This window comes from Squalius cephalus, assembly GCF_949319135.1.
Source record: "Squalius cephalus genome assembly, chromosome: 21".
NCBI classification, from domain to species: domain Eukaryota; kingdom Metazoa; phylum Chordata; class Actinopteri; order Cypriniformes; family Leuciscidae; genus Squalius; species Squalius cephalus.
The window spans coordinates 9,507,141-9,795,498 of NC_137142.1; the positions used below are offsets into that span (position 1 = coordinate 9,507,141).

Genomic DNA, 288,358 nt, shown 5'->3' on the forward strand with positions numbered 1-288,358 from the left:
CTTCATCCAGCCAGAAATGTCTGTCAGGCAGGCTGAGATGCGAGTATCTACCGTCAGATCATGAGGCTGTAATGAGAGGTAGAGTTGTTTCTGAATCATAGATCTTAGTGATGTCATGTAGATGGAGAAAAGAAGTGGTCCAAGCACTGAGCTCTGAGGCACCCTAGTAGCTAGTTCACGAGTTCACACTTACAAATAAGTCAGATAGAATAAATGCGTATTTGGCGTGCTGTCCGAGGAGAGGGCTCCGGGCTCGGTATTTGGCCCGAACCCAGAGTACTCCCCCCGTATTCCTGGCTGTGAAAGAACAAGCCAAGAGGTGAGGAGTCGGGGTGGTGGAGGGATGCTGAAAACTGTCAAGGAAGTTAGGTGAGTTGACAGAGTGAATATATATATGCTTCCTCTCATGCTGATAGGGTAGACATGGTAATTGTTTGATGAGTTGATTGATTGATTGATTGATTGCTTGATTATTTGAACATGCTCCTCCCGAACTTTGTTAATAAAACATCATATGTTGGGTGTTAGACACCTCACCCCTCCACGACACCCTGAATGACCTACCTGAGAAGTAAGACTTGAACCATTGGAGTGCGGTCTCCGAGATGCCCTTCGTATTTAGGTTTGACAGGAGGATCTGGTGGTTAACTGTGTCAAAGGGAGCAGACAGATCCAGCAGGATGAGAACTGAGTATTTGGAAACTGCTCTTGCCAGTCTCAGAGCTTCAATTACCGAGAGCAGGGCATGTAGACGGCTGTAATATGGTTGTATACGTTGTTTTTTATGTTTAGTAATTTTGCTTCCACATTGCTTGAAAGGTCTATTTCTAATAAACATACAAAATACACTGTTGTTCTCTGTAATGCTCTTTGACCATGTGTCACTGTATACCTGGATGATATTCAATGGTTATCATTGTTACAAATGGTTTATCTATTTTGATTACACAGCAAACATCCATTCAATATTATTGGTCATAAAGATCAATAAACATACTCTTAATGCAGCTTTAATTAAGGGTATACCTCTGACTACTTGAAATTATGAAAAAATAAACTTCTACTTTGTTTGATCGGTTATATTAAAACATCTGTAATGACTGGACCGATCAAACACACCATTGTTACACTTAATCTTCACAACTCCTCACCCAAGCAGACTCTGTGATGTCTCGTTGCCCCACTGTGAATTATCACCCTTTTGCTCCGCTCATACACTTCAAAGACACTTGGGTCATTGATTGTTCTCAATGAAAGAACCTCTGATGACACTTCAGTGATGTGTTGTGGTCGTGTCTAGGCGCAGGTCCTCCATCTGATCTAGATAAAGCCCATTCGGCTGACTACATCATGCATTGTGGTCGTGTCTAGGCGTGGGTCCACCACCATCTGATCTGGATACGGCCCGGGTCCAGCTGATTACAGTAAACCTTGGAATAAGCAGAAAGACTAACATTAGCGTAGATGCCATTCTTATGATGTAACGAGTACATCAGGATTTATGGGAAGTGTCCCCAGTTCCGGCTGACCTAATCTATGCAGCCTAACATTGAATTATAGAAGTTTATAATGTGTTATGTGTATGCTAGGTCAGAGAGATGTGTTTTTAGTGTAGATTTAAACTGACAGAGTGTGTCTGCTTCTCGAACAATGCTAAGAAAACTATTCCAAAGTTTTGGTGCTAAATAGGAAAAGGATCTACCGCCAGCAGTTGATTTTGATATTCTAGGTATTATCAACTGGCCGGAATTTTGAGATTGCAATAGACGTGAAAGACTGTCCGTTAAGAGCTTGCTCAAGTACTGGGGAGCTAAACCATTTAGTGCTTTGTAAGTAATCAGCAATATTTTAAAATGTATACAATGTTTAGGGAGCCAATGCAGTGTTGACAGAACCGGGCTGATATGGTCATCTGGTTCTGGTAAGAACTCTAGCTGCTGCGTTTTGGACCAGCTGTAGTTTATTATGTGACGACTGTGGCACTGCTGGCGCATCCTCAGACAACAAAGAGGATCTTTTAAGCAACCACTAACTCTCTCATTTACTGCTAAGGTTAGTTAAATTGAATTTCATATTAAACTGTAATTTACAAGTTTTAATGTCCAAATAATTTGTTTCAGTTGATAATTTATTTTATCAATAATTTTAAGATGCTTATGTCATAAAGAAGTCCAAAAATTTTTGTATTCTTACCTGAGTTCAGCCAGTTGTGTAGAATAATTAGAGTAGGCCTATATCTGTACATGGTTTAGGTTTTTATCTTGATTTATTTATTTACTTATTTATTGTTTCTCTGGGGTCGTTCGGGTCAAAAATGACCCGAAGAGTTTAAATAAAAAAATATTAAAAATCGTAGCTTCATCAGAATGGTCCGAAACTTGGTGACTTTGTTGGTACTTGGTATATGAACACCCAAAAAAATTGGGGACAGGATTTGAAAAGTCTAAGTGGCTGTAAAAAAAATAGTCACACTCAGGACATTCGGGTCAAAAATGACCCCCATAGGAAATGAATGGGAAATTGGCAAAAATATGAAAATACAGAGTTTTTTTGTGCGTACAATCTACAAATCAGCCACGATAATGGGTAAATAGGTATCATTCTAAAGCTTAGAATCTCCGTTTTTTAATGCATCTAATCACTTTGATCAACTCCAAACGAGTGCTGAGTTATCACTCTAAAACGGAGTGTACCCCCCGCAGGCACCACCTAGCTGCGAAAAATATAATCATAATATTTTTCAAAAATATTACATTGATCAACTTAAAGGGATACTCCACTTTTTTCGGAAATAAGCTCATTTTACATCTCCCCCAGAGTTAAACAGTTGAGTTTTACCGTTTTAGAATCCATTCAGCCGAACTCCGGGTCTGACGGTACCACTTTTAGCATAGCTTAGCACAGATCATTGATTCTGATGAGTCCAGTAGCATTTCTTTCAAAATGACCAAAGAGTTTCAATATTTTTCCTATTTAAAACTTGACTCTTCTGTAGTTAAACCGTGTACTAAGATCGACGGAAAATGAAAAGTTGCGATTTTCTAAGCCTATATGGCTAGGAACTACTCTCATTCCAGCGTAATAATCAAGGAACTGTGTGGCCGTAACATGGGTGCAGCAGGCGTAATGATATGACGCAGCGCCTGAAAATAGTCCCCAGCTCGGTAACTTCTTCCAACGTGACCGGGACTAAGTTTGTCTAACCTATTAGACCTATTTTCAGGCGCTGCGTCATATCACTACGCCTGCTGCACTCATGGTACAGCCGCACAGGTGTCATTTGAAAGCTTAGAGTCTGAAATTTACAATGCATGTAGCCAATTTGATAAACTCCTATGTAGTGCTGAGTTATTTTCTGATAAACAGAAAAAAAATGTTTTCATAGTTTATTATATGAATGAATATTTAACTACTTTTTTGTACTACATACAGCCATAGGTTAAATTGGGCCGGAGCGCACCGGAGCGCAGCTCCGCCTCCTCGGGTCCACAACACACCATGCCGGAGCTCAGCTCCGTCTCCTTCAGCACCAAATATTGTTATTACACCTGAATTATTTTTCATCTCCTGGTAATACATGGCATATGAGACTGAATAATTAGCAAGACTACACAGAGACACCCAGGCTACATGGAATTATCAGACGTCATAATGCGCGTTCTCTGGTTCAGCACCCCGCCCACCAGCGACGTTACCATGGAAACCCGCGAACGGCTAGCAAAATCAGTCTTTTAAATTCAACCGCCCGATGGGCTCATTGTGCGGTCTAATTCTTTATCGAGCATACGTGAGTGTTTGGTTTAATTTACCTCAGATAAATAAGATACGTAATTATTCAAACACAACCTACAACTTCATTTTATGTGACTAATGTAGCCTCGCTCACACTGTTTTTCATTTGATTTGTCTGCTAAGGCCCATAGCTGCCAACTTTCACGCTCTCACGTGACGCCACACATCAATTTTCTCACGCACAGTAACATCGCAAAGCAAAGAGGACACGGAGACCGACAGACAAGACAGAGCAGGATACTTATGTTATAAAAAATAATCTCATCTCTCAGATTCTGTCAATTTTATTTTGAAATTCAAGCAATAAATACCGTTTTGGCGCTTGTAAACGTGACGTGACAGATCCCTATAACTGTTAGCGTCACGTGAACGGATGATCTCTAGCTAATGAACAATGTTAAATACAGTTGTTGTTATAATAAAAAAAACGCATTATATGTCTGGGCTGATTAGGTGAGGTTTTTTTTTTTTTTTTGTCTTGAGAAAAATGAATGCCTATCTATCTTGTGTTGTCTGTCTAATATTTATCCAAATGAGTCAATATTGAATCAAATCACAAGCACTGAACTGAATTGAAATCATAAAATTTGTGTCAAGCAATAAAAAAAGTAGCTTATCAGAAATTGTACCATGTAAACAATATAAATTGTTGTTACTAAACCTAATACAATTCTGCTTAGTTACTAAAATGTTCAGATTTTTTTTTTTTTACACCAATTTGATATTTAAAAATAAAATATTTAAAAAGTATATAATTATCTAACATCTGACTAATATAACATAAACTGCCAAAGAAATTGGCCCTGGTTCTCTTAAATCAACATCATTTTCTTGTTTAAAAAGATGTTTACATACACTGTTAGACCTTACCAGGGTTTTTTTACAGTAAAATACTGGCAACACTGTTAATTGTACAGTTCTTTACTGTAATAATCTACAGTATGTTACTGTAAAAATCCACTAAATTAAAACTCAAGTTAACTAATTTCACTTGCAGAAAATGACTGCCTTAAATTGACCAACTGTCATTTAAATGTATTAACTAAAATTTATAATGCATAAATAATGTGAGCAAAGTATTACTGTGATCTTCTTTCATTTGAAACCACTAAAAAACTATTGAACATAAAAAGATTTCCACTGGACCAGCAACTACAGTCACCGCCTGTTAAATAAAGCAACATGTAGCAAATCATCAATGTTTGTAGATCTTCTCCTGGACTGAAGCACAGGCTCTACTCTTCTGCACAACGGTGACCTAAAAAAACTAAATTTTACAGTAAACTACTGGCAACAGTGTTGCCAGTATAAACCTGTTTTATAACTTACAGTTTATTACTGTTAAAATACATTTTGTGGGTGTGTCTTTTTATCTTACACTGTTAACCCTTTCAACCCCACAGGAAAATCCACACTACAAAGAGTAAAAAGTAACATTGACGAAGTGTTGCAGTGAGATAATTAAGTGAATATGTTGAATAATAAGTGAATAAGTGAAATAAGTGATTGTTGAGCATTAGTGATGAACATCTGCTGTTAACAAGCAGATTCACTGAAGGAAAGAGGATCACACAAACAGAAAATAGAGAAACAGAATAACTACAACTGACTTCCAGCCATTACACATTATTACACTTATTATTAACAGCATGACTTTTATTTCTGTCATACATCTACAGAAATTGTTATTGATATGTTTAATTGAAAATGTTTGGTTTGTAGTTATACCATGATGGAGATCAGTGTTTGCTTTAGTTGGGATGCTGACCCTTGACTTTATAACATTAGTTTTTCACTGGCTGACTGAGTTTTTCGTGCACACACACGATTTGTGATTGATTGCGGTTATATTGATTATGATGAAAAAAAATCATCATATAGCCTGTTCATTCACTAAATGTCTCAGTTTTTAATCCTCTATCTTATATTACCACCACTGTGAAACTACAGTAAGAAGTTACGATGATGATTTTTGAACACATATAATGCACAGCCTAAAAAAGAAACAGAGCTACAATGTCTTGTAGAAACACAGAGATATCAAAAATCTGCATATGTCTCTCATCAATGGTGGCAATAATTTATTTTTATTTATTCATTCATGCAGGAGTGCATGCTGGGAGTTTTATACTATCCTGGAACCCAGCATGCATTAGCCTACGACATGAAAGTTTTTATTGTCACCATTGTTGAGATTCATGTGCTGATTGTTGATGTCTGTGTGTGTCTAAGACAAGCAGGAGATCAAAATGTTTTAAAGCACTATTAAAATATTATTTCAATATACTTCAGAATAACTAATTACAGAAACATTGTATTTCACGTTATAGATTAACAGATATGATTAATATGAAATACAAATAAATCCAAAGCTTTAACACTGGTTAAGATCAGTGAATCAGACATATCCAGGATGATTATGTAATCAACACAACAGTCATAAACACCTGATCATCTTTCTCTTGATTATTTCTTGGCATAACAAAAGTGTTTTATAAACTCATAGTTAAAGCAGTCAGAGACAAACTGATATAATAAAGTCAATGGTTCAAGAGCCCAACTAAAACAAATACTGATCTCCATCATGGTGATAATAAATTTATTATTTTCAATAAAACATCAACAACTAAATATCTGTTAATTCTCAACAATAACTTTTGTTCGAAAGAAATCATGTTAAACTGGTTTGTAATCTGGTTTCACACTCAGTGTGGCTTGAAGTCAGTTGTAGTTCTTGTGTTTCTCTTTTTTCTGTTCTTGTTTCTCTGTCCTTCAATGATTCTGCTTATCAGGTGTTCATCAGTGTCTCAATTCACTCACTTCTTTTCATTCACCCTGTCAAGTGGACTATATTAGTGAACTAATGTAGGGAATATTGAATGAGGGTATAGAGTGTGATTGTGAAAACAGCCTCTGAGTGTTGACTTTGAGCACTGTTAATTCACAGTATATTCCTGTAGGCTATTTTTGTTTTCTATGGTATATTACTGTTTTAATAGAAAATGGTATGATATTGTCAGAATTTGGCCTTATTTTACAGCAAGGGTTAACAGTGTATTTGCCAACCAATATTTTCAAACATGTTCAATTTCATACGTTTTCCGAGGGTGAAATCCGTTGCCTGCTTGTTAACATTAAAGGTAAAAAATAATAAAAAATTGTAAAGTATTTTAAAGTATCTTTGTTTGAATAACTACTCAACCTTACACATTAATACTGGAAAAATAGCCCCTTTGGTGTAAAACACATTAAGTCATTTTATGGCGCGATTTTTAATGATGACCACCGTAAATAAGGGCTCCCCCTCCCTACAAAAGCCAATTTAACCACTGCGTACAGCAACATGTCAAAGACATCATACAGCTCTGATAGTCCTGTGTCATATGTCATTTGAAAGGTCTCAATGAGTAGAATACAACAAGCATAATTGTTTTAGGCTTTTTACTAAATTTAAGCAAGGTTTTTGTAAAAGATGCCCCTCAAGAGACCCATATACTGAATTTTAGACACATTTCCACTCGTAACTTCATGAAACATGCTCCGATTGTGGAAAATGACACATCATTATTTACAGCAGATGCTTACAATTAAAATGAGTCCAAACTCAACATAATTCATTACTCAGAACTAAAGATATTCCTCATGGAGTTCTAACACAAAAAAAATCCACAGACGCACATAGCCAAACAAGGTAGCTTAGACTTGGCCTTTTTACTCGTATCTTCATGAAACATACATCGATCATGAAAAATGACACATCGTTATTTACAGCAGGAGCTCACGATTAAAACGATATATAATATATATATATATATATATATATATATATATATATATACACTGCTCAAAAAAATAAAGGGAACACTTTTTAATCAGAGAATAGCATCAAGTCAGTTAAACTCCTGGGATATTGATCTGGTCAGTTAAGTAACAGAGGGGGTTGGTAATCAGTTTCAGCTGCTTTAGTGTTAATGACATTAACAGCAGGTGCACTAGATGGGCAACAGTGAGACAACCCCCAAAACAGGAATGGTTTTACAGGTGGAGGCCACTGACATTTTTTCCCTACTCATCTTTTCGGACTGTTTTTCACCAGTTTTGCATTTGGCTAGGGTCAGTGTCACTACTGGTAGCATGAGGTCCTGGACCCTACAGAGGTTGCGCAGGCAGTCCAGCTCCTTCAGGATGGCTCATCAATACGTGCCATTGCCAGAAGGTTTGTTGTGTCTCCCAGCACAGTCTCAAGAGCATGGAGGAGATTCCAGGAAGACAGACAGCTACTCTAGGAGAGCTGGACAGGGCCGTAGAAGGTCCTTAACCCATCAGCAGGACCGGTATCTGCTCCTTTGTGCGAGGAGGAACATGATGAACACTGCCAGAGCCCTACAAAATGACCTCCAGCAGGCCACTGGTGTGAATGTCTCTGACCAAACAATCAGAAACAGACTTCATGAGGGTGGCCTGAGGGCCCGACGTCCTCGAGTGGGCCCTGTGCTCACTGCCCAGCACCAGGGAGCTCGATTGGCATTTCCCATTGAACACCAGAATTGGCAGGTCCGCCACTGGTGCCCTGTGGTTTTCACAAATGAGAGCAGGTTCACCCTGAGCACGTGACAGACAGGAAAGGGTCTGGAGAAGCCGTGGAGAATGTTATGCTGCCTGTAACATCGTTCAGCATGACCGGTTTGGTGGTGGGTCAGTGATGGTCTGGGGAGGCATATCCATGGAGGGACGCACAGACCTCTGCAGGCTAGACAATGGCACCCTGACTGTCATTAGGTATCGGGATGAAATCCTTGGATCCATTGTCAGGCCCTATGATGGTGCAGTGGGTCCTGGGTTCCTCCTGGTGCACAACAATGCCCGGCCTCATGTGGCGAGAGCATGCAGGCAGTTCCTGGAGGATGAAGGAATGATACCATTGAAGGGCCACCACGCTCACCTGACCTACATCCAACAGAACACCTCTGGGACATTGTGTTTCGGTCCATCTGACATCACCTGGTTGCACCTCAGACTGTCCAGGAGCTCAGTGATGCGCTGGTCCAGATCTGGGAGGAAATACCCCAGGACACCATCCGTCGTCTCATTAGGAGCATGCCCCGACGTTGTCAGGCATGCATACAAGCACGTGGGGGCCATACAAACTACTGAGTACCATTTTGAGTTGCTGCAATGAAATTTCAGCAAAATTGACAAGCCTGCTGCATCATTTTTTCACTTAGATTTCCGGGGTGTCTTTGAATTCAATCCTCTGTAGGTTGATCATTTTCATTTCCATCAAACGATGTGGCATCCTTTCGTTCATAACACATTACCCAGTCCATATTAGTATAGATATCCAGCATGATATTTTTCCCCATTGAGATCTGATGTGTTTTCAAAGTGTTCCTTTAATTTTTTTGAGCAGTGTATATATATATAATCAATATATTCCATCAATCAGATCTAAAGATATTCTTATGGTGTTCCAACACAAAAAAAATACCACAGACGCACCAAGTAAGTAGCAGTAGCAGTGATGCTATGTTGTTTTGATGTGACGTTTCAGCTCATAACTCAATGAAACAATGAACATCTTTATTTACAGCAGATTCTCACGATTACAAAGAGCCCAAACACAACACAATCCATTGCTTTGATCACGAGATATCCCTCACGAAGTTATGCATACTTGGCTAAAAAACAAGTCTCTCATCTTTCCGGGGTGCAAAGTGTTTTCCAGTTTTCCCGTAACCGTCCGTGCTCGTTTTCAAACGTGGAATAACAAAAAATATGTATCATCTTAAAGCGTAGAATCTCAGCTTTTTAAAGCATCTAACCACTTCGATCAACTCTGAACGTGTGCTGACCATAGGTGCTGACTAGTCTCTCTTAACCGGAGTGTACCGCCCGCAGACGCCACCTAGCTGCGAAAATATTCATTATCATATTTTTCAAAAATATTGCAGTAGGGGTTCAGCGAAAAATCGGCAGCTGGCAGCAGGAAGTAGCTGCCACTGGCAGCTGACGTCAGCTGCCGCTAATAACCGGAAGTCGGAGGTGGATGCCGCTTTTAGCAAGGCAAATAAATTATTATATCAATGTATATATATAATTTTAGTACTTATTTAAATAAATTACTTAAATTTGTAATTATTTTGTAATTGGTTTAAAAAGGTTTATCAAATATAAATTAAGTAACGAAGATCATAGACAGTACAAAAAAAAAAAAACATTAAGCTACACTTGAAATTATGAATTTGTACGTGTATAAATATAATTTGTGTACATGTTTGTCAAATAATGAAATATATACATAAATGAATGCCTATATAATAATATTGTATATTTATTAAACGTACATAAACATTCATTAAACAAATAATGAAAGTCATGTCTAAAAGAAGAAAAAAAAATTTCTCAATGACCAAAATATCCAGCGCGAGAAAGGCAAAGAAAAACGCCTGTTCTTAATTTATATTGCTTTGAACTATTTTCGTTTTGTACCGTTTTAATTTTTTTATTTAGCTGCAATTTCTTTGACAATAGAAATTTAAAATGTTGCAAGAATAAGATTCTGTGTTTCTTATTTTGCATCACAAAGGGAATAAACTCTATCGATGCAACCCTGTTTAAATAAATAAACAGTCCTGACACTTTATTCATACCTTAAAATGTGCGATGGGTTTTCAAACTTAATTAATTTTCTTTTTCTTTTACATTTTCATTGTTTATTTTTTAATTGAATACTGTATTGAAAGTATTTTTCTGATTTGTTCGATCTGTTTTGAAAAATGTCTTCCGTTGCTATGGCCGGATATTACTGTCAGTCATCTCAATCTCGTGAATGATTCACACACACACAAAAAAACATAATTTAGCAGATTAAAGACGAGCTTCATCATCTTCATTTTCTGGTGCAATCGGCTGACAGTCTTCCTTCATCAGATGTGTCGTCTTTGCAGCGGCTCAACTGGAATGTAGCAAATTTATGTTGTAATGTACAATTGATAATAAAACAAGATGATTGACTTTAATAAACAGATACATATTTAAGCATCAAGAACGGAAAAACATAAACACTGTCGGCTACACTGAGATTAGATCTCAGATCGTTTGAAGCTCCGAGAGGCTATTGTTAATGCATTGACCACAGAGCTATCGTCTGAATAGCCTACGTCTACTATTTTCTCTGTTTTAAAAGTTTGTAACATGTAAGCCTATTTAATTCTGAATATAACAAAGAATGCTTAAACCGACTTACATCGGTTAGTAACTGCAAGTCCTGAAAATGTTTTAATTTTACGGTAAATTATTTTAATTTATTTCACTGTTATGTTTCAGTTAATAAATCTACAAACACATTAAAATAACACGAAGTAAATGACAAGTTGACATAGCCTTTCTAAATTATAGAAAAACTGGGCACACAATGTTAACGTGTGTCTACTTTGTTGTCTACTTTGTTTAAATTTAATGAATTTAAATTAATTTAACCACAATATTTATCTTGAATTTATCTGTGACCTCAGCTCAGGGGTTCAGCGAAAAATCGGCAGCTGGCAGCAGGAAGTAGCTGCCACTGGCAGCAGGAAGTAGCTGCCGTTGACAGCCGGTGTCATAGATATCATATAAAGGCTAGATGTCTTAAGGCGGAGTCACTTCCGGCATCACCGGCGGCCATCTTAGGACAGGACTCTGTGAATTAAGGTGAGTGAGCAGCACGCACACAAATCCTCTTATCTCGCTGAAATCTGGACAGATTTACAAACGGTTTGGTTTCTTACAAACGCTTAACGTGGCTATAATTCTGAATGCTTAAACATTTTGAACATAATTATTCATATGTATGCAGTATAATAGCTACATCTCTGACGTTTATAACAAACCAAACCGTTTGAAAATCGGTAGAAAATTGAGCAAGTTATGGTTATTTAAAAGTACATGCACCATGTTATGAGTGAGCGAGCATCCTGTCGTAAGATGGCCGCCGTGTGCGGATGTCGAGCTCCATTGGCCAGCAGCGCGGACGAGCCATCTAGCCTTTATATGATATCTATGGCCGGTGTGGTATAGTATTCGGTAACCCTATAGTATTCGGTAACCCTGAGGACCCAAGCAATCCGATTGGTTCAAATCACGTTTTATGGGTAATCGCTTTAGTGCCTGGTTACAAATCATACAAAATCACTTTATTATAGAAGACGTTTGTACTACGTTATAACGAATCATTAATGTATTTAAAATTATACGTTTCATATACTAGTATTTAACCGAAGCTATAGATTGTGAAATTAAACATTTCTCGTTGGTAGTGTTTTTTAGTTAGCTTAGATAATAGCATAGCATACAGCTAACGTTATCCGATGATCGTGATTCGTGCTATGAGCTTTTCCTGAGCTTATACTGCCTTACCATATTCACAGCCATTCGTAATGCAATTAGAATTATGTAATTATTATGTAATTATTTTTTACAGTTTTATTTATTAAAATATTCTTAAAATAATGCTTATTTGTGTATATTACTATTTTTCGTATAAACAGTTTAGACATTTAAACAAATTACAGAATGCTAGCTATGTTTTGTGGGTATAAATATAAAATATAAAATCTAGCCTTGACTAAAGAACAGTATAATAAAATTATGGAATCACAATTTTTAATGTAATTAATCAAACCCCTTAATTCATATATTTTATTTGAAAGAAATAACATTTTTAAAGTATGTTTTGTGACAAAGTTATTTGTTATTAAGCAATGGGGCATAAAATGCTTTTTTATTACAAGCATGTCATTTGTGTACTAATGCATATGATTTATGTCATAATTAATTCTTAATACAGAACATCATACAACACAATAACATTTAATGTAATAAAATGAGAGAACCAAAACTTATATAAAAAATTTATTAAATTACACAATACAATACATAATGAATTCAACTGAATTATGAGATGTAATATATTACATTTTTATTAACACAAAACTACAAGCAAAATGCACATCGTTTTAGGACATTTATAGAGCTTTTTAAAATACACAACAATACAAAGCAGCTTTAAACAAACATACTCTAGTATGTATTTACTTTCCTAAACACTTTTGTGATAGTCCTCTGGCTATACATTGTGGAGATTTAAAAACAATTAATGTTGAGTTAGCTGTGTTAAAATATTTAATGAACTGTAAGGTTAAAGTTTTTTGAGAGCTAATGAGACAAAAATAGATGCAGTGTCTTTTGCTGTATGTAAAGTCAGATCTTTAGTTTTAAGTAAATTCATGTTGTATGTGCAGTCAATTCTTTGTGGAACCATCCTAAGGCCTAGATTATGCAGTCAGTCAATTTCCCCTTTAGATGGTGCGGTCGTGACCTGGTAGGTGAGGAGGCTGGACTAGGTGTCATGGACTGACTTGAGGGAACTCTGCAAAAACACACAAACAACACGTCACGTGCAACTGTACACTTGCACAGTCTTGCACAGTCTTTAGTGCTGTGGAACACCACTCACTGTTTTTGCTTTGATATGCAAGCCCAAAGGTGCAACGCAGCAGACGTAGTTAGCCCGTTGAACCTGGGGTGTCATGGATGGACTGACTTGAGGGAACTCTGCAAAAACACACAAACAACACGTCACGTGCAACTGTACACTTGCAGTCTTTAGTGCTGTGGAACACCACTCACTGTTTTTGCTTTGATATGCAAGCCCAAAGGTGCGACGCAGCAGACGCAGCTAGCCCGCTCAAACTCGTTTTGATGCATTTATGCAAGTGCCTATAACGTTAACGTTACACGAGCTGAGGCCTTTAATTTTTAATTCTTCATTCGGCAACAAAGACTTTCGTCCAAATTGTATTAGGCCTATAACATTGCAAATAGTTTTTCCGAAAGAAAATCATGCTCATGCAAGAATTATGAACTTAGTTTTAAGTATCTATAACGGTAAAAATTATTACAGGCCGATAATTGCGTTAATATTAAAATATAACTACAATTAAACATTATTAAAATACACCGGGTGATGGATATACTTACTGAGATGTTGGATGATGAGAGGAAAAAAAAAAAAAAATTAATGTGAAGTTAAATTTTTAACTGACGAAAGGGACCTGTGAAACATGACAATCGTATATATAGTCCCGCATTTAAAAAAAAAAAGTGATGAGGCATTCTCATTGGTCATTTTCAAGTGTCTTTTAAAAATGACAATATTTGATTGATGAGTCGCGTTAAATTGTTTTTAAAAACCTGTGTAACATATATATATTGCCCTTTCGATGTGTGCAAAAATATTGTAGATGATAAAAAACGTTATCTCTAATAGTTTTTTTTTTTTTTTTGTAATGTACAAATGGCATGGCAATATCATTACATCTTTGCATTAGAATATACAGAACAGGTGCATAAAATAAATACAAATACAACAATAAAAATGATAACCAGAGTATTAAACAAAAAAGATTGAAAGGTTAAAGGGGCTTGGTTGTGTTTTTGTTTTGTAAATCATATTCTTCTTTAATGCAAACACTATTTATTGCATTCTTCTTTTTCATCACTTTAAGGGCTTAAGTAAGTATATAAGTAATATATTACAAGTAACATGCATTACATAATAAGATCACTTTTGATGTAACGAGTAAAGAAATGCATTACAATAATGTACATTATGAAATCAGATTACTTTTTGATGTTACGAGTTAAGTAATGCATTACAAGTCACATACTATATAATCACATTACATTCTAATAATACCAAATACATTTAATTACAGTAAAAAAAAAATTCACTGCAGATTAAGTGTTTTCGAAAAAAATATTCACAGTATAAGTATGAATTGTAGCTGAAATGTAGCCATTGATGCATGAGGTCCACTATAGTGGACATATGATTAATCAGATTTCTCTCCCAATCTAAAATCAAAACTTGGAAAATGTAACTGGGTCATTATACGAAAACGTGCCATTTCCCACTTTTAATGTTTGATTGTCAAAGTACTGTTTTGAAAATCTTTAAAGGGATAGTTCACCCAAAAATGAAAATTCTGTCATCATTTACTCAAGTTGTTCCAAACCTGTATGAGTTTCTTTGTTCTGCTGAACACAAAGGAAGATATTTTGAAGGATGTTTGTAATCAACAGATCTTGGTCCCCATTGACTTCCATAGTAGAAAAAATATATACTATGGAAGTCAATGGGGACCGAGACTTCCAAAACTATCCCTTTAAAGATTTTCAAAACAGTACTTTGAAAATCAAACATTAAAAGTGGGAAATGGCACGTTTTCGTATAATGACCCAGTTACATTTTCCATGTTTTGATTTTAGATTTGGAGAGAAATCTGATTAATCATCCCTTTAAGCACCTTTTTGGATGAAGTAGATCCTTACCTCCTTACCTCTCAGGAAAATGTGCCATGCCATCTTATGTATTTAATTTTTTTCATATAACCAATGTAAATGTGTGTGTTTGGTCAACCCTGTTACTGACATATTAATTACTTTTTGAAAAGGTTTTAAATAAATAAATACATGTTTCCATTTTAAATAAATGCAAAGGCATTTGCAAATGAGAAAGGTTCCAGAGATATCGCTGCCACCAAAGTCAGTCTACTTTCGCATCCCCAATAGCGGCTGAAATTTTTCACCTTTGCTCTAGAGCCCTGTGCTTTTGGTATGTCACTCGGGGCGGGCCCTGGGGTCACCGTGCCGAATTTGGGGCCCCTGGGACCTTTCTATAAAACTCCAACTCACCAATTAATGTTAGAGGCTGAAAATGCTAGTTTTAGGGTTAGGGTTAGGGAATATTTTTGCCTTTGCTCTGTAGACCTGCGCTTTTGGTATGTCGATCGGGGCAGGCCCAGGGGTCACCGTGCCAAATTTGGGGCCCCTGGGACTTTTGTATAAAACTCCCACCTACCCATTAAATGAATGCGTTTGCCACAGTGGTTTCATGGACACCACTTAGAAAGGGCCGATCGACTAGGGGGCGCCATTTTCCATCTCGCCACGGCCCCCTGGAGCGGGCGGAAAAGTTTGGTGTTTAAAAGTTTCATTCTCGTTAATTAAACCACCCCTACTGTACTAAGCACACTCGACTGAACACATCACACTCATTTTCAAGTCATTTTAGTGCTTGATTTTCATTAAAATGCAGTGTCCATGAAACCATTATTTTGCATCCTCTGATTGGATCTGGGACATTTATGTGTTTTTGCTCTCCCGTCATGTGTGATATCAATTCTCGTTAATTAAACCACCCCCACTGTACTAAGCACACTGTCCACTGTCCGCGAAACCACTATTTTGCAGTGTAACAAATGCTTAGTGGAATCTCCATATCTCAGCTCTGGAAGGCTCTAGAGCCTCCAATCTTGCACTCCTGTCTGTGCCTCAGCACCCTCTATCCGAATCCAGAGGTTCAAGAAGATCAGATAAACTTTATTTTTCGACCCAAAAAAAACGACAGGGGTTAGTTAAAGCCTTATAGTTTTTTTGGTTCGAAAAATAAAGTTTCTCGGATCTTCTTGAAACTTTGGATTCGGATAGAGGGTGCTGAGGCGCAGACAGGAGTGCAAGATTGGAGACTCTAGAGCCTTCCAGAGCTGAGATATGGAGATCCCTTTTTAAATATGTACAAATAACTTTTTAACATATGCTTTTCTGGTAACAGGGCTGACACAATGAGCGTGTCTTTGTCTTTCAGATATTACATAAACTCAAAGAAAAGAAGAGAACACTTGTCTTCTACCATCAACTTCATGAAAGGCAGATGATGCAAGCAGAAGTAGAAAAATCATACCGAGGGACATGCCATCTGCAACATTTCTGCAAGATGCTTTGCACAAAAAATGTGATTAAAATCCTATAAAAACAAAAGAAACAGAAAATAATTTATTCTTATATTATTATTATTATTATTTGTTTTATGGTTTATTAAGATTTACAGAGCTTTTTTTTCACTAAGGGACACAAAATGGCACGTTTACGTATTGACCCAACTGTGATAGGACTCATTAGATATTGCTTGATGCTGCAATATTTTTTTTACCTACAAGAGTCTCCTAGGATAGAAGGAATGGGTGGATATTCCGGAGCAACTTGCAATTTCTGACTGACCATTTGCCATCTTGGTTTGGAGGGGAAAAAAAAAATCAAAACACAACGGCTTGCCACTTGGTTGAAATATATAGGATGATGTACCAGGATGGGTCCACTGAAGAGGATGATGTGCAACTATGTCAGCTGCTATCATTACGCTAGTAATTCATTAAGTTAATTATAAAGTGTTGCTATGTTGTGAGAAGGTATTCCTTTGCAGAGATCCCAACCCTAACTAAGCATTTAACAAACAGAAAAAAGTGACATCTCATTACCAGATGTTCTCCAGTCCTATAAGTAAAACAAAAACACAAACCATCTATATTTAAAAGATCTTTTAGAAAGTCATGGTCTCTTTTGAGCCTTTGTCAGTGATGCTTGATTTCTTTCAAGACAACATACTCTGAAATACTTCCCATGATCCCATACATAAAAAAAAAAATACATGCTGTGTTGGTGATATCATATTATATATATATTAAAATATTCGTACATAGGCTATATAAAATAAAATGACACAACCCTGTCTCTTTTTGTTAAATTTCAGTTTTATTGATCAATAATAGCAATTATGAAAGTATAAGTAGCCATACAAGTCAAGAAATAAAGTAATTAAACGATTCAGTCAAACATAAGTCAGCAGGCACAACGTTAAAGATAAATAGCCTAAACAATTCAACGTTATATAAAGTTATAAAACTAAACTTTGCCCCCAGCCAAAACGAAAATGATAGATTAATGAGATCAAAGATCGTCCGTTAGACATAGCCTACACAAGACGAATTATACCACTCCACTAGACTCAGCGAGTAACGTCTGCTGCACTTGCCGAGATAAGGCTTTTTCAGGCGGGATACGTGAGCGCTGAGCGCCCGGTGATCCCTTGGATCTCCCGTCTCCGAAAACGTCAGATCAAAATTTGAAATAGGCGCTGTCTGTATAAACAAACAACATATTTGAGATTAAAACAACTACTTTCTCGACTGAAAAACTCTTAAAAATACATTTCGTGACACAATAACAGTAGTATTTTTAAATTTTGCGGTCTTTCTCCTGCTATTGACGCAACTTGAGATTGTAAATATTAGCTATAGAATATACACAATTTACATATACAATATATAATTTAATAATTATAATTTATATAATTTAATTTTACCTTGCATATAGCAGCGGGATTTAGCATTCTACATAAAGCTACCACATAATAACACTTAAACAGCTCACGTTAGCTACAAGTTATCGCGAGAACAGATTTAGATCAGGCATACTACTGGCATACTAATTGGGTCCTCAGGGTTACCGTATACCAGAGCCATAGAGAGAGCATATTTATATAAGGCCTAATCCTGGCATAATCTAAACCCTATCTGTGAAACCGGGCTTCAAAGTTTTACATATCAGTCCAGTGGTTCAGTTCAACACTTTGTTCTCTGGCTTTAGATAGGCATAGACAATGGCATTTAAAAAGTAAATTACACCTGCTCCCTAGTTCAGGTATGCTACTGTCTACTGCTGCAACATGGCTAAGTGGTTCAACACGGAGTTCATCTCTCTCTTTCTCTCGTGTGTATAAAATAACTAACTTTTTCCCCCTTCTTTTTAAGCTCAATTGCAATAAAGATGGATCCGGGATCTTGGAAGCTTGTTAAAAGTAAGGTATTGATTTCATGTTACAACAATTTTGATTTCTTTGCTATCTTTAGTGTATAAATAAAATGTTAGTTTTTCCATTTAGATTTTTTTTTTTTCCAGGATGTTCCAGCTCAGTTGGGATCTGTGGACTGCAGTGTATTCATGCTAATGGTAAGTTATTACGGTGGTTTTGTTCCCCCATAACATTTATTTTACGGATAACCCAACATCCATAATAATTATCAAAAGACATCAGGCTGATCCCAATGAATTTTGTTTTTCAGGTGTGTCGAGTCAAGTCAAGTCAAGTTTATTTATATAGCGCTTTTCACAACATAGGTTGTATCAAAGCAGCTTCACAGTAATAAATTAAAACAATACATCAATGTTTGTTTCTAGTGGAACGTCCACGTTTGGTAATGCTGATCAATAGTGTCGTTGATTGATTAATTAAATTAAATATCCCCAAATATCCCCAACTGAGCAAGCCAAAGGCAACAGTGGCAAGGAACCGAAAAACTCCATCAGGTGACCTAATGGAGAAAAAAAAACCTTGGGAGAACCCGGGCTCAGTCGGGGGCCAGTTCTCCTCTGGCTTGTGTGTGTGTTAAGGTTAGTGATGTCACTAGCCCAGGAGGAAGCTTGTGTAGTCCCCACCAGTTGTTTGTTGTAGTCCTTAAAGTGATTTCTGTAAAAAAAAAAAAAAAAAAGTCTCCCTTTGCTTTGAACTTTTAGCGTCGTAACTTATTCATATTGCAGGTATTGTTTATGCTCTGACAGCAACATTACTCTAAAGTTTCTTTCTTTCTTTCTTTTTCTAACTTCTGTCTTTCTTTATTTTCTTTCTTTCTTTTTCTAACGTCTGTCTGTATTTCTTTCTAACTTATCTATCTTTTTCTAACATCTGTCTTTCTTACTAGTGGTCTCAAACCGGTTCCACGGAGGGCCTAGTGTATGCAGGTTTTCTCTTTTACCTTGAACCAAACTGATTGAGTAGGTCACTAATTGGTTAAGATCTCCCCTCACCTGGTAGTCTAGGTCTTAATTGGGCACTAATTGAAGGGAAAGACCAAAAACCTGCATACACTAGGCCCTCCGTGGAACCGGTTTGAGAACTCTATCTGATTCACAGAATTGTACTTTTATGTGTATTTCTTTAAAGTGAACATTATCTGTACTACTTTTGGAGGAACTGCGATTCCATTGTGTGTGTGTGTGTGTGTGTGTGTGTTGAATGTTCTGTGCAGGTCTTGTGATATGCAGCAGCTGACCCCAAGACGCCTTTCTACGACCTCCGAGGTCCTCACCGGACCATCTTGGACTCGGATGACAATGTCGACTTACCCTCCTATCTATCCATAAGTGTAGAATTGTTTTAACTTTGTTCTTTTGCCAATGAGAAGTAGCCAACCTGTATTTACTGATGTCAATCATGCCCTTGGAAATGGTATAACTGGTGTGAGATTTTGTGTACAGTAGAGTCTCTGGCTTGCGACCCCGTGAGACTTTGACGCCTGGCTCTACCGATGAAACTATTCTTCAGTAAATGTTTACTTATTTAATTGAACCTCACGACTCCTGGTCTTCTTTCATCATATCTGGTCCTGGGTCTTTAAGCTGTTATTCCCTAACACTAGAAACATTGCAAATCATGTTAAACCATGCTAGAACATTGTAAAACGTTTTCAAACTTTCTTTTTCAAGCCAACTTAGTTTTTTATGAACTTTAACATCTAGTTCAGAATTGTTGTTCATTCCGATTTCAGAACAACAAATATCAAGCCTGTTTTCAAAGTTACAGCTGTTTTATAAAACAAAGACAAGAATGTATTGAAATACTACAAATGTAAAACTGAACTTAAATGATAGCAAAATATGATTTTTAAATAAAGGTCATTGAGAATTTTTTTTTTCTTCTTTTAGACATGACTTTCATTATTTGTTTAATGAATGTTTATGTACGTTTAAAGGGCACCTATTATGCCCCTTTTTAGAAGATGTAATATTGGTCTTGGGTGTCCCCAGAATGCATTTGTGAAGTTTCAGCACAAAATACCCCACAGTTAATTTATTATAACCATTTGAAAATGTCATTTTTGGGGCCTGTTTTAAAAAGAGCTGTTTTGTCGTGTACCACTTTAAATGTAAATGAGCTGCATATCCCCGCCCTGCTGCTGGACCTACATAGATGATGACGAGACTCCAGCACAGAATAAACACGAATGAGAATGGACTAAACGTCTCGGAATGGTTATTTGATACATTTATGTACTTACAAAGTTTTAATCGCGTCCCTTTTGCCATTATGGATGTGCAACACACACACACACACACACACACGCGCGCGAACTGTGATAACGTTCGCGCAATTTTTTGAAACTACACACACACACACACACACGCGAACTGTGATAACGTTCGCGCAATTTTTTGAAACTACACACACACACACACACACACACACTACTGTGATAACGTTTGCTAAGTACAAACGAATTTTTTTATTTATTTCTTATGGGGAGGGAGCCTACTGGGAGCCTACTGTCTATGGAGATAGAGCAGACCTTAATTTATTTACATTTGTAAATGCTGAAAAAAAAATGCCTACGTGACATAAAACTGTCTGACGTTGTTTGTTGAGACCGGTTGAGACATCCTATGACGACGACAATAAATAGCTTTAGACGCATTTGTTGTTGAACTGGCTGACATCGATTGAAATGACTATTTGCTCAAAAATCATAAAATACACTTACTTCTTCTGGAGGTGACGTTGGATCGCGAACTGTAGGCAACGAACCACACTCTAGGATTAACTTTGACCCTCGTTCACTAAACAGTCAGTCAGAAAATGAATCTCGTATTTAGGAAGTTTAAGTGGCGCCTTTTCTTCATAAATAAAATCCATCCGCTGTGTTTTCAGTGGCTCTGATGTCAGTGAAGACTAGTATGTCCATTCTTACATCCCACAACACACTTCTTAGGAGACATTACCGGCTGTCGTTGAAACAATGGAGGATGCAGATCACCGAGGGCGGGGTCTATGCCAAAACCAGATGTCAATCAAACCACGTCGGTGGGGCTTAGCTCATTTCTACGTCACAATGAGGGAAATCTAGAACAGGGTGTTCTGAGACAGTGCTTATGATTTATTGAGATAGTAAAAAAACTACTGGGTGGATTTTTATCATTCTAGGGTGGTTTTGCTCACACACTGCCAACACACATTTATGTTCAAACACCATGTAAAAGTGAATTTTGCATAATAGGTGCCCTTTAATAAATATACAATATTATTATATAGGCATTCATTTATGTATATATTTCATTATTTTGACAAACATGTACACAAATTATATTTATACACGTACAAATTCATAATTTCAAGTGTAGCTTAATGTTTGGTTTTTTTTGTACTATGTCTATGATCTTCGTTACTTAATTTATATTTGATAAACCTTTTTAAACCAATTACAAAATAATTACAAATTTAAGTAATTTATTTAAATAAGTACTAAAATTATATATATACATTGATATAATAATTTATTTGCCTTGCTAAAAGCGGCATCCACCTCCGACTTCCGGTTATTAGCAGCAGCTGACGTCAGCTGCCAGTGGCAGCTACTTCCTGCTGCCAGCTGCCGATTTTTCGCTGAACCCCTACTGGGATTACTGCCGCGGCAGATTACGTCATAAAGATAATAAACTGACACTTTTCAAAGTCTGTGATTACAGCGCCACTCAGCGGTAAAAGGCAGCAAATACACATCCCAATTTTGCCGCCGCGGGAACGGCGGCGGTAAAAGTCTCATTCTGGTTGTCCACCATCTGTATTTGGCACTGTATTTATCAATGGGACATAGGCCTACATCATACAATGCTAAAATAATCTGTCAGCATTTAGCTCACATTAAAGGGGTCGCTTGCAAGTCACAGCAGCACGAATTATGTGACCAGCAACATATTTCTGCTTCAAATAGTATGCGTAGTTAACAGTGACTGGTGGTTTCAGACATTATTTTATTAAAGTGCTGCACTTGTACTGACTCTTATTCTGCCTGACAAAATTAGAAGGCCATACTGAAGGCGGAGCGGTTTGACCAATCAGATTAAAGGGGCGTTTCAGCGCCGCCCACATGTGCGAATGAAATGTCGAACCCATAATAACCGATTTGTAAACCACAAACGAAAACTGAGAAATCGAATTAAAATCTTTTTTCATGTTTAAAAAAAAAAGAGGAATAAAAGACCTGTCTTTTCATTTCTCGTTAATTCCAAACTGGAAATGAAATAAAGAGACCACCGGGTCAGTGTACTTTTTCGGAATGAAAGATGAAATTCAAAAAAGGGTGCAGCTTTGTTTTTTGTTTAAAAGAAAAAAAGCTGAAATGGCTGTATTTTGTTTTCCAAATGTATTGTTGACATCAAATAATAGTATTAGAATATTGGACGACATTTCCGATCGTTTTTTAATTTGTAATATTTATTTGTACGTTACGTTTATTGTATTTCATTTGACTGATCCTATCTTTACCCGGAAGTAAATTACACCGTCGTGCAAGTCATAGATATATACGATGTCGGACATGTAACCTATTTATGTCCGACACGGTCAGACATGTATTTATCATTGAGTCAAGAGAAAATTTAAGGTTTTGATAAGATAATCTACTTCTTTTTCAAAATATAATGCATAATGTTAGTAGGCCTAAATTTATTAGTCACATTCTTCCACTTGAGTAAACTTAGAATGAACTATCGCTACTTAAATATATAGGCTAGCCTAATATATATATATATATATATATATATATATATATATATATATATATATATATATACAGGGTGCGATTTGAGGAAAAAAACAGAGGGGGGGGGGATGTTTTGAAACATTTTTATTCATAAAAATAAATCATGAGAACATGAACTTCATCACTTAATTTGCAGGAATTGTAAAATCTTTTTTCTTAGGGACCGTTCGGTATTTATGGAAGGGGCCACCGGAGGAAAATAGGGGAGGGTCATGTCTTTTTATTCTTTGTTGAGGGGAGGGTCATCCAACTTTTTTTAGTCTAGGGGGAGGGTCACCCAACTTTTATATTCATGAAAACAGCAACAGCAAGTGGCTTGTTTGGTGCTATTTTTTTCCATTTAGCTCCATGTTGATCTCGCGTTATCAGCCCCCCTTCGATATCAGATGGGTCTGGCCCAACAAAAATCCAGTTTGGCGCTGTTTGACAGTGCGCGCGCACTTCAGTTCGCGCTTAGAAAAAGTGCATCATGTCATATTTTTTTTACAGTCTATGGTCAGAACAGAACGCCAATGAAATGTTTACCCGGCAAAGCTTTAAAGCACGAACAAATAATGAACTTTTGTGATTGCGAATAAGTGCACAGTGTCCTGTGAGTGTAACTCTACCGCCGCATTAACATGTGATGTGAATGTACGTCGAATTTTACAGTATTGGGACTGAGGAGCCAGAACTGCAGCTGATAGAATGTGCGCTGTAGCGCGATACTACCACATTTTAGTTTCCATTCTTATTTTGTTTCCACGATGTGTAAGATGTAGGGCTACCACATCTTTAAATTACTATTAGGCTAGTATTATTTAAGCTAACATAATAAAATACGTAGACCTACACCCAGTGGCGGTCTTAACATAGAGGCATAGGTAGGCGGCTGCTTGGGGCCCCCTACCAGCGGTCGTAGTAGGGGGGCCCCCAACCAACCTCAAAAAAAAAAAAAAAAGCCCCTTATCATCATGAACGCTTCAAAAGCATGGTAAATTGTATTAATATTCTTAAGAAATGCTTTGAAACGTTGAAGTAGTAACGTTAGTTAAAATGTCCAGTTCATGGTTATCCGTCTCTACACACCCCCGACTTTCACAATGAAATGGACTAGTCCGTAACGGTGTGCGGCGCGAAAGATAAACACGCAGTGACAGGAGGACTGGGAAGTACACAAACAGAGACGAAACAAGACGAGTCTAAATGCGAAAATGAAACGAAGACTCAAATAAAAGAAACAAGTAATAAAAACTCAGTGAGTGTTTTAGCGCAATTTTCTGACGTCATGGGATCACAACACTAACGCCGCCTTCACACTGGCAGTTGAAATCAGCTCCGATACGGCATCGAAACGACCGGAAGTCATTAATTTCCTATGGAGATTCGCAGACCGCATGCGAATGAGTCCGAACCAGGTGCGAACGAGTGCGGTGCGAAAAAAATCGTGTCCGTTGGCCATCCGGATGCGTTCAAAAAATTGAACTCTTGCGAAAGGCTACGGACGGTTTCTATCCGAAAATCCCAACGGAAGTTAGCGTTGCTATGGTACTGATAAACAAACCTGGATTCTTAACTTTTAATAAAATAAATAATGATTTTATAATGATTAGTTGTCATGTCATTTTTTTTATTTTCATGATGTTTTAACGTTATTAGGGCAGTTAATACAATTAAATAATTCAATATTTAAATATACTCGCTTCCGAGGCTTCCCACTGATCTATATAATGACATTATGTCATTCTATATAGATCAGTGCTTCCGACGCTTTTCACCGTTGTGTACGACGTCCGCTGGGGGCGTATTGCGTATTACGGAGCTGATTTCAACTGCCAGTGTGAAGGCGGCGTAAGAGATAGTAATCTTTTCCTGGATTTTTTTTGTGCGTTCCCGAGATTAGACCTTCCTTAACATAATGCCGAAAACCCGAAGTCTCTAGGAGGGGTCTGGTTGAGGAGTAGATAGAAGTACAAGTTTGGTGCGCACAGACAGAACAGAAATCATGAGTTAACAATCGCAATTTTGTCCGGTGAAAAATTGCGCTAAAAAGCGAAAAGACGCCGATAAGTATTTGGCAACGCTGCCAAAGATGACAAACTTTTTTATGGCTACTGTTGGGGGGATACAGACAGGAACAACGTCCAAAGCGTTGAACATGCCGCTACAGCAGCAGCAGCTAGCTGTGAAGTGGCGCTAGGTGAGGATAACGTTAACACACTCACATGGATATACGTGGATTTGCTTGGAGCCAAATGCAACATCACCTCTCCCCAGTTCGCCCCTCTTACGTGACCCCCTTACTATAAATACCGTTTTGGCGCTTGTAAATGTGACGTGACAGATCCCTAGCGGCACGTGAACCGAACCGATCATCTCTACTAGCTAATAGTGAATAAACACGAATGAACAATGTTGAAGATACAGTACAACTTTCCGAAATGTATATTCCTCATACATAAAATCGATCAATCAGTGTTTTTCAACCGTGGAAAGACGTCAATAAAACAGCTGGAGAACAATTATGTCACATAACGTTTAACGTTACGTTACCACAGGAAAGCCGTTTAATGACCATAATATGTTATAGCATGTTAGTTGGCTAGAAAAAAGAACTATAGAGTAGGCTATTTTGCTAAATATGTGTAATATATTACATATTTAGTATATTTTTTACTTATATTATTAAAATTGTTATTACAATAAAAACGCATTATGTTTAATTTGAGTTATTTTTAACCTTAAATAATACTACCAGCTGATATAGGGCTGTATGTATGTTTACAGCATTATGTGAGTTTTTTTTTCTTAAGAAAAATTAACGCCTATCTTGCGTAATATTTATCCAAATGAGTCAACATTGAATCAAATCACAAGAATTGAATAGAAATCCTGAAATTTGTGTCAAGCAATAATAAAAAAAGCGTAGCTTACCAGAAATTGTACCATGTAAACATTGTAACATGTTTCTGTTTAGTTACTAAAATGTTTTGACATCACAATACACTTATTGTGATGCAAGATTTTTCAGGTGTTATCTGAAACCTTATTCTCTGTTGGGTGTCATCATGACTATTAGTTTGTGTAGTGCTACACTTTGTGTGTTCTCTGGTTTCCATCTTCATTTTGGAGTAAAAATGTATGCAGGATTTAAAGGGAAAGTTTTTTTTTTTTCCTCTCCAACATTTACTTCCCTGTAGATTAGCTTTACCTGCCTATCCACCATTCAGTCGTAATTTTTTTTTCTCGTTCTTTTAAAGATCGAATGGGGGGGCCCATACATACTTTCGCCTTGGGCCCCCAATTTGCTAAATCCGCCACTGCCTACACCACAAAAACTAGTTGAGGATAAATTCGTTAAAATTGGGCGATTCCATGGACGTGACATTTGCAGTCAAAACTTCAAAGATAAATTCTCAGAAAATGCATTTAATACCAATATTTTGAAACGTCTGAAAGGAGTCAAGACATTAGAAAAATATCAGTCTACACATGCGTTTTATATTTAATATGAGGTGACACAAAAAATCTTTAACTTTTGTGGCAAAATATTTTTCAGTAATTCTATAAATTACACTGTGCAAACCAAAAGATATATACCCACCGGATTAATAAAGATCGGTCTCCACAGAACATAAAATATTATATTATTTTTTTTTTTTTTTCGTGTTTGCATTTATGTGAAAAAAAAAAAAAAAAAAAAAAAAAAAAAACAATGTTACGGGCGTGACAGTTCTCCATTACGGATATGACTGCTCTGAAAGCGACTTAAAAAATTTCACAGAGACCTCAAACAGAAAGCACAAAGCCTTTCTTTAAAGTGAATTTCGTTTTTTTATTAATTGTATCTTAATTTTAATCAATGTTTCATCTGGATTTAATAAATAAGAAGTAAAATAGTAGAAAATAGATAATCATGACAAGGAGGCGCGGGCGAGTGAACTGGACTCTTGTCTCATAAATGAACCGAAACTCAGCGTAAGGTATGCTACTTGCCTCACAGACCTGAGAAATATATAGAAAGCTTGAAATGTCTACTTTTAAACAGAACAATTCAAAACGAAGGAAAACAGACTGCTTTCTGCTTATGAAATGTGCATTTCTCTCTGGCGCGTTCTGAGAAGATCGTACTTCATATTTGCAGTCGACACAGAAAACACTTGTTTATTAATAAACAATTTAAATGTCTCCTTGCTATATTTGACATATTAATAATCATTACTTTTGCCGGTTCTTTGTGACAGCTTTTAGATGCTTTATTGGCAGCGCCACCCACATGTTGAACGCGTCACACCGCATCAGCACCGGAAACAGAGAATGTCTAATATGGCGAGAAGTTTCACTCTCACTACACTTCCGGCTTCTGAACTGGTTGCAGTTCCACTCTGATTCCATATGAGGGCGCTCACAGGACGAGTGCAGAATGAATGGAGGTCAATGGCGGTATACCCCTCAAAATCCACTTTTCTCAGGATATAATTTTTTGTCTAGTAATTTGAATGTTGTATTCGAAAGGAGATGCAAAGAAATTACACATTGCTGGGTGTTAGATTTTTTAGAGTCACTTATTTGCTTTAAAAAGTCTTTCAAAATGTCAATGACGTCAGAATGCTGACGTCATTAGCAGAATGCTAGCGTGTTATGGGCAACAACAACTCAACCTGTAAGAAATCGAAAAGAAATAAGTACTCGTTCATTCAACTTTCGACCTAAAACCCATGTTGAACTTGCAAAATCTACAATCAGATCTGAGATTTCTCAACGGCGATCGGGTGAAAGAGACTAATTTAGCCGTCTAGCCCCATTGACTTCCATTCATTCTGCACTCATGGCGATCGCCCCCAGTGGAACTCTGGTGGTACTACAACCAAAATTCGGTACAATAGGACTTAATAGGGAGTGGGCAGGCTCTCCGTAGACGGGCTCTGACCGGAAACATGATTTTTTTCAAATCTAAAATCAAAAATCGTGATACGAACTGAATCGTAGGTTTGGTCTATCGTTACAGCCCTAGTAAGATGAGAAGAAAGCAAGAGTTTAACGTTATGGTTTAAAAAAACAAACAAAAAAAAAAAACAAAAAAAAAAAACAATGGCTATCTGAACATCTTTGCCAAGCGCAAACCAGTACAGAAGTAGGCTAATAAATTATCGGGGAGGGTCATGCCTTTTTTCACAATCATTTTGGAGGGTCATCGAAAAATTTATTGCTGGCGAAGGGAGGGTCATGTCTTTTTTGACAACAGATCTCAAAACTCCTCCGGTGGCCCCTTAAAGGGGCTATATGCATCTTTTTCCCCAAAATAAACGTAACAATAGCCTTTTTATTTGACCATGTATGACTCAAACATCTCCTGATGAGCATACTGACACCTTGTCAGCTCACAGTGGGTGCACCTATAAGCCTGTATCCTATTTTTCCTATTTTCTGTCGGGTCGGATTTTTCGCGCGCTGTCTGCGGATGTGACGTCAAGCGCGTTCATGTTAAACGTTTCAGATCACTCTGCCACCACCGCTAGTCAGCAAACAAACTTAGTTTCTCAAACAATATATGTATTTGACTGTTCTTACCTCTGTAAACATAATGTTGACTTCTTTGCAGCGGATGACTTGTGAAGTGTGCACGTACGAGAGCGAGCAGAAAGGAAGAGCAGTTCCGTTTTTTGGCCACAGGTGTCAGTCGCGAGTTTAAATTTCAGAAAAAAGCATATAGCCCCTTTAAATAAAAAACGAACAGTCCCTTATTAACTCATGAAGTAGCCTAACCCAATATTTTTACTCTAATAGCTTATCTTTCCCAACACTGTGGTCCTTGTTCATTTGAGTCAACCTGGGACTGTGAGTTCTGCTGAAGCTGGGAGTTGCCATCCATCGTACCTGTAGTAACATTCTCATTTGCAGTTTTAGGTTGTTGTTGTTTTTTTGTGATGGTCCTGTAAAATATGATGATATGCTGCTCTGGACCCTTTTCATTGTTCCCAGCTAGCTAGCTAGAGTTTTCGCGCTGAAATATTACATAAATATTTGTACTTGGTGACATTCTGAAAAACCGTACATGGATCAAAGCTAATGGACAGGATCAGATAAATTAGCCGCAATGTCATCTATTGTCATATATCAGCCTCTGCTGAACCACGGATTGATTGCAAAGTTAAACCATCACATTAGAAACAGTTTTACTGCTGCTGTTAAAGTAATAACGTTAACTTTACATCGCGATGCTGAGATACAGTGAAATGATAGAAAAGACAGATGCATTATAAATCTGTGTTAGTCAATTCGCCTCATTCGCGTCTACCGCTCCGCGCTAAACGCCTCATTCAGCGCCTCATTCAGGACCTCTAGACGCGTGGAAACGCGTCTTTACATTGACATTGAAATCACTCGCGCCAGACGCTCAAGAGTGAGTGAGCAATCAAAAAACCTTTGCTTTAGCCCAGGCACGGCGCCAGGATTCCAGCTTTGGATGGGCCAGACCAATTGTGGGTGGGCCTTAAATTAAAAACGTTAAATTAAAAACGTTATCCAATCACTGTTTAACCTAATAAAAAAATATTGACTAATATAGCCTACTGTTATATTATCTGTGCGTATACATAATCTAGATTTTAATAGCTTGATGCTCTTTAAATATTTTGTTGCATAGTTAAAAGTTTCGGTGCATAGGACGGACCTATCCGCGATCGCTCTCCATGGTTCTGACCAAAGAAGAGCGCTTTGGAATCTCCATTACGCATCATACGCATCATACCTGGGCTGCATTTTCCATTGACGTTGTCTCTTAGCGCGCTACTAAGACTCTTAAGGTATAACTTAACTAAAGGTATACTACCACTCATTGCTAGGCGTCTTCAGGGCTATCATCCACTTGCGAGGCAGAGGCGCTGGCGCCCTCTAGCAACGGCGCTGTTTTTGGTAAAACATGATTTTGACCACTTCATTAAGTTTTGTTTTGTAGAAAACTCTTTTTAAAAGATTTTCGTTTTGTATAAATTGTATCTTAATTTTGATCAATGTTTTATCAACCAATTGCCCATATTTAATAAATAAGAAGCAAATATATTGCAGACAATGTAATAAGGCGCCAGCACAATCACTTGCATTGCACGTGAACTGGAGGGCGCCGAAACTCAGCTTGTGCCTCACAGATTTGAGAAATATGGGCTATCTATTACAGAAAGCTTGAAATGTCTACTTTTAAATGAAAATATTCAAAACCAAAAGAAATATGCTACTCTCTGATTATGTAATCCATATGAAATGTGCATTTCTCTCTGAGTCGACTTCAAAAGAACTTAATCTTTGCAGCGACACAGAAAACACCTGTTTATTAATAAACAATTAAATGTCTCCTTGCTAATTTAGACACATTCCTAATCATTACTTTAACCGGTTCTTTGTGGCAAGTTTTATGCGTGCGGTCATAATGCTCATTATCATGTAGGCTATATAGCATATTTAAGTAGGCTAATTAAATTAATATAAAGAGGCCATTTGTCAACGAATGGCTTAAATGAACAATTACTATCGACTAGAAAAAAACAATTTAGTCGGAGGCAGCCCTGGATATTTTCGAACCAGTCTCAGGCCATTCTGGGTTGAGCGAGCGACCCTGCATAATGACCGAGCGGAGCGGAATATATTCAGAAATGCGCTCTCCGCTCACGAGCTCTGATCGGAACAAACCCGAACCACTATCTGCTGAACTTGCGCAGAAACATCAAAATAGACATAGCCAGCTTTTTAAAATTGTTTTTAAAACTAAACATTTAGACTATTTAGTACACATTATGAGCTTATTGACGATTTTTTTATAATTCTTGACAAAACTAGAATATATTAAAAGGTTTTTTTTTTTTTTAAGTTTTGGGTGGGCCTGTTGAAAAGTGGGTGGCGTCTCGCAAGTGTTGATAGGCTATTACTCGTGAGGTGTAACCAATCAGATAGCGCCGTGGGCGGGACATTGAGCAAGTCTGCAGAGTGGTGGGCTGCGTTCAGCCCCGACAAAACGTTGCACAACGTTTTTTAAACAGAAACGGTGATGCGTTGAACACACTGTTCTGATGACGCAAGAGTTGCAACTATGGCAGCTGAGAAGGCCATTCTTTGTGTTCTTTGTGAAGAATTTTCTGAGCCTGATGAAGTCGGTACAAATATGTTTAATACTACAAAATATGCCCAATGTTACAGTTACTGCACTTGCCGCCCAGAACAAAAGAGAACATCCCAATCGTGTGAAGGGATTGCTGAAACTGAAATGGAAGCACACATCTTACCTAATTCAGACTAAAACACATCTATTTAGCCTCACATACTGACTTTATTTGTAGTTCATACTGTTTTAATACCCTGTATTTTCTTTCTCATTTTTAGGAAAAGCACTTAATTATCATTGTTTATTTCTATACCAAATGTCATACACTTGCAATGAAGCTAAAAATATAAACAACTACATCATTATGTTGATATCCTATATTTTTACAATAAAACTTACACAAACATGTCTTCTAATATCCTCAGTTGTTGCGTATACCGAGCTGCATCGAACACATTTGTAAATTACTTTCCTTGAACCCATTGTGCGAGTTCACTTTAATACCGCGTGCTTTATATACACTCACCTAAAGGATTATTAGGAACACCATACTAATACTGTGTTTGACCCCCTTTCGCCTTCAGAACTGCCTTAATTATACGTGGCATTGATTCAACAAGGTGCTGAAAGCATTCTTTAGAAATGTTGGCCCATATTGATAGGATAGCATCTTGCAGTTGATGGAGATTTGTGGGATGCACATCCAGGGCACGAAGCTCCCGTTCCACCACATCCCAAAGATGCTCTATTGGGTTGAGATCTGGTGACTGTGGGGGCCATTTTAGTACAGTGAACTCATTGTCATGTTCAAGAAACCAATTTGAAATGATTCGAGCTTTGTGACATGGTGCATTATCCTGCTGGTAGCCATCAGAGGATGGGTACATGGTGGTCATAAAGGGATGGACATGGTCAGAAACAATGCTCAGGTAGGCCGTGGCATTTAAACGATGCCCAATTGGCACTAAGGGGCCTAAAGTGTGCCAAGAAAACATCCCCCACACCATTACACCACCACCACCAGCCTGCACAGTGGTAACAAGGCATGATGGATCCATGTTCTCATTCTGTTTACGCCAAATTCTGACTACCATCTGAATGTCTCAACAGAAATCGAGACTCATCAGACCAGGCAACATTTTTCCAGTCTTCAACTGTCCAATTTTGGTGAGCTCGTGCAAATTGTAGCCTCTTTTTCCTATTTGTAGTGGAGATGAGTGGTACCCGGTGGGGTCTTCTGCTGTTGTAGCCCATCCGCCTCAAGGTTGTGCGTATTGTGGCTTCACAAATGCTTTGCTGCATACCTCGGTTGTAACGAGTGGTTATTTCAGTCAAAGTTCCTCTTCTATCAGCTTGAATCAGTCGGCCCATTCTCCTCTGACCTCTAGCATCAACAAGGCATTTTCGCCCACAGGACTGCCGCATACTGGATGTTTTTTCCTTTTCACACCATTCTTTGTAAACCCTAGAAATGATTGTGCGTGAAAATCCCAGTAACTGAGCAGATTGTGAAATACTCAGACCGGCCCGTCTGGCACCAACAACCATGCCACGCTCAAAATTGCTTAAATCACCTTTCTTTCCCATTCTGACATTCAGTTTGGAGTTCAGGAGATTGTCTTGACCAGGACCACACCCCTAAATGCATTGAAGCAACTGCCATGTGATTGGTTGATTAGATAATTGCATTAATGAGAAATTGAACAGGTGTTCCTAATAATCCTTTAGGTGAGTGTACATGTTGCTGCTGATTGGACTGCAGTTCTGACACACCCACCAAACAAGAGAAAACGTATCTCAAACCCCGTTGCACACCGGTGCACGCCGTTTCCAGGAAACATGACGTTCAACCCGGAAACCGTAGCAAAACGTTGCGCACCGTTTTGAACTTGAACGTGCCCGTGATTACAGAGAGGCTGCGGCAGCTATATCAGAGCCAGCCAGAGTATCGCATTTTAAAATAAAATTGACTTTAATCAAACCACGGATCCGTGATAAGTTTTGTGATCCGTCTCACCACTAGTGTAGTAGCACTGATCACTTTGAGGGGGGGATAAAAATTATTAAGCAGAGGGATACATTGACCAGAAAGGGGGAAATCCCACGCATCCCCCCCCCCCCCCCTAAGTTTACTCAAGTGGAAGAATAACACTATGCATTATATTTTGAAAAAGAAGTAGATTATCTTAATATCAAAACCTTAAATTTTCTCTGGACTCAATGATAAATACATGTCTGACCGTGTCGGACATAAATAGGTTACATGTCCGACATCTAGTGTAAACTTCTATGACTTCGCACGACGGTGTAATTTACTTCCGGGTAAAGATAGGATCAATCAAATGAAATACAATAAACGTACAAATAAATATTACAAATTAAAAAACGATCGGAAATGTCGTCCAATTTTCTAATACTATTATTTGATGACAACATACATTTGGAAAACAAAATACAGCCATTTCTGCTTTTTTTTTTCTTTTAAACAAAAAACAAAGCTGCACCCTTTTTTAAATTTCATCTTTCATTCCGAAATAGAATAATGAATGAACGAAAAAGTACACGGACCCGACAGACACACAATTTGTTTATTTTTAACTTAAGTAAAAATTTGAAAATTATCATAAATGTTACATTTGTAGTTGTAAAATTGTAATTAGAGACACACGAGAAGTAGGTAGATGTTTGTTTCATAGCCAATTTTGTGTACCAATCATTTTTAAACCAATTCCATTTTGTCCGTTAAGGGGTTGAGAATAAAAGGTGTTTAAATCAGAAAAAAATAAAATAATAAAAGGTATTTAATGCCTGAGGTTTGATATACACCTAATGATATAGGGTATTTAGAAAATGAATTATATGTAGTTTAAAAAAACAAAAATGCAAGTTGAAATATTACCGAATCCCAGGAATGGCCCAGTTACCTTTATTATGATAATCGTTTAAACGTGCTGAGACCGAGACACATTTAGCGTGAACTAAACTCTCGAGTCGAAATCTTATGTCTAGAAATTCGTGAATATTCAAGCTCCGCCCACGGAAAACGAAAATCTCGTCACACCGGAACTCGTTCGTCAGCCAATCAGCGAGCACGATACAAGCATGTGACTGATAACAGTCATGTAATATGGAGGCTGGGAGGCGAGTGTGACTTTCGAGGGCGAGCAATGTTGCTGGTTTTATTTGTAAGACATTACGTTTGTTTATATGTTGTTATGGTGTTAATGGAGAAGTAAAAAGTGTTCTCCATGCTTAGATCAGCTTAGGTTTTCTGTCATTGGTATGTCCTCTGTAGGTTTTAGCAAGTAAAGAATTGCATGTACTTCTAGTCTTTTTTTTTTTTTTTTTTAAGAGTAACGTTAGTGCAAAGGGAAGTCAGAGTGTAGTTTCAGCAAAGTGCTGAAGCACAGTTATTGTATATTATTTATTAATGTCTTTATGAATTGTGCCTTATAAGACTAGAATCACACTTAAGGAAGTGTTTTGGATTTAAAAAAAGCATGTCATGCTTAAACCTGGAAGAAGTTTCCAGTAGATGTCAAATTTTGCATAAACTTTCCCCACCCCCTGCTTGATCGAAATCATTAGCACAGCCTTTTCGTAATCATTAATTGAAATCGACTGCATTGGGCTAAATGATCAATGCATTTTGGGCAGGGTCATTTACTGAGTTAGTTTGAGTTTCAGCTGTGTAGATATTAGATTCGCTTGAGTCATTTGAGGTTTCCAGTCAAAATGCTGCTGTCTGTAGTCGTGCACACATACTCGTTGAGGTACTGGCTCCCAGCGGCGGTGATGCTGGGCACCGCTCCGGCGTACCTGCTGTCCTGGAGCATCTGGCGACTGCTGGCCACTGTGCTGCCCGCCAGACTCTATCACACTGTGGATGACCGTGCATATTCATTGTATCAGAGTATGGTCCTGTTCTTCTTTGAAAATTACACGGGCGTGGAGGTTAGTGTAACTTTTGTCTTTACTGTGTTTATCTGCATTCAGTTCGTTCTTTACATGTAACTTCTGTTGTTTTTAGATTCAGAAGTGATAGGCCCCTGTGTTACATGGTGTATATGTATGTATGTATGTATGTAGCCTATATCTTACAAAAGTAAATACACCCCTCACATTTCAGCTACCATTTTAGTATATTCTCAAGGGACAATACTATAGGCTAGATATTAAACTTGTATATATTTTAGAGTAGTCAATGTGCTGCTTAGCAGTATAGATTTACTGTCCTCTGAAAATAACTCAACATACAGCCATTATTGTTAAAATAGTTGGCAAAAAAGTGAGTACACCCTAAGTGTAGACATGTCAAAACTGTGTCCAAAGTGTCAATATTTTGTGTGAGCACCATTGTTATCTAGCACTGCCTTAATCCTCCTGGCCATGGAGTTCACCAGAGCTGCACAGGTTGTTGCTGGGATCCGCTTCCACTCCATAATGACATCACGGAGCTCCTGGATGTTTGGCACATGGCGGTTCTCCACCTTCCGCTTGAGGACGCCCCAATAGGAGACATTCCGCTTCTGCAGCCTCTAAAGCAATGCTGGCAGCACTCATGCATCTGTTTTTTGAAGCCAGATTTCTGACGCACAGCACGAGGGCTCAACTTCTTTAATTGACCCTTGTGAGGCCTGTTCCAAGTGGAACCCGTCTTGGAAAACCTCTGTATGACGCTGGCCTGTACTGTAACTCAGTTTCAGGGTGTTACCAATCTTCTTGTAGCCTAGGTCAACTTTGTGGAGAGCAACAATTCTTATTCTCAAATCCTTAGAGAGTTCTTTACCATGAGGTGCCATGTTGAACATCCAGTGGTCAGTATGAGAGAATTTTACTCAAAGCAGCAAATTTGAACTGCTCTAATACAAGATACACAAATTTGTATGGTCCTGTCAAGCAGACAAAAACATGAAAATGATGAATAGTACATGTGGCTTTGCATGGTTAAACGACATATAGCTATTATCACTTAGGGTGTACTCACTTTTGTTGCCAGCTATTTTAACAATAATGGCTGTATGTTGAGTTATTTTCAGAGGACAATAAATCTATACTGCTATACAAGCAGCACACTGACTTCAGTAAAATATATCCAAGTTTCATTTCTAATGTATTGTCCCTTGAGAAGATATAGGCCTACTAAAATTGTTGCTGAAATGTGAGGGGTTTGTGTGGTGGGTGTGTGTATAATATATATATATATATATATATATATATATATATATATATATATATATATATATATATATATATATATATATATATATATATAAATGTATGTGTGTATATATGCATGTATGTGTGTATCTATATTTGTGTGTGTGTTTGTATATATATTTATATTTATACATATATATTAGTGCTGGCTAACGATTAATCACATCCAAAATAATTTTTTTACATGATATATATATGTGTGTACTGTGTATAATTATTTTGTATGTAAATACACACATATGCATGTTCAAGAAATATTTGCATGTGTATATACTACATATATTTATACATAATTTATATTATTTATAAATATTTTATTTATTAATAAAACATTTTTCTTAAATGTATACATGTATGCGTGTGTATTTATATATACAAAATAATTATACACAGTACACACATGTAAACACAAACTTTTATTTTGGGTGCAATTTAATCGTGATTTTTATATATACATGTATATATGTATGTATGTGTGTGTGTATATATATATATATATATATATATATATATATATATATATATATATATATATATATATATATATATATATATATATATATATATATATATATATATATATATATATATGTGTGTGTATATGTGTGTGTGTGTGTGTGTATGTATGTGTGTATATATTTCTGTGTGTGTTATGGGGGGGCCAAACAGGAAATAATTACATGTAAATTGTGAATATATAAATGTGCATCTGATTATATAGATACAAATCTGAGTATATATTTATAAGCCTGAATATATAGTTATAACTCTGAATATATAAATGTAAATCTGAATATATAGTTAGCAGTCACTCAGAAAATGTATTTATAAATCCTGAATATATCAATGCATAGCCTATATTGTCTATAATTTTATAGACAATTCTGACTCTTTTTTTTTTTTCTCACAATTGCCAGTTTACATCTCTCAATTGTTGAGAAACAGAATCAGAATTGTGAGAAAGTCACAATTACCAGTAAATAAAAGTTAGGATATCAAAATCAACTGCGGGTGGTAGGTGCTTTACATACAGCTCATTGCTTATGAACACTGAACTCTGAGAGAGAGGGAAGATGTGGTTGCACTGATTCACTCGTGTCATTTCTGAAATTACAGTCTGACAGCAAGATTTAAAATTATGGACTTGATCTGTTCATGTGGATGAATCCTATGGGATGAATTAGTTTACTCATTCAACCTGCATGCTAATAATCGTTGCGGGAATTTAGCACATTATAAGCGTGGAACTTGTGGGTATGAGGAAAATTATGTGTAAAAGCCACCAGGCCCTGCTCCAGCATTGGGTGCCGTGGGCCAAGTGAAGTTGCCCCTCAAAATGTCTGTGCATGGCCCTGAAACAGACAGTAATAAAATAAGAACAAATGAACAAATTAAAAACAATAGCACAAATAACTACAATCAGGGCAGGACTTAAGGGCGTTGCACACCAGACGAGGAGCGCAGCGCCACTTCTTTCAAATTCGAACAAATTTTTTCTATTCATTTACAGAAATCAGCTGCATGGATAAATTGCTGATGTGATCGGATTTTCAGTTGAGTTTCTCAATTAAGTTAACATACGCCCTGAGATAAAGTGTTCAGACTGCAGACTCGGCAACGATTGTATTTAATTATTATACAGTACAATCATAACATAATACAGACATTATCTTAATTTCATAAAGTCCTTAAACATAACAGTATTGCTGGCCATAAACCGAGAAAGTGCGCGTCCGGTGTGTGATACCTTGAGTTGTCCTAGACGCAACACTGCGCTTCTCGTCCGGTGTGCGACCCCTTTTAGGGGTCTGGGGGCCCCTGGGCTTGAGTTTATGTTTGGGCCCTGCCTAGTGCCTACGTTACAAATGACCTTAACCAGAACATCATTATAGAGTAGTATAAAATACACAATTTAAATATACTTTGAGGTTCCTGGAACGATTACTATGCAACATTCCTAGCCTAGTCAAAGTTTAGAGGTAATATTAATTAGTCATCATTATAATACAATAAAATACAGGATGTGCTCTTATTAGTTGAGAGAAGATCAAAACCCTGAAAAAACACTGAGCAATAAAGCCAGAGATGAACAGTATTTATACATTTATTGTCATATCTGTTTCCTCTTATGTCAGATTCTTACATTTAATCAATACAGTCAATCAGAATAAGACACTGTATGGCTTTTACCAATCAAATGAAATCAGTATATCAACAAAATACTTCTTTGTATTTACACATACTGTTTAATGTAGCTCAGATGTATTATGAATGGATTTACACTGCAATTGCATAATCAGTGTTGGGTGTAATTTTACTAACTAATTAATTAATTACTGTAATTTTAATTTATTTTCATTCAAAAAGTAATTCCGTCATAGACTACAACAATTCTATATAAAATATAATTTTTCTCCCTTTAAATTCTTTGGTCAGTTAAAGAGATGGTTTATGCAATTTTATTAATTCAAATTTATTTAAAAAGAATTAAAGAGCAGTTTCATGTCTATCTTTATATTGTTCAACCGGTTGATGGTGATATGGGATTTAGAAAGAAATTAGTAATAAGTAATGCAATACTTTTTTGAGAGACTTATTAGTACAGTAATCTAATTCTGTTCTGTTTCCTTTAGTTCCTGCTCTGTTTACCTCCGGTTTCATTGGTTACCGATTATGTCCGTTTGTTGCTATAATTGTGTATAAATTTCTCACGTCTAGTTTACTTTCCTTTGTTCTACCCCTGTTTATATAACCCTGTTGTTCTTGGTCACTTCTTATTTATGCATTGTGTGGTTTGTGTTATTCTTCTGCATGTTCATTCAGTGTTTTTTTTGTAATCTCCTTCGTATTCGTGGCTGCTGACCACATCGTAGCACTTATTTATTATAGCAAAGAAAATATATTTAAAATGTTTTTTTTTTTTTTTTTTTTAATGGCGATATTGCATATCACTATATTGAGTCACCACAAGGGAAATTCCTTCACTGCTACAGCCCTAGTCTGTTTAGCAGTTCTGTCATTTTTGGCATGTGGGGGGTGCTGGTTAAGGTGTTAAGCCCATTGAAATGCTTAAATGTGGACATTTTTATGTTACCATCTGTATGTTCTATATGCCTGCATTTGTCACTGTCACCTACGGCGCATGGCCTGCGGCCTCGTGTCTACGGCCAAACTACAGTCGTGCTGATATAGAGCCATATCCCACTCCTGCTTGTGTGATTTTCATTGTATGTAGTAGTTGAACAAAATACAATTTTCCATTCACCATGATGCTAGAATCAAGATTACCTTTTTTCATACACTATTGTTAAGTCATGTTCATTCTATCTATGCCTTTGCTTTGTTGTTTAATGTATTAAAAAGTTCATGTAAATCTCTGTACAGATTGTCATTTATGGGAATATACCAAAGAAGGAAAATGTGGTTTATCTGTCAAACCATCAATCCACAGGTAAGTCTCTGTTTTGCAGTCAATACATGATCTTATCTATAAACATTACAAAATCTTTGCGATTCATACAATGGCAAAACCATGTTTTTTTTATATATATGTACAATGTTATTAAGTACTGTGGTACGTATGTCTGTGTATCATTGTATCTGACACATCACTGTACCATTTGTAAGGGTTGTGTTCTCTATTGTAGCTGATTGGATTATTGCTGACATGTTAGCCATTCGACAAAATGCACTTGGACACGTAAGATATGTCCTGAAAGATGGTCTGAAGTGGCTTCCTTTGTATGGATGGTATTTCTCACAGGTAGAGACAACACAAATTCTTCACTTTTGGACTTAGTGCAACAGTAAATATAAAAAAAAGTCTAATATATAAACAAATAGCACCTCAACTTAAAATACCCAGCAGGCATGTAAACAAATAAAAAAATAAAAGTGCCACAGTGTTTGCAAAGCCAGTAATGTGCTTTTAGGAACTGCACTCGCCGGTTTCACACTGCACGCGTTAGCAGAGCGTGCAGCGCGTATTTTTTTCGCCGCCCATGTTAACAGATTGGAGCATTCACACCGCACGCAGAGGCGGAATACAGAAGCAGCAGTGCCGCGATCGTTTCGGCGCCAAGTCTATTTTTGCTGCGCCGCTTACGCTGAATTAAAGTGACAATGCATTGATCATGGCCAAAATACGCCGCAGTTTTATCCAAAAAGTGCATTGATGATATCTATTGTGTTTTAAACAGTCAATCAAATGACCAACAGCAATTTAAAAAGAAAACAAATGTCCAAAAACAAACTTGTTGCCAGAACAATAAAAACAAAGATGAACCAAAAGTTATATAAATGAAATTATTAATAAAATAAGCTTCTTGACAAGTCTTTTCTCTTAAATGTATTTGAAAACGAAATAAAGCAATGCCAACTTATCCATTATAGAGTAGGGGAGAGCGGGGCACAAAGTAACGCTTTTTGACTTTCTCAGTTTGTGTAAATCTACTTATGGTTCAGAGTATTTATTTTTTCCCACATTAATTTCCCACATGTCTAGTACAATTATGTGTTTTTGTTTTATTAATACAGTATATACTTTTTTCTTGATATACCCCGAAAGAATGGAAGTGAAATGTGACAACATGCCCCATAGGTGGGGTACACTGTAACATGTGTGGGGCACATTGTAACATGACATATGACAGCTTAAAATGTTATCTGATCTAATAAAAAAAATATACAAAACAAACTAAAATATTTTCTAAATAAAATACAAATAAAAAACGTTTTCATATAAAATAATGGCAATTTTTAATAATTAAATATAAACTCATTTTTGAGTTTTGACTACGAACACATGAAAACACAGCTATACAACATAGTTCAAAACAAATAAATAATTAGTCATTTCTGAACATTGACTCTCAGTCTTTATTCACCTTTTTCTCACGTTTTCTCAATAAAATTAATAAAAGTATAGAATATAATAGCATATTTCTAATAGGGGCACATTGTAACGCAGTGTTACAACATGCCCCCGCCTGCACAACTGGGATTTAAACCCTGCTGAGTGTCTTCTGCTAGTTAGTGAAGCATTAAATAACTATCTCAACTGTTAAATAATATCTTGGAGATTAAAATAATATCAGATTTGTCTTATTTTAAATAAACACAAAAAATAGAGATGAAAAATTAACTTAAGTAAGAAATTTACTTTTGCTATGGTTTAATAAATGTCTATGGATATCTTCCAAAAAAAATAAAAAATTGGCGGAATTTTTTTTTCTATATAGTGTTGATATGGCAACTAGTAAATACACAAAGTTTCGTCATCCAAACATGTGCGGAAGTATTTAAAACAAGCGTGTTAAAACTAGCCCCGCGTTAGGTTGTGCCCCGCGCTCCCCTATTCTCTCTGTACACAACCCGCGGTTCAGCCACGCGTGACAAACGCTGCCAGTGTGAAAACAAAACGCGCGTGTCCTGCTCCTGCTTACCATACACCATAGCTCCTGCGCTGCTTACCCTCTGCTAACGCGTGCAGTGTGAAACCGGCATAACTCTGTGCCACCGCATAACTATAGATGTGTTAAAAAATAATGAGAATATATATATATATACACATATATATCCGAGTCCTGATCGGGAGGTAACGTCCGATTCCGATCGAGTCTGAAACCACGTGATCGGGCCCGATTTCCGATCACGTGATCGGATCGGGACATCCCTAATTCAAATGATGCGTTAGGGGCTGTGTTTCCAGATTTATTAAACTCCTTTGGGGTCAAGCAAAACGTCACCGGACCAACTCATCGTCTTAATCATACACTCGATTTAATTACATCATATGGAACCGATCCAACCGATATAGATATCATTCCACAAAGTGATGATGTCACTGACCATTACATGGTAACTTGCATATTACGTACTGCTGTAATATGTCATGCTGCGCCGCATTATCGACCAGGCAGAACAATCCTTCCATCCACCATAGATAATTTCTCAAATTGCTTATCTGGTCTGTCTCAGCTGCTGCCTGAACCCAAACAAACAGATGAACTAGAGGAACTAACTAGCACTATGAGCACCATTCTCTCTAGAACATTGGATATTGTTGCACCCATTAGATTAAAAAAGGTCAGAGAGAAAAGTAAAGCACCATGGTACAACAATACTACGCATGTTCTAAAGAGAGAAACCCATAATTTAGAGCGTAAATGGAAACAAACTAATTTAGAGGTCTTTAGAATGGTCTTTAGAGGTCTCGTGGAAAGACAGTATGTCACGTTATAAAAAGGCCCTAAAAGCGGCTAGGGCTGAGCACCTCCGCAAACTAATAGAAAACAACCAAAACAATCCAAGGTAAATTAAATAGAAAATGTACCTAGAAAATTTACCTAATAGGTCCTCTACAAAATATCCCGTTACAGTTTAGTATTAATGATTTCATGAACTTCTTCACTGAGAAAATAGAAAGCATCAGAACCACAATTGTAAATGTTAAATCTTCAATCGCGCCTTATAATTCAGTCTCAATTATCACCCCGCAAGAACAATTACAGTGCTTTGCAACTATAGAGCAAAAAGAGTTAAATAAACATATCACTTTGTCTAAAACAACAACATGTTGTTTATTAGATCCTATACCAACTAAACTACTGAAAGAAGTGTTACCTATAGTGGAAGAGCCTCTCCTCAATATTATTAACTCATCTTTATCTTTAGGTCATGTTCCAAGAACATTTAAACTGGCAGTTATAAAACCACTCATTAAGAAACCACAATACTCTTAGATCGACTACAAAATTATACTGGTGTTCAAGGACAATAAAGCTGGTTCAGATCATACTTATCTGACCGCTACCATTTTGTCTTTTTAAATGGAGAAAAATTGATCATAACTTCAGTAAACTATGGAGTGACGCAGGGATCTGTGTTAGGTCCTCTATTATTCTCAATATATATGATGCCACTTGGAAATATTATAAGGAAACATGGAATTAGTTTCCATTGTTATGCTGATGACACTCAACTATATATTTCATCACGGCCGGATGAAAATGCTAAATTATCCAAATTGACAGAGTGTGTTAAAGATATAAAAGATTGGATGACGCGTAATTTTCTTTTATTAAATCCAGACAAGACAGAGGTTCTACTTATCGGTTAAAAAAAACGCCCACAAAACCTCTCACAATACAACTTTAACATAGTAGGATGTCCTGTTACTTTATCCTCAACAGTAAAAGACCTGGGTGTTATACTAGACTGCAACCTGTCTTTTGAAAATCATATTTCATGTTACAAAAACAGCCTTTTTCCACCTTAGAAACATTGCTAAGCTACGTAATATGCTATCAGTTTCTGATGCAGAAAAGTTAGTTCATGCATTCATGACCTCGTAGATTACTGTAATGCTTTATTAGCTGGTTTTCCTGCATCCTCAATAAACAAGCTACAGTTAGTCCAAAATGCAGCTGCTAGAGTTCTTACTAGATCAAGAAAATATGATCATATAACACCAATTTTATCATCACTACATTGGTTACCTATAAAGTTCCGTATTAATTACAAGGTATTGCTACTGACTTATAAAGCCCTAAACGGCTTAGCTCCAGTCTATTTAACGGATCTTCTATCGCCCTATAATCCATCGCGCTCTTTAAGATCTCTAAATTCGAGGCTTTTGGTCATACCTAGGGTATCCAGATCCACCAAAGGAGGGAGAGCATTTTCACATTTAGCTCCAAAACTCTGGAAGAGCCTTCCTGATACTGTTCGTTGCTCAGACTCGTTCTCCCAGTTTAAAACTAGATTAAAGACGCATCTCTTCAGCCAGGCATTCATATAATTATATATAATTATAATTCATATAATTATATATTATATAAATATATATATCATTTTTAATCTTACAGTTAAATCCGGCCTCTAGTTCATAAACGCCAGAGGAGAACTGGCCCCCGACTGAGCCTGGGTTCTCCCAAGGTTTTTTTTTTTCTCCATTAGGTCATCTGATGGAGCTTTAGGTCACCATTAGGTCACTTGGAGTTTTTCGGTTCCTTGCCACTGTTGCCTTTGGCTTGCTCAGTTGGGGATATTTAATTTAATTTAATCAATAAATAATACTATTGATCAGCCTTACCAAACGTGGACGTTTTTTCCACTAGAAACAAACCTTGTTGTGCTATTTTTATTTAATACTGTGAAGCTGCTTTGATACAATCTGTATTGTAAAAAGCGCTATACAAATATACTTGACTTGACTTAAATAAATTAGGATTGAATTGAATGATTTTATAAACAATTTACACTGAAGTTTCATTCTGCTAGTGTTTTATAAATAAGACCGGTTGTGTGTTTCTGGCTATATAACTTTTGTGTCATTCACAGCATGGAAGTGTGTATGTGAAGAGAAGTGCCACCTTTGATGAGAGAGCCATGAAAAAGAAACTATCATCTCAGACCAAACTGGGCACACCTGTGAGTATATATCCATAGCACTCACTGTATGAAAATCCAGAAACGGGGCACGGGAACTGGAGCACCCCCTGTTTTCACAGGATTGTAAATGTGTACAAACTTTTGTTCAGTTACATTTATTCATTTTAAGCATTTAGTAATGTATTTGTAATAAACACTTTAAGTGGGCTATTTAAAAAGTGTTAGGACTATTCATATGTTAAATTATGTTTTTTAAAACATATGAGCAGAGTGTGACGTCATATCGTGTGTGTGTAAATACCACTTTATTAAGTGCACATGTTCAACTGCTTAACACAAGTATATAATCAGTCAATCACAGGGCAGCAGTTCAATGCATTTAGGCATGTAGACATGGTTGAGATGATCTAGTTCAAGCTGAGCATTAGAATGGGGAAGAAAGGGGGTTTAACCTCTTGACGCGCACTGTCTCGGCCTCAGGCTTGACGCCATTGTTTACCAAGGAATTAGGGCTGGGCGGTTGGACGATAATATCGTATATAGACAATGTCTGGCAAGTATCGCGATTTCGATTATAACAGTCAGTTACAGACAATCATCAACAATATCGGGAGAAAATGACAAATATATTTCACATATCCCCATAGTTACCACATATTTATTCACATGCAACAGCCGTCTGCCGGAAGCTAGTTATTTTAGTCGATAACGTTTTAAATATGGATAATAACGTAATAACGCATCGCTTCTCTTCAGAAGGCCTTTATTAACCCGCCAGAGCTGTGTGGAGGACTTTTATCATGGATGTATGTGCTTTGATGGACTTCCAAAAAAATATTCCCATTCACTCTCATTACAAAGCTTGGAAGAGCCAGGACATTTTTTTAATATAACTCCGATTGTATTCGTCTGAAAGAAGAATGTCACATACTAGGATGGCTTCAGGGTGAGTAAATCATGGGGTAATTTTCATTTTTGGGTGAACTATCCCTTTAAGTGAATTTTTTTTTTTTTAAGAAAAACAGACGGTCTGTAGGATCCGTGCACTGACAGTGTATAATAGATATACCCCCTGTCATCAACATTAGGCTAATGTTAATCAAAGAACAAAAGAAAAATAAAATCACTCTCTGAACTTGACAGAATAGCTTTTGTAGCTTTAATTAGCCTAATCTTTAATTTGCTTGTTGTTCGGCGCTGTAACTACAACGCATGTATGTGACTGCTTTGGAGATGCGTTCCCTGTCAAACATAATTTATCCTTACTTTCCTAATTTTTTCAAATATTTTTTCTTGATTACACATCTTTATTTGATGTTAACATTGCTATTAATTTTTATGTAATTTATTTTGCTCTGCAGACGAAAAAATTAAAGTATATCCTATAAATTCGGAATAGCGATGATATTTCCCATTTTAAAAAGTAATAAAATATCAAGTATGCCTATTTTATTCCGGTTTTGTAATTAAAATTATTTTACAAATACAGTTTCGTTATTTTGCAAACGGGTGAAGTAATTGCGGTGCTTTGAATATCACATGCACCCGGTCAGAGTTTCCAGGCAGCTCTGTTAAGCTATGTTAAAAAAAAAATAATAATTTGCTTACTCCAATATAATTTTTAATCACTTCTATTTCTAAATAAATAAACCTGTAATTTTGATTTCGTTATAAGCGCCCTATAAGAAGACCTTGTAACTCAAACTAGAAAGAAATATAACCTTACCGTTTTTGCTCATGCAGAATGAACCATTTCATTCATTTCATTTCATTCATTTAATCCCTGATTTTAGACAAATAACAAATGCAACATAGCTTAAATAAAAGTTTAAAAACAGCACTGCACGTTATAATTAAGGAATTTAAAATTATTATCATGAAATGTCTACTCAGGCGATAACGACAAAAAGAAAGAGAAACATCGGACCTTATGAAAAAAAAATAGGCAAGACACATTCAACATGACATCATGCATTTATCATTCTTGCAATCACGAAATTGAGTTTTGTTCTGTTCAGTTCTCCTGTTCTCCTCACAAAATGAAATTCATTTCTAACACAAATTGGGTATGAACAGTGTGGAAATTCTTAGCAACACTATAACAAAAAAACAGATGTTTTATGTTAGTTTAAGCTTAAACTAACTAAACTAAAACCTTTAACGTTTCAATCATTAAATTAACCTTACTGAATCGCTGGCTATAATTTATTTAAAGTGCAGCCAAACTCAACATGATGTGTGTTTACGGTGAATGTCGGCAGTGTTGTCTCCTGCGAGGGAAGGGGCGGGGCGGGGCGTGGTGGGGGCGGGTCTCGGGTAGACGATATAATCTGATATCGCGATATTTTTTAAGGCAATTATTGCTAGAATATTTTTAACATATTGCCCAGCCCTACATGGAATACATTTACTATACAGAATTACTGTCTAAAAATAATGAGAATAACAAATTATACATAATTTTAAAGTTCTAATGGTTTAGTGTCAATCGACGGTGTTTGTTTTAAGATATATGCTCCAGGAACAGTAATATCGTAATAATATTGTAATTTGTGTCGGGAGGGCAAATGACAACATGCAAAATCAAAACGGGACATCATACCTTTTTGAAATGGCAATCGCGAGATGAATCCAATCCGTCGCACTTGAGTAAAAGGTTCATGACAAGCATCCATTGAAAAACATCCAAAAGCACTTATTGTCTGTGAAATATTGATATATTGTCCATTGTTTACAATCTGCTCTCCATCGTCGTTCTTCAAGAAATTATGCAATGTGAGCACGGTTTGTTGTAAAACTGTATACGATCGTATACATTAGACTCTCACAAACAAATTAACCTTCCTCCAAAGTCTATGTTTTTAAAATAGGGCAGCAGTTTTACTTGCGTAGGACGCCTTGAGAGGCATATTCTCCATTGTCATTGTAGTAAATATCGACGGACAAAACTTTTAGCCAATGATGAGACGATTTCAAAACGTGTGTGCTGTTTACCTTTCACATGTGCACAATAGAGGCAGTGTTATTATTTTGTACAGCTGTCTGGAGTGGACCATTCAGCAGTCAGATCTTGTCTAACAGGTGCACCTTTCACTGTCACATCACTGTTATTCTTCCGCATCCCTTGAAAAAAAAATCCTCGTCACCCAAAAATGTCCTATTTCCCTCATGAGGACGAGGAGAAGAATTTTTTTTTTCTTTTTGTATAAAGCTAGGTTTTGTGTGAAATTAGTAATGAAAGCACTTAAATTGTGTGCACAGTTGTAAAGTTTTTTACAACTGTTTTAAAGGTTTTTTTTTTTTTTTTTGTTAAACAAATTTTTAACATCATGAAATCGTTTGTAATTATTTTTATTTTTTTAAAGAATGGTTTAATATATGTGGCACATGTAAAATTAACTGTAAATGCTTTCTCTAGCCCTTAAATAATTTTGTTACCAAGGGGCATTTTGCAGCTCCAAGTGGCCATTTAAAAAAAAAAGGCACTAGTCAGAGAAAAACCTTGCAAGAACCTCTTTATTATTTTTTTTTTTTTTTTTTTTTTTTATCATCCTCAAACTTGAAACATAACTTCTTAAGACTTGTGGTTTTGGGCCCAGTGTATTTCTAGCTGTCACAGGTGCCTTTATTATTTTATTTTTTTAATGCTAAAAAGATGGTATGCTAAAAAACTTTTCCATTCCAAAATACTTCAGCATGTCTATCCTTTTTTTTTTTTTTTTTTTTTTTTTTTTTTTTTTTTACTTGTATTAATTCTTATAAAACTTGTAAATAAAGCTCTATTTGTCGTCTTTCAAATGATACCACAACTATGCTTATTCTCCAAAGGGTTTAGGAAAGCTAAACATTTGAGTCCAAGCATGTCATTTGGGCTCAAAAGGGGGGTGCGTGTCAAAAGGTTAAGTTACTTTGAACGTGGCATGGTTGTTGGTGCCAGACGGGCTGGTCTGAGTATTTTAGAAACTACTGATCTACTGGAATTTTCTTGCACAACCATCTCTAGGGTTTACAGAGAATGGTCCGAAAATGAGAAAATATCCTGTGAGCAGTATTTCCATGGTTGAAAATGCCTGGTTGTTGTCAGAGGAGAATGGGCAGACTGATTTGAGCTGATAGAGAGGCAACAGTACCTGAAATAACCACTCGTTACAACTGAGAGATTTAAGGCCCTCACTTCCACACAATTATTTTCCCTCCATGAATTATGTCTTTATCATTGCCTTAACGACAGATTGTAGAGGTTTGGGTAGCGGCGGACTTCTTCACACAGCCTCTCTTCAAATTCACACAGCCTCTCTTCAGCGCATGTGCAGTTGGTGCTTTTGTACGCGCGTTCACAAAAAATGGAAAAAGTTTTGCAAAGTGCCTCCGCGGACATCCTCCTATGGCTATTTTTATGTCTCGCGGACCCTCGCACACTCGTGCACACAAAGAAAAAAGTAACAGAGCCTTTGGAAGCAAATTTTTTGTAGGCTGGTCATTATTGACTTGAACACCACAAGTGTAACAAGGTGGGGGGAAATAATCACAAATTACAAATATTATCAGTTTTTAGACCCAGGGCAAGTAAAGTCAGCATGTTTTAGTCCAATGCAATGACATTAAAGGGATAGTTCACCCAAAAAGTGAAAATTAGTCCATGATTTACTCACCCTCAAGTCATGGTGTGTATGACATTCCTCGGTGTATACACCCTAGGTGTATATGACATTCTTCTTTCATACGAATACAATTGGAGTTATTTTAAAAAATGTCCTGGCTCTTCCAAGTTTTATAATGGCAGTGAATTGCTGTTTCTGTTTTGAAGTCCATAAAAGTGCATCTATCCATCATAAACTCCACACGGCTCCGGGGGGTTAATAAAAGGCCTTCTGAAGCGAAGCGTTTGTGTAAGAAAAAAAATCCATATTTAAAACTTTATAAAGTAAAATTACTAGCTTCTAAGTCTTCTAATAACTTGCATGTAAGTCTAAAGCGCAACTTATGCGAGTAATGTGACGTACTGCTGATATTTACGCTTTGGGCGCAAGTAGACTGCGTATGGCCGTTTGGCCGGAAGCTAGAATTTTACTTTGTAACATGCAAAATATGAATATTTTTCTTACACAAACTCATCGCTTCGCTTCAGAAGGCCTTTATTAACCCCCTGGTTAATTAAACGGCTGTGTGGAGTTCGTTTATGACGATTTTGCAGACCTTTTACATTCACAGACAGCTATATTACACACTGCATGATAGGTAATATTTCAATCAAGTATAATGGGGGTACTTTAACAGATTTATATCAGCCACGTCTTGACAATATTCTGACCAAGATTGACATGATTCGGGTAAAATTAAGAGGGCAATTTCAAAGCATTTTAAAAGTGACCCACTTCCTGCTGCCAGTTGGCGTCACTATGACAGCGACTCACAATAGTCGCATCCATGGGTCAACCTTCACAAAACATGCTGCTCAAGTTTGTTCTAAATCACTCAATGCATGAAGAATGTATAATAATGCACTTCCTTTTTACCTTTTTTCGCCATAAATTGATTGCCCCACCACGGTGACACCATTTGAGATATCAAAGATCTATTTGCAATTTAGCATCCTCAATGTCTTGGCATTGTTTAACAAGTTTGGAGATGATCACATGAAAAGTTCACAGCAATAACCTTGACAAAATTCAAAATGACTAACTTCTTGTATGTACAGTGCTGGTCAGAATAATTTGCTCCCTTGGTAAATATGATCAAAGATCGCTGTAAAAAATGAATCTGCGTTGTTAATCCTTTTGATATTTTATTTAAAAAAAATAGCAAATATCTAACCTTTTATTGAAGTAAAATAATTGAAAGTGGGGGGAAAATCACATTATGAAATAAATGTTTTTCTCCAAAACACGTTGGGAACAATTGTTTGTCCCTTTTTATTAAATACTTTTTGCAACCTCCTTTTTCCAAGATAACTCTAGAGTCTTCTCCTATAATGCCTGATGAATTTGGAGAACACCTGACAAGAGATCAGAGACCATTCCTCCATACAGAATCTCTCCAGATCCTTCAGATTCCCAGATCCATGTTGGCACTTCTCTTCAGTTCAGCCCACTCATTTTCTATAGGGTTCAGGTCTGGGGACTGGGATGGCCATTGTAGATGCTTGGTTTTGTGCTCAGTGACCCATTTTTGTTTTGATGTTTGTTTTTGGATCACTGTCCTGTTGGAAGATCCAAACATGGCCCGTTATAAGATGTCTAGCACAGGTTGTCAGGTTTTGGTTTTTTATCTGTTGGTATTTGATCGAATCCATGATGCCATTTATCTGAACAAGATGTCCAGGACCTCTGGCAGAAAATTAGGCCCACAGAATTAAAGATACAGCATAGTATTTCATTTTACACATGGGGTGCATTTTTATATCTGTGTGCACCAAACCCATCTTAAGTGTTTGCTGCCAAAAAAGTGATTGTTTGTTTGTTTGTTTGTTTGTTTCATCTGACCCCCACTTTCAATTCTTTTATTTCAATAAAAGGTTAGATTTTTGCATTTAAAAAAAAAAAAAAAATCAAAACGATAAACAATGCAGATTTATTTTTTACAGCCATCTTTGATCATATTTACCAAGGGGGCAAATAATTCTGACCAACACTGTATGTACGAGATGCACACCAAATTGAGTTAAGAGAACAATAAAGCTATGCACATTTTCAGTGCTTGGTCCCTGATAACAAGTATCCATTTTATCACATTAGCTTTTATCTTTTTTTTTGTTTAGTGATATTGACACATAACATGAAGCTGTCAATCTAATCCTTGATTTTGCACTTATTTCAGACTCTAAATTAATTTAGATTATAATTTATTAAATAGTTTGGTTTGTCTAAATTTTTAATAAAAAGAAAATAAGCAAAAAATTGATGATTTAGATGTTTGTTTTTGTTTGTTTTTTTACCAGAATGGAGCTACATGGTTGCAGAGAGGGGTTAAATTAATGTTAAATTATTGTTAAATTAATTGATATATTTATTGTTATTTTTGTATTATATAATTTTTGTAAAAAATATTAACGTAACCTTTTTCCAGACAATGAAAAGTGCTCTCTACTTATCTCTGTGCCTGTATGGAATTTTTGGGACTAAAATAGTTTTTTCCCATGACACTATTTGAGCTATCCAGCTGTGTCATAAATGTTCCTGTCATTACTGTTTGTTGGAGCCAAGCCCTTCCTCTTTCTTCATGTGCAAGGGGATAATGGTATTCTGCGTCCCTTTCCCATATTTGATATTCCCGAGTTTTGCATTTTTTCTCTGTGACACAACTGAGTAATGTCTACCTAGAATTGCCCTGTCCCACGACTGTGATACTCATAGTTCACTAAGAGTAGTAAGTGCTGCATTTTTTATGACTCTGTTCCACTTTTTTTTTCTACACAGATGTATCTTGTAATTTTCCCAGAGGGAACCCGTTACAACCCTGAGCTCAAGAAAGTAATCAGTGACAGTCAGGCTTTTGCCTCTAAAGAAGGTATTGTTTTTCCTCTATTAAGCTGCCCTTCAGATATGAACTCTTTTATATAAATCACAATGAAACAGAAGTAGAAACAGGTATTTTGTACGTACCTCTGTATTGTAATGTATATACAAAATATATTGTTCACAATAAGATCTATAATATGCATTTTAGGGTGAATTTATTAAATGAAAATTAGCAAGAGTGAGCACCTTTTTTCAGTTAAAATTTACTTAGAATTCACTTCTATTTGATATTTGAAAACAGAATTATTCGACATATCTGTAGACTTTGAACTGAAACTCAGTGGAATGGCAATTTCAGTTAACTGGTCAATTAATCAGCCATGGCTGTAGCCTGGCAAGCCAGACCTACATCAAGATGTTAGGTCTGGCAACTCACCATTGGCACGGCTCAATCCGAGGGGCGGGATAAACGGTTGTCTCTCAAAATCCCTCTGCACGCAATAGGATAGCGCTACAACCAATCAGAGCAACGAAGAAGGCTAGTTGCAGGGTTCCCACGGGTCCTTGAAATACTTGAAAGTTTGTGAATCTGAAAAAATAATTTCAAGGCCCTGGAAAGTTTTTGAAAATAAACATGCATAGATACAGGTCCTTGAAAGTGCTTGAATTTATTTTGTGCATGATGTTTTCTTGAAAAAAATTCCATATTATTCCCTCCGGTCCGCTAATGTGTTATTTCGCCAACACTTCGTGGCCTATGCACACTTGCTTGCTTGATTTTACGTTACTTGCGCGCATTTACGCATTACGTTAAGTGTTTCCTGCATGAGGTACTTTGTGTTGTATGTTGCCATGATGTTCACGCGCGCACAAAACTACTATGATGGAACCTCAGCGTTTGTTGTTGGACACCACATATGTGTCCCCTCATTAAGTCCTTGAATTTGAGGGTATTGGACCTGGAAAGTCCTTGAAAGGTCCTTGAATTTGAAGTTAACTAACCAAGGTGTGGGAACCCTGTAGTTGGTATATTAAACTTTTGCCGTATCCAGTCGGCAAAACTCTGAACACATCTTCCTTTTTTAAAAATGACTTAAGTGCCGTTCTTTGCTCTTTTCTCAAAGAAAAGCTTAACTCCAAGTCCTCCAGAGTCGCGGCCAAAGCCGATTCGAAAGACCGCTGTTCGCCAGCAGCAGCAGCCATTCTTTGTTTTCAAGTCAACGGAGAGTTGCTAGACCACACTGGCAGCAAAATAAATTTTGCTGCCGCTAGGGTGCGTCTAGATTTCTAGGCTACCATGGCTGCATTTCTCAAAAGTATCTTAAAGGGATAGTTTACCCATAAATGAAGAACATGTCATTGTTTACTCACCCTCATGTTATTCCAAATCAAGACTATCGTTCATCTTCAGAAAACAAATGAATATATATTTTAAATTCTCTCATCATTTTGTCCATCCATTGAAAACCCATGCAACCAAAACTTTCTTGCAAAAATAGTACAAAAAGTCAAGTCTAAAAATGTTTCATTTATCCCTTTAAGCCTACAGTAAGTATATCATAGAGACAGTCGGTGACATTTGTTTTTACTTTGTACTTGGGCAGCCTTTCCCAAAAGCATTGTAAGCCTAACACTATATATCGTCTATCGCTAATAAATAGCTCACATTTCTAGATGTTGTCCCCATATACTAGATCACTGTTTCTCAAACTAAATTTACTTGTAATAGTCATGTTGTCTTGCCTGTTGCAGGACTTTCTGTGCTGAAGCACATTTTAACACCAAGAATGAAAGCGTCACACGTTGCCATTGAGACTATGAAGGAACATCTGGATGCTGTCTATGACATAACTGTTGCATATGAGGGAACTCTCACAGCAGACGGCCAGAGACTTCCAGCTCCTACAATGCCAGGTTTGTTGTTATTGTAATACATTGAGTTTGCAAGCAACTGAAACTAACACAGGAAATATGGTGGACACACAGTGTTGTACCACTGATTGAGTGCTGGTAAAATACAGATATGTGAATTTCCTGTCACTTCCTGTAAACAGTGAGTGTTGCAGCATGTTGTTCTTCATTGGTATAGGTTCTCAAAAACACTAAAGCAACAGAAAACATCCTGTAGAAAACATCCTGTTTTTCACAGGAATAAACAGTAGCAACATTTAGATAGTTGTCAGGATATTGTGTCTACATCCTTTATGAAAAAAAAAACTTTTTCTTTTGAGACAATGGTAAGCAATAGGGTTGTCACGATACAATAGTTTCAGTAGTTGATGCCAACCAGTAACATTTGGCAATTCTCAATTAGCTTGTTTAGTCTGTCACGCATCACCGTTTCTGGGTGCAAGCTCTCTGTCAGATCCCACAAGCAAACACAACAAATAGTGCTAATATACACTCACAGTGTTATAATACTAATAAAATATTAACCTTGATATTAACCTGTATCTCTCCATACTGAATCTCTCAGTCGAGATTGTTTAATTTTTTTAATGAATCGTTACAATATTGGTGTCCAGGACAGAGCACAGAGACTGTAGGGAATTTTTAAAAGGTCAGCTTGAAGGTGTGCTATAAATGAGCTCAACTGCTGTTGAGATGGTATTCTCACTTGAAATGAGGTAGAGACTTGGACCTTAAAACAGTGCTCATTACTTCGTCATATGCAAGTATTACTGTAATTAATTTAGTTAATAAACAATCATGCAACAACACATGTGGTAAAGGCAGAAAATATCAAAAACTTTAAACTAATCATTACACTGAGGGTGTAATGTCCAACCCCTTTCCAGTTGGTGGCGAGTTTGGCACACGTGAGCACCCAGTTTAAATCGATGCGGACCAGGAGGGATATTTGACTTCATTCAGACACAGAGCGGCAATAGAGATCAGTTCGTTTAATGTTTTACTTTAATTGTATTTTGTAATATATTGCGTTGTTCATAGGTGCTTGTTCAGGCACAAAAGGTCATGTTTTAGTGGGGAGGACATTCATCTGCTTGTTGAACATGAAAGTTGGCGCACAGTTATATTCCGCTTTATACAATGCAGATTGTTTCAAAGCAGCTTTACAGTGATAAGAGGAAATTAATGCAACAGATTATTTTGGCTGTACAGTAGCTTTAGAAGTAGTCACTGTCCAGCTTAAGTAAGTTTTTGATTGATTAATTTCCATTGTAAAAAATAAAATGTGCAAGGCCATGTAGTCTTTCTTAACAAAGTGACATCGCCAAGAACTTGTCTGGCATGCATAATACAGCGTTTTTAGCCGTTTCCGTTAATCCGTGTGAATGGGAATCATTCTGAAAAAAAAAACTTGAGTCGTGAAGAAAAACAACTTTTGTTGTGTCGATGAGGTCTTTGCAAGGGATAGTCTAGTTGAAACGATCTTTGCTGACTCTTCAGGGCTGCGTTGTCGTCGTGTGCAGGCACATGTCCTTCATCTGATTTGGATATGGCCAGGTTCCGGCTGACTAGGGAAAACCTTGTGATAAACATAGAAACTAATATTAGCATAGGTGCCATTCTTCTTATGATGTAACGAGTGCATCAGGTGTTATGGGAAGTGTTCCCGGTTCCGGTTGACCTAATTTATGCTGCCTAACAGTCATGATTTGAATAATAGAAATTGATAATGTGTTGTGTTTGCCAGGTTAAAGAGATGTGTTTTTAGTCACATCTTTAGGAAGACTATTCCAGAGTTTAGGTGCTAAATGGGAAAAGGATATACTCCCCGTAGTCGTTTTGAGATCGTAGTAGACATGAAGGGCTATATTGCTGTTAGATTTTGGTGTATTTGGCCGAGCAGTCGTTTGGGTGGCTCGCCAATGTATTAGATTTCTCCAATACATAAAATAAGTAAGCTTGACCAGAGTTCTTGTGGGGAGAAGAATTTATTGAAGGTTTGTAGTGTAGCAGTCCTTCAGCAGCGATGTTAGCATGTCGCCCTTCAACAATCTTAACCCAATGTACTGTCTGTGTGACTGACCTTTATACATGAAGACAAAAGGGCTACAAACACAGGGAAACTGTTAGGACCTCCCACAGGAGATCGATCTATACTGACACTGTTTTCAGTTGATTAAATCTAAGTCACAATGTAGATGACTGAAAATACAAAATCTTTCAATCCCTCATCTGATCATATTTGATCACATAAAAAAAGAAAAATAAAGAACATAAAACAAATAGATATCATGTACACATGCTGTATGCAGGTTCCTTCTTGCAATGAAAGTTATAATAAATCATGTATAAAGAACATAAAACAAATAGATATCATGTACACATGCTGTATAAAGGTTCCTTCTTAAAATTACAGTATAAGAGTTCATGGTGAAACTTTGCATCCTCTTGAATGCTTGAATCCTCTGGAAGCTTTTATTTTGGAGTTGTGATCTTTTGGAAATGGCAGATAGTGTTGTGTTCTGTGTATATTCATGAGTTTTCATCTAGGTGGCCAATGCAGTCTAAACGTTGGATGTTTTTGCTCATCCTCTGGAACGCTAGAACATCTGCAATCACACAAAAGAGAAAAGGGAAATGTATCTTGCCAAGGAAAAGATTTTAAACACATAATTCCTAACTGCCTGAAAAACTGTCCCTATTTAATATTGACAGGGCACTACTGTGTTTATCAGTGGCTGTATATTTATGTCTTCGTCCTCAGGCGACAAGCTAGAGCCTAAAAACCCTAGTCCCGCCATATCTGGACTCTGATAAACACTACTGCCGTCTATCCCTCGTCTCTAGGCAGATGTTTCAAATCCCAATGGCTCACGTCGGTCCACTCATATTTTCTCTGCACCTTAACTGCTTCATCAGTTACCATGAGATCATGAATGCTTTCCCTCCTGGATTCTAATGGTGAAAATTGATTCTTGGCATTGTGTCCTACCAGGCTGAGTCTTTCATCAGTTTGGCCAGGGCTGTCAGATGTTAGGTTTTCATTGGACATGGGCCGGCCTGTGACATGTTCAAAAGGGCATAGTCCAATTTCCTTGTGGTCATCCTTACGGCATTGCTTGTCATTATGCAGTTTTGTTTTAGCTTCCGTTACTGATTGCATTTGTTTTCTAGATGCTTCATTTTGAATCAGTTTACATGGCAAAACTTGCTGAAGTTGTCTTAATGCCACTGTATGTGCACCTCTCTCCTTTACGGCTTGTATAACAGCACCTTCTACTAGGACATCATCTTTGGCTTCTGTAGCACCTCTTTGCTCTTATAATAGCTATGAACACTGTTGGAAAAATTTCAAATAATAAGTGCAACTATGATTTTTATTTGGACCAGTTAGGTTCGACTATGGAGCCTATGATTAATGTATCTTGTGATTAAAAGACTTGTGCAGATAAAATGATTAGAGCTTTTTTCACCAGCTGGATATTTACTATTTTAAATGGTAAATAAGGGAAAATCTGTAAACATCCCAAAAGGAACAATCAGACATAAAGATAACAACAGGATAACAATATACCGGTATGACAGAGTACAAATGTTAGATTATGCAACAAAAAAAAAAAAAAAGTTATAGGTGCACCTTGTAAATAAATCACACTTATATGTATATATAAGTCAAATCAAATTGGGTTCACATCCGTCCAAATGTGGATTGCACAAATTCGAAATGTGAATCAGTTAGGTTTCTTAAAATCAATAAAGATTTAGTTCAACAATTTCCAGTTCTTTGTCTCCAGTCAATTCTTTTCAAATCAAAAGTTTTTTTCCTCAGGGAAAAAATATGAAAGAAGACCAACAGTTCAAGAAAGTTAATTCCTATCACGTGAAGACGCAGTAGGGAGAAGAAAAAATAAAATAAAAATGTAAAAAAATCCTTTAAAGGAGACATATCATGCTTTTAAATCGTTCCTTTTTACATATAAAACATACATTTGTAGTCTATATAAAGCGGAACTGCAATGCTTGGGTCTGAATTCCTCATTATTATAGCTCCACAGGCCCCTTTTCTACCCCTTTTCTGATGTGCGTCTGAGAGCAACTCGTTTTGGTGCGGTCTCTTTAAATACAATTGAGACACTTCATACCCCGCCCCCTCTCCAGGTTGCAGAGGTGACACTCGGTGCAACTCCACCCCGTTCGGCCATTTTTGTAGTTTGATAGCAGAGATACGATTATCTAGCGGCACAGAAACTTTTTATTCACACGTTATTAACAAAATGTCAACAACGGAAGACTTGTCCAGCCAGCCTTACATGTTCGAGCCAGAGTCGGAGCCGGAGCGAGATGAAAATGAAGACGACGAACCTGCAGAACAACGTCTTCATATGGATGTATCGCAATGGTGTGTTACTGTATTTACACATGAAACTTTGGTCTTCCGACCTTTTACCACCGTGTCGATTTATTTTGATTAATATGTGCGAGGGAGAGAGAGCAAGACAGCGTCTAGTTTGAAGACGGTGTCTTGTTTACATTTTCGCCTGGCTCCGAAGAGAGAGAGAGAGAGAGAGAGAGAGAGAGAGAGAGAGAGAGCGCGACCGGGTCTCTCTCTCTGCTCGTTCTTTCAGTTAAACATGCGCCCTGTCACAAGCGCGGCAGTTCATCTACATTAGACGGTGTAATGAAGCGTGTGGGTTACTACATCCAACAACCGAACATTTTAACTTACCCTCTCGTAACTTCTGCATCTTTTAGCTTGGACTACAAAATTGCAGCGAGAAATAAAAATGGCGGATTGCTCGAAGTGTTGGGCTGGAAGTTAATGTCCTTATTTGGCAGTTCCGCTGCAAATACTGTGACGTAATAGTTCACAAAACGTCATAGATAACAGAAAAATCAGAACAGGTTGAAAAATAAGGCCAAAACAGAATATAAAGATATCAACGAAGCACCTGAAGAGAATAATTTCAACTTTTCTGTACTGCTAAACACTCCAAATATACAACAAAATGCATTTAAGGGCTAAAAAAGTGGATTTAGCATGATATGTCCCCTTTAAACGATCCAGGAAAACAAATTGCTCTGTTTCAGTCGATAAAGGGGGGAAAAATATGTGAGCTGAGATCCCTCCTCAAGTAGAAGAAAAACAGTAGAGATCACGGTATGATTTTTAGGCCTACTCAGTCAATCTAGTGTCCAAATCCGTGGGGCTCGCCATCAATTGAATTTCCAGAACTCGTTTCCACAGGAACAAAAAAACCTGACCTGTAGTTTAGGCCAAACGATAACAGATATTTCCATGTTCAGTTTGCATATTTCAAAGAGAAATAACAATTAAGACAGTGATTTGCTAGATTACTATCTCATTACAGCAATAAACTAAATAAATCACACATATAACACTCACATAGAATATAGGTTAGGACAAAACTCATATTAAAACCATAAATACAAATTCAACATTCTTAGAAAACAACATACATACATATTTAGAAAACATAAATTTAAAAGATTATCACACAACTGCGTAGACACTTGTTTACTGATCGTTATCGGATTAACGTTTGTCTAAACCTTAACAAAAACATACAAAAACGTTGAACACTCACCAAATCCGTGTTAAATGATGATTTTATAAATGTTTAGTCTCAAAGTTCGAGTTTTAAGCACATTTATCTGTAGCAGCTCTCCTTTGCCACCTCGTCACAAAATGGAGGATTCAACTCTCCCTCTGCAGGAGAGCACGTTCTCGAAAGAGCAGGCTTAAAGGGCCAGTAACACTTTTTTTTTTTTTACATACTGCAACCAAATGGAAAACTCAAATAGGTTAAGAACTCATACAAAAACATTTTCCGTTTTTTTTTCACTCAGAATTAAAGGCATAATAAGAAATAAATGTTTTTTTTTTTCTTTTTAAATAAATGAATTATAAAATTAACCCTCTGGGGTCTGAGCTGTTTTCTGGGCTCTGGAGGTGTTCTGACATGCTCTGACATTTGTGGTTATTTCTGTTACTTGTGACATTTTCATGGCTGAAGTCTAATTACACTGTATTCAGCACAAACTCTGCTACAATAATATATCAGCAGCATGTATGTAAAAGTTTGTAGTTTTGAGATAATGACATTTATGCATGGTTTGTGAAAATACAAAAAAAATTCTCACTGAAATAAGGCCATGAAACCCATACTGATTATTTCTTCACAAGACTTTTGAAAATTGTATGACGTAGCCTAGAATATTTGCTCCAAAACTATGTGAAAATCACCCTGACTGCTCATTCAGAGAAGACAATATATTGATTTAAAATTTGTACGACGTGTTTTGTGTGAGAAAGCTTTATGCGGGAGGTCATTAATATGTAAGCTTTTCACACCTGAGAAAGACAAAGACCCTCCCCTAACGGACCTATTAGGAGCTATCAGGCCCTATCATTCTGAGCAACCTTTCACAAAGAATGAGGAGATTTAAAAAAGAATGGCTTTTTGATTGTTTGGATTTATTTACAACACAACATTAATCCAAAGATACACAATAAATGACAAAAAAAGCACTTATTGAAAACAATGATCCAAAGACAGAGACCTTTCTGCCATTCCTAAAAACATTGTACATACCTTTCATTTCCAAGGTGTTTGATTTTCACTTTACCATGTTCATGTACAGAGACTCATGTGAATGTTGAAGTCAGCAGGACTCAGTGGCATCTGGGCCCTGAAAGAAAAAAAAAGTGAACATACTGATATCAAGAGAAAGGCCTGCACGATATTTGGAATACATTTTTGATTTTTCTGGTTAAAATTGCTTTTTAAAATTCACAGAATACACACACACAAATGTTTCCAACAATGTATAATATAATGAACACCAGGTTTGGTGTGCCTTGTAGGCATAGGCTATGCGCAGTGCTGCATAAAATAATAATAACAATAACCTATAGCAGCCTATAAATCTTCCAAAAGATTTCAGTAACAACTAAGCTAGAGAAAAATATATTGATTATCATGTTACTTCAAATGTTTCCATTCGTTATGATGATATGAAATGAGATAATAGTAAAAACATGAAGCCGTTTGGTGCGTTTTGCTTTTCAAACGCGATCGCGATCCAAAATATCAAACATTCAAACGCGATCGCGCTCAAATATAAAACATTATGGTTACCATATACATATCTACGTTTGAGCAGATATCCACAAACACAGTAACAGTAAACACAGGTCTAAATATTATAATATTCATCATATATCTAGCAACAGTTAAACTGCAATGTGAAATTTATGCAACAATAACAAACTAATATGTAAGAATTTCTTACCTTACATCTTTCTTGTCTTCAAATCGCGTTCTTCTTCTTCTTAGGTAAATCCAATGTAAGCTCACGGCGCGTCTTTCAAACTCGACGAAAAGCAGAGACTTGTGAAGTTTTTTGGTGTTTTGTTTTTGAGGTAATGAGCGCGATCGCGTTCCATGTGGAGATTTGCATGTGAATCTCTTTTGCACTCGTGGGCGTGGTCAAATTAAAAATAATTAGGAAGCGTTTGAGAAGCTGGACATCTTGTTGGTTTTATACAAATTACTTAAACAGAGAATATTTGTTTTCAGTTTGAATCCGATCATTTAAAAGTACACATTTAAATGTTTATAAAGGTATATGGCTCATAAATGTGTGACAAGTATTCGCTGAGTTTGGTTTCAGTTTATAGACGTGCTCAAGAAAAAAGTTCACCGCGACGGGGAGGCAGAAAGCACACCCTGTTTATTTTCTTTATTTTACATTGCCGTGTCCATGTTAACAAACAATATAAAAAAACTAGTAATACATTTTTTGTTTGTCTTGATGTAAGTAATCAAGTCAGTAATTTTCATGGTGATATCTAAAGGTTAAAAATTTTACCCTATTCATGTGAGAAAAAGAATGAATAGGCGTATGAATAGGATATATTTGGGTCTTTTTCGGAACTTTCCCCTAATGGGATTCTTCTGGGCTTTTTTTTCCTTACTCAGGACATATGGAGGATACAAAATCAGTTGAGTTTGATTCTGTTGCAATTTGTTCACAGTTGACCCCCATTTTGGCTTAAAACGCCTGGACTATTGAGGATCACATCCCATAGGAAGACTCAAGGTAGGTGTCAAGGTACCCGATGCCCTTTCATGGGACTCCCCAGTAATAGGGATTCTTAACCAGTACTTTGGAACATCATCTTCCATTGACTCTGCAGTATCTTCTGCACCATCCTCATTAGAATCTCCACCACTAACCTGTTGACGTGTTCTAGGCTTTGAAACAGGGTTTGGTGGATCAGACACCATTTCACTTGTCACAGAGAGAAATCCGCATGGGAGCAAAAGATCCCGATGCAGGGTACGTACTGGTCCTTCTTTGCCTTCAGGTCTTACTGTGTATACTGGGAGTTCACCAGCCCGACGTACCACGATATAAACAGATGGCTCCCATTTATCTGCGAGTTTGTGTTTCCCTCGCAAGCGAACCTGTCTCACTAAAACTCGGTCACCAACTTCCAAAGTAGAATCAACAACATGTCTGTCGAACCTCATCTTGTTTCTTTCAGCGTTCTTGAGTGCATTTCGAGTAGCAATTTGATAGCTCTCCTCAAGATGCTTTTTAAGGTTTGACACATATTGGGAGTGTGACTGTTGTTTGCCGGTGGTAGGGAGACCAAAAGCTAGGTTGATGGGGAGTCGAGGCTGTCTACCAAACATCAGTTCGTAAGGGGTAAACCCCGTAACATCATTCTTCGTACAATTGTACGCGTGAACGAGAGGTTTAACAAAGTCACGCCAGTGAATTTTTTGTTCGTCGTTCATGCTACCCAACATGTTCAAAAGTGTCCTGTTAAATCTCTCCACAGGATTACCACGTGGATGATAGGGTGTTGTTCTTCCCATCTTGATCCCAGAGATGGCATAGAGCTCCTTTATAGTGTGGGATTCAAAATCAGGACCTTGGTCACTGTGTAATCTTTCTGGGAATCCGTAGTGAACAATGAAATTGTCCCATAGGGCTTTGGCGACGGTTTGAGCCTTTTGATTGGCAGTTGGTATTGCCACTGCATACTTAATGAAGTGATCTGTTATTACAAGTATGTCTTTAGTGTTGCTTCGATCCGGCTCCAAAGAAAGAAAATCCATACACAGCAACTCTAAAGGTCGGGTTGTTCGTATGTTTACAAGCGGAGCTGCTTTCTCTGGATGAGCTCTGTGAACCACACAACGAGGACAAGTTTTGATCTTTTGCTCAATGTCCAATGCCATTTTTGGCCAATAAAATCGGGACCTTACTAAATCAAGGGTACGATCCATCCCCATGTGTCCCATCTCATCAAGGAGACTTGTTAGGACAGTTGCTCTGAACTCTTTGGGTAACACTAACTGATAAGTTAGAACCTCTCCATCCTGTCTCTTCCTGTACAATACCCCATCCAGGAGCACAAAGCGATTCCACTCTCTCATCATAAGAGAAAGCTCTGGGAGTTCTCCTCTCACGGTGGGAGGTGGTTTCTCTCCTGATTCTAGGTGAGCAATAATTTGAAAGATAGTTGAGTCAGTGCTTTGCATATCGATTAGTTCCTGAACTGACAGATGAGGTATGAGTGAAACTCCATGTTCTTCTTCCTCATAGCTGCTCGGCACAGCACTAGAACTCATAACAAGAGACTGGACTAGCACTGCTCGACCACTTCCACCTTCCACATCATCTCCAGGCATGGAACAAATCATGTGCTTATCCCAGATGGCTTCAACCTCATCCCGTGAAAGGCTTGTTGTTTCTGGGTTTTCAAGATGTAAGGTAAGGAACTTATCAATCCTTTCTTGTTCCTTTCTTGAGACAAGGTCAGCAGTCACTTCATGAGGACGCCTGGATAAGCCATCAGCATCAAGGTTAAGTTTCCCTGCCCGATACTTCAAGGAGAATGAGTAAGTAGAAAGAGCAGATAACCAGCGATAGCTGGCTGCATCCAACTTCGCAGTAGTTAGGACATAGGTAATGGGTTACTGTCGGTGACAGCTGTAAACTGACTTCCATAGAAATAATCATGGAACTTGTCAGTTACAGCCCACTTCAAAGCGAGGAATTCGAGTTTGTGTGCTGGATAACGACGCTCGCTAAGTGACAAACCCCTTCTAGCGAAAGCAATCGGCCTCATGTTTCCATCTTGCTCCTGGTATAATTTAGCTCCCAAACCTGTTGTGCTCGCATCAGTGTGTAAAATGTACGGAAGTTTTGGTCTGCAAAACCCAAAACAGGAGCAGAGGTGAGTTTAATAATTTCATCAAAAGCTTGCTGACAAATAGCTGTCCAGCGCTGTTTGAAGGGTTCTCTAGGGTTCAGGTATTGACCTTTTGTCTCTTGTGTCTTCCTTGTTTTGCGACGCGGAGGGTATCCAGAAGTAAGGTTGTTAAGGGGTCTCACTATTTTGGAGAAGTCTTTGATAAATCTCCTGTAATACCCTGCGAAACCAAGGAAAGACCTGAGTTCCTTTAAGTTCGTCGGACTTGGCCAGGTTTTTAGGGCCTTGATCTTATCAGGATCTGTCTCAACACCATTTGCAGACACAATGTGCCCTAGGTACCTCACCGATGTCTGGAAAAACTTACATTTTTCTGGTGACAACTTGAGACCGTAATCTTTTAGACGCTGAAGAACCCGCAGGAGCCTTTCCTCATGCTCTTCTAATGTCGCAGAAAAGACTGAGATCATCTATAAAGACTAGAACCTCTTTCAGATTGATGTCCCCCATGCAGCGCTCCATTAGTCGCTGGAACGTGCTAGGTGCGTTTGTGACCCCCTGGGGCATCCTATTAAATTCCCAAAACCCCAGGGGACAAACAAAAGCAGTCTTCGGCTTATCAGCTTCTTCTACCTCGATCTGATAATACCCGGACTTGAGGTCTAAAACAGAAAACCAACAAGACCCAGTCAAAGCAGAGAACGTCTCTTCCAGGTTGGGTAGAGCATAAGCGTCTTTAATAGTTTGGAGGTTCAGCTTTCGATAATTGATGCAAAGCCTTACCTCCCCATTCTTCTTCCTCACAACCACGATTGGGGAAGAGAATGGAGACTCTGACTCCCTAATGATCCCAGCATCTAGCAGTTCTTGTAGATGTTTCCGGACAGCCTGGATGTCTTTAGGGTGAATGGGTCTGGCTCTGTGCTTAAAGGGCGTCTCAACATGCAGTCGGATATGGTGTTTTGTCTTGGTGGTGTGACCGAAATCAAGATCATGGCATGCAAAGGCTTCATGCAATGAATTAAGCTTTCTTGTCACTCTTTCCTTCCATTCAGGAGTCAACGGTGAGTCATCAAAGTTAAATTCAACTTTTGAGTCTTCTGGCGACTTTGCCTTGCTAACAAAAGGTGATGTCAACACAGTATCCTGACTCTTGGGTATGACACTCTGAATAGAATTCACTTCAGCTACCAGAATTTTTGGTGGAATGATCACATCATGCTGAGACTCATTCTTCAGAACAATGGGTAAGCAATTACCTTTGGCAGGAAGAGTAAGCAAGCAACTTGACACCAATTCCACCAGGCAAAGTTGATGTTTGTGGGGCTTCCACGATAACCCATCGGTCATTCACTGGGTTAGACATTCGAACTGACCCTTCAAGAACTACGGTCTTCCCAGCAGGAATGGTTTCAGGGACTTGACAGTTCAAACTCACCCATCCCAGACTATCACAGACACCCTGCCTGTGCATGAACTCAAGAACCTGCAAAACTGCTCTGTAACCCTGGGGCATGGGCTGGTGATACAGAGGTTTAGAAGATGTATACTCAGAATAAAGGGAATTCAGGGTGTTAGTGCCTATGAGCACTTGAGCATTAGGTCTGCTATCTGGGACAATCAATGCAAGAGTCTGCACTTCTATATCTGACCCCACAAACTCCTCCGGAAAGGTTATTGACGTTTCAATGTAACCCAAGTAAGGAACTTGACAGCCGTTTGCACCTTCAATCTCAAACAAGTTGTGCAAATGTTGTATGGCTTGATTTCCAAAGGCATCTTGATAAAATGAGGAAGGAAAAGTAGTCACTTGTGATCCAGTATCAAGAAGACAATTAATCTCTTTGTCAGCAACCATCACTCTTGCAGTGCATTTAGTTCCAATAAGACCAGGTGGAAGTCTTTTGCATTCGCGAGTGGGATCATGGTCCGCCGAGGCAGATATTGCAAGGTCATCTCTGGGACATTGAATGATTTCTCCAGTTCTTCTTTGTCCCGTAACAGGAACTGGAATTAGTTTAAATCTTTGGAATATGGAGCTTTGTTACATCTCTCCCAATGTGCCTGCTTTTCCTTCAACTGGCGGTTCTTGGCACTAACCAAGGAAGGATTCGGGCTATCCTCACAATGAGATGCTATATGGCCATCCTCCCCACAACGAAAACAATACCAGGGTCTTGGCTTAGTTTGCTTGTCGTGTTGGGGGCTGACCCCTTTGTTTGGCTTAGAGGGGGATGCATTGGCTGACCTTGACTCCTTTGGCTTGGACTCTTTGAATTTCTTAGACAGTTTCATTGAGGCGATTTGATTTTGTAGCTCAGCTACCTGTCGCTTTAATTCCTTCACTTCATCACACTTTTCAGCAGAAACCGCAGGACTGATAGAGTGAAGATTCGACATGACACGCCTCGTGGGTCCAGAGGATTGTTTGGCAATGCCTAAGTGTTGGTTCATCCGCACTGCTTTTACAGCTTGCTTATCTTCTTCTGTTCGCAGCAACAGCAGTAAATCAGAGAATGCAGGTGGATTTTTCCGTTTCTGCTCTAGCTGGAGCTCAGTTATTAAAGCATTGTCCCAGCACCCCAGCAAAATTGTTTTAACAAGTGCCGATCACGCTCAACAGCAAGAACACCACCTCTTTTTATGGCTGCATTCAAGACCTTTTGTAGCCTGTGCAAGAATTCTGATGGTCTCTCACCAACATTTTGGAATGTGCCCATAAACTTTGCAGAGAGCTCGTCTCCATCCTCCACGGTACCGAAAGCTGAGTCTAGGAGCTCAAGATAATCACTTGGAGGGGAATGAGGACTTAAGTGTTTCACAATATCAGCTGCAGGTAGGAGGAGACTGTCTAACATTCGTCGTGAGCGTTGCACATCCGAGAGAGTGGGATCAGTCAAGAGGAAGTCGACATTTGTGCGCAAGTATCATAGTCTAACTCATTAGCTGAGTGTGAGGGCTTTTCTGAGAAGGGTCTCAAGCGTACAGAAGCAAGGGAATGTGAAGGAGTATCTTCACTTCTTACAATATGCTCCACAACTAGTCGCTGCACTTCAGCTGGAGTCACATTATCTATAGTTATTTTTAGTGGGGTGCCCACATCAGCATTGAGCTTTGAAGTTGATGCACTAAGCCGTGGCAAAGAAATGTTTGATTTCCTCTGAAAGAGAGTGGATTCCTTTGATGGCGTGTCATCACCATGTGGGGCTACAGTCTTAATTTGGGTTGACTCAACTACTGGTTCCTGGGCACCTTCATGGTCAGGCTCAGTTGCTGGAAACTCAGATTCAGTCTGTGGAAGTGATACAGCAGAGACTGTAAGTTTAGCTAACTCTTGCTGCAAAAGCTCTTCAATTGGCTTGCCTGTTACTTTTGAAATTCCTCGTAGCCCTTCTATGAAAGTGTGGGTTGCACTACTGCTGGCTGCAGGTGTATACACACTGGCGAGAGACTCAATTTTATAAGTAACATCAGATGAGGTAGGGCTCTGCAAGTACAGGGAAGAGAGGTTTCAAAAGACTGCATCGCTGAGTCATGCCTGAATACAATGATGAGTTGTCTGTGAAACTCTGTTTTAGGGTCATCAATATGGACCATTCGTTCAATAGAACCATAACTTGCCAGGTATTCCATCACTTCTTCATCTCTCTCAGTGTGGGTGAGACCACTGATTATCACAGCGTTGGGGACGCAAACACCTTCACTTTGCACTACTTCCATTTCTGAATTAGCTCAATAAGCCCCTCTATCAAGTTTGTTCTGCACTATCTGTACAACAGGCTCCTGGCTCTGGCTCGCCAAGTTTTATGTAGCACCTCTTTGCTCTTATAATAGCTATGAACACTGTTGGAAAAATTTCAAATAATAAGTGCAACTATGATTTTTATTTGGACCAGTTAGGTTCGACTGTGGAGCCTGTGATTAATGTATCTTGTGATTAAAAGACTTGTGCAGATAAAATGATTAGTTTTTTTCACCAGCTGGATATTTACTATTTTAAATGGTAAATAAGGGAAAATCTGTAAACATCCCAAAAGGAACAATCAGACATAAAGATAACAACAGGATAACAATATACCGGTATGACAGAGTAGAGGTCTTCACAGTGAACCCGAGACCCGTCGACCCGGGACCCGACCCGGGACCCGTACGGGTTCGGGTCTATATTTTAAATGATCAGCCGGGTCCGGGTCGGGTCCGAATTTATTACTTCGGGTCCCGGGTCTGTTTAACATTGTGTGTAATACCCGTGCGATCGGAGTCATTAGATCAGACTCGGAGAAAACCCGGCCGTGATTAGACACTGCTTGTGTTTTTTTGTAACTTGCAACTTGTAAAATTAGGACACTCAAAATAAATTGCGTTAAAAAGCATATTTTAGGTTGATCCAGCTAGCGCGCATGTGCAGTCTCAAGCGCGTGTCATGTTTCTATGGCAACCATTTACCGCTTCAGTGAGGGACCGCCAAACTCCGCTTTAGATTTTACAATATAAATTAACCGTCTTGTTTAATCTTAAAGTTTTAGTGGTCAAATTCAGACTCGATGCAGAGCAGAGAGCACGGAGATGATAGCAAATAATAACGTCAGCGGCCATGCCATGACACTGAACGAGCAATCGTTATTATAGTTCAAAAGGGCAAACAGTCAAAGTTATTATGCGAGTTAACTCGAGTCAGAATGTAACTTACATTGTGCAAAGTTGCATTTGTCATCCGTCACCGTGACATCAAGTGGACTTTTGAAGCTGAAATAATGAGTGGATTAAGCTTGGACTTGGAATAACGAGAGGAATAACATGAATAACTTTCTTGTTGGAGGATTGTAATGCATGATCACAGCCAGTCAGGTAACGTTAACTTTACAAGGAAGGGAGAGGAGACTACTACGCTACCACGGCTCCTTAAATTAGGTAAGACAAAAAGTTGTATTTTTTCGCAACAGGTTTATTGACTTGTAGCAGCAGTTTAAGGTGGAATATGTGACAATCGGGTCCAGTCGGGTCTGCGTCTTCCCGGCGGTTTCGGGTCCAGCTTTCAAATAATAGACGGGTCCAGGTCGGGTCCGGTTAGGCATTTCTCGGATCTGCACGGGTCCGGGTCCAGCTTTTGAAATAATAGACTGGTCCGGGTCGGTTCGGTTTAGCACATTACGGGACTCTTTCGGGTTCGGGCACGAATTTTTGGACCCGTGAAGACCTCTATGACAGAGTACAAATGTTAGATTATGCAACAACAACAAAAAAAGTTATAGGTGCACCTTGTAAATAAATCACACTTATATGTATATATAAGTCAAATCAAATTGCGTTCACATCCGTCCAAATGTGGATTGCACAAATTCGAAATGTGAATCAGTTAGGTTTCTTAAAATCAATAAAGATTTAGTTCAACAATTTCCAGTTCTTTGTCTCCAGTCAATTCTTTTCAAATCAAAAGTTTTTTTCCTCAGGGAAAAAATGAAAGAAGACCAACAGTTCAAGAAAGTTAATTCCTATCACGTGAAGTAGGGAGAAGAAAAAATAAAATAAAAAAATAAAAAAATCTTTTAAACGATCCAGGAAAACAAATTGCTCTGTTTCAGTCAATAAAGGGGGGGGAAATATCTGAGCTGAGATCCCACCTCAAGTAGAAGAAAAACAGTAGAGATCACGGTATGATGTTTAGGCCTACTCAGTCAATCTAGTGTCCAAATCCGTGGGGCTCGCCATCAATTAAATTTCCAGAACTCATTTCCACAGGAACAAAAAAACCTGACCTGTAGTTTAGGCCAAACGATAACAGATATTTCCATGTTCAGTTTGCATATTTCAAAGAGAAATAACAATTAAGACAGTGATATGCTAGATTACTCTCTCATTACAGCAATAAACTAAATAAATCACACATATAACACTCACATAGAATATAGGTTAGGACAAAAACATACAAAAACGTTGAACACTCACCAAATCCGTGTTAAATGATGATTTTATAAATGTTTAGTCTCAAAGTTCGAGTTTTAAGCACATTTATCTGTAGCAGCTCTGCTTTGGCACCTCGTCACAAAATGGAGGATTCAACTCTCCCTCTGCAGGAGAGCACGTTCTCGAAAGAGCAGGCTTAAAGGGCCAGTAACACTTTTTTTATTTTTTACATACTGCAACCAAATGGAAAACTCAAATAGGTTAAGAACTCACACAAAAACATTTTCCGTTTTTTTTCACTCAGAATTAAAGGCATAATAAGAAATAAATGTTTTTTTTTTTCTTTTTAAATAAATTAATTATAAAATTAATGAAATAAACATAAAATGAATTAAAACACTGTTGTGTATTGTGTTTCTTTTATTATGGGGCTGAATCTGAGTGACTTATCCACCTGTGCTACTAGGGCTGCACGATTAATCGAAAAAAAATCACGATCTCGATTCAAACATAAATGCGATCTCATTTCTTAATGATGGCGATTCACTTCCGTGTATTTCCCTGCATTCAGACCTCTGCAGAAAAAGCAGCCAATTACAATTCCGTTGTTGTACAGCCTACCGAAGTTAATGAAAAGTGTATGATAATAATAATATTCAAGTTGTACCGGCAAAAGTGCGTGTTCAGTGCTGTTCGCGACTCGCGAGTGTCACGAGTCACCACAGCAATCAACTAACCGCTTACGTTTCTGTGGTAATCTAATAGTTACAGCTCCTGCACTGGATTCAAGCAGCTGCTGCTTGTTTAAGGTAATGGCGAAAACCATATAAACTTTAATATATCCTTTTATTGAAACGGGTGCTTTGCTGTCCTTTTACTTACACTTTTGCGCAGAGACAATTTTATGTCCTATTAATGTGTCGTATTTTTGATAATCCGCGCAGATTTCAGTTGATGATTCTGTTTAAAGTTATTAATAACAAATCATGGATGAAAGAGAAAGAAAAGAGCAGAATGTGCTTTATATCGAAAATAAATATTAAAAGCGCGATAAGTCGCGAAAGAGAACTGGATTATACTGACAGGATGCTGTGCGCGCACTCCGAGCGCAACACGGACAAGCAGTCTTTGTCTCCGGTTGCGCGTCTAAACGGCCAAATAAACACAGAAATATTTCAAAACGCCAAGTCGAGTATTCCCGTAAACACAGTAGATGTAAGTACTATGTACATTCTGTGCCAAATGGAGCAAAAATCACAGGTTCTATTTAGTTATTTTTATTTAGGCTATTATTGTAGGCCTATATGTTAATGTTCTCTTATGTTCAACAACATAATGCTTTAAAATTATTCACTTTAAGGGGGCTAAAATAAAGAAAAGAGACAATTTTTGTTTCTCCTGCACTTTATTATACTGAATGTGCTTTGTTTTTTTGTTGTTGGTGTTTTTTTTTTGTACTTGAGTGCAATACATTTTGGTTGAAAAAATGAGAATCGTGTAAGAGAATCGTGATCTCAATTCCCATGGAGAAAAATCGTGATTCACATTTTAGCAAGAATCGTGCAGCCCTATGTGCTACACTTCAGTTGTTGAGACTTCTGTGTATGCTTTTACCTTTTTACCTTTCTGTGTATGAAACCTCCTCAACAGGTTGTCCTTGTCATCGCTTTGATGTTTTAAACTCAGCTTGCAATCACGAACCCAATGTCTTTCTTCGTTGCAATACCTGCATCTTCCTTGAGTTTTTGACTGTCTATTATCTTCATTTTCTTTATGCTCATTCCACATTGTCTTGTTGTTGTATGACATTGTCTTCGATCGCAATGCTCTGAGTTTGACTTCATGTGTTCTTTCAATCTTTGCTGACGACTCAACAATCTGATTAAAAGATGTTCCAACACTGTCCCTGTCGTCTTATTGGATTTTGAGGGCTTTTGAAACTTCAGGTTTCAGTCCATTTACAAAAGCAGTTTTCAGAGGCATGCTAGTGTTCTTGTCAAGATCCTCGCTGTCATTTAAACCAGCATGTTCCAACCAAATTTGTGTGAAGCGTTCTTCAAACTCTGCAACACTTTCTCCAGTCTTCTGCATGCATGAGGTAATTCTAGCCCAATTAACCTCTGCTGGTTTCAGTTCAAACAAGAATGTTCGTAGAGCTTCCCATCCAGCCTCAATGTTTTCTTGAGACTCGCCTACCCTGTTTTCAACACTTTCAGTTAGCCTCTTTTGGTCATTGTCCCTTAAGTTCACATTAACAATTATCACACCATCTACTGGATGTAAATTGTAGATTTTCTGTTAGCGTTGAAGAAATTGCCAAGCTTTCCTTGTTTGCTTGTACACGTCTGGCAATTCTTTTGACCATTTGTCAACTTGCTCTGGAGAAGCTGGTTGGTATGTTCTACGTGGAACATATTTCTTAATTGTTCTTTTTACGATGCGGGTTCGTCTTTCGCCATCCTCCTCATACTCCTCCTCATTGTCAACTTCAATTTCAGTCCTTCTGTTCTTGACAATTACAGGAGCGAGTCTAACCTTTTTGTTTTTCTTGGTGACATGAGCATGTGTCTCAGATTCAACATCACTGTCATCAGGGCTCCCAAGTCGAGCTGCTGTCACTTTCTTCTAGCAGATAACGACGTTGTTGATCCTCAATTTCCTTGAGGTCTTTAAATGGGTAGAGTGACTCTTTCTCTATCTTGCTGCTAGATTTTATGGGATTTTTTTGTCCAGAACAGTCTTTTGATTCCAGTTGTGTGGATAGCAACTTTAACAGCTTTTCATTATCATTTAAGAGTCTTTCTTTGTCCTTCTCATTCGTTCAGTCAGTGCTCGAACCTTTGCTTTCTCTGCATTGTACTCACGCTGTGATTTGTCAATCTCACATTTCTGTCGATGCTGTAGAATTTGTTTTACCAAAATCACAGACAAACCATCTCTGTTGGTGTTTGTCCTTAAGCGCTGCATCTTTCCATAAGCCCTTTTAATGTCCGGCAAGGCCCATAGTCCACTCTCTGAGTGCTTGATGCCGTACTTCTGGCACATGTCATCATGGCACTTCCTTAGTCCCAGCCTTTTGCCCAAATATGCATTCAGATTGTCCATCATCTGATCAATGGTAACATTTGGAGGTTCTGTTCCATGTCTTTCTGTTGTTGGCCTCAGTGCAGGGCCATTACCATTTTTTAGTGTAGACTCAGCCATGGCAAGTACAGGAGGAGTGCCCTCAGAGGTGTGGAAACAAAACAAAAGGTGTTAGAGCCGTTAAAGGTGCTTATTCGGATTTAAATTCTCAGCAGTCTGAGAACTTACCATTTCAGTTACACAGACAAATCATTAATTTACTAACTCAGCTTAGTTTTCAATCCTACATTCAAAACAAAACATTCACTTTCAGACTAAGTTTCCTTGTTTAATTTCTGAAATACTCCCGACTGATAAGACTTGTTCAGTTCTTTCTGAGTTTTAACTCAGAAGGCTGGATTACCTTGGTTAAAATTTGTCCCTTAGACAATATACTTTAGATCTTTCTGCATCTTTCATCAGAAGGCAAATAAACTTATAGTTTCTAACACAATTAGAATGTTTAATTCAAAACTAAAATATTGGTTACTGAATTAGCACCCAGTCAAGAATTACCAATTCTTGCAGCAACATCAGTCCCAAACATTTTAATCTTATATTGGCTACTGAATTAGCACCCAGTCAAGAATTCCCAATCCAATTCTTGCAGCAACATCAGTCCCAAACCTTATAGAGTTTCTGCAATCTCTGGACGAACGGACTAAATTGTTTCTTTAGCAATTCCTACAGACTCCAGAGAAAGGACCAAACCTTATACCCTATACAGTTTCTGCAATCTCTGGACGAATGGACTAAATTGTTTCTTTAACAATTCCTACAGACTCCAGAAAAAGGACCAAACTTATACTTTATTTCAGTAGCTCCTACAATCCCATGAGAACGGACCAAACCTCTTTCTTAAATGATTCTTAGAGACTCGAGAACAGGGCCAAGCTATAAAACTTATTTCTATAGCTCCTACAGTTTCAAGAGAATTAACTAAATCATTTAAAAGGTTCCTACAGACTCATGAAAAAGGCCCAAACCTAAAATTCTCAACAATACACAATATGTGTGACTGCACTACAAATCTTTACTGGTCTACTATTATTCTTTTCAGAAGATGTTCTTTTAGAGAGCTGATAAGTTTCACTCACCAAATTAGGAAAACCATTTAATTTTAAGCCCCAAATTAGGCTTAAGCCCCTGCCCCTTTTGTCTCAAAATGTATTGTGCCCCTCTCTGATAAATGTAAATAATAATAATTATTAAAATAAATATTATAATAAATAACAATACACTTATACACCATTGCCACGAACAATAATAATACAAACAAATATTAAATATTATTGTTTTGGCGGAAGCATTTGGCGGAGGTGAAGTGGCAGTAGGCGGAGTTCTTTTTTTCAGCGCTATGTACGCAGCAGTTCGCCGCGAGTCTTCAAACTGCACGGCAGCAGGTAATATTAAGCTAATACGGAAAAGTTTCATTTATCCTACCATGCTACTGTAAAAGTTGCGGCAGCATGTGAGTTATGCTTAACAATCATAAAAGTATAACTAAATTTCAGCCGCATTCTGAGTCTGACAATGTCATTCGTTTTTGTCCAGGCCATAGCAAGTGTAATTAGCTTGGGGAAATGCATCTAGTGAAAGGAAATTTCATGTCCAAGGAAAAGTCCATGTCCAGCTCTAAATTGTAAGGAATTTATATCTTTGATTTCATAGTACACTTTACAATAAGGTTCATTTGTTTATTATTCATATTAACTAACATTAACTAATCATGCAAAACAACTAAAAACATTACAGATCATGTACAAAGTAAAAAATCATCAATTGCCAGAAAGTATCCAAGGGTTGTTCACAGAAAGAGAATGCCAACATGACTTAAGGGGAACTTGTACAGTTCAAAAAGAACATAGGACCAATGCAAAATACCATTGCATTTCAGTTAAAGGTGTAAATCTATGGAATAGCTGTCATGAGGAATTAAAAATATGTGGGGCACTTAATAAGTTAAAGAAACCTATTTAAAAAAGAATGCACTGAAACTATATGAAACCATTTAAAGAATGATAAATGAACAAGCTGCTTTTGTTGTATTTGGATTGTGCAATGGTATTGCATAGGAAATACTAATGTTTTTGTATTCTGTTTATATTTGTTTGTCAACATAATGATGTAAGACAATAATTATTTTTATTTTTTATTAAAATATGAGATGTTTTTAAAAGGTAGGCATTATAAGCAAGAGCTTCAGCCTACACCTGTTTCAGACTGTGCTGTTGTTTGTTAGCTCAACTGTGTCTGAAACTAAACTAAACTAAACATTTGTTAGGCTATTTGTTAATCTTAGTTAATAATACAACTTTTAATTGTTTGTTCATGTTATGTCACAGTCAGTGCATTAACTAATGTTAACAAATACAACTTTTGATTTTAATAATGTTTTAGTAAATGCTGAAATTAATATTAACTAAGATTAATAAATTGTGTAGAAGTGTAGTTCATTATTAGTTCATGTTAATAAATGTAACTAATGAAACCTTATTGTAAAGTGTTACTGATTTCATGATAGCTAACACTTTATTGAATACATAGGCCTACAATTTATAACATCAACATAACTAAACATGAATTCCTCATAATTACCGACTTGATTCTCTGTTTTGTTTGGTAATGTAAATAACTAGATGTACCGCATAGCGGTACAAAATATGACCGCCGCTCAGGCCTGCACTGGCTTTCCACAAAAATAAATGACGTGGAGCAATTTGGCTGTATTGCGTGTTTATGTATATACCTAAAAAAAGTAGTAGTATGTGCATGTCTGTCTGTGTGTGTGTGTGTGTATGTGTGTGTGTTTGTGTATGTGTGTGTCTGTGCGTGTATGTATGCGTGCGTACATGTGTGTGCGCGTGTGTGTTTGTGTGTGTGTCTGTGCATATGGATTTGTGTGTGTATGGGTGTGTGTCTGTGCGTGTGGATGTCAGTGTGTGTGCTTGCGTTTGTTTGTATTCCTGCATGTGTGTGTGTGACAGTTAGGGTTGGCAACTTCAGAAAAGGAAAATGCGGGACAATCGTGGTTATTTATAGGAAAATGAGGGACACTGAAAATATTTGTACTGTATCACACAGTGTACGTCATTTCAGTGTCTGCAGTTAAGTTTGTGTTTAAAAGGTTATCAGACATAAACACATTTGTATTGCTTAACCTATTTATGTATTTAATTCTAAAAGTAATTTTAATGTCATACATGAAAAAAATCACATTACAAACAAACCATAGTTCAAAATAACAGCATTTATCTAAAATAGAAAGCTTTTTTAACATTATACACTAGGCTTACAGTTCAAAAGTTTGGGGTTAGTAAGATTATTTTTTGGGGAAAAAAAATAAAGTAAGTAATTGCCTACTTTTATTCAGCAAGGATGCATTACATTAATCAAAAGTGACAGTTAAGATAATGTTACAAAAGCTTTATGTACTTTCTAAAAGCTTTAAAACATTAATAATAATCAGAAATGTTTTTTGAGCATATTATTCCCTCAGGTAGATTACATGTTTTCTTGCGTGGCTGGATGTTAGACTCTTGAACAATAATCACGTTGTTTGCATTCGCCAAAATTGATTAGCCGAAATCAAAACGTGGACAGTGAAAGGAAATTACCGTTAGCGCGAGACGAGTCCGGCTTGAAGCGGAAGCGACCAGACGGCAGAGGATGTTCGCAAATCAAACAATGATTTGTCTCAAAACAGCGATTAAAAAAAGCTGTGATTGGATGATGACAGGTGTCGGTGATCATTCTCAAGTGTCGTGGTCAGCACTTTTATCATCCTAAACCAGCAACCCTTCGCTCAACACCACCAACACAGGCCGATGAGTGTACAGTCACTAAATGTGCACATAAATGAATTTATTTTATACCCCCCCCATGGATGAAATTCTACGAAACTTAGCATACCCCCAGAGGATGTCAAGTTAATCATACACATGAAATATGGTGCAGTTCTGAACATCTCCACTGAAGATAGGGGCGATTAAAGCAGAATAATATTGCATTTTCATTTTTTATGGGAGGGGCGCAAATCACAAATGAGTGATTATGGGCTAGGTTGATGTGGGCCCTTAAGACCAACATACCATAAAAATTTCTTCATCCTCGGTTCCACGGTTCAAGTAGTTATTTAGGAAAAACTGCATTTTTTGGGTTTGGGGGGGCCCAGCGCGGGGGGGGAGTGGCCCCCGGGGACCAAACGAAATTTTTCCGTAAAAGTCTAGTGGGGCTACATGCCCACCAAATTTCATGTTCCCCGGTGTTTCGGGTGTCCCTGGTATCGTTGACGGAAAATTCAGTAGATTGACGGGGAAAAAAAAACTAAAAAACTTTGACAATCGATTATGGGCTAGGTTGATGTGGGCCCTTAAGACCAACATACTTTGCAAATTTCTTCATCCTCGGTGCCACGGTTCAGGTAGTTATTTAGGAAAAACTGCATTTTTTGGGTTTGGGGGGGCCCAGCGCGGGGGGGGGGAGTGGCCCCCGGGGACCAAACAAAATTTTTCCGTAAAAGTCTAGTGGGGCTACATGCACACCAAATTTCATGTTCCCCGGTGTTTCGGTGTCCCTGGTATCGTTGACGGAAAATTCAGTAGATTGATGGGAAAAAAGAAAAAAAAAAACTTTGACAATCCCTATATGACCGCTTTCGCTAGCTACGCTAGCGGCGGTCATAATAATTAGTTATATTATCATCATTTCCGAGAGAGGCTCTCTGACCTACTGCTGCTCTCCATCGAGTGAGATATTCCAAATAATTGTGAGGAAGTCATTAAAATATATAAAACACAACAGACAGACGGATACTGCTTTAAATACAGGTGATTTATTTTAAAAATAAATGTTTTTTAAAAAAAGTGCCCTTTTTGGTCCTTCCGCCCCTGCCCCGGAGGAGGTCTGTGCACGCCACTGTATACTGACATTGTTTTCAGTTGATTAAATCTAAGTCACAAGGTGAATCTGATGACAGACACTGTTTTCAGTTGATTAAATCTAAGTCACAATGTAGATGACTGAAAATACAAAATCTTTCAATGCGTTAATAGCTCAAAAGTCAAGTCATCCTCATTTATATAGCGCTTTTAACAATGTAGATTGTTTCAAAGCAGCTTTACTGAGACAAACGTATAATTTAGGGTAACAGACATTGTTTTGGCTTTATAGCGGTTCTTTAATAAAGTTATTTTCCAGCTAAAGTTAGTTTTGATTGATTCACTTCCGTCACAACGATCATTTGTTATTAAATTAGGGGCTGCTAAGACGACACCATTCTCTCTGCATAGACTTTAAACGCGAACCTGTGATAAACGCTGATGGCATTCACATGCGCATTAAGAATTGGTTCTATAGTTATGTGCATTTGAATATGTGTGCGCAGGTTTGGAATTCCCTACAGACCAAGCCTAAACAAAGCACTGGTCTTTCTTTATAAATTTTGATACAGAATTTTATTTTATTTTGTCACTTCGGGGTAGGTACGCGAAACGAATTTTCCCGACAACGCTTTATCTGTAGAGTGGTAAAGGGATCCTCCATAGGGAGAGACTAGTTGGCACTTTAGCACTGCGTTGTCATCGGGTCCAGGCGAAGGTCCTTCGTCAGATCTGGATACGGCCTGGATCCGGGAGGCTCCGAGAAAACCTTGGGATAAACAAAGGCACTAAAATTAGCGTAGATGCCATTCTTCTTATGATGTAACGAGTACATCAGGATTTATGGGAAGTGTTCCCGGTTCCATCTGACCTAATCTATGCAGCCTAACATTGGATTATAGAAGTCTATAATGTGTTATGTGTATGCTAGGTCAAAGAGATGTTTTTAAACTAGCTTTGAACTGACAGAGTGTGTCTGCTTCCCGGACAATGTTAGGAAGACTGTTCCAAAGTTTTGGTGCTAAATAGGAAAAGGATCTACCGCCAGCAGTCGATTTTGATATTCTAGGTATTATCAACTGGCCGGAATTTTGAGATCGCAATAGACGTGGAGGACTATAATGCGTTAAGAGATCGCTCAAGTACTGCGGAGCTAAACCATTTAGTGCTTTGTAAGTAATCAGCAATATTTTAAAATGTATGCAATGTTTAATAGGGAGCCAGTGCAGTGTTGACAGAACTGGGCTAATATGGTCATACTTCCTGGTTCTGGTAAGAACTCGAGCTGCTGCGTTTTGGACCAGCTGTAGTTTGTTTATTAAGCGTGCACCCACCCAGTTTACAACCACGTATACAACCACCCAGTAGAGCATTACAATAATCTAGCCTTGAGGTCATGAACACATGAACTAATTGTTCCGCATTTGTCATTGAGAGCATATAGCGTAATTTAGATACTGTATATTTTTAAGATGGAAAAATGGGGTTTTACAGATACTAGACACGTGACTTTCAAATTAAAGTTTGGTATCAAAGAACACACCCAGGTTCCTAACAGACGACGAAGACTTAACAGAGCAGCCATCAAGTGTTAGACAGTATTCTAGATTATTACGTGAGGAAGTTTTTTGTCCAATAATTAGAATCTCTGTTTTTTCAGAATTTAGTAGTAGGAAATTACTAGTCATCCAATTTTTTTATATCAGCTATGCATTCCGTTAATTTTGTGAATTGGCAAGTTTCGTCTGGGCATAAAGAAATATAGAACTGAGTATCATCGGCATAACAGTGAAAACTAATGCCATGCTTCCTAATGATGTCTCCTAATGGTAGCATGTACAGAGTGAACAGCAGTGGTCCTAGTACTGAGCCTTGTGGTACGCCATACTGAACTTGTGATTGATAAGACATCTCTTCATTTACTGCTACAAACTGATAACGGTCAGATAAGTATGATTTAAACCATGCTAATGCAATTCCACTAATGCCAACATAATTTTCGAGTCTATTTAAAAGAATGTTGTGGTCGATAGTGTCAAATGCAGTACTTAGATTGAGTAACACTAATAGCGAGATACAACCACGATCGGATAATAGGAGCAAATCATTTGTGACTCTAACGAGAGCAGTCTCAGTACTATGGTACGGTCTAAATCCTGACTGGAAATCCTTGCTGATATCATTTCTTTCTAAAATGGAACACAGTTGTGAGGATACTGCCTTTTCTAATATCTTTGACAGAAATGGTAGATTCGAGAGCGGCCTGTAATTGACTAATTCTGTATGATCAAGTTGCGTTTTTTTAACAAGCGGTTTAATCATAGCCTGCTTAAAAGTTTTTGGTACATATCCTAGTGACAAAGATGAATTAATGATATTAAGAAGAGGATCTATGACCTCTGGAAGCATCTCTTTCAGTAGCTTCGTCTGTATAGGGTCTAACATACATGTTGTCGATTTAGATGATTTAACGAGTTTAGTAAATTTTTCCTCTCCTATAGCAACGAATGAATCAAATTTTTCTTCAAGGAGACTACAATGCACTGCCTGATGCGATACTGTAGTAGACGTTGCATAGTTATAATTTTCTCCCTGATATTATCAATCTTGTTAGTAAAGAAGTTCATAAAATCATTACTGCTGCGCTGCTTGGAAATATCTGGGGTTGAAGATTTATTTCTCGTTAGTTTAGCCACAATTTCAAATAAATACCTAGGGTTTTGTTTATTTTCTTCTAATAGGTTTGAAAAATAAGCAGATCTAGCAGCTTTTAAGGCCTTTCTGTATGCAATCGACATATGAAATACCTCTAGGTTTGTTTTCTTCCAGCAACGCTCCATTTTTCTGGCTGCTCTCTTAAGGGCCTGAGTGTGTTCGTACCACGGCGTTGGACTATTTTCTTTAATCTTCTTTAAGCGCAAAGGAGCAACTGTGTCTAAAGTGCTGGAAAAGAGAGAGTTAAGAGTTTCTGTCGCAATATCTAGTTCTTCTAAGCTATCCGGGATGCTGAGATGATGAAACTGATTAGGAAGATTATTGATAAAGCAATCTTTAGTGGCAGAAGTGATAGGTCTAGCATATTTGTAACACGGAGTCGGCTTTGCAGCCTTGGCTAAATTAAGTTTGCACGAGACTAAATAATGATCTGAGATGTCATCGCTCTGCTGCAGAATTTCAACGGCATCAACATTTATTCTATGTGATAATATTAGATCTAGAGTATGATTTCGAGAATGAGTAGGTCCTGACACGTGTTGTCTAACTCAAATAGAGTTCAGAATGTCTTTAAATGCCAATCCCAATGCATCTTTTTCGTTATCTACATGTATATCACCAACAATTAGGACTTTATCTGCAGCCAGTACTAACTCTGATAGAAAATCAGCAAATTCTTTGATAAAGTCTGTATGGTGCCCTGGTGGCCTGTATACAGTAGCCAGCACAAATGTTAAACGTGATTTATCTAGATTTACACTAAATAGTGTTACATTTAGCAACAACACTTCAAAAGAATTATATTTAACCCCCTGAGGTCGGCGGTATCGCCGGCGATACCAGCTCGCTTTTTTTTTATCAGTGTAAAAGAAACTCATAAATACTCTGTTGACTTTGATTTTCCATAGGAGTTTCATACATCAATCGATTCTGTTAAATGTGTATTATTTTTGTGTATACTCACAATAAAAACAAAGTGTTGTGCTTTTTGCCAAATAAAGAAAAATAAACACGAAGCGAGTTCTGCCTTCTCTCTGCCAGTGTAGTCCATTCTGAAACGCGTCCGAAAATGAACAATAACTCAGCGAATACTCAGTCAAACAGACATACAGACACACAGGCATGAAGCTTGAATTCTCTTCTTTTAAATGAAGTAATTTATATAAAAAACAAATATTCTCATCTTGTGAAATCTGTATTAAAAGAGAGCGATTGGACACGCCCACGGAGAGCGCGCGCTATTCAAACGCAAATGATTGAGGCAAACCTGTGAACGCCCCCATATCAGCTCTAGAAAACACAAGTTTATTCAGATCATTACTTGTTTACACCGTCTCGCAGCGCTGTGAGGAATAATAATAATGGAAAATGTACCTCAGAAGTGCGGGTATATCGAGGAGCGAGCTGAGGAATACTGTAAGTTGTTTTCCTTCTCACGTGAATCGGGTTTCTGTTTATGAATGAATGAACGGCAGAGATGCGCGCTGTTTACCACAGCTCGCAAAAAGACAGTTTAAATTTAAATCGCGTGTGTGAATGAATGATTTAACGAGTTTAGTAAATTCTTCCTCTCCTATAGCAAACTGTATTGCTATACTGAGATGAGTCAAAATCGACTGAAATATGTTGAAATAAAATGTAGGCTATTTGTATAAGCAACATATTAAACTGCAAATGAACATTTATATGCCCTAATATTTCACAAAAACAACGTTACAGTCAGGCGAAATATGAAAGACAACATTTTGTTGACTAGATTTGGGTACAGTTTTTACTGTAGAATATACTGCCACATCAAATAAGCTTTTGTTTAGCAATTTCTATATATATAAAATACTATTTTTGTCAAAAATAAAGTCATCAACTAAGATGTTAGCTGTTCCAATGTTGGCTATATTCAAACTAATGAATACATAGATAAAATGTAGGCCTATAATCATTTTTTTTACAAAGAAAGAGTACACTTGAAATATTGTTGAAATTGTAATTATTGTTGTAATTGTAACCTTTTTAACCCTCTGGGGACCAAGCTGTTTTTGGGGTCCTTGAGATGTTCTGACATGCCTTGATATTTGTGCTTTTTTCAGTTGTTTATAAACATGTTAATGGCAAAGGTGTAAATTCACTCTATATAGCACAAACAGGGCTACCATAATATGCGAGCAACGTGTATGTAGATGTTTGTATTTTTAAGAGAATAATGTTTATGCGTGGTTATTGGAAAAAAATAAAATGAAAGTTGCTGATTTAAGAACACAAAACACATATTAAATATGTGTCCACAAGACTTTTGACTAATGGATGTTGCCCCTTTGAGTTCTAGCTTCAAAATTATGTGAAAATCATCCTGCCTAATTGTTCACAAAAAACACTACATTGATTTAAACATTGTAAAACAGTTTTTTTGTCAGAAGAGGTTTATGCGTGGGAGTGGTAATGGGTCATCAATATTAATGAGATTCAGACCAGGGGTGTGACATAGACGCTCCCCCAAGTCAAGTCAAGTCAAGTCATCTTCATTTATATAGCGCTTTTAACAATGTAGATTGTTTCAAAGCAGCTTTACAGAGATAAGCGTATAATTTAAGGTAACAGAGATTGTTTCGGCTTTACAGCAGAGTTAAGTTATTTCCATCTAAAGTTAGTTTTGATTGATTTGCTTCCGTCGCAATGATCATTTGTTATTAAATTAGGGGCCGCTAAGACGACACCATTCCCTCTACACAGACTTTAAACGCGAACCTGTGAGAAACGCTGATGGCGTTCACATGAGCATTTAGAATGAGTTCTATAGTTATGTGCGTTTGAATATATGCAGGTTTGGAATTCCCTACAAGCCAAGCCTAAACAAAGTACTTGTCTTTCCCTATAAATTTTGATAAAGAATTTTATTTTATTTTGTTGCTTTGGGGTAGGAACGCGAAACGGATTTTCCCGACAACGCCTTATCTGTAGAGTGGTAGTGGGATCCTCCATAGGGAGAGACTAGTTGGCACTTCAGCACTGCGTTGTCATCGGTCCAGGCGAAGGTCCTTCGTCAGATCTGGATACGGCCTGGATCCGGCAGGCTGCAGGAAAACCTCGGGATAAACACAGACACTAAAATTAGCGTAGATGCCATTCTTCTCATGATGTAACGAGTACATCAGGATTTTTGGGAAGTGTTCCCGGTTCCGGCTGACCTAATCTATGCAGCCTAACATTAAATTATAGAAGTCTATAATGTATTATGTGAAAACTAGGTCAAAGAGATGTGTCTTTAATCTGGCTTTGAACTGACAGAGTGTGTCTGCTTCCCGGACAATGGTAGGAAGACTGTTCCAGAGTTTTGGTGCTAAATAGGAAAAGGATCTACCGCCAGCAGTCGATTTTGATATTCTAGGTATTATCAACTGGCCGGAATTTTGAGATCGCAATAGACGTGACGGACTATAATGCGTTAAGAGCTCGCTCAAGTACTGCGGAGCTAAACCATTTAGTGCTTTGTAAGTGATCAGCAATATTTTAAAATTGATGCGATGTTTAATAGGGAGCCAATGCAGTTTTGACAGAACCGGGCTAATATGGTCATACTTCCTGGTTCTGGTAAGAACTCGAGCTGCTGCGTTTTGAACCAGCTGCAATTTGTTTATTAAGCGTGCAGGACAACCACCCAGTAGAGCATTACAATAATCTAGCCTTGAGGTCATGAACGCATGAACTAATTGTTCCGCATTTGTCAATGAGAGCATATGGCGTAATTTAGATATATTTTTAAGATGGAAAAATGCAGTTTTACAGATACTAGACACGTGACTTTCAAATGAAAGATTGGTATCAAAGAGCACACCCAGGTTCCTAACCGACGACGAAGACTTAACAGAGCAGCCATCGAGTGTTAGACAGTATTCTAGATTATTACGTGAGGAAGTTTTTTGTCCAATAATTAGAAACTCTGTTTTTTCAGAATTTAGAAGTAGGAAATTACAAGTCATCCAATTTTTTATATCCGCTATGCATTCCGTTAATTTTGTGAATTGATAAGTTTCATTAGGTTTTGAAGAAATATAGAGCTGAGTATCATCGGCATAACAGTGAAAGCTAATGCCATGTTTCCTAATGATATCTCCTAAGGGTAGCATGTACAGAGTGAACAGCAACGGTCCTAGTACTGAGCCTTGTGGTACGCCATACTGAACTTGTGATCGATGAGACATCTCATCATTTACTGCTACAAACTGATAACGGTCAGATAAGTATGATTTAAACCATGCTAGTGCAATTCCCGTAATGCCAACATAATGTTCTAATCTATTTAAAAGAACGTTGTGGTCAATGGTGTCAAATGCAGCACTAAGATCGAGTAACACTAATAGAGAGATACAACCACGATCGGATGATAAGAGCAAATCATTTGTGACTCTAACGAGAGCTGTCTCGGTACTATGGTACGGTCTAAATCCTGACTGGAAATCCTTGCAGATATCATTTCTTTCAAGAAAGGAACACAGTTGTGAGGATACTGCCTTTTCTAATATCTTTGACAGAAAAGGTAGATTTGAGATCGGCCTGTAATTGACTAATTCTGTAGGATCAAGTTGCGTTTTTTTAAAAAGCGGTTTAATCATAGCCAGCTTAAAGTTTTTTGGTACGTATCCTAGAGACAAAGACGAATTAATGATATTAAGAAGAGGATCTATGACCTCTGGAAGTATTTCTTTCAGTAGCTTAGTCGGTATAGGGTCTAACATACATGTTGTAGATTTAGATGATTTAATGAGTTTAGTAAATTCTTCCTCTCCTATAGCAACGAATGAATCAAATTTTTCCTCAGGGAGACTACAATGCACTGCCTGATGCGATACTGTAGTAGACGGTTGCATAGTTATAATTTTGTCCCTGATATTATCAATCTTATAATTGAAGAAGTTCATAAAGTCATTACTGCTGTGTTGCTTGGAAACTTCTGGGCTTGAAGCTTTATTTTTCGTTAGTTTAGCCACCGTTTCAAATAAATACCTAGGATTATGTTTATTTTCTTCTAATAGGGTTGAAAAATAAGCAGATCTAGCAGCTTTTAAAGCCTCTCTGTAAGCAATAGAGCTCTCCTTCCATGAAATGCGAAATACCTCTAGTTTTGTTTTCTTCCAGTTGCGCTCCATTTTTCTAGCTGCTCTCTTAAGGGCCCGAGTGTGCTCATTGTACCACGGCGTTGGACTATTTTCTTTAATCTTCTTTAAGCGCAACGGAGCAACTGTGTCTAAAGTGCTGGAAAAGAGAGAGTTAAACGTTTCTGTTGTAATATCTAGTTCTTCTAAGCTATCTGAGATGCTGAGATGATGAAACTGATTAGGAAGATTATTAATAAAGCAATCTTTAGTAGCAGAAGTGATAGGTCTCACATATTTGAAACACGGAGTCGGCTTTGCAGCCTTGGCTAAATGCAAATTACACGAGACTAGGTAATGATCTGAGATGTCATCGCTCTGCTGCAGAATTTCAACGGCATCAACATCTATTCCGTGTGATAATATTAGATCTAGAGTATGATTACGACGATGAGTAGGTCCTGACACGTGTTGTCTAACTCCAATTGAATTTACAATGTCTTTAAATGCCAATCCCAATGCATCTTTTTCATTATCGATGTGTATATTAAAATCACCAACAATTAGTACTTTATCTGCAGTCAATATTAATTCTGATAGAAAGTCCGCAAATTCTTTGATAAAGTCTGTATGGTGCCCTGGTGGCCTGTATACAGTAGCCAGCACAAATCTCAAACGTGATTTATCGTTTACACTATATATTTTTACATTAAGCACCAATGCTTCAAAAGAATTATATTTAAAACTTGATTTCTTAGTGGTTTTGAAACTATTACTATAAATTACAGCAACACCACCCCCTTTGCGTTTCGGACGAGGCTCATGTTTATAACTAATCTTGCGGGGTTGATTCATTTAAAGTAATGTAATCGTTTGGTTTTAGCCAGGTTTCTGTCAAACACAGCACATCTAGGTTATTATCTGAAATCATATCGTTAACAACGAGTGCTTTTGAAGTAAGCGATCGAATATTCAGCAACCCAAGCTTTAGCATTTGCTCATCTGTAATATAGCTGTTTTTTATTTGTTGAACATCAATTAAATTTTTAACCTTAGATGGGTTTAAACGTTTTTTGGATTTCCAAATTCGGGGAACAGACACAGTCTCTATATGATGATAGCTAGGTGAAAGAGGCTCTATGTGATAGGATTTATCTGACCTTGGTGACGCGAGGCCGCTAGCAGACGGTCGGTTTAGCCAGTCTGTCTGCTTCCTGACCTGAGCCCCAGATTGTCATGTTTGAGCTCTAAGACTATGAGCCATATTACTAGAGAGAAGAGCAGCACCATCCCAGGAGGGATGAATACCATCTCTTTTCAACAGGTCAGGTTTGCCCCAAAAACTTTTCCAATTGTCTATGAATTCTATGTTATTAAGCGGACACCACCTAGACAGCCAACCGTTAAGCGAACACAATCTACTAACTATCTCATCACTCCTGCGAACAGGAAGGGGGCCAGAGCAAATTACAGTCCTTGACATCGTACTTGCAAGTTCACACACCTCTTTAATATTAATTTTGGTGATGTCCGACTGGCGGAGTCGAACATCATTAGTGCCGACATGAATAATGATCTTAGAGAATTTACGATTAGCATTAGCCAGCACTTTTAAATTTGCTTTGATGTCAGGCGCTCTGGCTCCCGGCAAACATGTGACTATGGTGGTTGGTGTCTCTATTTTCACGTTCCGTGTGATAGAATCGCCAATAACTAGGGCACAATCATTCTCAGTGGGTGTTTCACTGAGCGGGGCAAATCGATTTGTTATGGTAATCGGAACGGAAGAGTGGTTTTTAGATCCGCGACTAGAGCGATCCCTCACTGTCACCCATTTGCCCGGCTGCACAGGCTCTACTTCAGCCGGAACCACGCCATGTAAAGTGTTCACTATTCTATGCGCATCCAAAACATCTAAAGCACTAGCACTCTTACTATCCTCAATTAAAGTTTGGATGCGTGTTTCTAATTCTGAAATCTTCTCTGTCAACCTAACTGTCTCCTTACATTTATCACATATAAATCCTATATTGTCGACAGAGAAGGCTATACTAAACATGTGACATGAAGTGCAAGTGACAATAACAGGACAAGACATTACTCACCGTGTTTGTTGACTGATTCTTACTCACCTGAGCTTTTTATGAACTCAAAGGCGCGGACGCGCGAGAGAAAAATAAATAAATAAAAATAGCTGAGCGCACGGGTGGCGCGTTAACAGGCTAGCGAATTACTAGCGTTTTGTGCTAGTAGTACTAATAACAAAAGCTAGCGATGTCAGGTTAATCTGAGATGTTGGGTAAAATGTAGTAGTATAAACAACTAGAAATGGTAGTAAAATGATGGTTCAAAACAAAGAAATATAAGGCTAAGACGGAGCTTACAGCACCGAAGCACACAAACACACTCACAGCAGGCAGCGAGGCAGACAGGAGCAATCGATCGGCAGACAGCAAGTGTAATGGGCCATCAGGTGAGGCAGCCTGAACAAAGAATGAGGAGATTCAAATGTTTTGTTTTTCAATCTGTTTTATTGTAATTTTGTAAAAACAAAAGTAAAGGCAGGTATCTCTGAATGTTTGTCTTGGCCCTCTTTGCCACATTCCTATAAAAATAATAATATTAATAAAGGTTAATAAAGGTTGATCAAAGTACTATCAGCATGTCAGGGCAGGGCAATCAGCATGTTGATAAAACAAAAAATATATAAGCTCTTTTATATTAACATTACCAATCAATAATTGTAATATTGTGCATGCATAACACATTTTTTGCAAAGCCACAGTAGTAGGTAAAAAAATAGTAGATAAATATGTACTTACTCTTTTTGATTTCCGTTGCTCCGTGTCCTGCGAGTTGCAGTGGAAGGCGAGAGTGAACAAGCTACATTCCTTTTAAAAAAAGTTGAAAACTATTTTTATCATATATTTTACAGAGTACTATTCCAGCACATGCATAACTGATGGACATTTAGCAATGCTGATAAAGCAACACAATATAAGCTCTTTTATATTAACATTACCAATCAATAATTGTTATATTGTGCATGCATAACAACACATTTGTTGCAAACAGGCACATATAGGCTACATTTGTATCATCACTAAGTATATAAACAAAATGTAACTAACATCTGTAAAATAGTAGGTAAATATGTACTTACTCTTTTTGATTTTTGTTGCTGCGTGTCCTCGTTGCAGTGGAAGGCGAGAGTGAACAAGCTACATTCCTTTTAAAAAAAAAGTTACAAAACATATGTAACATCAACCAATCTCCAAAAATAAATAATAAAGTCATACAGGCTCATATTATTAACACAAAGTATAAACAAAATTGAACTAACATCTGTAAAATAGTGGGTAAATATGTACTTACTCTTTCTGATTTCTGACTGTGTTGCTAAGCGCACTCCGAGTTGCAGGCGGAGGTAGTGATGAAGCTACATTCCTTTTAAAAAAGTTGAAGAATATTATTACATAAATATAACTATAGTAGCATTAGTCTATAATGAATAACTGATGTAAATAATTTTAGACGCGTGCAATAAGCCTATATGCGTGTCAATGGGCCATTACCGGAGAGGCACACCGCAAACATTAGCCTAACACATTTGTGCACTTCATTAACTAGGTATATTTACACATTTCAGCACATTTACACACATTTACAACTGATATTTGCGAGCATGCATCGTTAATGATAATGAGGCAGCATTTATATAGTCAAAATATAATCTAAACACCTAGGCCTACTTTCTAAAATAATTTCTAAATTCTATCTTTCATACATAATGATCTAAACATATCATTTAGGCTACACATACAAATACAAATTTCCTAACCAAGGGGTGTAGCATATGTACACAAAAAAACAAAACAAAACATTTTTGACGTTGAAATGGTACGAGATATTAAATTCATGGTATAGATATGCACTTTCTTTAGATCGTGTTGAATATAGGTAGATATCAAATGTCAATACTCTGGATGGCAAGTCCACCCAGTATAATATGTAAGCTCATGTTTTGAATAGCTTGTCAACTAATGCAAGTAAGAATAAATACTTACTCATTCGAAATTCTATCCACGGCTGGACAAAATACAAACGGTCGTCATCAGAGTAGTCGCGCTCCTCTTCTGATGAAAATCTGAACTCTTCGTCGCTAGTATCCAGGACGAACTTCCGCACCGGTGTACCGTGTCATCTTCCCAACGCGCAGGTGACGAAATGATGAAACTTGAAGCGTTTAATGCATTTGCTTGGGGGCGTTTACCTGTTTTGCATAGATGGCTTAGCACATTATCTTGTGAATAGCGCGCTCCGTGAGTAGGCGTGAACAAATTAAAGTCAATGAGCTCGTAATGAGCTCGACTGGAGTCGCTCTCTTTTTATACAGATTACAGAAGCTGATAATATTTGTTTTTTATAGAAATGACTTCATTTAAAAGATGCGATCTCAAGCTTTATGCCCGTGGGTCTGTTTGCCTGTTTGACTGAATTTTCGCGGAGTTATAGATCATTTTCGAACGCGTTTCAAATGGGAGTTTACTGACAGAGAGAAGGCAGAAATCGCATCATGTTAAAGTTTCTTTATTTGTCAAAAAGCAAAACACTTTATTTTTATTGTGAGTATACAGAAAAAAAATAGAAACTGAACAGGATCGATTGATGTATAACACGAAAATTAAAGATCAAAATTAACAGAGCATTTTGTTTATTTTTCATTGCTAAAAAAAAAAACGAGCAAAACGCGCCGGCGCGTTTTTGGTCCCCAGAGGGTTAATAAAATAGCAAAACATATTTACAAGATAGATGTAAGCAAAATCTTAAATGGTCAATATAAGTCTTCTTCTAAATATATCTTTTGTCCTTGCATTGTGGCTCAGTCAGTGTCACACCTGAATGAATGGCTAATTATGCAGAGTGGGTGGGACTCAGGTGTAAACCACTCCTCGTTCACGCCCCCCTCGCATATTGGCTTTCCAAGCAAAACCTGTTTTACATCAATTTATATCAATGTATTGTTTTATGTGAACGATAAAGCAAGACTATTTTCACATAATTTTGAAGCCAGAACTCGAAGGAACAACATCCATTTGTCAAATTGACATATATTTATTATGAGTTTTGTGGTCTTATTTCAGCAACTTTCATTTTTATTTTTTTCAATAACCACGCATAAACATTATTCTCTTAAAAATTAAAAAATATACATGCATGGTGATCACATATTTTGGTAGCCCTGTTTGTGCTATATAGAGTGAATTTACACCTTTGCCATTCACATGTTTATAAATAACTGAAAAAAGCACAAATGTCAGAGCATGTCAGAACACCTCCAGGGCCCAGAAAACCGCTCAGACTCCAGAGGGTTAAAACAAGACTTCTCAGTAATTCTGAAGATATTACTATAAATTACAGCAACACCTCCCCCTTTGCCTTTCAGACGAGGTTCATGTTTATAACAGTAATCTTGCGGGGTGGACTCATTTAAAGTAATATAATTGTCTGGTTTTAGCCAGGTTTCTGTCAAACACAGCACATCTAGGTTATAGTCTGTAATCATATCATTAACAATAAGTGCTTTTGAAGTAAGGGATCGAATATTCAGCAACCCGAGCTTTATCATTTGTTCATCTGTGTTATATCTGTTTTTTATTTGTTGAACATCAATTAAATTTTTACCCTTGAATGGGTTTAGGAGTTTTTTGTATGTCCTAATTCGGGGAACAGACAGGGTCTCTATATGATGATATCTAGGTGAAAGAGGCTCTATGTGATGGGATTTATGTGATGGGGAAAAAAATGAATAAGCTTGAGATTAATGATATTATAATTGATGATCAAAAAGAAACTCAGAATGAAATTTGTCTTTTCTATCGTAACCTTTATAAATCTATCTTATAAAAAGGCGGATTGTGATTCTGTATTTGAAAATATTAAAGATATCCAAAAACTAAATGATGGTGACAAATACCTAACTGATGATAAGTCGACTTTAGTGGAAATTGGTTTGGCATTAAAACAAATGAAAAACGGCAAATCACCAGGTATTGACGGTTTAACAATAGAATTTTTGGTAACACTTTACAATAAGGTTCATTAGTTAATGTATTAACTAACATGAACTAACAATGAGCAATAAATTTGTTACAGTATTTATTAATCTTTGTTAATGTTAGTTAATAATACAGCTGTTCTTGTTAGTTCACAGTGGGTCTAAAAAGAGAAAAATACTGTTAGGAAATTATTGTTAAAATGTATAGGCATTTTAAGATAGAAATCATTTACCTGTTGAGAGTATGTTGACACAGCCTGGCAAGCCAGACCTACATCAAGATGTTGGGTAGGGCTGGGCGATATATCAATATAAAAAATATATCGATATATTTTTGAAATGCGATATGGAATTAGGCCATATCACATATATCGATATAGTTCAAATTTGCGCTGTGATCCTTGCTCCCCGCGCCCCCGCTCCTCCTTTTCCACTCTGCGTGCGTGTTTAGAGCATGTTATATTATGAGAGGCGAATCATGACTACTTCAGAAAACCCAGCACAATAGGAACTACCAGGCAGTGACATAAGTGTACGCTGAAATAAAGTTTTTCACCTCAGAAAAACGGACTTTCTTGTCCTGTCAGCCGTTATCCTGTGCTCGTAGCGCACACTCTTGAATTGCACGCGCAAATGCGGCGGCGCGCGCTGTATCGCCTCACTGTATATATAAAGTGCAAAAGAAACTACGAGCATGCAACGCCGTTACGTTGTAAATTACACAAAATAAAAGTAATGCAGGTATGATTTTCATTCTATTCACCAGGAACAGTTTAGTTATTGTTAATATTGTGTATTCACCATGGTAACTGTCGTTTCCATTATAACCCCAAAATGCCACTATTTTTCTTTGTGTTATTTTTTATATTTTTAAATGACTGTAGTGGCTCATACCACCATTGTATTAACAAAAACTAGTTTGGGACTGCTATTTAATAGCTTTAGCATAGGCCTAATGTTTATTTATTAGTACTAGTCTTTACTATTAGTCATATTATTACAATTTATGTTAAGTAAAGGGGAAAAGTACTTGTGTGTGTTAACAAATTTTGTGTAAACGTGTTATAATTTGCTTATATATATATATATATATATGTGTGTATGTGTGTGTGTGTGTATATATATATATATATATATATATATATATATATATATATATATATATATATATATGTGTATGTATATGTATGTATATATGTATGTATGTGTATATATAGGCAATACATATAGGCATAACATGTTTACACTAAATTTGTTTATATATTCAATGTAAACTTTGATAATCATAATTAATAAATCGCAATTACAATTCGAAGGGAATAATTGGCAATTATGATTTTTGTCATAATCGTGCAGCCCTAGGTGAAGAAACCTGTTTATTATTTATTCATTTGTTCACTGAAATAGCTGGTTTCAATAAAACTACTTGTGACATGTCATATTTGGCTTTGACTTTGACTGAACGTTTGCTCTCACTTTGCGGAAAAAATATCGGGATATATATCGTATATCGATATTCAGCCTAAATATATCGGGATATGACTTTTGGCCCATATCGCCCAGCCCTAATGTTGACCACCATAATGTAATACATAGACCATTATGTAATACATACATAATGTACACCATAGACACGCTCAATCCGAGGGGCGGGATAAACGGCTGTCTTTTAAATTCCCTCTGCACGCAATTGGACAGCGCTTCAACCAACCAGAGTGTTTTCCCAAAAGCGGAGCTAGTTGATAGATTCAACTTTTGCCATATCTGGCCGGCAAAACTACGAACACATCTTCCTTTTTTTAAGAATGACTTAAGTGCCGTTCTATGCTCTTTTCTCAAAGAAAAACCTAACTCCAAGTCCTCCAGAGTCGCGGACAAAGCCGATTTGAAAGACTGTTCTCCAGCAGCTCCGCCATTCTTTGTTTTCAAGTGGCAGGTAACCGTCGCATCTCTGTCGTCATTATGTTAAGCCCGTCCCGCCTACTCTATACACGACGTGATTGGCCTGACCCAATTTAGGTTTTTGCAGCTCGAAAGTCAATGGAGAGTTGCTAGACTGCCCTGGCTGCAAAATACAGTACATTTCGCTGCCGCTAGGGTGCGTCCAGATTTCTAGGCTAATGTTGACAGTCTTGTATAGTTGAGCTCCAGAAAATCAGTAATGAGGTGGCTTTGACAGTTACAGATTTGAAAAACAAAAAGGTGGGCATAAAGAATCCTAAACTCTAACACAAAGAACCATTTCAGCATATAAATGGTTCTTCAGGATGATACGGTTCTAAATAGAACTGTTACTGCGTGTAAAGAACCTTTAAAGGGGTCATCGGATGCAAAATTCACTTTTATATGGTGTTTGCATATAAATGTGTCTTTGCAGTGTGTGGACACAACCACCATATGAGAAATGAGAAAATGTGAAAATGAGAAAAAAAAATGTTTAGAGTGTACTTTTATAATTTAAATTTTGCGTGGAATCATACAAGGTTGTCCAATTTCTTAAAAATTGTTTATACTGTGCTCTTAAATGCTAGCTTACTTAATTGTCAACCATTCTCAATTAAAAGGAATAACCATTTTTGATTTTGAGTATCGAATTAGTCAATTTGCTGATGACACAGTAATTTTTTTTAAGAGACAAATCTATAATTGAGAGAGCCTTGAACATTATTTCAGTTTTTTTCAAGAGCATTGGGCCTATGCTTTTAAAAAAAGTGAACTGTCACCTCTATTCATTTGAGGAAAGTATAGAATCCATTCTGGTTAAATCTGAAGTGAAATAACTTGGTTTAATAATATCTAAAGATTCAAATACAAGAGTACTAGTAGTGAAAATGAAAAATAAAATACAAATCTCTTAATCACTGGCTTCATCTGTCTATTATGTGCAGAATCCTTTTGACCAAAGCAGAAGGCATATTTAAGCTTAAATTTTTGCTTAAATGTGATTTTGAGATTTCTTAATTGCCTATTAAGCTTTCACATTTCCACAAGCAGAAATTGCACTACTGGAAAATATTTACCCACAAATTCACACCTCATGGCTCCACCCTGTGGAATAATAGGACCATTACAATAAATAGGAAGACATTATTCAAACCAGTGTTTCGAGAAAAAAAGTTTTGTATGTTGTTGATTTGATAGATGAAGCTGGCCAATTTATTCAATATAATTTATTCATGGATAAATTTGTGATAAAATGTCCCTTTAGAGAATTTAACCCTCTACGACATTGGTTCCCAACCTGGGGTCCGCGCCCCCCTTAGGGGGGCGCCAGAGTTCACAGGGGGGGCACGGGAGCGAATATGCTTTGAGGTGAATTTCAATTACAATTTCGTTATTTCAAATGTATAGGCGCGTTGCGCGTGGCAAGCGCGCTCATAATGTTAGAGACGCCGGCGAGACCACAACATTGCCCAACATCAAATGGCAAACGTAATGCAAGCGGAACGAAACTGCTCGTTATTGTGTGGTTGAAGGACCGTTTATCAGTTTGGACCAAAGCAGCGCGAGCCGATCGCGATCATGCGACACTGTTACTAGGCTACACAGCGATAATAAGAGATCCAGTAAATAAACCATTTCAATTCGCCACTGAAGTAATAACATAGCTCTGCGAGATCTAGTGACAAACATTCACATTTCTCCGTTATTAACGGATCAAACAGCGCTGACGTGGAAACCTGGAAGAAACCGTGTCCACAGATCAGCAACATTCACCATGGATTTACTGTAGTAACACTAACTGCACCCATGGAAGTTTGACAGGAATAGGCTATAATGCCTTCAAGTAACATTACGTCGGTTTTTATTTTTACATTATGAATACAATTGCTGCCCTCAAATGTTAATCTGAAATAAAATAAACCTTTGTTTATAACTACAACAATATTACATTTAATTTTTTCCAAGGAGCTGTTTTGTTTTATATGCTCATAAGAAGAGTGAATTATTGCTCTAGAATTGCTCAAAGTAAAAAAAAAAATCATACTTTATGATGTTAGTTTTAATAAAAAAAAAAGAATAACAAAAATGAAATCAATGAAATTTCTCTGGCATTTCTTTCTTTTTGCTGTATCAAAAACGTACCGAAACGTATCGAACCGTGACACAAGTGTATCATATCGAACCGAATCGTGAATTTTGTGAACCGTTACACCCCTAATATATATATATATATATATATATATATATATATATATATATATATATATATATATATATATATATATATATATATATATATAGGGGGGGGGGGGCCACGGATTGTTAAATATGTACATAGGGGGGGCCCCAAGGAAAAAGGTTGGGAACCACTGCTCTACGACATCTATTTCACCTATGTATTCAAGACTGTGTGTGTGTGTGTGTATATATATACACTGCTCAAAAAAATAAAGGGAACACTTTTTAATCAGAGAATCGCATCAAGTCAGTTAAACTCCTGGGATATTGATCTGGTCAGTTAAGTAACAGAGGGGGTTGGTAATCAGTTTCAGCTGCTTTAGTGTTAATGACATTAACTTATGCACTAGATGGGCAACAGTGAGACAACCCCCAAAACAGGAATGGTTTTACAGGTGGAGGCCACTGACATTTTTTTCCCTACTCATCTTTTCGGACTGTTTTTCACCAGTTTTGCATTTGGCTAGGGTCAGTGTCACTACTGGTAGCATGAGGCAATACCTGGACCCTACAGAGGTTGCGCAGGCAGTCCAGCTCCTTCAGGATGGCTCATCAATACGTGCCATTGCCAGAAGGTTTGCTGTGTCTCCCAGCACAGTCTCAAGAGCATGGAGGAGATTCCAGGAAGACAGACAGCTACTCTAGGAGAGCTGGACAGGGCCGTAGAAGGTCCTTAACACTAGAAGTCCCAGAGATTTGTAACCCTCCTTTAGCCAAGTGGATGCTAACTGGCTAGTCTTTTGGCTATCATTAGCATCAATTCATGTGTAAATGTGGTCATTACCTGAGCAATCTGCAGGGGGGTTGGGGGGTGTGTGTGAATGGTTGCTGGTGGCTTGTTTGTATGTGTGGGGGAGGGAGGGCTGTTAAAAGCAGAGAACTTGATTGACCATGTCTCACATTGGCATGTAAGGTCTTGCCCAGGTGTAAACAGGTATGAATTAGCACATCTAATTGCATGCAGCTTGCTCTCAAATGAGAGGTAATTCCTTTTGTGCTGAGGTGGATAAAATCTCACTGCACATAGCCTACTACTTCAGTGCCCTCAAGAATTCTGTGGTGTACGAACCTCCTCTCCAAGAAAAGAAAATGCAGAGAAGACTCACCACTCGGCAGGCCTTGGAAATTATCCTGAGTGAAGTAAACCCTTGTGACTCAGATGGAGAAGACATAGAACTACAGCCGGATTCGGACTCAGAGCTGTCTGATCTGTCTTCAGGTTAAGTTTCATTTCATATTATTTCCTATTTCATTTCAAACCAGTAAGTGGAAAACACCAAAAAAGCAGAGTGGAGTGACATAAATATTTACTCTGCCTTTTTTGTATTGTCCACTTTTTTGTTTGTACTACTTAGCAGACATTCACTGCCATCTGAAGTGCAAAACATTATTAGTTGTTTCTTTGCTTTAGTTGTATCTTTTTATTTAGGAAGATATTTCAGACATTATTTCGATACAGAGAAGGAGATACTGGAATTATTATTAGTATCTATGCATGCATTTGTGATATCATTTGACTTTTCCATTGCTCACAATTTGAATTTGTTCACACTGCAGATGAGGAGACTGCTCCTCAACCAAAAAAGAGAGCCCGTTTGGGGACTGACCTGACAGAGACAGCGAAAGATGGCACAGTCTGGCGTGAAGAACAGGTGGGGATGCGTCTCCCTTTCACCCCAATCAAAGCGTACGCTGCAGATGGAGAGCCAACGGCTAAGGCCAGGAAAAGTATCTCGAGTCGCCTTCAGAGCTTCCTGTGTTTCATCACTCTTGACATGCTTCATAGCATTCAAGAATGGACTATTCAACATGCACAGGAAACGGAGCATGTTCATTGGTTCATGGCCCTCCCTGAACTAATGGCATTTATTGCAATTGTCATCTTGCGGGGGCTTACCAAGGTTCCATCACTACGTGACTGCTGGTCATCAAACCTGGGAAACCCACATATCATTGGAACAATGCCGCGAAACCGCTTCCAAGACATCATGCGACACCTACGCTTTGATGACAGGTCCACCCGGAGGGATCGAGCAAAGACTGATAAGTTTGCTGCAATTTCCAGTGTGTGGGGATCATTTGTCACCAATTGCATCACGTCCTACAACCCTGGTCTACATATCACCGTTGATGAACAGCTTTTCCCATCAAAGACTCGCTGCTGTTTCCTGCAGTATATTGCAACTAAACCTGACAAGTTTGGGATCAAGTTTTGGGTGGCTTGCGACCTAAAATCCAAGTACATTTGTAATGTCCTCCCATATCTTGGCAAGGACCCTAGTCGTCCCAGTGGAGAGAGACTGTCTGAAAATGTAGTGATGAGGCTGATGGAACCATTCCTAGACAAGGGCAGAAATGTTACCACGGACAATTTCTTCTTAATAAAATAAACAATAAACTTCTTAGCCGGAAAACCACCATCCTCGGCACAGTCAACAAGATTCGCCGGGAAATCCCTCAATCCGCTAGACACACAGATCGCAATGAATTCACCACTCAGGTATGTTGCAGGTCTTTTGTGGTTCTATGTTTGTGTTTCTAATTTTTAGAATCAACACCGCCAAGTGTGTCATTGTGTGTAAAAGTGCTATGAAAATAACAATTTATCTTATTTATTAGGTGTTTTCAACCACTGCTGCTACGCTGACGGCATATGCGCCCAAACGGAAGAAGACCGTCTACATTCTTAGCAGCATGCACAGCGTGATTCAGACTGATAATACCACCAAAAGGAAGCCAAACACTGTCACCCTTTACAACACCACAAAGTGCGGCGTGGATGTGATGGACCAGATGGTGCAGGAGTACACTGTCCGCACAGGGACACGGCGCTGGCCAGTTGCCGTGTTCTATAACATGATTGACATGGCAGCACTGAATGCACATGTGCTGTATCAAGCATGCACCGGAAGGCAGGAAAGACGGGTGGACTTCCTGGTGGAGCTTGCAAGAGAGTTGGCTAACTCTCATATGTGTGCGAAGAAGGCAAGAAAAGAACAATTGCTTCGGACACAACCCTCCACACCTAGCCCTGGAAAAAGAGCCATGTGTCAAGTCAAACACCAATGCAAGAACAATCATGCCACTGTGCGATGTGTTCACTGCTACAGATACACATGTGGTAAATGCAGACGGGAGATACCATGGCAGTGCCAGGATTGTGAGTGATTGCTGGAATGTACTCACTCACTTTTTAATAATATTTGTAAATATGTGTACAAATGGTTGGTTTCTATTTTATTTTGTACTGTTTTTATCAAATCTCAGCAACAAAGGAAAAAAAACATGTGTGTTGATTTCTCCCTAAGATGGCAAAGTGAAACACAAGTTTCCTTGAAGTGGCTCAGCATGGCCCCACATTATTTACATAACAAAAGCAACCGTTCACAGGTGATTAAGGATATTAGCCTAAAGCCTTCCAGCCCATCGGCTGTCCTGCGGGTTTTATAGGTAGAAAAGCCAAATGGCTGCTCTCTGGGACTTCTAGTGTTAACCCATCAGCAGTACCGGTATCTGCTCCTTTGTGCGAGGAGGAACATGATGAGCACTGCCAGAGCCCTACAAAATGACCTCCAGCAGGCCACTGGTGTGAATGTCTCTGACCAAACAATCAGAAACAGACTTCATGAGGGTGGCCTGAGGGCCCAACGTCCTCGAATGGGCCCTGTGCTCACTGCCCAGCACCAGGGAGCTCGATTGGCATTTCCCATTGAACACCAGAATTGGCAGGTCCGCCACTGGTGCCCTGTGGTTTTCACAAATGAGAGCAGGTTCACCCTGAGCACGTGACAGACAGGAAAGGGTCTGGAGAAGCCGTGGAGAATGTTATGCTGCCTGTAACATCGTTCAGCATTACCGGTTTGGTGGTGGGTCAGTGATGGTCTGGGGAGGCATATCCATGGAGGGACGCACAGACCTCTGCAGGCTAGACAATGGCACCCTGACTGTCATTAGGTATCGGGATGAAATCCTTGGATCCATTGTCGGGCCTTATGATGGTGCAGTGGGTCCTGGGTTCCGCCTGGTGCACAACAATGCCCGGCCTCATGTGGCGAGAGCATGCAGGCAGTTCCTGCAGTTGTGTTTCGGTCCATCTGACATCACCTGGTTGCACCTCAGACTGTCCAGGAGCTCAGTGATGCGCTGGTCCAGATCTGGGAGGAAATACCCCAGGACACCATCCGTCGTCTCATTAGGAGCATGCCCCGACGTTGTCAGGCATGCATACAAGCACGTGGGGGCCATACAAACTACTGAGTACCATTTTGAGTTTCTGCAATAAAATTTCAGCAAAATTGACAAGCCTGCTGCATCATTTTTTCACTTAGATTTCCGGGGTGTCTTTGAATTCAATCCTCTGTAGGTTGATCATTTTCATTTCCATCAAACGATGTGGCATCCTTTCGTTCATAACACATTACCCAGTCCATATTAGTATAGATATCCAGCATGATATTTTTCCCCATTGAGATCTGATGTGTTTTCAAAGTGTTCCTTTAATTTTTTTGAGCAGTGTATATATATATATATATTATATGTGTGTGTGTATGTGTGTGTGTATATATATATATATATATAAGCAAATGGAATAACAGTAAACCCTCTTTTAACTTGTTTTAAAAATGAATATCTAAAAATGATATATCATCCATAAAATATTTCTCCAAAGATAATCAATTAGATAATCAATAAGATTTGTGAACAGGTAATGGATATCTTGAACGGTGTTGCCATGGTGAGGGATTAAAGTAATGACAAAAAAAAAGGGAAACTGGAACAGTCTCATCTTCAAAGTAGTACATTTTACACCATTTATTTCTGTATAACAAAATTACAATTAAAAAGTAAAATATATATATTTTTTATAATTAATGCATTATGTGCAAGTTAAAAAATTAAAACATCCGAAGCGTGCACATGGAAATCCACATCTCAGACAGCGTGTGAATATTACATTGAGTTCACTTTCAAATCTACTTTCAAACGGTCAAGAAAAACAACACTTGTACAGTATCAGTACATTGGATCTGTGCATTTTTCTTTTTCTAATTCTTTTGAATTAATTAACAAAAGACAAACAAAAAAAAAACCTATCCCTGTTCTTGACTGAATAACTTTTGTAACTTTTTAATTTGGATTAATCTTTATTTATTTTATACAGGGAAGATTATATGCAGTGTTATGTTACATTTGATTACTTTATTCAATTTCTGGACCTGAAAATACTGTTACATGAAAAACCTGAGAAGTACTGTTTATTTGGATCTTTGCTCTATTGTATTCATTTGTGCTATTCCTTGTAGTTTGATTATTTGTTCTTATTTTCCTTATTTTTATTTGACAGTAGTCAACTGTAGTCCTGAACATGGCACATACCAAACCGTACCGAAATTATGACCCTAAAACTGTGATACAACCCGAACCAAACATATTCTGTTTGTTTGTCTTCTGTCTGATGGTTGTCATATTCTGTTTGTTGTCTGCCTTTGTTTCTCTAATTCAGTTTCTCTGTGTGTAGAGTTCCTGTGCAAGGAATGCCCCAGGGTGCACATCCACTTCAACCGTGTGGACATAAGGGAAATTCCTGCAGAGCCCATCTTCTTCCGCAGGTGGCTACATGAAAGATTTGAAATCAAAGACAAGTGAGTATCCAAAACAGCCCCTAGTCCATCACAGTCACCAGCTACATAACTGAACACTTATTTATTTTGTTTATGGTATGTTGACAATCACTGATCACAGCAGGGTTCCCAATATCATGGAAAACTTGGAAAGGTCCTGGAAATTCATTGGTCAGAAAAAGTGTTTGGGAGGTTATTTTGAAACTGTAGCTTGTAAGAGTTACAACTAAAAGCTACATATACAGATGGCATCATTGAAACGGCTATCTCTTCTGATTAGTTTACCCAGTTCATCTTCTGTACGGTCTAAATCCCTTCCACCTAAGTAATTAACCCTCTGGGGTCTGGGCTGTTTTTGGGGCCCTTGAGATGTTCTGACATGCCCTGACATTTGTGCTTTTTTCAGTTGCTTATAAACATATTAATGGCAAAGGTGTAAATTCACTCTATAAAGCACAAACAGGGCTACCATAATATGTGAGCCATGTGTATGTACATGTTTTCATTTTTGAGAGAATAATGTTTATGCGTGGTTATTGAAACAAATAAAAAATTAAATTTCTGAAATAAGGCCACAAAACACATAGTAAATATGTGTCAATAAGACTTTTGACAAATGGATGTCCTCGCCTAGTGTTTTTTCTTCAAAATTATGTGAAAATAGTCTTGCTTTATCGTTCACATAAAACCATACATTGATTTAAATTGATGTAAAACAGGTTTTGCTTGGAAAGCCAATATGCAAGGGGGAGGAGTAGTTTACACCTTAGATTACAATGCCCCACCCACTCTGCATAATGACTCTGCATAATTAGCCATTCATTCAGGTGTGAAACTGACTGAGCCACAATGCAAGGACAAAAGATATATTTAGAAGAAGCCTTATATTGACCATTTAAGATTTTGCTTACTTCTATCTTGTAAATATGTTTTGCTATTTTATTAAAAAGGTTACAATTACAACAATAATTACAATTTCAACAATATTTCAAGTGTACTCTTTCTTTGTAAAAAAAATTATTATAGGCCTACATTTTATCTATGTATTCATTAGTTTGAATATAGCCACATTGGAACAGCTAACATCTTAGTTGATGACTTTATTTTTGACAAAAATAGTATTTTATATATAGAAATTGCTAAACAAATGCTTATTTGACGAGGCAGTATATTCTACAGTAAAAACTGTATATTTCTTAAACTTTATAAACTTTCATATTTCGCCTGACTGTAACGTTGTTTTCATGAAATATTAGGGCATATTGTTAATTTGCAGTTTAATACGTTGCTTATACAAATAGCCTACATTTTATTTCAACATATTTCAGTCGATTTTTACTCATCTCAGTATAGCAATACAGTTTGCTAAAACATCATCATTCATTCACACACGCGATTTAAATTTAAACTGTCTTTGCGAGGTGTGGTAAACAGCGCGCATCTCTGCCGTTCATTCATTCATAAACAGAAACCCACGTGAAGAAATTCACGTGATAAGGAAAAAAAAACTTACTAGTATTCCTCAGCTCGCTCCTCGATATACCCGCACTTCTGAGGGACATTTTTCATTATTATTATTCCTCACAGCGCTGCGTGTAAACAAGTAATGATCTGAATAAACTTGTTTTCTCGAGCTGATGGGGGCGTTCACAGGATTGCGCGGATTGCCTCAGCCATTTGCGTTTGAATAGCGCACGCTCTCCGTGGGCGGAGTCACATTACATCTGAATCAGCTGTAATTAGGTCGACTGGAATCGCTCTCTTTTAATACAGATTTCACAAGATGAGAATATTTGTTTTTTATATAAATTACTTCATTTAAAAGAAGAGATTTCAAGCTTCATAAAGACATATCTCACGTGCCTGTGTGAGAAGTATTCGCTGAGTTATGATTCATTTTCGGACGCGTTTCAGAATGGACTACACGGACAGAGAGAAGGCAGAACTCGCTTCGTGTTTATTTTTCTTTATTTGGCGAAAAGCACAACACTTTGTTTTTATTGTGAGTATACACAAAAATAATACACATTTAACAGAATCGATTGATGTATGAAACTTGCTTGTAAAATCAAAGTCAAAAGAGTATTTCGGGTCTCAATTCAACTGATAAGGAAAAAAGCGAGCAGATCACGCCGGCGTGATTGCCGACCTCAGAGGGTTAACATTTCTGTTGCATATTTCTTTCAAATAGGTCTTATAACATGGACTGTCTGATAGTCCCAGTTTCTTTTCAGATAGTCTGTAGTGACTATCCTTAATCAAGTTGTCCCGTTAATCACTTGGGTCTGCTGAGGGGTTAGACGCTTCCTTTGTCTTAAAAATCCATCGTCCACCAAGGCCTTGTTTATACTGTCAGTGAAATGTGACCCAATTCCGATTTTTTGCTCACATGTGACACAGATCGGATGTGTCCTATGACAGTGTAAACAGGAAAAAAACGCATGCATTCAGATATTTCCAGATTGGTTTCAGGCCTCATTCATATGTGGAAATAAATCAGATATGTGCCAATGCGACTGTCATGTAAACAGGCAGATCGGATTTTCTGAGGCATTAGGCTATCTCCGCGGTTTAATGACGAGAGCAACTCCGACGTGCATCTGCAAAGGGATGGATGGCCCGACAAAATGTGGACAAACGTTCACACAACATATCGAAGGAATGTGGACAAACATTGACACAACATATCAAAGGTTGGCTTGCTCATTCTAAAGTTTCGTACCCACTGCTCTTAAAGCTCTTGTTTGCCAAACTTCACATAGGCTATATCGCAAAGCTTGCATCAAGCATATTTCACGTTCGTCCATCTGTGCAAGAACCCACTTTAAGCATGCGCAATGTTTCAGATAGTATGGCAAGTGTAAACACATGAAGCAGATATGGGTCACAATTGAAAGAACGTGTAAACGGACGATCGAAAAAATCAGATAGAGGTAACATCAGAATTGGGCATCAAGACCTGCAGTTTAAATGAGGCCCAAGTTGCATATGCTTTTCTTGTTGTTAATTATAAAACTTGATTTACATAAAATAAACTGAGGAAATAAACGGATGTAAACTGAGAAAAGGTCATGCAAACTTAATGAAATCAAAACAACTTTTGCTGGCAAACAAACAAGGCAAGGTCTAAAGACCATGTGCTCCCAGCAGGCCACACTCCTACAAGCCACGCTTAGGCCTTTAAGCTTCTCCTGTCCTGCAGAGGGTGCACTTCTCAAGAAAACAAAGATTAACACAATTATCCTTCAAATAAGGCAAATAAATGGCTCCTACATAGTCCACAAAAACAATGTACTGGAAAAAAAAGAAATTGTTTATAGAGGCTTTGTGTGTCAGATCCAGTGTCATATTTACGCTCCTTTAAAACTGCAGCGAAACGCTTACAGGAATGGGAAAGAAGGTTCAATAGGACTTTATTAATCTGTATTGTGCAATACTGTACATCAAGTTAAAGCTAGGGTAGGTAATCCTGTTCAGAAACACTTTTTTTTATACTGGGTGAAATGGTCCTTCCATCCTGAGAGTAGTCAATACATTATGTGTTCAGAAAAAGGAATGAAAACAATCAGACCTCTGTAGCAGCTGCAGGACAGTAAAAACTCTGACCAATCACTGCCACTCGGTCCGAGTGTAAAGAACCAATCAGATGCCTTCAGAGCCAGGAGGAGTGTCTTAGCAGTGTCAATCAAGTTCGCGTACGCGCTGATCGCCCCTCTCTTGCACAGCGCGTACCGTCATTCAAAATCAAGATTGCCGGTGTGCCGAGCAGCTGTGCTAATGGCGGACAAACAACCAAAACTACCAATTTCTCGAGTGGAACCTGCTCATACAACAAAGACAGGTAAACGGAAAAAGACCGATGACGATAAACAAGCCCGTCGGAGCCCATTGACTCAGTGTTAAAACTCTAGCCGCATAACATACAGATAAAATGTCTCGCACTGTGCAAAGCAACAATTGAAACCTGCTAATTCACTGGCTTGTCATGTTGCTAAAATAATGTACTAGCAAACCTTATTTAGCATTACATATCGCTAGAATAATTATTTACATAGCCTACTGCAACGTTAGTTACCGTTATATTATCTTACTGGCTATTTATAACTCATAGAAAGAGTGCAACGTTATAAAGTTACATTACATGTGATTCTGACATGATGCTACATGCACTGCGCTCCTTCCTCTCCGCTTGTCTCAGGTAAATAATGCGTCTTCGGTCGGAGTCGCGCGTTCATGTGTTTTGGGGGCGTGGCTTTGAAAGGACCCCAGAAGGGAGAGGGTGGACTGAATGGAAATAATGAGCTGTCTTTAAAACAGTCGTTAGAGGTCTACATACACTCGATTTTTATACTTTCTTTTTCAGAATACTTACATTTTAATTATGTATTGATATATACATAAAGTTTAAACAAATTTGAAAAATAAGTTTTTTAGACCATTCTTACCTACCCCAGCTTTAAGTTAAAAATTTAAAAAAAAAAGGCTTACCTTTGCAAGTTAATAGCACATTACACTGTGTGTCATGTCATTACTAAATGCACCCAATTGTCAAGAAAAGCTTACCCAAATTGGGCGGAGTCAAGTCACCTTTACTTATGTAGCACTTTATAAAATGCCGAAAGTTTCAAAGGGGCTTTACAGTGATAACAGAAATTATGCATTTTGGCTGTGGTTCAGCTGAAGTCAGTTCAGAGTTGATTCAGTTCTGTTGTAAAGACCTTCAATTATTAAATTAGTTAATTTCATCTATAAAGCAGTTCTGCAAAAAATTGTCATCGTCCAGCTCAGTTCAGTTCTTATACAACCGCGTCAGATCAGTAATATTGTTGAATATTAAGTGTCCCTGTGGTAGATTTTCCCCTACGCACCTGACTTAAGTTTACGTGGGGCGTCTACAGTCGACCCTTTATAAAATTATACTCTGGTGAATTCACATCTGACCGTATTGGTTGACGCTTAAGAGTAGCTATTCTGACCGCATAAAATGCCTAAGAATTATAGTTACCTGACCGCAATCTAACCCCGCCTAAGAGTTTCACACTGAGTCGAACAACGTCTCGTTCCTTTTTGAACACTATCACTTGGGAATAAGGTCTCTAGTGTTCCACTAACCTGCTGTGCAGCATTAACTAGACAGACTCCAGACAATGCCTTCGAATGTGCTTTAATCACAGCCAGAGGATCTCAGACTAATTTCAGAGAGAATCCCATCAGCAAAAAGAATACAACAGTTTTTATAGAATAGTCAGTCAAGTCAAGTCATCTTCATTTATATAGTGCTTTTAACAATGTAGATTGTTTCAAAGCAGCTTTACAGAGATAAACTTATAATTTAAGGTAACAGAGATTGTTTTGGCTTTATAGCGGTTCTTTAACCCTCTGGGGACCAAAAACGCGCCCGCGCATTTTGCTCGGTTTTTTTTTTAGCAATGTAAAATAAACACTAAATGCTGTGTTAATTTTGATCTTTCATTTTCGTGTAATACATCAATCGATCCTGTTCAGTTTCTATTTTTTTTCTGTATAGGCCTACTCACAATAAAAATAAAGTGTTTTGCTTTTTGCCAAATAAAGAAAAATTAACATGATGCGATTTCTGCTCTCTCTCTGTCAGTAAACTCCAGTTTGAAACACGTTCGAAAATGATCTATAACTCCGAAAATTCAGTCAAACAGGCAAACTAACCCACGGGCATAAAGCTTGAGATCGCATCTTTTAAATGAGGTAATTTATATAAAAAACAAATATTTTCAGCTTGTGAAATCTGTATTAAAAGAGAACGATTCCAGTCGAGCTCATTACGAGCTCATTCAAAAGTAATGTGACCACTCCCCGGAGAGCGCGTGCTATTCAAACGCAAATTCTGAGAACCATTTCAGACCTGTGAAACGCCCACATCAGCTGTAAACAAAGCGCCGCGAGTGAGGCATGATATAGCCTACCTTATGGAGAAAAGTTTCCTCAGAACAGTGCTGATATGAGGAGCAATAGATCCCGCTGAGGAGTGAGGTAGGCTGTTATCTTTTCTCAAGTGTTAATGTGGAATAACGTTATGAAATAACGTTAGTGTAGGCCTATGTAAACCGCAAAAAGATGAATCGCGTTTCTATAATATTTCTGTGAGATGAATGAAGGGTACATATTTGTAAAGACTGTTTAGCCTAAATATGAATCGCGCGTCTGTGTGTGAAAGAATAAAGTGCTTTGCTATAGCCTACTGAGATGAGTAAAAATCGACTGAAATATGTTGAAATAAAATGTATTTGTAAGCAACGTATTAAACTGCAAATTAACATTTATATGCCCTAATATTTCATAAAAACAACGTTACAGTCAGGCGAAGTATGAAAGACAACATTTTGTTGACTAGATTTGGGTGCAGTTTTTACTGTAGAATATACTGCCACATCAAATAAGCTTTTGTTTAGCAATTTCTGCTCATATATATATATATATATATATATATATATATATATATATATATATATATATATATATATATATATATATATATATATATATATTAGAGGTGGGCATAGATTAATTTTTTTAATCTAGATTAATCTAGATTAATTTTGAAATTAATCTAGATTAATCTAGATTAAAATGGCTCATTTTAATTCTTGTCGAAGGCATTCAGAATATGTGTGCTACCAAAATAATGACTATAAAAGTAAGTCTTTGAGAACGGGTTTCTCAAGCCAGGTGGCGCATTAGACCAGGGGCTCATCTCCTGTTTCCAAAATGCATCACAAACTGCTTGAGAAAGCTGTTCTACTCATAGACTGTAAAAGGTTACTACTGTACTGTTACCGTCCGTCTTTCTCATTAGGTAGGCCTATTTCTCATTAGTCAGGCAACATTAGGTAGGCCTATGTTATTATCAACTACTATAGGCTATCAATTAGGGATGGGCGATATGGCCTAAAATCCATATTGTGATATACATTGCAGCCTCTTGCGATAACGATATTATAATAAAACCATTTCAGAACAGGTTACACAGACCCTGCTAAACAACTGCTAAATGTTTTTTTTTTTTTGAAAGGGTGTATGTAGTTTTGAGAACATATATTGTGCAAAACTGTAAGTATACAACATAATTTTGCAGATAAATAAAATTTAAGTACACTAGCTGCAGAGACTTAAGTAGGTCTAATGTTTATTATGGCTTGGAGCTTATGAAACCCCAAATTTAAAATTAGAATATTGTCTAACCGATGTCTTTTCAGTTAAAAAGAAACACAACAACGATTCTTAAAATCGGGCGCTTTTAATAAAAAGAGATTATGTGCTAGTACACCACTCACTAAGATATATTGGGAATAATACGCGCGCGCTGGTATTCAGTGATATGTCTCGTTTTGAATTTGAGGTGGTAGAACGGATTAGTCGTGTGTTAACTTACCGAACTGTTACACCACACAGTCTACGTCGGACGGCTTAAATCCGAACCAAGTCCAAATAATGGATGTTCCACCGATCTTTTACACCAGCTTTCACTTTCAGCCGTGTTTACTTAAGATGACGACGAATATGATGCGTTCCAGCCGGGTGTTCCTCGCGGCCGCGGGTATTGCGTCATCATAGCTTGTGTAGCTTGAGCCAGCTCCCAACCCAATTTGGAGAATAGATTAACGGCGATATTTTTTTTATCGCGCGATAAGAGTCTCGCGTTAACGCAGCGCGTTAACGCCGATAACGGCCCACCACTAATATATATATATATATATATATATATATATATATAAATACTATTTTTGTCAAAAATAAAGTCATAGACTAAGATGTTAGATGTTCCAATGTTGGCTATATTCAAACTAATGAATACATATGATAAAATGTAGGCCTATAATCTTTTTTTTTTTTACAAAGAAAGAGTACACTTGAAATATTGTTGAAATTGTAATTATTGTTGTAATTGTAACCTTTTTAATAAAATAGCAAAACATATTTACAAGATAGATGTAAGCGAAATCTTAAATGGTCAATATAAGTCTTCTAAATATATCTTTTGTCCTTGCATTGTGGCTCAGTCAGTGTCACACCTGAATGAATGGCTCATTATGCAGAGTGGGTGGGACATTGTATTCTCAGGTGTAAACCACTCCTCGTTCACGCCCCCCTCGCATATTGGCTTTCCAAGTAAAACCTGTTTTACATCAATTTAAATCAATGTATTGTTTTATGTGAACGATAAAGCAAGACTATTTTCACATAATTTTGAAGCCAGAACTCGAAGGAACAACATCCATTAGTCAAAAGTCTTGTGGACACATATTTAATATGTGATTTGTGGTCTTATTTCAGCAACTTTCATTTTTATTTTTTCCAATAACCACGCATAAACATTATTCTCTTAAAAATACAAACATCTACATACACGTTGCTTTCATATTATGGTAGCCCTGTTTGTGCTATATAGAGTGAATTTACACCTTTGCCATTAACATGTTTATAAATAACTGAAAAAAGCACAAATGTCAAGGCATGTCAGAACATCTCAAGGGCCCCAAAAACACCTTGGTCCCCAGAGGGTTAATAAAGTTATTTTCCAGCTAAAGTTAGTTTTGATTGATTCGCTTCCGTCGCAATGATCATTTGTTATTAAATTAGGGGCCGCTAGGCCACCATTCTCTCTACACAGACTTTAAACTGGTCCGCACCTGTGATAAACGCTGATGGCGTTCACATGCGCATTAAGAATTGGTTCTATAGTTATGTGCGTTTGAATATATGTGCGCAGGTTTGGAATTCCCTACAGACCAAGCCTAAACAAAGTACTGGTCTTTCCTTATAAATTTTGATACAGAATTTTATTTTATTTTATCACTTCGGTGTAGGTACGCGAAACGAAATTCCCGAAAATGCTTTATCTGGAGTGGTAAAGGGATCCTCCATAGGGAGAGACTAGTTGGCACTTCAGCACTGCGTTTTCATCGGTCCAGGCGAAGGTCCCTCGTCAGATCTGGATACGGCCTGGATCCGGCAGGCTGCGGGAAAACCTCGGGATAAACAAAGACACTAAAATTAGCGTAGATGCCATTCTTCTTATGATGTAATGAGTACATCAGGATTTATGGGAAGTGTTCCCGGTTCCATCTGACCTAATCTATGCAGCCTAACATTGAATTATAGAAGTCTATAATGTGTTGTGTATGCTAGGTCAAAGAGATGTGTCTTTAATCTTGCTTTGAACTGACAGAGTGTGTCTGCTTCCCGGACAATGGTAGGAAGACTGTTCCAAAGTTTTGGTGCTAAATAGGAAAAGGATCTACCGCCAGCAGTTGATTTTGATATTCTAGGTATTATTAACTGGCCGGAATTTTGAGATCGCAGGGTTCCAGACTGTGACCAAAATGGTTGCATATGTGACCATTTTTTGCGCATGTGCGAGTAAAAATTTTATGTGGTCGCATTTGTGCGAGTGCATGGTCATGTAGCCTACTACTCAGTTAAATTCACGCATGAATTTTCCTGCATTGAACTTGTTTTAGCGCCCGCCAAAGTGAATTTTTGTCCCGCCAAAGTCTTATTTGATCGGTGAGTAATGTAGATGTAATGTAATGCTGCGCTTGTGACAGGGTGCATGTTTAACTGAAAGAACGAGGAGAGAGAGAGAGAGAGAGCCGGTTCGCGCGTGCGCACTCTCTCTCTTCGGAGCCAGGCGAAAGTGTAAACAAGACTTCACCGTCTCCAAACTAAGCGCTCTCTTGCTCTCTCTCCCTCGCACATATTAATCAAAATAAATCGACACGGTGGTAAAAGGTCGGAAGACCAAAGTATCATGTGGAGCATTCGGAGATTTTTTTTTTTTTTCCTGAATAACCGCTGGGTGTGAATTGTGCTAAATAAGTTGCCTTATCTTCTCTGAAAAGCGTTCTGGACATTCAGCTGACATAAAACAACACTTTAATTAAACGGGGGGAAAAAAACTATCCAGTGATGAAATGTTTTCTGTGTTGACAAATCTTGGATGTCCATGTCCTAACTGCTGGGATAATCACACAACGCGCATGACACGTCCAATTCGCGAACTAATGACTCCTTTGAACCGATTAATTTTAATGAATGGTTAAAACAACTGATCTTTCCAACAGTGAACTCAGGAGACGTCTGAATCGGTGTATAACTAATCAGTAACACTTTACAATAAGGTTCTATTTATTACATAAAAAGTACAGTTTGCTTACTCAAGCTTAAGCTTTAAAATAAATAAAACCATTTGTTTTTTTGAAAAGCATATGACTACATTTTTCCACACACACAGTGCTATCAAGAATCGATAAGAGAATCGTTAAAGAATCGGATCGATAAGCAGAATCGTCAGTGGCATTGATATTGATAAAATCTTATCAATTCCCATTCCTATGTGAAGACAGTAAAATTATAATCAAACATTAAAGAACATGCATGTTTTTTGTTTTTTTTTAATAGTTTTTTGAGAGTTAAAAGATTAAAACATTTTGCTAACATGAGGTCTTGTCACTGTCAGTCTTTTTACATCAGTGCAAAACTAGGGTATGCAGATTAAGACCACTATTCATCAGCATGCATTGATTAATCCCATGGCATGTAGCAAAAAAAAACAAAAGTGCGACCAAATCATATGCTGGTGCGACCAACTGAGAAAGTTGGTAGCACCAGTGCAACCAGTGGAAAAGTTAGTCTGGAGCCCTGGATCGCAATAGACGTGAAGGACTATAATGCGTTAAAGCTACACTGTGTGATTTTTACCCCCATCTAGCGGTGAAATTGTATATGACTACCCAGTGAATATTAGTTTCTGTTCCTCTCAATTCCGAGGGCGTTTTAACTCCTACGGTGGCCGTATTATTCCAAGATTAACATGGCTTCCAGTTATCGATTTCGTCCATGACAATAATAAACAATACGTCTAAAATGAATAAAACTACAGGACAGATGTCAGGAGGTAAACGTCACCCTTGGAATCGGCTATCCCAGCATAATCAGATTAGGCTAACGTTACAAAGTAAAAGCAATTAAAAATAACTAAAATGTACAGTGTCCTTTTTTTTATATAGCTTAAAAAATTGCGCCTTTAAAACTATTCATTACCTGTGATCCTCGCAGCACAGATTTATGTTACAAGGTAAACAATTCTTTTTCACCATTGACGCTAGGATGAAGTTATACTAGAGGTCGTTCTGGCGTTATGCACAACCATGCTATGGTTAGACAAGCAACTATAAAACTTTGAATTTACACAAATAGGCTGGATTACCTGCCGAGAAGAAAGCAGGCAACTTCGGCGTCCGTTTTAAAATCTTTTCTCCTCATGAGCTCTTTCCATCTGGGAAAAGTTACTCCAGTATTGACTATGGTCTTGCTGATTTGCCTGTCGCGTTGACGTTTTAATTCTCTCTTTCAAATGTGAGTAGGCTACGCACGCACGCACACACACACACACACACACACACCACACTATCTTTCAAATCTGCCGGCACTCGCGAGCTCGCAAGTAATCTCCCCCTCACATTCGTCACGGTGTCACTGAGTGAAAAACGCAAAAGGCGAAGCTTGAATTTACAGGCATGTCCCTCTTTGGCTAATGTAGTTTCAAGATGGAGGGGCAACATGGCGACCGGCATTCGAACCCCTCACCCGTATGTACTTTCAATGGCAGATTATAAACTTAAGAGAATACTTTATTACTTGAAAGAAGTAAATATACATTAATGATCACATATATTTTTGAAAGAACTAAGTGTTTTTTGCTAAGAATCAACTAAAAAAGTTACACAGTGTAGCTTTAAGAGCTCGCTCAAGTACTGCGGAGCTAAACCATTTAGTGCTTTGTAAGTAATCAGCAATATTTTAAAATGTATACGATGTTTAATAGGGAGCCAATGCAGTGTTGACAGAACCGGGCTAATATGGTCATACTTCCTGGTTCTGGTAAGAACTCGAGCTGCTGCGTTTTGGACTAGCTGTAGTTTGTTTATTGAGCGTGCAGGGCAACCACCCAGTAGAGCATTAAAATTATCTAGCCTTGATGTCATGAACGCATGAACTAATTGTTCCGCATTTGTCAATGAGAGCATATGGCGTAATTTAGATATATTTTTAAGATGGAAAAATGCGGTTTTACAGATACTAGACACGTGACTTTCAAATGAAAGATTGGTATCAAAGAGCACACCCAGGTTCCTAACCGACGACGAAGACTTAACAGAGCAGCCATCAAGTGTTAGACAGTATTCTAGGTTATTATGTGAGGAAGTTTTTTGTCCAATAATTAGAATCTCTGTTTTTTCAGAATTAAGTAGTAGGAAATTACTAGTCATCCAATTTTTTATATCAACTATGCATTCCGTTAATTTTGTGAATTGGTAAGTTTCGTTAGGTTTTGAAGAAATATAGAGCTGAGTATCGTCGGCATAACAGTGAAAGCTAATGCCATGTTTCCTAATGATATCTCCTAATGGTAGCATGTACAGAGTGAACAGCAGCGGTCCTAGTACTGAGCCTTGTGGTACGCCATACTGAACTTGTGATCGATGAGACATCTCTTCATTTACTGGTACAAACTGATAACGGTCAGATAAGTATGATTTAAACCATGCTAGTGCAATTCCACTAATGCCAACATAGTTTTCTAGTCTATTTAAAAGAATGTTGTGGTCAATGGTGTCAAATGCAGCACTAAGATCAAGTAACACTAATAGAGAGAGACAACCACGATCGGATGATAAGAGCAAATCATTTGTGACTCTAACAAGAGCAGTCTCAGTACTATGGTATGGTCTAAATCCGGACTGAAAATCCTCACAGATATCATTTCTTTCAAGAAAGGAACACAGTTGTGAGGATCCTGCTTTTTCTAATATATTTGACAGAAAAGGTAGATTCGAGATCGGCCTGTAATTGACTAATTCTGTAGGATCAAGTTGCGTTTTTTTAACAAGCGGTTTAATCATAGCCAGCTTAAAGGTTTTTGGTACGTATCCTAGAGACAAAGATGAATTAATGATATTAAGAAGACGATCTGTGACCTCTGGGAGCATCTCCTTCAGTAGCTTAGTCGGTATAGGGTCTAACATACATGTTGTCGATTTAGATTAATTAACGAGTTTGCAAAATTCTTCCTCTCCTATAGCAATAAATGAATCAAATTTTTCCTCAGGGACACTACGATGCACTGTCTGATGCGATACTGTAGTAGACGTTGCATAGTTATAATTTTGTCCCTGATATTATCAATCTTATAAGTGAAGAAGTTCATAAAGTCATTACTGCTGTGCTGCTTGGAAACTTCTGGGCTTGAAGCTTTCTTTTTCGTTAGTTTAGCCACCGTTTCAAATAAATACCTAGGGTTTTGTTTATTTTCTTCTAATAGGGTTGAAAAATAAGCAGATCTAGCAGCTTTTAAAGCCTCTCTGTATGTAATCGAGCTCTCCTTCCATGAAATCCGAAATACCTCTAGTTTTGTTTTCTTCCAGTTGCGCTCCATTTTTCTGGCTGCTCTCTTAAGGGCCCGAGTGTGCTCGTTGTACCACGGCGTTGGACTATTTTCTCTAATCTTCTTTTAAACGGAGCAACTGTGTCTTAAGTGCTGGAAAAGAGAGAGTTAAAAGTTTCTGTTGCATTATCAAGTTCTTCTAAGCTATCTGGGATGCTGAGATGATGAAACTGATTAGGAAGATTATTGATAAAGCAATCTTTAGTGGCAGAAGTGATAGGTCTAACATTATAACATGGAGGTCTAACATATTATAACATGGAGTCGGCTTTGCAGCCTTGGCTAAATGTAATTTACACAAGTAATTTAATGATCTGAGATGTCATCACTCTGCTGCAGAATTTCAACGGCATCAACATATATTCCATGTGATAATATTAGATCTAGAGTATGATTACGAGAATGAGTAGGTCCTGACACGTGTTGTCTAACTCCAATTGAGTTTAAATGCCATACCCAATGGATCTTTTTCATTATCGATGTGTATATTAAAATCACCGACAATTAGTACTTTATCTGCAGTCAATATTAATTCTGATAGAAAGTCCGCAAATTCTTTGATAAAATCTTTATGGTGCCCTGGTGGCCTGTATACAGTAGGCAGCACAAATCTCAAACGTGATTTATCGTTTACACTATATATTTTTACATTAAGCACCAACACTTCAAAAGAAGTATATTTAAAACTTGATTTCTTAGTGGTTTTGAAAATATTACTATAAATTACAGCAACACCTCCCCCTTTGCGTTTCAGACGAGGCTCATGTTTATAACAGTAATCTTGCAGGGTAGGCTTATGCAACTTGCAACCAAAATGCAACTTAATACCAGGTGTAAACAGGGCCTCAGATGCAACGTTTTCACTCGCTGCTACTACAAGCAGAATTCATTTTTTAAATAATAACATGAGTTGTGTTTCATGAGGAAAAACCCATTAAAAAACCCATTCATCATAATAATTAGTCCACTTTTTTATGGACTTAAAGTCTAATTTGGGTGTAGTCTACTTGGAATTATGAACTGAAGCGAGATCATATCAATGCCTTTACTGTCGTTATTCCAGATCATTTAACGTCCTGCATCTTCCATGTAGGATATAGTTTTGGAAAAGTCCAACTTAGTAAACAGTGTACAGGTTTAAGTAAAAATAGCACTTTAACTAATCAGAAATGATAGTCTATCCTCCACTTAATCAAGCCGCATGTTGCATCACGTTCTTACTCAGAGTTAAATTCAAGGCTTATTCCTCTCAGCGTGAGTTTATTCCAAAAAACATGAAAATTATATAACCTGATGAAGCTAGTTGCTTTGTTTTATGGAGGTGATGTTTACATGTTCACATGGATCATTACCATAGCCGTGCTTCACGTATGATAATGAGCTCAGACTGCACCTCTTATTAGTTTCATATGGATTAAATCATCAATTTTATTGTGAGTGTGTACAAATAAAAGTAGCCCTTTATAGTTTTGAATGATGTCTTACTCTTATCTCTATGAACAAAAATAAAAAAGTATTTTAAGTTCTTTCCACTGTTATCAGGAAACAATGCTAGGATCGCTCTGACGCTGACCCGAGAAGTGTGTTGTTGTGCTCTATACGAGATGTATATTGCCGAAATATATGCAACAGCCAAACAATATGAAGAAACGTTATTGTAACTAATTTGCAGAGCATTACATCAGATGAACTCTTATTCTGCATGATGGTACAGGCACAGTATACAGAAGACAGAAAGAGTTGAAAAGGGACGTTTCAGGACCGGGCCACTCATGCGAAACAAATATTAAAGCATGATAAAAAAAATTTACCCATGAACTAAAAATACGAAGATTCTTGCTTATTTTTAATTTTTCCATTTCTTAAAACAAAAATAAAACCGTTTCTCATTTCGCTTTGTTTCTTTTAAGTAGAAAATCATATTACCAGAAGGTACAAGGACCTCCTAGCCATCCGCACACCAAAACTCTTTCTGCACAAATCACATAAATATATCATGGCTATATGGTCCGTGTACTTTTTCGTTCATTCATTATTCTATTTCGGAATTAAATATGAAATTTAAAAAAGGGTGCAGCTTTGTTTTTTGTTTAAAAGAAAAAAAGCAGAAATGGCTATATTTTGTTTTCCAAATGTATTGTTGTCATCAAATAATAGTATTGGACGATTGGCAATATTGGTATTTATATAATAAAATTGGACGACTTTTCCGATCGTTTTTTAATTTGTAATATTTATTTGTAGCCTACGTTTATTGTATTTCATTTGACTGATCCTATCTTTACCTGGAAGTAAATTACACCGTCGTGCGAAGTCATAGATAGATGCACTAGATGTCGGACATGTAACCTATTTATGTCCGACACCTATTTATGTATCTCAGACATGTATTTATCATTGAGTCCAGAGAAAATTTAAGGTTTTGATATTAAGATAATCTACTTCTTTTTCAAAATATAATGCATAGTGTTAGTAGGCCTAAGTTTATTAGTCACATTCTTCCACTTGAGTAAACTTAGCGTGGGATTTCCCCCTTTCTGGTCAATGTATCCCTGCCTCTGCTTAATAATTTTTATCCCCGCGGGGATAAATTTATCCCCCCGTCAAAGTGATCAGTGCTACTAGGCTACACTAGTGGCGAGACGGATCACAAAACTTATCACGGATCCGTGGTTTGATTAAAGTCAATGCTATTTTAAAATGCGCTACTTTGGCTGGCTCTGATATAGCTGCCGCAGCCTCTCTGTAATCACCACTCTGCAGACTTGCTCAATGTCCGATTGGTTACACCTCACGAGTAATAGCCTATCAACACTTGCGAGACGCCGTCCACTTTTCAACAGGCCCACCCAAAACTTTTAAAAAAAAAAAAAAAAAAATTTTTTTAATATATTGTAATTTTGTCAAGAATTATAAAAAAATCGTCAATAAGCTCATAATGTGTTCTAAAATAGTCTAAATGTTTAGTTTTAAAAACAATTTTAAAAGCTGGCTATGTCTATTTTGATGTTTCTGCGCAAGTTCAGCAGACAGTGAGGTTCGGGTTTGTTCCGATCAGAGTTTGTGAGCGGAGAGCGCATTTCTGAATATATTCCGCTCCGCTCGGTCATTCCGCAGGGTCGCTCGCTCAACCCAGAATGGCCTGAGACTGGTTCGAAAATATGTGGAATAAGGGCTGCCTCCGACTAAATTGTTTTTTTCTAGTCGACTAGTAGTTGTTCATTTAAGCCATTCGTGGACAAATCGCCTCTTTATATTAATTTAATTAGCCTACTTAAATATGCTATATAGCCTACAGCAGCGGTTCCCAAACTTTTTTTCCTGCGCACCCCCTACTATGTCCCAACCGGGTTGGCGCACCCCCAATCCCCACTTCAAAAAAATAACGCAACAAAGCTTTGTTTTATCGCCATATAAAGACTCATGTTTAATCATGCGCAAATAACCAGAACACGCATGACAATAACAACATCAACAAAGTTTCAATATAATGCAACAAAGCTACGCACAAGCTTCCACTTTTAAGAGGACGAGTGACAGACAGAGGCTCAGTAACAGAAAGCACGGTTATTTTCAGCCGCGTAATTTAGTTTTATTTAAAAACGAAATATTTTGTAACATTACAAAAAAATTCTGACTAACCAACACATTTTTGAACGGAAGTGTACATTATTGCAATATAAACACTATCAGACAGATCAACAAGGTATATCTTCATTTACCAGTCGAAGACGGAGCAACTTTCTGCTCTTATGTTTACTCCGTGCACTGTCAAGGGCTTCATCATATTTGTCGTGGTACCGGTCTTTGCAGCAATTATTTTACCGCACATACTGCACTGCACGCGCGCTGTTGGCATCGAGCCTGGAGAAATTTCTGTAGCCACACTTTTGATTGACTTTTCCACATCTTTATGGTATTGTGTGTGTGTGCTCGCGTCTCATATGAGTATGTGCGCGGAGAGTTTGTGTGTGTGCTCGGGTCACATTGAGTATGTGTATGTGCACGAGTTTGTGTGTGTGCGCACGCGCGTCTCATATGAGTATGTACCTATGGTATGTACGCGGAGAGTTCCGCGCGTCTTGTGTGTGTAGAGTTTGTGACCGACTTTAGGTGTGTCGTTGTGCATTTCATATGTATTTGTTTTATCAAAAACTAATAAATTATAGTTTTTTTATTTAAAATAAAAGGAAAAGGAATTTACAAAGGAAATGTTTACTGTTCATGTTTTTTTATTGTGTGGCAAAATCCCACTTAAAAAAACAGACCACCATTACATTTTTCCTCTCGCGCACCCCCTGGTGGTAGCTCGCGTACCCCTGGGGGTGCGCGTACCACACTTTGGGAATCCCTGGCCTACAGGATAATGAGCGTTATGACCGCACGCATAAAGCTTGCCACAAAGAACTGGTTAAAGTAATGATTATGAATGTGTCTAAATTAGCAAGGAGATATTTAATTGTTTATTAATAAACAGGTGTTTTCTGTGTCCTGCAAAGATGAAGTTCTTTTGAAGTCGACTCGCCATGAACGCCAGAGAGAAATGCACATTTCATATGGATTACATAATCAGAGAGTAGCCTATTTCTTTTGGTTTTGAATATTTTTGTTTAAAAGTAGACATTTCAAGCTTTCTGTAATAGATAGCCCATATTTCTCAAATCTGTGAGGCACAAGCTGAGTTTTGGCGCCCTCCAGTTCACGTGCAATGCAAGTGATCGTGCCGGCGCCTTATTACATTGTCTGCTATATTTGATACAATTTATAGATTTAAGATACAATTTATACAAAACGAAAATCTTTTAAAAAGAGTTTTCTACAAAACAAAACTTAATGAAGTGGTCAAAATCATGTTTTACCAAAAACAGCGCCGTTGCTAGGAGGGCGCCAGCGCCTCTGCCTCGCGAGTGGATGATAGCCCTGAAGACGCCTAGCAATGGTGTACCTTTAGTGGTAGTATACCTTTAGTTAAGTTATACCTTAAGAGTCTTAGTAGCGCGCTAAGAGACAACGTCAATGGAAAACGCAGCCCAGGTATGATGCGTATGATGATGCGTAATGGAGATTCCAAAGCGCTCTTCTTTGGTCAGAACCATGGAGAGCGATCGCGGATAGGTCCGTCCTATGCACCGAAACTTTTAACTATGCAACAAAATATTTAAAGAGCATCAAGCTATTAAAATCTAGATTATGTAGACGCACAGATAATATAACAGTAGGCTATATTAGTCAATATTTTTTATTAGGTTAAACAGTGATTGGATAACGTTTTTAATTTAACGTTTTTAATTTAAGGCCCACCCACAATTGGTCTGGCCCATCCAAAGCTGGAATCCTGGTGCCGTGCCTGGGCTAAAGCAAAGGTTTTTTGATTGCTCACTCACTCTTGAGCGTCTGGCGCGAGTGATTTCAATGTCAATGTAAAGACGCGTTTACACGCGTCTAGAGGTCCTGAATGAGGCGAATTGACTAACACAGATTTATAATGCATCTGTCTTTTCTATCATTTCACTGTATCTCAGCATCGCGATGTAAAGTTAACGTTATTACTTTAACAGCAGCAGTAAAACTGTTTCTACTGTGATGGTTTAACTTTGCAATCAATCCATGGTTCAGCAGAGGCTGATATATGACAATAGATGACATTGCGGCTAATTTATCTGATCCTGTCCATTAGCTTTGATCCATGTACGGCTTTTCAGAATGTCACCAAGTACAAATATTTATGTAATATTTCAGCGCGAAAACTCTAGCTAGCTAGCTAGCTAGGAACAATGAAAAGGGTCCAGAGCAGCATATCATCATATTTTACAGGACCGTCACAAAAAAAACAACAACCTAAAACTGCAAATGAGAATGTTACTACAGGTACGATGGACGGCAACTCCCAGCTTCAGCAGAACTCACAGTCCCAGGTTGACTCAAATGAACAAGGACCACAGTGTTGGGAAAGATAAGCTATTAGAGTAAAAATATTGAAAATAGGCTACTTCATGAGTTAATAAGAAAAAAGATTTTACAATTCCTGCAAATGCAGTGATGAAGTTCATGTTCTCATGATTTATTTTTATGAATAAAAATGTTTCAAAACATCCCCCCCTCTGTTTTTTTCTCAAATCGCACCCTGTATATATATATATATATATATAAATTTAGGCCTACTAACACTATGCATTATATTTTGAAAAAGAAGTAGATTATCTTAATATCAAAACCTTAAATTTTCTCTGGACTCAAAGATAAATACATGTCTGACCGTGTCGGACATAAATAGGTTACATGTCTGACATCTAGTGTATATATCTATGACTTCGCACGACGGTGTAATTTACTTCCGGGTAAAGATAGGATCAGTCAAATGAAATACAATAAACGTACAAATAAATATTACAAATTAAAAAAAACGATCGGAAATGTCGTCCAATTTTCTAATACTATTATTTGATGACAACTAGGGTTGCAAAGGGGCGGAAAATTTCCGGTAAATTTCTGGAAAGTTTACGGTAAATTTCCATGGGAAGTTAAGCTGGGGAATTTTGGAAATATTCATTACCACGGCAACCCCTTGCGCGTCCACTCTGAAAGTAACTGTACACATACGGAAAGACTTCTGCGCCTTCCCCCCCGAAAATATCACGTTCATTTTGAAAACGTAATTCCTTTTGTGGATCTTCTTGGTCTTTCTTCATGTTTCTTTGACAAATATCAGTGTCTCAGTCTCACGCACGCTGCACGCGAGTTAACCACGCCTACTTATTTACATGTCGCGGTATACACGGAATAAACAAATCTGTTACGGTTGACATTTTCTTCCGCGGTAACGATATATACCGTCATACCGCCCAGCCCTACTTATGTGGTATATAAAGTTAGCTTATTTAGCATCTAACTTATCAGCTTGCTATCTACTGATTAATACATTTGTATGTGATATTTGCAATTTAAACATTTAATAAATATATTTCCCCATAATATCATCAAAACTTACTTCACTTTGTTTAGTCCACAGGTTCAAATGTGTGCCTTCAATAGTCTTGTGCTTTGGGCTTCTGTACATGTGATGGAGGCATGCACAGTGCCAGTAGGGGGTGTGGTCTCAATAGCCATGCAGTAAGCAGTGTGCTATGTACATGTGATTGAGGAATGGCATGGATATTCAAGAGTATATGAATGGCATCTGTTTGTTTTAGTCAAGATTATGCTAAAATATACTTTCCTCAACTATATTTAAGTTCCCTATAAAGAGCCAACCCTCAACTTTGAAAATTCCCAGTTTATTCCCATAAATTCCTGTTAATTCCCTTAAATTCCCATTAATTCCTGTGGAAAGTTTCCATCTTTGAAAATTCCCATAATTTTGCAACCCTAATGACAACAATACATTTGGAAAACAAAATACAGCCATTTCTGCTTTTTTTCTTTTAAACAAAAAACAAAGCTGCACCCTTTTTTAAATTTCATCTTTCATTCCGAAATAGAATAATGAATGAACGAAAAAGTACACGGACCCCTATATCATTACTACTATTATTTTAATTTTTTGTTAAATCATGGGAACGAATTAATACTAACAAAAAAAGGAATGTTTTAATCAACAGTATAATCCTCGTATCATTCTTTCTTTTAATTTAATATTGAAAGCAGAAAAATTAGAAAAAAGCACCTGTTTCATTTAAAAAAAACAACAACAAAAAAGCAACAATTCAGCTTATGCTTTTATGTTGATTGTGGAAAAAATAAACTTTAATAATGATGAGGCTGAAACTGGAAGAACAATCAAGCAAAGTGTCTTTTATAAGCTTTTTATTCTTGCAAGAAGGTCAATCAAACATACAGAGCTCTGTAAGAAAGACAGAGAGGGTACATTCAAACATTTTAGAAGCTTCTCATCCCCTTCCCTGATGTGTTAGGGCTTGGTTAAAACCGAAAAACAACTCCTTTGATGGTATGCAGGCATTGTCCACACTAATACGTTTTAGTTAAAAAATGAATCTTTTTAGTTGTATGTACTAAAATGCTAAAATGTTACTTTGTACACTCTTCATATCACAGTCCTGCAAATTTACTTGCATTTGCTTTCCTGCGGCAAAACACGAGAGCAGTTGCGTTTAGACCAAACATATAAAGGTGACTGAGTGCGACCAATGGTAATATTTTGCTTAATAAAATTATCCTGCCAGAAGAATTGCGGGATTACTTTATTTCTTCCATTTTTCCGATGTTGATCCAACTTGAGCATTAAAAAGGCTGCAGATAACAGTTCAAACCTAAGCACAAAAATGTGATTATCACAGATTAAGCTACAGTTTCCTTTATGAAAGACAGAAACATCTTTATATGGTTTGCTATGTTCAAAAACATCTTATATGGTTGGAAAATTTTGACCTTATAATCAATGTTCAGGGGTAGAAAATTAATAAACAGCTTAAATATTCTGTCTCTACATGTGGGCAGGGATGAGATGCACTTTTCCGCTGATTGGTCAACCAAAGATCAAACCATGCCCGTCATCAGTTGTTCCTGAGTTGCGTGCAACAATAATTAATCTGCTACTACAGACATTAAATGTTATAATGCTATAATATTATTATTATTATTATTATTATTATTATTATTATTATTATTATTATTATTATTATTATTATTATTATTACTACTACTAGTAATTTTTAAATAGATTTTTCTTTATTTAGAAATTAAAATGTCAAATTCCAGCCACCTGGTAGTGACTTGGTATTTTCAGTTGTGACTGGGTTGTATTTAACAAATAAAATGATCCTGCCAGAAGAATTGCGAGACATTGGCATTTTGGTTGACTACCTACTGTACTTTAAAGTAGTACAGAAATATTTTAGGAGAGTGTGTTGGGATATTTCCTCAGTTTTCTCATCTGTAAAACTGCTATTTTTGTCATGTTGTAATCTGCACAATGTTGCCATTCATCACGCTACATTGCTGTTTGGTTTGGCGTACAAGAAATGCTAGACTTAAAATAAGTCATGTCACTCCCATTAATCTAGTTGCATCAAAGTAAATGTTCAAAGCATGTGATACTAATGTGTTACTCTCTCTGTTTAGGCTTCTTACCACTTTCTACGAGTCTGAAGACCCTGAGAAAAAGTGCAGGTTCCCTGGAGAAGGTCGAAAGTCACCTCTTAGTCTTACAACGACATTGCCTTCTCTGCTGATTTTGGGTGGTCTCACTTTACCAATGCTGTTAACAGAGTCAGGTAGAAAACTCTATCTCAATACCTGGCTCTATGGGACACTGATTGGATGGGTGTGGGTAAAAGTAAGTCCATAATCTAGCCATATAATAAACGTCCATCCTAACTGCCTATATCAACACAGACACTTTTAGGTTTCATTGCTGGATAATATTCTTTATTTCTCATCAGTTACTTTTTTTTCTCTTAGTGTACCAGTAACCAAGAGGCTTATTTACTGTTTGTCATTTTGTTTTTTTACACTCCTAACTTTCAAGTTAAACTGTACGTTATCTACACTGCAAACAAGCAATGAGATGCAAAAAACCAAAACATTCCAGTTGTCAACATACTTGCAGCACTGTAGACAGATGTTTAAATTTAAAATGAGAATGTTTCAGTTTTGTTGCATTGCATCATTCGCTTGCGATGTAGACCCAGTGTGACGGTTTGTTCCATCTGAGCTTAACTGTAATCTGAAATGCACAAATAGATAACAGAGATAACATTTTGTATTAAGGTTGGGTAGCAGTTTTGAAACTTTTTTTTTTTTGTCATTTAACCATTTTAAATTTTCAGTATGCAAGACTTTTTTTTTTTTTTTGTGGTTCTGAATATTATGAATGGTTTATAATGACAGTTGTTTACAGAGTCTGTTTTTCACCTTTCTTGATGTTCTTGAGAACTTTTGGAATATTTTATTATTTTGTGCTGATTTTGATTGTACTTAATGCATTTTTTTATGCGTTGGGTTTTGGTTGTATGTGTTTCACAGCAGTTATCTTTCTATTTAATTTAAGATATCTAAAAAGTTTGTCAGATATGGGCTTTTTATTGTAATCATTTGCACTATTGCTAATATTTCAAAGATAGTTGCCAAACTTGCTGTTTGCAGGGGTATTAAATATAGTTCTGTCAAAAATTTAAATTCCAAACATGTCACTTTCTTTCTTTGAAGAGTCTCCACATAGCCCTTTTCAATGTTTTTTTCCATAATTTAATCAAGAGCAATAATTTAATCCACATGATGAGAAATCTGAGACATTTGTCATGGAGTTGCACGGTTCAGTGGTTGATTTTAATATAAAAATTCAACAATTATATGACTGACCTAACCTTGCAAATGCCTTCAAATTGCATTTTAAAGCTTGGTGATTTTATTAGTAGTAGCATATTTAATTTAAGTGAAATACTATTGATTTTAATATTTTACAATACCTAAAAGAAAAAGAAAAAAAGGTGCTACTAAAGCTTTTTAGTTTTAGTGGACCATATGTTTTGCCAGAGCTTTAACAGGACTTCCCTCTACTGAAAGCCTTTGAGTCCCTTTAGATCTAAAGATCTAAAAATGTAGGCTCCCACATTAAAAAGATTTAATGCTGCTGATTGCACTTATCCGTAGTTCATAATGTGATTGTCATTGAAGTCCGTAATCTACAAATATTTTAATGGGAAGTGAATTTGAATCTTACTTAGTCAATAGCACAAATGCCTTCAGTATAAATGTATAATCCTAAACTTTAACCCGAGTGCTTGCTGACAAAATCACTGATCACAACTGGGTTCCCACAATTACAGAGAAAAACAGAAAAATTGTTGGGGAAGCTATTTTAAATCTGTAGTTTGCAAGGTTACATCTACAAGCTACATATTTTAAAGTAGTTAAACTACAGTCAAACTACTCTTCCAAATCTTAGTATATAAACATTTTTAAGCATCTACATTTAATCAGAGCCATATTTTTCAATAAAACAATCTCAATTAGGGTGTTTCAAGATCTTACAAAACTTACAAAAAATGTATTGGTTATTTAGAAGAAAAAAATGGGTTATTTGGGAGGGGTTAACAAATTTAAGCCTATGCCTAAACTAATGATTACTTAAAGGCACTTTTATTTTTCCATTAAATTTAGATACAGATTGGTTAATTCACGTTTACAGTCAAGGGTTAATTGCTTTCATAATTCTTGTCTTTCCTTTTCTGTCATTTTCAAAAAGTATGCACCATTATCTATAGATGTATCCAATGAGGTATTTTTACATTAGAAATTATGTCTATTCATGTTAATCAACGTGTAAGCAGTGTTATGCTTGTCCTTGTTGTGTTGACCATGTTGTGCTGGGAATTTTAATTTGTGGTTCATATTTCTGTGTATTGTCAGATTGGTTTCAGATATGTTTGAAATTGAAAACATGGTGACCTATGGTGAAAAGTCATGGTTGGGCTTTCTTCCCATTAATGTTGGTCTGGTTTCAGTCAATAAATGGCTCAAGGCTTTTGTTGTTACCCCCACCCCCCACAACTGGACCGAAAACTGCACTGGCGTCTTTAATAAACTGATTCTTTTTTTCAAGCTCAAACCAGTTACAGTTTTTCTCAGTTGCCAAGACACACTAAATGAAACTGGGATTCGCTTGATCTTCATCATCACATTATTAGCACAGCAGAAGTCTTCTCTTGCAAATGTTTTAACACGTTTTCATTTGTTTCACACATTTTTCACACCCTTTGTCAAAACAGTTACCACAGATCTCATTGAAAGACCCCGAACTCTATTGGATTCACTGTGTTGAACAAAAGGAAAACATCTATTCACAGCTGATAGAAAGTACTTGCATAATTATAAATCTCTATGCACCTGTGTGAAACTCATTTGCACAACTCTTCAATCAGCAATCAGTCCTCATCCATCTATAGAAGATGCCACCTCTGTGTTGCTATTTGCAAGCATGGATCAAAGAGGCCATAGGCACGGAAGGAGAGTAAGAGGCCATGGCAGAGGGGCCCGAGGAAGAGGAGTTTGTATGTGTGGTGGAGGAGCTGCAGCAGCAAGAGGACGAAATCGAGCTCAAGTTTCAAATGAAATTTGGGCAACAATTATTGACCATGTCATCAATCATGGCTTGTCATTTAGAGAGGCTGGCCAAAGGGTCCAGCCCATTCTGAGTCAGAGCACTGTGGCATCTATTGTCAGGCTTTTTCGGAATGAGAACAGGTAATTCACAGTGTTACTGTAATGTATACCACTGTGTATTTCAGCTTTACTGTATTGCCCTGTTAGAAAATCAAACTGTGTCTACAGTAATGCAGATGTTTTATCAATTCCATTTATGTGACTGTCATACAGTAATGTCAATTTTGACATGCTTTTTGCTTTTACTTTATAGAATCCACACACTACCACACACTGGTGGCAGAGGAAAGATATTTAGTATTGAACAGTAGATATGGTAGTGGCAAACAATGGACTGCCAGGGATGGATACGCCATGCAAGTAGGTATTTCCCTCGGTGCATTGCAAGGGAAACATTCAATGCAATGTTGAGAACCTGTGTCATAATCGTCAAGAACGAATGGACTAAATGTGAAAGATAAAATATATCTATATATATCTTTTTTTTTAAAGGTATTTCCACCCATAAGTTTCCTTTTGGTTTCCTTTTTTTCCCAGTATCCATTGGAGTTTGTAAAGTATCATATTTCATATTGATGGCTGTATTTTGTTGTCCATTGTGTAATGATTGATTGAAAGAATAAATTAATTTGACCACAAGTTGTGGTGTTTGATGGAAATATTTGCTTATGTTGCATGTTTTTAATGTTTTGTGAGTGTTAGAGCATTTTGCTAACAAAATGAGTCATTTTGGCCATTGAGCTTCAGTTTTATCCTGTGTGTTAACTGTTTTGAAAATGTGATGTCAGAGTGGGCAAATGTTTTTAAGCAATCGAGAAAAACTGTAAGGCAAAGCCAACCCTGCAGCCAATTCAAAAGGTTTTATTTTGTTGTCAAGCACAATGCCAATTGCCTCCATGATGCTGGAAAATAGGGCTGCACGATTAATTGCAATTAACCCAAAATCACAGTGAAACCGATTTGGCTTAGTGTGATTATGAACTCGCAACGGCTGCGATTATTTATTTTTATTTTATTATGTGCAACTTGTCAGTGAAGCACAGCTCTGTGATCAGTAGGATATGGCGCTTCATCTGAAAGCACTGCGAGTTTGAGTTGCTAATAAACGTGCATGTGAAAAAGCAACACGTCTCAAACATCTTTCCAAACATGAAAAGCATTTATGAACCTCTTGTCCAACAAAAGACATGGTTTTACTCAAAACTCACTTCGTAATGTCAGTTGAGTGTTTGAAAACATCCTTCTGTGAGATAAAGGATATGTCGTTTAGTATTGAAATATAACTTTATTATCATGAAAATACCCATAAAGGCTCAAAGAACCTAGATAAACCATTTATTTTTTTGTAGTTATTTGTCTATTATTCATGTTTAATCAATCAAAGCTATTCTATCATCTGTTATTCAGCTACAGCGATAGTATGATGCCCATAGGGATTTCCTGGAATGACGTGCATTATCGTACTTCTGCAGGGTACAGTTGTGTTCAAAATAATAGCAGTCCAACATCACTAACCAGATCAATCACTGTTTTTGGTAGAAATTATATTTCTACATGACAAATAATTTGTGTAAGTGTAGTAGAATAATAGAAAAACAACAGACCCAACAGTCATGACATGTATGCTGCTAATTCTGTATAATTGAATCATTAATTGAAAGGGGTGTGTTCAAAATAATAGCAGTGTGGAGTTCAATTAGTGAGGTTAATCATTCTGTGAAAAAACTAGTGTCAATAAGTGTCCCTTATTTAAGGACGAGGCAGTACTGTAGGCTACTGTACATGGTGGTTATAGTGCATTTCTTTCTGAAGATCTGAATAAAATGGGCCGTTCCAGACATTGTTCAGAAGAACAGCATACTTTGATTAAAAAGTTGATTGGAGAGGGGAAAATGTATTAAAAAAAAGTGCAGAAAATGAGAGGCTGCTCAGCTAAAATTATATCAAATACTTTAAAATGGCAACCAAAACCAGAAAGACGTGGAAGAAAACGGAAAACTACCATTTGAATGGATCAAAGAATAGCAAAAATGGCAAATACTCAGCCAATGATCAGCTCCAGGGTGATCAAAGAAGATCTCAAGTTACCCGTGAGTACTGTAACGATTAGAAGCCTATGTGTTGGCTGTATGTGAACTATGTGAAGCCAAGCTATCGGCAAGAAGCCCCCGCAAAGTCCAATTGTTGAAAAAATGACGTGCCAAAGAGGATACAATTTGCCAAAGAACACACTGACTGGCCTAAAGAGAAATGGCGCAATAATTTGTGGACTGATGAAAGCAAGATTGATCTTTTTGGGTCTAGGGGCCGCAGAGAGTTTGTCAGACGACCCCCAAACACTGAATTCAAGCCACAGTACACTGTGAAGCATGGTGGCACAAGTATCATGATATGGGGATGTTTCTCATACCATGGTGTTGGGCCTATTTATCGTATACCACGGATCATGGATCAGTTTGAGTACATCAGAATACTTAAAGAGGTCATGTTGCTTTATGCCAAGAGGAAATGCCCTTGAAATGGGTGTTTCAACAAGACAACGACCCCAAACACACCAGTAAGCGAGCAGCATCTTGGTTCCAGACCAATAAGATTAAAGTTATGGAGTGGCCAGCCCAATCCCCGGACCTTAATCCAATAGAAAACTTGTGGGGTGACATCAAAAATGCAGTTTTTGAGGCAAAACCAAGAAATGCAGATCTGTAGTGCAATCGTCCTGGGCTGGAATACCTGTTCACAGGTGCCAGAAGTTGGTTGACTCCATGCAACACAGATGCGAAGCAGTTCTCAGAAACCGTGGTTATACAGCTAATTATTAGTTCAGTGATTCACAAGAAAGCTAAATCTTCAAGCATTTTTCAGTTTATACAGTAAATGTTTGATTTTGTAGAGAAAAATGCAGACACTGCTATTTTTTTGAACAGCCTAATATTCCCTTTTCTTCACTTTCTATAAAGTAATAACAAATTTGATAAATTTTTCTTCATGTTTTGATTTTGAATAGAATGTGCAGTGTTCCCAATGCATTTGTGTGTATTTAAATAAAAGTTATTATTAGGATTTTGAGCTTTACTCACTTTTTTAAACACTGCTATTATTTTGAACACAACTGTATATTTGGAGATTCTGCGTGAGGGCGCCATCTGACTCTCAGATGGAGCAGCATTTACTACTGATCACAGAGCCGTGCTTCACTGACAAGCTGCATAAAAAATTGCTCAGCCTTTCCCAATTTGCGTGTGGTTTAATTCGATTAATCATGCAGCCCTACCCTAAACCTAACCTTAGACTTAATGTAGTGTTGTTAGTGGATCCTCATAGATAACATTACAGTTTGTTGCAGTAATCTATCCATGATTTTTCTGAAGTCAGAACTTTTCTGGACTGGTGATTTCACGATTGTGCAGTAAAATTGGCTGAGCGGTGGAGTTTGCACTTAACTGCCTTGGGAAGAAAAACTAGGCTTGACAATTGCTGTATGACTGATAACAGATGTCAGAACTATTTTGGCAAAAGGGGAATAATTTGAGGTTTTTACTGCAACCTCAGCTGTATTGTGTACTATGGATTGTGTTTAATCCACCAAACCTTGTGATACTATACAAAGTATTTCAAATGCAACACACTTTCTTAAACTGGTGCTGCATTGATCCCTGTCTTTTAAATATTTGTTTATGCAGTATTGTTTATATAGCAATATTAATGCAAGCCCATTACAGAATTCACTGTCTATAGACATTCATGCTCATTCATTGTCTGTATTCATTCACAATAAAGTTGCTCTTTTTTTTTCTTTTTTTTTTTTTTAACAAATCATGCATTGTCTATTTTTGTGGGGTGGGGGGGTCATATTTGGGTCAAGTTTTTCTTTTGTAGAACACAAGCATAGCCAACATACAAGATTGATTACATATGTATAAGGTAAGGGATTTATGCCAATAGGGTTTTTTTTTTTTTTTTTTTTTTTTTTTTTTGGTGCAGAAAGATAAAAACATAGTATTTGAAACATCAGGCATAGTGAAGACAGTCCACATTTTTACAATTTTACAGCAAACAGAGCTACAAAATAAAAAATGTAGCTTCAAGCAGCAATTATTGGGGCCAAGTGCAAAGAAGACAGTAAGACATGCCAACATGGCTGGGAGTGTCAGACCAACTGCAACTGAGAAATTAAAGACATTTAAAGATGATTTTATGCAAAATGGCTGAAAAATCATATATACAGTAACTAAAAGTAGGCTATGATTTAATGGATTCTCAAGACATATACCAAGTTTTGTAATGGTACAGACTGTCCTCTTATCAGTGTGCCAAATTGAATAACTTTCCCGCAAGTGGTTTTATGGGCTACCATAGACTTCCATATGGAAGAAGAAATGTAATAAGAAGAAGAAGAAGAAGAACGCCAACGATCTCAAGATGTGCCTGCATGCGCACTTTCAGTGCTTGTCCCCTGAACGGGAACGGATACAATAGGTGCCTACGCACCTTCGGTGCTTGGTTTGAATGAATTACTCACTCATAAAGACAGTATCTTGCCACCACCTACTGGCCGTTTTACTTTCATATTTAATCTATAACATGGAAGGGCAATGTCGGTCCAGGGGGGTATTCCAGAAAGCTTGGTTAACTTACCATTTGGTAAATCATAACCTCTGGGTAACCCCCAAACTATGCTGCGTTCCAGTCCACTTTTAGACACGCACTTGCGAACTTCCCTAAGCACTTCCCCTTGGGGGAATCCCTGCCGCCATTTTGAAGTGCGTTCCACTTCGTGAAGTGGACGAGGGAAGTTTATATGGACAAACCGTTCCCTCGATTTTGACCGAGGGAGCGAGTCTGCTTCAAATGTACACTTGACTTCAGGCACCTATATGTCCCACAATGCAGTACGATTGTGACGTCACCACATATATCGTCTAATCACCACCACATCAGACAACTCTATGATATATTAATTATAATTTTTTAAATTTAAAACAACCCAAACACACTTATAAACATTTGGATGCTGCATTAAACAAATTCTTAAAGGGAAAAAAAATGTAAATAATAAATCAACCCCACAGCTGATTCCAAGTGATCAAGGGCTTAGGACGTTCCAATTCAGCCCATTGCAGTTTCCGCCAGTAGTGGGCACTCGCAATGACGTAGCCTACATCCGAGTGAACGAGATGGAGGGAAGTTAGCGAGTGAAGGGCATGACAATTTTGGACTGGTGCTGCGTTCCAGTCCAAAATTGTAATGCCCTTCACTCGCTAACTTCCCTTCGTCTCGTTCACTCGGATGTACGTCATTGCGAGTGCCCCACTGATCATTCTATATAGATCAGTGGAGTGCCCACTACTGGCGGAAACTGCAATGGGCTGAACTGGAACGCCCTAAGCCCTTGATCACTTGGAATCAGCTATGGAGTTGATTTATTATTTGCATTTTTTTCCTTTAAGAATTTGTTTAATGCAGCATCCAAATGTTTATATGTGTGTTTCGGTTGTTTTAAATAAAACAATATATAATTTATAGAGTTGTCTGTTGTGATGGTGATTAGACGAGATCTGTGGTGACATCACAATCGTACTGCATTGTGGGACATATAGGTGCCTGAAGTGTACATATGAAGTAGACTCGCTCCCTCGGTCAAAATCGAGGGAACGAGGGTCTGTCCATATAAACTTCACGAAATGGAACGCACTTCAAAATGGCGGCGGGGATTCCCTCGAGGGGAAGTGCTTAGGGAAGTTCGCAAGTGCGTGTCTAAAAGTGGACTGGAACGCAGCAAATGAGTATGTCGGTTCCAAAACACCTGAGAAGAGTTAGTTTAATCAACCTCCTACTGGTTACCCAGAGTTAATGCGCGCGCACGGTGAGTACATAAAGACATTTTCAATGGATCGCCGATTTCAGGAGTCACCATGGAAACCCAGGGAGAAAAAAAGCGAGCTACATACTTAGGTGAAACTGAGTTGGAGGTTTTAATGCTTGCTTATGAAGACTATAAGCCCATTATAACAAACAAACAAACAAACAAACAAAAATACTGCTGCATCAGCAAAAGAAAGAGAGTTGGCTTGGCAAAAAATAACGGACAGAGTAAATGCACGAGTTTATAAAATTATAAATGGGCTATATAAATTTATAAATTTTCCCCTTTCATTGTGACGCAAAAATTATTTGGGGCATGAAGTAAAAATAGATAAGTATTTACTTGTTGGCCTCCATACATTTCTTAATATTACAGTAGTAATGCACATAATTGGCTAGTAGGCTAATATGTTGGCTTCTTGTTTTATCAGGTGTAATCCTTCTGGAGCCAGAAGTGTGAGCCAAGTCAAAATGAAACACAAAAACATTCTCCAGCAAGGTAATATTTTCTAAACTTGTTACTGACGCCATGTAATTTAGTTTTCTATGTAGCCAATAGAAAGAAGGCTGAGGCCCGTAAAACAGGTGGGGGTCCACCTCCACCTTCCCTCACCCCAGCTGAGGAGCTGGCACTGTCCCTTAATAAAGGGCGACCTGTGGTCGATGGGATTCCAGGGGCAGTTCATCGGACTCAGCTACCAAGACAAGTGGCTTAGTAAAATGTAGGTGTACCATATTAATACTTATGATTTATTGATGTTTTCACTGTTTTTGTCAGTGTTTTAATAAAGAAAATCATCAACATTGTCACCATTTTAAATAGGCATTTTGAATGCATTTTACAGTCATTGATTCACTTGTGCAGTATGCATGCTGTTTTGACTGCATATGCTGTGTACTGTAATCTTATTACTAGTACTCTTAGATGTTCCTAATGTCCTTCTTTATTAGTTGTATTTGTTTAAGAATATACATTGAGTATTGAATATGCATGATTATCTTATTGGTTTAATTATCTTGCAGTTGCTGATGGCCACATTGTATTATTGGATCCTCCTGCAACACCACACTCTGTCACAGTTGTAAGTGATTATTGTCTTTAGGTTTCTGTTTGCTAGACCAAGCATCCTTCCTTATTTTCACTGTAGGCTGAAGATGAAGAGACCACTTCTGCTGTGACAGAAACAGAAAATGTGGGGAGGCCCATAGAGGTATGATGCATAGAATGAATTCCCCCTTTTTTGCATAAGAGAATAAATTCATTGTCATTTTACAGAATATGGCAGGAGATTTTAATACAGATGAGGGTCCATCTACCTCCACACAGAATCTTAGCAGTGTAAGAAATGTTCTGCAGTTCTCCTTCCTCATTTAAATATTTGGTCTGTGTTTGTATTTATCAGTCATGTTTAATTATACTGTCTTTCTAGTTGCCTGCCAAAGAGCTGTATAAGGTCCACCTTCAAAAGCAAATCAGAAAAAGTGACATGGAGATGGACCTTATACAGCTTCAAATGGAGGAGAAAAGGCTTAACCTAAAAAAAGGCCAGACTTGAATTGCTGGAGCACCAGCTTAAGGTGGAAAAAAGTATGTGAACAGTAATCTGTCATTGGTTGATGAATGAAATCTAAAGCAATAAATACAAATGTCTTTTGTTACAGGAAATAAAGAAATAATGAACAACACTTGACTGTTAACTGGTTTTAATTAAAGTGATTTTGGCAAATCATGTCTCGTACCCCCCTGCCATCTCTTTGGTCTACTGGGTTCACTGGGGGTTCCTCTTGGCCATCTTCAAGAGAAGGGGGGGCCCTCTCACCTCTCAGTGTGGCAATGTTGTGAAGAACAACACAAGCAGCTGTGATGTCGCATGACCTTTCTGGGTTGACCCTGAGCCCACGCAGGCACTGGAAACCTTGCCTTCAGGATGCCTATGGTCCATGTTCTGCTGTGGGCCAGGTTGAATTGTGCCTGTGGTCCAGGCTCAGGTTCAGGGTAGGGTGTCATCATATAGGGCAGACAGGGGTACCCTCTTTCCCCCAGCAAGTAACCATTGAAGTGTCATATAAAGGTAGTTAAAGTGTATAATTGCATTAAAAAAAAGAACATAAAAAAAAAACCATTGTGTAAGGCAAAACATCCCCTGTTGAAATTTGTGGCACAATGATGACTCCCTAAACATTCTGGCATCATGTACAGACCCTGGCCATTTGGCTTCAACATTAGTGATGAGGTGGGTTGCATCACATATTACCTAGATAGTGTGGACCAGTAATGAGGGTGATTTAATGGTTTAAACATCCAAACATTTAGCACCCAAAAAATCTATTGTCACCTGCACATTGATGCTATAGATTGACAGTGACTTCCTAGTAACATAGTCTCCTTCATTGACTGAAGGAGCTTTAATGGGAATGTGGGTTCCATCAATGCACCCAATCACATTTGGGAACCCTGAAATTGAAAGTTATATAATTAGAAACTTTTAAAATTATTGTGACTGTCACTGTATACAGTATGAATAGATAAAGTATAGTGCTACTATGTAACTAAAATGGTCTTTCACAGAATATCATAGAATGGACAAACCCGCCACTCTGTGGAATTCCTCTTTAATGACCCTTAGTGGTTTATGGCCAGGGAACTGCACAAAAGTGTGTAGGAACCGTTTGAGTGCAATGCATACTGTACGAACATCCCTACACACAGTTGCCTTTCCCACATGCTCTGCATCGCCTATTGTATGCAAAAAACTCACCGTCGCAAAAAAGTTAAATAAATGGAGTTAAATATTTAACTCCATTATCTTCGTTTAATAAATTAACGATTCTTTTGAAAAACGGCAACGCTCCCGCAAATATTCATTTGGATACGAAAACACATTGATACGTGGTCGTATCCTATGGAAGCCCGTTTCCGCCACATTGAGTAAAAAAATAAAGATTCTTTAAGTCATAATAATGAGAAACTTTCTCATAATAATGACTTAACATCTCATAATAATGAGAAACTTTCTCATAATAATGACTTAACATCTCATAATAATGAGAAACTTTCTCGTAATAATGACTTAACATCTCAAAATAATGAGAAACATTCTCATAATAATGAGAAACTTTCTCGTAATTATGACTTAAACATCTCGTAATAATGAGAAACTTTCTCGAAATAATGACTTAACATCTCATAATAATGAGAAACTTTCTCGAAATAATGACTTAACATCTCGTAATAATGAGAAACTTTCTCATAATTATGACTTAACATCTCGTAATAATGAGAAACTTTCTCGAAATAATGACTTAACATCTCGTAATAATGAGAAACTTTCTCATAATAATGACTTAACATCTCATAATAATGAGAAACTTTCTCGTAATAATGACTTAACATCTCGTAATAATGAGAAACTTTCTCATAATAATGACTTAACATCTCATAATAATGAGAAACTTTCTCGTAATAATGACTTAACATCTCAAAATAATGAGAAACATTCTCATAATAATGAGAAACTTTCTCATAATAATTACTTAAACATCTCGTAATAATGAGAAACTTTCTCGTAATAATGACTTACATCTCGTAATAATGAGAAACTTTCTCGTAATAATGACTTAACATCTCGTAATAATGAGAAACTTTCTCGTAATAATGACTTAACTTCTCGTAATAATGAGAAACTTTCTCGTAATACTTAACATCTCGTAATAATGAGAAACTTTCTCGTAATAATGAGAAACTTTCTCGTAATAATGAGAAACTTTCTCGTAATAATGACTTAACATCTCGTAATAATGAGAAACTTTCTCGTAATAATGAGAAACTTTCTCGTAATAATGAGAAACTTTCTCGTAATTATGACTTAATCCACGCATGCGCAATGTGCATTGTGCACATGCGTTCAGACAGCAAGCGACTGAAGCGAGGACGAGGAGTGCTGCGTATCATGAAGAACTGTTTTGAATGTAAGTATGCCTGTATAACAACAGCTGAACACTTTTTTTTAAAAGTAATTGTAAGTTAAAACGTTGCATATCATAAACGTTTGCACGGTTTAACGATTGGTTGCGTGAACACAAGAGGGGCCAGGTTGTCATTCGCGTATTGTCGTTCCCATTGGTAGATAAATGGTCGATTACTAAGTTGGCCAAATCTCTTTGATTATGTCACGTTTATTAATTATCGAACACTAAACACGCAAGTGAAATGTGAGACGATACTGTTTGAATCGCGCGACGCGAGCTATATAACTATATGTGCATGTTTTTGAGTTTAATATGAAGACTATATGAGTTTAATCATGGAATGTAATCAACAGCATAGTGCAGAACCAAACATTTTAAACACTGCCCGAACTAAGGGAAGGCAGTGTTGAAGCAAGTTCAAAACCAGTTCAAAACAGCCCCATTCTAAACAACGTTTTCAGAGAAAACAGGACAAAACATCCTGTTATGTGCAAATATAAATTACGACTTAAATCTACACATCACTAGCCATACAAAACTGACGATGAGTTTACTGTAGTAACTATGGTTCTCTTACGAGAGGTTCTCTCGTATTGCGTAAGGAACTTACGCTACGGGAAAAGTCATCTTTTCTCGAGATACTGAAGCCAAAAAATTATCCTTAATTTTTCATAATTTGTCAACGCAGTGCAGCAGGCAGCACAGCAGAGCTAGAGCGGGCAATACTGCGTGCTCATTGGCTGCCGCGCGGCAACTGCTTAAGCCTACCAGTGAGCCCCGCGTGACGTCACGCCCAATCAGGGTGCGCGCGCCCTCGCGCGTCACAGCCCGCCAGAAGGGGCGGCGTCAGAGCGTATAAAAACAGGGCTCGGAGGCTTAATTCTCTGATTTCTGTCTCTTCAGCGAAGCTCTTCGCATCGCTGCTCTCTGAGAGAAGCCGTCGCCGTCGAAACCAGCAACGAGCCAGCCTAGGACAGCCTGAGGAAGCCGGACGAATCTTCGCCGCCTTTAGCCTGCCGTGCCAGCTCAGCTATCCGGCGATATATCCTTTCTCATTATGTGTTTTACTGATGTATCTTTACACGAGGCGTTGTTTCAAATGCCTCGCACCACTCCCCGCTCTCTCTCCCTCTGTCGAGCCGCGCAACTGCGCCTCTCACAAGGTGTGTTAGAGATGCGGATGATTACGGGGCTCGCTCTCTCCCTCTGTTCGAGCCGCGCAAAACGTGCCGCTCACAAGGGATCGCAGACGCGTACGGTCACGGGGCTCGCTCTCTCCCTCTGTTCGAGCCGCGCAAAACGTGCCGCTCACAAGGGATCGCAGACGCGTACGGTCACGGGGCTAGCTTTCTTTACGTTACAAGAAAGCTACCCCCCCTCCCCCCCGCCCGCCGTCTCCCGGCGAAAGGAGAAAAGAGTGTTCTAGACCCGCCAAGGCCGGTCTAACCTCCATCTCTAACATATTTCTCAGTCCCCTCCTAGTTCAGGCTACTGGGAATATCTATACTGCAGTAAACGAGCCTGTCACAGTACACGCACGCCTGCAAACAGGATAACGCTCTCTGGCTACTCGCCCTCCCCGCACTCTCTCCCTCTGTTCGAGCCGCGCAGACTGCGCCGCTCACAAGGGATTGCAGAAGCTGACAGTCGCGGGGTTAGTTTTCTTTACGTTACAAGAAAGCTACTGTCCCCGCGTCCGTCACTCGCCGGTGATAGGAGAAAAGAGAGTGTTCGAGTCTCACCGAGGCTTGGCTACCGCCTTTCTCACATATTTCTCAGTCCCCTCTAAGTTCAGGCGGCTGGAAATATTAATATTGCAGTAAACGAGCCTGTTACAGTACACGCACGCCTGCAAACATGATAACGCTCTCTGGCTACTCGCTCTCCCCGCACTCTCTCCCTCTGTTCGAGCCGCGCGGACTGCGCCGCTCACAAGGGATTGCAGAAGCTGACAGTCGCGGGGTTAGTTTTCTTTACGTTACAAGAAAGCTACTGTCCCCGTGTCCGTCACTCGCCGGTGATAGGAGGAAAGAGAGCGTTCGAGTCCCACCGAGACTTGGCTTCCGCCTTTCTCACATATTTCTCAGTCCCCTCTAAGTTCAGGCGGCTGGAAATATTAATATTGCAGTAAACGAGCCTGTTACCTTACACGCTCGCCTGCAAAACATGACGACGCTCCGGCTACTCGCCCCGCTTCCCGCGCAAACTGCGCCGTTCTCAGGGATGTCAGAGCGGACGGTCACGAGTAATGCTCAGCACCCCGCGTGCCTCACTCACCGGCGGAATGAGGAGGGAGATGTTTGTAGCCCCGCTGAGGCCGGGCCATTCTCCAATTCCCATACGTTTCTCAGCCCCCTCTGAGTTTAGGCGGCTGAAAATGTTAATGTTGCAGCAACGAGCCTGTTATAATACACGCACGTCTGCACGCTATCGCCGACGAAAAACATGACCCGCACTCTCTTATGCTCGAGCGAACCGATAGCCTATGCACTCTTCCCCTGTGGCTCAGTGGCAGAATAACAGGCTTTCACACCAGAGACCCGTGTTCGATCCCGGCTCTGGCAGCAAAAAATTTTATGCTGTTCGCTGATCCAAGCTCGCGGCCAGCTTCTCACACGCAGAAAGTGTGTGTATTGCAGCCAATGAGTCAGTTATACAACTCGCTCGCCTGCACACAAACGCTGTTCGTACAGCGGCCCAGAAAATCTGGCAAAGAGTGTTAATTCTGGTTATTCGGCTCACGCCGACGGTGTTTGAGTGTAGTAAATATGCCCACGACCCAGTGTTCATTTCTACACACAAGCACAATTCCCCCTGTGTACCCCACAGAGCACACTCACATAAAGCGCGCACTTGCCGCTCGAGTGTTAAGTGTAGGAAAGGTGCCCGCTCACGAGTGCTCACAACCACACGCTGTTCGCTCTGTCTCACACGTTCAGGGTTCAGATATCGCCACTGCCACCGGCCGTGTTTTAATAAAGAGTCCTGTGCCCGCTCCCCTGCGTTCACACTCTGCTATAAACACTCACGCGCACTCTCTCAGCGCAATCCGGCCGGTCACTGCTATCAGCGAGTCCCCGTCTCGCAGCACTGTCTCAGCGCGCACCGCGCGCCCGCCACTGCAGGTCCCTCGTCCCGCGCTATGCAGCGGGCAGGACTCAGAGGCCATTCGACCCCTAGCTATGAGTGCGAATGCATGGAAAGCTATTCCGGGTGTGTCGACATGGGTGCTGGACACGGTAATACAGGGCTATTCGCTACAGTTCAGTCGTCGGCCTCCGCGCTTTCAAGCCCGGACCGAAATGAAAGTGAACGCAGAAGCAGCCCATCTGCTTCATGCAGAAATAGCGAAGCTGCTACAAAAAAAAATAAATAAATAAATAAAGGCGATAGAGAGAGTTCCTCCTTCTCTGACCGAGGCGGGCTTTTACAGCCGTTATTTCCTCGTGCCCAAGAAGGACGGTGGGCTCAGACCCATATTAGATCTGAGACATTTGAACAGGGCTCTCATGAGACGGCCGTTCAAAATGCTTACGACCAGGCAGATCCTCGCGCTAATTCGCCCGAGGGACTGGTTCATATCTCTCGATCTGAAAGACGCGTATTTTCAAATCCAGATTATACCCCGTCACAGGCCATTCTTGAGATTCGCCTTCGACGGCCAGGTGTATCAATATACCGTCCTTCTGTTCGGCCTGTCCCTAGCACCCCGTACATTTACGAAGTGCATGGATTCAGCTCTCGCTCCCCTGAGAAAACAGGGCATGCGAATTCTGAACTATCTGGACGATTGGCTCATTCTAGCGCAGTCAAAAGAGGAACTCATCTCTCACAAGATAGCGCTTCTCAGTCATCTGGAAAGCCTGGGTCTTTCGGTGAACTGGGCCAAGAACTCACTTATCCCCAGTCAGTCAATTTCCTTCCTAGGAATAGAACTGGACTCGGTGGCGATGACGGCCAGGCTGTCAGAACAGCGCGCGCGCTGTGTTCGACACCTCGCCGCATCCTTCCAAAAGGGCAGATACCTCCCTCTGAAACGTTTCCAGAAGCTGTTAGGCCATATGGCATCAGCCGCAGCGGTCCTACAGCTGGGTTTACTTCGAATGCGCCCGCTTCAATGCTGGCTGAAATCGAAAATACCCCGCGGAGCGTGGGTTTCGGGCAGCGCTCAAGTCAGCGTGACTCAGGTCTGTGTCTCAGCCCTGCAGCCCTGGCTAGCGCCCGAATGGTACCGACAGGGAGTGACAATGGGAGTCATCTCACACCGCAAAGTGGTCTCGACAGACGCGTCCAACATGGGTTGGGGAGCGCTTTACGGGGGCAGACCAATCTGCGGCCCCTGGTCGGGCCCAGAGCGGAACCTCCATATAAACTGTCTGGAGATGTTAGCGGTCGAGAAGGCTTTGAAGCATTTTCTCCCATACTTGCGGGGACACCACGTGCTAGTTCGCTCAGACAACATGTCAGTGGTGTCCTACGTGAACCGCCAGGGCGGACTCAGATCCAGAGCCCTGCGCGCTCTAACAGAACGCCTTTTGGTCTGGGCTCAGGGCTCGCTGCGCTCGCTGAGAGCCACGCACGTGCCCGGGCACCTGAACGACGACCCGGACAAACTGTCCAGGGACAATGTTACCCCAGGGGAATGGGCGTTACACAGCCAGACGGTACAGACGTTGTGGCGCCGCTTCGGCGAAGCGAAATTGGACCTTTTTGCCACAAGCGAGAACGCTCCGTGCAAAAGGTTCTTTTCGAAGAGCAAGGATGCGCTGGCCCAAGTTTGGCCCAGTGTCCCGTTGTACGCTTTCCCCCCGATCTCAATGCTGCCTCAGGTATTAGCAAAGATCAGGGAAACGCGCTGCGCAGTGCTCCTCATAGCCCCGCACTGGGAGAACCAACCCTGGTTCCCGGAGCTGGTGAGCCTGTCAGACACAGCCCCGTGGCCGATTCCGGCGAGGAGAGACCGTCTCTCTCAAGCCCGAGGGTCAATTCTGCATCCCCATCCAGAGCGCTGGTCTCTGCATGCGTGGGTAATCAACGAATATTCGCTGATCTGCCAGAAGGGGTAGTTATCACAACCTCGCAGTCCAGAGCCCCCTCGACGAGGCGGCTCTATGCGTCTAAATGGTCAGTGTTTAACAAATGGTGTGCAGGGAAGAGTTTGAACTCTCAGTCCTGTGGGGTTCCACAGGTTCTGAACTTCCTCCAAGAGCTCTTGGACGCGGGCAGGTCCCCCTCCACGCTCAAGGTGTATGTTGCGGCGATTGCTGCGTTCGCCGACTCGGCGCGCGGCCGCGCACTAGGAAGAAACAAACTCATTACCCGTTTCCTGCGAGGCGCCAGGAGGCTGAACCCTCCGCGGCCACCTTCGGTTCCGATATGGGATCTGTCTTTGGTCCTGGAGGCCCTTAAAGCTTTTCCCTTCGAGCCGTTAGACTCTGTGGGTCTCTAATACCTCACTTTCAAAACCGTTTTTCTGCTGGCCCTCGCCTCAGTAAAACGTGTGGGTGACTTGCATGCGCTATCAGTTAGCGCGTCGTGTCTCGAGTTTGGACCTAACGACTCGTTAGTCATTCTCAAACCTAGACATGGCTATGTCCCTAAAGTGTTGGGTACTCCTTTCAGAGCACAGGTTATCTCCCTCTCAGCCCTGCCGCCGGCAGCCAGCGAGGTCGATAATAACCTCCTTTGCCCTGTCAGGGCGTTAAGGCTTTATATTACGCGCTCTGCAGCCTTCAGGCTCTCAGAGCAGCTCTTTGTTTCGTTTGGTGGGCACACCAAGGGTCTCGCCGCCTCGAAACAGACGCTATCCAGATGGATAGTGGACGCTATTGCGACAGCATACGCGTCCAAAGACCTGCAGTGCCCTCTGGGCATACGGGCTCATTCCACCAGAGGCGTTGCCTCATCGTGGGCATGGTCCAGTGGGATTTCCATTTATGACATTTGTACGGCAGCAGGCTGGGCCTCCCCGTCTACATTTGTTAGGTTTTATAACCTGGAAGTTCCCGCCCTACAGGCTAAACTTCTTGCAGTCTAAAATCATGTTCATGCCCTGCTCTTCGCAGGCTGGATATTAGATTTGACTCTTCTGGTCGAGCCGCACTTTCAGGGAAAGCTTTTATATACAGACCGGCTGCGCCGCTCTGTTTCTCCCTACGGGTGCTTATGTACATGTGTTGGCCCGCATTGCTGGCCACCTCTCTCCCCACTCTTCACTCCCCGGGTCCCCTCCCCCTGGAGTTGTGTGTGGATGCATGGTGCGCACGGCGTTGACAAAGGGTTCCCGTAGCGTAAGTTCCTTACGCAATACGAGAGAACCTCTCGTAAGAGAACGATACTCGGTTACTCACGTAACCTCGGTTCTCTCTAGAGAGGGAACGAGTATTGCGTTCCCTGCCGTGCTTGCGCCTCGAGCTCATGTCGCTTCATTCGACAGAAACCAGAGAATTAAGCCTCCGAGCCCTGTTTTTATACGCTCTGACGCCGCCCCTTCTGGCGGGCTGTGACGCGCGAGGGCGCGCGCACCCTGATTGGGCGTGACGTCACGCGGGGCTCACTGGTAGGCTTAAGCAGTTGCCGCGCGGCAGCCAATGAGCACGCAGTATTGCCCGCTCTAGCTCTGCTGTGCTGCCTGCTGCACTGCGTTGACAAATTATGAAAAATTAAGGATAATTTTTTGGCTTCAGTATCTCGAGAAAAGATGACTTTTCCCGTAGCGTAAGTTCCTTACGCAATACTCGTTCCCTCTCTAGAGAGAACCGAGGTTACGTGAGTAACCGAGTATCGTTTTGATATACTCGTAATGTGTGTCTGTGTGTGTTCTTTAAATACAATACTGGTAATCAAACTTGTCATGTGGGTAAAGGCCTAGAGAGGATAAAAACTTGTATATGTCTACAGGATGGATGATCTAATTGAGTTTCTGCGAATGAGGAATGTTCCAGAGGAAACCGTTGAGAAACTGGAACAAGAAAAGGTGAGACAATGCAGCTGGACAAAAATGTGGCACAGATGAAGGACTGCAGGGCAGGGGTTTAGGATTATACATAAAGGTTTCATAAACTGGTAATTTATACTTTCTTTAGTTACATTCAAGTTAATTTAGTACATTTAAGTTTCACAAACAGGGCTTAGACTAAGTCAGAATTATATATATATATATATATATATATATATATATATATATATATATATATATAGTTATATTATAATGTTATCATATTCTGTGCAGGCAATCAGCTAACTTTGCTGTAAATAGAAAATTCTAGCAATATCACTGCTAAATACCTTTAAGTATTGTGCGTATTGTGGTAACTTGGTTCAGTTAAAACAACTCAACATGCATTTTAGTCTGAGACTAGCTTTGTCTGTGAAACCAGAGGTTGGAAGCCATCTTGTCTGCCCCAGATTTCTTATCGCTAAGAAAGTTAGATCTATCACAAAGTTGGTTTTAATTTTAAATATAGCCCAAGAGGTAGACAGAGGCAGTGGAAGAGCAAGAAGCAGAAGATCTATTAAATAATCTTTGTTAAATTTATCAATGAGAATTAATCTCACCAGCACAAATTCAAAAAGTCTTATTATACTGAAGCAACAGTGATGAAAAATGTATGCTTCACAACATCATCCTTTGATGATAAAAACTTTGAGGTGGAGGTGTTCACTTCTCTCTAAATTTCTGGTGAAGACAACGTGGCACACAAGATTAAACGGTAATATAAAATGATTGAAATGGGTGTATATAGAGAGATAAAGATGATGAAAATGTATAAAATAGCATAAATGAAGTACAACATATCTGTATTTTTGCTCTCTTGAAGCCGCACATGCACTCAGCTTATACTATTAGAAATCTAAGAATACTTTTGTCTTTACTTTCATTTAAGACTTTATTTAACTAATTTAAGACTGCTCTCATGAGGATACTCGACAAAACTTACATTTAGGCATAATTCCCAGGCAACACGTTGATCTCACAGTGATCTCTCCATATGATCACAATGTGAGGTCACAGTGAGTTAAAAGTGTAACCGCTCAGCGCACTCACTGTGTGCTCATATTATGGCCACAATGTGAGTCACCCCAGCTAGAAATGTTTTTGGACATGGACTTCGCTCAGACATCAAATTTTGGTTGAAAATGAAATTTGGGTTGACGTTCTAAACATCTGATGTCAGGCTCCAACTTCAGTAAACAACTCCACAAACAGCATTACCAACTTCACTTATTACAAACCAGATTTACTTGTCATGTGTGTACAAAAGTCCTTATTGAGATTAACAGAGGTTTAGATGTTGATGGTTTATTTAAATTAATAATTTGGTTTGATGTCACCATTATGGTTTATGCCCATATTCTACATTATGCCCATTTAGTTGGGCAGTTTGACATGATGTTTTAATGTTAGTTTTTCTCTGGCTGCTGTAACTGTCTTATGGCAAGAACATGTCAGCTACTTGATGATGATGATGATAATGATATAATTAACATGTAGTGCTCTGATTAGTTGATCTCTTCTAGACAGTTAGGCCTATGTGTGTTAATTTCTAATAATTGATTATAGTAATGTTCACTTTATAGCATGACTTTCAACACTGTTTAAATAAGACAATCTGTATAATAATAAAAAAACGAAACATTTTGAACTACTGTTTCACTTAGACAAATTCAAATTTCAAGAATCAGCGCGTGAATCTCAATAACGGTGACATGCTTCATGCTGCAATGCATTCTGGGAGCCACTGATGAGTTTTGTGTGATGCACCCAGAATGCATTGCGGCATGAAGCATGTCATCGTTATAGAGATTCATGTGCTGATTCTTGAGGTATGTGTTTGTCTCAATGAAGGGATTTAAAACTTAATGTACACAAATTTTGTTTTTAATATTAAATACTCTGCATTAAAAATTTAAAAGATTAAAATGCTGCAGGATCTCATGCTGTATAAATCCAGAATTTTTATGATCATGTAAAATTGATACTAGAGACCATTCCCTGGATGAAATCAGGCCACTACATTATGATAATATCTTTATTATCAACAAGTAGCAAACATACTTGATCACATTTTCTCTTGCTATAACAAACACTTACAGAAGTCAAAGAAACTAACATCAAATAATCAAGGCCAAAGAGCCCAACTAAAGCAAACACTGACCTCCACAATGGTGACCAAACCAAACTATTACTTTCAAACAAACTTCTTTTAATGTAAAAGGTTCAGTCCTGTGTCTGCTGGGAAACTTTCCGCTAAAACTTTATAAGAGTGTTAGGGGATAATGTTCTATCAATGTTTAAAATGTTTTTTAGAGAGTGTTATCCTAGCTTTTATGAGAACATTCTGGTAACAAAAATAAAATTAGCTACAGAAAACATTACAAGACCATAACATAATGCTCCCAAAACATTAATAGAACAATAACACGTCTAGCTGGGATGAGCTTATATTGTGGTCATAGTTTGAGCACCTAGTGAGTGCGCTGTGAGGTTACACTTTTAGATCACTGTGAACTCAGATTGCTGACATTGTGATCACATGGTGACATCACTGTAAGATCAACGTGTTGTGTGTTATTGTTCGTTCAAGCGTGAAAGAGAACTCTATTCTGGCGCAGGATACTGACACGCGTCTTTCTGTGCTGTCAGGACATTCACAGGCAGTGCGTTCTCTTGAATGGTTTAAAAGCATTTGCATGAATAACAGCATGGTCATATAATGTAATGCTAGCTAAATGACGACAGAAAAAACAGATGCTGCATTAATTGCGTTAAATATTTTAGCGCGTTAAACTGGACAAAAATGTATCTTATGCGTTAACATTGACAGCACTAATGTGTGTATATATAGATGTGTGTATGTGTATATATATTTATGTGTGTGTGTATATATGTGTGTGTGTATATATATATATATATATATATATATATATATATATATATGTATATGTCATGGTCAAAATTGATGGCCCCCCTGATAAATATGATAAAAAATGGCTGTAAAAAATAAATCTGCATTGTTTATCCTTTTGATCTTTCATTCAAAAAATTCACAAAAATCTAACCTTTCATTTAAGTAAAAGAACTGAAAGTGGGGGTAAATCACATTATAAAATAAATGTTTTTCTCCAAAACACGTCGGCCACAATTGTTGGCACCCTGTTATTAAACACTTTCTGCAACCTCCTTTTGCCAAGATACCAGCTCTGAGTCTTCTCCTATAATGCCTGATGAGTTTGGAGAACACCTGACAAGAGATCGGAGACCATTCCTCCATACAGAATCTCTCCAGATCCTTCAGATTCACAAGTTCATGTTGGTGCTTCTTCTGTTCAGTTCACTCCACTCATCAGGTCAGGGGACTGGTACGGTCACGGCAGAAGCTTCATTTTGTGCTCCTAACACATTTTTGTGTTGATTTTGATGTTTGTTTTGGACTGTTGTCCTGATGGAAGATCCAACCACGGCCCATTATAAGATTTCTAGCAGAGGCTGTCAGGTTTTGATTTTTTTATCTGTTTGTATTTGCTAGAATCCATAATACCATGTATCTGAACAAGATGTCCAGGACCTCCAGCAAATAAATAGGCCCACAACATATAAGATCCAGCAGTATATTTAACCGTAGGCATGGGGTACTCTTCATCCCTGTGTGCACCAAACACATCTGCTGGGTTTGCTGCCAAAAAGCCCTTTTTTGAGTTTCATCTGACCACAGAATCCGGTCCCTTTGAAGATCCAGTCGTGTCTGACAACTAAATATGCTGGAGTTTGTTCTTGGATGAGCAAGGAGGATTTTTCTTTTAACAATTAGGCTTTCTGACCCCAAGACTCAACTAATCTCTGCAATTCTCCATCTATGATCCTTGGAGAGTCTTTGGCTACTCAAACTTTCCTCCTCACTGTGCATTAAGACAGTATAGACACACGTCCTCTTCCTGGCAGATTCGTAACATCTTTAGTTGATTATGACTTCTTAAAGGAGAACTCCGGTCAATTTTAACATTGAGCTCATTTTTTTGTACATTTGGAGTGCTGTCAATACAGAGAACAACGACAAAAATCAGTGTTGCCTACACCGAGTTATCCTCTTTTTAAAATTTGCACCCTGTTGACTTCAATGGGGCAAGTACTAAACCTGCTTTTAGGCTCTTAACATCCTTAATGTGTCATTACAAGTGCACAGAAAATGTGAGTGATTCCTTCTGAGTGAACACGAGTGGATCTGACTGCAGTAGATGTGAAAGATATGTATAAAAATGATGTTATTTAAGCCAGCGCAAATACCTGTTTACATCCTGTTTTTCGGTTGAAGTCCAAAGTAGTCGATTGCCGAGTTCACGCGCATAGGTTTAGTTACCTATGATCACGCGCGTGAACTCGGCAATCGACTACTTTGGACTTCAACCGAAAAACAGGATGTAAACAGGTATTTGCGCTGGCTTAAATAACATCATTTTTATACATATCTTTCACATCTACTGCAGTCAGATCCACTCGTGTTCACTCAGAAGGAATCACTCACATTTTCTGTGCACTTGTAATGACACATTAAGGATGTTAAGAGCCTAAAAGCAGGTTTAGTACTTGCCCCATTGAAGTCAACAGGGTGCAAATTTAAAAAATAGAATAACTCGGTGTAGGCAACACCGATTTTTGTAGTTGTTCTCTGTATTGACAGCACTCCAAATGTACAATAAAATGAGCTCAATGTTAAAATTGACCGGAGTTCTCCTTTAATTATTGCCCTGATGGTCAAAATGGGGATTTTCAATTCTTTAGCTATTTTCTTACAGTCACTTTGTATTTTGTGAAGCTCAACAATCTTTTGCTGCACATCAGAACTATATTCTTTGGTTTTACTCATTGTGGTGGATGATTAAGGGAATATGGGCTTTGTGTTTCCTCATATTTAAACTCCTGTGAAACAAGTCATAGCTGGACAATTTCATGTTCCTAGTCACCCTGGTGTGCTTAAAAATGTAAATATTAATGGGAATATACTTCAGAGATATTTTTCTCATAAAAAATTCTAGGGGTGCCAACAATTATGGCCAGTGTGTTTTGGAGAAAAACATTTATTTCATAATGTGATTTACCCCCCAATTTCAATTCTTTTACTTCAATGAAAGGTTAGATTTTTGTGAATTTTTTTGAAGGAAAGATCAAAAGGATAAACAATGCAGATTTATTTTTTACAGCCATTTTTTATCATATTTATCAGGGGTGCCATCAATTTTGACCATGACTGTATATATATATATATATATATATATATATGTATATATGTATATATGTGTATGTATGTATGTTTGTTTGTTTGTTTATAAATTTGCACCCAACCATTTTTCAGCGAAAATTGTATGTTGACATGCAAACTCAATGTCATATATTAAACCTGCATTTCCTTTTTTTTATAGATTGATGCCAGTGTCATCGAACTAATGACAGATGAACAGCTAAAGACATACTTTCCATCATATGGTGATCGTTTGGCCATTTTGGGATTTTGCAGACAGAAAGCCAGTAACAGGAATGATCCCAATAACAGAAAATCAAAACTTTTTGAGCGATTGAAATCTAAAATATCCAAAAAATCGAAGTATGATGATTCTGCCACAACAAGTCAACAACACACAGCAAAGAATGCTCAGAAGACTATGAGAAAGGTAGAATTAGGATGGATGAATTACGATACAGAAAATGAAATCTTTAAACAAGTGAGAACAAGAAGGGGTGGTGGCACACGAAAAGTTGATGTATCAAAAGAATCCAAGAAATCTGATTTGATTCAGCAAGCAGTCAAGCTGTTTTTTGCAGATGGAAAAAGTCCTGAGGGAGACATCACTGAGTTTGAGGTAGATTTAAAGGATTACAAAGAAATGTCTATTGATGAAGACATTACAGTTGGAAAACTGTATGCAGACACCAGGTTGCCACTTTTACGGTTCTACCTCACAACAAAGAAGAGAAGTAACTCTGGCTCACATATGCAACAGGAAATAGATGTGGGTCTCACTACACGAGAACTGAACAGTTCCCCAACAAAAATGCCAGCTGAAAGATCAGGAAATACAGATAACACAGATGTGGTTTACATACTGTAGGGAGCAACATGGAACCAGAGATGCCTTTCCTTTATTCAACAGAGATAATTTCCTCCACCCTAAATGAGAATGCTTTGGATGACAGCAACACTGTCACATTTGTCACTGGAGACACTGGAGACATTTTTAATGTGGATGATCAAATTTTGGATGATACATTACCTCTCTCACCTCTGAACACTATTGCACAAAGTGAACAAATAAAGAGGATCTTAGTTGTCCACCGTGGTCATGTCCTCCCAGAACTCATTGCTCATTTTTTGGATGAAAGCGTTTTAAGGTGTGAAATAAAAATTCAAATTATTGCACCAGATGGAAAACTTGAGAGGGGCCATGATGAAGGAGGAGTTGTGAGAGACTGTCTTTCTGAGTTCTGGAATGAGTTTTATGAACAGTGCACTATGGGCAGCTCTTTCAAGGTGCCTTTCCTTCGGCATGATTTTGGACAAATGCACTGGGAAAGTGTAGGCCGTATAATTGCCTTTGGATGGAAAAAGGAAAAGTACCTTCCTGTGAAAATAGCTCCAGTAGTCCTGGAGCAGGCCGCTTTTGGAAGTGCGAAAAGCGATGTCATTGAGAATTTCCTGAAATTTGTTCCAGAATCAGAACGAGCAGTCTTTGAAGCCTGGCGATCTGACTTCAACACTGTTGACAAAGAAGAACTGCTTGAGGTTTTGGATGGCCATAGCTGTCGTAAAACTCCAACAGAGAACAATGCAGAGGAAATCTTACAAGAACTTGCCCACAAAAAACTGATTCAAGAGCCTGCCTTTGTCATTGAGCAGTGGGCAAACATGCTTTCCACTGCCATCAGTCATCTTGATGAAATTTCTTCTGTGTATGAAAACTTGCAGCCCACTGTGAGAAAGGTTTTGAGGGCTCTTTCTTTCCCAGAGAACATGAATACCCAGCAGAGGGAGATTCAAAGGTATTTAACCGCTTACCTTAGGGAATCTGGCACACAAGGTCTGTCTCGGTTTCTTAGATTCTGCACTGGTTCGGATCTTTTTTTGGAAAAAACTATCGTCATTAACTTCACACAGGTTCAAGGCTTCCAACGACGCCCAGTTGCACACACTTGTGGTTGTGTCTTGGAGCTGTCAGTTTTCTATGACAGTTATCCTGATTTCAGATCCGAAATTAACAAAGTCTTAGAGTGCAATGTGTGGGTGATGGACTTTATCTAATTAATGAAGTTAGAAAAGACTACTGCTTCTAAATGCAAGACTGTAGTCTTTGTAAATTCACATTATGTACCACCATAAAAGTTGTCTTGCCTTTATTCACTGTTTGTTTTAAGCTGTTGTTTCTGAATTGTTTGAATGTACATGCAGCTGTACTGTTCAATTGAAAAAAGTTTTAAAGATTTTTGTAACTATTATAACGTGGCAATGTTATTGTCAATTGTAAGACTGTTTGCAGTTGCTGCTCACTGATGAGCATTTCCTTTACTTATATGTCTTACAGATATACAAATATTGCACAATTTCAGTGCAAAGATATGGATGTTTTTTTTTTTTCTTGACCCAGTAGCACTACATCCAAACCTGTTTTAGCGTTGCTGTGTTTATAGCGTTAATGTTAGTTGAAAATTTGTTTGTGACTACAGTGAGCATTGCTTTCCTTTCAGTATGTGATGTCGTAAGGATATGTTGCAATGCAAAGATATGTTGTGCTGTTTTCCAATGGTACACATACAATCCTGTTTCATGAATACTGTAACCATAAACTTAACACATTTTTTTTGGTTATAGAATTGCCTGCTTGCTTTGCTTATGCAGCACAAAACCCATACAGCATTTTTATTTTATTTTTATTTTGAACATTAGTAGGCCTGCCTTTTCATTTCAATTAAGTGTTCCACAGCATTAAAAATTTAATGTAAAGGAAGGTTGACACCAATAAAGTGAAATACAGTGTACAAGTCAAATGAGATGCATTGTGTGATCATATCAAGGTATTGCTGCCCGACATTTTGTGTATTACTAAGCAGCGAATAACATTTGTTTTTAGATATGCTTCACAAATAGTTTTAGTCTGTGGCATTTAGTTCAGTATTTATCAACTCCCTGAGTTTGATATAAAAATCCACAGTTGAATAGACATCTTTTGACATATCCAGATTGTGTTCTGTAATGAGGTGAACACAGGCATCAAACACGTCTTTGTCACATGGGTAGTCTTTGAATACACATTCCTCCAGACACACTTCAACTTCTTGTGGGCCTACAGGGTGTAAGTAATCTCTTGCGCCATATAATTGAGGTACTGCATGCATAATGGATGGGCGACCATTTGGAGATCGAGAGTTATGAATTGGTCGTATTCTATGATTGTTCCAAGATGATGTCACTTGATCCAGTTCCTCCTGAAAAATAAAACGAATAAAAGGTTTATTTACATGATGGGTTTATCATTTAGTCAGGAAGGATACCAAAGCACCCTTACAAAAGATTATTATTTTTCCATAATGTAATTCACCAGTTACTTTATTTTGTGCAGTGTTGGGTAGTGAAGGCTGTTACTTAGGGGGCTGTGGGTCCATGTCCCCTTAAAATGATATCCAGGACCTTTTTTTTTTACATTTATAGGGTCAATTTTTTCTAGCCTTATAAAAATTATCGTTCATCTTTTATGTAAAATTCTTACATTTAATCATAAAAAAAATAGAAAGACACTTTAGGTTTTTACCATTCAAATGAAATGTATCAACAAAATCTATCTCAGAAGTGACAATGCAGTTACACAACAATTACAGTTGCAGAAATGATGTTATGAGATAAATGTTTTAAATGTAAAAATGTTTAATAGTCTATAGAGAAATGCAATTATACATTTAAATACACAATTAAAACTGATAGTAAGTGGCAAAAAGCCACTGCCTTAATGAGTCATTGAACCAAAACTTCTGTAGAGTCTTGCGCACAGGTTTAATGCGTTGTGCCATGTAACTGCCATGTAGAAATTGCATTTCTTAAATTATCTACTCAACACTACTTTAGAGACACAAAGTAATTGTCAACAGGTTTAGACGTAAAAGGATAGTTCACCCAAAATAAACATTTTGTCATCATTTACTCACCCTCATGATGTTCCAAACCTGTAGGCCTAAATATGAGTTTCTTTCTTTTGTTGAACATAAAATAAGATATTCTGAAGAATGTTGATAACCAAACAGTTTTGGGTAACAATTGACTTCCATAGTATTTTTTTTAATACTATTTGGAAGTCAAAGGGGACAAAACAACATCTTCCTTTATGTTCAACAAAAGAAAGAAACATATTTAGGCCTACAGGTTTGGAACAACATGAGGGTGAGTAAATGATGACAGAATGTTCATTTTGGGTGAACTTTCCCTTTAAAAACAAATTAACAAAATAAAACATGTATTAAGCAGTACTTACCTGTATTAAGTTTTGAAAACAGAATTGGATCAAACATTTGTCCAGGAAAGTGTCAGCATAATGTCCATCCTCTTTCATATTGTCAAACAGGTTCATCCAAAACTGGATGCACTGACTTCTAAGTGTAAGCCACCATCTCTCAATCCGTTGATTGCTGGTGCTTGGCCCAAAACTGACGCAAGCAGAGTCGGGATGCGTTCCATGATGCAGAAATTTCTGCATCTCTGCAACATTGACGTTCTCTGTGCCGAGATCCAATCTCACCATATTAGGGCAGCCCTCCGCCTCTATGAAAGCTGTCATAAAGTACCCAGCAATAATCCGAGGATCATTGTTTGTTCTGTAAGCTTCAAGCCACATCATTTTTCTTGAAAACCCGTCTATGCACCCACTTATACCAATTCCATATGGTTTTAATTTATCGTATCCATCGATATGCCACACATAATTAGGTCCACGGCTGAAATACACTCGGCGGCGAAGTCGATTCCTAGACCTCAGGTCAACTCCCTCGCCATCTAGCAACCGTAAAATCACCCGCACTGTCTCTCTGTCAGTGATAATTCCATTGAGCCAGCATTTCTGATGCATCCACCTGTAACCATGCGACTGTCCTGATGTTTGTAGTTGTTGCTGAATGAAAGCTGCCACATCAGCTTCATCAGTCTTGTTCTTCCTCCTCCAAAGCTGGTGCTTACTCAGAAGTCGCTCAAGGGTGCGATTGCTAAATATGACTCCATGTACCTCTTTCAGTAGAGTTAGTATTTCACGATTTGTTAGTCCTCGTCTGAAATACTGCTCTATTTGTTTAAAATCCATGGATCACGCAGATGCCCATGTTAGCAAGAATCAGCATCAGCAACAACCGGCGCCTATAGTCTGTAGGCGTAGCGCGAGCGCACAATGCGTCACAATTAGTTTATCATTATTATATGTTAAGTTAAGTCATTATTACGAGATGTTAAGTCATTATTACGAGATGTTAAGTCATTATTACGAGAAAGTTTCTCATTATTACGAGAAGTTAAGTCATTATTACGAGAAAGTTTCTCATTATTACGAGATGTTAAGTCATTATTACGAGATGTTAAGTCATTATTTCGAGAAAGTTTCTCATTATTACGAGATGTTAAGTCATTATTACGAGATGTTAAGTCATTATTTCGAGAAAGTTTCTCATTATTACGAATGTTAAGTCATTATTATGAGAAAGTTTCTCATTATTACGAGATGGTAAGTCATTATTTCGAGAAAGTTTCTCATTATTACGAGATGTTAAGTCATTATTTCGAGAAAGTTTCTCATTATTACGAGATGTTAAGTCATTATTACGAGATGTTAAGTCATTATTTCGAGAAAGTTTCTCATTATTACGAGATGTTAAGTCATTATTTCGAGAAAGTTTCTCATTATTACGAGATGTTAAGTCATTATTACGAGATGTTAAGTCATTATTTCGAGAAAGTTTCTCATTATTATGAGATGTTAAGTCATTATTACGAGAAAGTTTATCATTATTACGAGATGTTAAGTCATTATTATGAGAAAGTTTCTCATTATTACGAGATGTTTAAGTCATAATTACGAGAAAGTTTCTCATTATTATGAGATGTTAAGTCATTATTACGAGAAAGTTTCTCATTATTATGAGAAAGTTTCTCATTATTATGAGATGTTAAGTCATTATTATGAGAAAGTTTCTCATTATTATGAGATGTTAAGTCATTATTATGAGAAAGTTTCTCATTATTATGACTTAAAGAATCTTTATTTTTTTACTCAATGTGGCGGAAACGGGCTTCCATAGTGGTCATTGTAAAGGTTTATAAAAATAACTAATTATAACAGGGAACATCTGGGCACATTGTAAAGGTTTATAAAAATAACTATTCATAACAGGTAACATCTGGTCATTGTAAAGGTTTATAAAAATAACTAATTATAACAGGTAACATCTGCTCACACTGTAAAGGTTTATAAAAATAACTAATTATAACAGGTAACATCTGGTCATTGTAAAGGTTTATAAAAATAACTAATTATAACAGGGAACATCTGGGCACATTGTAAAGGTTTATAAAAATAACTATTCATAACAGGTAACATCTGGGCACATTGTAAAGGTTTATAAAAATAACTATTCATAACAGGTAACATCTGCTCACACTGTAAAGGTTTATAAAAATAACTATTCATAACAGGTAACATCTGTTCTACAAGATTCACAAGGAGGACAAGTTTCCCCTTCCTTTCATAGAGGAGATCGGTAATGGTGAAGCCTCTGTCTGCCATTATTCATCGCCTGGACGAGGTTATTAAGTGCACGATATTGAAGACAAATGCGATATGCGATAACTCATTAAACAATGCGATATTCGATATGCGATACGATAATGCTTAAAGTATATAAAATGAACTTAAATTAGATTTAAAATTATATAACCTACATATGTGTTTCACATTCTTTTTGTAACAAGAAAACATCCCTTCAACTTGTGAAAGTGAACATCAGTGTTTTACTGTATATAAGACATGTTATTTTAACATCAGTGTAAACCACAGGGTTCAGGTTATCCTACATTAGGGTTATTTAACAACAGAAACTGAATAATCAAATGTAAAAGTAAAACACTGCTTAGTTTTTCACTGTATGAATTATATAAACTGATTAAAGCTTATTAAAGCTAAAAAAAATATGCATATTGCGATATATACATTTGCGATATTTTGATATATTGTGCTCTACATGTTGTGTTTGGAAACTGCTCTCCGAAACACTTCTCCATGATGTCAAGCCAGCGCGAAATCACCTTGCTTACAGTGGACTGAGAAACACCAAACCTTTCAGCAAGATCACCCTGCAATACATTAAAGGGTTAGTTCACCCAAAACTGAAAATTCTGTCAGTAATTACTCACCCTCATGTTGTTCCAACCCCGTAAGACCTTCGTTCATCTTCGGAACACAAATTAAGAAAAATAAATAAAATGGAGGAGTGAGAATGGAGGACAGCTCTCAGATTTAATCAAAAATATCTTAATTTGTGTTTCGAAGATGAACGAAGGTCTTACAGGGTTGGAACAACATGAGGGAGAGCAATTACTAACAGAATTGTCATTTTTGGGTGAACTATCCCTTTAAGACGCAGCTTCATCAGAGTCATCAGGAGCTGATACCAAGTGTGTTGCTGAAAGCTGTTGGTGTGTGAACTGGTAAGGTGCTCGGCAACTGAGTGGAATGCATCAATGTCGACCCTGTGTAGAGCTGACAAAGGTGGTCGTTTCTCAGCAGAGTTATGTACTATGGCACTGGCTCAACGCATTGTGTTCCCATTTCAGATGTAGGTGGCTTCAGGTTGAGTTGAGATTTTGGAGCGTAGTTGTGGTCAGAGACAGATGGATCCTCCCATTGTGTTTCTGCATCACAGGTCTGGGGCATGTGGCTGTGATCATCCTCACAGTTGTCCACTGCAACACTGACGCTCATCGATGTTCTATGGAAATAATAGAACCATAAGCATTTTTACATTAGTACTTAAAATAGATTTAAATAGTACTTTTTTAAAATTAGATTTAAATTTAAAATGTAGATTTAAATTAGTACTTAAAATGAGAATTAATTAATTTAAGATGGCACTCATACTTAGAACAGTGTGAAAAAGAAAGATGCATTAAAAACGAGACAGTATACACACAATCTCCTACGTAGGTCAATATCAGTATCTGAATAAGAGATGTAGCTAGCTGGCCTCCTTACAGGAATAATGTGAGCTATTGTAAGACTGTAATGTACCATAATATATTGTACTATCGTGAATATTCATTCATTCATTCTTTATTTCAGACCCGTAGGTCCATATCACAAAGTAAACGAAATATAAGAAATATGACATATAACGTTAGGTGGCCAATGGTAATCATGCAAGATTCGTTGTATTTTGTGAACGGCTCGTTACTAATGTATTCATAGAACGGACTTCATCTAACGTTAGGCTAACAAGCACATAGATAGGTAAGTTAGGAAACAACAGTTAAGTAAGTTAGCTTACCTGAATCTGACAACCTGGGGTGCGTTTCCCGAAAGCATCGTTGGCCAACTATGGTCGCAAGTTCCGTCGTTACCAATAGAGTTCAATGGACATTGCGATGAACTTGCGACCATAGTTGGCCAACGATGCTTTCGGGAAACGCACCCCTGTTCAGCACCCGTCGGGACTTCTTTACCAGAACATCGTAGCCGAGCCTTTACTCGGGGTAAGGGTGTTCGTTCGTCAGTCTGCTCCCCGTCCATAAAATGGTACGAACACATATAACACACATGGTACGAACACACAGCGCTTGGGTGAGTACTTCAAGTTTAGCGCCTTCCGCCATTGCCTCAGGTGCTCCTCGTGTAAATCGTAAAGTACACCACAACATTCCGATCGCTTTAGCCTACATTGTGTGCGTAACACCGTTGGTTAAATTGTTCTATCCTCTTAATCCAATTGTTATGTCAGCCACTAACTGAGCATATAATACTTAACATATTTTACCGTTACAACTATAGAATTACGCTAGAAACTAGCGTAGGTCCTTTCAGCCGGAAGTTGAAGTCCCGCTCAGCCGGAAGTAAGATGACAAAATGAGCGTAATGGCGCCGCCCTTGTTGTCATGGAAAATAAGGTGAATAGGCTGCATCCTTGAAGTCTTCAGTCCTTCGAAGAATGCAGCCTTCACGTTGGAACACAGCTATCATGTTCAAAATACGTCCCCCACGCTAGCGTTTCTTCTTCTCTTCTCTTTCCATGTCCGTGACGGCGCTAAAGCAAGTCGGTAACAGCGCCACCTGCTGTTGTGGAGTGCGAATTACATGACCGTTTACTAGCATGCGTGTGGATCTGAAGGCATTTGTGTGTGGATCAGCAAGGCGGAAAATTAGTGCCACGTGACTTGTTTTGTACTTGTAGAATTTTGTTTTGTACTTGAAGGATTTTGTTTTGTACTTGAAGGTTTTTTTTTTACTTGAAAGATTTGTGTTTGTACTTGGAGGATATTTTTGTCATTGAAGAAATACGTTTCTTTGTATATGTAAAACATACTGTATTTGTTTGATAGGTATGTTTTTTATTTGCAGAACAAAATGCATTAGTTTGTGAGTGATGTTTTATATTTGCAAACCACACTGAGTTTGTTTGTGAATCGTTGGGTGTGAGTAAAACACGTTTTGTGTGTGTGTGAGGTTTTGGCATGATTCTAACTCCATAGCAGAGGTACGTATTTCCCATGAGACCAGGTTGGAAATAACACCATTAAATCGACGCTCAAAACTTACACATAACCGTCCCGTTCATAGACTTTGCCCAATTTTGTGTTTTTTGTTCATTTAAATATAAACGTTACAGTGTAGATCTGCACTATGGATTAAAATAGATATTCAGTTGGGCTTCACTCTCTTCACTCAGCCTACAGAAGACTATTTGTTTTTGTGAATTAAAAAATGTATAATACTCATAGTTGGATCAGATGACAAGTAATGATATATGACCTACTGTAGAATAGTTATATATGACCTACTAGAATAGTTCATTGAATATTGAATATAGAATATTCACTGTATGTTTTTATATACAGGAGACTGAGTGAAATATGTTGTTGTGAATTTATATAAAGTCGTTAGATATTAACCATATTTAGACCATTAGACATACAGCACCGTGTAATCATATAGATCCTCGATTATATATGCTGTACTATTCACTATTGGTCATCATACAGCTACAAAACAGTGTCCTACATAGCAATTTATGAAGACAAACACAATTTATCCCTTTTCTAAAATTCCAAGGGCCATTTAGAAGAAAGAGACAATATTGTTGTTCACAAAAACATTATTTATCAACACCATTTATGAATTATGACTCCAGTAGATGACTCCCCTATGGCTTGCCACTCTTCTTTAACTGTTTTTCTATCCTCCTGTCAAAGTGTTTCTGCTCATTGATAAAAAAATTAAAATATATACATTAAAAAAAATTAAAAAGGACATCCAATTTGATCTTGTCAAATTCACACGCAGCAGGACTCACTGTTAAATTTTGTATAACATTCCTGAATCCTTAATTTTTTATCACAGTTGCTTTGGTACATTTCTCCGATCACTACTGAAATTCTCATAACTACTTTTGAACAAATTGCCAATGCTTTGGTAAATTCATGCAGTTGATTATGAATTGCCTTGCTGCTTCCTAATTTATCAATTCATTATTTCCTTCATTAGTGAAATTCTAAATACACCTCCACAATTGATCAATTCAGGACACATTTACAAAATAAAGTCTAATAGAAATGTATTGAAACCATGCTTGACAGTTTATGACAACTCAACCATTTTGCATTTAATGACTTATGCAAGGAACTAATGCCTAGATGTTTTGAGGAGTATGACAATTCAACAGAGAAATAGTATAATAGGCCTATATTTTGATCAACATGACATAAAGAGTTGATAATGTAGGAAACAGCAGACAGTTGTACATGATCAATTCTTGCATGAATGTACCGAAGCATTTGCAATTTGTATAAAGTATAAAAGAATGAGAAATTGATTTTATGATGTGCACAAGTGACAAGATGATGTCATTTCAGTTGTGATCTGAGAAATGCACCAAAGCAACTGAGATAAACTATAAGACTTATTGGAGACCCTGCAGAATCACTGTAGACCCCCTAAGAGTCACAGACCACATAAAAGAAAGTGTTACGAGAACGCAAACTGCCTTTTTAATTTGAGTTTCATATCTGTGGGTATTTCATAAAAAATAAAAAAAACATTAAAAAACATTAACATTAAAAAAATGTAAAAAGGACATCGGTGAATTTGATATTGTCACAGTGTGTGTGGGTGTGCTGCCCAGAATTGATGTCAGGTGAGTGTGGATTGCATCAATTTGCTCCTGATCTTCAAAGTACAACCGCACAGGCACTTGTTGGTGGAACACTTTTGGAAAAAGTGTCAAGACACTTTGATTTCTTTTGGCCACTGATGATGGACTGTGCAGAGAAAATTGAAAATTACATTAAAAACATGTCCATGTATGTCTCTGTAAGTCATTTATTTACTAGAGAAGCTATTGGTTTGGAATGCAGTTAAAAAAAGAGATGGGTGTTTATTATAGCTTATACAAGTTTAGAGAGAGAGAGATTTTCATTTCCTAGCTAAAGCAAACACACACCTTTATGGGATGCAAGTTAAAGAGAACTTGGTAAAGACAGAGTATGATAAATCCCACATTGAGTTCACACAGCCTACATTTTAGTCCAGATCAGTAAGCTATTTTAAGAAAAATGTATATTTAGATATAAATTAGATAGTTAGATCATCTCATTAAGAAACAAATCAAAACCAGAAAGGAGTAAACAGAGTCTTACCAGAAGAGACCATCTCACGCAAGATAAAGACAGGAAACAAAAGAAAATTCAAAAGAAAATTAATTTTGAAAGTGAGTAGAGAAGACTAGGGGCAGCTAAAACTACACGTGGTTACTAAGTTTAAGCCAGATAGAACACCAACCTGTATTATGGGGTTCCATTTGTGCCAAAAATGAGTCGACTGCTTTGTGCTTTGTACTACAAATTTGTCCTTGTCAGCAGTCATTGTCTAGTTGTTCGAAAAAATTGGTATATGTTGATGTGTGTGTTCTCTGTTTATGTCGATTTGTTCTGTCGTCCTTACTGTATTGATCCTCCTTTTTCAGAAAAATTTGTAGGCTATATGTTGATGTGTATGTTCTTTGTTTATGTCGATTTGATCTATTGTCTTGTCTTCTTGTTCTGTCTTCCGTACTTGAACTGTAGTCCTAGCCTACTGTCGTCCTGTTCAGTAATCTTAACTGTCGTCCTGTTCTGTCGTCTTAACTGTCGTCCTGTTCAGTCATATTAACTGTCGCCCTGTTCAGTCATATTAACTGTCATCCTGTTCTGTCGTCTTAACTGTCGTCTTAACTGTCGTCCTGTTCTGTCGTCTTAACAGTCGTCCTGTTCTGTCGTCTTAACTGTCGTCCTGTTCTGTCGTCTTTACTGTCGTCCTGTTCTGTCGTCTTTACTGTCGTCCTGTTCTGTTGTCTTAACTGTCGTCCTGTTCAGTCATCTTAACTGTCCTCCTGTTCTGTCGTCTTGTTCTGTCGTCCTGTTCTGTAGTCTTAACTGTCGTCTTGTTCTGTCGTCTTAACTGTCGTCCTGTTCAGTCATCTTAACTGTCGTCTTAACTGTCGTCTTGTTCTGTCGTCCTGTTCAGTTATCTTAACTGTCGTCTTGTTCTGTCGTCCTGTTCTGTCGTCTTAACTGTCGTCCTGTTCAGTCATATTAACTGTCGTCCTGTTCTGTTGTCTTAACTGTCGTCCTGTTCTGTCGTCCTAACTGTCGTCCTGTTCAGTCATCTTAACTGTCCTCCTGTTCTGTCGTCTTGTTCTGTCGTCCTGTTCTGTAGTCTTAACTGTCGTCTTGTTCTTATGAGGCGCCACGTAGGATTTAAATCAAACTTCGCTTATCAATACATACATAACACACGTGCATATACACCTATAAATTACTCGCATATACATGTATACTATTGGATGTTCAAAATACATATATGAAATACACGTGCACACTAATATGAAATCCATACCAATACATATTATGTTAGTAATGAATGCATATACACTTCTGAATAACTTGCATATACATATAAACTTGACGTACGCATACACCTATAAATACTCGCACATACATATAAACTTCCATGCATATACACCTATAAACACTCGCATATATATATAAACTTCCATGCATATACACCTATAAACACTCGCATATACATATAAACTTCCATGCATATACACCTATAAACACTCGCATATATAAACTCGATGCACGCATACACATCCATAAAACACTCGCGCATATATAAAATAAAACGTGGATGCATGCTTTGTGTATATATGTATATGCGAGTGATTTCATATGTGGATGTGCGTGAACTTTTCAGTGTAAAAGGAAGGCATTTGTGCGTAACGGAATTAACCTGCCTTTTTGATAGTTTGTTTTCCAATTTGAAATGAAATAAGCATTAACGAGAAAACGGCCCCTTTATTAGTTTTTTTCGTTAATAAAAAAAAAAGCCTAAAGCCTCTTACGTTGTTGATTTATATTTCAAACAAGAATTCGACATTTGCTCGCAATGTTTTTCTTACAAAAAAACTCATCATTTTGCACGACAATTGTCTATTACAGTATACAACACAGATAGAAGGGTGCCAATAAATCTGTGGGTGATATAGGCTACAACACGCTTTAAGAAATGTTTATTTCCATCACACTGTAAAGTGTTTTTAGATATTAGCCTACATATAGATTACATATACCAAAGATTTTACATATAAACTGGGTCAGCATACTGTTAACAGTTAGTACCATGGGAAGTAGGGGTGCTGATGTGACCCCTGGAGTGGAGCCCATGAAGAAATATGGTTGGGGATAAAAGTTCACACAAACAAAACCAAAAAACTGTGGTGTTTAGCCTATAGGCATATGTGGCAAGCGGGAAGGGGGGCAACTCCAGAGGAGAAGCCTATAATGGCAACAATGATCGACTACGCCACCCCAGAATACTGGGGAATAACAGCCCTAAGGGCGCACAGGTTCGTCTTTTTTAAATGATTGGCAAAGAGACATGGGTTTACTCCCGCCATTCCACATACCTTCAGCGGCAACAGATGACGTCACGCAACGGGGATACCAAGACGCACATCCGGTAGCCAAACCTCACTCCTTTTATACTAAATGCGAGGCAGTTAATGATATGCACGCATGCGCATGCTCTCCCAATAGATCGAATTAATCCACCCTGCTACATTCTACCCCCCTGTTACATATCGTCGCCCCGACGATAAACCAACTACCCCTTAGTCAATCCCAAAAGATAGCAAACTTCGCACTAGACATAGGCACCACTGTAGCGACACCCCTCACCACTTCTGCAACTCAAGGGAGATGTGGCGATTAGAGTGAGAACCAGCGTTAACTCGCTCTGTCTGTCGTACTAAAGTCTTCAGAGAATGATGAATATGCTTCACTGTACTTAAAATCATACACAGAGAACAATGGATAGGCATCATCGTACTCAAATCATCTACCGAGAACAATGGATAAGCATCATCATACTCAAATCATCTACCGAGAACAATGGATAGGCATCATCGTACTCAATCATCTACGGAGAACAATGGATAAGCATCATCATACTCAAATAATCTACAGAGAACAATGGATAGGCATCATCGTACTCAAATAATCTACAGAGAACAATGGATAGGCATCATCGTACTCAAATAATCTACAGAGAACAATGGATAGACATCATCGTACTCAATCATCTACGGAGAACAATGGATAGGCATCATCGTACTCAAATAATCTACAGAGAACAATGGATAGACATCATCGTACTCAATCATCTACGGAGAACAATGGATAGGCATCATCGTACTCAAATAATCTACAGAGAACAATGGATAGGCATCATCGTACTCAATCATCTACGGAGAACAATGGATAGGCATCATCGTACTCAATCATCTACAAAATAACTCGCACTTCACTTACCCACAGTAGAGGGAAGCCAACTGACGAAGAAGATCCTTTCAAACCACCTACGCTGCTGTTTTGCCTCAATTTTTTTTTTTTTTTTTTTTTTTTTTAAAGACAAACAAGAAGCATCTATACTGAATTGAGTTTTTTTTTTTTTTTTTTTTTTTTATATACCCACATCTCTGCCCAAACACAAAAATCCTGCCGACTACGCCAAAATGTGGCAAGCGGGAAGGGGGGCAACTCCAGAGGAGAAGCCTATAATGGCAACAATGATCGACTACGCCACCCCAGAATACTGGGGAATAACAGCCCTAAGGGCGCACAGGTTCGTCTTTTTTAAATGATTGGCAAAGAGACATGGGTTTACTCCCGCCATTCCACATACCTTCAGCGGCAACAGATGACGTCACGCAACGGGGATACCAAGACGCACATCCGGTAGCCAAACCTCACTCCTTTTATACTAAATGCGAGGCAGTTAATGATATGCACGCATGCGCATGCTCTCCCAATAGATCGAATTAATCCACCCTGCTACACATACATATTACGTGTGTTTGTTTTTATTTATGCAGTATTATAAAATACCCATATTATAACAAATAAATAAAATATATTTGGAAATTGCCCTTTAAAACGATTACGACTTTATTTGATTAAAAACAGCAAAAACAATAAAACAAAGACAAAGTCACTTAGATTAAACACTTTTTTATTGATTTTTTTGTTAACAGAAGTTATATCTAGCACCTTTAATTGCCTTCGCTATGTCCTGTCAATCATCTGTCTCATTCTCGCGGGTCGCGGATATGATTACAGTTTCAGTAAAAATGTATTTCACCATCATCGGAAGGCCTATACCCACCCTCAGCCGATTAGCATTACAGTATTTGCAATCACCATCCCGTGTCAAAACGGAGTGTCTAAAAGAAAAGTTCTGACTGCTGACTGAACATACACGGGTTTCTTGTATACAAACAATACCGGATGCGCGCGCATCCAGGAGGCAGAAAACCGCTAGCTGTTATGCCGAGTTCTGTAAAAGAACATTGTAATTAACGTAGATTTCGCATTGTTTGTAATTTCTTGTTGACTCAATAATAAACTGCAATTTCAGAGTTGGATCTGTTTGTTTGTGTTTCATATTAATATAACATTATGTAAAACGTCCAACTGTTTACGAATCAAAATCCGGACATACTGTGATGTATGTATGAATTATCATGTTAGACTAAGTTAGTAATGTAATTAGGGTGACCACCATCAAACAAACCAAATGTGGGATGATTATAAGTTTGTGTGGGACAATGTGGGACATGTTACCAACACCAAAACATAACCTGAAACTGTTATATAATGTTTATCTAATTTAATAAAAACATTTGTATTCTGCCTTTCAGCTGATAAAAATGATTTGTTCTTTAGTTCCTTTCCTTCCAGAAAACACCATTACATCACTATGTAACATAACATGTCTTTATTTTACATGTCAACATCACTGAGCCCAAAGGCAGCAGGCATCATGCGCATATATATATATATATATATATATATATATATATATATATATATATATATATATATATATATATATATATATATAATTTATTATTATTATTATTATTATTATTTTTAAACAGTTCTGACCAACTCCAACTAAAACCCAACAAAATAAACAATGAACAAATAAAATATAAAACATGAAATTAGATCATTGACAGTCTTATATATTAAGAATATATTAAACCAAAAACGTTCATATTTTTTAGAAAGGATGTGAATTAAAACAACCACAGCAGGCAACAAGTTAATAAATTCTGTTAAATTTAAATTTACCAAATTATCTATTTGTTTTCTGACAGGGAACACATGGAACGAATCACCGCTCCACATTTTGATTGACAGCCGTCACAACCTACTAGTGACCGTGTTTACTCCTTTCCTTTCAAACATTGGATAGGATTTAAAAAACGGCTGTTGTATTTGTACTTCTGACGAAGCGCTGTTAAATATAGGTGAAAAACTACGCCGCAAAAAGAATACATAAAACTTACTCTCAGCAATGGTGAGATCTTGCCGGATCCCTACGTAATACATCTTTGGATTGTGGATGACAAGAAGTGGCCAGCAATTGTATGGCCTGATATATAGCCATAATTATCTTATTCAAGCAAGTGTGTATACAAGAGAAATGATTAGAGCGTACAAATCCCTTGATGCATACAACTACGTGCTATGTGGTCATGTGCAGCTTGTCAAATTATGAATAGAAAGAATGTAGCCAACATACAACTTCCTCCTGTCCCACTCTTCCATTTGCCTAGATTTAGAATTACTTGCAACATGTATAATTTAAATGAGCAGATAAAACAACAGATAGACCTGCATGTAAATAAATTACGCAACAACTCCTTGGTATTTTGACTTAGCGACAACACCACCACTATGCTACTGGCCTAAACCCTTTACTCCAGTACAAGACCGCGGGTCTTTCTGCCTCCTGGTTGCGTGCGCAAGCAGTGATGACGTCGCCGAGAAATCCATGTATAGGACCTGCCCTGTACAGTTTAAGAATCTGTAGCCATAGTCGAGGACTATTATTTTGTAGAACAGACCCGAGCGACAACTGATGACGTCACATGCTCAGACTTGCTTGACCAATCGGCGGAAGGGGGCGTGTCAGGCCGCCCACATGTGGAAAACCACCTGTTTTTCGTTTGTCGTTTCAAACCAAAAACAAAGAAACGGTAAAAAAAAGAGCCGTTCTCCCGTTTTTGGTTCTGAATCCAAAAACGAAAAATGACAAAACCAAAATCAAATAACGGTCCGATTTTGGTTTTTTGAAATTCCTTTTTCCATTTTTCCGTTTGAAGATCTACACAGAGCCCGTCTACGGACATTCTCTGATCTACATTAAAACATAGACAGGTTGGCCACGTGACCCGAAAGTAATAGTAAATATGGCCTATCAAAATAAAAGCCAAGCTTTAAACGGTCATAATATGCAGAACTAGCGTTATACCAGAGTAACGTTAGAAGAAGAAAAATCAATTAATAAATAGGCTTATATAAACCTGGACCGGAATAACAGTAGTTTATTACAGGTATTTAATATCGTGCCTATCCAGACATCACCAGTCACGTTTAATGAGCGCATTGTTTGGCTCAATACAGTTGGTAATATAGGTTATCCTAAGAACTTATTGTGTGTGCAGAGTTGTTACTGTTAGCGCTATATTATATAATTAAATTCATATTTAATGTGGTTTCCACCGTAATGGACCACTGTTCCCCCTTTCTACCAGCAGGTGGCAGTATTTAAATGACTGAGTGTATGGTGTCTTTGGTAACTGTTTTAAATCAAGATTACTGATACACAGATGTATTTATTGTTGTTCATTTTATTTGGTTTTTGATTTTATTTGCCTAGTTATCATCATCATCATTCACCCAGCCCAGAGTTAAACCTGCTTCTGTTTTAACACTGCTATCAGCTTCTATCAGACAACAAAATCACATCAGACTTGTCCTAATCCTAGGCCATCTGGCCAAAAGAATGATTTACCAGTGTGCTATATACTGTGTGAATCTTTCTTCTCTACATTCCAGTTTGTATAACATACAAAACTCTGATTGTGTCATGCAAGTGAAGAGAATCCATACATGTCTTAAAACTTTATATAGCACATACATGCTTTCAGTGTACAATCAATGGCTGCAGAACATTTGTTAAGACCTAAGGTAAGAACATTTTACAAGGTCCTCAAAAGAAATTCCAAAAACATAATTACATTACTAAAAACAGGCTGTCAACGCTGATTACATCAGCAATAACTGCAACAAAACGTTTCCAGTAACTTTTGAACAGTCCTGCTTATTGACTTGGACGAATCTTTGCCCATTCCTCTGTACAGAACAGCTTCAACTCTTGGATATTGGTGGGTTTCCTCACATGAGCTGCTTGCTTTCTCATCCTTCCACAACATTTCAATCATTTTAAGGTCATATCTTTTGACTTGGCCTTTCCAAAACATTCACTTTATTCTTCTTTAAGGTAGGTGCATGGGTATATATTTTTTCTCACAATATAATATACATAATAGTATAAAGTATAAATTGAGTTTGTAACTCCCTGGTACATAGCAGACATTATTAGGCTAATATAGAAGCAATTATAAAAATGGTAAACAGAAATAAACTATAATCAGTGGAGCCATGCTGAGGATGAACTATAGTTTAAGAGTCTGATAGCTTGGGGGGGAAAGTTGCTCTGCAGTCTGGTGGTGCGGCAGCAGAAACTTCTATATCTCTTCTCAGAAGGCAGCAGGCTGAACAGGCTGTATCCTTTTGGCTCTGTATAGGCACCTCACCTCAACGACATCACTGATGCTCCGGGGATGGGTACCAGTGATCTCCTGAGCAGTTTTAATCTCCCGCTGCAGAGCCCTCCGGTCCTGGGCCGTGCACATCCCATGGCAGTTTGTGATGTTTCCAGTCAGGTGATCACCATCATTTGCTGATGTAACGTGTCAATTAAGATAAAATTAATAAAATTAAGAAATGAGAATGTGTCTGTACACCTAGCCTGTGTGTCTTAATCAGCATAAGCATTCAACTTTTGTTTGCTTTCAGTCCCTCTGACTGCAGCTCAATATATCATTTGGACTGTGCAATGACAGATATCACAATAGATGATGGAGAAGTGAACTGTGCATCACTACGCTGACATGAACTTTATCTGAAAAATGTATGTAAAAGTAGAATTCCATAAATTATATTCCATAAATATTATCAAAACTTTATGTGTTCTCATAGTGTGGTCTTGTATCAAATAATGATGGCATTTGTTAAGTATAGGCTATTCTGCTTATCATTACCAATATGCCTAGTAGCCTAATTGCTGACAGCAACTAGCCTTTATAATCAATCTGGAATGTAAACAAAACATTTCAAGGAACACATTTCAAAGAAGACTATTATACTTGAATGAATATGAGGAATATGAATGAATAAGACTATTATACTTGAATGAATATGACAAAATTCATCAGGGTCAATGATAGACCCACCATTCTCCGAAGCACAGATCGCGCCATTTACGCTTAAAAATATACTACGCGTCTATGTCAGCTTAAGCGCGAATGCATGTTTAAAATACATAAATGTAAAGAATGATTTTCATGACAACTAAATATATGGTATAAATATTAAAGAATGCTCTGTGCAAAACAACACTATTTAATTATTATTTACCGCATATATTTTGTTTTGACAATAGCCTATAGTCGATGTCCTACATTATCAGATACGGTCAGGAAATTATGTTATTATTGCTCATTAAAACCATCCTTGATTTAACCTAAGCCGAGCCATTTTCCAGAAGTGGTCCAGATCATACAGCCGGAGCCGGTTTTTATGGTGAACATGGGCCGCACTGCCCAAAGTGCAGGGATGAGATGTTCCAAGAATTTTTTTTTTGTTGTTGAAATTACAGGGATGGGGGAGATTGTCAATGTTTTGAAGGACACTATAAGTTCCAGGATTGTTTTAGTTAGTTTTTATTTTAGGTTTAGGCTTTAGGCTTTATTTTATGGTTAAGTTTGGTTAGGCTATGTTCATCTGTTGTTATTTTATGCAATACAATCAAACATGAGTAGAAAGAGCTCATTTTGGTGAGTAGGCTAATGCTTAAGCAGCAGTGCTAAGAAACGTGATTTGTGAAAGCACAGTTATAATGAAAATAATGGAAAGTGTTTTAATTACAGAACATAAATGAATATCTCCATGACAGTAGCTCGCACACAGTAGACACAGTGCGACACCTACTGGTCTGTTTTTGTAATCGTTTTGAACTGCCCTTGATTTTAAACTTCGTTGGATTATTAACGTTACGAGGACTGAGAACCTTCACATATGTCGTTTTTGATTGTACTATTAACAAACTACTATCACTATTAGTCTATTAACTAGCCTGTTCAATACATTTCTATTAACACTGTAGGCTATAACGTGAGCGAGGTAACAGCGTGTCCTTGGTCTTTTTGAAAATAGATATGATGCGTTAGGATAGAATGAAATTTTGAGGACCAACACAAGTTTTATGAGGGTGTCAATCGAATGGCAAAGACGAGATAGGGACTGATATTTTGATGGCAGAACAGCGGAATCCCAATCTCCCTCATTATTTTTTTATTTTTTATTTTTTTTTATTTTTCAAATCTCCCTCATTATTAGTAACGTTATTAGGCCTACGCATGACGTCACGTGGGAATTCACGTTGACAGGTAGCCTATTCGCTGTCAGTTAATTCGCTTTCCATTACGGTGGAAACCACATTAAATATAAATTTGATTATATAATAGCGCTAACAGTAACAACTCTGCACACACAATAAGTTTAACCTATATTACCAACTGCATTGAGCCAAACAATGCGCTCATTAAACGTGGCTGGTGATGTCTGGATAGGCACGATATAGGCACGATATTAAATAGCTGTAATAAACTACTGTTGCTAACATATTTATTCCGGTCCAGGTTTATATAAGCCTATTTATTAATTGATTTTTCTTCTTCTAACGTTACTCTGGTATAACGTTAGTGCTGCACCGTTCTAAAAGCTTGGCTTTTATTTTGATAGGCCATATTTACTATTACTTCCGGGTCACGTGGCCAACCTGTCTATGTTTTAATGTAGATCTTCAAACGGAAAAATGGAAAAAGGAATTTCAAAAAACCAAAATCGGACCGTTATTGGATTCAGAACCAAAAACGGGAGAACGGCTCTTTTTTTTACTGTTTCTTTGTTTTTGGTTTGAAACGACAAATGAAAAACAGGTGGTTTCTCGTTATTTTGTTTTGTGGTTCAAACGAAAAAACAAACTATCAAAACGTATTTATTTATTTATTTGTCATTTAAACTGATGCAAACAGGGAAAGCGTAGAAAACACTTATTATCCTGTCGCCCCCTCTAGTGGACAGCATTAAATAGTACGGCCTTCATTGCTCAGATAAAGCAAGTCAATGGATTTTTTGGGAAAGTAAGTCTGACCAGTTAGAAAAGATATAAGCGAGTCAGACCAGTCTGAAGGTCTGAGCTGAATTTGGTTAAGCATTAAAGTTCTAGGCGGAGTCAATTTCTCATAATAATAATAATAATAAATAATAATAATAATGTTTAAATATATGCTGGCTTTCTTAAGCCAACATAATAAAGAAACTCAGAGAAACATCGACCAATTCAGTATGTAATAAAATTGTATTCGTTTTATATTAAAACTAATAACATTTTAAAGGTATGCCGTGCTCTTCAACCGACATGATTTTAATTAATCCCAAACCTGGTAATTTTGTCAGTATTAATGTACGTTCACTGATTCGAGCTTCTCTCTTTTCTGTCTATTTCTTTTACAAAATGACAGATGATTGACAGGACGATAGCGGAGGCAATAAAGGCGCAAGATAACTTCTGTTAACAAAAACATAAATAAAAATGTGTTTAATAAAAAACATAAATAAAAAAGTGTTTAATATAAGTGACTTTGTCTTTGTTTTATTGTTTTTGTTGTTTTTAATCAAATAATTGTGAACCACAAACCGAGCCTTCATTTTAAAGGGCAATTTCCAAATATATTTTATTTATTTGTTATAATATGGGTATTTTATAATACAGCATAAATAAAAACAAACACACGTAAGTGTATGCCTATAGGCAACACACCAGTTTTTTGTTTTGTTTGTGTGAACTTTTATCTCCAACTATATTTCTTCATGGGCTCCACGCCAGGGGTCACGCTCAGCACCCCTACTTCCCATGGTACTAACTGTAATTAACAGTATGCTGACCCAGTTTATATGTAAAATCTTTGGAATTTGAACTTTTCAATTGCTTTTCCTCTAGATCACTTTACAGTGTGATGAAAATAAACTTTTCTTAAAGCGTGTTGTATATCACCACAGATTTATTGGCACCCTTCTATCTTGTATACTGTAATAGACAATTGTCCTGCAGAATGATGAGGTTTTTGTAAGTTTTTGTATATATAGGCTACAGTACAGGCCAAAAGTTTGGACACATTACTATTTTTAATGTTTTTGAAAGAAGTTTCTTCTGCTCATCAAGCCTGCATTTATTTGATCAAAAATACAGAAAATAATTTAATATTGTGATATATTATTACAATTTAAAATAATTGGTTTTCAATTTATTATACTTTAAATTATCATTTATTTCTGTGATGCAAAGCTGGATTTTCAGGATCATTACTCCAGTCTATCACATGATCCTTTAGAAATCATTCTAATATTCTGATTTATTATGAGTGTTGGAAACAGTTCTGCTGCTTAATATTTTTTCATAACCTGTGATACTTTTTTAGGATACTTTGATGAATAAAAAGTAAAAAAAATAAAATAAAATAAAAAAGCAAATGTTTGTAGAAAATAGAAATCTATTATAATATAGCCTACACTACTGGTCAGTAATTTGGGGTCAGTAATTTTTTTCTTTCTTTTTTTGAAATAAATCAATACTTTTATTCAGCAAGGATGTGTTAAAATGATAAAAAAAAAAAAAGTGATAGTACAGAACATTTATATTATTAGAATTTTTTTTTTTTTTTTTTTTTTTTTTTTTGAATAAATGCATTCATTTTATTCATTAAATATATTAGTGAAATTATACATGTGACACTGAAGACTGGAGTAATGATCCTGAAAATTCAGCTTTGCATTACAGAAATAAATGATAATTTAAAGTATAATAAATTGAAAAACAATTATTTTAAATTGTAATAATATATCACAATATTACATTTTTTTCTGTATTTTTGATCAAATAAATGCAGGCAGGCTTGATGAGCAGAAGAAACTTCTTTCAAAAACATTAAAAATAGTAATGTGTCCAAACATCCATATATATACATATATGGATGTATATATATATACATATATATCCATATAAACATATATATTATATTATATATATATATAATTTTTTTTTTTTTTCATGGCATAATTATGTAATCTGCTTATTGTGAGCCTAAATGAGTAAATTGGAGCCCATGAAGAAATATAGTTGGAGATAAAAGTTCACACAAACAAAACAAAAAACTGGTGTGTTGCCTATAGGCATACAATTATTACAATAATTACAATTGTTTTTATTTATGCTGTATTATAAAATACCCATATTATAACAAATAAATAAAATATTTTTGGAAATTGCCATTTAAAATGAAGGCTCGGATTGTGGTTCACAATTATTTGATTAAAAACAACAAAAACAATAAAACAAAGACAAAGTCACTTATATTAAACACTTTTTTATTTAGGCTATGTTTTTGTTAACAGAAGTTATCTTGCGCCTTTATTGCCTCCGCTATCGTCCTGTCAATCATCTGTCTCATTCTCGCGGGTCGCGGCTATGATTACAGTTTCAGTAAAAATGTATTTCACCATCATCGGTAGCCACCCTCAGCCGATTGGCATTACAGTATTTGCAATCACCATCCCGTGTCAAAACGGAGCGTCTAAAAGAAAAGTTCTGACTGCTGCCTGAACACTGGTCAGTGAGCCTCTCCACACAGATTTAACTCCGCACAGCTAAATAAAACAGGCTGGTGACAGACTAGTATTTAATATATCTAATGTAAAGATTTCTGTGCAACGCAGTTTAAGAATCGGTAGCCATAGTAACGTTTGAGGACTATTATTTTGTTGAACAGGCCGAGCGACGACAGATGACGTCACATGCTCAGATTTGCTTGACCAATCGGCGGAAGGGGGCGTCTCAGGACCGCCCACATGTGGAAAACGAATTTTGAAGTCATTTATTCGTTTTTTGCCCGTGAACTAAAAAACGAAAAATCAAGCTGAAATCTCGTTTTTGCGTTTTTTTTGAAAAAACGAAAAAACGAATAAGGGGCCGTTTTCTTGTTTCTGCTTATTTCATTTCAAATAGGAAAACAAACTATCAAAACGTACACGGACCCAGAATAATAAAAAATATAACTTTAAGTAAATATTAATCAAAGGCAATAAAACTGATAAATTAAAAAACGATTAGTTTTTTCGTTTTCTGTTTTTTTAACTGACGGAAAATGGACTTTAACTTTAACTGAAAATGGACGGAAGATACCCTGATTCATTTGCACACGTGGGCGGCGCTGAAACGCCCCTTTCATCTGATTGGTCGAAACGCTCCTCCTTCAGTAAGCTATGAGCTTTTCTTTCTGTCAGGCAGAATAAGAGTCGTACGAGTGCGGTACTGACAAATGCACTGTAATAAAATAATGTCTGAAACCACCACTCACTGTTAACTACGCACAATATTTGAAGCAGAAATATGTAAATAAATATGTAAAATATGTAGGCTATCTCTGGTCACGTAATTCGTGCTGCTGAGACTTGCAAGCGACCCCAATAATGTGAGCCACAGTATATGACAGATTATTTTAGCATGATTTCCCATTGATAAATACAGTGCAAATAGTTTCTTTGGATAAAAGGGAAGTGGAAATAAAAATAAATAATTGTCTGAACTGTACCATGATAATATGTTCGTATTTTCCACTCTCGTCTTTTATTTACATCAAAAGGCAGGTAGACGTGTGAGACGTATAAATCATTTTGAAAATTGAACAGAAATAAAGTTTATATTAATGAATGTGTAGCCTACTCAGTTCACATGAAAATAAAGAGACAGAAAAGAGAGAAGCTAGAATCAGTGAACGTACATTAATACTGACAAAATTACCAGGTTTGGGATTAATTAAAATCATGTCGGTTGAAGAGCACGGCATACCTTTAAAATGTTATTAGTGTAACGTGAGGGTTCGGTATGTGGTGGTAGATCACTCTTTATGATAATAAACAGCAGAATGGAGACAGAAGACTTTCTCAAGCGGCACTTTTACTGAACACCGTCACAACAACAACACTTCCTTAAAACAGCCTTACATGTGACTTCACTAACCAATCAGAAGCAAGGACTTAGACTGAGATAAACGTGAGTGAATCAGAGAGGCAGATTCAGCAGAATATCCTTACTGTATTAAATATGTAAACACATAAATGTGTAAGTAATTAACTGACTAAACATTGTAAATATACTTCTAGTATATTAACTCAAATATAAATCATATTAAATTCTAAGCATTACAACTTTCCAATATGAAATATGAACTCCACTTCTAAACCTTACATTAGTTTTATTATAAAACTAATACAGTTGTACTACATACTGAATTGGTCGATGTTCCTCTGAGTTTTCTGTATTATGTTGGCTTGAGAAAGCCAGCATATATTTAAACATTATTATTATTTATTATTAGCCTATTATGAGAAATCGACTCCGCCTAGAACTTTAATGCTTCACCAAACTCAGCTCAGACCTTCAGACTGGTCTGACTCGCTTATATCTTTTCTAACTGGTCAGACTTACTTTCCCAAAAAATCCATTGATTTGCGTTCTCTGAGCAATAAAGGCCGTAATACTTAATGCTGTCCACTAGAGGGGGCGACAGGATAATTAGTGTTTTCTACTCTCTTTCCCTGTTTGCATCAGTTTAAATGACAAATAAATGCATGAATTTCATTCATAAATAGGCCATATCTGTGTATGAGAACAAGATGTACACTTCAAGCTTTACAACTAATGACTTTAACCCTACTTCAAAGTTTGCCACTCTGTCGTTTCTTTTAAGATATTGTTATTCCACTGGTTTTTGCATTTAATGTTTGTCCATCTGGAACTTTTATTTGGCATGAGCTCTATATTTAAGATGAACTAGAAAAAAATATGATTCAACAACACAAACTCTGTTTTTACTCGGCAAATTTGTTTTCCTTTCAAGTAGGCTATAGACTACAAGTTATCTTGCTTTTTGCAGACTTGCCACACTGCCCAGAATAAACTATATTTTCTCGACACCAGATGTTTAAAAACCCTGCATGTAGTTTTTGTGAAGACGAGCGCATATCTTACAAAGCTTCCAGTTTTGTTTAGGCTATTGTAGTTTGTAATGCTTGTTATGTTCCTTAATTTAGATCTGTCTGTCTGTCTGTCTGTCTGTCTGTCTGACAATAACACACCACCTTTTTTAAACTTGTTATTTAAAAATCTGCTATATTTCACAAAGGAAGCCCATTTGTGAGGTCGTTGGTGTTATACGAGAATGACATTCTGAATATGAGCCTAATAGCTGGCTTAAAAATGCGGATTGATCATTGCAGAGTTATTCCTTATTGCAATGCAATACAAGAAGTGCATAGCCTATGTTATTCTTCAGTGCACAACGTTAGATCGTTTGTGCAATGCAATGCAATGCAACAACACATATGTCATCTCTTTAATGAACTTTGGATTTAGTTAGTTTTGGTGTGCAATGCAATGTAATGCAAGAATTGCATACCCTTTGTTATTCTTCAATGATGCACAACGTTAGATCGTTTGTGTACTGCAATGCAACAACAGATATGTTATCTCTTTATTGAACATAGGAATGAGTTAGTTCTGGTGTGCAATGCAATGCGTGCATAGCCTATATGTTATTCTTCAATGCACAATGTTAGATTGTTTGTGCAATGCAATGCAACAACACACATTATCTCTTTAATGAACATGGGAATGAGTTACTTTGGGTGTGCAATGCAATGCAATGCAATGCAAGTGCATAGCCTATATGTTATTCTCCACTGCACAACGTTAGATCGTTTGTGCAATGCAATGCTTTGTGCAGAATTAGTTCTGGTGTGATAGCATTTTGCATTGCATTGCACAAACGATCTAACGTTGTGCATTGAAGAGTAACATAGGCAATGCACTTTTTGCATTGCATTGCACACCAGATCTAACTACTTCCAATGCTCATTAAAGAGATAACATATGTAATGCAACATTGCATTGCTTTGCACAAACGATCTAACGCTGTGCATTGAAGAATAATATAGGCTATGCAATTGCAACCCCAGAACTAACTCCTTCCCATTTTCATTAAAGGGATAAGAAGTTGCATTGCATTGCACAAACGATTTAACGTTGTGCACTGAAGAATAACATTTATGCACTTTTTGCATTGCATTGCATTGCACACCAGATCTAGCTCCTTCAAATGTTTATTAAAGAGAGAACATTTTGCATTGCATTGCACAAACGATCTAACGTTGTGCACTGAAGAATAAGATTTATGCACTTTTTGCATTGCATTGCACACCAGATCTAACTCCTTCCCATGTTCATTAAAGAGATAACGTTGCATTGCATTGCATTGCATTGCAGAAACGATCTAACGTTGTGCTCTGAAGAATAACATAGACCATGCACTTTTTGCATTGCATTGCACACAAGATCTAGCTCCTTCAAATGTTTATAAAAAGAGAACATTTTGCATTGCATTGCACAAACGATCTAACGTTGTGCATTGAAGAGTAACATAGGCTATGCACTTTTTGCATTGCATTGCAAAGCACACTAGATCTAACTCCTTCCCATGTTCATTAAAGAGATAACATGTTGCATTGCATTGAATTGCATTGCATTGTAAAAACGATCTAACGTTGTGAAGAATTGAACATTTATGCACTTTTTTGCATTGCATTGCATTGCACACCAGAATGTTATCTCTTGGCTTTCTACACATGGAAAGCAATGTTGCATAACATATATTATCGCTTTAATAAAAATGTAAAGGAGTTAGTTCTGGTGTGCAATGCAATGCAAAGCAAAAAGTGCATAGCCTAAATGTTATTCTTCAGTGCACAACGTTAGATCGTTTCTGCAATGCAATGCAATTCAATGCAAAATGCTATCTCTATAATAAACATTTGAAGGAGTTAGTCCTGGTGTGCAATGCAATGCAAAAAGTGCATGGCCTATGTTATTCTTCAGAGCACAACATTAGATCTATTGGTTAGATCTGTGCTATTTCTATCGTAAAATGCTATTTCTTTAATAAACGTAGGAGTTAGTTTATGGTGTGCAATGTAATGCAGTGAAAAAAGTGCATACCCTAAATGTTATTCTTCAGTGCACAACGTTAGATAGTTTCTGCAATGCAATGCAATGCAATGCAACATATTATCTCTTTACTGAACATGGGAATGAGTTAATTCTGGTGTGCAATGAAAGAAGTGCATAGTCCCCTTTTGACCTCCTGAACATATTTCTGGCCAAAGAGTCCTAAAAGATTAATACAATACATTCAGACTGATATCTTCGGATGTTATATCATCCTGACAAAAGTCCATATTTGACATACTGAATTTTTTCTGGCCAAGGAGTACTCGAAACTTGACCTTTCCATATATACTCGTTGACTCTTTCTGATGTTACGTCAACCATACAGAAGTCCATTTTTGACCCAGAATGTATTTCTGGCCAAAGAGTCCTCGATCTTGGGCTTTCTATACATACTCATAGACTCCTTCTGATGCTTCATAAGCCATATAGAAGTCCATATCTTATCTTTTGAACTTATTTGTGGTCAAAGTGTCCTCAAATTTTTCAAACTATATAAAGTTATAGACTCCTTTTGATGATAAATCAGCTATACAGAGGTCCCCTTTTGACCTCCTGAAGATATTTCTGTTGAGGACATTTTGACCACAAATAAGTTCAAAAGGTCAGATATGGACATCTATATTGCTTATGAAGCATCAGAAGGAGTCTATGAGTATGTAAAGAAAGCCCAAGATCGAGGACTCCTTGGCCAGAAATATGTTCAGGAGGTCAAAAGGGGACCTCTGAATAGCTGATTTATCATCAAAAGAATTCTATAACTGTATATAGATTGAAAAATTTGGAGGACACTTTGACCACAAATAAGCTCAAAAGGTCAGATATGGACATATATATGGCTTATGAAGCATCAGAAGGAGTATGTATAGAAAGCCCAAGTTTCGAATACTCCTTGGCCAGAAAAAAATTCAGTATGTCAAATATGGACTTTTGTCAGGAGGATATAGAATCCGAAGATATCAGTCTGAAGATATCAGAATTAATCTTTTAGGACTCTTTGGCCAGAAATATGTTCAGTAGGTCAAAAGGGGACCTCTGAATAGCTGATTTATCATCAGAAAGAATCTATAACTTTATATAGTTTGAAAACTTTTGAGGACCCTTTGAAGATAGTCTGAAGATATCAGTATTAATCTTTTAGGACTCTTTGGCCAGAAATATGTTCAGTAGGTCAACAGGAGACCTCTGAATAGCAGATTTATCATAAACAGAATCTATAACTTTATATAGTTTGAAAACTTTTGAGGACCCTTTGACCAGAAATAAGTTCAAAAGGTCAGATATGGACATCTATATGGCTTTTGAAGCATCAGAGGGAGTCTATATGTATAGAAAGTCCAAGGTTGAGGACTCTTTGGCTAGAAATATGTTCAGGAGGTCAAAAGGGGACATCTGAATAGCAAAAGGATTCTATAACTTTATATAGTTTGAAAGATTTTGAGGACACTTTGACCCTAAATAAGTTCAAAAGATCAGATATGGACATCTATATGGCATATGATGCATCAGAGGGAGTCTATGAGTATATATAGGAAGCCCAAGATCGAGGACTCTTTGGCGAGAAATATGTTCAGGAGGTCAAAAGGGGACCTCTGAATAGCTGATTATCATCAAAAGAATTCTATAACTTTATATAGTTTGAAAGATTTTGAGGACAATTTGACCACAAATAAGTTCAAAAGGTCAGATATGGACATCTATATGGCTTATGATGCATCAGAAGGAGTCTATGAGTATGTATAGAAAGCCCAATATTGAGGACTCTTTGGCTAGAAATATGTTCAGGAGGTCAAAAGGGGACCTCTGAATAGCTGATTTATCATCAAAAGGATTCTATAACTTTATATAGTTTGAAAAATGTTGAGGACACTTTGACCAGAAATAAGTTCAAAAGGTCAGATATGGACATCTATATGGCTTATGAAGCATCAGAAGGAGTCTATGAGTATGTATAGACAGCCCAAGATCGAGGACTCTTTGGCCAGAAATATGTTTAGGAGGTCAATAGGGGACCTCTGTATAGCTGATTTATCATCAAAAGCAGTCTATAACTTTATATAGTTTGAAAATTTTTGAGGACACTTTGACCACAAATAAGTTCAAAAGGTCAGATATGGACATCTATATGGCTTATGAAGTATCAAAAGTATTCTATGAGTATTTATAGAAAGCCCAAGATCGACTCTTTGTCCAGAAATATTTTCAGGTGGTCAATTATGGACTTCTGTAAGGCTGATTTAACATCAGAAGTTTATAATAGTAAAAAACATTTTGAGGATTCTTTGGCCAAAAATATGTTCAATTGGTCTTATATGGACTACTTGTCTGGCTGATATAACATCATGAGAAGTCTGTATAGTAGGAGAAATATGTATAATAAGGTAAATGTTCAAGGTCTCTGGCCAGAAATATGTTCAGAATGTTAAATATGGACTTCTGTATGGCTGATTTAACATCAGAAGGAGTCTGTATTCGTTTATTGTAGACAACATCCTTTTGAGAACTCTTTTGTCAATGATTTATTATCAGAAGGAGACTATAACTTTATAAAGTTTGAAAAATTTGAGAACACTTTGACCAGAAATAAGTTCAAACGGTAAGCCATACGCCATATAGATATCCATATCTGTATGGATATCTAGATGGCTTATGAAGCATCAGGAGTCAATGATGTATGTATAGAAATCGAGGACTCTTTGGCCAGAAATATGTTACTTTGGTCAAATATGGATTTCTGTATGGCTGGATCAGGAGTCGAAGAGTATGTATAGAAAGATAACATCAGCTGACTGAATGTATAAGTAGATTAATTAATGTGCAGTAAAGGAAAATCATTGCACTGGCTTTTGCTTTACAATGGACACAATTAACTCATTCCGTTGGACAACGATAGAATGCACTGAAGAATAAACATATAGATAATGCACTTTTCGCATTGCATTGCACACCAGAACTAACTCCTTCCCATGTTCATTAAAGAGATAACATTTATGTTGTTGCATTGCATTGCACAAACGATCTATCTCCACTGAACAATAACATATAGGCTATGCACTTCTTGGCTTGCATTGCATTGCACACCAGATCTTACTCCTTCAAATGTTTATTAAAGAGATAACATAGGCCATGCACTTTTTGAATTGCATTGCACACTACAACTAATTCATTCCCATGTTCATTAAAGAGATAACATATGTTGTTGCATTGCACAAACGATCTAACGTTGTGCAATGAAGAGTAACATAGGCCATGCACTTTTTGCATTGCATTGCATTGCACACCAGATCAAACTCCTTCCCATGTTCAGTAAAGACATAATATGTTGCAATGCATTGCACAAACGATCTAACGTTGTGCATTGAAGAATAACATACAGGCTAAATGCATGCATTGTATTGCATTGCACACCCGAACTAACTCCTTCACATGTTCATTAAAGAGATAACATATGTTATGCAACATTGCATTGCTTTGCACAAACGATCTAACGATGTGCACTGAAGAATAACATACAGGCTAAATGCATGCATTGTATTGCATTGCACACCCGAACTAACTCCTTCACATGTTCATTAAAGAGATAACATATGTTATGCAACATTGCATTGCTTTGCACAAACGATCTAACGATGTGCACTGAAGAATAACATTTATGCACTTTTTGCATTGCATTGCACACCAGAACTAACTCCTTCCCATGTTCATTAAAGAGATAATATTTTGCATTGCATTGCACAAAACGATCGTTTGTCTCAACGATCAATGTTGTGCATCAAAGAATAACATATAGGCTAAATGCATGCATTGTATTGCATTGCACACCAGAACTAACTCCTTCCCATGTTCATTAAAGAGATAACACATGTTGCATTGCATTGCATTGCCATTGCAGAAACGATCTAACGTTGTGCATTGAAGAATAACATTTATGCACTTTTTGCATTGCATTGCACACTGAAACTAACTCCTTCCCATGTTCAGTAAAGAGATAACATGTTGCATTGCATTGAATTGCATTGCATTGCAGAAACGATCTAACGTTGTGCACTGAAGAATAACATTTAGGGTATGCACTTTTGGCATTGCATTGCATTGCACACCAGATCTATCATCTTACTCCTTCAAATGTTTATTAAAGAGATAACATAGGCCATGCACTTTTTGAATTGCATTGCACATTAGAACTAACTCCTTCAAATGTTCATTGAAGAGATAACATTTTGCATTGCATTGCGCAAACGATCTAACGTTGTGCATTGAAGAGAAACATAGACCATGCATTTTTTGCATTGCATTGAATTACACACCAGAACTAACTCTTTCCCATGTTCACTAAAGAGATAACATGTTGCATTGCACTGCATTACATTGCAGAAACGATCTAATGTTGTGCACTGAATAATAACATTTATGCACTTTTTGCATTGCATTGCATTTGCACACCAGAACTCACTCCTTCAAATGTTAGAAAAGTTAGTTATGGTGTGCAATGCAATGCAAAAAGTGAATAGCCAATGTTACTCTTCAATCCAAAATCGTACTGAATACATACTGAATCGTTTGTGCATAACATATGTTATCTCTTTAATGAACATGGGAAGGAGTTAGTTCGGGTGTGCAATGCAATACAATGCATGCATTTAGCCTATATGTTATTCTTCAATGCACAACGTTATGCAATGCACAATGCAATGCAAAATGTTATCTCTTTAATAAGCATTTGAAGGTGTTAGTTCTGGTGTGCAATGCAATGCAATGCAAAAAGTGCATAAATGTTATTCAGTGCACAGCGTTAAATCGTTTGTGCAAAGCAATGCAATGTTGCATAACATGTTATCTTTTTAATGAACATGGGAAGGAGTTAGTTCGGCTGTACATGCAACACAATCCATGCATTTAGCTATGTCAACTATGTCATTCTTCGATGCACAACGTTAGATCGTTTGTGCAATGCAATGCAAAATGTTATCTCTTTAATAAACATGGGAAGTAGTTAGTTCTGGAGTGCAATGCAATGCAATGCAAAAAGTGCATAGCCTATATGTTATTCTTCAGTGCACAGCGTTAGATCGTTTGTGCAATGCAATGCAATGCAACATGTTATCCCTTTAATGAACATGGGAAGGAGTTAGTTCTGGTGTGCAATGCAATGCAAAGCAAAAAGTGAATAGCCTATGTTACTCTTCAATGCACAACGTTAGATCGTTTGTGCAAAGCAATGAAATGTTGCATAACATATGTTATCTCTTCAATGAACATGGGAACGAATTAGTTCGGGTGTGCAATGCAATACAATGCATGCATTTAGCCTATATGTTATTCTTCAATGCACAACGTTAGATCGTTTGTGCAATGCAATGCAAAATGTTATCTCTTTAATAAGCATTTGAAGGTTTTAGTTCTGGTGTGCAATGCAATGCAATGCAAAAAGTGCATAAATTTTATTCAGTGCACAGCGTTAAATCGTTTGTGCAAAGCAATGCAATGTTGCATAACATTTGTTATCTTTTTAATGAACATGGGAAGGAGTTTGTTCGGCTGTACATGCAACACAATCCATGCATTTAGCTATGTCAACTATGTCATTCTTCGATGCACAACGTTAGATCGTTTGTGCAATGCAATGCAACATGTTATCTCTTTAATAAACATTTGAATGAGTTAGTTCTTGTGTGCAATGCAATGCAAAGCAATGCAAAAAATGCATGGCCTATGTTACTCTTCAATGCACAACGTTAGATCGTTTGTGCAATGCAATGCAAAATGTTATCTCTTTAATAAACATGGGAAGTAGTTAGTTCTGGAGTGCAATGCAATGCAATGCAAAAAGTGCATAGCCTATATGTTATTCTTCAGTGCACAGCGTTAGATCGTTTGTGCAATGTAATGCAATGCAACATGTTATCCCTTTAATGAACATGGGAAGGAGTTAGTTCTGGTGTGCAATGCAATGCAATGCATGCATTTAGCCTATATGTTATTCTTCAATGCACAACGTTAGATCGTTTGTGCAATGCAATGCAAAATGTTATCTCTTTAATAAACATTTGAAGGAGTTAGTTCTGGTGTGCAATGCAATGCAAAAAATGCATAAATGTTATTCTTTAGTGCACAGTGTTAGATCGTTTGTGCAAAGCAATATAATGTTGCATAACATATGTTATCGTTTGTGCAATGCAATACAACATCATTGCACCTTATTTCTTTAAAGAAAATGGGAATGATTTAGTTCTGGTGTGCAATGCAATGCAAGAATTGCATAGCCTATATTATTCTTCAATGCACAACGTTAGATCGTTTGTGCAATGCAATGCAAAATGTTATCTCTTTAATAAACATTTGAAGGAGTTAGTTCTGGTGTGCAATGCAATACAATGCAAAAAGTGCATAAATATTCTTCAGTGCACAACTTAGATCGTTTCTGCAAAACAATGAAATGTTGCATAACATATGTTATCTCTTTTATGAACATGGGAAGGAGTTAGTTCGGGTGTGCAATGCAATACAATGTTTAGTCCATTTAGTCTATATGTTATTCTTCAATGCACAACTTTAGATCGTTTGTGCAATGCAATGCAAAATGTTATCTCTTTAATAAACATTTGAAGGAGTTAGTTCTGGTGTGCAATGCAATACAACGCAAAAAGTGCATAAATATTCTTCAGTGCACAACGTTAGATCGTTTGTGCAAAACAATGAAATGTTGCATAACATATGTTATCTCTTTTATGAACATGGGAAGGAGTTAGTTCGGGTGTGCAATGCAATACAATGTTTAGTCCATTTAGTCTATATGTTATTCTTCAATGCACAACGTTAGATCGTGTGTGCAATGCAAAATGTTATCTCTTTAATAAACATTTGAAGGAGTTAGTTCTGGTGTGCAATGCAATGCAAAAAGTGCAGCGTTAGGTCGTTTGTTCAAAACTATGCAATGTTGCATAACATATGTCATCTCTTTACTGAACATGGGAAGGAGTTAGATCTGGTGTGCAATTCAATGCAAAAAGTGCATGGCTATGTTACTATTCAATGCACAACGTTAGATCGTTTGTGCAATGCAATGCAACAACATTGCAACTTATCTCTTTAAAGAAAATGGGAATGAGTTAGTTTTTGTGTGCAATGCAATGCAAGAATTGCATAGCCTATATTATTCTTCAATGCACAAAGTTAGATCGTTTGTTGCAATGCAATGCAAAATGTTATCTCTTTAATAAACATTTGAAGGAGTTAGTTCTGGTGTGCAATGCAATGCAATGCAAAAAGTGCATGGCCTGTATGTTATTCTTCAGTGCACAACGTTAGATCGTTTGTGCAATGCAATGCAAAATGTTATCTCTTTAGTAAACATTTAAAGGAGTTAGTTCTGGTGTGCAATTCAATGCAATGCAAAAAGTGCATAGCCTATATGTTATTCTTCAGTGCACAGCGTTAGATCGTTTGTGCAGTACAATGCAATGCAACATGTTATCCCTTTAATGAACATGGGAAGGAGTTAGTTCTGGTGTGCAATGCATAAAGTGCATAGCCTGTATGTCATTCTTCAATGCACAACGTAAGATCGTTTGTGTAATGCAATGCAACAACACTTGTTATCTCTTTAATGAACATGGGAATGAATTAGATCTACTGTGCAATGCAATGCAATCCAAGAAGTGCATAGCCTATATGTTATTGTTCAGTGGACAACGTTAGATCCTTTGTGCAATGCATAAATGTTATATCTTTAATGAACATGGGAAGGAGTTAGTTCTGGTGTGCAATGCAATGCGAAAAGTGCTTCATCTATATGTTTATTCTTCAGTGCATTCTAACGTTGCCCAACGATAGAATGCACTGAAGAATAGATAAAGCACTTTTCGCATTGCATTGCACACCAGAACTAACTCCTATAATTGTATCCATTGTAAAGCAACAGCTAGTGCAATGATTTTCCTTCACTGCACATTAACCTACTTATTACATTCAGTCAACTGATGTTAACTTTCTATAAATACTCTTCGACTCCTGATGTACGTAAGTACATGTTTGAACAAAGTAACATATTTCTGGCCAAACAGTCCTCGATTTCTATACATACTCGTTGACTCCTGATGCTTCATAAGCCAATATAGATATCCATACAGATATGGCTAATGGCTTACCTTTTGAAATTATTTCTGCTCAAAGGGTCCTCAAAATGTTTCAAACTATATAAAGTTATAGAATTCTTTTGATGATAAATCAGCTATTCAGAGGTCCCCTTTTGACCTCCTGAACATATTTCTGGCCAAAGAGTCCTCGATCTTGGGCTTTCTATACATACTCATAGACTCCTCCTGATGCTTCATAAGCCATATAGATGTCCATATCTGACCTTTTGAACTTATTTGTGGTCAAAGTGTCCTCAAAATTTTTCAAACTATATAAAGTTATAGACTCCTTTTGCTATTCAGAGGTCCCCTTTTGACCTCCTCGATTTAGAGTCCTCGATCTTGGGCTTTCTATACATACTCGTAGTCTCCTTCTGATGTTTCATAAGCCATATAGATGTCCATATCTGACTTTTTGAACTTATTTGTGGTCAAAGTGTCCTCAAAATTTTTCAAACTATATAAAGTTATAGACTCCTTTTGCTATTCAGAGGTCCCCTTTTGACCTCCTGAACATATTTCTGGCCAAAGAGTCCTCGATCTTGGGCTTTCTATACATACTCATAGACTCCTTCTGATGCTTCATAAGCCATATAGATGTCCATATCTGACCTTTTGAACTTATTTGTGGTCAAAGTGTCCTCAAAATTTTTCAAACTATATAAAGTTATAGAATTCTTTTGATGATAAATCAGCTATTCAGAGGTCCCCTTTTGACCTCCTGAACATATTTCTCGCCAAAGAGTCCTCGATCTTGGGCTTCCTATATATACTCATAGACTCCCTCTGATGCTTCAAAAGCCATATAGATGTCTTGGGCTTTCTATACATACTCATAGACTCCTTCTGATGCTTCATAAGCCATATATATATGTCCATATCTGACCTTTTGAACTTATTTGTGGTCAAAGTGTCCTCAAAAGTTTTCAAACTATATCAAGTTATTGAATTCTTTTGATGATAAATCAGCTATTCAGAGGTCCCCTTTTGACCTCCTGAACATATTTCTCGCCAAAGAGTCGAGAAATATATAGATGTCCATATCTGACCTTTTGAACTTATTTGTGGTCAAAGTGTCCTGAAAAATTTTCAAACTATATAAAGTTATAGACTCCTTTTTATGATAAATCAGTATTTCATGGGGCCCCTTTTGACCTCCTGAACATATTTCTGGCCAAAGAGTCCTCGATCTTGGGCTTTCTATATATACTCATAGACTCCTCCTGATGCTTCATAAGCCATATAGATGTCCATATCTGACCTTTTGAACTTATTTGTGGTCAAAGTGTCCTCAAAATTTTTCAAACTATATAAAGTTATAGACTCCTTTTGCTATTCAGAGGTCCCCTTTTGACCTCCTCGATTTAGAGTCCTCGATCTTGGGCTTTCTATACATACTCATAGTCTCATTCTGATGTTTCATAAGCCATATAGATGTCCATATCTGACCTTTTGAACTTATTTGTGGTCAAAGTGTCCTCAAAATTTTTTAAACTATATAAAGTTATAGACTCCTTTTGCTATTCAGAGGTCCCCTTTTGACCTACTGAACATATTTCTGGCCAAAGAGTCCTCGATCTTGGGCTTTCTATACATACTCATAGACTCCTTCTGATGCTTCATAAGCCATATAGATGTCCATATCTGACCTTTTGAACTTATTTGTGGTCAAAGTGTCCTCAAAATTTTTCAAACTATATAAAGTTATAGAATTCTTTTGATGATAAATCAGCTATTCAGAGGTCCCTTTTTGACCTCCTGAACATATTTCTGGCCAAAGAGTCCTCGATCTTGGGCTTTCTATACATACTCATAGACTCCTTCTGATGCTTCATAAGCCATATAGATGTCTTGGGCTTTCTATACATACTCATAGACTCCTTCTGATGCTTCATAAGCCATATATATATGTCCATATCTGACCTTTTGAACTTTTTTGTGGCCAAAGTGTCCTCAAAATTTTTCAAACTATATAAAGTTATCGAATCCTTTTGATGATAAATCAGCTTTTCAGAGGTTTTGACCTCCTGAACATATTTCTGGCCAAAGAGTCCTCGATCTTGGGCTTTCTATACATACTCATAGACTCCTTCTGATGCCTTATAAGCCATATATATGTCCATATCTGACCTTCTGAACTTATTTGTGGTCAAAGTGTCCTCAAAATTTTTCAAACTATATCAAGTTATAGAATTCTTATGATGATAAATCAGCTATTCAGAGGTCCCCTTTTGACCTACTGGACATATTTCTGGCCAAAGAGTCCTAAAAGATTAATACAATACATTCAGACTGATATCTTCGGATGTTATATCCTCCTGACAAAAGTCCATTTGACATACTGAATTTTTTTCTGGCCAAGGAGTATTCGAAACTTGGGCTTTCTATACATACTCGTTGACTCTTTCTGATGTTAGGTCAACCAGACAGAAGTCCATTTTTGACCCACACTGTAAAAAATTTCTAACCCTCCCAAATCAAAAATTTCAAGTGACCGATAACGATTTACAGAATTTCACTTGGGCCAATTGAAAAATTTAGATGTTATAGGTCACTTGAAATTTTTGATTTGGGAGGGTTAGAAATTTTTTACAGTGCAAGGAATATATTTCTGGCCAAAGAGTCCTCGATCTTGGGCTTTCTATACATACTCATAGACTCCTTCTGATGCTTCATAAGCCATATATATGTCCATATCTGACCTTTTGAACTTATTTGTAGTCAAAGTGTCCTCAAAATTTTTCAAACTATATAAAGTTATAGAATTCTTTTTATGATAAATCAGCTATTCAGAGGTCCTCTTTTGACCTCATGAACATATTTCAGGCCAAAGAGTCCTCGATCTTGGGCTTTCTATACATACTCATAGACTTCTTCTGATGCTTCATAAGCCATATAGATGTCCATATCTGACCTTTTGAACTTATTTGTGGTCAAAGTGTCCTCAAAATTTTTCAAACTATATAAAGTTATAGAATCCTTTTGATGATAAATCAGCTTTTTAGAGGTTTTGACCTCTTGAACATATTTCTGGCCAAAAAGAGTCCTCGATCTTGGGCTTTCTATACATGCACATAGACTCCTTCTGATGCATCATATGCCATATAGATGTCCATATCTGATCTTTTTAACTTATTTGTGGTCAAAGTGTCCTCAAAATTTTTCAAACTATATAAAGTTATAGAATCCTTTTGATGATAAATCAGCTTTTTAGAGGTTTTGACATCTTGAACATATTTCTGGCCAAAGAGTCCTCGATCTTTGGCTTTCTATACATACTCATAGACTCCTTCTGATGAATCTTAAGCCATATAGATGTCCATATCTGACCTTTTGAACTTATTTGTGGTCAAAGTGTTCTTAAAATTTTTCAAACTATATAAAGTTATAGACTCCTTTTGATGATAAATCAGCTATTCATGGGTCCCCTTTTGACCTCCTGAACATATTTCTGGCCAAAGAGTCCTCGATCTTGGGCTTTCTATATATACTCATAGACTCCGTCTGATGCTTCAAAACCCATATAGATGTCCATTTCTGACCTTTTGAACTTATTTGTGGTCAAAGTGTTCTCAAAATTTTTCAAACTATATAAAGTTATAGACTCTTTCTGATGATAAATCAGCTATTCAGAGGTCCCCTTTTGACCTACTGAACATATTTCTGGCCAAAGAGTCCTAAAAGATTAATACAATACATTCAGACTGATATCTTCGGATGTTATATCCTCCTGACAAAAGTCCATTTGACATACTGAATTTTTTTCTGGCCAAGGAGTATTCGAAACTTGGGCCTTCAATACATACTCGTTGACTCTTTCTGATGTTAGGTCAGAAGTCCATTTTTGACCCAAGGAATATATTTCTGGCCAAAGAGTCCTTGATCTTGGGCTTTCTATACATACTCATAGACTCCTTCTGATGCATCATAAGCCATATATATCCATATCTGACCTTTTGAACTTATTTGTGGTCAAAGTGTCCTCAAAAATTTTCAAACTATATAAAGTTATAGAATTCTTTTGATGATAAATCAGCTATTCAGGGGTCCCCTTTTGACCTCCTGAACATATTTCTGGCTAAAGAGTCCTCGATCTTGGGCTTTCTATACATACTCATAGACTCCTTCTGATGCTTCATAAGCCATATATATGTCCATATCTGACCTTTTGAACTTATTTGTGGTCAAAGTGTCCTCAAAAATTTTCAAACTATATAAAGTTATAGACTCTTTCTGATGATAAATCAGCTATTCAGAGGTCCCCTTTTGACCTACTGAACATATTTCTGGCCAAAGAGTCCTAAAAGATTAATACAATACATTCAGACTGATATCTTCGGATGTTATATCCTCCTGACAAAAGTCCATTTGACATACTGAATTTTTTTCTGGCCAAGGAGTATTCGAAACTTGGGCCTTCAATACATACTCGTTGACTCTTTCTGATGTTAGGTCAGAAGTCCATTTTTGACCCAAGGAATATATTTCTGGCCAAAGAGTCCTTGATCTTGGGCTTTCTATACATACTCATAGACTCCTTCTGATGCATCATAAGCCATATATATCCATATCTGACCTTTTGAACTTATTTGTGGTCAAAGTGTCCTCAAAAATTTTCAAACTATATAAAGTTATAGAATTCTTTTGATGATAAATCAGCTATTCAGGGGTCCCCTTTTGACCTCCTGAACATATTTCTGGCTAAAGAGTCCTCGATCTTGGGCTTTCTATACATACTCATAGACTCCTTCTGATGCTTCATAAGCCATATATATGTCCATATCTGACCTTTTGAACTTATTTGTGGTCAAAGTGTCCTCAAAAATTTTCAAACTATATAAAGTTATAGACTCTTTCTGATGATAAATCAGCTATTCAGAGGTCCCCTTTTGACCTACTGAACATATTTCTGGCCAAAGAGTCCTAAAAGATTAATACAATACATTCAGACTGATATCTTCGGATGTTATATCCTCCTGACAAAAGTCCATATTTGACATACTGAATTTTTTTCTGGCCAAGGAGTATTCGAAACTTGGCCTTTCTATACATACTCCTTCTGATGCTTCATAAGCCATATATGTCCATATCTGACCTTTTGAACTTATTTGTGGTCAAAGGGTCCTCAAAATTTTTCAAACTATATAAAGTTATAGACTCCTTTTGATGATAAATCAGCTATTCGTGGGTCCCCTTTTGACCTCCTGAACATATTTCTGGCCAAAGAGTCCTCGATCTTGGGCTTTCTATATATACTCATAGACTCCGTCTGATGCTTCAAAACCCATATAGATGTCCATATCTAACCTTATGAACTTATTTGTGGTCAAAGTGTTCTCAAAATTTTTCAAACTATATAAAGTTATAGACTCTTTCTGATGATAAATTAGCTATTCAGAGGTCCCCTTTTGACCTACTGAACATATTTCTGGCCAAAGAGTCCTAAAACATTAATACAGTACATTCAGACTGATATCTTCGGATGTTATATCCTCCTGACAAAAGTCCATATTTGACACGCTGAATTTTTTTCTGGCCAAGGAGTATTCGAAACTAGGGCTTTCTATACATACTCCTTCTGATGCTTCATAAGCCATATATATGTCCATATCTGACCTTTTGAACTTATTTGTGGTCAAAGGGTCCTCAAAATGTTTTAAACTATATAAAGTTATAGAATTCTTTTTGAAAAATTTTGACGACACTTTGACCACAAATAGGTTCAAAAGGTCAGATATGGACATCTATATGGCTTATGAAGCATCAGAATGAGTCTATGAGTATGTATAGAAAGCCCAAGATCGAGGACTCTTTGGCCAGAAATATGTTCAGGAGGTCAAAACCTCTGAATAGCTGATTTATCATCAAAAGAATTCTATAACTTTATATAGTTTGAAAAATTTTGAGGACACTTTGACCACAAATAAGTTCAAAAGGTCAGATATGGACATATATAATGCTTATGAAGCATCAGAAGGAGTATGTATAGAAAGACCAAGTTTCGAATACTCCTCGGGGACCTCTGAATAGCTGATTTATCATCAGAAAGAGTCTATAACTTTATATAGTTTGAAAAATTTTGAGGACCCTTGACCAGAAATAAGTTCAAATGATCAGATATGGAAATCTATATGGGTTTTGAAGCATCAGAGGGAGTCTATGAGTATATATAGAAAGCCCAAGATCGAGGACTCTTTGGCCAGAAATATGTTCAGGAGTTCAAAAGGGGACCCATGTATAGCTGATTTATCATCAAAAGGAGTCTATAACTTTATATAGTTTGAAACATTTTGAGGACACTTTGACCACAAGTAAGTTCAAAAGGTCAGATATGGACATCTATATGTCTTATGAAGCATCAGAAGGCCATATGATGCTTATGAAAGCCATATAGATGTCTTTTGAAGCATCAGAGGGAGTCTATGAGTATATATAGAAAGCCCAAGATCGAGGACTCTTTGGCCAAAAATATGTTCAGGAGGTCAAAACCTCTGAATAGCTGATTTATCATCAAAAGAATTCTATAACTTTATATAGTTTGAAAAATTTTGAGGAGACATTGACCACAAATAAGTTCAAAAGGTCAGATATGGACATATATATGGCTTATGATGCATCAGAAGGAGTCTATGAGTATGTATAAAAAGCCCAAGATCGAGGACTCTTTGGCCAGAAATATGTTCAGGAGGTCAAAACCTCTTAATAGCAGATTTATTATCAAAAGGATTCGATAACTTTATATAGTTTGAAAAATTTTGAAGACACTTTGACCACAAATAAGTTCAAAAGGTCAGATATGGACATATATATATGGCTTATGAAGCATCAGAAGGAGTCTATGAGTATGTATAGAAAGCCCAAGACATCTATTTGGCTTTTGAAGCATCAGAGGGAGTCTATGAGTATATATAGAAAGCGCAAGATCGAGGACTCTTTGGCGAGAAATATGTTCCGGAGGTCAAAAGGGGACCTCTGAATAGCTGATTTATCATCAAAAGAATTCTATAACTTTATATAGTTTGAAAAATTTTGAGGACACTTTGACCACAAATAAGTTCAAAAGGTCAGATATGGACATATATATGGCTTATGAAGCATCAGAAGGAGTCTATGAGTATGTATAGAAAGCCCAATATCGCGGACTCTTTGGCCAGAAATATGTTCAGGAGGTCAAAAGGGGACCTCTGAATAGCAAAAGGAGTCTATAACTTTATATAGTTTGAAAAATTTTCAGGACACTTTGACCACAAATAAGTTCAAAAGGTCAGATATGGACATCTATATGGCTTATGAAGCATCAGAAGGAGATTTTGAGTATGTATTTAAAGCCCAAGATCGAGGACTCTTTGGCCAGAAATATGTTCAGGAGGTCAAAAGGGGACCCCTGAATAGCTGATTTATGATCAAAATAATTCTATAACTTTATTTAGTTTGAAAAATTTTGAGGACACTTTGACCATAAATAAGTTCAAAAGATCAGATATGGACATCTATATGGCATATGATGCATCAGAGGGAGTCTATGAGTATGTATAGAAAGCCCAAGATCGAGGACTCTTTGTCCAGAAATATGTTCAGGAGGTCAAAAGGGGACCTCTGAATAGCTGATTTATCATCAAAAAGATTCTATAACTTTATATAGTTTGAAAATTTTTGAGGACACTTTGACCATAAATAAGTTCAAAAGATCAGATATGGACATCTATATGGCATATGATGCATCAGAAGGAGTCTATGAGTATGTATAGAAAGCCCAATATCGAGGACTCTTTGGCTAGAAATATGTTCAGGAGGTCAAAAGGGGACCTCTGAATAGCAAAAGGAGTCTATAACTTTATATAGTTTAAAAAATGTTGAGGACACTTTGAAAAACAAATAAGTTCAAAAGGTCAGATATGGACATCTATATGGCTTATGAAGCATCAGAAGGAGTCTATGAGTATGTATAGAAAGCCCAAGATCGAGGACTCTTTGTCTAGAAATATGTTCAGGAGGTCAAAAGGGGACCTCTGAATAGCTGATTTATCACCAAAAGGATTCTATAACTTTATTTAGTTTGAAAAATTTTGAGGACACTTTGACCAGAAATAAGTTCAAAAGGTCAGATATGGATATCTATATGGCTTATGAAGCATCAGAAGGAGTCTATGAGTATGTATAGAAAGCCCAAGATCGATGACTCTTTGGCCAGAAATATATTCAGGAGGTCAAAAGGGGTCCTCTGAATAGCTGATTTATCATAAAAACAATTCTATAACTTTATATAGTTTGAAAAATTTTGAGGACACTTTGACTACAAATAAGTTCAAAAGGTCAGATATGGACATCTATATGTCTTATGAAGCATCAGAAGGCCATATGATGCTTATGAAAGCCATATAGATGTCTTTTGAAGCATCAGAGGGAGTCTATGAGTACATATAGAAAGCCCAAGATCGAGGACTCTTTGGCCAAAAATATGTTCAGGAGGTCAAAACCTCTGAATAGCTGATTTATCATCAAAAGAATTCTGTAACTTTATATAGTTTGAAAAATTTTGACGAGACATTGACCACAAATAAGTTCAAAAGGTCAGATATGGACATATATGGCTTATGATGCAGCAGAAGGTGTCTGAGTATGTATAGAAAGCCCAAGATCGAGGACTCTTTGGCCAGAAATATGTTCAGGAGGTCAAAACCTCTGAATAGCTGATTTATCATCAAAAGGATTCGATAACTTTATATAGTTTGAAAAATTTTGAAGACACTTTGACCACAAATAAGTTCAAAAGGTCAGATATGGACATATATATATGGCTTATGAAGCATCATAAGGAGTCTATGAGTATGTACAGAAAGCCCAAGATCGAGGACTCTTTGTCTAGAAATATGATCAGGAGGTCAAAAGGGGACCTCTGAATAGCTGATTTATCATAAAAACAATTCTATAACTTTATATAGTTTGAAAAATTTTGAGGACACTTTGACTACAAATAAGTTCAAAAGGTCAGATATGGACATATATATGGCCTATGAAGCAACAGAAGGAGTCTATGAGTATGTATAGAAAGCCCAAGATCGAGGACTCTTTGGCCAGAAATATATTCCTTGGGTCAAAAATGGACTTCTGTCTGGTTGACCTAACATCAGAAAGAGTCAACGAGTTTGTATAGAAAGCCCAAGTTTCGAATACTCCTTGGCCAGAAAAAAATTCAGTATGTCAAATGGACTTTTGTCAGGAGGATATAACATCCGAAGATATCAGTCTGAATGTATTGTATTAATCTTTTAGGACTCTTTGGCCAGAAATATGTCCAGTAGGTCAAAAGGGGACCTCTGAATAGCTGATTTATCATCAGAAAGAGTCTATAACTTTATATAGTTTGAAAAATTTTGAGGACCCTTGACCAGAAATAAGTTCAAATGATCAGATATGGACATCTATATGGGTTTTGAAGCATCAGAGGGTGTCCATGAGTATATATAGAAAGCCCAAGATCGAGGACTCTTTGGCCAGAAATATGTTCAGCAGTTCAATAGGGGACCCATGTATAGCTGATTTATCATCAAAAGGAGTCTATAACTTTATATAGTTTGAAAAATTTTGAGGACACTTTGACCACAAATAAGTTCAAAAGGTCAGATATGGACATATATATGGCTTATGAAGCATCAGAAGGATTATGTATAGAAAACCCAAGTTTCGAATACTCCTTGGCCAGAAAAAAAATCAGTATGTCAAATATGGACTTATGTCAGGAGGATATAGAATCCGAAGATATCAGTCTGAAGATATCAGTATTAATCTTTTAGGACTCTTTGGCCAGAAATATGTTCAGGAGGTCAAAAGGGGACCTCTGAATAGCTGATTTATCGTCTAAAGGAGTCTATAACTTTATATAGTTGAAAAATTTTGAGGACACTTTGACCACAAATAAGTTCAAAAGGTCAGATATGGACATATATATGGCTTATGAAGCATCAGAAGGAGTCTATGAGTATGTATAGAAAGCCCAAGATCGAGGACTCTTTGGCCAGAAATATGTTCAGGAGGTCAAAACCTCTGAATAGCTGATTTATCATCAAAAGGATTCTATAACTTCATATAGTTTGAAAAATTTTGAGGACACTTTGACCACAAATAACTTCAAAAGGTCAGATATGGACATCTATATGGCTTATGAAGCATCAGAAGGAGTCTATGAGTATGTATAGAAAGCCCAAGGTCGAGGACTCTTTGGCCAGAAATGTATTCCTTGGGTCAACAATGGACTTCTGTATGGTTGATGTAACATCAGAAAGAGTCAACGAGTATATATGGAAAGGTCATGTTTCGAGTACTCCTTGGCCAGAAAAATATTCAGTATGTCAAATATGGACTTTTGTCAGGATGATAAAACATCCGAAGATATCAGTCTGAATGTATAGTATTAATCTTTTAGGACTCTTTGGAAAAAAATATGTTCAGGAGGTCAAAAGGGGACCTCTGAATAGCTGATTTATCATCAAAAGGATTCTATAACTTTATATAGTTTGAAAAATTTTGAGGACACTTTGACCACAAATAATTTCAAAAGGTCAAATATGGACATCTATATGGCTTGTGATGCATCAGAAGGAGTCTATGAGTATGTATAGAAAGCCCAAGATCGAGGACTCTTTGGCCAGAAATATGTTCAGGAGGTGAAAAAGGGACCTCTGAATAGCTGATTTATCATCGAGAGAATCTATAACTTTATATAGTTTGAAAAATTTTGAGGACACTTTGACCACAAATAAGTTCAAAAGGTCAGATATGGACATCTATATGGCTTATGATGCATCCTAAGGAGTCTAGGAGTATGTATAGAAAGCCCAAGATCGAGGACTCTTTGGCCAGAAATATGTTCAGGAAGTCAAAACCTCTGAATAGCTGATTTATCATCAAAAGGATTCTATAACTTTATATAGCTTGAAAAATTTTGAGGACACTGACAACAAATAAGTTCAAAAGGTCAGATATGGACATATATAATGCTTATAAAGCATCAGAAGGAGTATGTATAGAAAGACCAAGTTTCGAATACTCCTCGGGGACCTCTGAATAGCTGATTTATCATCAGAAAGAGTCTATAGCTTTATATTGTTTGAAAAATTTTGAGGACCCTTGACCACAAATAAGTTCAAATGATCAGATATGGAAATCTATATGGGTTTTGAAGCATCAGAGGGAGTCTATGAGTATATATAGAAAGCCCAAGATCGAGGACTCTTTGGCCAGAAATAAAGTTCAGGAGTTCAAAAGGGGACCCATGTATAGCTGATTTATCATCAAAAGGAGTCTATAACTTTATATAGTTTGAAACATTTTGAGGACACTTTGACCACAAATAAGTTCAAAAGGTCAGATATGGACATCTATATGGCTTATGAAGCATCAGAAGGCCATATGATGCTTATGAAAGCCATATAGATGTCTTTTGAAGCATCAGAGGGAGTCTATGAGTATATATAGAAAGCCCAAGATCGAGGACTCTTTGGCCAAAAATATGTTCAGGAGGTCAAAACCTCTGAATAGCTGATTTATCATCAAAAGAATTCTATAACTTTATATAGTTTGAAAAATTTTGAGGAGACATTGACCACAAATAAGTTCAAAAGGTCAGATATGGACATATATATGGCTTATGATGCATCAGAAGGAGTCTATCAGTATGTATAGAAAGCCCAAGATCGAGGACTCTTTGGCCAGAAATATGTTCAGGAGGTCAAAACCTCTGAATAGCTGATTTATCATCAAAAGGATTCGATAACTTTATATAGTTTGAAAAATTTTGAAGACACTTTGACCACAAATAAGTTCAAAAGGTCAGATATGGACATATATATATGGCTTTTGAAGCATCAGAGGGAGTCTATGAGTATATATAGAAAGCCCAGGATAGAGGACTCTTTGGCCAGAAATATGTTCAGTAGGTCACAAGGGTACCTCTGAATAGCTGATTTATCATCAGAAAGAATCAATAACTTTATATAGTTTGAAAACTATTGAGGACCCTTTGACCAGAAATAAGTTCAAAAGGTCAGATATGGACATCTATATGGCTTTTGAAGCATCAGAGGGAGTCTACGAGTATATAGAAAGCCCAAGATCGAGGACTCTTTGGCCAGAAATATGTTCAGGAGGTCAAAAGGGGACCTCTGAATAGCTGATTTATCATCAAAAGGAGTCTATAACTTTATATAGTTGAAAAATTTTGAGGACACTTTGACCACAAATAAGTTCAAAAGGTCAGATATGGACATCTATATGGCTTATGAAGCATCAGATGGAGTCTATGAGTATGTATAGAAAGCCCAAGATCGAGGACTCTTTGGCCAGAAATATGTTCAGGAGGTCAAAACCTCTGAATAGCTGATTTATCATCAAAAGGATTCTATAACTTTATATAGTTTGAAAAATTTTGAGGACACTTTGACCACAAATAAGTTCAAAAGGTCAGATATGGACATCTATATGGCTTATGAAGCATCAGAAGGAGTCTATGAGTATGTATAGAAAGCCCAAGGTCGAGGACTCTTTGGCCAGAAATATGTTCAGGAGGTCAAAAGGGGACCTCTGAATAGCTGCTTTATCATCAAAAGGATTCTATAACTTTATATAGTTTGAAAAATTTTGAGGACACTTTGACCACAAATAAGTTCAAAAGATCAGATATGGACATCTATATGGCATATGATGCATCAGAGGGAGTCTATGAGTATGTATAGAAAGCCCAAGATCGAGGACTCTTTGCCCAGAAATATGTTCAGGAGGTCAAAAGGGGACCTCTGAATAGCTGATTTATCATCAAAAGGATTCTATAACTTTATATAGTTTGAAAAATTTTGAGGACACTTTGACCAGAAATAAGTTCAAAAGGTCAGATATGGATATCTATATGGCTTATGAAGCATCAGAAGGAGTCTATGAGTATGTATAGAAAGCCCAAGATCAGTGTTGGGGAAGTTACTTTTAAAAAGTAGTGTTTGCTCGTTACTCGTTACTTTTTAAAAAAAGTAATCCGTTACTTTACTTAGTTACCCCATTTGGAAAGTAACTTTTTACGTTACTCGTTACTATTACGTTACTTTTATGTTGCTTGACTTTGGGCAGAACCCAATATCTGTTCCTAAATATGTAGACATAAAGTTATACAATGGAGGACATAACAGGTAATTATTTTGTGCTCTTTATTATAAAAAATAGTATCAATTTCGAAAGAAAAAAAGTCCTTCTCATTGGCGCTGCTGTGTGCGGCAACTTTTATTCTCAGCCGGCTCTGCATCATGGGGTAGAGTGCGACACTCCGCGATGAGCAGCGCGCCCGCACCAATTCTCTCCGCTCCGCTCCCCCTATCCACCGAACTTTAAATTTCGGCAACAGCCAATAAAGCTTCCCTGCTCTCTAACACCGGTGCGAATCGCGTCTTGATAGCATAGGACAAAATGATATAGAAGACATAAGCTTAGTTTTCAGACATACGATATGACTCACTCTAAGGGAGTAGGAGAAAAAAAAGAGATTTTGAGAGAAAAAAATATATTTTGTTTAAAAGTAGGCTACACATATTCAAGCTTTCTATATATTTCTCAGGTCTGTGAGACAAGTATAGCTTATCTGAGTTTCGGTTCATTTACAGTATGGAGACGAGCTCCAGATCACGCGCTGGTGCCGTCATGATTATTTTGCATGACATATTTACTTATTTATTAAATTCAGGCAATTAATTGGTTGGTAAAACATTGATTAAAATTAAGATACAATTAATACACAACGAAATTCGTTTTAAAGAAAGTCTTTCTACAAAAACAAACTTAATAAAGTGGTCTAAATCATGTCTGCCCACTCCATTTATCTCCCGATATATTGCACAAAATTATAATCTTACTCATGCTTTTCACTTTTCATATAATCAACATAGATTAAATTATTTATTTATTTATTTTATTTAAACATAAATATGAAACTAAATAGTTTTCTTTAATTTACTTATTAAATTCAGGCAATTGATTGATAAAACATTGATTAAAATTAAGATACAATTAATACAAAACGAAATTCACTTTAAATACAGGTTTTCTACAAAAACGAACTTAATAAAGTGGTCAAAATCATGTCTCCACACAAAATTGTTATTTTATTTAATTTAAACATAAATATGAAACTAAATCGTTTTCTTCAGTTCTCAACAGTTCTCTTCTCTCAAGCGCGCAGCTGAGGCAGTGTCGCTGTCAAATATATCCATGGGAAAAGTAACGTTGCGCCGAATTGAAAAAGGAACTACGTTTCGTTACCAAATTTTTAGTAGTAACGCGTTACACTACTTTTTACCCGAAAAAGTAGTTACGTTACTGTAACGCGTTACTTTGTAACGCGTTACACACAACACTGCCCAAGATCGAGGACTCTTTGGCCAGAAATATATTCAGGGGGTCAAAAGGGGACCTCTGAATAGCTGATTTATCATAAAAACAATTCTATAACTTTATATAGTTTGAAAAATTTTGAGGACACTTTGACTACAAATAAGTTCAAAAGGTCAGATATGGACATATATATGGCTTATGAAGCAACAGAAGGAGTCTATGAGTATGTATAGAAAGCCCAAGATCGAGGACTCTTTGGCCAGAAATATATTCCTTGGGTCAAAAATGGACTTCTGTCTGGTTGACCTAACATCAGAAAGAGTCAACGAGTATGTATAGAAAGCCCAAGTTTCGAATACTCCTTGGCCAGAAAAAAAATCAGTATGTCAAATATGGACTTATGTCAGGAGGATATAGAATCCGAAGATTTTTAGTCTGAAGATATCAGTATTAATCTTTTAGGACTCTTTGGCCAGAAATATGTTCAGTAGGTCACAAGGGGACCTCTGAATAGCTGATTTATCATCAGAAAGAATCAATAACTTTATATAGTTTGAAAACTTTTGAGGACCCTTTGACCAGAAATAAGTTCAAAAGGTCAGATATGGACATCTATATGGCTTTTGAAGCATCAGAGGGAGTCTACGAGTATATATAGAAAGCCCAAGATCGAGGACTCTTTGGCCAGAAATATGTTCAGGAGGTCAAAAGGGGACCTCTGAATAGCTGATTTATCATCAAAAGGAGTCTATAACTTTATATAGTTGAAAAATTTTGAGGACACTTTGACCACAAATAAGTTCAAAAGGTCAGATATGGACATTTATATGGCTTATGAAGCATCAGAAGGATTATGTATAGAAAACCCAAGTTTCGAATACTCCTTGGCCAGAAAAAAAATCAGTATGTCAAATATGGACTTATGTCAGGAGGATATAGAATCCGAAGATATCAGTCTGAAGATATCAGTATTAATCTTTTAGGACTCTTTAGCCAGAAATATGTTCAGTAGGTCACAAGGGTACCTCTGAATAGCTGATTTATCATCAGAAAGAATCAATAACTTTATATAGTTTGAAAACTATTGAGGACCCTTTGACCAGAAATAAGTTCAAAAGGTCAGATATGGACATCTATGTGGCTTTGGAAGCATCAGAGGGAGTCTACGAGTATATAGAAAGCCCAAGATCGAGGACTCTTTGGCCAGAAATATGTTCAGGAGGTCAAAAGGGGACCTCTGAATAGCTGATTTATCATCAAAAGGAGTCTATAACTTTATATAGTTGAAAAATTTTGAGGACACTTTGACCACAAATAAGTTCAAAAGGTCAGATATGGACATCTATATGGCTTATGAAGCATCAGATGGAGTCTATGAGTATGTATAGAAAGCCCAAGATCGAGGACTCTTTGGCCAGAAATATGTTCAGGAGGTCAAAACCTCTGAATAGCTGATTTATCATCAAAAGGATTCTATAACTTTATATAGTTTGAAAAATTTTGAGGACACTTTGACCACAAATAAGTTCAAAAGGTCAGATATGGACATCTATATGGCTTATGAAGCATCAGAAGGAGTCTATGAGTATGTATAGAAAGCCCAAGGTCGAGGACTCTTTGGCCAGAAATATGTTCAGGAGGTCAAAAGGGGACCTCTGAATAGCTGCTTTATCATCAAAAGGATTCTATAACTTTATATAGTTTGAAAAATTTTGAGGACACTTTGACCACAAATAAGTTCAAAAGATCAGATATGGACATCTATATGGCATATGATGCATCAGAGGGAGTCTATGAGTATGTATAGAAAGCCCAAGATCGAGGACTCTTTGCCCAGAAATATGTTCAGGAGGTCAAAAGGGGACCTCTGAATAGCTGATTTATCATCAAAAGGATTCTATAACTTTATATAGTTTGAAAAATTTTGAGGACACTTTGACCAGAAATAAGTTCAAAAGGTCAGATATGGATATCTATATGGCTTATGAAGCATCAGAAGGAGTCTATGAGTATGTATAGAAAGCCCAAGATCGAGGACTCTTTGGCCAGAAATATATTCAGGGGGTCAAAAGGGGACCTCTGAATAGCTGATTTATCATAAAAACAATTCTATAACTTTATATAGTTTGAAAAATTTTGAGGACACTTTGACTACAAATAAGTTCAAAAGGTCAGATATGGACATATATATGGCTTATGAAGCAACAGAAGGAGTCTATGAGTATGTATAGAAAGCCCAAGATCGAGGACTCTTTGGCCAGAAATATATTCCTTGGGTCAAAAATGGACTTCTGTCTGGTTGACCTAACATCAGAAAGAGTCAACGAGTATGTATAGAAAGCCCAAGTTTCGAATACTCCTTGGCCAGAAAAAAAATCAGTATGTCAAATATGGACTTATGTCAGGAGGATATAGAATCCGAAGATTTTTAGTCTGAAGATATCAGTATTAATCTTTTAGGACTCTTTGGCCAGAAATATGTTCAGTAGGTCACAAGGGGACCTCTGAATAGCTGATTTATCATCAGAAAGAATCAATAACTTTATATAGTTTGAAAACTTTTGAGGACCCTTTGACCAGAAATAAGTTCAAAAGGTCAGATATGGACATCTATATGGCTTTTGAAGCATCAGAGGGAGTCTACGAGTATATATAGAAAGCCCAAGATCGAGGACTCTTTGGCCAGAAATATGTTCAGGAGGTCAAAAGGGGACCTCTGAATAGCTGATTTATCATCAAAAGGAGTCTATAACTTTATATAGTTGAAAAATTTTGAGGACACTTTGACCACAAATAAGTTCAAAAGGTCAGATATGGACATTTATATGGCTTATGAAGCATCAGAAGGATTATGTATAGAAAACCCAAGTTTCGAATACTCCTTGGCCAGAAAAAAAATCAGTATGTCAAATATGGACTTATGTCAGGAGGATATAGAATCCGAAGATATCAGTCTGAAGATATCAGTATTAATCTTTTAGGACTCTTTGGCCAGAAATATGTTCAGTAGGTCACAAGGGTACCTCTGAATAGCTGATTTATCATCAGAAAGAATCAATAACTTTATATAGTTTGAAAACTATTGAGGACCCTTTGACCAGAAATAAGTTCAAAAGGTCAGATATGGACATCTATATGGCTTTGGAAGCATCAGAGGGAGTCTACGAGTATATAGAAAGCCCAAGATCGAGGACTCTTTGGCCAGAAATATGTTCAGGAGGTCAAAAGGGGACCTCTGAATAGCTGATTTATCATCAAAAGGAGTCTATAACTTTATATAGTTGAAAAATTTTGAGGACACTTTGACCACAAATAAGTTCAAAAGGTCAGATATGGACATCTATATGGCTTATGAAGCATCAGATGGAGTCTATGAGTATGTATAGAAAGCCCAAGATCGAGGACTCTTTGGCCAGAAATATGTTCAGGAGGTCAAAAAATCTGAATAGCTGATTTATCATCAAAAGGATTCTATAACTTCATATAGTTTGAAAAATTTTGAGGACACTTTGACCACAAATAACCTCAAAAGGTCAGATATGGACATCTATATGGCTTATAAAGCATCAGAAGGAGTCTATGAGTATGTATAGAAAGCCCAAGGTCGAGGACTCTTTGGCCAGAAATATATTCCTTGGGTCAACAATGGACTTCTGTATGGTTGATGTAACATCAGAAAGAGTCAACGAGTATATATGGGAAGGTCAAGTTTCGAGTACTCCTTGGCCAGAAAAATATTCAGTATGTCAAATATGGACTTTTGTAAGGATGATATAACATCCGAAGATATCAGTCTGAATGTATTGTATTAATCTTTTAGGACTCTTTGGAAAAAAATATGTTCAGGAGGTCAAAAGGGGACCTCTGAATAGCTGATTTATCATCAAAAGGATTCTATAACTTGAAATAGTTTGAAAAATTTTGAGGACTCTTTGACCACAAATAAGTTCAAAAGGTCAGATATGGACATCTATATGGCTTATGAAGCATCAGAAGGAGTCTAGGAGTATGTCAATATGTTCAGAAGGTCAAAAGGGGACCTCTGAATAGCTGATTTATCATCAAAAGGATTCTATAACTTTAAATAGTTTGAAAAATTTTGAGGACTCTTTGACCACAAATAAGTTCAAAAGGTCAGATATGGACATCTATATGGCTTATGAAGCATCAGAAGGAGTCTATGAGTATGTATAGACAGCCCAAGATCGAGGACTCTTTGGCCAGAAATATGTTTAGGAGGTCAATAGGGGACCTCTGTATAGCTGATTTATCATCAAAAGCAGTCTATAACTTTATATAGTTTGAAAAATTTTGAGGACACTTTGACCACAAATAAGTTCAAAAGGTCAGATATGGACATCTATATGGCTTATTAAGTATCAAAAGTATTCTATGAGTATTTATAGAAAGCCCAAGATCGACTCTTTGTCCAGAAATATTTTCAGGTGGTCAATTATGGACTTCTGTAAGGCTGATTTAACATCAGAAGTTTATAATAGTAAAAAACATTTTGAGGATTCTTTGGCCAAAAATATGTTCAATTGGTCTTATTTGGACTACAGTCTGGCTGATATAACATCATGAGAAGTCTGTATAGTAGGAGAAATATGTATAGTAAGGTAAATGTTCAAGGTCTCTGGCCAGAAATATGTTCAGATTGTTAAATATGGACTTCTGTATGGCTGATTTAACATCAGAAGGAGTCTGTATTCGTTTATTGTAGACAACATCCTTTTGAGAACTCTTTTGTCAATGATTTATTATCAGAAGGAGACTATAACTTTATATAGTTTGAAAAATTTTGAGAACACTTTGACCAGAAATAAGTTCAAAAGGTAAGCCATACGCCATATAGATATCCATATCTGTATGGATATCTAGATGGCTTATAAAGCATCAGGAGTCAATGATGTATGTATAGAAATCGAGGACTCTTTGGCCAGAAATATGTTACTTTGGTCAAATATGGATTTCTGTATGGCTGGATTAGGAGTCGAAGAGTATGTATAGAAAGATAACATCAGCTGACTGAATGTATAAGTAGATTAATTAATGTGCAGTAAAGGAAAATCATTGCACTGGCTTTTGCTTTACAATGGACACAATTAACTCATTCCGTTGGACAACGATAGAATGCACTGAAGAATAAACATATAGATAATGCACTTTTCGCATTGCATTGCACACCAGAACTAACTCCTTCCCATGTTCATTAAAGAGATAACATTTATGTTGTTGCATTGCATTGCACAAACGATCTAACGTTGTCCACTGAACAATAACATATAGGCTATGCACTTCTTGGCTTGCATTGCATTGCACACCAGATCTTACTCCTTCAAATGTTTATTAAAGAGATAACATAGGCCATGCACTTTTTGAATTGCATTGCACACTACAACTAATTCATTCCCATGTTCATTAAAGAGATAACATATGTTGTTGCATTGCACAAACGATCTATCGTTGTGCATCATTGAAGAAAAACATATGCACTTTTATCCCTGCATTGCATACCAGAACTAACTCCTTCCCATGTTCATTAAAGAGATAACATCTGTTGTTGCACAAACGATCTAACGTTGTGCAATGAAGAGTAACATAGGCCATGAACTTTTTGCATTGCATTGCATTGCACACCAGATCAAACTCCTTCCCATGTTCAGTAAAGAGATAATATGTTGCATTGCATTGCACAAACGATCTAACGTTGTGCATTGAAGAATAACATACAGGCTAAATGCATGCATTGTATTGCATTGCACACCCGAACTAACTCCTTCACATGTTCATTAAAGAGATAACATATGTTATGCAACATTGCATTGCTTTGCACAAACGATCTAACACTGTGCACTAAAGAATAACATTTATGCATTTTTTGCATTGCATTGCACACCAGAACTAACTCCTTCAAATGTTTATTAAAGAGATAACATTTTGCATTGCATTGCACAAACGATCTAACGTTGTGCATTGAAGAATAACATATAGGCTAAATGCATGCATTGTATTGCATTGCACACCCGAACTAACTCGTTCCCATGTTCATTGAAGAGATAACATATGTTATGCAACATTTCATTGTTTTGCACAAACGATCTAACGTTGTGCATTGAAGAGTAACATAAGCTATTCACTTTTTGCTTTGCATTGCATTGCACACCAGAACTAACTCCTTCCCATGTTCATTAAAGGGATAACATGTTGCATTGCATTGCATTGCACAAACGATCTAACGCTGTGCACTGAAGAATAACATATAGGCTATGCACTTTTTGCATTGCATTGCATTGCACTCCAGAACTAACTACTTCCCATGTTTATTAAAGAGATAACATTTTGCATTGCATTGCACAAGCGATCTAACTTTGTGCATTGAAGAGTAACATAGGCCATGCATTTTTTGCATTGCTTTGCATTGCATTGCACACCAGAACTAAATCATTCCCATTTTCTTTAAAGAAATAAGGTGCAATGATGTTGTATTGCATTGCACAAACGATAACATATGTTATGCAACGTTATATTGCCTTGCACAAACGATCTAACACTGTGCACTAAAGAATAACATTTATGCATTTTTTGCATTGCATTGCACACCAGAACTAACTCCTTCAAATGTTTATTAAAGAGATAACATGTTGCATTGCATTGCACAAACGATCTAACGTTGTGCATTGAAGAATAACATATAGGCTAAATGCATGCATTGTATTGCATTGCACACCCGAACTAACTCCTTCCCATGTTCATTAAAAAGATAACATATGTTATGCAACATTGCATTGCTTTGCACAAACGATTTAACGCTGTGCACTGAATAAAATTTATGCACTTTTTGCATTGCATTGCATTGCACACCAGAACTAATACCTTCAAATGCTTATTAAAGAGATAACATTGCATTGCACAAACGATCTAACGTTGTGCATTGAAGAATAACATATAGGCTAAATGCATGCATTGTATTGCATTGCACACCCGAACTAACTCGTTCCCATGTTCATTGAAGAGATAACATATGTTATGCAACATTTCATTGTTTTGCACAAACGATCTAACGTTGTGCATTGAAGAGTAACAAAAGCTATTCACTTTTTGCTTTGCATTGCATTGCACACCAGAACTAACTCCTTCCCATGTTCATTAAAGGGATAACATGTTGCATTGCATTGCATTGCACAAACGATCTAACGCTGTGCACTGAAGAATAACATATAGGCTATGCACTTTTTGCATTGCATTGCATTGCACTCCAGAACTAACTACTTCCCATGTTTATTAAAGAGATAACATTTTGCATTGCATTGCACAAGCGATCTAACTTTGTGCATTGAAGAGTAACATAGGCCATGCATTTTTTGCATTGCTTTGCATTGCATTGCACACCAGAACTAAATCATTCCCATTTTCTTTAAAGAAATAAGGTGCAATGATGTTGTATTGCATTGCACAAACGATAACATATGTTATGCAACGTTATATTGCCTTGCACAAACGATCTAACACTGTGCACTAAAGAATAACATTTATGCATTTTTTGCATTGCATTGCACACCAGAACTAACTCCTTCAAATGTTTATTAAAGAGATAACATGTTGCATTGCATTGCACAAACGATCTAACGTTGTGCATTGAAGAATAACATATAGGCTAAATGCATGCATTGTATTGCATTGCACACCCGAACTAACTCCTTCCCATGTTCATTAAAAAGATAACATATGTTATGCAACATTGCATTGCTTTGCACAAACGATTTAACGCTGTGCACTGAATAAAATTTATGCACTTTTTGCATTGCATTGCATTGCACACCAGAACTAATACCTTCAAATGCTTATTAAAGAGATAACATTGCATTGCACAAACGATCTAACGTTGTGCATTGAAGAATAACATATAGGCTAAATGCATGCATTGTATTGCATTGCACACCCGAACTAACTCGTTCCCATGTTCATTGAAGAGATAACATATGTTATGCAACATTTCATTGTTTTGCACAAACGATCTAACGTTGTGCATTGAAGAGTAACATAAGCTATTCACTTTTTGCTTTGCATTGCATTGCACACCAGAACTAACTCCTTCCCATGTTCATTAAAGGGATAACATGTTGCATTGCATTGCATTGCACAAACGATCTAACGCTGTGCACTGAAGAATAACATATAGGCTATGCACTTTTTGCATTGCATTGCATTGCACTCCAGAACTAACTACTTCCCATGTTTATTAAAGAGATAACATTTTGCATTGCATTGCACAAGCGATCTAACTTTGTGCATTGAAGAGTAACATAGGCCATGCATTTTTTGCATTGCTTTGCATTGCATTGCACACCAGAACTAAATCATTCCCATTTTCTTTAAAGAAATAAGGTGCAATGATGTTGTATTGCATTGCACAAACGATAACATATGTTATGCAACGTTATATTGCCTTGCACAAACGATCTAACACTGTGCACTAAAGAATAACATTTATGCATTTTTTGCATTGCATTGCACACCAGAACTAACTCCTTCAAATGTTTATTAAAGAGATAACATGTTGCATTGCATTGCACAAACGATCTAACGTTGTGCATTGAAGAATAACATATAGGCTAAATGCATGCATTGTATTGCATTGCACACCCGAACTAACTCCTTCCCATGTTCATTAAAAAGATAACATATGTTATGCAACATTGCATTGCTTTGCACAAACGATTTAACGCTGTGCACTGAATAAAATTTATGCACTTTTTGCATTGCATTGCATTGCACACCAGAACTAATACCTTCAAATGCTTATTAAAGAGATAACATTGCATTGCACAAACGATCTAACGTTGTGCATTGAAGAATAACATATAGGCTAAATGCAAGCATTGTATTGCATTGCACACCCGAACTAACTCGTTCCCATGTTCATTGAAGAGATATATGTTATGCAACATTTCATTGTTTTGCACAAACGATCTAACGTTGTGCATTGAAGAGTAACATAGGCTATTCACTTTTTGCTTTGCATTGCATTGCACACCAGAACTAACTCCTTCCCATGTTCATTAAAGGGATAACATGTTGCATTGCATTACATTGCACAAACGATCTAACGCTGTGCACTTAAGAATAACATATAGGCTATGCACTTTTTGCATTGCATTGCATTGCACTCCAGAACTAACTACTTCCCATGTTTATTAAAGAGATAACAAAATGTACATATTGTAGATATGTTAGATTGCATTGCACAAACGATCTAACGTTGTGCATCGAAGAATGACATAGTTGACATAGCTAAATGCATGGATTGTGTTGCATGTACAGCCGAACTAACTCCTTCCCATGTTCATTAAAAAGATAACATGTTATGCAACATTGCATTGCTTTGCACAAACGATTTAACGCTGTGCACTGAATAACATTTATGCACTTTTTGCATTGCATTGCATTGCACACCAGAACTAACACCTTCAAATGCTTATTAAAGAGATAACATTTTGCATTGCATTGTGCATTGCATAACGTTGTGCATTGAAGAATAACATATAGGCTAAATGCATGCATTATATTGCATTGCACACCCGAACTAACTCCTTCCCATGTTCATTAAAGAGACAACATATGTTATGCACAAACGATTCAGTATGTATTCAGTACGATTTTGCATTGAAGAGTAACATTGGCTATTCACTTTTTGCATTGCATTGCACACCATAACTAACTTTTCTAACATTTGAAGGAGTGAGTTCTGGTGTGCAAACACAATGCAATGCAAAAAGTGCATAAATGTACAGAACATTCAGTGCACAACATTAGATCGTTTCTGCAGTGCAATGCAGTGCAATGCAACATGTTATCTCTTTAGTGAACATGGGAAAGAGTTAGTTCTGGTGTGTAATTCAATGCAATGCAAAAAGTGCATGGTCTAGTTTCTCTTCAATGCACAACGTTAGATCGTTTGCGCAATGCAATGCAAAATGTTATCTCTTCAATGAACATTTGAAGGAGTTAGTTCTAATGTGCAATGCAATTCAAAAAGTGCATGGCCTATGTTATCTCTTTAATAAACATTTGAAGGAGTAAGATCTGGTGTGCAATGCAATGCAATGCCAAAAGTGCATACCCTAAATGTTATTTTTCAGTGCACAACGTTAGATCGTTTCTGCAATGCAATGCAATTCAATGCAATGCAACATGTTATCTCTTTACTGAACATGGCAAGGAGTTAGTTTCAGTGTGCAATGCAAAAAGTGCATAAATGTTATTCTTCAATGCACAACGTTAGATCGTTTCTGCAATGGCAATGCAATGCAATGCAACATGTGTTATCTCTTTAATGAACATGGGAAGGAGTTAGTTCTGGTGTGCAATGCAATACAATGCATGCATTTAGCCTATATGCTATTCTTTAAAGCAAAACATTGATCGTTGAGACAAACTATCGTTTTGTGCAATGCAATGCAAAATATTATCTCTTTAATGAACATGGGAAGGAGTTAGTTCTGGTGTGCAATGCAATGCAAAAAGTGCATAAATGTTATTCTTCAGTGCACATCGTTAGAGCGTTTGTGCAAAGCAATGCAATGTTGCATAACATATGTTATCGTTTGTGCAATGCAATACAACATCATTGCACCTTATTTCTTTAAAGAAAATGGGAATGATTTAGTTCTGGTGTGCAATGCAATGCAAGAATTGCATAGCCTATATTATTCTTCAATGCACAACGTTAGATCGTTTGTGCAATGCAATGCAAAATGTTATCTCTTTAATAAACATTTGAAGGAGTTAGTTCTGGTGTGCAATGCAATACAATGCAAAAAGTGCATAAATATTCTTCAGTGCACAACGTTAGATCGTTTCTGCAAAACAATGAAATGTTGCATAACATATGTTATCTCTTTTATGAACATGGGAAGGAGTTAGTTCGGGTGTGCAATGCAATACAATGTTTAGTCCATTTAGTCTATATGTTATTCTTCAATGCACAACGTTAGATCGTTTGTGCAATGCAATGCAAAATGTTATCTCTTTAATAAACATTTGAAGGTGTTAGTTCTGGTGTGCAATGCAATGCAAAAAGTGCAGCGTTAGGTCGTTTGTTCAAAACTATGCAATGTTGCATAACATATGTTATCTCTTTACTGAACATGGGAAGGAGTTAGATCTGGTGTGCAATGCAATGCAAAAAGTGCATGGCTATGTTACTATTCAATGCACAAAGTTAGATCGTTTGTGCAATGCAATGCAACAACATTGCAACTTATCTCTTTAAAGAAAATGGGAATGAGTTAGTTCTTGTGTGCAAAGCAATGCAAGAATTGCATAGCCTATATTATTCTTCAATGCACAACGTTAGATCGTTTGTTGCAATGCAATGCAAAATGTTATCTCTTTAATAAACATTTGAAGGAGTTAGTTCTGGTGTGCAATGCAATGCAATGCAAAAAGTGCATGGCCTATATGTTATTCTTCAGTGCACAACGTTAGATCGTTTGTGCAATGCAATGCAAAATGTTATCTCTTTAGTAAACATTTGAAGGAGTTAGTTCTGGTGTGCAATTCAATGCAATGCAAAAAGTGCATAGCCTATATGTTATTCTTCAGTGCACAGCGTTAGATCGTTTGTGCAGTACAATGCAATGCAACATGTTATCCCTTTAATGAACATGGGAAGGAGTTAGTTCTGGTGTGCAATGCATAAAGTGCATAGCCTGTATGTCATTCTTCAATGCACAACGTAAGATCGTTTGTGTAATGCAATGCAACAACACTTGTTATCTCTTTAATGAACATGGGAATGAATTAGATCTACTGTGCAATGCAATGCAATCCAAGAAGTGCATAGCCTATATGTTATTGTTCAGTGGACAACGTTAGATCATTTGTGCAATGCATAAATGTTATATCTTTAATGAACATGGGAAGGAGTTAGTTCTGGTGTGCAATGCAATGCGAAAAGTGCTTCATCTATATGTTTATTCTTCAGTGCATTCTAACGTTGCCCAACGATAGAATGCACTGAAGAATAAACATATAGATAAAGCACTTTTCGCATTGCATTGCACACCAGAACTAACTCCTATAATTGTGTCCATTGTAAAGCAACAGCTAGTGCAATGATTTTCCTTCACTGCACATTAACCTACTTATTACATTCAGTCAACTGATGTTAACTTTCTATAAATACTCTTCGACTCCTGATGTACGTAAGTACATGTTTGACCAAAGTAACATATTTCTGGCCAAACAGTCCTCGATTTCTATACATACTCGTTGACTCCTGATGCTTCATAAGCCAATATAGATATCCATACAGATATGGCTTATGGCTTACCTTTTGAAATTATTTCTGCTCAAAGGGTCCTCAAAATGTTTCAAACTATATAAAGTTATAGAATCCTTTTGATGATAAATCAGCTATTCAGAGGTCCCCTTTTGACCTCCTGAACATATTTCTCGCCAAAGAGTCAAGAAATATACAGATGTCCATATCTGACCTTTTGAACTTATTTGTGGTCAAAGTGTCCTCAAAATTTTTCAAACTATATAAAGTTATAGACTCCTTTTGCTAATCAGAGGTCCCCTTTTGACCTCCTGAACATATTTCTGGCCAAAGAGTCCTCGATCTTGGGCTTTCTATACATACTCATAGACTACTTCTGATGCTTCATAAGCCATATAGATGTCCATATCTGACCTTTTGAACTTATTTGTGGTCAAAGTGTCCTCAAAATTTTTCAAACTATATAAAGTTATTGAATTCTTTTGATGATAAATCAGCTATTCAGAGGTCCCCTTTTGACCTCCTGAACATATTTCTCGCCAAAGAGTAGAGAAATATATAGATGTCCATAACTGACCTTTTGAACTTATTTGTGGTCAAAGTGTCCTCAAAAATTTTCAAACTATATAAAGTTATAGACTCCTTTTGATGATAAATCAGTATTTCATGGGGCCCCTTTTGACCTTCTGAACATATTTCTGGCCAAAGAGTCTTCGATCTTGGGCTTTCTATACATACTCATAGACTCCTTCTGATGCTTCATAAGCCATATAGATGTCCATATCTGACCTTTTGAACTTATTTGTGGTCAAAGTGTCCTCAAAATTTTTCAAACTATATAAAGTTATAGACTCCTTTTGCTATTCAGAGGTCCCCTTTTGACCTCCTCGATTTAGAGTCCTCGATCTTGGGCTTTCTATACATACTCATAGTCTCCTTCTGATGTTTCATAAGCCATATAGATGTCCATATCTGACCTTTTGAACTTATTTGTGGTCAAAGTGTCCTCAAAATTTTTCAAACTATATAAAGTTATAGACGCCTTTTGCTATTCAGAGGTCCCTTTTGACCTCCTGAACATATTTCTGGCCAAAGAGTCCTCGATATTGGGCTTTCTATACATACTCATAGACTCCTTCTGATGCTTCATAAGCCATATAGATTTCCATATCTGACCTTTTGAACTTATTTGTGGTCAAAGAGTCCTCGATCTTGGGCTTTCTATATATACTCATAGAATCCCTCTGATGCTTCAAAATCCATATAGATGTCCATATCTGACCTTTTGAACTTATTTCTGGTCAAAGGGTCCTCATAATTTTTCAAACTATATAAAGTTATAGAATTCTTTTGATGATAACTCAGCTATTCAGAGGTCCCCTTTTGACCTCCTGAACATATTTCTGGCCAAAGAGTCCTCGGTCTTGGGCTTTCTATACATACTCATAGACTCCTTCTGATGCTTCATAAGCCATATAGATGTCCATATCTGACCTTTTGAACTTATTTGTGGTCAAAGTGTCCTCAAAATTTTTCAAACTATATAAAGTTATAGACTCCTTTTGCTATTCAGAGGTCCCCTTTTGACCTCCTGAACATATTTCTGGCCAAAGAGTCCTCGAACTTGGGCTTTCTATACATACTCATAGACTACTTCTGATGCTTCATAAGCCATATAGATGTCCACATCTGACATTTTTGAACTTATTTGTGGTCAAAGTGTCCTCAAAATTTTTCAAACTATATAAAGTTATTGAATTCTTTTGATGATAAATCAGCTATTCAGAGGTCCCCTTTTGACCTCCTGAACATATTTCTCGCCAAAGAGTCGAGAAATATATAGATGTCCATATCTGACCTTTTGAACTTATTTGTGGTCAAAGTGTCCTCAAAAATTTTCAAACTATATAAAGTTATAGACTCCTTTTGATGATAAATCAGTATTTCATGGGGCCCCTTTTGACCTCCTGAACATATTTCTGGCCAAAGAGTCCTCGATCTTGGGCTTTCTATACATACTCATAGACTCCTTCTGATGCTTCATAAGCCATATAGATGTCCATATCTGACCTTTTGAACTTATTTGTGGTCAAAGTGTCCTCAAAATTTTTCAAACTTTATAAAGTTATAGACTCCTTTTGCTATTCAGAGGTCCCCTTTTGACCTCCTCGATTTAGAGTCCTCGATCTTGGGCTTTCTATACATACTCATAGTCTCCTTCTGATGTTTCATAAGCCATATAGATGTCCATATCTGACCTTTTGAACTTATTTGTGGTCAAAGTGTCCTCAAAATTTTTCAAACTATATAAAGTTATAGACTCCTTTTGCTATTCAGAGGTCCCCTTTTGACCTCCTGAACATATTTCTGGCCAAAGAGTCCTCGATATTGGGCTTTCTTTACATACTCATAGACTCCTTCTGATGCTTCATAAGCCATATATATGTCCATATCTGACCTTTTGAACTTATTTGTGGTCAAAGAGTCCTCGATCTTGGGCTTTCTATATATACTCATAGAATCCCTCTGATGCTTCAAAATCCATATAGATGTCCATATCTGACCTTTTGAACTTATTTCTGGTCAAAGGGTCCTCAAAATTTTTCAAACTATATAAAGTTATAGAATTCTTTTGATGATAACTCAGCTATTCAGAGGTCCCCTTTTGACCTCCTGAACATATTTCTGGCCAAAGAGTCCTCGATCTTGGGCTTTCTATACATACTCATAGACTCCTTCTGATGCTTCATAAGCCATATAGATGTCCATATCTGACCTTTTGAACTTATTTGTGGTCAAAGTGTCCTCAAAATTTTTCAAACTATATAAAGTTATAGACTCCTTTTGCTATTCAGAGGTCCCCTTTTGACCTCCTGAACATATTTCTGGCCAAAGAGTCCTCGAACTTGGGCTTTCTATACATACTCATAGACTACTTCTGATGCTTCATAAGCCATATAGATGTCCATATCTGACCTTTTGAACTTATTTGTGGTCAAAGTGTCCTCAAAATTTTTCAAACTATATAAAGTTATAGACTCCTTTTGCTATTCAGAGGTCCCCTTTTGACCTCCTCGATTTAGAGTCCTCGATCCTGGGCTTTCTATATATACTCATAATCTCATTCTGATGTTTCATAAGCCATATAGCTGTCCATATCTGACCTTTTGAACTTATTTGTTGTCAAAGTGTCCTCAAAATTTTTCAAACTATATAAAGTTATAGACTACTTTTGCTATTCAGAGGTCCCCTTTTGACCTCCTGAACATATTTCTGGCCAAAGAGTCCTCGATCTTGGGCTTTCTATACATACTCATAGACTCCTTCTGATGCTTCATAAGCCATATAGATATATATCCATATCTGACCTTTTGAACTTATTTCTGGTCAAAGTGTCCTCAAAATTTTTCAAACTATTTAAAGTTATAGAATTCTTTTGATGATAAATCAGCTATTCAGAGGTCCCCCTTTGACCTCCTGAACATATTTCTCGCCAAAGAGTCGAGAAATATACAGATGTCCATATCTGACCTTTTGAACTTATTTGTGGTCAAAGTGTCCTCAAAAATTTTCAAACTATATAAAGTTATAGACTCCTTTTGATGATAAATCAGTATTTCATGGGGCCCCTTTTGACCTCCTGAACATATTTCTGGCCAAAGAGTCCTCGATCTTGGGCTTTCTATACATACTCATAGACTCCTTCTGATGCTTCATCAGCCATATAGATGTCCATATCTGACCTTTTGAACTTATTTGTGGTCAAAGTGTCCTCAAAATTTTTCAAACTATATAAAGTTATAGACTCCTTTTGCTATTCAGAGGTCCCCTTTTGACCTCCTCGATTTAGAGTCCTCGATCCTGGGCTTTCTATATATACTCATAATCTCATTCTGATGTTTCATAAGCCATATAGCTGTCCATATCTGACCTTTTGAACTTATTTGTTGTCAAAGTGTCCTCAAAATTTTTCAAACTATATAAAGTTATAGACTACTTTTGCTATTCAGAGGTCCCCTTTTGACCTCCTGAACATATTTCTGGCCAAAGAGTCCTCGATCTTGGGCTTTCTATACATACTCATAGACTCCTTCTGATGCTTCATAAGCCATATAGATATATATCCATATCTGACCTTTTGAACTTATTTCTGGTCAAAGTGTCCTCAAAATTTTTCAAACTATTTAAAGTTATAGAATCCTTTTGATGATAAATCAGCTATTCAGAGGTCCCCCTTTGACCTCCTGAACATATTTCTCGCCAAAGAGTCGAGAAATATACAGATGTCCATATCTGACCTTTTGAACTTATTTGTGGTCAAAGTGTCCTAAAAATTTTCAAACTATATAAAGTTATAGACTCCTTTTGATGATAAATCAGTATTTCATGGGGCCCCTTTTGACCTCCTGAACATATTTCTGGCCAAAGAGTCCTCGATCTTGGGCTTTCTATACATACTCATAGACTCCTTCTGATGCTTCATAAGCCATATAGATGTCCATATCTGACCTTTTGAACTTATTTGTGGTCAAAGTGTCCTCAAAATTTTTCAAACTATATAAAGTTATAGACGCCTTTTGCTATTCAGAGGTCCCTTTTGACCTCCTGAACATATTTCTGGCCAAAGAGTCCTCGATATTGGGCTTTCTATACATACTCATAGACTCCTTCTGATGCTTCATAAGCCATATAGATTTCCATATCTGACCTTTTGAACTTATTTGTGGTCAAAGAGTCCTCGATCTTGGGCTTTCTATATATACTCATAGAATCCCTCTGATGCTTCAAAATCCATATAGATGTCCATATCTGACCTTTTGAACTTATTTCTGGTCAAAGGGTCCTCATAATTTTTCAAACTATATAAAGTTATAGAATTCTTTTGATGATAACTCAGCTATTCAGAGGTCCCCTTTTGACCTCCTGAACATATTTCTGGCCAAAGAGTCCTCGATCTTGGGCTTTCTATACATACTCATAGACTCCTTCTGATGCTTCATAAGCCATATAGATGTCCATATCTGACCTTTTGAACTTATTTGTGGTCAAAGTGTCCTCAAAATTTTTCAAACTATATAAAGTTATAGACTCCTTTTGCTATTCAGAGGTCCCCTTTTGACCTCCTGAACATATTTCTGGCCAAAGAGTCCTCGAACTTGGGCTTTCTATACATACTCATAGACTACTTCTGATGCTTCATAAGCCATATAGATGTCCATATCTGACCTTTTGAACTTATTTGTGGTCAAAGTGTCCTCAAAATTTTTCAAACTATATAAAGTTATTGAATTCTTTTGATGATAAATCAGCTATTCAGAGGTCCCCTTTTGACCTCCTGAACATATTTCTCGCCAAAGAGTCGAGAAATATATAGATGTCCATATCTGACCTTTTGAACTTATTTGTGGTCAAAGTGTCCTCAAAAATTTTCAAACTATATAAAGTTATAGACTCCTTTTGATGATAAATCAGTATTTCATGGTGCCCCTTTTGACCTCCTGAACATATTTCTGGCCAAAGAGTCCTCGATCTTGGGCTTTCTATACATACTCATAGACTCCTTCTGATGCTTCATAAGCCATATAGATGTCCATATCTGACCTTTTGAACTTATTTGTGGTCAAAGTGTCCTCAAAATTTTTCAAACTTTATAAAGTTATAGACTCCTTTTGCTATTCAGAGGTCCCCTTTTGACCTCCTCGATTTAGAGTCCTCGATCTTGGGCTTTCTATACATACTCATAGTCTCCTTCTGATGTTTCATAAGCCATATAGATGTCCATATCTGACCTTTTGAACTTATTTGTGGTCAAAGTGTCCTCAAAATTTTTCAAACTATATAAAGTTATAGACTCCTTTTGCTATTCAGAGGTCCCCTTTTGACCTCCTGAACATATTTCTGGCCAAAGAGTCCTCGATATTGGGCTTTCTTTACATACTCATAGACTCCTTCTGATGCTTCATAAGCCATATAGATTTCCATATCTGACCTTTTGAACTTATTTGTGGTCAAAGAGTCCTCGATCTTGGGCTTTCTATATATACTCATAGAATCCCTCTGATGCTTCAAAATCCATATAGATGTCCATATCTGACCTTTTGAACTTATTTCTGGTCAAAGGGTCCTCAAAATTTTTCAAACTATATAAAGTTATTGAATTCTTTTGATGATAAATCAGCTATTCAGAGGTCCCCTTTTGACCTCCTGAACATATTTCTCGCCAAAGAGTCGAGAAATATGTAGATGTCCATATCTGACCTCTTGAACTTATTTGTGGTCAAAGTGTCCTCAAAAATTTTCAAACTATATAAAGTTATAGACTCCTTTTGATGATAAATCAGTATTTCATGGGGCCCCTTTTGACCTCCTGAACATATTTCTGGCCAAAGAGTCCTCGATCTTGGGCTTTCTATACATACTCATAGACTCCTTCTGATGCTTCATAGGCCATATAGATGTCCATATCTGACCTTTTGAACTTATTTGTGGTCAAAGTGTCCTCAAAATTTTTCAAACTTTATAAAGTTATAGACTCCTTTTGCTATTCAGAGGTCCCCTTTTGACCTCCTTGATTTAGAGTCCTCGATCTTGGGCTTTCTATACATACTCATAGTCTCCTTCTGATGTTTCATAAGCCATATAGATGTCCATATCTGACCTTTTGAACTTATTTGTGGTCAAAGTGTCCTCAAAATTTTTCAAACTATATAAAGTTATAGACTCCTTTTGCTATTCAGAGGTCCCCTTTTGACCTCCTGAACATATTTCTGGCCAAAGAGTCCTCGATATTGGGCTTTCTTTACATACTCATAGACTCCTTCTGATGCTTCATAAGCCATATAGATTTCCATATCTGACCTTTTGAACTTATTTGTGGTCAAATTGTCCTCAACATTTTTCAAACTATATAAAGTTATAGAATTCTTTTGATGATAAATCAGCTATTCAGAGGTCCCCTTTTGACCTCCTGAACATATTTCTCGCCAAAGAGTCCTCGATCTTGGGCTTCCTATATATACTCATAGACTCCCTCTGATGCTTCAAAAGCCATATAGATGTCTTGGGCTTTCTATACATACTCATAGACTCCTTCTGATGCTTCATAAGCCATATATATATGTCCATATCTGAGCTTTTGAACTTATTTGAGGTCAAAATGTCCTCAAAATTTTTCAAACTATATAAAGTTATAGAATCCTTTTGATGATAAATCAGCTATTCAGAGGTCCCCTTTTGACCTCCTGAACATATTTCTGGCCAAAGAGTCCTCGATCTTGGGCTTTCTATACATACTCATAGACTCCTTCTGATGCTTCATAAGCCATATAGATGTCCATATCTGACCTTTTGAACTTATTTGTGGTCAAAGTGTCCTCAAAATTTTTCAAACTATATAAAGTTATAGACTCCTTTTGCTATTCAGAGGTCCCCTTTTGACCTCCTGAACATATTTCTGGCCAAAGAGTCCTCGAACTTGGGCTTTCTATACATACTCATAGACTACTTCTGATGCTTCATAAGCCATATAGATGTCCACATCTGACATTTTTGAACTTATTTGTGGTCAAAGTGTCCTCAAAATTTTTCAAACTATATAAAGTTATTGAATTCTTTTGATGATAAATCAGCTATTCAGAGGTCCCCTTTTGACCTCCTGAACATATTTCTCGCCAAAGAGTCGAGAAATATATAGATGTCCATATCTGACCTTTTGAACTTATTTGTGGTCAAAGTGTCCTCAAAAATTTTCAAACTATATAAAGTTATAGACTCCTTTTGATGATAAATCAGTATTTCATGGGGCCCCTTTTGACCTCCTGAACATATTTCTGGCCAAAGAGTCCTCGATCTTGGGCTTTCTATACATACTCATAGACTCCTTCTGATGCTTCATAAGCCATATAGATGTCCATATCTGACCTTTTGAACTTATTTGTGGTCAAAGTGTCCTCAAAATTTTTCAAACTTTATAAAGTTATAGACTCCTTTTGCTATTCAGAGGTCCCCTTTTGACCTCCTCGATTTAGAGTCCTCGATCTTGGGCTTTCTATACATACTCATAGTCTCCTTCTGATGTTTCATAAGCCATATAGATGTCCATATCTGACCTTTTGAACTTATTTGTGGTCAAAGTGTCCTCAAAATTTTTCAAACTATATAAAGTTATAGACTCCTTTTGCTATTCAGAGGTCCCCTTTTGACCTCCTGAACATATTTCTGGCCAAAGAGTCCTCGATATTGGGCTTTCTTTACATACTCATAGACTCCTTCTGATGCTTCATAAGCCATATATATGTCCATATCTGACCTTTTGAACTTATTTGTGGTCAAAGAGTCCTCGATCTTGGGCTTTCTATATATACTCATAGAATCCCTCTGATGCTTCAAAATCCATATAGATGTCCATATCTGACCTTTTGAACTTATTTCTGGTCAAAGGGTCCTCAAAATTTTTCAAACTATATAAAGTTATAGAATTCTTTTGATGATAACTCAGCTATTCAGAGGTCCCCTTTTGACCTCCTGAACATATTTCTGGCCAAAGAGTCCTCGATCTTGGGCTTTCTATACATACTCATAGACTCCTTCTGATGCTTCATAAGCCATATAGATGTCCATATCTGACCTTTTGAACTTATTTGTGGTCAAAGTGTCCTCAAAATTTTTCAAACTATATAAAGTTATAGACTCCTTTTGCTATTCAGAGGTCCCCTTTTGACCTCCTGAACATATTTCTGGCCAAAGAGTCCTCGAACTTGGGCTTTCTATACATACTCATAGACTACTTCTGATGCTTCATAAGCCATATAGATGTCCATATCTGACCTTTTGAACTTATTTGTGGTCAAAGTGTCCTCAAAATTTTTCAAACTATATAAAGTTATAGACTCCTTTTGCTATTCAGAGGTCCCCTTTTGACCTCCTCGATTTAGAGTCCTCGATCCTGGGCTTTCTATATATACTCATAATCTCATTCTGATGTTTCATAAGCCATATAGCTGTCCATATCTGACCTTTTGAACTTATTTGTTGTCAAAGTGTCCTCAAAATTTTTCAAACTATATAAAGTTATAGACTACTTTTGCTATTCAGAGGTCCCCTTTTGACCTCCTGAACATATTTCTGGCCAAAGAGTCCTCGATCTTGGGCTTTCTATACATACTCATAGACTCCTTCTGATGCTTCATAAGCCATATAGATATATATCCATATCTGACCTTTTGAACTTATTTCTGGTCAAAGTGTCCTCAAAATTTTTCAAACTATTTAAAGTTATAGAATTCTTTTGATGATAAATCAGCTATTCAGAGGTCCCCCTTTGACCTCCTGAACATATTTCTCGCCAAAGAGTCGAGAAATATACAGATGTCCATATCTGACCTTTTGAACTTATTTGTGGTCAAAGTGTCCTCAAAAATTTTCAAACTATATAAAGTTATAGACTCCTTTTGATGATAAATCAGTATTTCATGGGGCCCCTTTTGACCTCCTGAACATATTTCTGGCCAAAGAGTCCTCGATCTTGGGCTTTCTATACATACTCATAGACTCCTTCTGATGCTTCATCAGCCATATAGATGTCCATATCTGACCTTTTGAACTTATTTGTGGTCAAAGTGTCCTCAAAATTTTTCAAACTATATAAAGTTATAGACTCCTTTTGCTATTCAGAGGTCCCCTTTTGACCTCCTCGATTTAGAGTCCTCGATCCTGGGCTTTCTATATATACTCATAATCTCATTCTGATGTTTCATAAGCCATATAGCTGTCCATATCTGACCTTTTGAACTTATTTGTTGTCAAAGTGTCCTCAAAATTTTTCAAACTATATAAAGTTATAGACTACTTTTGCTATTCAGAGGTCCCCTTTTGACCTCCTGAACATATTTCTGGCCAAAGAGTCCTCGATCTTGGGCTTTCTATACATACTCATAGACTCCTTCTGATGCTTCATAAGCCATATAGATATATATCCATATCTGACCTTTTGAACTTATTTCTGGTCAAAGTGTCCTCAAAATTTTTCAAACTATTTAAAGTTATAGAATCCTTTTGATGATAAATCAGCTATTCAGAGGTCCCCCTTTGACCTCCTGAACATATTTCTCGCCAAAGAGTCGAGAAATATACAGATGTCCATATCTGACCTTTTGAACTTATTTGTGGTCAAAGTGTCCTAAAAATTTTCAAACTATATAAAGTTATAGACTCCTTTTGATGATAAATCAGTATTTCATGGGGCCCCTTTTGACCTCCTGAACATATTTCTGGCCAAAGAGTCCTCGATCTTGGGCTTTCTATACATACTCATAGACTCCTTCTGATGCTTCATAAGCCATATAGATGTCCATATCTGACCTTTTGAACTTATTTGTGGTCAAAGTGTCCTCAAAATTTTTCAAACTATATAAAGTTATAGACGCCTTTTGCTATTCAGAGGTCCCTTTTGACCTCCTGAACATATTTCTGGCCAAAGAGTCCTCGATATTGGGCTTTCTATACATACTCATAGACTCCTTCTGATGCTTCATAAGCCATATAGATTTCCATATCTGACCTTTTGAACTTATTTGTGGTCAAAGAGTCCTCGATCTTGGGCTTTCTATATATACTCATAGAATCCCTCTGATGCTTCAAAATCCATATAGATGTCCATATCTGACCTTTTGAACTTATTTCTGGTCAAAGGGTCCTCATAATTTTTCAAACTATATAAAGTTATAGAATTCTTTTGATGATAACTCAGCTATTCAGAGGTCCCCTTTTGACCTCCTGAACATATTTCTGGCCAAAGAGTCCTCGATCTTGGGCTTTCTATACATACTCATAGACTCCTTCTGATGCTTCATAAGCCATATAGATGTCCATATCTGACCTTTTGAACTTATTTGTGGTCAAAGTGTCCTCAAAATTTTTCAAACTATATAAAGTTATAGACTCCTTTTGCTATTCAGAGGTCCCCTTTTGACCTCCTGAACATATTTCTGGCCAAAGAGTCCTCGAACTTGGGCTTTCTATACATACTCATAGACTACTTCTGATGCTTCATAAGCCATATAGATGTCCATATCTGACCTTTTGAACTTATTTGTGGTCAAAGTGTCCTCAAAATTTTTCAAACTATATAAAGTTATTGAATTCTTTTGATGATAAATCAGCTATTCAGAGGTCCCCTTTTGACCTCCTGAACATATTTCTCGCCAAAGAGTCGAGAAATATATAGATGTCCATATCTGACCTTTTGAACTTATTTGTGGTCAAAGTGTCCTCAAAAATTTTCAAACTATATAAAGTTATAGACTCCTTTTGATGATAAATCAGTATTTCATGGTGCCCCTTTTGACCTCCTGAACATATTTCTGGCCAAAGAGTCCTCGATCTTGGGCTTTCTATACATACTCATAGACTCCTTCTGATGCTTCATAAGCCATATAGATGTCCATATCTGACCTTTTGAACTTATTTGTGGTCAAAGTGTCCTCAAAATTTTTCAAACTTTATAAAGTTATAGACTCCTTTTGCTATTCAGAGGTCCCCTTTTGACCTCCTCGATTTAGAGTCCTCGATCTTGGGCTTTCTATACATACTCATAGTCTCCTTCTGATGTTTCATAAGCCATATAGATGTCCATATCTGACCTTTTGAACTTATTTGTGGTCAAAGTGTCCTCAAAATTTTTCAAACTATATAAAGTTATAGACTCCTTTTGCTATTCAGAGGTCCCCTTTTGACCTCCTGAACATATTTCTGGCCAAAGAGTCCTCGATATTGGGCTTTCTTTACATACTCATAGACTCCTTCTGATGCTTCATAAGCCATATAGATTTCCATATCTGACCTTTTGAACTTATTTGTGGTCAAAGAGTCCTCGATCTTGGGCTTTCTATATATACTCATAGAATCCCTCTGATGCTTCAAAATCCATATAGATGTCCATATCTGACCTTTTGAACTTATTTCTGGTCAAAGGGTCCTCAAAATTTTTCAAACTATATAAAGTTATTGAATTCTTTTGATGATAAATCAGCTATTCAGAGGTCCCCTTTTGACCTCCTGAACATATTTCTCGCCAAAGAGTCGAGAAATATGTAGATGTCCATATCTGACCTCTTGAACTTATTTGTGGTCAAAGTGTCCTCAAAAATTTTCAAACTATATAAAGTTATAGACTCCTTTTGATGATAAATCAGTATTTCATGGGGCCCCTTTTGACCTCCTGAACATATTTCTGGCCAAAGAGTCCTCGATCTTGGGCTTTCTATACATACTCATAGACTCCTTCTGATGCTTCATAGGCCATATAGATGTCCATATCTGACCTTTTGAACTTATTTGTGGTCAAAGTGTCCTCAAAATTTTTCAAACTTTATAAAGTTATAGACTCCTTTTGCTATTCAGAGGTCCCCTTTTGACCTCCTTGATTTAGAGTCCTCGATCTTGGGCTTTCTATACATACTCATAGTCTCCTTCTGATGTTTCATAAGCCATATAGATGTCCATATCTGACCTTTTGAACTTATTTGTGGTCAAAGTGTCCTCAAAATTTTTCAAACTATATAAAGTTATAGACTCCTTTTGCTATTCAGAGGTCCCCTTTTGACCTCCTGAACATATTTCTGGCCAAAGAGTCCTCGATATTGGGCTTTCTTTACATACTCATAGACTCCTTCTGATGCTTCATAAGCCATATAGATTTCCATATCTGACCTTTTGAACTTATTTGTGGTCAAATTGTCCTCAACATTTTTCAAACTATATAAAGTTATAGAATTCTTTTGATGATAAATCAGCTATTCAGAGGTCCCCTTTTGACCTCCTGAACATATTTCTCGCCAAAGAGTCCTCGATCTTGGGCTTCCTATATATACTCATAGACTCCCTCTGATGCTTCAAAAGCCATATAGATGTCTTGGGCTTTCTATACATACTCATAGACTCCTTCTGATGCTTCATAAGCCATATATATATGTCCATATCTGAGCTTTTGAACTTATTTGAGGTCAAAATGTCCTCAAAATTTTTCAAACTATATAAAGTTATAGAATCCTTTTGATGATAAATCAGCTATTCAGAGGTCCCCTTTTGACCTCCTGAACATATTTCTGGCCAAAGAGTCCTCGATCTTGGGCTTTCTATACATACTCATAGACTCCTTCTGATGCTTCATAAGCCATATAGATGTCCATATCTGACCTTTTGAACTTATTTGTGGTCAAAGTGTCCTCAAAAGTTTTCAAACTATATAAAGTTATTGAATTCTTTTGATGATAAATCAGCTATTCAGAGGTCCCCTTTTGACCTCCTGAACATATTTCTCGCCAAAGAGTCAAGAAATATATAGATGTCCATATCTGACCTTTTGAACTTATTTGTGGTCAAAGTGTCCTCAACAATTTTCAAACTATATAAAGTTATAGACTCCTTTTGATGATAAATCAGTATTTCATGGGGCCCCTTTTGACCTCCTGAACATATTTCTGGCCAAAGAGTCCTCGATCTTGGGCTTTCTATATATACTCATAGACTCCCTCTGATGCTTCAAAATCCATATAGATGTCCATATCTGACCTTTTGAACTTATTTCTGGTCAAAGGGTCCTCAAAATTTTTAAAACTATATAAAGTTATAGAATTCTTTTTATGATAAATCAGCTATTCAGAGGTCCCCTTTTGACCTCCTGAACACATTTCTGGCCAAAGAGTCCTCGATATTGGGCTTTCTATACATACTCAAAGACTCCTTCTGATGCTTCATAAGCCATATAGATGTCCATATCTGACCTTTTGAACTTATTTGTGGTCAAAGTGTCCTAAAAATTTTTCAAACTATATAAAGTTATAGACTCCTTTTGCTATTCAGAGGTCCCCTTTTGACCTTCTCGATTTAGAGTCCTCGATCTTGGGTTTTCTATACATACTCATAGACTCCTTCTGATGTGCCATATCTGACCTTTTGAACTTATTTGTGGTCAAAGTGTCCTCAAAATTTTTCTAACTATATAAAGTTATAGACTGCTTTTGCTATTCAGAGGTCCCCTTTTGACCTCCTGAACATATTTCTGGCCAAAGAGTCCTCGATCTTGGGCTTTCTATACATACTCATAGACTCCTTCTGATGCTTCATAAGCCATATAGATGTCCATATCTGACCTTTTGAACTTATTTCTGGTCAAAGTGTCCTCAAAATTTATCGAACTATATAAAGTTATAGACGCCTTTTGCTATTCAGAGGTCCCCCTTTTGACCTCCTGAACATATTTCTGGCCAAAGAGTCCTCGATCTTGGGCTTTCTATACATACTCATAGACTCCTTATGATGCTTCATAAGCCATATATATGTCCATATCTGACCTTTTGAACTTATTTGTGGTCAAAGTGTCCTCAAAATTTTTCAAACTATATAAAGTTATAGACCCATTTTGCTATTCAGAGGTCCCCTTTTAACCTCCTGGATTTAGAGTCCTCGATCTTGGGCTTTCTATACATACTCATAGTCCTTCTGATGCTTCATAAGCCATATAAGATGTCCATATCTGACCTTTTGAACTTATTTGTGGTCAAAGTGTCCTCAAAATTTTTCAAACTATATAAAGTTATTTACTCCTTTTGCTATTCAGAGGTCCCCTTTTGACCTCCTGAACATATTTCTGGCGAAAGAGTCCTCGATCTTGGGCTTTCTATATATACTCATAGACTCCCTCTGATGCTTCAAAATCCATATAGATGTCCATATCTGACCTTTTGAACTTATTTCTGGTCAAAGGGTCCTCAAAATTTTTAAAACTATATAAAGTTATAGAATTCTTTTTATGATAAATCAGCTATTCAGAGGTCCCCTTTTGACCTCCTGAACACATTTCTGGCCAAAGAGTCCTCGATATTGGGCTTTCTATACATACTCAAAGACTCCTTCTGATGCTTCATAAGCCATATAGATGTCCATATCTGACCTTTTGAACTTATTTGTGGTCAAAGTGTCCTAAAAATTTTTCAAACTATATAAAGTTATAGACTCCTTTTGCTATTCAGAGGTCCCCTTTTGACCTTCTCGATTTAGAGTCCTCGATCTTGGGTTTTCTATACATACTCATAGACTCCTTCTGATGTGCCATATCTGACCTTTTGAACTTATTTGTGGTCAAAGTGTCCTCAAAATTTTTCTAACTATATAAAGTTATAGACTGCTTTTGCTATTCAGAGGTCCCCTTTTGACCTCCTGAACATATTTCTGGCCAAAGAGTCCTCGATCTTGGGCTTTCTATACATACTCATAGACTCCTTCTGATGCTTCATAAGCCATATAGATGTCCATATCTGACCTTTTGAACTTATTTCTGGTCAAAGTGTCCTCAAAATTTATCGAACTATATAAAGTTATAGACGCCTTTTGCTATTCAGAGGTCCCCCTTTTGACCTCCTGAACATATTTCTGGCCAAAGAGTCCTCGATCTTGGGCTTTCTATACATACTCATAGACTCCTTATGATGCTTCATAAGCCATATATATGTCCATATCTGACCTTTTGAACTTATTTGTGGTCAAAGTGTCCTCAAAATTTTTCAAACTATATAAAGTTATAGACCCATTTTGCTATTCAGAGGTCCCCTTTTAACCTCCTGGATTTAGAGTCCTCGATCTTGGGCTTTCTATACATACTCATAGTCCTTCTGATGCTTCATAAGCCATATAAGATGTCCATATCTGACCTTTTGAACTTATTTGTGGTCAAAGTGTCCTCAAAATTTTTCAAACTATATAAAGTTATTTACTCCTTTTGCTATTCAGAGGTCCCCTTTTGACCTCCTGAACATATTTCTGGCGAAAGAGTCCTCGATCTTGGGCTTTCTATACACACTCATAGACTCCTTCTGATGCTTCATAAGCCATATAGATGTCCATATCTGACCTTTTGAACTTATTTGTGGTCAAAGTGTCCTTAAAATTTTTCAAACTATATAAAGTTATTGAATTCTTTTGATGATAAAACAGCTATTCAGAGGTCCCCTTTTGACCTCCTGAACATATTTCTGGCCAAAGTGTCGAGAAATATATAGATGTCCATATCTGACCTTTTGAACTTATTTGTGGTCAAAGTGTCCTCAAAAATTTTCAAACTATATAAAGTTATAGACTCCTTTTGATGATAAATCAGTATTTCATGGGGCCCCTTTTGACCTCCTGAACATATTTCTGGCCAAAGAGTCCTCGATCTTGGGCTTTCTATATATACTCATAGAATCCCTCTGATGCTTCAAAAGCCATATAGATGTCTTGGGCTTTCTTTACATACTCATAGACTCCTTCTGATGCTTCATAAGCCATATATATATGTCCATATCTGACCTTTTGAACTTATTTGTGGTCAAAGTGTCTTCAAAATTTTTCAAACTATATAAAGTTATCGAATCCTTTTGATGATAAATCAGCTATTCAGAGGTTTTGACCTCCTGAACATATTTCTGGCCAAAGAGTCATCGATCTTGGGCTTTCTATACATACTCATAGACTCCTTCTGCTGCTTCATAAGCCATATAGATGTCCATATCTGACCTTTTGAACTTATTTGTGGTCAAAGTGTCCTCAAAATTTTTCAAACTATATAAAGTTATAGACTCCTTTTGCTATTCAGAGGTCCCCTTTTGACCTCCTGAACATATTTCTGGCCAAAGAGTCCTCGATATTGGGCTTTCTATACATACTCATAGACTCCTTCTGATGCTTCATAAGCCATATAGATTTCCATATCTGACCTTTTGAACTTATTTGTGGTCAAAGTGTCCTCAAAATTTTTCAAACTATATAAAGTTATAGAATTCTTTTGATGATAAATCAGCTATTCAGAGGTCCCCTTTTGACCTCCTGAACATATTTCTCGCCAAAGAGTCCTCGATCTTGGGCTTTCAATATATACTCATAGACTCCCTCTGATGCTTCAAAAGCCATATAGATGTCTTGGGCTTTCTATACATACTCATAGACTCCTTCTGATTCTTCATAAGCCATATATATATGTCCATATCTGACCTTTTGAACTTATTTGTGGTCAAAGTGTCCTCAAAAATTTTCAAACTATATAAAGTTATAGACTCCTTTTGATGATAAATCAGTATTTCATGGGGCCCCTTTTGACCTCCTGAACATATTTCTGGCCAAAGAGTCCTCGATCTTGGGCTTTCTATACATACTCATAGACTCCTTCTGATGCTTCATAAGTCATACAGATGTCCATATCTGACCTTTTGAACTTATTTGTGGTCAAAGTGTCCTCAAAATTTTTCAAACTATATAAAGTTAAAGACTCCTTTTGCTATTCAGAGGTCCCCTTTTGACCTCCTCGATTTAGAGTCCTCGATCTTGGGCTTTCTATACATACTCATAGACTCCTGATGAATCTTAAGCCATATAGATGTCCATATCTGACCTTTTGAACTTATTTGTGGTCAAAGTGTCCTCAAAATTTTTCAAACTATATAAAGTTATAGAATTCTTTTGATAATAAATCAGCTATTCAGAGGTCCCCTTTTGACCTCCTGAACATATTTCTCGCCAAAGAGTCCTCGATCTTGGGCTTCCAATATATACTCATAGACTCCCTCTGATGCTTCAAAAGCCATATAGATGTCTTGGGCTTTCTATACATACTCATAGACTCCTTCTGATTCTTCATAAGCCATATATATATGTCCATATCTGACCTTTTGAACTTATTTGTGGTCAAAGTGTCCTCAAAAACTTTCAAACTATATAAAGTTATAGACTCCTTTTGATGATAAATCTGTATTTCATGGGGCCCCTTTTGACCTCCTGAACATATTTCTGGCCAAAGAGTCCTCGATCTTGGGCTTTCTATACATACTCATAGACTCCTTCTGATGCTTCATAAGTCATACAGATGTCCATATCTGACCTTTTGAACTTATTTGTGGTCAAAGTGTCCTCAAAATTTTTCAAACTATATAAAGTTAAAGACTCCTTTTGCTATTCAGAGGTCCCCTTTTGACCTCCTCGATTTAGAGTCCTCGATCTTGGGCTTTCTATACATACTCATAGACTCCTGATGAATCTTAAGCCATATAGATGTCCATATCTGACCTTTTGAACTTATTTGTGGTCAAAGTGTCCTCAAAATTTTTCAAACTATGTAAAGTTATAGAATTCTTTTGATGATAAATCAGCTATTCAGAGGTCCCCTTTTGACCTCCTGAACATATTTCTCGCCAAAGAGTCCTCGATCTTGGGCTTTCTATATATACTCATAGACTCCCTCTGATGCTTTAAAAGCCATATAGATGTCTTGGGCTTTCTTTACATACTCATAGACTCCTTCTGATGCTTCATAAGCCATATATATATGTCCATATCTGACCTTTTGAACTTATTTGTGGTCAAAGTGTCTTCAAAATTTTTCAAACTATGTAAAGTTATCGAATCCTTTTGATGATAAATCAGCTATTCAGAGGTTTTTACCTCCTGAACATATTTCTGGCCAAAGAGTCATCGATCTTGGGCTTTCTATACATACTCATAGACTCCTTCTGCTGCTTCATAAGCCATATAGATGTCCATATCTGACCTTTTGAACTTATTTGTGGTCAAAGTGTCCTCAAAATTTTTCAAACTATATAAAGTTATAGACTCCTTTTGCTATTCAGAGGTCCCCTTTTGACCTCCTGAACATATTTCTGGCCAAAGAGTCCTCGATATTGGGCTTTCTATACATACTCATAGACTCCTTCTGATGCTTCATAAGCCATATAGATTTCCATATCTGACCTTTTGAACTTATTTGTGGTCAAAGTGTCCTCAAAATTTTTCAAACTATATAAAGTTATAGAATTCTTTTGATGATAAATCAGCTATTCAGAGGTCCCCTTTTGACCTCCTGAACATATTTCTCGCCAAAGAGTCCAGTAGCACCTCAATGCGGTACACAAGATCCGAGGGGAGGAGTCGGATCTTATATAAGGGGTGGAGATTGGTAGGTTTAGGGGTGGAGATGGGTAGGTTTAGGGGTGGGTTTAGGGATCAGGGGGTGGAGATTGGTAGGTTTAGGTATGTAAGGTGGGAGGAGTTGGATTTTATCCGACTCCTCCCCCCGGATTTTATGCTCTGCAGTGAGGACCATCTCAAAGAGTCCTCGATCTTGGGCTTCCAATATATACTCATAGACTCCCTCTGATGCTTCAAAAGCCATATAGATGTCTTGGGCTTTCTATACATACTCATAGACTCCTTCTGATTCTTCATAAGCCATATATATATGTCCATATCTGACCTTTTGAACTTATTTGTGGTCAAAGTGTCCTCAAAAATTTTCAAACTATATAAAGTTATAGACTCCTTTTGATGATAAATCAGTATTTCATGGGGCCCCTTTTGACCTCCTGAACATATTTCTGGCCAAAGAGTCCTCGATCTTGGGCTTTCTATACATACTCATAGACTCCTTCTGATGCTTCATAAGTTATACAGATGTCCATATCTGACCTTTTGAACTTATTTGTGGTCAAAGTGTCCTCAAAATTTTTCAAACTATATAAAGTTAAAGACTCCTTTTGCTATTCAGAGGTCCCCTTTTGACCTCCTCGATTTAGAGTCCTCGATCTTGGGCTTTCTATACATACTCATAGACTCCTTCTGATGAATCTTAAGCCATATAGATGTCCATATCTGACCTTTTGAACTTATTTGTGGTCAAAGTGTTCTTAAAATTTTTCAAACTATATAAAGTTATAGACTCCTTTTGATGATAAATCAGCTATTCATGGGTCCCCTTGACCGCCTGAACATATTTCTGGCCAAAGAGTCCTCGATCTTGGGCTTTCTATATATACTCATAGACTCCGTCTGATGCTTCAAAACCCATATAGATGTCCATATCTGACCTTTTGAACTTATTTGTGGTCAAAGTGTTCTCAACATTTTTCAAACTATATAAAGTTATAGACTCTTTCTGATGATAAATCAGCTATTCAGAGGTCCCCTTTTGACCTACTGAACATATTTCTGGCCAAAGAGTCCTAAAAGATTAATACAGTACATTCAGACTGATATCTTCGGATGTTATATCCTCCTGACAAAAGTCCATATTTGACACGCTGAATTTTTTTCTGGCCAAGGAGTATTCGAAACTAGGGCTTTCTATACATACTCCTTCTGATGCTTCATAAGCCATATATATGTCCATATCTGACCTTTTGAACTTATTTGTGGTCAAAGGGTCCTCAAAATGTTTTAAACTATATAAAGTTATAGAATTCTTTTTGAAAAATTTTGACGACACTTTGACCACAAATAGGTTCAAAAGGTCAGATATGGACATCTATATGGCTTATGAAGCATCAGAATGAGTCTATGAGTATGTATAGAAAGCCCAAGATCGAGGACACTATGGCCAGAAATATGTTCAGGAGGTCAAAACCTCTGAATAGCTGATTTATCATCAAAAGAATTCTATAACTTTATATAGTTTGAAAAATTTTGAGGACACTTTGACCACAAATAAGTTCAAAAGGTCAGATATGGACATATATAATGCTTATGAAGCATCAGAAGGAGTATGTATAGAAAGACCAAGTTTCGAATACTCCTCGGGGACCTCTGAATAGCTGATTTATCATCAGAAAGAGTCTATAACTTTATATAGTTTGAAAAATTTTGAGGACCCTTGACCAGAAATAAGTTCAAATGATCAGATATGGAAATCTATATGGGTTTTGAAGAATCAGAGGGAGTCTATGAGTATATATAGAAAGCCCAAGATCGAGGACTCTTTGGCCAGAAATATGTTCAGGAGTTCAAAAGGGGACCCATGTATAGCTGATTTATCATCAAAAGGAGTCTATAACTTTATATAGTTTGAAACATTTTGAGGACACTTTGACCACAAGTAAGTTCAAAAGGTCAGATATGGACATCTATATGTCTTATGAAGCATCAGAAGGCCATATGATGCTTATGAAAGCCATATAGATGTCTTTTGAAGCATCAGAGGGAGTCTATGAGTATATATAGAAAGCCCAAGATCGAGGACTCTTTGGCCAAAAATATGTTCAGGAGGTCAAAACCTCTGAATAGCTGATTTATCATCAAAAGAATTCTATAACTTTATATAGTTTGAAAAATTTTGAGGAGACATTGACCACAAATAAGTTCAAAAGGTCAGATATGGACATATATATGGCTTATGATGCATCAGAAGGAGTCTATGAGTATGTATAAAAAGCCCAAGATCGAGGACTCTTTGGCCAGAAATATGTTCAGGAGGTCAAAACCTCTTAATAGCAGATTTATTATCAAAAGGATTCGATAACTTTATATAGTTTGAAAAATTTTGAAGACACTTTGACCACAAATAAGTTCAAAAGGTCAGATATGGACATATATATATGGCTTATGAAGCATCAGAAGGAGTCTATGAGTATGTATAGAAAGCCCAAGACATCTATTTGGCTTTTGAAGCATCAGAGGGAGTCTATGAGTATATATAGAAAGCGCAAGATCGAGGACTCTTTGGCGAGAAATATGTCCAGTAGGTCAAAAGGGGACCTCTGAATAGCTGATTTATCATCAAAAAGATTCTATAACTTTATATAGTTTGAAAATTTTTGAGGATACTTTGACCATAAATAAGTTCAAAAGATCAGATATGGACATCTATATGGCATATGATGCATCAGAAGGAGTCTATGAGTATGTATAGAAAGCCCAATATCGAGGACTCTTTGGCTAGAAATATGTTCAGGAGGTCAAAAGGGGACCTCTGAATAGCAAAAGGAGTCTATAACTTTATATAGTTTGAAAAATTTTGAGGACACTTTGACCACAAATAAGTTCAAAAGGTCAGATATGGACATATATATGGCTTATGAAGCATCAGAAGGAGTCTATGAGTATGTATAGAAAGCCCAATATCGCGGACTCTTTGGCCAGAAATATGTTCAGGAGGTCAAAAGGGGACCTCTGAATAGCAAAAGGAGTCTATAACTTTATATAGTTTGAAAAATTTTCAGGACACTTTGACCACAAATAAGTTCAAAAGGTCAGATATGGACATCTATATGGCTTATGAAGCATCAGAAGGAGTCTTTGAGTATGTATTTAAAGCCCAAGATCGAGGACTCTTTGGCCAGAAATATGTTCAGGAGGTCAAAAGGGGACCCCTGAATAGCTGATTTATGATCAAAATAATTCTATAACTTTATTTAGTTTGAAAAATTTTGAGGACACTTTGACCATAAATAAGTTCAAAAGATCAGATATGGACATCTATATGGCATATGATGCATCAGAGGGAGTCTATGAGTATGTATAGAAAGCCCAAGATCGAGGACTCTTTGTCTAGAAATATGTTCAGGAGGTCAAAAGGGGACCTCTGAATAGCTGATTTATCATCAAAAAGATTCTATAACTTTATATAGTTTGAAAATTTTTGAGGATACTTTGACCATAAATAAGTTCAAAAGATCAGATATGGACATCTATATGGCATATGATGCATCAGAAGGAGTCTATGAGTATGTATAGAAAGCCCAATATCGAGGACTCTTTGGCTAGAAATATGTTCAGGAGGTCAAAAGGGGACCTCTGAATAGCAAAAGGAGTCTATAACTTTATATAGTTTAAAAAATGTTGAGGACACTTTGAAAAACAAATAAGTTCAAAAGGTCAGATATGGACATCTATATGGCTTATGAAGCATCAGAAGGAGTCTATGAGTATGTATAGAAAGCCCAAGATCGAGGACTCTTTGTCTAGAAATATGTTCAGGAGGTCAAAAGGGGACCTCTGAATAGCTGATTTATCACCAAAAGGATTCTATAACTTTATTTAGTTTGAAAAATTTTGAGGACACTTTGACCAGAAATAAGTTCAAAAGGTCAGATATGGACATCTATATGGCTTATGAAGCATCAGAAGGAGTCTATGAGTATGTATAGAAAGCCCAAGATCGATGACTCTTTGGCCAGAAATATATTCAGGAGGTCAAAAGGGGTCCTCTGAATAGCTGATTTATCATAAAAACAATTCTATAACTTTATATAGTTTGAAAAATTTTGAGGACACTTTGACTACAAATAAGTTCAAAAGGTCAGATATGGACATATATATGGCTTATGAAGCAACAGAAGGAGTCTATGAGTATGTATAGAAAGCCCAAGATCGAGGACTCTTTGGCCAGAAATATATTCCTTGGGTCAAAAATGGACTTCTGTCTGGTTGACCTAACATCAGAAAGAGTCAACGAGTTTGTATAGAAAGCCCAAGTTTCGAATACTCCTTGGCCAGAAAAAAATTCAGTATGTCAAATGGACTTTTGTCAGGAGGATATAACATCCGAAGATATCAGTCTGAATGTATTGTATTAATCTTTTAGGACTCTTTGGCCAGAAATATGTCCAGTAGGTCAAAAGGGGACCTCTGAATAGCTGATTTATCATCAGAAAGAGTCTATAACTTTATATAGTTTGAAAAATTTTGAGGACCCTTGACCAGAAATAAGTTCAAATGATCAGATATGGACATCTATATGGGTTTTGAAGCATCAGAGGGTGTCCATGAGTATATATAGAAAGCCCAAGATCGAGGACTCTTTGGCCAGAAATATGTTCAGCAGTTCAATAGGGGACCCATGTATAGCTGATTTATCATCAAAAGGAGTCTATAACTTTATATAGTTTGAAAAATTTTGAGGACACTTTGACCACAAATAAGTTCAAAAGGTCAGATATGGACATATATATGGCTTATGAAGCATCAGAAGGATTATGTATAGAAAACCCAAGTTTCGAATACTCCTTGGCCAGAAAAAAAATCAGTATGTCAAATATGGACTTATGTCAGGAGGATATAGAATCCGAAGATATCAGTCTGAAGATATCAGTATTAATCTTTTAGGACTCTTTGGCCAGAAATATGTTCAGGAGGTCAAAAGGGGACCTCTGAATAGCTGATTTATCGTCTAAAGGAGTCTATAACTTTATATAGTTGAAAAATTTTGAGGACACTTTGACCACAAATAAGTTCAAAAGGTCAGATATGGACATATATATGGCTTATGAAGCATCAGAAGGAGTCTATATGTATAGAAAGCCCAAGATCGAGGACTCTTTGGCCAGAAATATGTTCAGGAGGTCAAAACCTCTGAATAGCTGATTTATCATCAAAAGGATTCTATAACTTCATATAGTTTGAAAAATTTTGAGGTCACTTTGACCACAAATAACTTCAAAAGGTCAGATATGGACATCTATATGGCTTATGAAGCATCAGAAGGAGTCTATGAGTATGTATAAAAAGCCCAAGGTCGAGGACTCTTTGGCCAGAAATGTATTCCTTGGGTCAACAATGGACTTCTGTATGGTTGATGTAACACCAGAAAGAGTCAACGAGTATATATGGAAAGGTCAAGTTTCGAGTACTCCTTGGCCAGAAAAATATTCAATATGTCAAATATGGACTTTTGTCAGGATGATAAAACATCCGAAGATATCAGTCTGAATGTATAGTATTAATCTTTTAGGACTCTTTGGAAAAAAATATGTTCAGGAGGTCAAAAGGGGACCTCTGAATAGCTGATTTATCATCAAAAGGATTCTATAACTTTATATAGTTTGAAAAATTTTGAGGACACTTTGACCACAAATAATTTCAAAAGGTCAAATATGGACATCTATATGGCTTGTGATGCATCAAAAGGAGTCTATGAGTATGTATAGAAAGCCCAAGATCGAGGACTCTTTGGCCAGAAATATGTTCAGGAGGTGAAAAAGGGACCTCTGAATAGCTGATTTATCATCGAGAGAATCTATAACTTTATATAGTTTGAAAAATTTTGAGGACACTTTGACCACAAATAAGTTCAAAAGGTCAGATATGGACATCTATATGGCTTATGATGCATCCTAAGGAGTCTAGGAGTATGTATAGAAAGCCCAAGATCGAGGACTCTTTGGCCAGAAATATGTTCAGGAAGTCAAAACCTCTGAATAGCTGATTTATCATCAAAAGGATTCTATAACTTTATATAGCTTGAAAAATTTTGAGGACACTGACAACAAATAAGTTCAAAAGGTCAGATATGGACATATATAATGCTTATGAAGCATCAGAAGGAGTATGTATAGAAAGACCAAGTTTCGAATACTCCTCGGGGACCTCTGAATAGCTGATTTATCATCAGAAAGAGTCTATAGCTTTATATTGTTTGAAAAATTTTGAGGACCCTTGACCACAAATAAGTTCAAATGATCAGATATGGAAATCTATATGGGTTTTGAAGCATCAGAGGGAGTCTATGAGTATATAAAGAAAGCCCAAGATCGAGGACTCTTTGGCCAGAAATAAAGTTCAGGAGTTAGAAAGGGGACCCATGTATAGCTGATTTATCATCAAAAGGAGTCTATAACTTTATATAGTTTGAAACATTTTGAGGACACTTTGACCACAAATAAGTTCAAAAGGTCAGATATGGACATCTATATGGCTTATGAAGCATCAGAAGGCCATATGATGCTTATGAAAGCCATATAGATGTCTTTTGAAGCATCAGAGGGAGTCTATGAGTATATATAGAAAGCCCAAGATCGAGGACTCTTTGGCCAAAAATATGTTCAGGAGGTCAAAACCTCTGAATAGCTGATTTATCATCAAAAGAATTCTATAACTTTATATAGTTTGAAAAATTTTGAGGAGACATTGACCACAAATAAGTTCAAAAGGTCAGATATGGACATACAGTATATATGGCTTATGATGCATCAGAAGGAGTCTATCAGTATGTATAGAAAGCCCAAGATCGAGGACTCTTTGGCCAGAAATATGTTCAGGAGGTCAAAACCTCTGAATAGCTGATTTATCATCAAAAGGATTCGATAACTTTATATAGTTTGAAAAATTTTGAAGACACTTTGACCACAAATAAGTTCAAAAGGTCAGATATGGACATATATATATGGCTTATGAAGCATCAGATGGAGTCTATGAGTATGTATAGAAAGCCCAAGATCGAGGACTCTTTGGCCAGAAATATGTTCAGGAGGTCAAAACCTCTGAATAGCTGATTTATCATCAAAAGGATTCTATAACTTTATATAGTTTGAAAAATTTTGAGGACACTTTGACCACAAATAAGTTCAAAAGGTCAGATATGGACATCTATATGGCTTATGAAGCATCAGAAGGAGTCTATGAGTATGTATAGAAAGCCCAAGGTCGAGGACTCTTTGGCCAGAAATATGTTCAGGAGGTCAAAAGGGGACCTCTGAATAGCTGCTTTATCATCAAAAGGATTCTATAACTTTATATAGTTTGAAAAATTTTGAGGACACTTTGACCACAAATAAGTTCAAAAGATCAGATATGGACATCTATATGGCATATGATGCATCAGAGGGAGTCTATGAGTATGTATAGAAAGCCCAAGATCGAGGACTCTTTGCCCAGAAATATGTTCAGGAGGTCAAAAGGGGACCTCTGAATAGCTGATTTATCATCAAAAGGATTCTATAACTTTATATAGTTTGAAAAATTTTGAGGACACTTTGACCAGAAATAAGTTCAAAAGGTCAGATATGGATATCTATATGGCTTATGAAGCATCAGAAGGAGTCTATGAGTATGTATAGAAAGCCCAAGATCGAGGACTCTTTGGCCAGAAATATATTCAGGGGGTCAAAAGGGGACCTCTGAATAGCTGATTTATCATAAAAACAATTCTATAACTTTATATAGTTTGAAAAATTTTGAGGACACTTTGACTACAAATAAGTTCAAAAGGTCAGATATGGACATATATATGGCTTATGAAGCAACAGAAGGAGTCTATGAGTATGTATAGAAAGCCCAAGATCGAGGACTCTTTGGCCAGAAATATATTCCTTGGGTCAAAAATGGACTTCTGTCTGGTTGACCTAACATCAGAAAGAGTCAACGAGTATGTATAGAAAGCCCAAGTTTCGAATACTCCTTGGCCAGAAAAAAAATCAGTATGTCAAATATGGACTTATGTCAGGAGGATATAGAATCCGAAGATTTTTAGTCTGAAGATATCAGTATTAATCTTTTAGGACTCTTTGGCCAGAAATATGTTCAGTAGGTCACAAGGGGACCTCTGAATAGCTGATTTATCATCAGAAAGAATCAATAACTTTATATAGTTTGAAAACTTTTGAGGACCCTTTGACCAGAAATAAGTTCAAAAGGTCAGATATGGACATCTATATGGCTTTTGAAGCATCAGAGGGAGTCTACGAGTATATATAGAAAGCCCAAGATCGAGGACTCTTTGGCCAGAAATATGTTCAGGAGGTCAAAAGGGGACCTCTGAATAGCTGATTTATCATCAAAAGGAGTCTATAACTTTATATAGTTGAAAAATTTTGAGGACACTTTGACCACAAATAAGTTCAAAAGGTCAGATATGGACATTTATATGGCTTATGAAGCATCAGAAGGATTATGTATAGAAAACCCAAGTTTCGAATACTCCTTGGCCAGAAAAAAAATCAGTATGTCAAATATGGACTTATGTCAGGAGGATATAGAATCCGAAGATATCAGTCTGAAGATATCAGTATTAATCTTTTAGGACTCTTTGGCCAGAAATATGTTCAGTAGGTCACAAGGGTACCTCTGAATAGCTGATTTATCATCAGAAAGAATCAATAACTTTATATAGTTTGAAAACTATTGAGGACCCTTTGACCAGAAATAAGTTCAAAAGGTCAGATATGGACATCTATATGGCTTTGGAAGCATCAGAGGGAGTCTACGAGTATATAGAAAGCCCAAGATCGAGGACTCTTAGGCCAGAAATATGTTCAGGAGGTCAAAAGGGGACCTCTGAATAGCTGATTTATCATCAAAAGGAGTCTATAACTTTATATAGTTGAAAAATTTTGAGGACACTTTGACCACAAATAAGTTCAAAAGGTCAGATATGGACATCTATATGGCTTATGAAGCATCAGATGGAGTCTATGAGTATGTATAGAAAGCCCAAGATCGAGGACTCTTTGGCCAGAAATATGTTCAGGAGGTCAAAAAATCTGAATAGCTGATTTATCATCAAAAGGATTCTATAACTTCATATAGTTTGAAAAATTTTGAGGACACTTTGACCACAAATAACTTCAAAAGGTCAGATATGGACATCTATATGGCTTATAAAGCATCAGAAGGAGTCTATGAGTATGTATAGAAAGCCCAAGGTCGAGGACTCTTTGGCCAGAAATATATTCCTTGGGTCAACAATGGACTTCTGTATGGTTGATGTAACATCAGAAAGAGTCAACGAGTATATATGGGAAGGTCAAGTTTCGAGTACTCCTTGGCCAGAAAAATATTCAGTATGTCAAATATGGACTTTTGTAAGGATGATATAACATCCGAAGATATCAGTCTGAATGTATTGTATTAATCTTTTAGGACTCTTTGGAAAAAAATATGTTCAGGAGGTCAAAAGGGGACCTCTGAATAGCGGATTTATCATCAAAAGGATTCTATAACTTGAAATAGTTTGAAAAATTTTGAGGACTCTTTGACCACAAATAAGTTCAAAAGGTCAGATATGGACATCTATATGGCTTATGAAGCATCAGAAGGAGTCTAGGAGTATGTCAATATGTTCAGAAGGTCAAAAGGGGACCTCTGAATAGCTGATTTATCATCAAAAGGATTCTATAACTTTAAATAGTTTGAAAAATTTTGAGGACTCTTTGACCACAAATAAGTTCAAAAGGTCAGATATGGACATCTATATGGCTTATGAAGCATCAGAAGGAGTCTATGAGTATGTATAGACAGCCCAAGATCGAGGACTCTTTGGCCAGAAATATGTTTAGGAGGTCAATAGGGGACCTCTGTATAGCTGATTTATCATCAAAAGCAGTCTATAACTTTATATAGTTTGAAAAATTTTGAGGACACTTTGACCACAAATAAGTTCAAAAGGTCAGATATGGACATCTATATGGCTTATTAAGTATCAAAAGTATTCTATGAGTATTTATAGAAAGCCCAAGATCGACTCTTTGTCCAGAAATATTTTCAGGTGGTCAATTATGGACTTCTGTAAGGCTGATTTAACATCAGAAGTTTATAATAGTAAAAAACATTTTGAGGATTCTTTGGCCAAAAATATGTTCAATTGGTCTTATTTGGACTACAGTCTGGCTGATATAACATCATGAGAAGTCTGTATAGTAGGAGAAATATGTATAGTAAGGTAAATGTTCAAGGTCTCTGGCCAGAAATATGTTCAGATTGTTAAATATGGACTTCTGTATGGCTGATTTAACATCAGAAGGAGTCTGTATTCGTTTATTGTAGACAACATCCTTTTGAGAACTCTTTTGTCAATGATTTATTATCAGAAGGAGACTATAACTTTATATAGTTTGAAAAATTTTGAGAACACTTTGACCAGAAATAAGTTCAAAAGGTAAGCCATACGCCATATAGATATCCATATCTGTATGGATATCTAGATGGCTTATAAAGCATCAGGAGTCAATGATGTATGTATAGAAATCGAGGACTCTTTGGCCAGAAATATGTTACTTTGGTCAAATATGGATTTCTGTATGGCTGGATTAGGAGTCGAAGAGTATGTATAGAAAGATAACATCAGCTGACTGAATGTATAAGTAGATTAATTAATGTGCAGTAAAGGAAAATCATTGCACTGGCTTTTGCTTTACAATGGACACAATTAACTCATTCCGTTGGACAACGATAGAATGCACTGAAGAATAAACATATAGATAATGCACTTTTCGCATTGCATTGCACACCAGAACTAACTCCTTCCCATGTTCATTAAAGAGATAACATTTATGTTGTTGCATTGCATTGCACAAACGATCTAACGTTGTCCACTGAACAATAACATATAGGCTATGCACTTCTTGGCTTGCATTGCATTGCACACCAGATCTTACTCCTTCAAATGTTTATTAAAGAGATAACATAGGCCATGCACTTTTTGAATTGCATTGCACACTACAACTAATTCATTCCCATGTTCATTAAAGAGATAACATATGTTGTTGCATTGCACAAACGATCTATCGTTGTGCATCATTGAAGAAAAACATATGCACTTTTATCCCTGCATTGCATACCAGAACTAACTCCTTCCCATGTTCATTAAAGAGATAACATCTGTTGTTGCACAAACGATCTAACGTTGTGCAATGAAGAGTAACATAGGCCATGCACTTTTTGCATTGCATTGCATTGCACAGCAGATCAAACTCCTTCCCATGTTCAGTAAAGAGATAATATGTTGCATTGCATTGCACAAACGATCTAACGTTGTGCATTGAAGAATAACATACAGGCTAAATGCATGCATTGTATTGCATTGCACACCCGAACTAACTCCTTCACATGTTCATTAAAGAGATAACATATGTTATGCAACATTGCATTGCTTTGCACAAACGATCTAACACTGTGCACTAAAGAATAACATTTATGCATTTTTTGCATTGCATTGCACACCAGAACTAACTCCTTCAAATGTTTATTAAAGAGATAACATTTTGCATTGCATTGCACAAACGATCTAACGTTGTGCATTGAAGAATAACATATAGGCTAAATGCATGCATTGTATTGCATTGCACACCCGAACTAACTCGTTCCCATGTTCATTGAAGAGATAACATATGTTATGCAACATTTCATTGTTTTGCACAAACGATCTAACGTTGTGCATTGAAGAGTAACATAAGCTATTCACTTTTTGCTTTGCATTGCATTGCACACCAGAACTAACTCCTTCCCATGTTCATTAAAGGGATAACATGTTGCATTGCATTGCATTGCACAAACGATCTAACGCTGTGCACTGAAGAATAACATATAGGCTATGCACTTTTTGCATTGCATTGCATTGCACTCCAGAACTAACTACTTCCCATGTTTATTAAAGAGATAACATTTTGCATTGCATTGCACAAGCGATCTAACTTTGTGCATTGAAGAGTAACATAGGCCATGCATTTTTTGCATTGCTTTGCATTGCATTGCACACCAGAACTAAATCATTCCCATTTTCTTTAAAGAAATAAGGTGCAATGATGTTGTATTGCATTGCACAAACGATAACATATGTTATGCAACGTTATATTGCCTTGCACAAACGATCTAACACTGTGCACTAAAGAATAACATTTATGCATTTTTTGCATTGCATTGCACACCAGAACTAACTCCTTCAAATGTTTATTAAAGAGATAACATGTTGCATTGCATTGCACAAACGATCTAACGTTGTGCATTGAAGAATAACATATAGGCTAAATGCATGCATTGTATTGCATTGCACACCCGAACTAACTCCTTCCCATGTTCATTAAAAAGATAACATATGTTATGCAACATTGCATTGCTTTGAACAAACGATTTAACGCTGTGCACTGAATAAAATTTATGCACTTTTTGCATTGCATTGCATTGCACACCAGAACTAATACCTTCAAATGCTTATTAAAGAGATAACATTGCATTGCACAAACGATCTAACGTTGTGCATTGAAGAATAACATATAGGCTAAATGCATGCATTGTATTGCATTGCACACCCGAACTAACTCGTTCCCATGTTCATTGAAGAGATAACATATGTTATGCAACATTTCATTGTTTTGCACAAACGATCTAACGTTGTGCATTGAAGAGTAACATAAGCTATTCACTTTTTGCTTTGCATTGCATTGCACACCAGAACTAACTCCTTCCCATGTTCATTAAAGGGATAACATGTTGCATTGCATTGCATTGCACAAACGATCTAACGCTGTGCACTGAAGAATAACATATAGGCTATGCACTTTTTGCATTGCATTGCATTGCACTCCAGAACTGACTACTCCCCATGTTTATTAAAGAGATAACATTTTGCATTGCATTGCACAAGCGATCTAACTTTGTGCATTGAAGAGTAACATAGGCCATGCATTTTTTGCATTGCTTTGCATTGCATTGCACACCAGAACTAAATCATTCCCATTTTCTTTAAAGAAATAAGGTGCAATGATGTTGTATTGCATTGCACAAACGATCTAACACTGTGCACTAAAGAATAACATTTATGCATTTTTTGCATTGCATTGCACACCAGAACTAACTCCTTCAAATGTTTATTAAAGAGATAACATGTTGCATTGCATTGCACAAACGATCTAACGTTGTGCATTGAAGAATAACATATAGGCTAAATGCATGCATTGTATTGCATTGCACACCCGAACTAACTCCTTCCCATGTTCATTAAAAAGATAACATATGTTATGCAACATTGCATTGCTTTGCACAAACGATTTAACGCTGTGCACTGAATAAAATTTATGCACTTTTTGCATTGCATTGCATTGCACACCAGAACTAATACCTTCAAATGCTTATTAAAGAGATAACATTGCATTGCACAAACGATCTAACGTTGTGCATTGAAGAATAACATATAGGCTAAATGCATGCATTGTATTGCATTGCACACCCGAACTAACTCGTTCCCATGTTCATTGAAGAGATAACATATGTTTGCAACATTTCATTGTTCTGCACAAACGATCTAACGTTGTGCATTGAAGAGTAACATAGGCTATTCACTTTTTGCTTTGCATTGCATTGCACACCAGAACTAACTCCTTCCCATGTTCATTAAAGGGATAACATGTTGCATTGCATTACATTGCACAAACGATCTAACGCTGTGCACTTAAGAATAACATATAGGCTATGCACTTTTTGCATTGCATTGCATTGCACTCCAGAACTAACTACTTCCCATGTTTATTAAAGAGATAACAAAATGTACATATTGTAGATATGTTAGATTGCATTGCACAAACGATCTAACGTTGTGCATCGAAGAATGACATAGTTGACATAGCTAAATGCATGGATTGTGTTGCATGTACAGCCGAACTAACTCCTTCCCATGTTCATTAAAAAGATAACATGTTATGCAACATTGCATTGCTTTGCACAAACGATTTAACGCTGTGCACTGAATAACATTTATGCACTTTTTGCATTGCATTGCATTGCACACCAGAACTAACACCTTCAAATGCTTATTAAAGAGATAACATTTTGCATTGCATTGTGCATTGCATAACGTTGTGCATTGAAGAATAACATATAGGCTAAATGCATGCATTGTATTGCATTGCACACCCGAACTAACTCCTTCCCATGTTCATTAAAGAGATAACATATGTTATGCACAAACGATTCAGTATGTATTCAGTACGATTTTGCATTGAAGAGTAACATTGGCTATTCACTTTTTGCATTGCATTGCACACCATAACTAACTTTTCTAACATTTGAAGGAGTGATCAATGTTCAGATCAAAGTGATCAACATTGATCTGGTGTGCAAATACAATGCAATGCAAAAAGTGCATAAATGTACAGAACATTCAGTGCACAACATTAGATCGTTTCTGCAGTGCAATGCAGTGCAATGCAACATGTTATCTCTTTAGTGAACATGGGAAAGAGTTAGTTCTGGTGTGTAATTCAATGCAATGCAAAAAGTGCATGGTCTAGTTTCTCTTCAATGCACAACGTTAGATCGTTTGCGCAATGCAATGCAAAATGTTATCTCTTCAATGAACATTTGAAGGAGTTAGTTCTAATGTGCAATGCAATTCAAAAAGTGCATGGCCTATGTTATCTCTTTAATAAACATTTGAAGGAGTAAGATCTGGTGTGCAATGCAATGCAATGCCAAAAGTGCATACCCTAAATGTTATTCTTCAGTGCACAACGTTAGATCGTTTCTGCAATGCAATGCAATTCAATGCAATGCAACATGTTATCTCTTTACTGAACATGGCAAGGAGTTAGTTTCAGTGTGCAATGCAAAAAGTGCATAAATGTTATTCTTCAATGCACAACGTTAGATCGTTTCTGCAATGGCAATGCAATGCAATGCAACATGTGTTATCTCTTTAATGAACATGGGAAGGAGTTAGTTCTGGTGTGCAATGCAATACAATGCATGCATTTAGCCTATATGCTATTCTTTAAAGCAAAACATTGATCGTTGAGACAAACTATCGTTTTGTGCAATGCAATGCAAAATATTATCTCTTTAATGAACATGGGAAGGAGTTAGTTCTGGTGTGCAATGCAATGCAAAAAGTGCATAAATGTTATTCTTCAGTGCACATCGTTAGAGCGTTTGTGCAAAGCAATGCAATGTTGCATAACATATGTTATCGTTTGTGCAATGCAATACAACATCATTGCACCTTATTTCTTTAAAGAAAATGGGAATGATTTAGTTCTGGTGTGCAATGCAATGCAAGAATTGCATAGCCTATATTATTCTTCAATGCACAACGTTAGATCGTTTGTGCAATGCAATGCAAAATGTTATCTCTTTAATAAACATTTGAAGGAGTTAGTTCTGGTGTGCAATGCAATGCAAAAAGTGCAGCGTTAGGTCGTTTGTTCAAAACTATGCAATGTTGCATAACATATGTTATCTCTTTACTGAACATGGGAAGGAGTTAGATCTGGTGTGCAATGCAATGCAAAAAGTGCATGGCTATGTTACTATTCAATGCACAAAGTTAGATCGTTTGTGCAATGCAATGCAACAACATTGCAACTTATCTCTTTAAAGAAAATGGGAATGAGTTAGTTCTTGTGTGCAAAGCAATGCAAGAATTGCATAGCCTATATTATTCTTCAATGCACAACGTTAGATCGTTTGTTGCAATGCAATGCAAAATGTTATCTCTTTAATAAACATTTGAAGGAGTTAGTTCTGGTGTGCAATGCAATGCAATGCAAAAAGTGCATGGCCTATATGTTATTCTTCAGTGCACAACGTTAGATCGTTTGTGCAATGCAATGCAAAATGTTATCTCTTTAGTAAACATTTGAAGGAGTTAGTTCTGGTGTGCAATTCAATGCAATGCAAAAAGTGCATAGCCTATATGTTATTCTTCAGTGCACAGCGTTAGATCGTTTGTGCAGTACAATGCAATGCAACATGTTATCCCTTTAATGAACATGGGAAGGAGTTAGTTCTGGTGTGCAATGCATAAAGTGCATAGCCTGTATGTCATTCTTCAATGCACAACGTAAGATCGTTTGTGTAATGCAATGCAACAACACTTGTTATCTCTTTAATGAACATGGGAATGAATTAGATCTACTGTGCAATGCAATGCAATCCAAGAAGTGCATAGCCTATATGTTATTGTTCAGTGGACAACGTTAGATCATTTGTGCAATGCATAAATGTTATATCTTTAATGAACATGGGAAGGAGTTAGTTCTGGTGTGCAATGCAATGCGAAAAGTGCTTCATCTATATGTTTATTCTTCAGTGCATTCTAACGTTGCCCAACGATAGAATGCACTGAAGAATAAACATATAGATAAAGCACTTTTCGCATTGCATTGCACACCAGAACTAACTCCTATAATTGTGTCCATTGTAAAGCAACAGCTAGTGCAATGATTTTCCTTCACTGCACATTAACCTACTTATTACATTCAGTCAACTGATGTTAACTTTCTATAAATACTCTTCGACTCCTGATGTACGTAAGTACATGTTTGACCAAAGTAACATATTTCTGGCCAAACAGTCCTCGATTTCTATACACACTCGTTGACTCCTGATGCTTCATAAGCCAATATAGATATCCATACAGATATGGCTTATGGCTTACCTTTTGAAATTATTTCTGCTCAAAGGGTCCTCAAAATGTTTCAAACTATATAAAGTTATAGAATCCTTTTGATGATAAATCAGCTATTCAGAGGTCCCCTTTTGACCTCCTGAACATATTTCTCGCCAAAGAGTCAAGAAATATACAGATGTCCATATCTGACCTTTTGAACTTATTTGTGGTCAAAGTGTCCTCAAAATTTTTCAAACTATATAAAGTTATAGACTCCTTTTGCTAATCAGAGGTCCCCTTTTGACCTCCTGAACATATTTCTGGCCAAAGAGTCCTCGATCTTGGGCTTTCTATACATACTCATAGACTACTTCTGATGCTTCATAAGCCATATAGATGTCCATATCTGACCTTTTGAACTTATTTGTGGTCAAAGTGTCCTCAAAATTTTTCAAACTATATAAAGTTATAGAATCCTTTTGATGATAAATCAGCTATTCAGAGGTCCCCTTTTGACCTCCTGAACATATTTCTCGCCAAAGAGTAGAGAAATATATAGATGTCCATAACTGACCTTTTGAACTTATTTGTGGTCAAAGTGTCCTCAAAAATTTTCAAACTATATAAAGTTATAGACTCCTTTTGATGATAAATCAGTATTTCATGGGGCCCCTTTTGACCTCCTGAACATATTTCTGGCCAAAGAGTCTTCGATCTTGGGCTTTCTATACATACTCATAGACTCCTTCTGATGCTTCATAAGCCATATAGATGTCCATATCTGACCTTTTGAACTTATTTGTGGTCAAAGTGTCCTCAAAATTTTTCAAACTATATAAAGTTATAGACTCCTTTTGCTATTCAGAGGTCCCCTTTTGACCTCCTCGATTTAGAGTCCTCGATCTTGGGCTTTCTATACATACTCATAGTCTCCTTCTGATGTTTCATAAGCCATATAGATGTCCATATCTGACCTTTTGAACTTATTTGTGGTCAAAGTGTCCTCAAAATTTTTCAAACTATATAAAGTTATAGACGCCTTTTGCTATTCAGAGGTCCCTTTTGACCTCCTGAACATATTTCTGGCCAAAGAGTCCTCGATATTGGGCTTTCTATACATACTCATAGACTCCTTCTGATGCTTCATAAGCCATATAGATTTCCATATCTGACCTTTTGAACTTATTTGTGGTCAAAGAGTCCTCGATCTTGGGCTTTCTATATATACTCATAGAATCCCTCTGATGCTTCAAAATCCATATAGATGTCCATATCTGACCTTTTGAACTTATTTCTGGTCAAAGGGTCCTCATAATTTTTCAAACTATATAAAGTTATAGAATTCTTTTGATGATAACTCAGCTATTCAGAGGTCCCCTTTTGACCTCCTGAACATATTTCTGGCCAAAGAGTCCTCGATCTTGGGCTTTCTATACATACTCATAGACTCCTTCTGATGCTTCATAAGCCATATAGATGTCCATATCTGACCTTTTGAACTTATTTGTGGTCAAAGTGTCCTCAAAATTTTTCAAACTATATAAAGTTATAGACTCCTTTTGCTATTCAGAGGTCCCCTTTTGACCTCCTGAACATATTTCTGGCCAAAGAGTCCTCGAACTTGGGCTTTCTATACATACTCATAGACTACTTCTGATGCTTCATAAGCCATATAGATGTCCATATCTGACCTTTTGAACTTATTTGTGGTCAAAGTGTCCTCAAAATTTTTCAAACTATATAAAGTTATTGAATTCTTTTGATGATAAATCAGCTATTCAGAGGTCCCCTTTTGACCTCCTGAACATATTTCTCGCCAAAGAGTCGAGAAATATATAGATGTCCATATCTGACCTTTTGAACTTATTTGTGGTCAAAGTGTCCTCAAAAATTTTCAAACTATATAAAGTTATAGACTCCTTTTGATGATAAATCAGTATTTCATGGGGCCCCTTTTGACCTCCTGAACATATTTCTGGCCAAAGAGTCCTCGATCTTGGGCTTTCTATACATACTCATAGACTCCTTCTGATGCTTCATAAGCCATATAGATGTCCATATCTGACCTTTTGAACTTATTTGTGGTCAAAGTGTCCTCAAAATTTTTCAAACTTTATAAAGTTATAGACTCCTTTTGCTATTCAGAGGTCCCCTTTTGACCTCCTCGATTTAGAGTCCTCGATCTTGGGCTTTCTATACATACTCATAGTCTCCTTCTGATGTTTCATAAGCCATATAGATGTCCATATCTGACCTTTTGAACTTATTTGTGGTCAAAGTGTCCTCAAAATTTTTCAAACTATATAAAGTTATAGACTCCTTTTGCTATTCAGAGGTCCCCTTTTGACCTCCTGAACATATTTCTGGCCAAAGAGTCCTCGATCTTGGGCTTTATACATACTCATAGACTCCTTCTGATGCTTCATAAGCCATATAGATGTCCATATCTGACCTTTTGAACTTATTTGTGGTCAAAGTGTCCTCAAAATTTATCGAACTATATAAAGTTATAGATGCCTTTTGCTATTCAGAGGTCCCCCTTTTGACCTCCTGAACATATTTCTGGCCAAAGAGTCCTCGATCTTGGGATTTCTATATATACTCATAGACTCCTTCTGATGCTTCATAAGCCATATAGATGTCCATATCTGACCTTTTGAACCTTTTGGTCAAAGTGTCCTCAAAATTTTTCAAACTATATAAAGTTATAGAATTCTTTTGATGATAAATCAGCTATTCAGAGGTCCCCTTTTGACCTCCTGAACATATTTCTCGCCAAAGAGTCCTCGATCTTGGGCTTTCTATATATACTCATAGACTTCCTCTGATGCTTCAAAAGCCATATAGATGTCTTGGGCTTTCTATACATACTCATAGACTCCTTCTGATGCTTCATAAGCCATATAGATGTCCATATCTGACCTTTTGAACTTATTTGTGGTCAAAGTGTCCTCAAAGTTTTTCAAACTATATAAAGTTATAGACTCCTTTTGCTATTCAGAGGTCCCCTTTTGACCTCCTGAACATATTTCTGGCCAAAGAGTCCTCGATCTTGGGCTTTCTATACATACTCATAGACTCCTTCTGATGCTTCATAAGCCATGTAGATGTCCATATCTGACCTTTTGAACTTATTTGTGGTCAAAGTGTCCTCAAAATTTTTCGAACTATATAAAGTTATAGACTCCTTTTGCTATTCAGAGGTCCCCTTTTGACCTCCTGAACATATTTCTGGCCAAAGAGTCCTCGATCTTGGGGTTTCTATACATACTCATAGACTCCTTCTGATGCTTCATAAGCCATATAGATGTCCATATCTGACCTTTTGAACTTATTTGTGGTCAAAGTGTCCTCAAAATTTTTCAAACTATATAAAGTTATAGACCCCTTTTGCTATTCAGAGGTCCCCTTTTGACCTCCTGGATTTAGAGTCCTCGATCTTGGGCTTTCTATACATACTCATAGACTCCTTCTGATGCTTCATAAGCCATATAAGATGTCCATATCTGACCTTTTAAACTTATTTGTGGTCAAAGTGTCCTCAAATTTTTTCAAACCATATAAAGTTATATACTCCTTTTGCTATTCAGAGGTCCCCTTTTGACCACCTGAACATATTTCTGGCCAAAGAGTCCTCGATCTTGGGTTTTCTATACACACTCATAGACTCCTTCTGATGCTTCATAAGCCATATAGATGTCCATATCTGACCTTTTGAACTTATTTGTGGTCAAAGTGTCCTCAAAGTTTTTCAAACTATATAAAGTTATAGACTCCTTTTGCTATTCAGAGGTCCCCTTTTGACCTCCTGAACATATTTCTGGCCAAAGAGTCATCGATCTTGGGCTTTCTATACATACTCATAGACTCCTTCTGATGCTTCATAAGCCATGTAGATGTCCATATCTGACCTTTTGAACTTATTTGTGGTCAAAGTGTCCTCAAAATTTTTCGAACTATATAAAGTTATAGACTCCTTTTGCTATTCAGAGGTCCCCTTTTGACCTCCTGAACATATTTCTCGCCAAAGAGTCGAGAAATATATAGATGTCCATATCTGACCTTTTGAACTTATTTGTGGTCAAAGTGTCCTCAAAATTTTTCAAACTATATAAAGTTATAGACCCCTTTTGCTATTCAGAGGTCCCCTTTTGACCTCCTGGATTTAGAGTCCTCGATCTTGGGCTTTCTATACATACTCATAGACTCCTTCTGATGCTTCATAAGCCATATAAGATGTCCATATCTGACCTTTTAAACTTATTTGTGGTCAAAGTGTCCTCAAATTTTTTCAAACTATATAAAGTTATATACTCCTTTTGCTATTCAGAGGTCCCCTTTTGACCTCCTGAACATATTTCTGGCCAAAGAGTCCTCGATCTTGGGCTTTCTATACACACTCATAGACTCCTTCTGATGCTTCATAAGCCATATAGATGTCCATATCTGACCTTTTGAACTTATTTGTGGTCAAAGTGTCCTCAAAATTTTTCAAACTATATAGAGTTATAGAATTCTTTTGATGATAAATCAGCTATTCAGAGGTCCCCTTTTGACCTCCTGAACATATTTCTCGCCAAAGAGTCCTCGATCTTGGGCTTTCTATATATACTCATAGACTCCCTCTGATGCTTCAAAAGCCATATAGATGTCTTGGGCTTTCTATACATACTCATAGACTCCTTCTGATGCTTCATAAGCCATATAGATGTCCATATCTGACCTTTTGAACTTATTTGTGGTCAAAGTGTCCTCAAAGTTTTTCAAACTATATAAAGTTATAGACTCCTTTTGCTATTCAGAGGTCCCCTTTTGACCTCCTGAACATATTTCTGGCCAAAGAGTCCTCGATCTTGGGCTTTCTATACATACTCATAGACTCCTTCTGATGCTTCATAAGCCATGTAGATGTCCATATCTGACCTTTTGAACTTATTTGTGGTCAAAGTGTCCTCAAAATTTTTCGAACTATATAAAGTTATAGACTCCTTTTGCTATTCAGAGGTCCCCTTTTGACCTCCTGAACATATTTCTCGCCAAAGAGTCGAGAAATATATAGATGTCCATATCTGACCTTTTGAACTTATTTGTGGTCAAAGTGTCCTCAAAATTTTTCAAACTATATAAAGTTATAGACCCCTTTTGCTATTCAGAGGTCCCCTTTTGACCTCCTGGATTTAGAGTCCTCGATCTTGGGCTTTCTATACATACTCATAGACTCCTTCTGATGCTTCATAAGCCATATAAGATGTCCATATCTGACCTTTTAAACTTATTAGTGGTCAAAGTGTCCTCAAATTTTTTCAAACTATATAAAGTTATATACTCCTTTTGCTATTCAGAGGTCCCCTTTTGACCTCCTGAACATATTTCTGGCCAAAGAGTCCTCGATCTTGGGCTTTCTATACACACTCATAGACTCCTTCTGATGCTTCATAAGCCATAAAGATGTCCATATCTGACCTTTTGAACTTATTTGTGGTCAAAGTGTCCTCAAAATTTTTCAAACTATATAAAGTTATAGAATTCTTTTGATGATAAATCAGCTATTCAGAGGTCCCCTTTTGACCTCCTGAACATATTTCTCGCCAAAGAGTCCTCGATCTTGGGCTTTCTATATACACTCATAGACTCCCTCTGATGCTACAAAAGCCATATAGATGTCTTGGGCTTTCTATACATACTCATAGACTCCTTCTGATGCTTCATAAGCCATATAGATGTCCATATCTGACCTTTTGAACTTATTTGTGGTCAAAGTGTCCTCAAAGTTTTTCAAACTATATAAAGTTATAGACTCCTTTTGCTATTCAGAGGTCCCCTTTTGACCTCCTGAACATATTTCTGGCCAAAGAGTCCTCGATCTTGGGCTTTCTATACATACTCATAGACTCCTTCTGATGCTTCATAAGCCATGTAGATGTCCATATCTGACCTTTTGAACTTATTTGTGGTCAAAGTGTCCTCAAAATTTTTCGAACTATATAAAGTTATAGACTCCTTTTGCTATTCAGAGGTCCCCTTTTGACCTCCTGAACATTTTTCTCGCCAAAGAGTCCTCGATCTTGGGCTTTCTATATATACTCATAGACTCCCTCTGATGCTTCAAAATCCATATAGATGTCCATATCTGACCTTTTGAACTTATTTCTGGTCAAAGGGTCCTCAAAATTTTTCAAACTATATAAACTTATAGAATTCTTTTTAAGATAAATCAGCTATTCAGAGGTCCCCTTTTGACCTCCTGAACATATTTCTGGCCAAAGAGTCCTCGATATTGGGCTTTCTATAAATACTCATAGACTCCTTCTGATGCTTCATAAGCCATATAGATGTCCATATCTGACCTTTTGAACTTATTTGTGGTCAAAGTGTCCTCAAAATTTTTCAAACTATATAAAGTTATAGACTCCTTTTGCTATTCAGAGGTACCCTTTTGACCTCCTCGATTTAGAGTCCTCGATCTTGGGTTTTCTATACATACTCATAGACTCCTTCTGATGCTTCATAAGCCATATAGATGTCCATATCTGACCTTTTGAACTTATTTGTGGTCAAAGTGTCCTCAAAATTTTTCAAACTATATAAAGCTATAGACTCCTTTTGCTATTCAGAGGTCCCCTTTTGACCTCCTGAACATATTTCTGGCCAAAGAGTCCTCGATCTTGGGCTTTCTATACATACTCATAGACTCCTTCTGATGCTTCATAAGCCATATAGATGTCCATATCTGACCTTTTGAACTTATTTGTGGTCAAAGTGTCCTCAAAATTTATCGAACTATATAAAGTTATAGATGCCTTTTGCTATTCAGAGGTCCCCCTTTTGACCTCCTGAACATATTTCTGGCCAAAGAGTCCTCGATCTTGGGCTTTCTATATATACTCATAGACTCCTTCTGATGCTTCATAAGCCATATAGATGTCCATATCTGACCTTTTGAACTTATTTGTGGTCAAAGTGTCCTCAAAATTTTTCAAACTATATAAAGTTACAGAATTCTTTTGATGATAAATCAGCTATTCAGAGGTCCCCTTTTGACCTCCTGAACATATTTCTCGCCAAAGAGTCCTCGATCTTGGGCTTTCTATATATACTCATAGACTCCCTCTGATGCTTCAAAAGCCATATAGATGTCTTGGGCTTTCTATACATACTCATAGACTCCTTCTGATGCTTCATAAGCCATATAGATGTCCATATCTGACCTTTTGAACTTATTTGTGGTCAAAGTGTCCTCAAAGTTTTTCAAACTATATAAAGTTATAGACTCCTTTTGCTATTCAGAGGTCCCCTTTTGACCTCCTGAACATATTTCTGGCCAAAGAGTCCTCGATCTTGGGCTTTCTATACATACTCATAGACTCCTTCTGATGCTTCATAAGCCATGTAGATGTCCATATCTGACCTTTTGAACTTATTTGTGGTCAAAGTGTCCTCAAAATTTTTCGAACTATATAAAGTTATAGACTCCTTTTGCTATTCAGAGGTCCCCTTTTGACCTCCTGAACATATTTCTGGCCAAAGAGTCCTCGATCTTGGGGTTTCTATACATACTCATAGACTCCTTCTGATGCTTCATAAGCCATATAGATGTCCATATCTGACCTTTTGAACTTATTTGTGGTCAAAGTGTCCTCAAAATTTTTCAAACTATAGAAAGTTATAGACCCCTTTTGCTATTAAGAGGTCCCCTTTTGACCTCCTGGATTTAGAGTCCTCGATCTTGGGCTTTCTATACATACTCATAGACTCCTTCTGATGCTTCATAAGCCATATAAGATGTCCATATCTGACCTTTTGAACTTATTTGTGGTCAAAGTGTCCTCAAATTTTTTCAAACTATATAAAGTTATATACTCCTTTTGCTATTCAGAGGTCCCCTTTTGATCTCCTGAACATATTTCTGGCGAAAGAGTCCTCGATCTTGGGCTTTCTATACACACTCATAGACTCCTTCTTATGCTTCATAAGCCATATAGATGTCCATATCTGACCTTTTGAACTTATTTGTGGTCAAAGAGTCCTCAAAATTTTTCAAACTATATAAAGTTATTGAATTCTTTTGATGATAAAACAGCTATTCAGAGGTCCCCTTTTGACCTCCTGAACATATTTCTCACCAAAGTGTCGAGAAATATATAGATGTCCATATCTGACCTTTTGAACTTATTTGTGGTCAAAGTGTCCTCAAAAATGTTCAAACTATATAAAGTTATAGACTCCTTTTGATGATAAATCAGTATTTCATGGGGCCCCTTTTGACCTCCTGAACATATTTCTGGCTAAAGAGTTCTCGATCTTGGGCTTTCTATATATACTCATAGACTCCCTCTGATGCTTCAAAATCCATATAGATGTCCATATCTGACCTTTTGAACTTATTTCTGGTCAAAGGGTCCTCAAAATTTTCCAAACTATATAAAGTTATAGAATTCTTTTTATGATAAATCAGCTATTCAGAGGTCCCCTTTTGACCTCCTGAACATATTTCTGGCCAAAGAGTCCTCGATCTTGGGCTTTCTATACATACTCATAGACTCCTTCTGATGCTTCATAAGCCATATAGATGTCCATATCTGACCTTTTGAACTTATTTGTGGTCAAAGTGTCCTCAAAATTTTTCAAACTATATAAAGTTATAGAATTCTTTTGATGATAAATCAGCTATTCAGAGGTCCCCTTTTGACCTCCTGAACATATTTCTGGCCAAAGAGTCCTAAAAGATTAATACAATACATTCAGACTGATATCTTCGGATGTTATATCCTCCTGACAAAAGTCCATTTGACATACTGAATTTTTTTCTGGCCAAGGAGTATTCGAAACTTGGGCTTTCTATACATACTCGTTGACTCTTTCTGATGTTAGGTCAACCAGACAGAAGTCCATTTTTGACCCAAGGAATATATTTCTGGCCAAAGAGTCCTCGATCTTGGCTTTCTATACATACTCATAGACTCCTTCTGATGCTTCATAAGCCATATATATGTCCATATCTGACCTTTTGAACTTATTTGTAGTCAAAGTGTCCTCAAAATTTTTCAAACTATATAAAGTTATAGAATTCTTTTTATGATAAATCAGCTATTCAGAGGTCCCGTTTTGACCTCCTGAACATATTTCACGCCAAAGAGTCCTCGATCTTGGGCTTTCTATACATACTCATAGACTTCTTCTGATGCTTCATAAGCCATATAGATGTCCATATCTGACCTTTCGAACTTATTTGTGGTCAAAGTGTCCTCAAAATTTTTCAAACTATATAAAGTTATAGAATCCTTTTGATGATAAATCAGCTTTTTAGAGGTTTTGACCTCTTGAACATATTTCTGGCCAAAGAGTCCACGATCTGGGGCTTTCTATACATGCTCATAGACTCCTTCTGATGCATCATATGCCATATAGATGTCCATATCTGATCTTTTGAACTTATCTGTGGTCAAAGTGTCCTCAAAATTTTTCAAACTATATAAAGTTATAGAATCCTTTTGATGATAAATCAGCTTTTTAGAGGTTTTGACATCTTGAACATATTTCTGGCCAAAGAGTCCTCGATCTTTGGCTTTCTATACATACTCATAGACTCCTTCTGATGAATCTTAAGCCAGATGTCCATATCTGACCTTTTGAACTTATTTGTGGTCAAAGTGTTCTTAAAATTTTTCAAACTATATAAAGTTATAGACTCCTTTTGATGATAAATCATCTATTCATGGGTCCCCTTTTGACCTCCTGAACATATTTCTGGCCAAAGAGTCCTCGATCTTGGGCTTTCTATATATACTCATAGACTCCGTCTGATGCTTCAAAACCCATATAGATGTCCATATCTGACCTTTTGAACTTATTTTTGGTCAAAGTGTTCTCAAAATTTTTCAAACTATATAAAGTTATAGACTCTTTCTGATGATAAATCAGCTATTCAGAGGTCCCCTTTTGACCTATTGAACATATTTCTGGCCAAAGAGTCCTAAAAGATTAATACAATACATTCAGACTGATATCTTCGGATGTTATATCCTCCTGACAAAAGTCCATATTTGACACGCTGAATTTTTTTCTGGCCAAGGAGTATTCGAAACTAGGGCTTTCTATACATACTCCTTCTGATGCTTCATAAGCCATATATATGTCCATATCTGACCTTTTGAACTTATTTGTGGTCAAAGGGTCCTCAAAATGTTTTAAACTACATAAAGTTATAGAATTCTTTTTGAAAAATTTTGACGACACTTTGACCACAAATAGGTTCAAAAGGTCAGATATGGACATCTATATGGCTTATGAAGCATCAGAATGAGTCTATGAGTATGTATAGAAAGCCCAAGATCGAGGACTCTTTGGCCAGAAATATGTTCAGGAGGTCAAAATAGCTGATTTATCATCAAAAGAATTCTATAACTTTATATAGTTTGAAAAATTTTGAGGACACTTTGACCACAAATAAGTTCAAAAGGTCAGATATGGACATATATAATGCTTATGAAGCATCAGAAGGAGTATGTATAGAAAGACCAAGTTTCGAATACTCCTCGGGGACCTCTGAATAGCTGATTTATCATCAGAAAGAGTCTATAACTTTATATAGTTTGAAAAATTTTGAGGACCCTTGACCAGAAATAAGTTCAAATGATCAGATATGGAAATCTATATGGGTTTTGAAGCATCAGAGGGAGTCTATGAGTATATATAGAAAGCCCAAGATCGAGGACTCTTTGGCCAGAAATATGTTCAGGAGTTCAAAAGGGGACCCATGTATAGCTGATTTATCATCAAAAGGAGTCTATAACTTTATATAGTTTGAAACATTTTGAGGACACTTTGACCACAAATAAGTTCAAAAGGTCAGATATGGACATCTATATGTCTTATGAAGCATCAGAAGGCCATATGATGCTTATGAAAGCCATATAGATGTCTTTTGAAGCATCAGAGGGAGTCTATGAGTATATATAGAAAGCCCAAGATCGAGGACTCTTTGGCCAGAAATATGTTCAGGAGGTCAAAACCTCTGAATAGCTGATTTATCATCAAAAGAATTCTATAACTTTATATAGTTTGAAAAATTTTGAGGACACTTTGACCATAAATAAGTTCAAAAGATCAGATATGGACATCTATATGGCATATGATGCATCAGAGGGAGTCTATGAGTATGTATAGAAAGCCCAAGATCGAGGACTCTTTGTCCAGAAATATGTTCAGGAGGTCAAAAGGGGACCTCTGAATAGCTGATTTATCATCAAAAGGATTCTATAACTTTATATAGTTTGAAAAATTTTGAGGACACTTTGACCATAAATAAGTTCAAAAGATCAGATATGGACATCTATATGGCATATGATGCATCAGAAGGAGTCTATGAGTATGTATAGAAAGCCCAATATCGAGGACTCTTTGGCTAGAAATATGTTCAGGAGGTCAAAAGGGGACCTCTGAATAGCAAAAGGAGTCTATAACTTTATATAGTTTAAAAAATTTTGAGGACACTTTAACTACAAATAAGTTCAAAAGGTCAGATATGGACATCTATATGGCTTATGAAGCATCAGAAGGAGTCTATGAGTATGTATAGAAAGCCCAAGATCGAGGACTCTTTGTCCAGAAATATGTTCAGGAGGTCAAAAGGGGACCTCTGAATAGCTGATTTATCATCAAAAGGATTCTATAACTTTATATAGTTTGAAAAATTTTGAGGACACTTTGACCAGAAATAAGTTCAAAAGGTCAGATATGGATATCTATATGGCTTATGAAGCATCAGAAGGAGTCTATGAGTATGTATAGAACGCCCAAGATCGAGGACTCTTTGGCCAGAAATATATTCAGGAGGTCAAAAGGGGACCTCTGAATAGCTGATTTATCATAAAAACAATTCTATAACTTTATATAGTTTGAAAAATTTTGAGGACACTTTGACTACAAACTAGATGTACCGCATCGCGGTACAAAATATGACTGCCGCTCAGGCCTGCACTGGCTTTCCACAAAAATAAATGACGTGGAGTAATTTGGCTGTATTGCGTGTTTATGTATATACCTAAAAAAAGTAGTAGTATGTGCATGTCTGTCTGTGTGTGTGTGTGTGTGTGTGTGTGTATGTGTGTGTGTTTGTGTATGTGTGTGTCTGTGTGTGTGTGTGTGTGTGTGTGTCTGTGCGTGTATGTATGTGTGCGTACATGTGTGCGCGTGTGTGTTTGTGTGTGTGTGTCTGTGCATGTGGATTTGTATGTGTGTGTATGGGTGTGTGTCTGTGCGTGTGGATGTCAGTGTGTGTGCATGCTTGCGTTTGTTTGTATTCCTGCATGTGTGTGTGTGACAGTATCATCCTAAACCAGCAACCCTTTCGCTCAACAGCACCATCTACAGGCCGATGAGTGTACAGTCACTAAATGTGCACATAAATGAATTTATTTTATACCCCCCCATGGATGAAATTCTACGAAACTTAGCAGAGGATACCCCCAGAGGATGTCAAGTTAATCATACACATGAAATATGGTGCAGTTCTGAACATCTCCACTAAAGATAGGGGCGATTAAAGCAGAATAATATTGCATTTTCATTTTTTATGGGAGGGGCGCAAATCACAAATGAGTGATTATGGGCTAGGTTGATGTGGGGCCTTAAGAGCAACATACCATAAAAATTTCTTCATCCTCGGTGCCACGGTTCAGGTAGTTATTTAGGAAAAACTGCATTTTTTTGGGTTTGGGGGGGCCCAGCGCGGGGGGGGAGTGGCCTCCGGGGACCAAACGAAATTTTTCCGTAGAAGTCTAGTGGGGCTACATGCCCACCAAATTTCATGTTCCCCGGTGCTTCGGTGTCCCTGGTATCGTTGACGAAAAATTTAGGGGGACCCCAGCGCGGGGGGGGGGGAGTGGCCCCCGGGGACCAAACGAAATTTTTCCGTAAAAGTCTAGTAGACCAACATACCATAAAAATTTCTTCATCCTCGGTGCCACGGTTCAGGTAGTTATTTAGGAAAAACTGAATTTTTTTGGGTTTGGGGGGGCCCAGCGCGGGGGGGGGAGTGGCCCCCGGGGACCAAAAGAAATTTTTCTGTAGAAGTCTAGTGGGGCTACATGCCCACCAAATTTAATGTTCCCCGGTGTTTCGGTGTCCCTGGTATCGTTGACGAAAAATTTACGGGGGCCCCAGCGTGGGGGGGGAAGTGGCCCCCGGGGACCAAACGAAATTTTTCCGTAAAAGTCTAGTAGACCAACATACCATAAAAATTTCTTCATCCTCGGTGCCACAGTTCAGGTAGTTATTTAGGAAAAACTGCATTTTTTTGGGTTTGGGGGGGCCCAGCGCGGGGGGGGGGAGTGGCCCCCGGGGACCAAACGAAATTTTTCCTTAGAAGTCTAGTGGGGCTACATGCCCACCAAATTTCATGTTCCCCGGTGCTTCGGTGTCCCTGGTATCGTTGACGAAAAATTTACGGGGGCCCCAGAGCGGCTGGGGGAGTGGCCACCGGGGACCAAACGAAATTTTTCCGTAAAAGTCTAGTAGACCAACATACCATAAAAATTTCTTCATCCTCGGTGCCACGGTTCAGGTAGTTATTTAGGAAAAACTGCATTTTTTGGGGTTTGGGGGGGCCCAGCGCGGGGGGGGAGTGGCCCCCAGGGACCAAACGAAATTTTTCCTTAGAAGTCTAGTGGGGCTACATGCCCACCAAATTTCATGTTCCCCGGTGCTTCGGTGTCCCTGGTATCGTTGACGAAAAATTTACGGGGGCCCCAGCGCGGGGGGGGGGAGTGGCCCCCGGGGACCAAACAAAATTTTTCCGTAAAAGTCTAGTAGACCAACATACCATAAAAATTTCTTCATCCTCGGTGCCACGGTTCAGGTAGTTATTTAGGAAAAACTGCATTTTTTGGGGTTTGGGGGGGCCCAGCGCGGGGGGGGGGAGTGGCCCCCGGGGACCAAACGAAATTTTTCTGTAGAAGTCTAGTGGGGCTACATGCCCACCAAATTTAATGTTCCCCGGTGTTTCGGTGTCCCTGGTATCGTTGACGAAAAATTTACGGGGGCCCCAGCGTGGGGGGGGAAGTGGCCCCCGGGGACCAAATGAAATTTTTCCGTAAAAGTCTAGTAGACCAACATACCATAAAAATTTCTTCATCCTCGGTGCCACAGTTCAGGTAGTTATTTAGGAAAAACTGCATTTTTTTGGGTTTGGGGGGGCCCAGCGCGGGGGGGGGAGTGGCCCCCGGGGACCAAACGAAATTTTTCCTTAGAAGTCTAGTGGGGCTACATGCCCACCAAATTTCATGTTCCCCGGTGCTTCGGTGTCCCTGGTATCGTTGACGAAAAATTTACGGGGGCCCCAGAGCGGCTGGGGGAGTGGCCACCGGGGACCAAACGAAATTTTTCCGTAAAAGTCTAGTAGACCAACATACCATAAAAATTTCTTCATCCTCGGTGCCACGGTTCAGGTAGTTATTTAGGAAAAACTGCATTTTTTGGGGTTTGGGGGGGCCCAGCGCGGGGGGGGAGTGGCCCCCAGGGACCAAACGAAATTTTTCCTTAGAAGTCTAGTGGGGCTACATGCCCACCAAATTTCATGTTCCCCGGTGCTTCGGTGTCCCTGGTATCGTTGACGAAAAATTTACGGGGGCCCCAGCGCGGGGGGGGGGAGTGGCCCCCGGGGACCAAACGAAATTTTTCCGTAAAAGTCTAGTAGACCAACATACCATAAAAATTTCTTCATCCTCGGTGCCACGGTTCAGGTAGTTATTTAGGAAAAACTGCATTTTTTGGGGTTTGGGGGGGCCCAGCGCGGGGGGGGAGTGGCCCCCGGGGACCAAACGAAATTTTTCCGTAGAAGTCTAGTGGGGCTACATGCCCACCAAATTTCATGTTCCCCGGTGTTTCGGTGTCCCTGGTATCGTTGACGAAAAATTTACGGGGGCCCCAGCGCGGGGGGGAAGTGGCCCCCGGGGACCAAACGAAATTTTTCCGTAAAAGTCTAGTAGACCAACATAACATAAAAATTTCTTCATCCTCGGTGCCACGGTTCAGGTAGTTATTTAGGAAAAACTGCATTTTTTTGGGTTTGGGGGGGCCCAGCGCGGGGGGGAGTGGCCCCCGGGGACCAAACGAAATTTTTCCTTAGAAGTCTAGTGGGGCTACATGCCCACCAAATTTCATGTTCCCCGGTGCTTCGGTGTCCCTGGTATCGTTGACGAAAAATTCAGTAAGGTGACGGGAAAAAAAAAAAAAAAAAACTTTGACAATCCCTATATGACCGCTTTCGCTAGCTACGCTAGCGGCGGTCATAATAAGTTCAAAAGGTCAGATATGGACATATATATATATGGCTTATGAAGCAACAGAAGGAGTCTATGAGTATGTATAGAAAGCCCAAGATCGAGGACTCTTTGGCCAAAAATATATTCCTTGGGTCAAAAATGGACTTCTGTCTGGTTGACCTAACATCAGAAAGAGTCAACGAGCTTGTATAGAAAGCCCAAGTTTCGAATACTCCTTGGCCAGAAAAAAATTCAGTATGTCAAATGGACTTTTGTCAGGAGGATATAACATCCGAAGATATCAGTCTGAAGATATCAGTATTAATCTTTTAGGACTCTTGGGCCAGAAATATGTTCAGGAGGTCAAAAGGGGATCTCTGAATAGCTGATTTATCATCTAAAGGAGTCTATAACTTTATATAGTTGAAAAATTTTGAGGACACTTTGACCACAAATAACTTCAAAAGGTCAGATATGGACATCTATATGGCTTATGAAGCATCAGAAGGAGTCTATGAGTATGTATAGAAAGCCCAAGGTCGAGGACTCTTTGGCCAGAAATATATTCCTTGGGTCAACAATGGACTTCTGTATGGTTGATGTAACATCAGAAAGAGTCAAAGAGTATATATGGAAAGGTCAAGTTTCGAGTACTCCTTGGCCAGAAAAATATTCAGTATGTCAAATATGGACTTTTGTCAGGATGATATAACATCCGAAGATATCAGTCTGAATGTATAGTATTAATCTTTTAGGACTCTTTGGAAAAAAATATCTTCAGGAGGTCAAAAGGGGACCTCTGAATAGCTGATTTATCATCAAAAGGATTCTATAACTTTATATAGTTTGAAAAATTTTGAGGACACTTTGACCACAAATAAGTTCAAAAGGTCAGATAGGGACATCTATATGGCTTGTGATGCATCAGAAGGAGTCTATGAGTATGTTTAGAAAGCCCAAGATCGAGGACTCTTTGGCCAGAAATATGTTCAGGAGGTAAAAAAGGGACCTCTGAATAGCTGATTTATCATCGAGAGAATCTATAACTTTATATAGTTTGAAAAATTTTGAGGACACTTTGACCACAAATAAGTTCAAAAGGTCAGATATGGACATCTGTATGGCTTATGATGCATCAGAAGGAGTCTATGAATATGTATAGAAAGCCCAAGATCGAGGACTCTTTGGCCAGAAATATGTTCAGGAGGTCAAAACCTCTGAATAGCTGATTTATCATCAAAAGGATTCTATAACTTTATATAGTTTGAAAAATGTTGAGGACACTTTGACAACAAATAAGTTCAAAAGGTCAGATATGGACATATATAATGCTTATGAAGCATCAGAATGAGTATGTATAGAAAGACTAAGTTTCGAATACTCCTCGGGGACCTCTGAATAGCTGATTTATCATCAAAAAGAGTCTATAACTTTATATAGTTTGAAAAATTTTGAGGACCCTTGACCACAAATAAGTTCAAATGATCAGATATGGAAATCTATATGGGTTTTGAAGCATCAGAGGGAGTCTATGAGTATATATAGAAAACCCAAGATCGAGGACTCTTTGGCCAGAAATAAAGTTCAGGAGTTCAAAAGGGGACCCATGTATAGCTGATTTATCATCAAAAGGAGTCTATAACTTTATATAGTTTGAAACATTTTGAGGACACTTTGACCACAAATAAGTTCAAAAGGTCAGATATGGACATCTATATGGCTTATGAAGCATCAGAAGGCCATATGATGCTTATGAAAGCCATATAGATGTCTTTTGAAGAATCAGAGGGAGTCTATGAGTATATATAGAAAGCCCAAGATCGAGGACTCTTTGGCCAAAAATATGTTCAGGAGGTCAAAACCTTTGAATAGCTGATTTATCATCAAAAGAATTCTATAACTTTATATAGTTTGAAAAATTTTGAGGAGACATTGACCACAAATAAGTTCAAAAGGTCAGATATGGACATATATATGGCTTATGATGCATCAGAAGGAGTCTATCAGTATGTATAGAAAACCCAAGATCGAGGACTCTTTGGCCAGAAATATGTTCAGGAGGTCAAAACCTCTGAATAGCTGATTTATCATCAAAAGGATTCTATAACTTCATATAGTTTGAAAAATTTTGAGGACACTTTTACCACAAATAAGTTCAAAAGGTCAGATATGGACATCTATATGGCTTATGAAGCATCAGAAGGAGTCTATGAGTATGTATAGAAAGCCCAAGGTCGAGGACTCTTTGGCCAGAAATATATTCCTTGGGTCAACAATGGACTTCTGTATGGTTGATGTAACATTAGAAAGAGTCAACGAGTATATATGGAAAGGTCAAGTTTCGAGTACTCCTTGGCCAGAAAAATATTCAGTATGTCAAATATGGACTTTTGTCAGGATGATATAACATCCGAAGATATCAGTCTGAATGTATTGTATTAATCTTTTAGGACTCTTTGGAAAAAAACATGTTCAGGAGGTCAAAAGGGGATCTCTGAATAGCTGATTTATCATCAAAAGGATTCTATAACTTTATATAGTTTGAAAAATTTTGAGGACACTTTGACCACAAATAAGTTCAAAAGGTCAGATATGGACATCTATATGATTTATGAAGCATCAGAAGGCGTCTAGGAGTATGTCAATATGTTCAGAAGGTCAAAAGGGGACCTCTGAATAGCTGATTTATCATCAAAAGGATTCTATAACTTTATATAGTTTGACCATTTTTGAGTACACTTTGACCACAAATAAGTTCAAAAGGTCAGATATGGACATATGGCTTATGAAGCATCAGAAGGAGTCTATGAGTATGTATAGACAGCCCAAGATCGAGGACTCTTTGGCCAGAAATATGTTTAGGAGGTCAATAGGGGACCTCTGTATAGCTGATTTATCATCAAAAGCAGTCTATAACTTTATATAGTTTGAAAAATTTTGAGGACACTTTGACCACAAATAAGTTCAAAAGGTCAGATATGGACATCTATATGGCTTATGAAGTATCAAAAGTATTCTATGAGTATTTATAGAAAGCCCAAGATCGACTCTTTTTCCAGAAATATTTTCAGGTGGTCAATTATGGACTTCTGTAAGGCTGATTTAACATCAGAAGTTTATAATAGTAAAAAACATTTTGAGGATTCTTTGGCCAAAAATATGTTCAATTGGTCTTATATGGACTACAGTCTGGCTGATATAACATCATGAGAAGTCTGTATAGTAGGAGAAATATGTATAGTAAGGTAAATGTTCAAGGTCTCTGGCCAGAAATATGTTCAGAATGTTAAATATGGACTTCTGTATGGCTGATTTAACATCAGAAGGAGTCTGTATTCGTTTATTGTAGACAACATCCTTTTGAGAACTCTTTTGTCAATGATTTATTATCAGAAGGAGACTATAACTTTATATAGTTTGAAAAATTTTGAGGACACTTTGACCACAAATAAGTTCAAAAGGTCAGATATGGACATCTATATGGCTTTTGAAGCATCAGAGGGAGTCTACAAGTATATATAGAAAGCCCAAGATCGAGGACTCTTTGGCCAGAAATATGTTCAGGAGGTCAAAAGGGGACCTCTGAATAGCTGATTTATCATCAAAAGGAGTCTATAACTTTGAAAAATTTTGAGGACACTTTGACCACAAATAAGTTCAAAAGGTCAGATATGGACATCTATATGGCTTATGAAGCATCAGAAGGAGTCTATGAGTATGTATAGAAAGCCCAAGATCGAGGACTCTTTGGCCAGAAATATGTTCAGGAGGTCAAAACCTCTGAATAGCTGATTTATCATCAAAAGTATTCTATAACTTCATATAGTTTGAAAAATTTTGAGGACACTTTTACCACAAATAAGTTCAAAAGGTCAGATATGGACATCTATATGGCTTATGAAGCATCAGAAGGAGTCTATGAGTATGTATAGAAAGCCCAAGGTCGAGGACTCTTTGGCCAGAAATATATTCCTTGGGTCAACAATGGACTTCTGTATGGTTGATGTAACATCAGAAAGAGTCAACGAGTATATATGAAAAGGTCAAGTTTCGAGTACTCCTTGGCCAGAAAAATATTCAGTATGTCAAATATGGACTTTTGTCAGGATGATATAACATCCGAAGATATCAGTCTGAATGTATTGTAATAATCTTTTAGGACTCTTTGGAAAAAAATATGTTCAGGAGGTCAAAAGGGGATCTCTGAATAGCTGATTTAGCATCAAAAGGATTCTATAACTCTATATAGTTTGAAAAATTTTGAGGACACTTTGACCACAAATAAGTTCAAAAGGTCAGATATGGACATCTATATGATTTATGAAGCATCAGAAGTCGTCTAGGAGTATGTCAATATGTTCAGAAGGTCAAAAGGGGACCTCTGAATAGCTGATTTATCATCAAAAGGATTCTATAACTTTATATAGTTTGACCATTTTTGAGTACACTTTGACCACAAATAAGTTCAAAAGGTCAGATATGGACATATGGCTTATGAAGCATCAGAAGGAGTCTATGAGTATGTATAGACAGCCCAAGATCGAGGACTCTTTGGCCAGAAATATGTTTAGGAGGTCAATAGGGGACCTCTGTATAGCTGATTTATCATCAAAAGCAGTCTATAACTTTATATAGTTTGAAAAATTTTGAGGACACTTTGACCACAAATAAGTTCAAAAGGTCAGATATGGACATCTATATGGCTTATGAAGTATCAAAAGTATTCTGTGAGTATTTATAGAAAGCCCAAGATCGACTCTTTGTCCAGAAATATTTTCAGGTGGTCAATTATGGACTTCTGTAAGGCTGATTTAACATCAGAAGTTTATAATAGTAAAAAACATTTTGAGGATTCTTTGGCCAAAAATATGTTCAATTGGTCGTATATGGACTACAGTCTGGCTGATATAACATCATGAGAAGTCTGTATAGTAGGAGAAATATGTATAGTAAGATAAATGTTCAAGGTCTCTGGCCAGAAATATGTTCAGAATGTTAAATATGGACTTCTGTATGGCTGATTTAACATCAGAAGGAGTCTGTATTCGTTTATTGTAGACAACATCCTTTTGAGAACTCTTTTGTCAATGATTTATTATCAGAAGGAGACTATAACTTTATATAGTTTGAAAAATTTTGAGAACACTTTGACCAGAAATAAGTTCAAAAGGTAAGCCATACGCCATATAGATATCCATATCTGTATGGATATCTAGATGGCTTATGAAGCATCAGGAGTCAATGATGTATGTATAGAAATCGATGACTCTTTGGCCAGAAATATGTTACTTTGGTCAAATATGGATTTCTGTATGGCTGGATCAGGAGTCGAAGAGTATGTATAGAAAGATAACATCAGCTGACTGAATAAGTAGATTAATTAATGTGCAGTAAAGGAAAATCATTGCACTGGCTTTTGCTTTACAATGGACACAATTAACTCATTCCGTTGGACAACGATAGAATGCACTGAAGAATAAACATATAGATAATGCACTTTTCGCATTGCATTGCACACCAGAACTAACTCCTTCCCATGTTCATTAAAGAGATAACATTTATGTTGTTGCATTGCATTGCACAAACGATCTAACGTTGTCCACTGAACAATAACATATAGGCTATGCACTTCTTGGCTTGCATTGCATTGCACACCAGATCTTACTCCTTCAAATGTTTATTAAAGAGATAACATAGGCCATGCACTTTTTGAATTGCATTGCACACTACAACTAATTCATTCCCATGTTCATTAAAGAGATAACATATGTTGTTGCATTGCACAAACGATCTATCGTTGTGCATCATTGAAGAAAAACATATGCACTTTTATCCCTGCATTGCATACCAGAACTAACTCCTTCCCATGTTCATTAAAGAGATAACATCTGTTGTTGCACAAACGATCTAACGTTGTGCAATGAAGAGTAACATAGGCCATGCACTTTTTGCATTGCATTGCATTGCACACCAGATCAAACTCCTTCCCATGTTCAGTAAAGAGATAATATGTTGCATTGCATTGCACAAACGATCTAACGTTGTGCATTGAAGAATAACATACAGGCTAAATGCATGCATTGTATTGCATTGCACACCCGAACTAACTCCTTCACATGTTCATTAAAGAGATAACATATGTTATGCAACATTGCATTGCTTTGCACAAACGATCTAACAATGTGCACTAAAGAATAACATTTATGCATTTTTTGCATTGCATTGCACACCAGAACTAACTCCTTCAAATGTTTATTAAAGAGATAACATTTTGCATTGCATTGCACAAACGATCTAACGTTGTGCATTGAAGAATAACATATAGGCTAAATGCATGCATTGTATTGCATTGCACACCCGAACTAACTCGTTCCCATGTTCATTGAAGAGATAACATATGTTATGCAACATTTCATTGTTTTGCACAAACGATCTAACGTTGTGCATTGAAGAGTAACATAGGCTATTCACTTTTTGCTTTGCATTGCATTGCACACCAGAACTAACTCCTTCCCATGTTCATTAAAGGGATAACATGTTGCATTGCATTGCATTGCACAAACGATCTAACGCTGTGCACTGAAGAATAACATATAGGCTATGCACTTTTTGCATTGCATTGCATTGCACTCCAGAACTAACTACTTCCCATGTTTATTAAAGAGATAACATTTTGCATTGGATTGCACAAGCGATCTAACGTTGTGCATTGAAGAGTAACATAGGCCATGCATTTTTTGCATTGCTTTGCATTGCATTGCACACCAGAACTAAATCATTCCCATTTTCTTTAAAGAAATAAGGTGCAATGATGTTGTTTTGCATTGCACAAACGATAACATATGTTATGCAACGTTATATTGCCTTGCACAAACAATCTAACACTGTGCACTAAAGAATAACATTTATGCATTTTTTGCATTGCATTGCACACCAGAACTAACTCCTTCAAATGTTTATTAAAGAGATAACATGTTGCATTGCATTGCACAAACGATCTAACGTTGTGCATTGAAGAATAACATATAGGCTAAATGCATGCATTGTATTGCATTGCACACCCGAACTAACTCCTTCCCATGTTCATTAAAAAGATAACATATGTTATGCAACATTGCATTGCTTTGCACAAACGATTTAACGCTGTGCACTGAATAAAATTTATGCACTTTTTGCATTGCATTGCATTGCACACCAGAACTAATACCTTCAAATGCGTATTAAAGAGATAACATTGCATTGCACAAACGATCTAACGTTGTGCATTGAAGAATAACATATAGGCTAAATGCATGCATTGTATTGCATTGCACACCCGAACTAACTCGTTCCCATGTTCATTGAAGAGATAACATATGTTATGCAACATTTCATTGTTTTGCACAAACGATCTAACGTTGTGCATTGAAGAGTAACATAGGCTATTCACTTTTTGCTTTGCATTGCATTGCACACCAGAACTAACTCCTTCCCATGTTCATTAAAGGGATAACATGTTGCATTGCATTACATTGCATAAACGATCTAACGCTGTGCACTTAAGAATAACATATAGGCTATGCACTTTTTGCATTGCATTGCATTGCACTCCAGAACTAACTACTTCCCATGTTTATTAAAGAGATAACAAAATGTACATATTGTAGATATGTTAGATTGCATTGCACAAACGATCTAACGTTGTGCATCGAAGAATGACATAGTTGACATAGCTAAATGCATGGATTGTGTTGCATGTACAGCCGAACTAACTCCTTCCCATGTTCATTAAAAAGATAACATGTTATGCAACATTGCATTGCTTTGCACAAACGATTTAACGCTGTGCACTGAATAACATTTATGCACTTTTTGCATTGCATTGCATTGCACACCAGAACTAACACCTTCAAATGCTTATTAAAGAGATAACATTTTGCATTGCATTGTGCATTGCATAACGTTGTGCATTGAAGAATAACATATAGGCTAAATGCATGCATTGTATTGCATTGCACACCCGAACTAACTCCTTCCCATGTTCATTAAAGAGATAACATATGTTATGCACAAACGATTCAGTATGTATTCAGTACGATTTTGCATTGAAGAGTAACATTGGCTATTCACTTTTTGCATTGCATTGCACACCATAACTAACTTTTCTAACATTTGAAGGAGTGAGTTCTGGTGTGCAAATACAATGCAATGCAAAAAGTGCATAAATGTACAGAACATTCAGTGCACAACATTAGATCGTTTCTGCAGTGCAATGCAGTGCAATGCAACATGTTATCTCTTTAGTGAACATGGGAAAGAGTTAGTTCTGGTGTGTAATTCAATGCAATGCAAAAAGTGCATGGTCTAGTTTCTCTTCAATGCACAACGTTAGATCGTTTGCGCAATGCAATGCAAAATGTTATCTCTTCAATGAACATTTGAAGGAGTTAGTTCTAATGTGCAATGCAATTCAAAAAGTGCATGGCCTATGTTATCTCTTTAATAAACATTTGAAGGAGTAAGATCTGGTGTGCAATGCAATGCAATGCCAAAAGTGCATACCCTAAATGTTATTCTTCAGTGCACAACGTTAGATCGTTTCTGCAATGCAATGCAATTCAATGCAATGCAACATGTTATCTCTTTACTGAACATGGCAAGGAGTTAGTTTCAGTGTGCAATGCAAAAAGTGCATAAATGTTATTCTTCAATGCACAACGTTAGATCGTTTCTGCAATGGCAATGCAATGCAATGCAACATGTGTTATCTCTTTAATGAACATGGGAAGGAGTTAGTTCTGGTGTGCAATGCAATACAATGCATGCATTTAGCCTATATGCTATTCTTTAAAGCAAAACATTGATCGTTGAGACAAACTATCGTTTTGTGCAATGCAATGCAAAATATTATCTCTTTAATGAACATGGGAAGGAGTTAGTTCTGGTGTGCAATGCAATGCAAAAAGTGCATAAATGTTATTCTTCAGTGCACATCGTTAGAGCGTTTGTGCAAAGCAATGCAATGTTGCATAACATATGTTATCGTTTGTGCAATGCAATACAACATCATTGCACCTTATTTCTTTAAAGAAAATGGGAATGATTTAGTTCTGGTGTGCAATGCAATGCAGGAATTGCATAGCCTATATTATTCTTCAATGCACAACGTTAGATCGTTTGTGCAATGCAATGCAAAATGTTATCTCTTTAGTAAACATTTGAAGGAGTTAGTTCTGGTGTGCAATGCAATACAATGCAAAAAGTGCATAAATATTCTTCAGTGCACAACGTTAGATCGTTTCTGCAAAACAATGAAATGTTGCATAACATATGTTATCTCTTTTATGAACATGGGAAGGAGTTAGTTCGGGTGTGCAATGCAATACAATGTTTAGTCCATTTAGTCTATATGTTATTCTTCAATGCACAACGTTAGATCGTTTGTGCAATGCAATGCAAAATGTTATCTCTTTAATAAACATTTGAAGGTGTTAGTTCTGGTGTGCAATGCAATGCAAAAAGTGCAGCGTTAGGTCGTTTGTTCAAAACTATGCAATGTTGCATAACATATGTTATCTCTTTACTGAACATGGGAAGGAGTTAGATCTGGTGTGCAATGCAATGCAAAAAGTGCATGGCTATGTTACTATTCAATGCACAAAGTTAGATCGTTTGTGCAATGCAATGCAACAACATTGCAACTTATCTCTTTAAAGAAAATGGGAATGAGTTAGTTCTTGTGTGCAAAGCAATGCAAGAATTGCATAGCCTATATTATTCTTCAATGCACAACGTTAGATCGTTTGTTGCAATGCAATGCAAAATGTTATCTCTTTAATAAACATTTGAAGGAGTTAGTTCTGGTGTGCAATGCAATGCAATGCAAAAAGTGCATGGCCTATATGTTATTCTTCAGTGCACAACGTTAGATCGTTTGTGCAATGCAATGCAAAATGTTATCTCTTTAGTAAACATTTGAAGGAGTTAGTTCTGGTGTGCAATTCAATGCAATGCAAAAAGTGCATAGCCTTCAGTGCACAGCGTTAGATCGTTTGTGCAGTACAATGCAATGCAACATGTTATCCCTTTAATGAACATGGGAAGGAGTTAGTTCTGGTGTGCAATGCATAAAGTGCATAGCCTGTATGTCATTCTTCAATGCACAACGTAAGATCGTTTGTGTAATGCAATGCAACAACACTTGTTATCTCTTTAATGAACATGGGAATGAATTAGATCTACTGTGCAATGCAATGCAATCCAAGAAGTGCATAGCCTATATGTTATTGTTCAGTGGACAACGTTAGATAATTTGTGCAATGCATAAATGTTATATCTTTAATGAACATGGGAAGGAGTTAGTTCTGGTGTGCAATGCAATGCGAAAAGTGCTTCATCTATATGTTTATTCTTCAGTGCATTCTAACGTTGCCCAACGATAGAATGCACTGAAGAATAAACATATGGATAAAGCACTTTTCGCATTGCATTGCACACCAGAGCTAACTCCTATAATTGTGTCCATTGTAAAGCAACAGCTAGTGCAATGATTTTCCTTCACTGCACATTAACCTACTTATTACATTCAGTCAACTGATGTTAACTTTCTATAAATACTCTTCGACTCCTGATGTACGTAAGTACATGTTTGACCAAAGTAACATATTTCTGGCCAAACAGTCCTCGATTTCTATACATACTCGTTGACTCCTGATGCTTCATAAGCCAATATAGATATCCATACAGATATGGCTTATGGCTTACCTTTTGAAATTATTTCTGCTCAAAGGTTCCTCAAAATGTTTCAAACTATATAAAGTTATAGAATTCTTTTGATGATAAATCAGCTATTCAGAGGTCCCCTTTTGACCTCCTGAACATATTTCTGGCCAAAGAGTCCTCGATCTTGGGCTTTCTATACATACTAATAGACTCCTTCTGATGCTTCATAAGCCATATAGATGTCCATATCTGACCTTTTGAACTTATTTCTGGTCAAAGTGTCCTCAAAATTTTTCAAACTAAATAAAGTTATAGAATTCTTTTGATGATAAATCAGCTATTCAGAGGTCCCCTTTTGACCTCCTGAACATATTTCTCGCCAAAGAGTCCTCGATCTTGGGCCTTTCTATACATACTCATAGACTTCTTCTGATGCTTCATAAGCCATATAGATGTCCATATCTGACCTTTTGAACTTATTTGTGGTCAAAGTGTCCTAAAAATTGTTCAAACTATATAAAGTTATAGAATCCTTTTGATGATAAATCAGCTTTTTAGAGGTTTTGACCTCTTGAACATATTTCTGGCCAAAGAGTCCTCGATCTTGGGCTTTCTATACATGCTCATAGACTCCTTCTGATGCATCATATGCCATATAGATGTCCATATCTGATCTTTTGAACTTATTTATGGTCAAAGTGTCCTCAAAATTTTTCAAACTATATAAAGTCAGACTCTTTCTGATGATAAATCAGCTATTCAGAGGTCCCCTTATGACCTACTGGACATATTTCTGGCCAAAGAGTCCTAAAAGATTAATACAATACATTCAGACTGATATCTTCGGATGTAATATCCTCCTGACAAAAGTCCAATTGACATACTGAATTTTTTACTGGCCAAGGAGTATTCGAAACTTGCGCTTTCTATACATACTCGTTGACTCTTTCTGATGTTAGGTCAACCAGACAGAAGTCCATTTTTGACCCAAGGAATATATTTCTGGCCAAAGAGTCCTCGATCTTGGGCTTTCTATACATTCTCATAGACTCCTTCTGATGCTTCATAAGCCATATATATGTCCATATCTGACCTTTTGAACTTATTTGTAGTCAAAGTGTCCTCAAAATTTTTCAAACTATATAAAGTTATAGAATTCTTTTTATGATAAATCAGCTATTCAGAGGTCCCCCTTTTGACCTCCTGAACATATTTCTCGCCAAAGAGTCCTCGATCTAGGGCTTCCTATACATACTCATAGACTCCTTCTGATGCTTCATAAGCCATATAGATGTCTTGGGCTTTCTATACATACTCATAGACTCCTTCTGATGCTTCATAAGCCATATATATATGTCCATATCTGACCTTTTGAACTTATTTGTGGTCAAAGTGTCCTCAAAATTTTTCAAACTATATAAAGTTATAGAATTCTTTTGATGATAAATCAGCTATTCAGAGGTCCCCTTTTGACCTCCTGAACATATTTCTGGCCAAAGAGTCCTCGATCTTGGGCTTTCTATACATACTCATAGACTACTTCTGATGCTTCATAAGCCATATAGATGTCCATAACTGACCTTTTGAACTTATTTGTGGTCAAAGTGTCCTCAAAAATTTTCAAACTATATAAAGTTATAGACTCCTTTTGATGATAAATCAGTATTTCATGGGGCCCCTTTTGACCTCCTGAACATATTTCTGGCCAAAGAGTCCTCGATCTTGGGCTTTCTATACATACTCATAGACTCCTTCTGATGCTTCATAAGCCATATAGATGTCCATATCTGACCTTTTGAACTTATTTGTGGTCAAAGTGTCCTCAAAATTTTTCAAACTATATAAAGTTATAGACTCCTTTTGCTATTCAGAGGTCCCCTTTTGACCTCCTCGATTTAGAGTCCTCGATCTTGGGCTTTCTATACATACTCATAGACTCCTTCTGATGCTTCATAAGCCATATAGATTTCCATATCTGACCTTTTGAACTTATTTGTGGTCAAAGAGTCCTCGATCTTGGGCTTTCTATATATACTCATAGAATCCCTCTGATACTTCAAAATCCATATAGATGTCCATATCTGACCTTTTGAACTTATTTCTGGTCAAAGGGTCCTCAAAATTTTTCAAACTATATAAAGTTATAGAATTCTTTTGATGATAACTCAGCTATTCAGAGGTCCCCTTTTGACCTCCTGAACATATTTCTGGCCAAAGAGTCCTCGATCTTGGGCTTTCTATACATACTCATAGACTCCTTCTGATGCTTCATAAGCCATATAGATGTCCATATCTGACCTTTTGAACTTATTTGTGGTCAAAGTGTCCTCAAAAATTTTCAAACTATATAAAGTTATAGACTCCTTTTGCTCTTCAGAGGTCCCCTTTTGACCTCCTCGATTTAGAGTCCTCGATCTTGGGCTTTCTATACATACTCATAGACTCCTTCTGATGCTTCATAAGCCATATATATGTCCATATCTGACCTTTTGAACTTATTTGTGGTCAAAGTGTCCTCAAAATTTTTCAAATTATATAAAGTTAAAGACTCCTTTTGCTATTCAGAGGTCCCCTTTTGACCTCCTGAACATATTTCTGGCCAAAGAGTCCTCGAACTTGGGCTTTCTATACATACTCATAGACTACTTCTGATGCTTCATAAGCCATATAGATGTCCATATCTGACCTTTTGAACTTATTTGTGGTCAAAGTGTCCTCAAAATTTTTCAAACTATATAAAGTTATAGAATTCTTTTGATGATAAATCAGCTATTCAGAGGTCCCCTTTTGACATCCTGAACATATTTCTCGCCAAAGAGTCGAGAAATATATAGATGTCCATATCTGACCTTTTGAACTTATTTGTGGTCAAAGTGTCCTCAAAAATTTTCAAACTATATAAAGTTATAGACTCCTTTTGATGATAAATCAGTATTTCATGGGGCCCCTTTTGACCTCCTGAACATATTTCTGGCCAAAGAGTCCTCGATCTTGGGCTTTCTATACATAATCATAGACTCCTTCTGATGCTTCATAAGCCATATAGATGTCCATATCTGACCTTTTGAACTTATTTGTGGTCAAAGTGTCCTCAAAATTTTTCAAACTATATAAAGTTATAGACTCCTTTTGCTATTCAGAGGTCCCCTTTTGACCTCCTGAACATATTTCTGGCCAAGGAGTCCTCGATATTGGGCTTTCTATACATACTCATAGACTCCTTCTGATGCTTCATAAGCCATATAGATTTCCATATCTGACCTTTTGAACTTATTTGTGGTCAAAGTGTCCTCAACATTTTTCAAACTATATAAAGTTATAGAATTCTTTTGATGATAAATCAGCTATTCAGAGGTCCCCTTTTGACCTCCTGAACATATTTCTCGCCAAAGAGTCCTCGATCTTGGGCTTCCTATATATACTCATAGACTCCCTCTGATGCTTCAAAAGCCATATAGATGTCTTGGGCTTTCTATACATACTCATAGACTCCTTCTGATGCTTCATAAGCCATATATATATGTCCATATCTGAGCTTTTGAACTTATTTGAGGTCAAAATGTCCTCAAAATTTTTCAAACTATATAAAGTTATAGAATTCTTTTGATGATAAATCAGCTATTCAGAGGTCCCCTTTTGACCTCCTGAACATATTTCTGGCCAAAGAGTCCTCGATCTTGGGCTTTCTATACATACTCATAGACTCCTTCTGATGCTTCATAAGCCATATAGATGTCCATATCTGACCTTTTGAACTTATTTGTGGTCAAAGTGTCCTCAAAATTTTTCAAACTATATAAAGTTATAGACTCCTTTTGATGATAAATCAGTATTTCATGGGGCCCCTTTTGACCTCCTGAACATATTTCTGGCCAAAGAGTCCTCGATCTTGGGCTTTCTATACATACTCATAGACTCCTTCTGATGCTTCATAAGCCATATAGATGTCCATATCTGACCTTTTGAACTTATTTGTGGTCAAAGTGTCCTCAAAATTTTTCAAACTTTATAAAGTTATAGAATTCTCTTGATGATAAATCAGCTATTCAGAGGTCCCCTTTTGACCTCCTGAACATATTTCTGGCCAAAGAGTCCTCGATCTTGGGCTTTCTATACATACTCATAGACTCCTTCTGATGCTTCATAAGCCATATATATGTCCATATCTGACCTTTTGAACTTATTTGTGGTCAAAGTGTCCTCAAAATTTTTCAAACTATATAAAGTTATAGACCCATTTTGCTATTCAGAGGTCCCTTTTTAACCTCCTGGATTTAGAGTCCTCGATCTTGGGCTTTCTCTACATACTCATAGAGTCCTTCTGATGCTTCATAAGCCATATAAGATGTCCATATCTGACCTTTTGAACTTATTTGTGATCAAAGTGTCCTCAAAATTTTTCAAACTATATAAAGTTATAGACTCCTTTTGCTATTCAGAGGTCCCCTCTTGACCTCCTGAACATATTTCTGGCCAAAGAGTCCTCGATATTGGGCTTTCTATACATACTCATAGACTCCTTCTGATGCTTCATAAGCCATATAGATGTCCATATCTGACCTTTTGAACTTATTTGTGGTCAAAGTGTCCTCAAAATTTTTCAAACTATATAAAGTTATAGACTCCTTTTGCTATTCAGAGGTCCCCTTTTGACCTCCTGAACATATTTCTGGCCAAAGAGTCCTCGATATTGGGCTTTCTTTACATACTCATAGACTCCTTCTGATGCTTCATAAGCCATATAGATTTCCATATCTGACCTTTTGAACTTATTTGTGGTCAAAGAGTCCTCGATCTTGGGCTTTCTATATATACTCATAGAATCCCTCTGATGCTTCAAAATCCATATAGATGTCCATATCTGACCTTTTGAACTTATTTCTGGTCAAAGGGTCCTCAAAATTTTTCAAACTATATAAAGTTATAGAATTCTTTTGATGATAACTCAGCTATTCAGAGGTCCCCTTTTGACCTCCTGAACATATTTCTGGCCAAAGAGTCCTCGATCTTGGGCTTTCTATACATACTCATAGACTCCTTCTGATGCTTCATAAGCCATATAGATGTCCATATCTGACCTTTTGAACTTATTTGTGGTCAAAGTGTCCTCAAAATTTTTCAAACTATATAAAGTTATAGACTCCTTTTGCTATTCAGAGGTCCCCTTTTGACCTCCTGAACATATTTCTGGCCAAAGAGTCCTCGAACTTGGGCTTTCTATACATACTCATAGACTACTTCTGATGCTTCATAAGCCATATAGATGTCCATATCTGACCTTTTGAACTTATTTGTGGTCAAAGTGTCCTCAAAATTTTTCAAACTATATAAAGTTATTGAATTCTTTTGATGATAAATCAGCTATTCAGAGGTCCCCTTTTGACCTCCTGAACATATTTCTCGCCAAAGAGTCGAGAAATATATAGATGTCCATATCTGACCTTTTGAACTTATTTGTGGTCAAAGTGTCCTCAAAAATTTTCAAACTATATAAAGTTATAGACTCCTTTTGATGATAAATCAGTATTTCATGGGGCCCCTTTTGACCTCCTGAACATATTTCTGGCCAAAGAGTCCTCGATCTTGGGCTTTCTATACATACTCATAGACTCCTTCTGATGCTTCATAAGCCATATAGATGTCCATATCTGACCTTTTGAACTTATTTGTGGTCAAAGTGTCCTCAAAATTTTTCAAACTTTATAAAGTTATAGACTCCTTTTGCTATTCAGAGGTCCCCTTTTGACCTCCTCGATTTAGAGTCCTCGATCTTGGGCTTTCTATACATACTCATAGTCTCCTTCTGATGTTTCATAAGCCATATAGATGTCCATATCTGACCTTTTGAACTTATTTGTGGTCAAAGTGTCCTCAAAATTTTTCAAACTATATAAAGTTATAGACTCCTTTTGCTATTCAGAGGTCCCCTTTTGACCTCCTGAACATATTTCTGGCCAAAGAGTCCTCGATATTGGGCTTTCTTTACATACTCATAGACTCCTTCTGATGCTTCATAAGCCATATAGATTTCCATATCTGACCTTTTGAACTTATTTGTGGTCAAATTGTCCTCAACATTTTTCAAACTATATAAAGTTATAGAATTCTTTTGATGATAAATCAGCTATTCAGAGGTCCCCTTTTGACCTCCTGAACATATTTCTCGCCAAAGAGTCCTCGATCTTGGGCTTCCTATATATACTCATAGACTCCCTCTGATGCTTCAAAAGCCATATAGATGTCTTGGGCTTTCTATACATACTCATAGACTCCTTCTGATGCTTCATAAGCCATATATATATGTCCATATCTGAGCTTTTGAACTTATTTGAGGTCAAAATGTCCTCAAAATTTTTCAAACTACATAAAGTTATAGAATCCTTTTGATGATAAATCAGCTATTCAGAGGTCCCCTTTTGACCTCCTGAACATATTTCTGGCCAAAGAGTCCTCGATCTTGGGCTTTCTATACATACTCATAGACTCCTTCTGATGCTTCATAAGCCATATAGATGTCCATATCTGACCTTTTGAACTTATTTGTGGTCAAAGTGTCCTCAAAATTTATCGAACTATATAAAGTTATAGACGCCTTTTGCTATTCAGAGGTCCCCCTTTTGACCTCCTGAACATATTTCTGGCCAAAGAGTCCTCGATCTTGGGCTTTCTATACATACTCATAGACTCCTTATGATGCTTCATAAGCCATATATATGTCCATATCTGACCTTTTGAACTTATTTGTGGTCAAAGTGTCCTCAAAATTTTTCAAACTATATAAAGTTATAGACCCATTTTGCTATTCAGAGGTCCCCTTTTAACCTCCTGGATTTAGAGTCCTCGATCTTGGGCTTTCTATACATACTCATAGAGTCCTTCTGATGCTTCATAAGCCATATAAGATGTCCATATCTGACCTTTTGAACTTATTTGTGGTCAAAGTGTCCTCAAAATTTTTCAAACTATATAAAGTTATATACTCCTTTTGCTATTCAGAGGTCCCCTTTTGACCTCCTGAACATATTTCTGGCGAAAGAGTCCTCGATCTTGGGCTTTCTATACAAACTCATAGACTCCTTCTGATGCTTCATAAGCCATATAGATGTCCATATCTGACCTTTTGAACTTATTTGTGGTCAAAGTGTCCTTAAAATTTTTCAAACTATATAAAGTTATTGAATTCTTTTGATGATAAAACAGCTATTCAGAGGTCCCCTTTTGACCTCCTGAACATATTTCTGGCCAAAGTGTCGAGAAATATATAGATGTCCATATCTGACCTTTTGAACTTATTTGTGGTCAAAGTGTCCTCAAAAATTTTCAAACTATATAAAGTTATAGACTCCTTTTGATGATAAATCAGTATTTCATGGGGCCCCTTTTGACCTCCTGAACATATTTCTGGCCAAAGAGTCCTCGATCTTGGGCTTTCTATATCTACTCATAGAATCCCTCTGATGCTTCAAAAGCCATATAGATGTCTTGGGCTTTCTTTACATACTCATAGACTCCTTCTGATGCTTCATAAGCCATATATATATGTCCATATCTGACCTTTTGAACTTATTTGTGGTCAAAGTGTCTTCAAAATTTTTCAAACTATATAAAGTTATCGAATCCTTTTGATGATAAATCAGCTATTCAGAGGTTTTGACCTCCTGAACATATTTCTGGCAAAAGAGTCATCGATCTTGGGATTTCTATACATACTCATAGACTCCTTCTGCTGCTTCATAAGCCATATAGATGTCCATATCTGACCTTTTGAACTTATTTGTGGTCAAAGTGTCCTCAACATTTTTCAAACTATATAAAGTTATAGACTCCTTTTGCTATTCAGAGGTCCCCTTTTGACCTCCTGAACATATTTCTGGCCAAAGAGTCCTCGATATTGGGCTTTCTATACATACTCATAGACTCCTTCTGATGCTTCATAAGCCATATAGATTTCCATATCTGACCTTTTGAACTTATTTGTGGTCAAAGTGTCCTCAAAATTTTTCAAACTATATAAAGTTATAGAATTCTTTTGATGATAAATCAGCTATTCAGAGGTCCCCTTTTGACCTCCTGAACATATTTCTCGCCAAAGAGTCCTCGATCTTGGGCTTTCAATATATACTCATAGACTCCCTCTGATGCTTCAAAAGCCATATAGATGTCTTGGGCTTTCTATACATACTCATAGACTCCTTCTGATTCTTCATAAGCCATATATATATGTCCATATCTGACCTTTTGAACTTATTTGTGGTCAAAGTGTCCTCAAAAATTTTCAAACTATATAAAGTTATAGACTCCTTTTGATGATAAATCAGTATTTCATGGGGCCCCTTTTGACCTCCTGAACATATTTCTGGCCAAAGAGTCCTCGATCTTGGGCTTTCTATACATACTCATAGACTCCTTCTGATGCTTCATAAGTCATACAGATGTCCATATCTGACCTTTTGAACTTATTTGTGGTCAAAGTGTCCTCAAAATTTTTCAAACTATATAAAGTTAAAGACTCCTTTTGCTATTCAGAGGTCCCCTTTTGACCTCCTCGATTTAGAGTCCTCGATCTTGGGCTTTCTATACATACTCATAGACTCCTGATGAATCTTAAGCCATATAGATGTCCATATCTGACCTTTTGAACTTATTTGTGGTCAAAGTGTCCTCAAAATTTTTCAAACTATATAAAGTTATAGAATTCTTTTGATGATAAATCAGCTATTCAGAGGTCCCCTTTTGACCTCCTGAACATATTTCTCGCCAAAGAGTCCTCGATCTTGGGCTTCCAATATATACTCATAGACTCCCTCTGATGCTTCAAAAGCCATATAGATGTCTTGGGCTTTCTATACATACTCATAGACTCCTTCTGATTCTTCATAAGCCATATATATATGTCCATATCTGACCTTTTGAACTTATTTGTGGTCAAAGTGTCTTCAAAATTTTTCAAACTATATAAAGTTATCGAATCCTTTTGATGATAAATCAGCTATTCAGAGGTTTTTACCTCCTGAACATATTTCTGGCCAAAGAGTCATCGATCTTGGGCTTTCTATACATACTCATAGACTCCTTCTGCTGCTTCATAAGCCATATAGATGTCCATATCTGACCTTTTGAACTTATTTGTGGTCAAAGTGTCCTCAAAATTTTTCAAACTATATAAAGTTATAGACTCCTTTTGCTATTCAGAGGTCCCCTTTTGACCTCCTGAACATATTTCTGGCCAAAGAGTCCTCGATATTGGGCTTTCTATACTCATAGACTACTTCTGATGCTTCATAAGCCATATAGATTTCCATATCTGACCTTTTGAACTTATTTGTGGTCAAAGTGTCCTCAAAATTTTTCAAACTATTATAAAGTTATAGAATTCTTTTGATGATAAATCAGCTATTCAGAGGTCCCCTTTTGACCTCCTGAACATATTTCTCGCCAAAGAGTCCAGTAGCACCTCAATGCGGTACACAAGATCCGAGGGGAGGAGTCGGATCTTATATAAGGGGTGGAGATTGGTAGGTTTAGGGGTGGAGATGGGTAGGTTTAGGGGTGGGTTTAGGGATCAGGGGGTGGAGATTGGTAGGTTTAGGTATGTAACTTGGGAGGAGTTGGATTTTATCCGACTCCTCCCCCCGGATTTTATGCTCTGCAGTGAGGACCATCTCAAAGAGTCCTCGATCTTGGGCTTCCAATATATACTCATAGACTTCCTCTGATGCTTCAAAAGCCATATAGATGTCTTGGGCTTTCTATACATACTCATAGACTCCTTCTGATTCTTCATAAGCCATATATATATGTCCATATCTGACCTTTTGAACTTATTTGTGGTCAAAGTGTCCTCAAAAATTTTCAAACTATATAAAGTTATAGACTCCTTTTGATGATAAATCAGTATTTCATGGGGCCCCTTTTGACCTCCTGAACATATTTCTGGCCAAAGAGTCCTCGATCTTGGGCTTTCTATACATACTCATAGACTCCTTCTGATGCTTCATAAGTTATACAGATGTCCATATCTGACCTTTTGAACTTATTTGTGGTCAAAGTGTCCTCAAAATTTTTCAAACTATATAAAGTTAAAGACTCCTTTTGCTATTCAGAGGTCCCCTTTTGACCTCCTCGATTTAGAGTCCTCGATCTTGGGCTTTCTATACATACTCATAGACTCCTTCTGATGAATCTTAAGCCATATAGATGTCCATATCTGACCTTTTGAACTTATTTGTGGTCAAAGTGTTCTTAAAATTTTTCAAACTATATAAAGTTATAGACTCCTTTTGATGATAAATCAGCTATTCATGGGTCCCCTTTTGACCTCCTGAACATATTTCTGGCCAAAGAGTCCTCGATCTTGGGCTTTCTATATATACTCATAGACTCCGTCTGATGCTTCAAAACCCATATAGATGTCCATATCTGACCTTTTGAACTTATTTGTGGTCAAAGTGTTCTCAACATTTTTCAAACTATATAAAGTTATAGACTCTTTCTGATGATAAATCAGCTATTCAGAGGTCCCCTTTTGACCTACTGAACATATTTCTGGCCAAAGAGTCCTAAAAGATTAATACAATACATTCAGACTGATATCTTCGGATGTTATATCCTCCTGACAAAAGTCCATATTTGACACGCTGAATTTTTTTCTGGCCAAGGAGTATTCGAAACTAGGGCTTTCTATACATACTCCTTCTGATGCTTCATAAGCCATATATATGTCCATATCTGACCTTTTGAACTTATTTGTGGTCAAAGGGTCCTCAAAATGTTTTAATCTATATAAACTAAGAATTCGTTTTGAAAAATTTTGACGACACTTTGACCACAAATAGGTTCAAAAGGTCAGATATGGACATCTATATGGCTTATGAAGCATCAGAATGAGTCTATGAGTATGTATAGAAAGCCCAAGATCGAGGACTCTTTGGCCAGAAATATGTTCAGGAGGTCAAAACCTCTGAATAGCTGATTTATCATCAAAAGAATTCTATAACTTTATAGTTTGAAAAATTTTGAGGACACTTTGACCACAAATAAGTTCAAAAGGTCAGATATGGACATATATAATGCTTATGAGGCATCAGAAGGAGTATGTATAGAAAGACCAAGTTTCGAATAATCCTCGGGGACCTCTGAATAGCTGATTTATCATCAGAAAGAGTCTATAACTTTATATAGTTTGAAAAATTTTGAGGACCCTTGACCAGAAATAAGTTCAAATGATCAGATATGGAAATCTATATGGGTTTTGAAGCATCAGAGGGAGTCTATGAGTATATATAGAAAGCCCAAGATCGAGGACTCTTTGGCCAGAAATATGTTCAGGAGTTCAAAAGGGGACCCATGTATAGCTGATTTATCATCAAAAGGAGTCTATAACTTTATATAGTTTGAAACATTTTGAGGACACTTTGACCACAAATAAGTTCAAAATGTCAGATATGGACATCTATATGTCTTATGAAGCATCAGAAGACCATATGATGCTTATGAAAGCCATATAGATGTCTTTTGAAGCATCAGAGGGAGTCTATGAGTATATATAGAAAGCCCAAGATCGAGGACTCTTTGGCCAAAAATATGTTCAGGAGGTCAAAACCTCTGAATAGCTGATTTATCATCAAAAGAATTCTGTAACTTTATATAGTTAGAAAAATTTTGAGGAGACATTGACCACAAATAAGTTCAAAAGGTCAGATATGGACATATATGGCTTATGATGCAGCAGAAGGAGTCTGAGTATGTATAGAAAGCCCAAGATCGAGGGCTCTTTGGCCAGAAATATGTTCAGGAGGTCAAAACCTCTGAATAGCTGATTTATCATCAAAAGGATTCGATAACTTTATATAGTTTGAAAAATTTTGAAGACACTTTGACCACAAATAAGTTCAAAAGGTCAGATATGGACATATATATATGGCTTATGAAGCATCATAAGGAGTCTATGAGTATGTACAGAAAGCCCAAGATCGAGGACTCTTTGTCTAGAAATATGATCAGGAGGTCAAAAGGGGACCTCTGAATAGCTGATTTATCATAAAAACAATTCTATAACTTTATATAGTTTGAAAAATTTTGAGGACACTTTGACTACAAATAAGTTCAAAAGGTCAGATATGGACATATATATGGCCTATGAAGCAACAGAAGGAGTCTATGAGTATGTATAGAAAGCCCAAGATCGAGGACTCTTTGGCCAGAAATATATTCCTTGGGTCAAAAATGGACTTCTGTCTGGTTGACCTAACATCAGAAAGAGTCAACGAGTTTGTATAGAAAGCCCAAGTTTCGAATACTCCTTGGCCAGAAAAAAATTCAGTATGTCAAATGGACTTTTGTCAGGAGGATATAACATCCGAAGATATCAGTCTGAATGTATTGTATTAATCTTTTAGGACTCTTTGGCCAGAAATATGTCCAGTAGGTCAAAAGGGGACCTCTGAATAGCTGATTTATCATCAGAAAGAGTCTATAACTTTATATAGTTTGAAAAATTTTGAGGACCCTTGACCAGAAATAAGTTCAAATGATCAGATATGGACATCTATATGGGTTTTGAAGCATCAGAGGGTGTCCATGAGTATATATAGAAAGCCCAAGATCGAGGACTCTTTGGCCAGAAATATGTTCAGCAGTTCAATAGGGGACCCATGTATAGCTGATTTATCATCAAAAGGTGTCTATAACTTTATATAGTTTGAAAAATTTTGAGGACACTTTGACCACAAATAAGTTCAAAAGGTCAGATATGGACATATATATGGCTTATGAAGCATCAGAAGGATTATGTATAGAAAACCCAAGTTTCGAATACTCCTTGGCCAGAAAAAAAATCAGTATGTCAAATATGGACTTATGTCAGGAGGATATAGAATCCGAAGATATCAGTCTGAAGATATCAGTATTAATCTTTTAGGACTCTTTGGCCAGAAATATGTTCAGTAGGTCACAAGGGTACCTCTGAATAGCTGATTTATCATCAGAAAGAATCAATAACTTTATATAGTTTGAAAACTATTGAGGACCCTTTGACCAGAAATAAGTTCAAAAGGTCAGATATGGACATCTATATGGCTTTTGAAGCATCAGAGGGAGTCCATGAGTATATATAGAAAGCCCAAGATCGAGGACTCTTTGGCCAGAAATATGTTCAGGAGGTCAAA

At 37.2% G+C, this 288,358-nt stretch overlaps 2 protein-coding genes and 2 long non-coding RNA genes across 5 annotated transcripts; 3 read left to right on the forward strand and 1 right to left on the reverse strand.

The window, feature by feature from the left end:
* Window positions 1-12,881: 12,881 nt before the first annotated feature.
* LOC307148937 lies at window positions 12,882-13,526 on the reverse strand. Its single transcript, XR_013819501.1, has 3 exons — window positions 13,462-13,526; window positions 13,289-13,386; window positions 12,882-13,201 (listed from the first exon to the last, which is right to left on the reverse strand). It is a non-coding gene; the product is annotated as an uncharacterized lncRNA (long non-coding RNA).
* Window positions 13,527-34,494: 20,968 nt separating this feature from the next.
* On the forward strand, window positions 34,495-125,006 carry agpat5 (1-acylglycerol-3-phosphate O-acyltransferase 5 (lysophosphatidic acid acyltransferase, epsilon)). Of its 2 annotated transcripts, XM_079854885.1 has the most exons (9): window positions 34,495-34,583; window positions 35,150-35,352; window positions 40,003-40,069; window positions 40,266-40,381; window positions 44,962-45,051; window positions 52,428-52,518; window positions 54,222-54,383; window positions 102,100-102,223; window positions 124,764-125,006. In XM_079854885.1, the coding sequence occupies exons 2-9, from the start codon at window positions 35,194-35,196 to the stop codon at window positions 124,987-124,989; spliced, it is 1,035 nt and encodes a 344-aa protein (XP_079711011.1). In that variant the 5' UTR covers window positions 34,495-34,583; window positions 35,150-35,193; the 3' UTR covers window positions 124,990-125,006. The 2 variants fall into 2 exon arrangements, with proteins under 2 accessions (XP_079711011.1, XP_079711010.1); XM_079854884.1 differs by lacking the exon at window positions 34,495-34,583 and having other exon boundaries at window positions 34,603-35,352.
* Window positions 125,007-134,152: 9,146 nt separating this feature from the next.
* On the forward strand, window positions 134,153-135,209 carry LOC307149555. Its single transcript, XR_013819582.1, has 4 exons — window positions 134,153-134,389; window positions 134,691-134,878; window positions 134,944-135,006; window positions 135,098-135,209. It is a non-coding gene; the product is annotated as an uncharacterized lncRNA (long non-coding RNA).
* Window positions 135,210-144,498: 9,289 nt separating this feature from the next.
* Window positions 144,499-150,740, forward strand: LOC307149484 (uncharacterized protein; the record flags this gene model as incomplete). Its single annotated transcript, XM_079855827.1, has 2 exons — window positions 144,499-144,612; window positions 150,054-150,740. Exons 1-2 carry the CDS (start codon window positions 144,538-144,540, stop codon window positions 150,738-150,740), a joined length of 762 nt encoding a protein of 253 aa, XP_079711953.1. The 5' UTR covers window positions 144,499-144,537.
* Window positions 150,741-288,358: the final 137,618 nt, after the last annotated feature.

Coding starts and splice junctions, on each gene's coding strand:
- agpat5 (XM_079854884.1), top strand. CDS start 35,134: ATGCTGCTGTCTGTAGTCGTGCACACATACTCGTTGAGGTACTGGCTC. Junction 40,070..40,265: donor GTCAAACCATCAATCCACAG/GTAAGTCTCTGT, acceptor TCTCTATTGTAG/CTGATTGGATTATTGCTGAC. Junction 102,224..124,763: donor AGATTTGAAATCAAAGACAA/GTGAGTATCCAA, acceptor CTCTCTGTTTAG/GCTTCTTACCACTTTCTACG.